At 47.1% G+C, this 283,511-nt stretch overlaps 7 protein-coding genes, 1 non-coding gene and 2 pseudogenes across 16 annotated transcripts; 3 read left to right on the forward strand and 7 right to left on the reverse strand.

The window, feature by feature from the left end:
- Positions 1–6,250: 6,250 nt before the first annotated feature.
- Positions 6,251–169,447, forward strand: ATRN (attractin). The gene is made up of 29 exons (XM_032420030.1): positions 6,251–6,645; positions 50,141–50,224; positions 54,828–54,941; positions 61,937–62,065; positions 66,656–66,861; positions 67,921–68,089; positions 78,731–78,821; positions 79,727–79,970; positions 80,920–81,103; positions 82,131–82,285; positions 85,353–85,437; positions 92,894–93,114; positions 95,094–95,215; positions 96,064–96,202; positions 97,810–98,000; positions 98,279–98,498; positions 99,724–99,909; positions 100,890–101,123; positions 106,934–107,071; positions 109,235–109,328; positions 111,206–111,258; positions 113,563–113,657; positions 116,397–116,475; positions 118,253–118,410; positions 137,151–137,212; positions 153,572–153,650; positions 157,792–157,899; positions 162,335–162,449; positions 164,946–169,447. The coding sequence occupies exons 1-29, from the start codon at positions 6,251–6,253 to the stop codon at positions 165,068–165,070; spliced, it is 4,275 nt and encodes a 1,424-aa protein (XP_032275921.1). The 3' UTR covers positions 165,071–169,447.
- Positions 15,445–15,527, reverse strand: LOC116642094 (annotated as a pseudogene).
- Positions 124,246–127,539, reverse strand: LOC116642007 (phosphatidylethanolamine-binding protein 1-like). The gene has a single exon (XM_032420031.1). The coding sequence runs from the start codon at positions 125,064–125,066 to the stop codon at positions 124,497–124,499; it is 570 nt and encodes a 189-aa protein (XP_032275922.1). The 5' UTR covers positions 125,067–127,539; the 3' UTR covers positions 124,246–124,496.
- A 5,284-nt stretch (positions 169,448–174,731) lies between the features above and the next one.
- TRNAK-CUU lies at positions 174,732–174,804 on the forward strand. Its single transcript has one exon. It is a non-coding gene; the product is annotated as a tRNA-Lys (tRNA).
- A 2,889-nt stretch (positions 174,805–177,693) lies between these two features.
- GFRA4 (GDNF family receptor alpha 4) lies at positions 177,694–181,473 on the reverse strand. The gene is made up of 6 exons (XM_032419335.1): positions 181,431–181,473; positions 179,244–179,589; positions 178,967–179,076; positions 178,738–178,872; positions 177,947–178,038; positions 177,694–177,774 (listed from the first exon to the last, which is right to left on the reverse strand). Exons 1-6 carry the CDS (start codon positions 181,471–181,473, stop codon positions 177,694–177,696), a joined length of 807 nt encoding a protein of 268 aa, XP_032275226.1.
- A 4,630-nt stretch (positions 181,474–186,103) lies between these two features.
- On the reverse strand, positions 186,104–199,264 carry ADAM33 (ADAM metallopeptidase domain 33). The gene is made up of 22 exons (XM_032419962.1): positions 199,165–199,264; positions 197,021–197,100; positions 194,665–194,741; positions 192,855–192,933; positions 192,577–192,653; positions 192,302–192,491; positions 191,555–191,620; positions 191,402–191,473; positions 191,071–191,237; positions 190,900–190,984; positions 190,652–190,794; positions 189,946–190,123; positions 189,727–189,816; positions 189,322–189,517; positions 189,097–189,205; positions 188,806–189,004; positions 188,634–188,711; positions 188,443–188,551; positions 188,217–188,364; positions 187,071–187,162; positions 186,813–186,887; positions 186,104–186,558 (listed from the first exon to the last, which is right to left on the reverse strand). The coding sequence occupies exons 1-21, from the start codon at positions 199,262–199,264 to the stop codon at positions 186,868–186,870; spliced, it is 2,355 nt and encodes a 784-aa protein (XP_032275853.1). The 3' UTR covers positions 186,104–186,558; positions 186,813–186,867.
- A 5,935-nt stretch (positions 199,265–205,199) lies between these two features.
- On the reverse strand, positions 205,200–228,596 carry SIGLEC1 (sialic acid binding Ig like lectin 1). Its single transcript, XM_032419996.1, has 22 exons — positions 228,427–228,596; positions 223,371–223,445; positions 222,727–223,086; positions 222,151–222,447; positions 220,512–220,778; positions 219,946–220,200; positions 217,590–217,889; positions 216,662–216,919; positions 215,596–215,916; positions 215,070–215,324; positions 214,548–214,850; positions 212,875–213,135; positions 212,410–212,721; positions 211,639–211,890; positions 211,058–211,327; positions 210,714–210,965; positions 210,098–210,400; positions 209,237–209,497; positions 208,184–208,486; positions 207,824–207,926; positions 207,372–207,441; positions 205,200–206,663 (listed from the first exon to the last, which is right to left on the reverse strand). Exons 2-22 carry the CDS (start codon positions 223,417–223,419, stop codon positions 206,556–206,558), a joined length of 5,160 nt encoding a protein of 1,719 aa, XP_032275887.1. The 5' UTR covers positions 223,420–223,445; positions 228,427–228,596; the 3' UTR covers positions 205,200–206,555.
- Positions 228,597–243,719: 15,123 nt separating this feature from the next.
- On the forward strand, positions 243,720–262,309 carry HSPA12B (heat shock protein family A (Hsp70) member 12B). 2 transcript variants are annotated; one of them, XM_032419678.1, is made up of 13 exons: positions 243,720–243,798; positions 249,283–249,342; positions 251,161–251,258; positions 252,260–252,384; positions 255,061–255,247; positions 255,556–255,660; positions 255,943–256,059; positions 257,991–258,165; positions 259,071–259,157; positions 259,600–259,704; positions 259,800–260,058; positions 260,520–260,623; positions 261,254–262,309. In XM_032419678.1, the coding sequence occupies exons 2-13, from the start codon at positions 249,300–249,302 to the stop codon at positions 261,889–261,891; spliced, it is 2,043 nt and encodes a 680-aa protein (XP_032275569.1). In that variant the 5' UTR covers positions 243,720–243,798; positions 249,283–249,299; the 3' UTR covers positions 261,892–262,309. The 2 variants fall into 2 exon arrangements, with proteins under 2 accessions (XP_032275569.1, XP_032275570.1); XM_032419679.1 differs by lacking the exon at positions 255,556–255,660 and having other exon boundaries at positions 261,254–261,891.
- On the reverse strand, positions 252,452–254,838 carry LOC116641899 (annotated as a pseudogene). Its single transcript, XR_004301271.1, has 3 exons — positions 254,788–254,838; positions 254,333–254,411; positions 252,452–254,165 (listed from the first exon to the last, which is right to left on the reverse strand). The product of XR_004301271.1 is annotated as an uncharacterized LOC116641899 (transcript).
- A 362-nt stretch (positions 262,310–262,671) lies between the features above and the next one.
- Positions 262,672–277,128, reverse strand: CUNH20orf27 (chromosome unknown C20orf27 homolog). 7 transcript variants are annotated; one of them, XM_032419680.1, is made up of 7 exons: positions 276,355–276,470; positions 269,560–269,649; positions 269,215–269,331; positions 267,640–267,782; positions 265,094–265,232; positions 264,108–264,230; positions 262,672–263,872 (listed from the first exon to the last, which is right to left on the reverse strand). In XM_032419680.1, the coding sequence occupies exons 3-7, from the start codon at positions 269,231–269,233 to the stop codon at positions 263,772–263,774; spliced, it is 525 nt and encodes a 174-aa protein (XP_032275571.1). In that variant the 5' UTR covers positions 269,234–269,331; positions 269,560–269,649; positions 276,355–276,470; the 3' UTR covers positions 262,672–263,771. The 7 variants fall into 7 exon arrangements, with proteins under 7 accessions (XP_032275571.1, XP_032275572.1, XP_032275573.1 ...); XM_032419681.1 differs by having other exon boundaries at positions 269,215–269,385; XM_032419682.1 differs by lacking the exon at positions 276,355–276,470 and adding an exon at positions 275,926–275,965.
- Between the last annotated feature and the right edge of the window lie 6,383 nt (positions 277,129–283,511).

The following is a 283,511-nucleotide window of genomic DNA, read 5'->3' on the forward strand; positions in this document are numbered from 1 at the left end:
TGAGCCCTGCATCAGGCTCCATGCTGGGTGTGGAGCCTGCTTAAGATTCTCTCTCCCCCTCTCCCCCTCCTACATCAATGTGGGGTTCGAATTTACAACCCCAAGATCAAGAGTTGCATGCTCTACTGACTGAGCTGGCCAGGTGACCCTGAGTAATATTTTAGTGTGTGTATATATATACATATATATATATGTATATATATATATCACCATGTTTTGTTTATCTGTTCATCTGTTGATGGACATTTAGGTTGCTTCCACCTCTTGGCTATTGTGAATAATGCTACAGTGACTATGAGTGTACAGATATCTCTTCAAGATCCTGCTTTCAATTATTTTGGATATATATCCACAAGTGATATTGTTGAATCATATGATAATTCTTTTTTTTTTTTAAGTGGGCTCCATGCCCAGCGTGGAGCTTGAACTCATGATCCTGAGATCAAGAGTTGCATGCTCTACTAACTGAGTCAGCCAGGCGTCCCATGATAATTCCGTTTTTAATGTTTGGAACTGCCAAACTGCTCTCCACAGTGCACTACCATTCCCACTAACACACAACAGTTCCAGTTCCTCCATATTCTTGCCATTTTCTGTTTTGTTTTGATAGTAGTCATCCTAATGAGTGTGAAGAAAGGCAGAGATTTTTATATGTTTTTTCGCTGCTGCCTCCACAGGGCCTAGATCAGTCTCTGGCATGTAGGAGCCACTCAATAAATATTAGTGGCAGAACTGAATGAATTGAATGAGTTGACATCCTGTATAGGGTTGTGTAGTGGGCTAAATAGTGGCTCTCCAAAAGATGTGTCCATATCCTAATCCCCAGAACCTGTGAATATTATCATATTTGGGAAAAGCGTCTTTGTAGATATAATTAAGGATCTTGAGATGAGAAGATCATCCTAACTTATCCAGATGGGCCCTAAATCCAATGACAGGTGTCCTAATAAGATACACACACAGGAGAAGACAATATATAGGAGAGGGTAATGTGATGACAAAGGCAGAGACTGGAGTGATGTGGCCACAAGCCAAGGAGGCCAAGGAATGCCAACTTCCATCAGAAGCTGGCACAGGCAAGGAAGGATTCTCCCCTAGAGTTTCCAGGGGGAATGCAGCCTTGCTGACACTCTGATTTTGGACTTCTTGTCTCCAGAAGTGTGAGAGAATAAATCTCTGTCTTTTGTTTTTTTTGTTTTTTTGTTTTGCCACTGAGCTTATGGTAATTTGTTACAGCAGTCACAGGAAACTTAGGAAGGCCAGTTGTCTTTTAACTCTATTACTGTTTTCATAGTATCTTATCTATGCATAGGAGAAAACTTTTGGTTCTCTACTGTAGAAATTTGAGGGAGAGGGCATGCATCCAACTCATCTAATAGAAATTTCAAGTTCTCTGCCTTTAAATTGGTGATCTCCTCCCAAGACTGGCGTCCTTCACGTTGATATCAAGGCCATTTCCTATATTTGTGGGGCTTGCCTATAGAGGCCACCAGGAGCTCTGCCAACAGCTAAGGGCGCTAACCCTGTGCTCCTAGATCAAGGATCCCTAAACATTTTCCTGTAGAGCCTGCCAAGGACTGTTGGGATTTTATATTTATAAGTTGACCTATCCCTCACAAGGAAGCTGCTACCCAATGGAGCTTCCTTCCTAAAGGAACTATAACCCTAAAACCTAAAACCCTCCTAGTTGTGTTTGTTCCAAACCCTCAGGATCAACCTTTTTCACAGGCCATATAGTACCTTATATGTTAGGTAAGATCCTGACATCTATAATCAGAGAATTGCTTTGTTCCATGCAGACTAAAAGTATAAGAAGATCTTTGACATACAAAAAAATGTTGATATTTCAAATAGCACAGAGTGAGGTCCCGTGATACTCAGGGAAGGTCAGACAGATGATTAGATAGCTTACCAGGGCAGCATTCATCCTTGCTATTGAGTGCTCAATAAATATCCGTTGTATATAGTAGACTGATGCCTCTCCCAAATTTCCTTTATTGGATCCTTTTTACAGCTGTGCATGCTGGCTGGCTGCTAAATGAGATATGTATACAAAACACTGCTCTCTTGCCTCAAGGTGGAATCAACTCCATGACATAATCCATGTCCAAAGGCTCTCCATAGGATCAGCCTGAAGCTTGATTCCAGATAAGACCACCTCCCGGCTTAGCTCCCTTCCCTGTTCTGTCCTGCTTCCTTCATTGCCTTTTTCCAGAAAGCACTCTCATAAAAAATTATGTACTCAAATCCTGTTTCAGTCTCTGCTTCTAAGGAAACTGACTTAAGACAATGCATGAGTAAAAGCCAAAAAATTGTAAAACCATTCATGTCCTTGACCTGGAGACAAGGCAAAGATATAGAAAACGATGACATGAAATCAGAGAGAGCAAAGGGCCACATGAACAGAGACAATGCCTTTGTTGAGTAAAAAAAAAAAAAAGAGCAGAGGTAACTTCAAACCATCCTAGTGGATACAAACCTCCTTGGCCATGCAGTTGGAGCAGTTCTAGGAATTTTTGCCATTGACATTAAAATTTCCAGGTGGTAGTGGCCACTTTAAAGGACAAGTGGAGAAAAAGATGGTGTGGGATTTCAGGTAGAACAGTCACAGAGCGTTGGTGATAAGGTGTGAGGAGTCTAACAGACATGCTTCTGGAGCTGCAATGATGCTTTTCGTGAGGGACAACCGGATGATATCAGAACTCTCTGTGTGTTATATACAGATGACTCACTGTACATCATATATGTATATATAATTATACAGCTGTTCCTTTTTTTTAAAGATTTTATTTTATTTACTTATTTTTTTAAAGATTTAATTTATTTATTTGACAGAGAGAGACGAAGCAAGAGAGGGAACACAAGCATGGGGAGTGGGAGAGGGAGAAGCAGGCTCCCCACTGAGCAGGGAGCCCGATGCGGGGCTAGATCCCAGGACCCCGGGATCATGACCTGAGCCAAAGGCAGATGCCTAACAACTGAGCCACCCAGGAGCCCCAAGATTTTATTTTATTTTATTTTTTTAAAGATTTTATTTATTCATCAGAGACAGAGAGAGAGGCAGAGGGAGAAGCAGGCTCCCCACTGAGCAGGGAGCCCAATGTGGGACTTGATCCCAGGTCCCTGGGATCATGACCTGAGCCGAAGGCAGACGCTTAACCATCTGAACAACCCAGGCGCCCTCAAGATTTTATTTTTAAGTAACCTCTCCATCCAACATGGGGCTCCAACTTACAACCTCGAGATTAAGAGTTGCATATTCTACTGACTAAGCCAGCCAGGTGCCCCTATACGCCATTCTTAATTCTTAATCAAGTCTACCTCACAAGACTTATTCTTGTCTTTGGAGGAAGCAAGATACAGAGTATTTTGGTAATCTATTGTGGTCGCAAAACAAACCATCCCCAAACTTAGTGGTTTAAAGAAGCATACTTCTTTATGTTGTTCATATATCTGCAGTTTGGGGTGGGTTCAGCAGAGATGACGCCCCTCTGCTTCATCAGTGTCTGGGGCCTTAACCAGGAAGACCTGAGTGGCTGGGGTCTGGAACGGCTGGGGCTGGCTTCCTTGTCTCAGAGTGGCTGGGCATCCTTTATGGCAGCTGGATTTCCTTAGAGCAAGTTCCGAAGGCACTCAGAAAGAAGTGGCAAAACTTCTTGGATCTAGACTCAGAAGTTCCAGTGTATCACTTCCATCACAGTCTATTGGTTCAGCAAACACTAAGACCAGCCCAGATTCAAGGAGTGGGGGAAATTAGTCCCCATCTCTCCATGGAAGGAGTGCAAAACAATTTACAGACTTATATACATATTTTTTTCTTTAAGAGAGGGAGAGAGAGGGGGTGGGGAGGAGGAGAGGGAGGGAGAGAGAGAGAGAGAGAATCTCAAGCAGGCTCCATGCCCAGCACAGAGCCCGATGCAGGGTTCCATCTCACAACCCTGAGATCATGACCTGAGCAAAAATCAAGAGTCAGACACTTAACCAAATGAGCTACCCAGGTACCCCAAAAGGTGCATTTGGTACCTGAACAGGGACTCGAATCAGCCATCTTTAATCCACTATGCAGAAGTATAAAGTGCAGGGGACTCTTTGACAACAACATTAAAGGAGAAAGAAGATAGCAATATTTCCCTTCATAGGTCAAGGTAAGATTTTGTTTGTTTTTTAAGGCAAGATAATTTGAGCAAAACATGGCTAAGGAAAAAGAACCAGAGAAGGGAGTAGATTAAAGAAGAGAAAACATCTGCTGCAGCAAGGTTCTAAGGCAGCCATATTCTTGCTCTGTGGATGCAAACTGTTTTCTGTTATCCCTGAGTGTTGGTAAAATTATGTGAAACTTCACAGTCTGTGTTCAGTTTTGCTGTGGGGAATGAAGGAAAAGGTTGGTTCCACTTCTGGCCTAGAGGAGTAGGGGGAGCAATGCCTCCTGAAGCCAGGCCACAGCTTCATGTAAGCCACCTCCATCTGACAGGGTCCTTGCCAGACGGTAGGGCCATGTCTTCCATTTCCCTACCTCATCCTATACAGCCCTTGTAAAACACTGTAGCCAAAACCACCAGCAAACCAGAATGCCAGTGGTAGGGCCTAGGCCAAACAATACATTTCACAAAGGAATAGGAAGGATGTGTGGGTGGAGATCTGGGGGTGAGGCTGGGGTGCTGCTAAGCTTCACCAGTCTTGAAGTGACTGCACAGTAAGGTAGGTCAGGACCTGGGCATGAGTGTGGGGTATATCCTAGAATCAGAATTCTGTGTTCTAAGGTAAAGCTGAAAGTCTCCACAGGTATATGGAGGGGATTTCTTTGTTTCCCAGGGACTGCAGGGTGCTCAAACTCTGAGGTAACTGCCACAGGAATATTCCTCACCACACAAGGCTTGTGTCAGACAATGTTCTGGTTATCTATCGCTGAGTAACAAACCTCTTGAAAACTTAGAGGCTTAAACCAGCAGCCAATCATTTCTCAGGATTTTGGAAAAGGCACAGTAGGAAAGACTTACCTCTGTTTTAGGAAATGAGGAACAGCTCAGATAGCTGGGACAACCTAGATGGCTTCTCCCCTCAATGACTGGTCCCTCAGCTGGAATAGGTTCATCAGGTTCATGCGCCTGGGACCTCAGTTCTTGGTGATAACTGGGTCCTTACTTTTCCTCCAAGTAGTCTCAGGGCCTTTCCCTCTCCATGTGGTCTCTGTGTGCCATCCTTCTACAGCAAGGTGGAAGAAGGGGAGCAGCTCAGGATTATCAAGAGCTCGAAATCAAGGTTCCAGGTATTCTCAAAGCTCATCTCTGAAATTGGCAGTCACTTCTGCCACATTCTTCCATTGGTGAAATCGAGTCACAGGTCCAGTCCAGGTTCCAGGGTCGATGACCACATAAGGTTATACCGTGAGGAGGCAAGTTTCAGTGGGGCTACCAAAGTAACACTACCTAACAAGAACGGCTCTAGGAGCAGATGTGTGTGGGCTGAGGGTGCTCCAATTCCTAATTTTATGCTGGCTTCTCTTCAGAGATGTTTGAGGTCAAATAGTGGGGAGTAAAGTAACCCCAAACTTCCTCTACATTCTTAAAGGTGGGGGATCTGGTCGGCCACTGGATCAGCCTGAATCAAGAAAGGCCGGGCTGTGTGTGTCTTTCTATTAGGCATTTATTGCGCATAGCGTAGGCGCTGGGTTTTTAACACACGTGTTACTTCGTTATCCCTCCTTTACATAGGAGAAAGCGGAGGCTGGAACACAGCACTCTTTTCTACAGTTCCGCACACCACGGTACACACCACGACGAAGCCTCCTAGGCCCTTTCTGCCCCGCAGGTAGAGTCGGGGCACAGCGGTGACGCCGGGGTCTCCGGGAGGGCAGTGCTCAACACGGCCAGCTTGCCCAGCGGAGCGGACGGCTTCCAGGCAGCCAACGGGAAGAGGATGCTAACTTGTCACCGCCGGGCCGCGGGCCGCGCAAAAAACTGGAGCGCTAATGCGTCTTGTACCCGAGGCAGACGGGGTCCCATCAACCCGCAGACCCAGGGCCTGACACGCGCCTCCAGGGCCGCCAGTGCTGGTGGAAGGCCCGCGCGCGCCGCGCACCGCCCACGCACGCACGCGTCGCCCCGCCTGCCGCGCAGCTCTGGCCCCGCCCTCAGGATTGACCGCCCGAGCCACCGTCCGCACAGCCCCGCCCCGCACGGCCAGGCAAAGCGGAGCCGGCCGTGCGGTGTGTGTGTATGTGTTCGCGGGGCGCCGTCTCAGCCCCGGGAAGATGGTGGCGGCGGCGGCGGCGGCCACTCAGGCGAGGCTGAGGAGGAGGACGGCGGCGACGACAGCGCCTGCGGGCAGGAACGGCGGGCAGCGCCGGGACTGGGACGCGACCGGGGCTGGGAGGCCGGGGCTGGGGGCCGGGCTGCGCCTCCCCCGGCGGCGGCTGCTGCCGCTGCTGCTGCTGCTGCTGCTGCTGCTCGCGCCGCCGCTGCTGCTGCCCTGGGCGGCCGAGGCCGCGGCGGCGGCGGCGGCGGTGTCGGGCTCAGCCGCAGCCGAGGCCAAGGAATGTGACCGACCCTGTGTCAACGGCGGCCGCTGCAACCCTGGCACCGGCCAGTGCGTCTGCCCCGCTGGCTGGGTGGGCGAGCAATGCCAGCACTGCGGGGGCCGCTTCAGGTGAGTGGGGGGTGATGTTGGAGGGTCGGGCCCAGAGGGAGGCTGAGGCTATGGGCAGCACGAGATGGTTCCAGGCCGGAGGCAGATGCCGGACAGAAAGTGGGGAGGATAGGGCCGCCCCACGGTGTTTGAGGACCATTTGCTTCCGAGGAGATGATCGTCTCTGGCCTAGGGTCTTCTTGAACTGAAAGATGAAAAGATTCGAGGCAAGGGTGGAGGCACCCCAGAGAGGTTTGGGTGCGGCGGATACAGGAGAAGAAAGCTCGGGGTCCCAAAGAGTATCAAAGCCAGTCCCTGAAACTGGGCCTCTTTTGGATAAACGAGGTGTACAAGAAAAGACGAGCTAGTCTTACTTAAACACTTCCTTTTAACATCCCCTTGTTCCCTAGGGCCTGATGAGTTCCCGGACTCGTTGGAGATGTAGGGTACTCCGAAGAAACAGGGCCCTGGAAGTGATTTGTTGGCTGAAGATAGAAGGGAAAGGTTAGATTAGGATTGTGAGATATCAGAGAGAGAAGAATCAGTGGTTGTTGGCTAGAGGAAAGTGAGGAAACTAGCCTTTTGAAGCTCACTAGAGGCGGCTGATTGGAACAGGGTGGAGAGGGCATAGAAGGAGGTTCCTGTTTGCCCTGATTTCTGGAGAATATGGAGTTCTGAGTTGGCCTGGTTTGGGACAGTACCTCCTGGAGAAATCATTAATTCATTAATTAATAGTCATCTATTATTTGCTTCAGTTGTGGAGGGATTTCCAGGTAATACACATGAACAAGTAGATTAGCCAGACTTTGGCCTAGTCCACGTGGAGTTTGGAATACAGCAAGAGAAAGATAGGTACACAAATGACCCTAGTCATAAGGACTACAGAGTCATTCATGCCTTTGGCAGATCTTACTGAACATTTTTGATGTTAGCTGTGGAGGAGTGGGCAAATACCGAGACCCAGACAGACTGGGCCCCTCCTCTCAGGGATCTTACATTCTAGCGGGGAGGGGGGTAGGCAGTTAATAAGTAAATAAGCAAATAAGTAAAGAAGTAAATGAACAAGATAATTTCAGATAACGGTGCTGTCAAGAAAGGAAAACAGGACGGCCTGATAGAGAATTATAACCAGTGAGTAACTTTAGGAGAAACCTCTCATTTGAAGTGACATTTGATCTGACCTGAATGGGGCACAATGGAGAACCTGTGGGAATTCAGGGAGGGAGGTTGTGACTAGCTGGGGGAATGCAAGGAAGACTTCAAGGAGAAAGTGACATTGGATTTGAGCATTTGAAGCAAGTAGGATTTGGAACTATGTAGCTGGGAAAAAAAATTCCAGATGGGAAGAAAATTGTAAACAAAATTGTGGAGACCAGAAAGTAAAGTATTGTTGGTACGAGGGTATATGGAAGAGAAGAGAGTTGTGAGAGGGAGGTTTGGAATGGTAGAATTTAGACTCAGTGTCAGTTTTTCAGGGGAACTCAGAGAACATTGAGGAGCTGAGCACTTACTTTATTGTTATGGAGAAACCAAGTGATTTCATGATCAGTGTGTAGTGCATCTTGGGTTGTAACTTACTTCGGGTGTTCTGGTTTATGAATTACATTAGTCTACACATATTTATTGAGGGCTGCCCTGGGGTAAATTTTAAGATACAAGTGGCAAACAAGACCAACACAGTCCTGCTCTTGTGGAGCTTACATTCTAGCTTGGGAATAAGAAATTTAATCATCAACTTATTAGTATTTTGCTTGAGGCTATGGAGGCAAAGGAGAGGGCAAGCAGAGGACTTGACTTAGTTTGGAATGTTAAGGCTAGTGGCTGAGTGACTTTTGAGTTGAGATCTGGGAAGTAGGATAGCACTACCTACATGAGGGGTGGGGTGCTAAGGGGCCAGCATGTACAGAGGCTTGGGGATAAGGGGGATCATGGCAAGCTGAAGAGAAGGCCAGATAGCTGAAGCAGAGAACAAATGGGAGCATGGCAAAACTGGAGAGATAGGCAGGGGCCAGGCCATGTGAAGCCCTGTAGGTTGGGTTGAGAATTTTGACCTTTAGCTCTTGAGCAGTGGAATGGCACAGTTAATTCACATTTTCATGACATTACAGGCTTTTAGATGGCAGCCAGAGCAGGAATGGCCTTGAAGGTAATAAGGCCAGAGTATTTTGAATTTGAGGTGCTTCTAAAAGCAAGTGAATGGACGGTTGTGTCAGATGAGAACCCTTTAAGTTCTGAGAATCTGGAATGCCATGGAAGGCAGTGGGGGCCCACAGGGTGTGGAGCGACATGCATAGCAAGATCAGTCTGTCTGTACTGGTCGGAGCAGGTGGACTCATTGTAAGCATGAGAGGTTGTGGGCAACTGGGTCAGGACGGCAGTAATGAGAACCTAGGATAGGCTGTGGGAATGGAGGCAGGGTGGGTGCTAGGTGGTATTGCAGAGGTAAAAGACAGGTCTTGCTTTGAAACTGGTTTGTTCTTGGGAAGGGAGGGGGATGGTGAGGGAAAGAAAACTAGATCCTATCTTGGGTGACTGAGAGGATATAATACTTTACCGGACACAGGAGGAGCAGTTTTCTACATGCTGAGATTAGGTGCTCTCAGGGTATCCACTTGGCAGGACAGGTATAAGTGTTGGAGTTGTCCGGGTATAGAGGGACATAGCCAGGGAGAAAGAGCAGGTCTCTCTCTTATCCAGAGGATCGGAGAAGAGCCACTTGTTATGGGGAATAAGCAGTCCTGACACTGGTTGTCTCAGATGGTGTCACGCATGAGTGAAGGGGCTCCCCTGGTTGTCGTGGATGCTCCATTGGAGCAGGTTCAAGCTGGTGGCAGTGCTCTTTCCTGGGCAAAAAGTTAAGACTTTGGTCCTGATAATTCCAATATATTTTGTGGGCTTCTGGAATTTGTATTTTTAAAAATGAAAGTAAGAGGAACTTAATGTCTCTTGTCTTTAAAAAAAACTTTCATTAAATTGTTAGTGGAAGGATTATTTTAGAGGAAGACTGAAATGTTGGTTTTGATTATAGTGGTACGTATCTTGATTTAACTCACAGACCTCTTTGTTATTAAACGAAGAGACATTCAAATGAATACCTTTCTGGTATGGAATGGCATCAAGGCAGTGTGTTTTTAAATCTTTTTAGTTCCATAAATCCTGTCTTATAATTGTTGTTAGAAGGTCTTTTCTAGTAATTGAAAGGAGTGTAGGATAATAAAAGGATTAGATCTCCCCAAAGTTACCACCGAATGCATGCCAGGGATCTGGTCAAACATTTTCATATACATCATGTCATTTAATTTTCTGGAGAACTCTGAGGGTGTTCTATAAAATTTTTATTAGTGTATGGTTGCAGTTAGAAAATCACTTAATTTTTTTCCAAATGAAAGATACTACAGAAATGATTATTACAGAGGAGTAAATTATTGATGTCAGTTTAGTAAAAATAACTATGGAATCTTTGGTGGACAATTTATTTTCTTTTTTCTTTTTTTTTTTTTAATTCCATTTATTTATTAGAGAGAGGGAGAGGGAGAAGCGGACTCCGGCTGAGCAGAGAGCCCGATGTGGGACTTGATCCTGGGACCCCGGGATTATGACCTGAGCCGAAGGCAGATGCTTAACCGACTGAGCCACCCAGGCACCGTGGTGGACAATTTCTAAAGCAGTGCCAGTTTCATTCATTTTTATGTTACTGTTCATAATTCAGTGATCATTCTTTTCTCCTTGTGACACCACCATGGAGGTTTTTCTTCAGATGATAAATACATCCCATCAAGTTAGAAATAAAGATATTAAGTCCATTTATGAAATTAATCTGCATTTAATTCTTCTACATTCCTGCTATCATCAGAAGTTTGGGGAGGATAGACTAGAGTAGCCTAGTGAATGGGAGCCTTATAAGTATGCAGGATGTTAAGAACTTACCTTCTCTAGAATAAGGAAAGAAGTAGGCATTCATTAAGCATCTGTTTTGTTCCTGGCATATGGAATAATGGTGGTAGTAGTAGTCCCAACACTAGCTGCCACCAGCATTTCTCCGTTTTTTCCTAGGTGTTGTGTCAAGTGCCTTTTAGAAGTTACTCCTTTTAATCCTTAAAGTGAAGTTATTCCCATTTCACAGGTGGGTGAATTGAAGCTTGGAGATACTGAGTAACTTGCACCATCTCATACAACCTGTGGAAAACTGGACTGGGATTTGAATTCAGGCCTTGTTAATTCCCACTCTCTTGCTTTCCACTCTCTTGCTTTCCAGTGTACCATTTGGCCTCTCGTTTTCTCTGAGTCCAGTCACCGTTTATGAACATTCTTTGGAAGGGCTGCCTAGTGCCAATGAGAAACAGATTAAGAAACAAAGGAGGAAAAATAGATTTGTTACAACACTAAAGCCAGCATTAAAAAAAAAAGAAAAACAAAACAAAACCTTAACTCACTCAAACCTGTTTGGCTACTGGTCAAGGACATAAATACCTATAACTAGTGAAATGAAAATTCTGGAAAATAAAATTTGAAAAAATAAAAAGGTAAAAAAAAATTTTGGAGAGGTTTTATAGTAGTATTAACCTAAAGCCCTAAATTTATGTTCATGAATCAAATTGTCTGTTTTCCCCAGTAGAATATAAGCTCCACGAGGGCAGGGATTTCTATCAGTTTTGCTTGTTCTATTCCCAGAGCCTAGAACAGTGCCTAGGGCATGGTGTGCAATAAATATTTGTTGGATGAAAGAATGAAAAAAGTCATCTTTACCCATATAACTGCCATATCTGTCTTTTGTCCTCATAAATCTCATGAACTTCATCGTCTGCTGTTTGCTGGACATCATTTTGGGGATTTTTTACTGTCACCGCATAGTAAGCCATCTGAGACAAACTTTTATCCTCCTCGAAAAGAACAGTCTTTCCCTTTATCCTCCCTTATTTCAGTAGTAAATCCTATGTGGATAACCAAAGGTCAAAACAGGGGTAATCCTTTGCTCTTTCTGTTTATTCTTTCTTCTCTGAAGTCTTAAAATTGTGTTCCTTTCCACTCTTGCTGCTGCCATCCTAGAGCATCTGGCCCTTCACCTCCTTGCTGAGCTGCCTCTCTTGTGCCCTGACTGGTCTCTTGCACCTCCAGAGTCCATTCTACACTTAGTCATAGAAATCCCCTGAAAACACATGCCGCTGTCTTGCTGAGAAACCTTTTTATTCCCCTACTCCTCTTATTACCTGTAAAATGACCCTCAACAGAAGATTCCCACTGCCCCATACACATTCCTTTCTCCCTACCCAAATTTTTCTACTTTGTAGTTTTTCTCCATATTTGCTAAATTTAACACCTTTCCTCCTCCCTGCCCCCATATTCTTTCTTTTCTGCTTATCTAGATTCTACCTCAAGGCCCATCTTCAGTTCTCTATAATCTGTAATAGCCAATCCTCTGAAATCATACCCATTATCTTTTTTTTTGAGATGAGTCATCAGCCTGTTCAATTCATAGATAGCTTTTGGGTGATTATTATGTGTTAGGTACCATGGACTGCCTTGAGGATATGATGGTGGGTAAGAATCAGGCCTTGCTTTCCCATTGGAGAGCTCATAATTCCGAAGGGAAGACAGCTATGTGCACAGACAATTAGAATTTAATAATAAAAATGCAAGCAATATGTGGTGCTGGACTAAGATGTGGTGGAGAGACTAACTCTTTTGAGGGCTGTGGTAGAAGGCATCACAAAGAAGAGACCATTTGGGCAGATTTGAGGTTTAGTGTGAATAGACCATCTGGGAGAGATGGGCATTCCAGAAGGAGAAAAGAGAGTGTCCAAAGGCAAAGAATCACGGGCTATCATGCTTACTTAAGTGTATTAGTTTCCTAGGTTTGTTGTAACAAAGTACCACAAACTGTAGTCTAAACCAACAGAAATTTAATCTCTTACAGTTCTGGAGGTCACAAGCCTGAAATAAAGTGTCAGCAGGGCCACGTTCTCTCTGAAAGCTCTAAGGGAGAATCTGTTCCGTGTCTTTCTCTCAGCTGCTGGAATTGCCAGCAACCCTTAGCATTCCTTGGCTTGTACATGCATGACTTTCATCTCTGCCTCCATCACTTCAAACTCACGCGGTACTCTCCCCGTGTGTCTCTTCTGTTGTGAGGACGCCAGTCATGTTGGACGTATGAGTATGACTTCTTAGTTTGATCATCTGCAAAGACTGTTTCCAAATAAGGTCACATTTCCAGGTACTCAGGGCTAGGACTTCAACATAGCTTTTTGTGGGACACAGTTCAACCCGCAGCACTTAGAGAACTGAATATAGATGGATGTTGTTGGAGCATAACTTGTGAGGGATGCGTTGGAAAGGTGTGAGACTGGGAGGTGATAAGGGTCTTCCCTCTTCCTTTCCCATCACCCTCCAACCTCAGGATGCATCCTTGACCTGGGCTAAGCCATCAGGGCATTCCAGCCTCTGGTTATAATGATTGTTTTGAGGTAGGCATGTGATCTAAGCTGACTCAGTCAAAGTGAATCTCGGGACTTGCTGGATGCCTCTCTCCTCTGGATGTTTATGAAGGAGATGCTTTGTCGTCTTCTGCTTTGTGTGCTAAGGATATAAAACCAAGAATTGTTATAGGTAGCATTGTTGTTGTGATAGGAGCCCACCTGTGGTCAGAATAACTTCTAGAAGTGGGAGGATGTCAGATAAATGGAACTGGAGACCTGATGACTTTTCTGGATCTCTGGATCAAACATTACCTGAAGCTGTACCTTTCAGTTTTGTGAGATGCTGCAGTCCATGTTTCTCTTAAGCCAGTTACGGTTGGATTTCCTGTTCCTTACAATGTAGAACAATTCCTAACATGCAGAGGAACATAGGCCTGAATCATGAAAAGTCTTCATAATCTGTACTGGGGAGTTTGAGCCGTATTCTCTTAGAATTGATAACATGGTCTAAATTCCTGACATTTTTCTGCCAAGTCTCTTAGTTTTCCAATGTTGATGGACACATCTGAACCCTGAGTTACCACAGGCAATAGTTTTAGCTTGTTTCTTTGATACTGCATAACTCAGATGACCAGCTTCCCCCTGAGAATGAGGCTCTTCTCACTACCCTGTACCTCAGCTCTATTTAGCCAGTTTCCCATTTGAGGGCTCATTAATTTGTATTTGTAAATTGTATTGGATACAGTTTCTGTCGAGGTTCTTTTAGTGACAGACACCCAACTCAGACAAGCTTAAGAGAAAAAAGACAGGAGAGATTTATTGGTTCATGTGACAGAAAAGTCTGGGGGATATTGTTGGCTCTGTCTGTGGCTGGATCCAGGGGACCACTTGGTCTCTCTCCCTTCATCTCTTAGCTTTGATCTGTACTCTGCTGGCCTCATTCTCAGGCAGGCTGTCTTCAGATGGTGTCTCCAGAAGTTAAATCAAACCGGCTTAGCATCCTCCACTGGAAAAGAATGACCCTTTCTTAGAAGCTTGTTGCAAGTAAGGAATGCTGAGAATCTAACTGGTCCCTTGTCCTTTACTGAAGCAATCTCTGTGTTTGGGTCCTGGGAATGTCCTGATTCATCAGACCTGACCTGAGTACCTGCTGTGGAGCTGGAATGTGAGGTCCAGTTCCATTAGATGGAATAAGTGGCATGGACTGAGAAAGGGGGAGTAGGAAAAGAGAAAGGAACACACACATACTGTTCCAGAAAAGTGGGGCCCATGCTGGGCAGGTAAAAACAGTGACACCCCTGCATAGTCCTAGAACCTGCCATTTGGTGAATACTCAGTAAGTGTTAGTGATAAAAATTGGGACTGCTCTGGAAAATACTGTATCAAGTAATGAAATGCCAGTCCCCTGGTTTACCAGGAATTCACTCAGTCATTACTGGGGGTTGTGAGGGTCCCACTATGTGGAATGCATTATGCTGGCTCTTTGAGATTACTGCGGTGAGGACTGTGTGATACTGAGTTTCAGTCTAGCACTAGGATCAAGTCACTGAATGGCAGTAATTTGTCCCCTGATTTTTCAATGAGGGGAATAGAATTATGGGAGGAATCAACAAAACACATGCGTATATGGTATGAAATTATGTTATATTGGATAAAAACTTAACTATGTAAAATGTTACACAATAAACTTTTTTGTTGATTCCTAGAAGATAGAGTTTACTTATTTGAAAAGGTAAAAATATCTTTACTATAGTAAAAAGAAAAATTGAGCCTGATGTCTTAATATAATTGCACAAGGTATATGTTTGAAAGCAGATATCTGACATTTAAGCTTTACCTCTGTGAAAGTTTCCCAAGGTAGGCTTTTTATTTACTACAGTGTAGAGGATGGTTAAATATATAGGAGAAAAACAGAGTACGTATGATCAAAACAGTTTTTTCTAAATATGATGAACTGACTTAATAAATTTATAGGTTATGTTTATCTTGAGTATTAAATACAGAAGTAGATATCTGGTACTGTGGTTGAACAGAAATCATACTGGTTTTTCTCTTCAACACAATCTGGTTTTTAAAACTGAAATGAAACTACTGTTGTACTTTTCAGAGTATTTATGTTGGGAAATTTATCAGCTGCTGGTCTGTGTTTCTCACTTATACTTTTTATCACTTTGTGATTTCTCCAGTGCATTGTGGCAAAAGTGAGCCCCATCCATATACCGTATACTGATCTCATTCTTCAGTTCGTGACTCTTTCTTCCTTTTCCCTTCTCTCCCTGTACTTTCAGACTAACCCTTTATAATTAGCCAGATGTTGTCTCATTTTCCCTTTTGAGGGTGGCTTTCTCCTATTTGTTTTGCATTTTTCTTTTTTACCATTTTATGGATGTCCTCTTCCTTTGAATGCTTTTCTTGGGAAAAGTTTTCAATTAGCAATAATCGCGCCTTGGATAAACCTCATTGGCTATGATACTGCCACTGCACAAAGCTTGAATGCTTTTCTTTTAGCACTTGAGACCCTGGTTCGATTTTATTCTCTCAATTTTTTTAAAGATTTGTTTATTTATTAGAGAGAGAGAGTAAGCACACACATGTGAGCAGCGGGGAGGGGCAGAGAGAGAGAGGGAGAGAACCTCCAGCGGACTCCCAGCTGAGCATGGAGCCCAAATTGGGGCTCCATCTCACGACCCTGAGATCATGACCTGAGCTGAAACCAAGAGTCCAGTGCTCAACCAACTGAGCCACCCAGGTGCCCCTTAGTCTCTCAATTTTTAATTCTCTTAAGTTTTCTGTTTTTTCAAGTTAACATTGTGAGCGAACTTTAGTTCTAGCTATTTATTTACATGTTTACTCATCTAGAATTCTCTTGCACTTACAGAAGTTAATTTTAGTCATGGCTGACTTGCCTGTTTATCTTTTTAGAATTTGACATTAATAGTATACAGTTATAAGTTGAATGGATTTTCCAGTTAATTCCTCATGGTCCTTTTTGCATTCTAATTAAGAATTTTCTAATTTGTTTACTCATAAGCCTATAAGCATTAGGGGCTGGGACTGTATCAGGTGCTGTTAAGAGACATGTAAGTCACCTTTCTTGACCAGTGTTTCCTATATTTTTTGATTCACACATCCCTTCACAAAAATGTATAATCTTGTGGACTCTTTTAGGAATTAAAAAATAATCTTTTTCAAAAAGTATCCTGTTTTTGATAAGATGATTTTAAATAGATTAAAAAGTAATTTTTAATAAAAACTATAATGCACATTTTAAATATAATTTGTAATGGTATTCACAATATTAAAAGAAAAATTTAATCTTTTTCCTGCTTAATATGTGGTACATGTTGTTTAATGTATTTTAAATTAATTTTGTAAGGAAAAGCATGATTTATAGACAAAGAAATGACAATTTTGGATTGAATTTATATTACAATAGAGATTGAATCAGACTCTGTGCTATAGAAATAGACTTTTGTGTCCTCATGTTTGGTATTTATGCATTTGTGCTTTAAAAATTATGTCTTAGAAATTTTTTTTGGTGTTTTGTTTCTAAATCATAAAATGATAGTGGTTTCCAGCTATTTGTAAGCATTTCTCTGTAGATAGCGTATTTCCTGTGTGGATGGTTTTTTCAAAATTGAGCAGAAAGGCCAGATTGACTATAATTGTCACTTAATTTTCCCCTTTTAACATTGTTTTTTGAAGTCCTAGAGACATCTTGCAAAGCTATACAAGGATTTTGATCAGAAGGTTTGGCAAGATGATCTTGAGGCAAATTTACAGAATTAGATTTCTTTTATGCCCTTCTGTAATGTGTATTTAAGTATCGTGTCCTATGCTTCTCTTTTAGTAGATGCTAGTACTGTCTTTTAATCAGAACATCTTTTGGACCACTGGTTGAGAAATACTGACCAACCATGATGGTTGCTTTATTTTTATTATTATTATTAATATTATTTTTAAAAGATTTTATTTATTTATTTGTCAGGGAGAGAGAGAGAGCACAAGCAGGGGGAGTGGCAGGCAGAGGCAGAGGGAGAAGCAGGCTTCTCTCTGAGCAGGGAGCCCGATGCAGGTCTCGACTAGGACCCTGGGATCATGACCTGAGCTGAAGGAAGACATTTAAACAACTGAGCCACCCAGCATCCCTAAATGGTTGCTTTAAAACAATTATGTTTGATGCTGGCTCAGTTTCTGGGCTAACTTTAACTTCCTTTTAATATGAAACATTTCAAGCTTATGGAAGAGATACAAAGAGTAATAAAATGAACATCTGTGTCCCTACAACCTACCTTTGCTGAATTTCCTTCATATTAATATTATTTTTATGATATAATGAAATTAAGTTATATAATATAAAATGTTGCGGATAACAACCAAAGTCCCTGTGTTATGCCTCCCTGATCCTGTTCCCCTTACCCTCTTGCCCCAGAGGTAATTAGTATAGTGAAGTTGATGTTTGTTATTTCCCTTGCACGTTTCTACTTTTATTACAGATACACAGTCTTATTTCTAAAAACAAGATCATGTTTTCAGACTTCATAAAAAGTAACTATTCTATACATGCTTTTTTTTTTCACTCAAAGCCCCATTTTTAAATGCTTTTGAGATTTGTTTGTATTGATAAATATAGCTCCAGTTGATTCATAGCTGTATTCAATATAGAACTCCAGTTTATTTACCTATTCTCTGGCTGGCATTTAGATTTTTCCAACTTGTCCTGTTACAAAAACTGCTACAATTAACATTCTTTACATATTTCTTTGTGCACCTGTGTATGATTTTTATCTAGGGTACTTCAAACTTTTGAAGCACCTCCAAAATAATTTTAAGGTTCTTTTTACTTCCTTGTATACTTTTAGGTTGACAGGCAGTTGACATATATCATTTTTTAAAACAGGATTTATATAGTTGCAAAGAATAGTTACTAAAAAAAAATTATATTATTTTTTAAAATTTATCAGGTAGAATCCAAAGTCCATAGCAATTTGATAACCATTCCCCTTCATTTAAAAAAATACATGTGGGGGCGCTCGGGTAGCTCAGTCGTTAAGCGTCTGCCTTCGGCTCAGGTCATGATCCTGGGGTCCTGGGATCGAGCCCCACATCGGGCTTTCTGCTCCGCGGGAAGCCTGCTTCTCCCTCTCACACTTGCTCTGCTTGTGTTCCCTCTCTCGCTCTGTCTCTCTCTGTCAAATAAATAAATAAAATCTTAAAAAAAAAAAATACATGTGTAGGGGCACCTGGGTGGCTCAGTCAGTTAAGCTTCTGCCTTCGGCTCGGGTCATGATCTGAGTGTCCTGGGATCGGGTCGCGTCGGGCTCCCTGCTCAGTGGGGAGCCTGCTTCTCCCTCTGCCCTCTGCCTCCTCCCCCCTGCTCATGCTCTGTCTGTCTCTCCTTCTCCATCAAATAAATAGATAAAATCTTAAAAAAAAAATAGTAGTCTTCTTTAAATCAATTTTTACACTGTTCCTTTTTTTTGCTTAAATTCTTATTTTCATTCTAATAACCCCATATAATTTTATAATTTTTTTCTGGGTTATGAATTCTGCTCACTGATTTAGATGTCACGTGTCATAAAGCTCACCACTTTAAAGGGCACAATTCAGTGACTTTTAGTATGTTCATAAAGTTGTGCAACCATCATCATGATCTAATTCCAGAATATTTTCATTATGCCTGGGGGAAACTCTGTACCTATTAGCAGTCACTTCCCATTCCTCCTTCCTCCCAACCCATGACAGCCAGGCAGCTTTCTGTCTATGGATTTGTCTATTCTAGACATCACATGGGGTAAATGTTATCGTACAATATGTGATTGTTTTGACTGACTTTTACTTAGCATGTTTGAAAGATTCATCTTTGCATCGTGGATCAGTACGTCATTCATTTTTGTGGCTGAATAATATTCCACTGTATGCATAAACCACATCTTACTTATCCATTCATCAGTTGATGGACATTTAGGTAGTTTTCATCTTTTAGCTATTGTGAATAATGCTGCTATGAATGTTCATGTACAAGTTTTTGTGTGGACATCTGGGTATGTCTCTTGGGTGTATACCTAGGAGTGGAATTGCTGGGTCATGTGGTAACTCAGTGTTTTACTTTTTTTTTTTTTTTTTTTTGAGAGAGGGAGGGGCGGGAAGGGGCAGAGAGAGAATCCCAAACAGACTCCAGGCCCAGCACAGGACCCATGTGGGGCTTTTTTTTTTTAATAACCTGAGCCGAAATTAAGAGTCTGACGCTTAGCTGACTGAGCCACCCAGGTGCCCTTCAGTGTTTTACTTTTTGAAGAAATGCCAAACTTTTTTCACACAGACCACACCAGTTACATTCTTACCAGCAGTTTATGAGGATTCCATTTTCTCTACATTCTCACCAGTACTTATTTTCTGTGGTTTGATGCCATCCTAGTAAGTGTAGCTGGTATCCATTATGGCTTTCATTTGCATTTCCTTAATGTCTATTGATTTTGAGTATATTTTCATGTGTTTATTGGCCATTTATACATCTTTGGAGAAATGTCTACTCAGATCCTTTGCCCATTTTTAAATTAGGTTATATTGGGTTTTTATATAGGTTTTTATTGTTGAGCTGCAAGTGTTCTTTATACATTCTGGATATTATCAGACATGTGATTTGCAAATAATGTCTTCTAATTTTTTGGTTGTTTTTCACAAAAGAAGACAACCTTGATAGTGTCTTTTAATACAGCAAAAGTTTTTAATTTTGGTGAAGTCTAACTTAACTGTTTTTTCTTTGGTTGCTTGTGCTTTAAGTGTCTTATCTGAGAAACCATTTACTAATCCAAGATCTTGAAGATTTACGTCTGTGTTTTATTTTTAAGAGTTTTATGGGTTTAGGGGCGCCTGGATGGCTCAGTCATTAGGCGTCTGCCTTTGGCTCAGGTCATGATCCCAGGGTCCTGGGATCGAGCCCCACATTGGGCTCCCTGTTCGGCAGGAAGCCTGCTTCTCCCTCTCCCACTGCCCCTGCTTGTGTTCCCTCTCTTGCTGTCTCTCTGTCACAAAATAAATAAAATCTTAAGAAAAAAAGTTTTATGGGTTTAGCTCTTACATTTTGGTCTTTGATACATTTTGAATTAATTTTTGTACATGCTGTGAGGTAGGTACTTTATATTCTTTTGCATGTGGATATCCAGTTGTTCCAGTGACATTTATTGAAGAGACTATTTTTTCTCTGTTGACTGGTCCTGGTACCCTTGTCAATTGACCCTAGATGTGTGGGTTTATTTCTAGACTCTCAATTATATTCCATTGACCTGTTTGTCTATTCTTTTGTCAGTACCAGCCTGTTTTGATTACTTTGTAATATATTTCAAAATCCTCCTATATAATTTTTTAAATGTTTTATTTTGAGATAATGCAGATTCACATAAGGTTATAAGAAATAGTACAGAGATATCCTATCCTTTCACCTGTTTCTCTTAATGATAGCAACTTGCATAACAGTAGTATAAGAGCACAACCAGAAAATTGGCATTGATACAATTTTATCAGCCTTATTCAGATTTTACCAGTTTTCACGCACTAATTTGTGTATGTGTATTTCGGCCTTAGGATTTTATTCTAATATATTTCTGTATTGAAGATAGTTGAGTATGTTATATCTCTTCAAAATGAGGATTAGTATGTAAATGAAATTTTTTTCAGTTTCATGTTACCATGAGGCCTTATGTGAAGAGTTTTTTCTGAATTAACTCATCATTATGATTATTTTTAGTGCACCATTGAACAAACCATATAAATGTAATGGACATTTTAGAAATAGCATTTGAACATAATAGGTAGATTTTTATTGGAAAAGCATGTCTTATTGAGATGGATAGTACTTTAAAAAAAATCTATGGATGATATAACTTACTGCTGGAGTGAGACAAAATTCGGTATAAATCTTATTCTTTTTTTCCCCCTTTGGTAAATGTAAACCTGAGAAACCTTGTCTGTGCAGGGTAGTAACATGGTGACATCGGTGCTCTAGGAATGTTGTTCTGGCTGTGGGGTGCTTAGTAGACTTTGTGGTCAGGTCTCTGAAGCTGTGAAGATAGCCGGAGTAGAGCATAGCAGTGGGAATGGAGATGAAGGGATGAATCTAAGGAAGCCTTTGATGGCAATTGTACCATGAATTGGTCATACATTTGATGAAGGGGATAAAATAGAGGAAGAAGCTAACAGATGTCACACCAACATTTTGAGCCTAGGAGAATGGGGCTGTTTTATCATTTCAGGTGGACTATAGTTGAATGGGAAGAGATATTCCTCCCACAAGATTAACTTAATATTTCAAATTATTAGCTAAGAATGTATCTAGAAACCTGTAAGAAACAAGGGGCCACACAAAGCAGAGCCAAATATAACTTGTGTCAGAGCCATATTTTTTGGCTCCTGGTTTCTTTGCAGGGTTGAGTTTTGTTGATTCTGGAACTCTCAGTTTTTGCTATTGCACTACTCTGTTATGCTCTGGGTTTTTATTTCTGTTTTTTAAAGATTTATTTACTTATTTGAAAGAGAGTGAGGGAGCATGGGGGCGGGGAGGGGCAGATAGAGAGGGAGAGAGAGTCTTAAGCAGATTCTGCACTGAGTGCAGAGCCCAACGCGGGGCTCGATCTCATGACCCTGAGACCAAGACCTGGGCTGAAACCAAGAGTCGGACGCTTAACCAACTGTGCCAGCCAGGCACCCCTTCATTTCTATTTGTATTCAAAACATAATACAAATAATCTTCATATGGATGTTTAAGGAAATGCTTTACATAAACTATTGGACTTTCCTCGTTCTTGAGCCAAACTAGGCATCCACAAGGCACCTCCTTATCTGAGGGAATCGAGCCAAGTCAGTGTTTAGATGTCTTTGAACAAAGGTTCTGCCTCTAGTCTTTTAGCTTCTGAAATGCTCTTTTCTCTAGAATGTCATGGATATATATAAGAGTTTATCCTGGACTTTCTTTGTAGCAAGCTGCTGGTAGTAAGAGCTTGAGAATTTTTGTTGTTATGAACTTTGCTGGAATTGATATTGTTACCCATTAGGCAGCAAATGTTACATGAACATCTGTGATATTTTAGGCACTGGAGAAAAAGAAGTGAATGAGATATGTCCTTGAGAAAATCATGGTTGCCTAGTGGGCAGAGATGTTTCTCTGTGTCAGTTACAGACCACATGATAAGTCTGAAGACAGAGAAGGCATCACTCAGCATCAAAAACATTGGGCACAGTTTCCAGAGTTCCAAGGGACATTTGAACTGAGATCTGAAAGGGTGATTAGGAGTTTACTAGGTGGGGAAGCAAGAGGGAGGGAAGATACAGAGATAGGATGTGCTAAGGCATGGGGACTTAAGGACAGGTGAGTTAAGGGAGGAGCGTGACAATTAGTATTATGGCAGTTTGGGCTGCTCAGTCGGGGGAGCAGTGGCTAGAGATGGAGCAGGAGAGGTAAGGTGGGGTTGGATTGTCATGGACCTTGTATATAGTGCTAAGGTGGGCAGAGGTTTCCATACAGGTTTGACATGATCACATTGGCCTTTGAGGAAGATGACAGATTGTTCTGTAGAGAACTGATCAGATCAGGGAGCTAGGCTGGGCTGTTGCAGGAGACCAAGCTTGGATGAGGAGAATTTGGACAAGGGCATTGGCAGTGGCAGTGGGAATGGACAAAATGGCAGTTGTTTTGTAGGCTGAATGAATGGGGTGAGGTAAAGGAACAGTTGATAAGTTTTGAAAGATAGGGTGCATGATGACAAAATGTTGGGGAAAAAGAAAGAAGTTTCTTTTACTTTAATTTGATTTAATTTTTTGACAGGAAATATTTGTCTGAAACATGGGTCTAGCTTTGTGTTGGAAATGTAGCTTGAGTAGTTACCAGCATATAGATGGTAGGCAAAGCCATGAATGCAGATGTGATTACTAGTAAGGGGGATCATGGAGAACTGGATCCAGGACAACTCCTAGGACAGAGCCCAGGATTTGAGCGAAGGAATTGTCCCTTGATTTTATTGAGTCTTTCTTTTTTTTTTTAAGTAACTTACTTACTTAATTTTTTATTTAAATTCAGTTAGCCAACATATGGTACATCATTAGCTTCAGATATAGCGTTCAGTAATTCATCAGTTGCGTATAACACCAGATGTGCTCATCACATCACATGCCCTCCTTAATGCCCATCACCCAATTACCCCATCTCCCCGCCCACCTCCCCTCCAGCAACCCTCAGTTTGTTTCCCATAGTTAAGAGTCTCTCATGGTTTTTCTTCCTCTCTAATGACTTCCCATTCAGTTTTCCCTCCCTTCCTCGATGATCCTCTGCGCTGTTCATTATAGTCCACAAATGAGTGAAACCATATGATAAATCTCTGATTGACTTATTTCGCTCAGCGTAATACTCTCCAGTTCTATCCACGTCGATGTAAATGGTAAGTTTTCATCCTTTCTGATGGCTGAGTAATATTCCATTGTGTGTGTGTATGTATATATATATACCACGTCTTCTTTATCCATTCATCTGTTGATAGCCATCTCGGCTCTTTCCACAATTTGGCTGTTGTGAACATTGCTGCTATGAACATTGGGGTGCAGGTGCCCCTTCGGATCACTACATTTGTATCTTTGGGGTAAATACCTAGTAGTACAATTGCTGGGTTGTAGGGTAGCTCTATTTTTAACTTCTTGAGGAACCTCCATACTGTTTTTCCAGAGTGGCTGTAGCAGCTTGCATTCCCACCAACAGTGTAAGAGGGTTCCCCTTTCTCTGCATCCTCGCCAATGTTAGTTGTTTCCTGTTTTGTTAATTTTAGCCATTCTGACTGGTATGCGATGGTATTTCATTGTGGTTTTGATTTGTATTTCCCTGATGCCAGGTGATGTGGAGCATTTTTTCATGTGTCTGTTGGCCATTTGTATGTCTTCTTTGGAGAACTGTCTGTTCATTGAGTCTTTCAAGGTAGATGATTTATTATTTTTTTAAAATATAAGGGAGCCATATTATTTTGTGGTAGTTTTAATTATCATAATGGATGAGTATGGCAAGATATCCTAAACATTTAAGCATATAGCACTCATTTGTAGTGTTATATGATTTATTATAGTCATAGATTTATTGTTTTTAATTAGGGCAGATGCTTAATTCATTACATGTTAGGGTCATTAGTATGAATAAATTTTCAATGATGAACTTTTTTCATTTTTTTTTTTTTAAGATTTTATTTATTTATTTGACAGAGAGGGAGAGAGACAGCGAGAGAGGGAACACAAGCAGAGGGAGTGGGAGAGGGAGAAGCAGGCTTCCTGCCGAGCAGGGAGCCGGATGTGGGGCTCTATCCCAGGACCCTGAGATCATGACCTGAGCTGAAGGCAGTCGCTTAACCAACTGAGCCACCCAGGCGCCCCTTTTCATTGTATTTTTAAAAAATATTTATTTAAGTAATCTCTACACCCAGTGTGGGGCTCAAACTCATGACCCCAAGATCAAGAGTCACATGCTCCACCGACTGAGCCGGCCAGGTGCCCCTCATTGTATTTTGATTTTAAGGAATTAGATAAAATATTTTTGACTAAAGATAAAACTTTGGAATGTGGAAATATTTTCAGTATTTCAGTACTAAAAATTCAGCTACTTTAACATCTAGAAATTCCAAGATCATATATGGAAGGTTTGTTCTTAATTTGTCATATGTATTAGAATTGTTGGGGTGCCTGGGTGTCTCAGTCGGCTAAGTGTCTGCCTTCGGCTCAGGTTGTGATCCTGGGATCTAGCCCCATATCTGGCTCCCTGCTCAGCAGAGAGTCTGCTTCTCCCTCTCTCTCTGCCCCTCCCCCCCGACTTGTGCACGTGCATGCTCTCTCTCACTCTCTTTCTCTCAAATAAATAAATAAAATTTTAAAAATCATTTGTGGAGCTTTTAAAGACACTAGTGCAATGCTAGATCCCAGCTGACAGGAGTTTGTGTTGGGGCCCCATCATTTGTGTTTTTTAAAGCTCTGTGGGTTATTTTGATGTATATTCTAGTTCAGAACTCTGTATCAGGGTTTTTGTTTTTGTTTTTGTTTTTTTAAAGATTTTATTTATTTATTTGACAGAGAGAGACAGCGAGAGAGGGAACACAAGCAGGGGGAGTGGGAGAGGGAGAAACAGGCCTCCCCCATGGGGCGCCTGGGTGGCTCAGTCGTTAAGCGTCTGCCTTCGGCTCAGGTCATGATCCCAGCGTCCTGGGATCGAGCCCCGCATCGGGCTCCCTGCTCAGCGGGAAGCCTGCTTCTCCTTCTCCCACTCCCCCCGCTTGTGTTCCCTCTCTCACTGTGTCTCTCTCTGTCAAATAAATAAATAAATAAAATCTTAAAAAAAAAAAAAAAAAAAAAGAAGCAGGCCTCCCGCCGAGCAGGGAGCCCGATGCGGGGCTCAATCCCAGGACCCCGGGATCACGACCCGAGCCGAAGGCAGACGCTTAACAACTGAGCCACCCAGGCGCCCCTGTATCAGGGGTTTGAGTAGGGGCTTTGTTAATGTGTTTTCCTTCTTTCTTGTGTAGTTAGCTTCTTTGCTTAAAGCTGTGACAGCAAGGGCTAGAATAGCAGCAAATTAGTTGATCTGGTCATCGCAGTAAGACCATTTGAATTTTTATGTGAATTTAAATTATGAAGCAAAATTGAATAGCAGTTTAGTCAAGGCTCAGATCATTTGAGGACTGTTTAGGTAAAATACAGCATATCCACACAATGGAGTACTATAAAGGGAGTAGCTATAAAAAGGAACAAGGAGTGTCTCTATATATGCTATGTGGTCATCTTGAGAATATATTGTTTAATGAAAAAAGCAAAGAGCAGAACAGTGGTATTGTATGCTACCAGTTTTCAAAGAAAGGGGCCTATAAATATGTAAATATATATTGTTGTGTATATACACATAGATCCACCAAAGGAATGGTAAACCAGAAACTAATAAAAATGGTTACTCTAAGGAGAGGGAGGGAATTGGGTAGAAGAAATAGGTATGGAATCTAGACTTAGAATATACTTCATTTTGTGGATTAGGCTTTAGAATCATGTAAATCCCTTACCATATTATAAAACAAGAATAAATTAAAATGAGAGGAAAAAAGCAATTCAAAAAAAATCAAATGCAAAATGAAATAAGTGAACCTAAATATATATATATTTTTTGACTTTTTTATTGTTATGTTAATCACCATACATTACATCATCAGTTTTTGATGTAGTGTTCCATGATTCATTGTTTGTGCATAACACCCAGTGCTCCATGCAGAACGTGCCCTCTTTAATACCCATAACCAGGCTAACCCATCCTCCCACCCCCCTCCCCTCTAGAACCCTCAGTTTTTCAGAGTCCATCGTCTCTCATGGTTCGTCTCCCCCTCCGATTTCCCGCCCTTCATTCTTCCCCTCCTGCTATCTTCTTCCTTTTTTGTTTTAACATATAATGTATTATTTGTTTCAGAGGTACAGATCTGTGATTCAACAGTCTTACACAATTCACAGCGCTCATACCCTCCCCAATGTCTATCACCCAGCCACCCCATCCATCCCACCCCCCTCCCATCCAGCAACCCTCAGTTTGTTTCCTGAGATTAAGAATTCCTCATATCAGTGAGGTCATATGATACATGTCTTTTTCTGATTGACTTATTTCGCTCAGCATAACACCCTCCAGTTCCATCCACGTCGTTGCAAATGGCAAGATCTCATTCCCTTTGATGGCTACATAATATTCCATTGTATATATATACCACATCTTCTTTATCCATTCATCTGTCGATGGACATCTTGGCTCTTTCCACAGTTTGGCTGTTGTGGACATTGCTATAAACACCGGGGTGCACGTACCCCTTCGGATCCCTACATTTGTATCTTTGGGGCAAATACCCAGTAGTGCAATTGCTGGATCGTAGGGTAGCTCTATTTTCAACTTTTTGAGGAACCTCCATGCTGTTTTCCAGAGTGGTTGCACCAGCTTGCATTCCCACCAACAGTGTAGGAGGGTTCCCGTTTCTCCGCATCCTCGCCAACATCTGTCGTTTCCTGACTTGTTAATTTTAGCCATTCTGACTGGTGTGAGGTGGTATCTCATTGAGGTTTTGATTTGGATTTCCCTGATGCCGAGCGATGTTGAGCACTTTCTCATGTGTCTGTTGGCCATTTGGATGTCTTCTTTGGAAAAATGTCTGTTCATGTCTTCTGCCCATTTCTTGATTGGATTCTTTGTTCTTTGGGTGTTGAGTTTGATAAGTTCTTTATAGATTTTGGATACTAGCCCTTTATCTGATATGTCATTTGCAAATATCTTCTCCCATTCTGTCGGTTGTCTTTTGGATTTGTTGACTGTTTCCTTTGCTGTGCAAAAGGTTTTTATCTTGATGAAGTCCCAGTAGTTCATTTTTGCCCTTGCTTCCCTTGCCTTTGGCGATGTTTCTAGGAAGAAGTTGCTGTGGCTGAGGTTGAAGAGGTTGCTACCTGTGTTCTCCTTTAGGATTTTGATGGACTCCTGTCTCACATTTAGGTCTTTCAACCATTTGGAGTCTATTTTTGTGTGTGGTGTGAAGGAAATGGTCCAGTTTCATTCTTCTTCATGTGGCTGTCCAATTTTCCCAACACCATTTGTTGAGAGACTTTTTTCCATTGGACATTCTTTCCTGCTTTGTCAAAGATTAGTTGACCATAGAGTTGAGGGTCCATTTCTGGGCTCTCTATTCTGTTCCATTGATCTATGTGTCTGTTTTTGGGCCAGTGCCATACTGTCTTGATGATGACAGCTTTGTAATAGAACTGGAAGTCCGGAATTGTGATGCAGCCAGTTTTGCTTTTCTTTTTCAACATTCCTCTGGGTATTCGGGGTCTTTTCTGGTTCCATACAAATTTTAGGATTATTTGTTCCATTTCTTTGAAAAAAGTGGATGGTATTTTGATGGGGATTGCATTGAATGTGTAGATTGCTCTAGGTAGAATTGACATCTTCACAATATTTGTTCTTCCATTCCATGAGCATGGAACGTTTTTCCATTTCTTTGTGTCTTCCTCATTTTTTTTCATGAGTATTTTATAGTTTTCTGAGTACAGATCCTTTGCCTCTTTGGTTAGATTTATTCCTAGGTATCTTATGGTTTTGGGTGCAATTGTAAATGGGGTCAACTCCTTAATTTCTCTTTCTTCTGTCTTGTTGGTGTATAGGAATGCCACTGATTTCTGTGCATTGATTTTATATCCTGCCACTTTACTGAATTCCTGTATGAGTTCTAGCAGTTTTGGGGTGGAGTCTTTTGGGTTTTCCACATAAAGTATCATATCATCTGCAAAGAGTGAGAGTTTGACTTCTTCTTTGCCGATTTGGATGCCTTTGATTTCTTTTTGTTGTCTGATTGCTGTGGCTAGGACTTCTAATACTATGTTGAGTAGCAGTGGTGATAGTGGACATCCCTGCCGCGTTCCTGACCTTAGGGGGAAAGCTCTCAGTTTTTCCCCATTGAGAATGATATTCGCTGTAGGTTTTTCATAGATGGCTTTTATGATATTGAGGTATGTACCCTCTATCCCTATACTCTGAAGAGTTTTGATCAAGAAAGGATGCTGTACTTTGTCAAATGCTTTTTCTGTACCTATTGAGAGGATCATATGATTCTTGTTCTTTCTTTTGTTAATGTATTGTATCACGTTGATTGATTTGCGGATGTTGAACCAACTTTGCAGCCCAGGGATAAATCCCACTTGGTCGTGGTGAATAATCCTTTTAATGTACTGTTGGATCCTATTGGCTAGTATTTTGGTGAGAATTTTTGCATCCATGTTCATCAAGGATATTGGTCTGTAATTCTCCTTTTTGATGGGGTCTTTGTCTGGTTTGGGGATCAAGGTAATGGTGGCCTCATAAAACGAGTTTGGAAGTTTTCCTTCCATTTCTATGTTTTGGAACAGTTTCAGAAGAATAGGTATTAATTCTTCTTGAAATGTTTGGTAGAATTCCCCTGGGAAGCCATCTGGCCCTGGGCTTTTGTGTTTTGGGAGATTTTTGATGACTGCTTCAATTTCCTTAGTGGTTATGGGTCTGTTCAGGTTTTCTATTTCTTTCTGGTTCAGTTTTGGTAGTTGATACATCCATTTCTTCCAGGTTATCTAATTTGCTGGCATAGAGTTGCTCATAATATGTTCTTATAATTGTTTGTATTTCTTTGGTGTTGGTTGTGATCGCTCCTCTTTCATTCATGATTTTGTTGATTTGGGTCCTTTCTCTTTTCTTTTTGATAAGTCTGGTCAGGGGTTTATCAGTCTTGTTAATTCTTTCAAAGAACCAGCTCCTAGTTTCGTTGATCTGTTCTACTGTTCTTTTGGTTTCTATTTCATTGATTTCTGCTCTGATCTTTATTATTTCTCTTCTCCTGCTGGGTTTAGGCTTTATTTGCTGTTCTTTCTCCAGCTCCTTTAGGTGTAGGGTTAGGTTGTGTACTTGAGACCTTTCTTGTTTCTTGAGAAAGGCTTGTATTGCTATATACTTTCCTCTTAGGACTGCCTTTGCTGGATTCCAAAGATTTTGAACAGTTGTGTTTTCATTTTCATTGGTTTCCATGAATTTTTTTAATTCTTCTTTAATTTCCTGGTTGACCCATTCATTCTTTAGTAGGATGCTCTTTAGCCTCCATGTATTTGAGTTCTTTCCGACTTTCCTCTTGTGATTGAGTTCTAGTTTCAAAGCATTGTGGTCTGAAAATAGGCGGGGAATGATCTCAATCTTTTGGTACCGGTTGAGACCTGATTTGTGACCTAGGATGTGATCTATTCTGGAGAATGTTCCATGGGCACTAGAGAAGAATATGTATTCTGTTGCTTTGGGGTGGAATGTTCTGAATATGTCTGTGAAGTCCATTTGGTCCAGTGAGTCATTTAAAGTCTTTATTTCCTTGTTGATCTTTTGCTTAGATGATCTGTCCATTTCAGTGAGGGGGGTATTAAAGTCCCCCACTATTATTGTATTGTTGTCGATGTGTTTCTTTGCTTTTGTTATTAATTCCTTATATAATTGGCTGCTTCCATGTTAGGGGCATAGATATTTACAATTGTTAGATCTTCTTGTTGGATAGACCCTTTAAGTAGGATATAGTGTCCTTCCTCATGTCTTATTACAGTCTTTGGTTTAAAATCTAATTTGTCTGATATAAGGATTGCCACCCCAGCTTTCTTTTGGTGTCCATTAGCATGGTAAATGGTTTTCCACCCCCTCACTTTCAATCTGGGGGTGTCTTTGGGTCTAAAATGAGTCTCTTGCAGACAGCCTATCGATGGATCTTGTTTTTTAATCCAATCTGATAGCCTGTGTCTTTTGATTGGGGCATTTATCCCATTTACATTCAGGGTAACTATTGAAAGATAGGAATTTAGTGCCATTGTATTGCCTGTAAGGTGAGTGTTACTGTATATTGTCTGTGTTCCTTTCTGGTCTATGTTGCTTTTAGGCTCTCTCTTTGCTTAGAGGACCCCTTTCAATATTTCTTGTAGGGCTGGTTTCGTGTTTGCAAATTCCTTTAGTTTTTGTTTGTCCTGGACGCTTTTTATCTCTCCTTCTATTTTCAATGACAGCCTAGCTGGATATAGTATTCTTGGCTGCATATTTTTCTCATTTAGTGCTCTGAGTATATCATGCCAGTCCTTTCTGGCCTGCCAGGTCTCTGTGGATAGGTCTGTTGCCGTTCTAATGTTTCTACCATTGTAGGTTACATATCTCTTCTCCCGAGCTGCTTTCAGGATTTTCTCTTTGTCTCTGAGACTTGTAAGTTTTACTATTAGATGTTGGGGTGTTGACCTATTTTTATTGATTTTGAGAGGGGTTCTCTGTGCCTCCTGGATTTTGATGTCTGTTTCCCTCCCCAAATTAGGGAAGTTCTCTGCTATAATTTGCTCCAATATACCTGTTGCCCCTCTCTCTCTTTCTTCTTCTGGGATCCCAATTATTCTAATGTTTCCTCTTATGGTATTGCTTATCTCTCGAATTCTGCCCTCGTGATCCAGTAGTTGTTTATCTCTCTTTTTCTCAGCTTCTTTATTTTCCATCATTTGGTCTTCTATATCACTGATTCTCTCTTCTGCCTCATTTATCCTAGCAGTTAGTGCCCCCATTTTTGATTGCACCTCATTAATAGCCTTTTTGATTTCAACTTGGTTAGATTTTAGTTCTTTTATTTCTCCAGAAAGGGTTTCTCTAATAACTTCCATGCTTTTTTCAAGCCCAGCTAGTATCTTTAAAGTCATGATTCTGAACTCTAGATCCGACATCGTACTAATGTCCGTATTGAGTAGGTCCCTGGCAGTCGGTACTACCTCTTGTTCTTTCTTTTGAGGTGATTTTTTCCATCTTGTCATTTTGTCCAGAGGAGAATAGGTGAATGAGAGAACAAAATGCTAACAGGGTAACAATGTCCCCAGAAAATATACTCTAAACAAATCAGAAAAGACCTGAAGCCGGGGGAAAAGAAAGGGAAAGAAAGAAAAAAGAAAAAGATAAAGATAAAAACAAACAAAAACAGAGCAAAACAAAAAAAAACAGAATATGATCAAATGTGATCAGGCTGGTGCATAGATCAGTGCCACACACTAGATTTTGGGTGTATTTTGGTCTGTTAGAAGAAAGTGCCTCCCAAAATTTTAAAGAAAGAAAAACTTATATATGTACAAAAATTAAGGGTTGATATGATGAAGGGATGGAATATGACTGTAAAGATGAAAATTATAAAAAATTTTATAAAAGGAATTGATAAGAAGTTGTTTGAAAAAAGAAGAGGATTTAAAAAAAAATGGAGAGAATGTGATCAGGCAGGAGAGTAGAGCAAAGCCATGCACTAGAGATTTAGGGTATATTTTGATCTGTTAGAAGAAACTGTATCTCAAAATTTTAAAGAGAGAACAACTTACATATATATGCCAAAAATAAGGGTAACTACTATGAAGGGATAAAATATGACTCTAAAAATGGAAAATAAAAATGTTTTTTAAAAAAGGGATTGATAAGATGTTGGTTGAAAAAGGGAAAAAGAAAATTTCAAAAAAAAAATTAACTTTGAAAGACTAAAGAATCATGGTAAAAAAGCCATGGATTCTATGTGCAGTATTCCCCTAGCGCTGGAGTTCTGTTGTTCTCATTGATTGGTAAACTTGGTCTTGGCTGGCTGTTCTCGCTGATCTTCTGGGGGAGGGGCCTGTTGCCAGGGTTCCCAAATGTCTTTGCCGGAGGCGGAATTGCCCCGCCCTTGCCTGGTCCAGGTAAGTAATCTGCTCGAGTTTGCTCTTAGAAGCTTTTGTTCCCTGCAAGCTTTCCGTTAGGCTTTGATGGACGAGAGTGAAAATGGCGGCCTCCCAGTCTCCGCCCCGGAGGAGCCAAGAAGTCGGGGCCCCGCTCCTAAGTGCGCCCCCAGAGAAAAGCAATGAGTCACTCCCGTCTCCATGGTCTCCGGCCGCACTCCATGCTCACCCGGCCTGTGACCGAGCATTTCTATCTCTGGCACCCGACCCCGTGTGGAGTCTCCAAACCCAGCAGATCCCTGTGGTGCGCTCCCGCGCCGCTCCTCCCGGGGGAGGAAGGGGAGTCTCCCCGGATCTGCCGCTTGTTGGGTCCCTGCTGGAGGGGCAGTGGCCCGACTGTGCCGCGGATCACAGTTTATGGCCACCCCGAGCTGAGAGCCCGCGCCTGGGCTCCGTCTCTGCAGCCGGCTTCCCCGCTCCAATACCTGGGAGCTCTGCCGCACTCAGGCACCCCCAGTCTTTCTGTGACCCCGAGGGTCCTGAGACTACACTGTCCCAGTGGGGGTTCCACCCCCTGCTTAGCTACTGGAGCAACGTCCCTCAGCGGAGCAGACTTCTAAAAGTTCCGATTTTGTGCTCCGGGGCTCTATCACTTGCCAGAAGCGGCCCACAGAGGCCCCCTCCCCCGCCGTGTATCCTCCCGAATATCGCCTCAGATTCACTTCTCCGCACGTCCTACCTTCCAGAAAGTGGTTACTTTTCTGTTCAGAGTTGCTGCTATTCTTTTCTTCGATTTCCTGTTGAGTTTGTAGGTGTTCAGAATGGTTTGATCCCTATCCAGCTGAATTCCTGAGACCAGATGAAATCCAGGTCTCCTACTCCTCCGCCATCTTGCTCCGCCCCCCAACCTAAATATATATTAGTTTGAGGCTGAAGCATACAGAGAATTTCAAGAGACTTTGAAACATAGTAATTTGACTGTAAGTTTCTAGTAGTATATACCTCACTGCAAAGATATTATAAGCTGGATTTAGTAATCAGATAATTGTAGTAATTGGTAATAATATTGGTATTGTTATTCTGGAGGTATGTGTTGTAAGGTTGTAAGCAAGTAGATAGTTACATTGGATTGAGGCCATAGATTTCGGTGTGGAAAAGAGATACAATCAGAGAAATTGGGTAAGAATTCTGGGATCCTAAATTTGACTCAGAAGTATCAGGGGGCTCCTGGGTGGCTCAGTTGGTTAAGCGTCTGCCTTCGGCTCAGGTCATGATCCCAGGGTTCTGGGTCGGCTCCGTGCTCAGCAGGAAGCCTGCTTCTCCAACTCTCCCACTCCCCCTGCTGTGTTCCCTCTCTTGCTCTGTCTCTCTCTGTCAAATAAATAAATAAGATCTTTAAAAAAAAAAAAGAATTTTCAGTATGAACTCACGATGTATTTTCTTTTTTATTTATTTTTTTAAAGTAGCCTTTATGCCCAATGTGGGGCTTGAACTCACAACCCTGAGATCAAGAGTCATGTGCTCTACCAACTGCGCTAGTTGGGCACTATTTTCTTTTTTAAAAAATGTATTTCTTAATTCTCTCTACTAAAAAATCTCAGAAACTACCAGCATTAAACATTTCTAGTTCCAGACTCTGTTCTCTAAATAATAATTCCCACTAGAAGGAACCTAGGGTACCTTGGAAAAAGGGAGGAAAAGGGGAGCCAGGAAATCTATAAAATGAGCTTGGAACATCTTTTCCTATCACCAAAGTACTGGGGAGATTTCTGATATCAGTGGTAGAATACCTTTTTCTAAACCGACACTCCCAACTGAGAACAACTGGAAAAACTGGAGAATATTTTTTTAAAAACCTGTTTAAAGACTTTGGAAAGTGAGCAAAGCAGACAGCAAGGACTTGAGAGATCCATATTTTGGAGAAGGAAAGCTCAGAGGGGTGAGGCCAAATTTCAGTATAGCTTTTCCTTTGGAGTGATTGGCTGATTTAAAACGTGCATCTAAGAGGTTGAACAAAGTGGTGGCAGAGAGGCTGAGATTCTAAGTAGAGATTTTGGTAGTTATGCAGAGTTGGGGGATAAAATTGGGGTTCAGGGCCTGCAAAGAAGGAAGGGCACTGGAAACCACCCCAGGCTTTTAGTTGGGAATTCTGAAGGATAGGCTACACCTTAAGGATTAGCTCTCACAAAGGCTGAAGCCCGCTTTCAAATCACCTCAGTCCTTAATTGGATTAAGGAGACCTGCTCCTAGCTTTATTGCTTTCTAGAAGTAAATACAAGTTTTCTCTGGAGAAAGGCACTGTCAACCATTGATTCAAGTTATCTGTGTAGTTTTTATATATTTAGTGAGAATATGTAATATGTATTTACATATAACTAGATGTATATTTATAACATGGTATATTATAAATTAGTCTGGCATTAAATTAAAAAATAACCAGATATATAATAAAAACAAAAGAATTGACTAAAAATCAAGAGAGAAGACATGTTTGAAGCAGACTCATAGGGAGATTTCCAGTACAGGTGAGATAGTATAGACCTATTTTCTCTGCTAAGTCTACCTATAAATCCTGAAGTTGGTGCAGAAGACAACCAAAGGAGAACTCTGAAAGGTTGTAAGAAAAAGGTGAGCTGGTTTGGGACCACAGGACTAGAAGAACAGTATAGCCATAGCACATCTTGCATCCCCCCACCCAACAGAAGTAGGCCTCCCAGACCCAGTGCCTCCTGACCCTCTGACTTAGCAAAAGAATGCCGTCCAGGTAGGCTTACTTCTTCCACCAATCAAGTGGAACTCCTTCTGAAAACATCAGGCAAACTTAGTATCATTGGCAAAGAGGATCAGTTAGGAATCCCACTGAATATAAGTGTGGAGACAAAGCACTCTTTTTCCCACCTGTCTTGAGACTTCCCTTTTCCACTGAGAGATATCAAGGCAAGTGGGCAGAACTAGCGAGAGAGACTCAGCTCCAGCAAGCATTCTAGTCTGAGAAGCATCTTTGTCCTTGAAGACTTCAGGGTCTCCTCCCCCACCCAAAGATACCAGGGTGAACACTACTGGCAAGAAGGACACAGCTGCAAGTGGCCTAGTGCAAGGAAGTCTCTTTGGTTATGTGGGCCTGAGCTTTTTCTCCCCTAGCCAGAGATACAGGGGCAGGTGGGTGGAACTGCAAGAGGGACCCAGCTATGGGAAACAGCATGTTCTGGGAGGCCTCTTTTTTCTCTGTGGGCTCAAGAGTTGCCTTTCCTGCTCAGAGATGCTGGGAAGCAGGGGGTTGGTGGGGGGAACTTAGGGCCATCACACCCCTCCTCCACCAAGAAGCACCTGGCAGCCTGGCTTGAAGAAACTCCTTTCATCCCCTCAGGCAACACCAGCAGGGACCCATGGGAGCCCAGTAGTACCAGATAAACAGAGCAGGCCAAATAACACCACAGAGACTCTGAAAATTAATCTGCCATTGGAATAATAGCCCAGAAAACTGGGTCACGATCCATATGCTAAAACTAAACAGGGTGACTACCTGCTAAAATAAAATATTTTATAAGACTCTATGTTAGTGACTTCTAATATAATAGACAACATGTTCAAGATACAATAGAAAATGACTTGTCATGCCAATAAAGTAAATTGCAACTTGAATTAGAAAAGGCAACCAACAGATACCAACCCAAAATGAATCAGATATTGGAATTTTCTCACAGAAATCTTAAAGCAGCTGTCATAAAAATGCTTTAAAATCAATTAAAAATTGGGGGCACCTGGGTGGCTCAGTCATTAAGCGTCTGCCTTCGGCTCAGGTCATGATCCCAGGACCCTGGGATCGAGCCCCGCATCAGGCTCCCTGCTCGGTGGGAAGCCTGCTTCTCCCTCTCCCACTCCCCCTGCTGTGTTCCCTCTCTCGCTGTGTCTCTCTCTGTCAAATAAATAAATAAAATCTAAAAAAAAAAAAAATCAATTAAAAATTGTCTTGAAAGAAGTATAAGTACAAAATCTCAGCAAAGCCCTAAATAAAATCAATTAGAACCAAATTACAAATGAAATTAGAAAGAACCAAATGGAAATTTTAGAATTGGATAACACAATAACAACAAACCCCCCTCCCCAACTTGTTGCATGGGTTCAATTAGTAGAATGACAATAACAGGATAGAATTGGTAAACTTGAGAACTGAACAATAGAGATCCTCCAATTTAAACAACAGAGAGAAAATAGACTTGAAAAAATTATCTGTGGGACAAAAGATCTAACACTTGCATAATTGGAGTCCCAGAAGGAAATGAGAGTGGGGCTGAAAGAGTATTTGAAAGAAGTAATGGCTGAAAATGTACCAAATTTGGCAAAAGAAACAAACTTGCAAAGCCAAGAAGTTGTGAATCCCAAACAAGAAAAACTCAAATCCACACCAAGATGCATCATAATTGCATTCTTGAAATCTAAATGTGTGAGATAGATACAAGGTTAATACACAGAATTCAGTTGCTTTCCTATATACCAGCAATGAAGAAGTGGAATTTGAAATTAAAAACACAATACCATTTACGTTAGCACCACCAAAAGTAAAATACTTAGGCATAGGTCTAGCGAAATGTGTGTAAGATTTATATGAGGAAAACTATATACTCTGATGAACAAAATCAAAGAACTAAGTACATGGAGATAGATTCCCTTCTCATGGATGAGAGGGCTCAATATTGTCAAGATATCAGTTCTTCCCTTCTTCCCAACTTGATCTATATAATCAAAATCCCAGTAAATTATTTGGTCGATATTGACAAACTGATTCTAACGTTTATATGGAGACACAAAAAACCCAGAGTAGTCAGCACAATATTGAAGGAGAAGAACAAAGTTGGAGGACCAATACTACCTGACTTCAAGACTTACTATAAAAGTACAGTAATCAAGATAGTGTGGTATTGGTGAAAGAATAGACAAATACATCAAGTATATACTTACAAATAGATAAGTATATACTTACCTAAATATGTTCAGTATATATAATATGTATAAATATATACAGTATAAGTATATACTTATGTAAAGTATGTAAGTATATACTTACATAAATATATACAGTATAAAAGCCTAGAAACCTAAGGGCAAAGAGGAAGTCTTGAAAGCAGCCAGAGAGAAATGATGGGGAACACCCATGCAAATAACAGATTTCTCATCTGAAACATGGGGGCCGGTGGAAGCAGCACACTATTTCTCAAGTGTTGAAATAAAACAACTGTCATTTGTGAATTCTGTATTCGGCAAAACTGTCCCTCAGGAATTAAAGGGAAATAAAAACATTGTCAGATGTTGGAAAATGAAAAGAATTTGTTGCTAGCAGATCTATCATTAAAGATTGGCTAAAGGAAGTTCTTTAAATAGGAGAGAAATGATAAAAGAATGAATCTTGTAGCATTAAGAAAAAAGAAGGAACAATGGAGAGAGCAGAAATACAGGTACATATTATAATAATAGACTCTCCTTTTCCTCCTGAGGGTTAGCAATCATATTTGATGACTGAATAAAAAATACAAAACCAGGGATGCCTGGGTGGCTCAGTTGGCTAAGCATCCAACTCTTGATTTTGACTTAGGTCATGAGCTTGGGGTCATGTGATTGAGCCCTGTGTTGGTCTCCTCGCTCAGTGGGCTGTCTGCTTGAGATTCTCTCTCTCCCTCTCCCCCTGCTCTCTCTCTCTCTCAAATAAATAAAGTCTTTAAAAACCATCTGGTACTGAATATGATACTTTAAGTGGTGAAGATAGGGGCTCCTGGGTGGCTCAGTCAGTTGAGCATCCAACTCTTGGTTTTGGCTAGGTTCATGATCTTGGGGTTGTGGGATCAAGCCCCACATCTGGCTCTGGGCTGGGCAGGAAGTCTGCTTGAGATTCCCCCCATGCGCCGCCCCCCCCATGCATTCATGCATGTGCTCTCTCTCAAATAAATAAAATCTTTAAAAAAAATAAAATGATGAAGATAAAGGACCTAAATGGAAGTGAGGTTGCCACACTCCACTAAAAGTAGTAGAACATCATTACCAGTAGATTGTTCTAAGTCACATGTGTGTATTCTGGTGCCAAGAGTAACCGCTAAGAAAACATACAAAAATATAAAAACAATATAAATAAATCAAGATGGACTCTTAAAAAATGTTCAAATGACCCACAGGAAGACAAAAAGAGAGAAACAGAATGAGAACCAGAGAAAACAAATATAAGGCAAATAATAGAGTGGCTGACTTAAGGCTTAACATATCCATAATTACTATAAATGTAATAATTACCTAAAATGGAAATGCAAATTGGATGAAAAAATGTGATCCAAGTACATCCTGCTTGTAGGAAAGTCACTTCAAATTCAACAACGTATGTAGATAGAAAGTAAAAGAAGGGAAAAAATACACCATGCAAACATTAATTGAAAAAAAATAAAGGGTAGGAATGGCTATACTAATAATTGACAAATTATACTTTAGAGCAAAGAAAATTATCAGAGACAAAGAGGAACATCGCATAAAGATAAAATGACAGATTAAATGTTGCCAGGGGTTAAGAATGTGGAGGGTGTGAGTGGTTACAAAGGGGCAGTATGAGGATCCATTGTGCTGGATCCATTTAGTATCTTTTTTTTTTTTTTAAGATTTTTTTATCTTTTATTAGACAGAGAGTACAAGCAGGGGGAGCGGCAGGTAGAGGGAGAGGGAGAAGCAGGCTCCCCACTCAGCAGGGTGCCCGACGTGGGGCTCAGTCCCAGAATCCTGGAATCATGACCTGAGCCGAAGGCAGCCGCTTAACTGACTGAGCCACCCAGGCGCCCCTGGATCCGTTTAGTATCTTGACTGGTGGTGGATGCATGAACCTACACAGGTGACAAAATTGTGTAGAACTTAAAAACACACACACACATGAGTATAAAAGTAAAACTGTGGACAGCTGAATAAGATTGATTTATCAACGTCAGTATTCTAGTTGTGATATTTTACTGTAGTTTTAAAAAATGTTACCATTTAGGGAACTTGGTCAAAGTATATAAGGAATCACTCTGTATTATTTCTTATAACTGCATTATTATAATAGATGTGAATCTATTATATCAACTAAAATTTAAATTGTTGAAAAGAGGTTCAGGGAGGCAAGAAGACTTGACAACTAACTTTAGTGTTGGATTCTGGATTGGATCTTGGAATAGAAAAAGGACATTCGTGGAGACACAGAAGAGTCAGTCGTTAAGCGTCTGCCTTCGGCTCAGGTCGTGATCCCAGGGTCCTGGGATGGAGCCCCACATTGGGTTCCCTGCTCAGCGGGAAGCCTGCTTCTCCCTCTCCCACTCCCCCTGCTTGTGTTTCCTCTCTTGCTGTCTCTCTCCCTCTGTCAAATAGATAAAATCTTAAAAAAAAAAAAAAAATGATTAGAAACAGACTTTGAAATAAATGATCACTTTAAGAATTTAAATGACTAGACCTTTTTTTTTTTTAAGAGTTAGAAAATACAAAAAAGAATTAACAGAAACTGAAGATACAGTAACTGATTTTAGGAATCTTAGATGCAGATGAAGAGAGAATCAATGAACTGTAAGGTATGTTGGGAAAACATTCCTAGACAGAAGCACAGAGAGACAAGGGCTGAAAAATAGTCTGTCATTTGTGAACTTGCTTGTGTTCTCACACATAAACACAATGTTTTTCCTTGAAACCGTTTGATAATAAGATATATGTATCTCATGGCTCTTGACCCTTTAAATAAAATACTTTAGTGTGTATTTTCTAAGGGTAGTGATCATTTTAAGGGACTTAAGTCTTAAGGTACAGTTTTCACCTTCAGTATATTTAACATTGATACAATACCTTTATCTAATCTATTGTTTGTACTACATTTTTTCAGTTGACCTAATAATGTCCTTTATATTATTTGCTTACCCCCCTTCCAGTACCAGATCCAGTCTAGGGTTGGATACTGCATCTAATTGTTGTCTCTATAGCCTACTTTAATCTAGAACATGGGTCAGCAAATCTTTTCTGTAAAAACCAGATAGTGAATATTTCCTGCTTTGTCTCTGTACAGTTACTCACTTCTGCTCTTGTAACATGAAGTTACATTGACAATAAGTAAGCAAAAGGGCATGGCTGTATTCCAATAAAATTTATTTACATGAACAATCAGCAGGCAGGATTTAGCCTAAGGACTGTAGTTTGCTGACTCCTAATGTAGACCATTTCTACTGCCTTCTTTTTTAAAAAATGATATTGACACTCTTTCATGAATACATATCCCCCCCCCCCCATTTAAATCCAGTTCTTTATTTTGCTTTTGTTTCATATTTCCTCATGGTTAGATTCAAGTTATGCATCCTTGGTCAGAATACTGCATAGGTGAAGGGATGGCCCTTCTCAGGATCTCATACCTGGAGGTGTATGACACCTATATTTCCCTTATTTTTTATATTAATTTCGTTCTCCTGTTTGTTTTCTTTTTTTTTCAATATCTAATTATTATTTTATTCCCTCCTTGCTACCAATAAGCAATATGTGGGGAAACACTTTAAAACCATGCATATATCCTGCTCCTCATTAGGTTTTCCTCCTGCTTTTTAAACATCCATTGATGTTAGAAAATATTTTAACACCCCTCTCTGTAATTAATAGAACAAAGATTTTAAAAACACTTGTCCTAATTGGCACCATATAGTTACTGTGCTCTTCAAAATATTCATGAATCAAAAAGGAAATCACCCTGGGAATTTGGAAATTTTGAACTGAATGATAACGAAAGTATTATATGTCAGAACTGTGGGTACAACTAATGCAATGCTGAGAATGAAAGGGTTTTAAATGTATACGCTAAAAAAGAAGAAAGGTTGGAAGTCAGTGATCTGTTTTCAACTCAAGAAAATAGAAAAACTACAAAATATACTCAAAGTCATTAGAGTAGGAAAAATAAAATTGAGGGGAGCCTAGCTGGCTCAGTTGGTGGGGTGTGTGACTCTTGATCTCAGGGTTGTAAGTTCGAGCCACATGTTGGGTGCAGAGATTACTTAAATAAAAAATATATATATATAAAAGAAAAGACAAAATTGATAAGCTGCTGGAGAGATTGATAAAGAGAAAAAGAAAACAAATTACTGATCAATAATGATAAAGAGGACATCACTATAGATCCTACATGGATTGGAAAAATCATAGCATATTAGTAATAAGTTTATTCCAATAAATTTGAAAAATTTAGATGAAATGGCAAACCCTAGTAAAACCAAGTTGCTCAAAAGAAACCTCCAGACCAAGATGGCTTTACCAGTGAATTCTTCCAAACTTTTACAGGAAATATCATCAATCTTACACAGACTCTCCTACAGATAGGAAAATAGGTGAAATTCCTTTCCTGTTTTTATACAACGAGCATAATTTTGTTATCAAAACCTGACAAATGGGGCACCTGGGTGGCTCAGTCAGTTGGGCGTCTGCCTTCCACTCGGGTCATGATCCCGGGGTCCTGGGATTGAGCCCTGAGTCGGGCTTTCTGCTCAGTGGGAGCCTGCTTCTCCCCCTCCCTGCCGCTCCCCCTGCTTGTACTCTCTCTCTCTGTCAAATAAATAAATAAAATCTTTAAAAAGAAAAAAACCTGACAAAAAGCAGGCCAGTCTAACTTACGAAGCTAAAAAAAATTTTAAATATTTGCAAACTGTATCCAGCAAAATATAAATGGAATCATGACCAACTTGGGTTTATTTGAGAAATTCAGTGTCAGTTTAATATTTGAAAATCAATATCATTCACAGCATTAATAGAATAAGGGAGAAAAGGCAAATGGTCATTAGATACACAGTTTTTTAAAAAAACTAGAATTCAGCACTCACTAATGTTAAAAATCTTTAGTAAACTAGGAATAGAAAGGTACTTCCTTAATCTGGTATTAAGTAAGGGTTTTGCAAAGAACTTAGGGTAAATACCACACCGTCCAGTGAAATACTGAAAGTTTTCCCCTGAGATTGAGAACAAGACATTACCAATTCTTACCAATCACCAATTCTTTTCCATATGATAACGGAGATCTTAACTAATTGTAATAAGGCCAGAAAAATAATAAAGTCATAAATATTGGAAAGGAAAAAAAAATGAAAGGTTTTTTTGTTTTTGTTTTTTTGACAGAGGATATGATTGTATTATTCAGTTTTTGCCTGGGATAACCAGGAGAATGGTGTTACCATCATAGAGATGAAAATTTCATTGTTAAAAATATATATAAGGTGGTATTTAAAGTTTTGCGACAGTATAAGATCAGTATGACTTCGTGCAGAGAAGCAGATTGAGGTGGAGCCTTGGGGCATTCCTACAACTAGAGACTGACTGGGACAAGCAGGTGGATTTACCATAGGGGACTGAGAAGAAGCTGTGAATTGAGAGTGGGGGATTTTGGAAACCAACTGAAGAAAGTGTTTTAAGAAAGAGGGAGGCATGTGACGCCTGGGTGGCTCAGTCAGTTAAGCGTCTGCCTTCGGCTCGGGTCATGGTTCCAGGGTCCTGGGATCGAGCCCCGCATCGGGCTCCCTGCTCAGCCTGGGAGCCACTTCTCCCTCTGCCTTCTGCTCCCCCTGCTTGTGCTTGTTCGCTCTCTGGCAAAAATAAATGAAATCTTAAAAAAAAAAAAAAAGAAAAAGGGAGGCATCAACTATTTCAAATGCTCATATACCTTAACTAAAGGATTTTGCGGGGCTGGGGAAGTTAGGGTTAGAGCCTAGCTGGAATGCGTTGAGAAATTAGTAGGTGAGAGAGTTGTCGGTGAGAGTAGATAATTCTCAAGACTTTTGCTGTAAAAGCACAGAAGTGGCAGTAGCGTGATAGGAATATAAGATGAAGAAAGTTTATTTTTAAAGAAGGGAATCTGATAGCTCATCTCATGCTGATCCAGTAGAGAGAAGTGTGGGGTTGGGGTTGGAATTAGGTTTGTTCTGCTGGTGCCCTTGATTGAGTAGAATTTGAGAATTCTGGGCCCAGGTAGAGGATTTAACCCTAGATGAATTTAGATAGTTTATCCATTGTAACTAGGGGAAAGTACATGCATTTAGTAATGGGAAGAGAAAATATAGTTCTTCTAATTTATTTCTTCCACTGCTATTCACTTAGTGTCATTAAGATGCCAGGCACGCTTCTAGGCACTGGAAATAGTGAACAGAAGAGACAAAAGTCTTTACTGTTATGAAGTTTATGTTCCACTGGGGGGAAATACACATGAAATGAGTAAAGCAATCCACTGATCATCAGTTGAAATTGAAAAGAGGGAAGAGGGTTAGGGAAGTTGAAAATAAGGTATAAAAGTGAACTGGCCAGGAAAATGGAAAGATTGTTGTCCTGCAGTACTGAGAACTTATTTGAGATGTGTGTTTATAAATGTGTAATGAGACCAGTCAGTACAATGTTGTGTCTCTAGTTTTATCCAGCTACTTGGTTGCACATGCAGAGTAAGCAGAGTTGGGTTCAACCAGGTTTAGAGTTTGCCATATGTGTAACTTCAGCTTGCTAAGATGCCATTGAATGTAAAATGCCTCCTTATCTGGTGTATGACTAAGAAAGAAAAAACACTTCCTTTAAACTGTGACATGCCGGGGTGCCTGGGTGGCTCAGTCGTTAAGCGTCTGCCTTCGGCTCAGGTCATGATCCCAGGGTCCTGGGATCGAGCCCCGCATCGGGCTCCCTGCTCAGCGGGAAGCCTGCTTCTCCCTCTCCCACTCCCCCTGCTTGTGTTCCCTCTCTAGCTGTGTCTCTCTCTGTCAAATAAAGAAATAAAATCTTTAAAAAAAAACAAAAAACTGTGACATGCCATTGAGTTTATAGTACATCCTGATTTCTGAGCTATTAGGGGAAAAGTGTTCATCGTAGAACTGGTAAAATTAGTAATTGGGATGGTTTTACTTGAAAGCAACAGAAAATCCAAACATAAATGGATTTTAGCCATGAAGAGGAACCAAGAGGGATATGAGGAACATGGCAGCCTGATAGGAACATGGCAGTCTAGGGGCACCTGGGTGGCTCAATCGTTAAGCATCTGCCTTCGGCTCAGGTCATGATCCCAGGGTCCTGGGATTGAGCCCCACATCAGGCTCCCTGCTCGGTGGGAAGCCTGCTTCTCCCTCTCCCACTCTCCCTGCTTGTGTTCCCTCTCTCACTGTGTCTCCTTCTGTCAAATAAATAAAATCTTAAAAAAAAAAAAAGGAACATGGCAGTCTAAATGAAGCTTGCTTCCCTGGCTCTCCAACTGCAAGCGCTCTGCTTTTCTTGAGCCAGCTTGCTGGGGGGACCTATAGGAAACTATAAGGTCTAGGATCTGTTGTGATCCTCCCAGACAGAGAACTGGTATATAGCCAGGCCAATGTAGCAAGGGACAAAGACCATGAAGCTTCAGATCCTGGATAGTGTGATGTATAGTAGATTTTCCTGACCTCCATAAGGTCAATATATTGCTAAATGGGTGGGCAGAATCTTACCTGTGCTTGAGGCAAAGGGTGTACTGGGAGACCTGGGAACAGTGAAGATTCCTTGATGATGGAAGTGTAAGATGGCATAACCACTTAGGAAACAATTATGGCAGTTTCTTTAAATTTGATATATATCTATAATTTTATCCAGTGATTTCACTTTTATGTATTTATCCAAGAGGAATGTCCACACATGTCCACACAAAGGCTTGTACACAAGTGTTCTTAGCAGCCTTATTCATAAGAGCCTATAACTACATAATCCAAGTGTCCATCAACAGGAGAATGAATAAACAAGTTGCGGTATATTCATGCATTAGAATGCTACTCAGCAATAGGAAGCGAACCAACTACTGATAGAATACTGAGAAACAGGCTGATCAAAAGAAGCAAGGCACAAGAGGGTCTCTGTATGGTTTTATTAAATCATGTTGTATAAAACTGGTCTATAGTGATAGAAATAGGATCAGTGTTGGGAGAGATTAACTGCAGGGTGGGGTGAAGGAACTTTTGGGGGTAACAAACCTGTTTTATGTGCTGTTTGGGAGGGTTCCACACGTATATACGTTTGTCACAACTTAAGAAATTGTACATTTAAGGTGCCATTTATTGTATATAAATTACTCCTCACTAAGATTGATTTAAAACTTTGGTTGGAAGGAATCAAATCAGTATAGCAGTCACAGTAAATGTGAAAAATTACATTGTGCCAGTAAAACTGTCAGACTAGGTTGAGAAACAAAACCTAACCATGTCCTGTTTGAAGAAAGAAACTTTTGAAAATTTGATAAGGAAATATGAAAAATGAAGAGTTGGATAAGGATCTATGGCCCAAGAAAACAACAAAATCAGTAATTATAATAATAGACAAGGTGAAACATGAACATCAAACTATATAAATGGTTATTATGATAAAAGGACAGTTTATGAAGATTTAATAGTTATAGGCTTATATGGCTAAATAAATACATAAAGCAAAAATAACATGGCAAATGTGTCATGGTATGGGATTTCAATACACCTTTCTCAGAAATAGATCTAGTAGGTAACAGGTGAGAATATAAAGGAGTTGACTAGTGCATTCAATAAACTGAATTACACATCAGTGGTAGTTTACATTCCTACGATAGATTTTTTTTTTCCCCAATGTCCAAGGAACTTTGGTCAAAGTTTATCGATGTCCAACACACTTGACCACAAAGAAAATCTATAAACAGGTGAGAAAAGTTGAGGTGTTTTTTTTTTTTTTATAGGCCACATTGCTTGGTAATAATACTAATAATTAGAAAGAAATAATTATAAGGTGACTCCTTTGAAACCCACCTCCTATGGAGGGTTCCCGTTTTCCCTGTATTTGTTTCTATTGCAGAATCACCCTAAGTGTATTCTTGAACTGGAAGCTTGGTAGAAGCAAGGAGTTATTAATTCTCAGTATTTCTGGTTTCGTATTGTTGAAGAGTCTTTCTGTTTCAATCAGATGCCTTTGCGTGACTGCTGGGGAAGTAAGCACAAGGCAGTACTGTTGTCCGTACCTGGATCATCAGTGATAATATAACGCTTGACCTGAAAATGTAGCTGATATTCCTGGCCTTCCCCTTTCAATAAACACATGTTGGCCACTCACGAGAACACAGAAAATTTCAAGTTAACAATTTAAAAGAAACAAGAATACCTAATACGGGGGGGGGGGGGACATGGAGAATAGCATGCTCTCATGTACTGCTGGTGCAAATGTGAATCGTTACAGCCGTTTTGGAAATAATTTGGCAGCTTGGTTAACAATTAAAATTCATCTTCCTTTGGCCCAGTAATCCTCCTCCTAAGATTCTATTCTTAGAAATTAAAGCACAAGTAAGGCCATATGTATAGGGATATTTATTGCAGCCATGTGCATAATGCCAGCTGACTGAAAACAAAATGAATGTTAGTAGGAGAAAGGCAGAAAAAAATGCTACCTCAATAGGTTAGAAGATTATGCTTCGTGGAAAAAGTGAATTAGACTAATACCTGTTTAGTTGAAGAGAGTCTCAAAAAGTTTTGTTGTAGGAGAAAAGGAAGATGCAGAAAAATTTGTATAATAATTTGTGTAGCCAAAAATTAATTGAAGAGAACTGTGCATATGTCATGGGCTCATGAGTATGAAGAAAAATAGTTAAGAATGCTTACTAGGTGGTTAAATGTTTATCTTAGTGTGGGGTGGGTGGGAGTACTTGGGGAGAGAAGTTACAAAAGGAGAATTGTCCTTTAGTTGACAAAAGGCTATCAGTGATCATAACTATTCATTATTTGTAAAATTATATCAATGCTAGATTTAAAGATACTAAGTGAATATTTAAAATTAAAACAACCTGTATCTTTTCTAAAAGTGATGCTGCTTTGCAAAGACCTGAGTATGTCTATGTATGTGAAATCAATAGAAACTCTTAGGAGCAAAACAAGCATAGTAGAAAGCCAGAAAACTTTCTGAGCTAGAAGGGCCTAAAGTGTGTCCACACACACATATACACAATGAACCAGTAACCAGTGGGAAATTTAGCCCATAAACCTGGAGTGGCCTCTGTGGTTGGTTGGTTGGTACTGCTCTTCATAGACCTTTGCATTCCTTTGGTTTGTCATTCTTGGTGTTGGCTTTGTGTTCAACCTCGTAGCGTGATGGCTGCATTGCTGAGATGGAGTTTGGGGCACAAATTGGTTATAACATCTGTGAGAGAAAATAGCAGGAAGCAGAATTGGGCAAACGAAGAAGTTGAGCTTCAGTGCAGGCCTGACAAAGGGGAGCTTAGAGCAAAGGATTGTCTGTCAGAATTGTTTCATGTTGGATTGAAATGTTCCAGCCTTTCTGCCCTCTGTGGTGTGAGCTGCCCTGAGCAGGGTGTGACCTGGGGCAGGGCAGCTCCTCAAGGAACTGACACTTGGAGGCTGCCTGTTGACGAGGCAGTAAGTCCTTCCTCAAAGGGGAGATTATGTGATACATCTCACTGTCTTTCTTAAGAATGAAAAAATAGTTCCTGGAAGCCCTCCATCAAGACTTGCCCTCACATCTAAGTATTAGATTACATGCCGTGACAGAGACTAGTAATGACCCTTCTTTGCCTTTCTCCCTTTTGCTAGTAAAGGGAATCCTGATTTTTCATTGAGTACATGGTCATCTGGAATAATGGCTATATTTCTCAGCCTCCCTTTACATTTAAATATGTCAGTAACTTTTGGCTGACGGGATAGAAGTTGAATTGTCCTGTTTGACTTAGAGGGAGGGGATGTGCACCTTGTTTTCTTTTCCTCCTTCCTGCTGGGTAGAATGTGGGAGTAAAAGTTGGAGTTTGAGCAGCCATCTTGGATTATGGGTGGAAGCCACATGTTGAGGATGACAGAGCAAGACAGAAGAGCATTAGGTCCCTAATGATTATAGAAATCCCTTATGTGCTCTGTATTTCTTTCCTTTGGACTTTATATCTTGTTTAAGCCATTACTATTTACATTTTTCTGTCAGTTGCATTAGGACCTAATCTTTTTATTTTTTTATTTTTTTAATTTAATTTTATTATGTTATGTTAGTCACCATACATTACATCATTAGCTTTTGATGTAGTGTTCCATGATTCATTGTTTGCGTATAACACCCAGTGCTCCATTCAGTACGTGCCCTCCTTAATACCCATCACCGGGCTAACCCATTCCCTCACCCCCCTCCCCTCTAAAACCCTCAGTTTGTTTCTCAGAGTCCATAGTCTCTCATGGTTCGTCTCCTCCTCCGATTCCCCCCCCCCCTTCATTTTTCCCTTCCTACTATCTTGTTTCAGAGGTACAGGGCATTAGGACCTAATCTTAACTGATACACGTTTCTAATCAGTTATTGGCAGGGGGCACAGAAAACCATGATTGGCTCAGACTAACATCTTGGGGGTAAAATGGATATTGGGAGTAAGGCATGGAGATATCAATCTCCAGGTAAGTACAGCAGAGGGAAAGAAGGGGAAAGAAGCCAAGGGATTTGCAGGTGATGATAATTGTGATGGACCGTGGAATCTTAACTAGGTAAGTGGGAAAGTCAAATGTGTGGGTGGTGGGTGATGAACGTGAAGAAGTGATCAGTGGATTGGAGGTCCCCTTAGGGCTGATGACTTCCTGGAAAAGGGGAGCTAGGCTAAATGAACTTGAGACAAAAGAGATAGTGGTCATAACGTAGGATGCCTAAAGTGAAGATTTTGGTGCTTTTGCTGTTCCAGATAATGGCAGGGCCCAGAGGAGTGGATGACTAATGTGGGGTGGAGGAAAAGACCGTTAATGGTGAAGTTAAGAAATGGAGAGCTTGGGTTCTGATTGGAACATCTTGGATGTTGATGTAGTTGAATGGAAGACAGTGAACTAGATGCTGGTATCAGTGGGTGAGGAGGAGTAACTGGGATGTCAGTAGTTAACTCAGAAAGTAGGGGAGGCAGATCCAGAGGAGAACATCTGTTTCAGAAAGGCTGACATTGGTGATGGAAGACAGAGGAAAAATGATCTGGAAACAGCAGTGAGGAAGGAAATAGCATCCTTTTTAAATATTAAAAAGTTATATATAGCAAAAGATAACAGACACAAAATATAAAGAAAAAAGTAAACTGAGAAAATATATTTATAGTGTATTTAACATGCAGATGGGAGCGCCTTAATATAAAAAGAGCTCCTAAACATTAATTTGGAAAAGATAACTTGGTGGTAAAGTGGGCACAGAATATGAAATTTTAATTCACAAAGGAGGAAATGCAAATGACCAAAACATACGAGAAGATATGCAAGCTTCAGGGTTAGTCCAGTCAAAACATTAATGAGATTTCAGGATATGCCTATCATATTGGCAAGACCTAAAAATATTGAAGAACTTCGTACTCAGCAGGTGTGTGGGAAGACAGATGCTGATGGACACTGCTCATGGGGTGTGGTAGATTGCCTTCAGAAGCAAGATGAGTGTGATGGGTCCATTTTGTGTTGTGGCTTGATGTGCTTGCCCATCTCAGTTATGTTCTCCACAGTATTATTGTATTAAATACGCTTTAATTTTACCTGTAACTGTGTGATCTTACTTTTTAAAAACTAACTCATATTTATAAGTAAGTTCTTACAGCCATTTTCATGGTACAAAGTATGGATTTCTTAGCTAGAAAGATTTAGATATGTTTTTGTTTACTCCTGGTGGTTTTAATGTATTTGTACCCCCTTTTCTTAAGTTTATGGCAAGTATTCTTTTCACCTAGATTTGTATAATCTGACCATTAACTATCCAGTGATTTTCTTCTGGTTATGCATTAATGTACCCACTATGCTTAACTTGTATTGAATTGAGAATTAAGAAAGATATTGATATGTGAAATTTTGATGGACTTAAGTTTTTTTTTTTAATTTGCATTACAGACTAACTGGATCTTCTGGGTTTGTAACAGATGGACCTGGAAATTATAAATATAAAACGAAGTGCACATGGCTCATTGAAGGACAGTAAGTAGTAATGGCTGGTTTAATTTTTTTTTTTTCCTGAGCTCAGTGTGGCATTACTTTTTTTTACAAGCACAGTTAACAATCTGTAACATAAAGTACTTAAAAATATTTTTCATTTGATAATTTTTCATCTGACAAGTGAATTTGGTTTCATTTTTCTTAATCTTCATTGTTAATCTGAAAAAAGTTTTGGGTTGGATTTAAAGCTGTGAATGAATTATATACACCAGAAATTTGTATATTGTCAATTATAATAGTTAAAACTCTTGAATATTTGAAATGGTTTGCTTAAAGCAGTAGAAAATTATAATATATCATTTTTTGTAAGTACCTATTTTTATTGTGGTCAGGAAAATAAAAATACCTGTTACTGTTCAGATGGCTTCTGCTCTGGGCCCCTGTACCCTTCAGCTCTTGCCTTTGCCTTCTTCTCTTCATGGCAATTTTTTTCTTTTTTAAAGTAGGCTCCACCCTGGACATGGAGCCCAGTGTGGGGCTTGAACTCATGACCGTGAGATCAGGACCTGAGCCAGAATCAAGAGTTGGTTGCTTATTTGACTGGGCCACCCAGGCAGGAGCCATTCTTTTTTTTTTTTTTTTTTTAAGATGTTTTATTTATTTGTCAGAGAGAGAGTGAGAGAGAGCAAGCACAAACAGCGGGGAGCAGCAGGCAGAGGGAAAAGCAGGCTCCCTGCTGAGCAAGGATTCCCGATGTGGGACTTGATCCCAGGACCCTGGGATCATGACCTGAGCCAAAGGCAGACGCTCAACCAACTGAGCCACCCAGGAGTCCCGACAGGCGCCATTCTTAATGGCAAATCTTTAAAGCAGTGTTTCTCAAACTCTGTGGTCTCAGGACCCCTTTACACTCTTAAATTTTGAGAATTCCAAGTAATTTTTGTTTCTGTGGGTTATCTCTGTGTTTATTATATAATAAATTAACACTAAGGAAACTCTTCATTAACTCATTTAAAGGCATGATAAACCTACTCTCTGTCAGCACATGTGACATATTTTTATGAAAAAGTAAACCCTGTATTTTTAAAAAAATCAGTGAAAAGAATGGTATTGTTTTACATTTTTGTACAATCTCTTGTGTCTGGCTCCATAGAAGATAGCTGGATTATTATATTTTCTTCTGCATTCACTTTGTTACAATATGTTATTGTGGTTGAAGTATGTGAAGAAAATTAGTGTTCACTTGAATATGTAGTAGGAAAAGGAAGGAGATTTTAATAACCCTTTTAAATAATTTTGGATGGTCTTCTTTGATACTACATCAAAGCTTGACAAGTGCTGATTTCTTAAAAGTAAATTGCAGTGTGGAATCTGAAACAATGTTCATGAACTTTTGGAACTTAAGTTAAAATCTGTTGGTTTTCTTGTACTTTGGAACGGCTCTTTAACCCTTGCATGGTTTTGTAACAGGATATATGGGTTATTTGGAAAATCATCGTTCACTGAATTATGCAGATCTTCCAAATTTTGATATATTTCATGATATAACGTGAAAAATCACTTGGTTAACATCACCATTAATCTCATCAGAAAGTTTGAAGCATTGGGAAGTTGCATCTGGGTGGCAGATGCAAATTTTCCATAGCTAATTATTGCTTGAAAGCTTACATTTTATCTTTGGCAACAAGTACTGTCAGTTTTCTTTGAAGTGATAGACTTGCTTTGTTCATTTTTTTTTTTTTTAAAGATTTTATTTATTTATTTGACAGAGAGACAGCGAGAGAGGGAACACAAGCAGGGGGAGTGGGAGAGGGAGAGGCAGGCCTCCTGCTGAGCAGGGAGCCTGATGTGGGGCTCGATCCCAGGAACCTGAGATCCTGACCTGAGCCGAAGGCAGACGCTTAACGACTGAGCCACCCAGGCACCCCCTTTGTTCATTTTTAAGAAAGTATCTACCAAATAGACAAGTCTGCATAACCATAGTTTGTTAGTTGTTCTTTTAAGTAAAAACGATAGATGGCATTCTGGGGAAAAAAGCAACTAGTTCAGCTCACCACCCAAATGATTGCAAGAGTGATTTTCCTTGAGACCACTGTCCTGTGTTAGGTAGCAGAAGTGCTTTGTCCGTACTTCCTGTCTTGTCAGGTGGGATATTCAAAAGATGTGTACTCGTGGGTCAAGATTTAATGAAATTAATAGTTTTTACCACTTAATAAAGATATCCCTACATGAAACCCATTTTTCCTTTCTCTGTGAGCGTGTAGTGGTGAAGAATAACAGTGATTACTGGTCCATTTTGGTGCTTCCGCCTCACTCTGTCCTAAAGTGCCGGCAGTTTGTTTCTCCCACCATCACTCCTGCACCGTTAGTAAATGCCAACGTGCTGATAAAGGCACGTGATATTTTAGGATTATTGTGAACATAGATTTGACCTCATAGACATTTTAGGATTATTGTGAACATAGATTTGACCTCGTAGACTGCCCTAAAAGAGTCCCAGGGCCCCTCCCGGCATTGTGAGGCCCATAGCTCGAGAACTGCTGCTTTAAGGAGTTGTTTGCCCCTATGCTTCCTATCAGTTCATTCCTATCTGACGTCCTTCTGCATCATTCCTCTGAAGGTGCTCTTGGTGGTTCCTCCTCAGCCTGAGCAAAACCTTTAACTCCTTCTGCCCCTTATCGCCATATTCAGCCTGTCCGTAAGTTCTGCCCGTTTTCCCTCTAGAATGTCTTCCCACTCCATCTCCCTTCTTTTCATCTTCATCTCTACAATTGTTGTGAGACACCAACCATCCTGTCTTTCCTGGACCACTGTGATAGCCTTGAAATTGGCCTCCCAGCTTTTGCTGTTGCCCCTTGCCCATCTCTCGCTTCTCATCTCATGTGGTGTCCTCTCTTTGCTGTGTTTCAGACACACTGGTTTTCTTTGTGTTGCTTGGACACATTAACCTCTTTCTCACTTGGACTTGAAGACTCTGCTGTTCCCTCTGTCTGAAACATGGTTCCCTATTCATTTCATACGGCTTATTTCTTGTCGTTCTCATCTCTTCCAAAGGTTTCTGGGGTAATTCCCTACCACCTGTTGTACACGTCACATTCCTTTCATATCTTCACGGTAGCCATCATCAGCTGAGTTAACTTGTTTATGAACTTACTTAGTTGTTTGCTTAGAGATGTTAGGTAGACGAGTGTGACGTAGAGGGAAGGCCTAGGCTGGAGACATATAATTAGGCATCACCAGGATATAAACGGTGCTGATATTACCAAGAGGTTTTTGAGTGGAGTGTTTGGGTGGAAGCCAGGTTTGAGAGCGAAGAGGGTGAGTGGGATGTGAGGAAACCGAGAAAGCAAAGTCTTGTGTGGAGGTTCACTCTCTTCAGCAGAGAGAGGTAATAGCTGGAAGGAGAGTTGAGATTTGACGTTTTTATGTTTTGTTGTTTTTTGTAAAATATGTGATACTTAAGGAAATTAAAATGAGGATGTGGAAAGTTCCAGATGGGAGGGAGATGTGAAGTGTTTGAGAGATGGACAGAGGAGTGGGTGGGTATATCTGTTTTGGAAAATGGGGAGTTGAGAGATTTTTGTCTGGGTGCTGAGCTGAAGCAGGGAGGTGGGAGCGAATGGTTTGAAACAGTAATTGGGAGTGAGCAGCAACTGTGCAGAAGGAGAGAGAGAATGAGTAGTAGCACTGCTGGCAGACTTGAAGTGCCAGGTGGAAGTTGGTGAGCTGTGACCGGTCCCGAAAGCAGCCTACCCGGTGGTCTCGAGGACCTCTGGAGGACCCAGTGGTAGGCTTCGTTTTCTTTGCATTTAATCTAAGTCAGAGCAGATAACTGGTGTCCTCTAGACCGGGCCTTTGCCAGGTAGTTCCATGCAAAGGCAGAAGGGTAGGCAAGTATAGAGAACTGGCACTTGTGTTTGTGAAATGACACTGGAATCTGAAGTTGAGTAAGGAAGGAAGTGCAGAAACGGAAGGGCTAATGGGTTGGTTCACAGGCTGTTAAAGAACAGCCACTGTGTGGACTGTAAGGCCCAGACAGGCGTAGACCGTGGCGATTTTGTTTACCACTGTGTGCTTAGTGGTCTCTTGCACATAGTAAGTATGAAATAAATCTTTGACAAATGAAGGAATGTCGTTTATGTACTATTCTTTATTTTTTATTTTTATTTATTTACTTATTTATTTATTTAGAAGATTATTTATTTATTAATTTGACAAAGAGACACAGCGAGAGAGGGAACACAAGCAGGGGGAGTGGGAGAGGGAGAAGGAGGCTTCCTGCTGAGCAGAGAGGCCGATGCGGGGCTCCATCCCAGGACCCTGGGATCATGACCTGAGCCGAAGGCAGACGCTCAACGACTGAGCCACCCAGGCGCCCCGTTCCCTGACTTTAAAAAGAAATCAATTCAACAAATATTTGTTTGTATTCCTCACATGGGGCTAGTGTAGTTGCTGTTTCATGTCAGTGAGGAGGTAACAGAGAATAAACAGTACACAAACAGCCCAAGGACACAGGAAATCAGGGGACTAATGTGCCCTTATTTCTCCTCTCCCTGTAAGTTCTTTAAAAATCGATCTCTATCTTCTTCTCAAATGTTTTATAGTTATGATGATTATTATAAACTGCTCTTTTTGTTCTTTTCAGGCCAAATAGAATAATGAGACTTCGTTTCACTCATTTTGCTACAGAGTGTAGTTGGGACCATTTATATGTTTATGATGGAGACTCAATTTATGCCCCACTAGTTGCTGCCTTTAGGTAAGTTTTATCACATAAGTACTGGTTAATCATTATTAGATTTTTGAATTCAGACTTATCTCCTAGATTGCAAACTTCTGTTGTCACTTACCACCTTTATTTCATGGAGAGGGTACTAGTTCTGGAGTCCTCTGTCACTTGTGCGCTAGGCCTGACTTGGTTTCCTGTAGCCACTGGGTAAGTTTCTGGGCCGAGTACTGGACCCCTCGTTTCAGTTTCCTGATCTATAAAATCGTGGTAGTAGTATCAAGTTTAAATTTAAAAGATGTTTTGTGAGTAGTATATTGGATATTATTTCTGTGAAAAATTTAAATCGTGAACCTTGATCCTTGTGTTCCTCATCGCATAGGCCTCCAGGAGTTATTTGTTGAATCCAGATCTAGTTTGTGTGTGTGTGTGTGTGCATTAATATGGGTGAGGGAAACTTTTTGGAAGAATACACAGAAAATGAAGAGTAGCCTGGGGAAAATGAGGAAAATACCAATTATGTATTTTTTCTTTAGCAAGTGTATTCTCTATTAGTAGTTAAACGAAACAGCTTAACACTAAATATATGGAGTGTTCTCTATTGTTTTGGCATTTTCGTTTTTATTAACAATAAGTAGCTGTGTTGCTTATTATGTTTTTGAGTACATGGGAATTCAAAACCATCCATTTTTCTTCCTTTTCCTTGATAGAGGATTTATAAAATACATTTTTCTAAAATGTACATCCCCTTAGAGAGCCATAGCTGTCAGTTTTTCATCTGCAGCTGACTTTCTGGATTTCTTTCTCTCAGACATTTTCTTTCCCTGACTTTATTTTTATTTATTTATTTATTTATTTAAAAGATTATTTATTTATTTATTTGACAGACACAGCGAGAGAGGGAACACAAGCAGGAGGAGTGGGAGAGGGAGAAGGAGGCTTCCTGCTGAGCAGGGAGGCCGATGCGGGGCTCGATCCCAGGACCCTGGGATCATGACCTGAGCTGCAGGGAGACGCTTAACAACTGAGCCACCCAGGCGCCCCGTTCCCTGACTTTAAAAAGAAATCAATTCAACAAATATTTGTTTGTATTCCTCACATGGGGCTAGTGTAGTTGCTGTTTCATGTCAGTGAGGAGGTAACAGAGAATAAACAGTACACAAACAGCCCAAGGACACAGGAAATCAGGGGACTAATGTGCCCTTTTATTTCTCCACTTCCTTTGGCTTAGAATTCTCTCCAGCATGTCTTTGAACTGAGAACCAAGGTCATTTTCTGGGTTTCAGAGGTTCACTAATGGAGCCAAAGAACAGGGTAGATAGGCCATGCTAAGCAGTAAAATGTCATTGTCCAAGTGTGGGGTGTACATATTTTTATGCCAGAATTTGAAGCATACCTTGGGTTATGGCAAGAGGCACCCCAGACTTCAACACAAGCATGAAAGCTGTCTATATTAAGATGTTATCATGGTAATACTTGCTGGGGGTTCACTTGACACTGAGTTCATGAACCGAGATTCAGGGAGTCCCTATTATGTGCCGGGCACAATGACTCAGCTTGCCAGTGGCCCTTGTGGGAACATCAGCCAAGCAGGTGCATCACCGTGTGGCTCCCCTGGACTGTGTATTTGATGAGCACACACGTGAAGCAACACCAACAACAAAGCAAGCAGGAGGCTATAATTTTTCTAGTCCGTGACTTCTGAGAGAAGCCAAAGTATATGTACAAATAACAGGAAGGTTTTTATGTCTCTCTAAAAAAACTGGCTAACTGATAATATAAATTAACACATTGATTATTTTAAAATTTAAACTTATATTTAGTGTGAAATTTCTAAAATGATAGAAAATCTGTGTCTAAAAATTGAAATTTGCCTGAAATACAAAACCCCTAAAAGCAGTGACGTGCAGAACAACTTGAAAACCACCGTTGAAGCCATAAGGGCGCCGTCACGAGATGGGGGCTGAGGAGTGCTGCTGGATCAGGAGAGCTTTAGAGGGAAGAATCAACCCAGTGGTGATGTGCGGGTTGAGGGGGAGGGAGGGCAGAGTGGTGAGAGCCTGCTAACACACAGCCCAGCTAATGAGAAAAGAACCCCGTGGGATTTAGAAGTTGGGGACTGTGTATGTCAGTTCTGTCCAAGTCCCCGTGTCAACTCGGACAGGTCATGTAAGTGCTCTAGTCCTCAGCTTCTGCTGCCTCAAGTCCCAGTGTTGTACCATGTTTCCTCTGAGTGTGTTGCAAACTGCGAAGTTCCATTTGATTCTGAACTGGTTGATCGCATTTACCTTTTACATATTGAAGTTCTGAATAAAATTTGTGTATCAGATCAAGTTCCATTAGCAGACAAATCTGAGAACCGCCAGAGCAGGATTCTTCCAGCTCTACCACATTTTGATCTTGTGGTGCATCCAGTTCAACAAATGTGTAAATGTAGCCCCTTTGTGGAGTAGCTCCTCTGCGAGGATCTGTTGGGGATGCAGAGATGGTAGTGGTGATGGAGTGGGGAGAATGGTTTTCCTTTCTGAGAACTTTCTTCATCAGAACATTATTCCTTTTAGAGTTGGTTGTTTTTTCTGGGGTGGGGGTGGGGAGTCATATATTGATAAGGCAATTGTTTAGACTGTGATGAAGAGCTGTTAGAAGAGCTTTGTGGAAGCAGGAGTCCGGCAGTTGTCCAGCACTCAGCTGACCCAGTTGACGCCATGGTCAGACCACGGCACACAGAGAAGCAGTCAAAGGCAGGCACCTCACAGGTTCGTGGACCTTCCTTCACCAGGCAGAAGTACAGACCCTGCCTAGCCCCGTCGCCAGCCTCTGACCCCTGACTTTAAGAACCTGGCTTCCCTTGCACATCTCCCTGCCCTTGAGGGGCATCTAGTCTTGCAGGGAGACAGGTGTGTCAAACCTAGGATCACTAGGAAACTCGGCTGGTGTAGTTGGTGAAGGCAGGGTGTGCCCCAGGTGTGTTCAGAGAGCCCATGTCTGCCTGGCACCGTTCTAATGAATTAAGAAAATATCTTTGAACAGCGATTTTCAAAAATGGTTCTTACCAATGGTTTAAAATAGAAGATTATACAGAACCCCAGGGCAGTTCTTGGTTTGCTCAGGTTGAACGAGTGGCTGCCACCTAAGCTGTGGCTGCCTGTATTTATCTACGTGGGGGCAGGGGATGGGGAGGGGGGTGGGAGGCGGCTCAGGGTGACAGTTGAATGGCACGCCTGCAGCATCGCTTTCTCACCCACGCACTTTCCATTGCCTTGCGTGCTGGGGTGAGGCTGTGTTTGTATTCATTTACTGTAGAAGTTTATTTTTGTCATAAACCGGTTGTTTTATTTTCACTGGGAGAAAGTGGCACATTCCAAAGCTGTCACAATGTCAAGTTTTCAAAGTGAAAAGAAGCCAATGCCCGAGTCTCTCTGACAGTGGGGAAGCTGACCCCCTTTCTCCAGCATCATGGTCATCTGGTGCAGACGGCTCTCCCACCCCTGCCGTGACTCTGTCCTTCCTCCCTCCGCCCGTTCTTGCACCCTTAAATGTCCCTACCATATAAATAATAAATATGAGCCATCGCTTACTGAGCACCTACTAGTGTGAGGCAGTGTTTCAGCACTTCATGTGCTGTAATAGTTTGCTTCTCATTATATTGCTACGGGGCAGGTAGGATTTCTGCCCGTGTGCATTGGAGGACACTGAGGTTCCCAGATGTCCATGACGTGCCCAGGCATGTGGAGTGATGATCAGCGTTCCCATCTCTGGTCCTGGAGGTCATGCTAGAAGAGTGCGGGTCTTCCACATGTGACTGAAGCCCCCAGTCATTCCTGGGCAGGTGTTTCTTATGAGAAGATTACTTGCAACGTGCCTGTTTTGAGGTGGCCCTCTTACAGGTACTTCCCTGTTCAGCATTTCAAGGGGTTCTGGCACATAAAATTGATGAAAGCATGATGATGATGGTTGAAAACTTCATATAGGTCTCTAATCAAAGGTCACCTTTCCCAAGAGGCCTTCCCTAGCTGTCCCTTTCTAAAGTAGTACCTTTTGTTCTTTTGCTCTTTTTTTCTTTCCATAGCACTTATCTCTGCCTGGTGCTACACATACACACCTGCGTGTCGGGGCAGGGGGTATATCTAGGTATATCTAGTCGTTTCTCTAACGTGAATTCCGTGGAGGCAGGGTGTTCTTCACTGCTGTGTTCCTGATACCTAGATCAGTGCCTCACCTGCAGCATTGGTAAATATTGGTTAGTTGACTACATGATGCAAAATGCTTCACTGTTTTGTAAATCCCGGAGCACCTTTGGAGTTCTCGAGTTCCTAGAATTCTGTCTTTATATTTAAAAGTCTTATTGAATGAAAATCCCAGCCCCTCCTTCTTATTTCTCACTTCTGTATTCTTCAATTTCATTATTTTTATATGCACTTACCTAAATATGTGTAAATGTACACATACACTAGGCCCATTGTTTTGCAGCTTGTTTTTTCCCCTACTTATCAGAATGCCTTGATGAGCTCCTTGTTGGGTTCTGCAGACTTACAGATATGGAATGATTCATTCATCTGACTCCCTGCAGATGAGCATTTAGGTGGTCGTCTTCTTCCCCTTCCTCCTCCTCCTCCTCTTTTTTTTTTTTAAAGATTTTATTTATTTATTTGACAGAGACACAGCGAGAGAGGGAACACAAGCAGGGGGGAGTGGGAGAGGGAGAAGTAGGCTTCCTATGTGGGGCTCGATCCCAGGACCCTGGGATCATGACCTGAGCTGAAGGCAGATGCTTTAACAACTGAGCCACCCAGGCACCCCTCCTCCTCCTTTTTTAATTAAGTAATCACTATGCTCAACGTGGGGCTTGAACTCATGACCCCTAGATCAAGAGTCACATGGCCTGCCAACTGAGCCTGCCCCTAGGTGGTTTTCAACCTGTGCCATTTTGAATAGTGCTGCAGTGAGGATTGTTGTATATTTGTCTTTTATACATGAGCAAGTGTTAGTTCTACAAAGAACTTAGAATTGCTAGGTCACAGTGAATGACCACTGAAGATTGTCATAGGCCCTGAGTGGGGAGCTTACGAGATGTGTGCTGTAGGAAAGCAAGGAGGCCAGTGTGGCTGGGGTTGAGTGAGTGAAGCGAAGAGAGTAATAGATGAGATGTTTGTTCATTGGGTGGGGTTGTGTGTGTGGAGCAGATTGCATAGGGCCTGGTAAATTCAGGTTTTCATTGAACATGGTGGTGGTGGTGATAGTGAATTGATAATTGGGCAAAAGATGTGCACATATGAAGAAATGCGGAAGGTAAGTAAACAGGAAAAATGATTAACCTCAGGAGTGTAAAAGAAACTCAAAACCACAATATAAAAGAATTACTTATTTATAGCAGCAATATCCACAATAGCCAAACTATGGAAAGAGCCAAGATGTCCATCAACAGATGAATGGATAAAGAAGATGTGGTGTAGATATATACAATGGAATATTATGCAGCCATCAAAAAAAACCCCGAAATCTTGCCATTTGCAATGACATGGATGGAACTAGAGGGTATTATACTAAGCGAAATAAGTCAATCAGAGAAAGACAAGTATCATATGATCTCACTGATATGAGGAATTCTTAATCTCAGGAAACAAACTTAGGGTTGCTGGAGTGGTGGGGGGTGGGAGGGATGGGGTGGCTGGGTGATAGACATTGGGGAGGGTATGTGCTATGGTGAGCACTGTGAATTGTGTAAGACTGATGAATCACAGACCTGTACCTCTGAAACAAGATAGTACGAAGGGAAAAATGAAGGGGGGGATATCGGAGGGGGAGACGAACCATGAGAGACTATGGAATCTGAGAAACAAACTGAGGGTTTTAGAGGGGAAGAGGGTGGGGGGATAGGTTAGCACGGTGATGGGTATTAAGGAGGGCATGTATTGCATGGAGCACTGGGTGTTATACACAAACAATGAATCATGGAACACAACATCAAAAACTAATGATGTATGGTGACTAATATAATAAAATTAAAATTAAAAAAAAAAGAATTACTTTTCATTTACTAAATTACCAAAGCTAAAATAGGACTGGTAGTCAATACTTCCTATTGTCAAGTGAGGTAGGTTGGACCTTTCCATTCTCATATTTTTTTTTTAAGGATTTTATTTATTTATTTGACAGAGCGAAAGAGCACAAGCAGGGGGAGCAGAGGGAGAGGAAGAAGCAGGCCCCCTTCCAAGCAGGGAGCCTGATGCAGGACTCGATCCCAGGACCCTGGGATCATGACCTGAGCCAAAGGCAGATGCTTAACCATCTAAGCCACCCAGGCGCTGTCCATTCTCATATTGATGAGATTTTAAGTTAGCATATATATTGCTTCTGGAAAGCAAGTTGGTTTTATGGATCAAGAGCCTTAAAGCCATCATTTAGACCCTTTGACTTGATAATTTTTAATGCTCTCTAGACACCTAGCAAATATATTGTGTGTTGGACTCTGAATGAGAGGGGAAATGCTTATGGTGTATTTCTTGTAAAATAGAATATAAGATGTTATATGGTATCAATTAGGCAAAGAAAGTACATCAGAATGATAAGTGTTAGGATTGTGGGTGTTTATCAAGTTTATTTATTTATATTTTTACTTTTCATGCTTTTCAGTAGTTTATATTTGGCATTCATCAACTCATAAGGTTTGTTACTTTCTGTGATTTTGAAGGTTTACTCAGTTTTTCGAAGAAGCAACATAAATAGTTTTATATACAAAAAAAAAAGAAGAAGAAGAAGAATAGGGCCTTTGAGTGCAAATCTCATTAGAAATATTACCCAGGATGAAGGAGAGCCTAGCGAAAGATTCAGATCTGTTCCTCAGAGGATTCAGAATTGGATCCAGAACTAATTGGGTGACGCGATGCATTTATCACAAGAATTTGCCCCTCTTCGTGAAAGTGTTTTTTCAAATTCTAAGGATGAACTCCAGTTTTGAATTTGTGTGCTGCCATGTGCCGTGCCTGGTGACCATGCTTCCCTTTGTAAGAAATGTGTTTTCGTTTCAGCGGTCTCATCGTTCCCGAGAGAGATGGCAACGAGACTGTCCCTGAGGTCGTTGCCACATCAGGTTATGCCCTGCTGCATTTTTTTAGTGATGCTGCTTATAATTTGACTGGATTTAATATCACTTACAAGTAAGATATTCAAGTCTAATCTTTGTGACTTTATTCCAAGACTGTATTTGTTTTAACAGTAAGAATGACTACCATATACTGACGGCTGCCCGTGTGCCAGGCATTGCAGTAAGCAGTATGCATGGGTTTTCTCATTTCAAGTTCTTTTAAAAACTCCGTGAGGTACGGGCACTGTGTTTTCACTTGTTCTATAATTGAGGAAACTGGTGGGAAGTGGTAAAATACATTGTCATAGGGCTGGGACCACAATTTCAACCCAGGTCTTAACTGCTTTTGAGCTTCTCCCGGAAAAGGGGCATTTTTCTGCTAATGGATGAAGACATTGGGGTTTCTTGCTAAGTGCAGTTTAACAGATCCTAGTAGTTTTCATGTACTCAGTGGTTGGCCCATTGATGAGGACTTAGTTGAGGTTACAACGGAAATGTAGACAAACAGACCCAGACAGCTTTGGGAATTTGTCGTGACAGGAGAGAGGCTAACTTTTGTCTTTGCTTTTTTTCCTCTTAAGAAATGTTTGTTTTCATAAGTAGTTAAATCCATAAAGCGCCCTAAGCAAGAGGTCTCTGATAAAGAGCTTCTGTGGCCCACAGAGCCTAAGATACTATTTGGTTTTTTTACAGAATAAGTTTGCCAACTCCTGGCAGAAGCAGTAAGCTCCCTCTATAACCTTTATGCTGGATTCCTTTTCTGCCAGTTTTCTCAGGGTCTCCGGATTCTTTCAGGCCTATCTAGAGCCATCTCTGTCTTGCTTGGTTTGCTGATTTAGCTTTTCAGGTGCCCTTGGTTTGTGACTTGGCAGCCTGGGCAGCGTATCACAGTACTAGCAAGGTGATTTTTAGTGAGCCAGGCAGGCATAAAGGCTGGTTGAGGGGAAAGACTGATGAGTCTGGTTGGGTACATGTGAGATGTCTAAGCAGGACATACTGGTATTCAGATCCAGGGCCCAGAAGAGCTGTCAGGGCTAGGGATATCCTCTGGGAATCATTGGTACATGGACAGTGACTAGCTTATGGGGCGTGTGCACAGTGAGGGCAGGGGCCATAGAGGCAGCTGAAGGGCAGAGGAATGCCAGGGGGCTGAGTTGTCATAGAAGCTTGGAAAAGAAAGTCTTAAGGAGGGAACTGACAGCTATGAGGTTGAGTAAGCAGAGCGTGCCCTAGGTGACCCTAGCTGGGGAGGGTGGAGGCAGGGGCCTACAAGGGGCATAGTTCAGAATGGAAGGTTAGAAAGTCACAGCATCGAGAGTGGGACACTCTGGGAAGAAGTTCAGCTCTGAAGGGGAAGGGAGAGGTTTAGGCCGGTACTTTTCAAACTTCACATGCACAGGGATCTCCTGGAGGGGCTTGTTAAGACACGGATCCCTGGCCCTTCTCCAGAGACCATAGTTTGACAGAGCTGGGGCCTGAGAATCCAAATTTCTGATAAGCTCCTAGATGATGCTGCTGCCGCCTGTCCATGATCCATACTCTGAGGAGCATTGCCCTAGCCATTCATCTAGGCCCCATTCTGGGCTCCCTACAGATTCTTTTTTTTTTTTTTTTTTTTAAGATTTTATTTATTCATTTGAGATGGAGACAGAGAGCACAAGCAGGGGGACAGGCAGAAGGAGAGGGAGAAGCAGGCTCCCCGCTGAGCTGAGAGCTGGACGCTCGATCCCAGCACCTGGAGATCATGACCTGAGCCGAAGGCAGACGCTCAACCATCTGAGCCACCCAGGCGCCCCTCCCTATAGGTTCTTAGGCACAGTTTTCCCTCTTGCAAGGCCCCTCATCGTAGCAGCCTTGGGGGAGAAGAGAAACTCCAGGAATGGAGCACCCCTAGAGAGAGGGCAATTCATGTACCCCTTGACACTGGAAGCCCTTTGCCCCATCCCTGGGAAGCTCTGCTAGCTCTATGGCCATTATCTTCCCAAGAAATGCATGTTATTCTTTTTTTTTTTTTTTTTTAATTTATTTTTAAAGATTTTATTTGTTTATTTGACAGAGAGAGACACAGCGAGAGAGGGAACACAAGCAGGGGGAGTGGGAGAAGCAGGCTTCCCGCAGAGCAGGGAGCCCGATGCGGGGCTCAATCCCAGGACCCTGGGATCATGACCTGAGCTGAAGGCAGACGCTTAACGACTGAGCCACCCAGGCACCCTGAAATTCATGTTATTCTTACCCTGATTGGTGTAGGGGAGGCCTTGATCTCTTCTGGAGACCAGAATTAGTATTTATTTGTTAAGTGGAGGAATATTGAGGTTATCCTAAATTTTACTAGCTTCTTGGTTACAAGATCTCTGTTCTTTAAAAAGGAGCCCTAAACCATTTTGGGGCTTTTAGACCCTTTGAAAAGCCAAATAAAACGATGTTCTTTATACCCAGAAGAATGTCCAGAAAGACGTACGTAAAACATTGTTATCATTTTCCAGGTGTCCTCAGGTTGCACTGAATCCTAGCTTTGGGCCGACCTCAGCTGGGGGACCCTTGAGAGTAGTACCCACAGCTACTTCAGTGTTGCGAAATTTTCTTTTCAAAGAAGAAAAAAATAGTTATATTTTATTTTCACACAAATTGGCTCTTCATCTTACTTCCCAGTCACATTTTAATATAAGACTAATTTTCTCATTACTCCAATTTAGACATACAAGCAGATGTTTTGATGTATTACCTGCCACTTTCATTTTTCAGAGATTCAAAAATGATTTTTGTGTTTTGAGATTTTATGTAACTTTAAAGAGTGCTCATAATTAATTTTTGGCACATGAAATAAACGTATGCCTGAGGGCACTGGAGTGGAGAAGTTGAGGGGCAGGGGAAGTTGCGATATTTGCCCTCCTTCAGCTTAGAAGGTGCTAAGGGTTACTGCCTCCTCTTCCTTTTTCAGTAACATTAAGTTTTGTTTGTTTGCCATTCTCTCGTATATGGTTAATAAGTGTGTCAGTAGGAAATTATAATTTGACATATTTTTGGTGTGAGGCATAAGGGTGAGCACATCATGGCAATGCTTTACTACAGTTTTATTCTAGGCCTTTTATAAAAACAAAGTGTGGTTATTGTAGCCATTTTACCGTAACAAGTCCAATCTGCGATTTAAACTTTAGTTTTTATAAACTGTTGTCTTGCAAAGGCCTTTTTCTTAATAAAGATGAAATTGAAGCCTCTCTTCTGTGTTTGTATTATTATAGAGACAGTAGACACCACTTTTTAGAGGCCTATAAGAATGTCATTCAGCTTTTTTAGCCAAATACTTTGTGTACTTATTCTGCTTACTGGGGCTTGAAAAGTAGGTATACACATTTCTTACATTCTAATTACATAGATTATAAAAATACTGTATATAAATATTTATAGTGTCATAAACTGATATTTGGGTGTAGGTGTGAACATTAATTAGCTTGTTTTTAATAACTGATTCCTGATTTTTTGACATGCTTTGCTACAAAATTTCTTTTTAGTTTTCTTCATAGGCCTTAGAAGAAACCATCTACACTCTTAAAAGTATCCTGATAGTTCAGTTATTGTTCCCCCCTTTAAAAATCTGAATTATGTCTTCTCAGAGTGCTGTCAGTATCTTAAGTCATGTTATAATGCGACACATTATAGTTAAACTGTTGAGTTAAACTGGTCCTCCCTTTTCTTCCATCTGACATGAGTAGATAAACTTACTGAGGAATTTTAAATACACCAATCTGGGCAATAATCTTTAATTCTCTGAACTTTCAGAGACTGTCCAGAGGTATACACACCATGAGGATGGGTAATATATATATTTTTTTTAAGTTTTTTTTTTTTTAATTCATTCAAGATACAGAGATACAGAGAGAGAGAGAGAATATGAGCAGGGGGAGAAGTAGAGGGAAGGGGAGAAGCAGGCCCCCCGCTGGGCAGGGAGCCCGATGCGGGGCTCGATCCCAGGACCCTGGGATCATGACCTGAGCCGAAGGCAGACGCTTAACCATCTGAGCCACCCAGGTGCCCCAGGATGGGTGATATATTGTTAGCACTTTGTATTATCCTCTTCCTCCAAACTTGCAAGCTTGCATTTGACAATTTTCTTTTTTTCTTTTTTCTTTTAATTTTTATTTATTTGAGAGAGAGAGAGAGAGAGCAAGTGAGCATGAGCAGGGGGAGGGGCAGAGGGAGAGGGAGAAGCAGACTCCCCACTGAACAGGGAGCCCGACATGGGGTGAAATCCCAGGACCCTGAGATCACAACCTGAGCCGAATGCAGATGCTTAACCGACTGAGCCACCCAGATGCTCCTCATCTGACAGTTTTCTAATGCTCATCACTGGTGGGGCCACCAAGAACAGCATAGTCATCCCACCCTTGAGAAGCTAAGCCTGGACATTTTGCAAGAATTTCTTCTCCCTTTAAGTTTTTTAACTTGTCTTCCCTTATGAGAATCCAGCAGGGTTGGATTTGATTTCATTACCTGCCTATGCAGTGTTGAGTGATCCCATTTAGGCCAACTGGTAAGTACTGCCATTATGCTTGTGAATGAACTGGAAAGCCAGTGAGAGTCTTAAACCTTGTGTAGGTGAAAGTTCTGCTAAATTAATTGAAGTGTTGCTTTGTGTTGATTTCATTCTCTGCCACTGTTTTTATAGTTTTGACATGTGTCCGAACAACTGCTCAGGCCGAGGAGAATGTAAGAGCAGTAATAGCAGCAACACTGTCCAGTGTGAGTGTTCGGAAAACTGGAAAGGGGAAGCATGCGACATTCCTCACTGTGTCCATTACTGTGGTTTTCCTGATCGAGGCGTTTGCAATTCGAGTGATGTCAGAGGATGCTCCTGCTTCCCCGAGTGGCAGGGTAGGAGCTTCTTTTATCTTTGTTTTTCTTCAATTTACAGCATCTTCCTAGTTGAGTAAATTGTACATTGACTTCATTCCTTGCATATGTACCACTTATGTTAATCAGATATCAGGTAGCATTGAAGTTTTTGCGTCTCCTTGTTCAGATTCTTAAAAATCTTTCCATTTCATAGATGTGTGGTTGTGGTCTCTTTAGAATTGTGGAGGGGTTTGATATTCTTTGCAATTCATTCATGAAAATTGGAGGACTTGGTCTCAGCCTCAACAAAACATAGCAGAGAACCAAGCCTAGGAGGTGGGACGAGAACTAACAATGATAGTATCTCTCAGAAACTTTCAATAAATTCGGAAAAAATTGGGGTCGATTATACAATAGAATCCTAAAACAGCGAGTGGAATTATCTGCAGATAGAGAGGTTATCAGAGAAACTTTAGCAAATTCTTTAAGGGTTGTGTGATAATACCTGTTACTGATTTAGTAATTTTCTTTATACATTTACCCTTTTCTTCAGAGTACTTTTATTTTGAAAGGAAATGTGCTTGTTTAAATGCTTTCATTTGTGTGCTTTGGCTGACGTCAACGAGTTAAGTAATTGAAGTGTTTGAGGACCTACCTCTGGGCACAGGTTGCAGTGGAGCCACACCCCCCAAGAATGGAGTTTCTTCATTTTCCAGGAATGGGATGGGTTGTATTATTACTCCTGGGGCTAGTCCTTACATTTTAACCCTAAAGTTTTTCATTTGAATTAATAATTTCTTTGTCTACTCTTTCCTCTGAGAGCTGCTTAAGCAAGTATTTCATTACTAAAAAATCCTAACCTGGATATGGTCACGTCATCATGAGAAAGTATGTGATTTTGAATTTTACTGGAGATGACTCTTGGTCACCAGCTTTGAGTGAATTGAAAGCATGAATTAAAGGGTTTTGTCTGATATTTAGATGCTAAAGGAAAGACTAAGTATTCTTTAGATATTTGTTATATTTATATGATTAAAACTTGAAATGCAGTAATTTTAAAGCTGCATTTTGTGAAGCTAATTTATTCTGTTTTATTAGGTCCTGGATGTTCAATTCCTGTACCAGCTAACCAGTCATTTTGGACTCGAGAGGAATATTCAAACCTAAAGCTCCCCAGAGCCTCTCACAAAGCTGTGGTCAATGGAAATATAATGTGGATTGTTGGAGGATATATGTTCAACCACTCAGATTACAACATGGTTCTAGCGTAAGTTGTTTTAAACGTTTTTGCAAGAAGCTTACTAGTTTTCCATTTTGAAAATTTATGAAGTAGAGATAAGTGAAAAGAAATCATCAGTAATTCTATTACCTGAGGAAGATCCCTGTTAATATTTTAGTAGTAGTGTTCCAGAATTTTTTGGACATATTCTTAGTTTTTGAAGTTGGGAGCCACAAAGAATGCATTGTTATAATAAGCAAGAATTCATCTTTTCTAGATACCATCTCTTATATTTTGCTTTAGACTGTATATAAATTGGGGGTTACTTTACCTATAAATTTGATTAGCATTTCTGTAGATCAGATGGTTTGAATTTATAGCTTGCTAGAGGAAATTATGCTATTGTCTAATACTTGACGCAGAGTTCAAGGTCTGTCTGCTGGTCCTATGTTGCTTATCTTAAAGGGAGACTATATGGTATCACAGTGGAGTCATGAATTTACTTACGAAGATTGATTTTAGGAGAAATTTATGAACACACACTCATGCTGATTTTGTGCCCTGGAAATTTTTTCTAGGCATTTTTTATTAATGAAGATTGTCAAAAACCAGCATCTGTTCTTTAAGGGATTCAGAAACTATGGCAGCAATGGCATAGTTTCTGAATCCCTGAAATAGTCATTAAAGCACATAGACAACTAGGATAGCAAAATGAAAAAGCACATGGGTAACGAAACAAAACTTGCTCGGAAGGTGTCTACACAGATGGGTGGTGCTAACAATTGACAGATGCAAAACCTGTGTGGTGTTGGCATCTGAGCAGGAGTAAGCAAAGTAGAGTAAGTGGTCAGCTGACAGGCTCCAGCATACCTAGAAGAAGCTACTTTGAGAACGGCAGCCAGAATTGGAAAGATTTGTGTATTCTGGTAGGGGGTAAGCACAAGGTATCTGTAGCAAGATCTGAAGGGGTTAGAGCAGTTTGTGCCTTTTTAGCTCTCAAAATGAACTAGCCAGTCTCTTCACAAGAGAAAGTTCCACACTAGGGAGAAACTGCTGGGAATAGAATTCAGATTGAAGAGGATAGGGACCTTAGAGGAGAAGTTAAAAGAGTGTCCAGATAACAGTCAGGGAGGGGAACAGAGCCAGATATCTCAACAAGTAAGCTGCTGTGTTTTGAACACTGCACTGTTGACAACAGAAGAGTGAGCTAGAGAGCTGAGAAATTAGGACGATGGTCCTAACCCAGGCCTCTCCTGTGCAAGTTCAGGAAAAAGTAGTTTTACGTAAAACTGAGCAACAGAAAAGCATCAAGTTTTAATAACATAGAAAATTAAAAGTTAAAGTAACATAGAAAGAAGAAAGAGAGCACCTGGTAGAATAACCCCCCTTTGTACGTGAAAGCATAATAGAAAAATATACTCACAAAACTGATGAAAGTGAGAACTTACTATTCCCAAACAAGCTAAAATACAGGAAGAAAATGATGCAAGACATGAAAGAACAATAGAATCAGAGGTAGAAAAATCCAGAAATGAGATGGTAGAAGTTAGGAAAGAATTTTAAAATAATTTCAGAATTGAAGACAAACCGAGGAACACAAAGTAAATAAGATACTCCTTTATTTTTTTTAAAGATTTATTTCTTTATTCTAGAGAGAGAGTGCGGGTGCACACAAACACAGGAGCAGGGGGGCAGGGGGAGAGGGAGAGAAGCAGACTCCTCACTGAGTGGGGAGCCTGATGTGGGGCTCAGTCTCACGACCGCAAGATCATGACCTGAGCTGAAACCAAGAGTCAGATACTTAACTGACTAAGCTACCCAGGTGCCCCAATTCTCCTTTAGTAATAGAATATGAAAAAGGAAATTATTAAAAATCACAAAGAAATGAAGGTCACTTTTCCCCTATTCTTTATGGTAAGTACAGTTAAAAATCCTGGACATTATATATAATGCAAACATGAGAAAACTCTTAAAAGGTAGAGAGAAGGCAGTCTGGCTAGGGACCTCGGGACTTAAGGAATGAGGTAATGGTAAATTCCAGGGGTCTTCTTTTTGTCTCATATATCTCAGATTTGTTGCTGGAAAAAGCAACAATCTGGAAATGCCAATAGGCACAAGCCGAAAAAGCCCCATGAATAAGCCCACCTATTCTCTCTAGCCTAAGGACTAGGAGAGGGGCAGCTTAGCAAGACAGAAAACTTTTAGACACAAATAACTGCTTTACTACAGCCAAACACTACAGAAAGAACTGGCCCCACCCTCACTCCTGTCAGCAAAGTCTGAGTGTAGAGGCTAGATTTTCACTCTTGCCAGGATCTAGTGAGGTGCTCCAACCATCCCCCAACTGCCAGTGTTAGAAAAGACCAATTAGGGAGCTGGGACTTTCTCAGCAGTCTGATTTTTGTGTAACCTAGTATAATATTTAGCCTTTTGGTTTTTGTTTTTGCATGTTACTTGCTTACAGTCTTAATCTCTGAAGGCCAGTTAGGGAACTGGGACTTTCTTCACCAGGCAGGAATGAGGTTTCCCCCACCCTTGTGATGTCAGTGGAGACCCCGTGGGGAGCCTGGATTCTACCCCACCTGGGAGTAACAGCAGTAATGAGTTGGCCTTCCCTCTTCCCTACTGGGGTGTCAGAGGAGGGCTGCTATAACAGTAGATTTAAATAAGATCCGGAGTCTCATGCCATGAAACCCAAAATGTTCAGATTTCAATTGAAAATCATTTCTCATGTGAAGAGCCAGGAAAATCTTAACTTGAATGAAAAAAGGCAGTTGAGATGCTAACAGCAGGATGACATAGATATTAGAATTATCTGACAAGATTTTAAAGCAGCCATTATAAAAATGCCTCAGTGTGCAATTATAGACACACTTGAAACAAATGAATAATGGAGCCTCATCAAAGAAATAGAAGATAGAAGGAAGAATCAAATGGAAATTTTAGAACTGAAAAATACAGTAACCAAAACAAAAATCTCAGTGGACAGGGTCAACAGCAGAATGGAGAGGACAGAGGAAAAAGTCAGTGAACTTGAAGATAGAACAATAGAAATCCCTCAATCTGAACCAGTGAGAAAATGGAATATTTTAAAAAATGAACAGGACCTAAGAGACCTGTGGACCATAACAAAAAAAATCTTAACATTTCTGTCACCGGAGGAGTCCTAGAAAGAGAGGAGCTGAGAGAGTGTCTGAAAAAGTATTTGAAGAAATAATGGCTGAGAATTGCCCAAATTTGGCAGAAGACATGCATGTACATGCAAGAAGTTGGGTGACCTCCAGCAATCCTTGGCTCCCACAGGGTTTCACAATCCATTGGTTTTGTCTCAGTCTTGCTCTCATTCTCCTGCTCAGCTGCCATATTTCTTTTCAGTTTTCAAATTTCCACCACATTTTCTCCTGTTTTCATTCTCAGCTATTGGCCTTGCTTCCTGTTTCTATTTTGAAAGGTAACGGTTATCCAAAGAGGATTTCCACAAGCTCCCACCACCATATTTAGCTATTACCTACATCTATGCTCATTTATCCCGTCTTCTGTTTCTGTACATCATCACTGTCCAGTGGGGTGCTGTCATGTCACTAGCCATGTATGGTCATTGAGCTTGAAATGTGGCTAACGTGACCAAGGAGCTGAACTTTAAATTTTCAATTCTTGGTCCTCATCTTACTTGATTTTTCACCAACATTTGATATAACTAGTCCCTCCTTCCTTTTTTTTTTTTTTAAAGATTTATTCATTCATTTGAGAGAGCGCGTGCATGCTTGAGTGCACACACAAGTTGAGGGGGAGGGAGAGGGAGAGGATCCCTAAGCAGACTTCTTGTCGAACACAGAGCTTCAGGCAGGGCTTGATCCCAGGAACCTGAGATCATGTCCTGAGCTGAAATCAAGAGTTGGAAGCTCAACAGACTGAGCCACCCAGGTGCCCCCCCACTCCACTTTTAAACACTTTCTTCAGTTGGCTCCCAGGATTCTATATTCTCTTGGTATTTGTTCCAACTGCTTATTCTTTCTCAGCCTCTTTGGCTGGTTCCTCTTCAGCTGACTGACTTCTGAATGATGATGTGCTCCAGGGCTCAGCTCTTGGTCCTCTTCTGTGAGAGTATATATTCACTCTCCTGGTGATCTCATGTAATATCTTGGTCTTTATGTTGATGACCCCCAGATTTATGTCTGCATCCTAGACTTTTCACCTGGACCCATATCGCCACCTCTTTATTTTACATCTCAATCTTTTGGCTGTCTAAGAGGTATCTTAAACTGTATGTGTCCAAAACTGATCTTTCCTCCAGGCCAGGTCTTGCCCCAGATGTCCCTATCTCAGTTAATGACTATTTCATACTTCTTTTTGCTTAATCCCAACATTTGGAGCCATCCTTGACTTCCTGTTTTTTCACTCCCCATTTCATTGTGTAAATTAGCTATCCCTTGCTGCATAACAAATGACCACAAACGTAGCAGCTTAAAACAGAACATATTTATTACCTCATAGTTTCTGCTGGTCAGGAGTCTGGGCATATCTTAACTGGGTGCTCTTCAGTCAGGGTGTCACCTGGCCTGTGTTCTCATCTAGAGGTTCAACTGGGAAAGAGTCCACTTCCAAGCTCACTAGAGTTGTTGACAGAATCCATTTCCTTGTGGTTTAGGACTGAGGGCCTCAGCTTCTTGCTGGCTGTCCAAGTGGAGGCTGCCCTCAACTTCTGGAGGCCGCCCACAGTTCCTTATCACTTTGACTTCCCTAGTGTGGCTGCTTGCTTCATTAGGTCACAAGGAGAGTCTCTCTTTAGATTGGGTCTCCTGGCAGGACAGATGTCGTGGAAATGACATCTCATCATCTTTGCCATGTTCTGTTGGTAAGTAGCAAGTCATAGATCCTGCTCACACTTGGGAGGGTATTCTACATGGGTATGAATACCCAGAAAGGGAGATCATGAAGACCACCACCCCAGTGGCTGTCTGCTACAGTATGTCAGCAGGTCTTGTTAGCTCTACCTTTAAAATCTACCCCCACTGTAACCACTTTTCGTGCCACCACCCTGAGAAGTAAGGTAAAATTAAAGGTGTGAAAGTGATTGTCCCTTCCACTATCATTTAGATATTATGAGAGTCAAGTATTCTACCATTTCTCTGATTTTTACGCTTGTATTTGGCATCATCCTCTCTCAAAGCAAAAAATTTGGGAGGTATTTTGATCCTCTCCTTCACCTCCTCATATGCTAATCTCATCAAGTCCACCAAATACATGTCATATTCATTCTTTTCTCTCTGACCAGCCTGCCATTATTGCTCACCTAGACTTCAGCAGTAGATTCCTAGCAATCTGTATGTTTCCATGCATTCCTCTTTTTTTTTTTTTTTTAAGATTTTATTTATTTATTAGAGAGAGAGAGAGGAGCACACTAGCAGGGGGAACAGGAGAGGGAGAAGCAGGCTCCCCACCGAGCAGGGATCCCGATGCGGGGCTCGATCCCAGGACCCTGGGATCATGAGCTGAGCGGAAGGCAGACGCTCAGCTGAGCCACCCAGGTGCCCCTCCATGCATTCCTCTTAATCCATTTTTTGAATATCAACTGGGATGATTTTTTTAAAGTGTAAGTCTATCATTTACTATCTTCTTAAAACTCATCATTGGCTTTTCCCGTTGGACCTAATGGGCCTACCTGATCTGACTCTGCTTACCTTCCCAGACTCAACTTGTTCCTTTCCTGCCTCCTCAGCCTTCTAGCTTTACCTAAAACTCTCTGGGTGCATCCTTACTCTAAAGGCCTTTGTGCTCACTCCTCCCTTTGGTCCAGACTCTTCCTGCTGTTGTACCCTGTTTTCTTCTCACCTGTTAGATCTCAGTTAACTGTACCACAAGAGATCTTCCCCGATCATCCAGTTCTGGCAGGTTCTCCCTGTTCTTTTTCATAGTTCTCATTTCCTTTAGAGCAGTGGACATCATTTTTAATGCTGTATGTGCCCCTTGTTGAATTTGCTTATTTTTTGCCTTTTCCACTATATGTTCTCTGAGGTTAGAGACCTTGTTTGCTCACTCAGCTCAGAGCTTAGCTCATTGAATGTGCTCAAATAAGTGTTTATCAGGTGAATAGGAGAGTAAATGAATTATTTACTTCCCTCACAAATATTTGTTCCTGGAAATATTAATGTCACCTCTTGCTTTTATGCAACTGGTATACCTCCTGAGCCATATGTGTTTGTAAAATTTTTTCTGCTTGTACTTGATCAAAACATGATTTTTACAGCTTTATGTGTTTCATGTAGAAAATTAATATAGTTTCAAATAAATTTTTACTAACTCATGGAAAGTAAAAATACAGTGACTCCTTTTAGAAGGATTTCTGAAACTTAGATTATAAGTTTTATCATCATTTATACTCTTACATAAGCGTATTTCAGCAGTTGAGCTTACTATTTTTTCCACAGCCCTGTTAATCCAAAACTTTTAAGTTACATTAAAAAGCAGTCCCCATTTTATGTCACCCAAGAGTCCTCTTAGACAAATGGTCTTGGTCTCCTAGGTTAAGATTTCTAGTTGAAACTTCATCACTGAATTTCCTTCCTTTAAGCAAAAAAAAAAAAAAAAAAAAAAAGTTTAAAAAGAAAAAGTAAAGGGGCACCTGGGTGGCTCAAGTCAGTTAAGCATCCAACTCTTGATTTCAGCTCAGGTCATGATCTCAGGGTTGTGGGATCGAACCTTACCTTGGGCTCTGCGCTGAGTGTGGAGCCTGCTTAAGATTCTCTCACTCCCTCTCCCTGCCCTCCCCAACCCACTCAGATTCTTTCTCTCTCTGTCTTAAAAAAAAATTAAAAGAGAAAAAAAAAGATTGAGCAGCAGGTAACCAAATGAGGAAAGGAGTATCACCTAATCCAGTAAACTTTAAAACAGACTCACAGAAACCATACAACTGACCCTTTTTTTTGCCTCACAGAAACCATATGAGTGAGATTCTGAGAGCTCTTACAGATAACCCCAAATCTGGAAAGATGCAAACTGAGTGGGGATTATTGTTATTTCACTCTCTTAATTGAAGAGTAGAAGAAATTATTGCTGTGGAGGGCTGGGTGGAAAGAGGGGAAATTGATTGGGTGGCTGACTGTCTCTGCCCAAAAGTCAGGGCTGCTTCTAATTTGGGCTATGCCTTGACCCAGGACACTTAAAATTTCCGAGGAGAGCAGAGTCTGGGTGGTTTATTCTAATAGACGCATACTCCCCTGTCTGAGCCCCAGCACGTCCTCAGACTTCAGAACAGTGGATAGAACATAAAATATCAGCTCTCACACTACAGCTAGGATGGAAGGGTAAAGTTGTCTTAGATACTGCGAAAAAGAATTAAGAAATCACCCACGCTTTGCAAATGTCTGGAGAGCAATATCTAACCACAAGCAAGATGAGAGAAATGACGTTGTAGCTAACGCAAATATCCTATGATGGGAAAATAAAGAGGAAGAAAACAGCACGTAAATGCTGACAACTGATCATAGAGGAAAAATAATAAGGAGATTTCTTCCAACTGCTTGATGCTGCACATCAACCTAATGAGAATTTGAATTAAAAAAAAAACAGACAAGAAAATGATAACAGTGAGATGAAATGGAAGATTACACATCTAAGGAAATGTAAATAAATTACATACAGAAAAAACTGGAATGAAAATTGAGTCACTGACAGCTTTATAGACATTCCAACGAATATAGGTTGAAATAATTAGAAAAGCAAAGACACATGGAAGACAGGAGATCCAATATAAAGATAGTTGCTGCCACTGAAGAAAGGAACCTAACAAATAGGACAAACAGATTGAAATTGCACAAGAAGTTCCAGGAAGATTATATAGCTGTTCAACAAGACCTAATTTGATCAAGTTATTGAACTTTTAGGATAAAGGACAAATTCTTGGGTGGGAAGCCTCAGGGAGTTCTGTGCCTCTTCTGGCTGGGGTCATGTTCAATCTGCACAGAGCCTTCGCCATGGTCTTTGGATGGTCAGACACTGTGATTGGAATACCAGGCCACTGTGCATGGTGGACCGTCTACCCTGTGCCATGATGGTCATCATGAGACCAGCCAGCAAGGAGGAGTTTGTGAGAGAGATGGCTGCAGAGCTGGAAGACACCTGTTTCTGAATTCCTGAAGTTTGTCTTTGCTTATCTGCTTGTCCAGGTCTTAGAACTAGTTGTTCAACATTCTATTATCTTGGACTGAGCTCCCGTAAGAATTTATTTAGTACTTGGAATTTCTTATGCTTTATTGCCTCAATATTTTTCTTAACTTGTATTTGCTTCTCTGGGTCGTAAAAAGAGTCACAACCTGTTATGTAAGATCTTTTGGCAGTTCATGTGCGCCAAGTTAATTGGGACCTGCCAGTGCCTTAGTGTCTCTGACAAGCTCTTGAGCTAGAGCTGACCTGTCATTGACTAGGAGGAGCAAAATGCATTAAGATACAGATTGAGCACCCTCCATGTCACTTGAAAGAGAAGGGGATTAAATCATCTAGAGATTTGGGCTCCCCCTTTCCTCTCTTTTGAGCTTAGAGAGACAGGCTTCTGGCTTGAACATTAGGCGTATTATGTGTTTTCAGAAGCCATGCTAGTCCTCAGGAAAGACCTTCTGCAGCCAGAGCTCCATAAAAGTATTGCAGTGGTACGTAGTCCATTTTGTAAAGACGTTACCCTGTTTGGATTTTAGTTATTTCTACCTAAGTAAAATATAATATTGTGACTTTAAAAATTAGTGAGAGAGAAAGAAGAAAGGAGGGAGAGAAAGGGAGGAGGAGAGAAAATGAGAGTGACTGAGAGTTCTTCAGGCTTCCAAACAGAAAAGCAAACCACATAAAAACAGGAAAAATCAGACTGGCTTTGGGCTTCTCCATCGTAGCATTCACTATCCGTATTATTCAGGGGAGCAGCATCTGCAAAGTTCTGAAGGCAAGAAAGGATGGCCCAAGATATTATACCCAGCCAAAATGTCATTCAGCTGTAAAGCTAGCAAGCAGATATTCTTAAACACCAGAGAATTTAGGGAAAGGAGCCATTTATGAGCTCCACAAGAAAATAACCACTCAGCAGCAAAATCCAGCCAATTAAGAAGTAAAGACTCAAGGAGAAGTTGTAGTAAGAGGATGGTGAGGAGATTGCTTCAGCTAAAAAAGAGGTCCCGTACTAAAGAATTATGGAATCACAGTTATAGAGTGGAATGTATTGCAGACCTGGACAGTGTAAAAATTACATAACAAAAATTGGGAGAAGAAATGGGAGGAAATGTGTGTGCTAAGGTTTTCAACTTTCAAGGCAGGAAGTTAGTGGATTCTGTCTAAAATTAATTTTGTATGTAACTTAAAAAACTAAAGTGAATCCAACTTCTAAATAATTTTTCATGTGTTTTTAAAAATGTGGAATATTCAAATAATACATAAAATAATAGCTGGTATTAATGTAGTATTCATATTCAGTAAATGTCACCATTTTGTTTTAGATCATGTGTAAAATATTTAAGACAAAAGGAAAGGTTTAGAGAAGAATAATGAATATTAATGCATACACCACCTAGGTTAGGAAATAAGACATTGCTAATATAATTAAAAACCCCTGCATGCCTCCTCCCCAGTCTCAAAGATAACCAATATCCTGATTTTGTGGTGTCGTTTGTTCACATACGTATCTTTACACTTTTAATATATATGAACATATATTAGAATTAATAAATTTTCTGTTTTCAGTCATTACAGAAACAGTATTCTGCAGTTTGATTTTTTAGCTTAACATTGTTTTGAGATTTATGTTGAGAATGTATTGAGTGTATTTTTCACTGTATAATTCTATTATACAGATATACTACAATTTATTAATCCATTTTCTATTGATGGACATTTATTTGTATCCTTTTTTGCTTTTTATGTCGATAAAACTTTCTTACATCTTCTTAAAACATTACATAATAATGTTTTTCATCATATAAAACTTGGATTATTCAGGAAAACTTATAGAAAATAACATTTATTTAAAGTAGAACAGTAGCATTGGTTTCCCTTTGATTTCTTTTTTCTATTAAATTATATACAAATTAACACTATTAAAAGTATCTATAGCATGATCCCCTTTGTATAAATATATATTGTCAGTGTATTCTTCTGTTTGTATATATGCATCGAAAAATGTCTGGAATGATGTTTACTAAATGTTCGTATTTTAAAAGTCTTTAAGTGAATTCATTGTATAATTGAAATGCCAAATGATATTCTAGCTTTCTTGAACATATGACTTTAAAAAAATCAATTAGGTAAAGAAAAGGAAAAGTTAGGAGTTTTCTTTTACTTAATCATCATTCCTTTTTCAGTACCTGTCTTCAATTTCAAATGACTAAATGAAGGAGAAGTTATGGCAGTAAATGTCCCTTCAGTATAACACAACTTGCAAGTGATTAAGACTGTATGTAGAAAAGGTTTTCAGGAAGCATAGAAACTTCCAGTAGATTTTTTTTTTCCTCGTCCCAGGGTTGTGCAGCCCAGCCCCCCTTCCCAAGTTCTGATATGCCCCATGGACCCAGCTGTTAAGTTTGTTTGTTTGCAGAGCTGCCTCATTGCATTGCTTGTTCAGTGAGCATCTCCAAACTGCATGATATCAAATAGAAGAATATAAGATACTCTGCTTTGTCATTTGGGTGAAAATATGATCTGTTCGTTTTGTAGGTATGACCTTGCTTCTAGGGAGTGGCTTACCCTGAACCGTTCCGTGAACAGTGTGGTTGTCAGATACGGCCATTCTTTAGCATTATACAAGGTAAAGTGTCTCCCTTCTGTACCAAGCTAGAAACTCCAGTCTTCCACACATGCCTTATTATATTATGTAGTTGAAAAGGTACGTAGTGTTGGGGTTTTGTCTCTAATCTTTTTTATTGTGGTAAAAAACACATAACGTAAAATTTACTATCTTAACCATTTTTAAGTGTACAGTTCAGTGGTATTAAATACATTCATAATGGGCAACTGTCATTACCATTCATCTCTGTAACTCTTTTCATTTTGTAAAAATATAACTCTATGCCTATGAAACAGTAACTCCCCATATCCTTCCTCCCCTCCAGCCCCTGACAACCACCATTCTACTCTCTGTCTCTCTAATTTTGACTTCAGTTTTGGGTTTTAGTTAGGGAGAAACTTTCTGTTTTTTTGGGGGGGGTGTATACAGTTGGCTAAGTTGTAAGTGGAAATTAAAGTTGAAACCAGTTTGACCTGCGAGATTTTAATGGATTCAGTTGTACTGGGATATTATGATTGTAGTACTAAATGGTTAAAAATTAATACTGTGTAAATCAGCTTTTATGTTAATTAGCAAGTTTAGCCAAGAATAGCCACATTGCAATATAACTGAATAATCACTTTCATTTCCTTGTTTTTGTGGTTTACGGGAGGATGAGGGAACTCTTCAACTTTATTTTTCCAAGCCATTTTATACCGTGAGACATCTCATATGAGGAAGTCCAAGAACAGTGGCAAAGTGTTGGAGATACAGAATATGATGTTTTATTTTATGTTGTTCCTTTCATTCTTTTCCTAATAATTCACTAAAAGGTGTATTTCACTAGCACTTCTTAAGCTAAGAATAACATCGAGGTTTTGAACTTCTCTTTCTCAAGTTTGATGCTTTTGATTTTTTTAGAATTTTGTTTGCATTTTTTTCCCTAGGATAAAATTTACATGTATGGAGGAAAAATTGATTCAACAGGGAATGTGACCAATGAATTGAGAGTGTTCCATATTCATAACGAGTCATGGGTATTGTTGACCCCTAAAGCCAAGGAGCAGTATGCAGTGGTCGGGCACTCGGCGCACATTGTCACATTGAAAACTGGCCGAGTGGTCATGCTGGTCATCTTTGGTCATTGCCCTCTCTATGGATATATAAGCAATGTACAGGAATATGACTTGGGTAGGTGTATTTTTTCTAGTGGATCCTTTTTGAATGTCAAATTTAAAACCTTTACCCTTATTATTATGGCTGTTTAACAAGATTCCACCTAACCTTGACCCCAGTACTTTATCTTGAAATGCGGTTAATGTTGATGTGTTACCAGTGAAATTCAGATGATTGCTGCTGCTATGTAGTATATATTTGTTACCATCAATTTGGTGAGGAGCTAAGGACGACACTAAATGCTTTTGGTGTTGAAAATAAATAAATAGGGGCACCTGGGTGGTTCAGTCGTTAAGCCTTCGGCTCAGGTCATGATCCCAGGGTCCTGGGATCGAGCCCCAACATCGGGCTCCCTGCTCCGAGGGAAGCCTGCTTCTCCCTCTCCCGCTTCCCGTGCTTGTGTTCCCTCTCTCGCTGTGTCTCTCTTGGTCAAATAAATAAATAAAATCTTTTAAAAAAAAATAAATAAATAAAAATGATTTGGAACAACAGATACTCTGAAGAAAAAAGTTTAGACGACCCTTTAGAGATTGGTTTAATGGACTGTGATTTCCCCTTAATGTGTGATATTTCCGTTGGTTAAATTTTATTATATCTGTTGTGGTGGTATGGGAGCACCACCTCTAATTGATAGTTTGAGAAAGTAGGTCCATAAAGTACATCTGTGTATTGGTCACTGAAGGTCTCGGGGTATTAAGTGTTCAATTGAGGGAAATCTGAGTCTTTTAAATTTAATGTAATTATTTTCCTACATGGTATAGTAGAACGTCAGAACGTTTTAACAGATTGATGTTTGGCCACCTGGCTTTGTTACAAGTTTTAGATGGCCTTCTTTTAAAAATAAAAAGATAAAAGAAATTTATACGTATCAAGCCTCCTGAAATCTCTTATTTTAAACCAATTGGTCATTTTAAGTATTAGGAGGAGCCTGCAATATTTGCTTTTAACTGTTTTCCTCTTCCAGCTAAGAACACATGGAGTATATTACAAACTAACGGTGCCCTTGTCCAAGGGGGCTATGGTCATAGCAGTGTCTATGACCACAGGACCAACGCCCTGTATGTTCATGGGGGCTACAAGGCTTTCAGCGCCAATAAATACCGGCTCGCAGATGATCTCTACAGATACGATGTGGACACCCAGATGTGGTGGGTGCTTTTTCTTGAGCTTTTACTCTAAGGTGTGAATTCTAGCAATTGTCAGGAAAATATTGGGCCATATTTTTGTTTTCAGGCCTAACAGGTAATTCTCTTCAGCATTGTTGGTAGAGAAATTGGGAAAGAAGCAGAAGGTAATAATGTAGCTAGTATTCATTTTGTAGCCTTATTCTGTAATTTTGTAGTAGATTGATTAGAAAATGCTTGATATTTTTTGACTATTTTTTCAATTTTCATAAACTCAGTACCTCTATAAAATTTTAGCTCTTCAAAACCCTGAGGAATAAATTGTTCTACAAAGCTGTAATGTATGCACATTGCTGTAATTAAGTAAAACATACCCATTTTTTAACCTTTTCTTGATGACTAAAGTGTCATCATTGGGGTTAGTTACTGGCATGAAATCCTCAAACAGAGGTGGTCTCAGGACCTGAATTAGAACTCTCCTCCCTCTGCTATAAACTGAACTATATATAAAGTGTGATAATTTTAATAAATGTAAAACAAATTTGAGTTATGAAATAATGTCATTATATAAAGCAATGATTTCTCTTCTTTCTTTTTGTATTTCCTTACATATTTGAGACCATGCTCTGGGATACCCTTTTACATTCTGTCTGTCATTTTTAGTGGCTGGGTAAATACTCTGTCATGTGGGCGTACTGAGCTGGGGCAGTTAGAAGTTCTGGTTTCTAGTTGTTGTCTTATTATTAAAGCATTGTATTATAAGCTTTTGTCTGTATTTGATGTGATTTCTACCCAGAAACGAAGTACAGGGTCATATGAGGTAGGAACAGTTTTAAGACTTTTAATATGTTTTGTCAAAATTCTCACAGGCCTTAAGATTTTACGTATTTATTTATTGTTGAGAAAGTTATTTATATATAGGGAAAAATCTAGAAGTATTTGCACATTTGGATCTGAAGTTAAGAAAATGGTTGTGTTTGCATTAGCAGATAGATGATAAATATTCTAAAAAACTAACCTTGTATTTATTATCTTTAAATAAACTCAAAAGGACCATTCTTAAGGACAGCCGATTTTTCCGTTACTTACACACAGCTGTGATAGTGAGTGGAACCATGCTGGTGTTTGGAGGAAACACGCACAATGACACATCCATGAGCCATGGTGCCAAATGCTTCTCTTCGGATTTTATGGCTTATGACATTGGTAAGTTTCCTAAAGCCATTTTAGTTTCAAGAATCTTTTTTGTCTATGAGCAACATTTTCTTCTTTTGAGAGAGAGCAGGAGCCGGGAATGGAGGGGCAGAGGGAGGGGAAAGAGAGAGTATCTTAAGGAGGCTCCACACCCAGCACAGAGCGCAGTGCAGGGCTCGATCTCATGACCCTGTGATCATGACCCTTGCCAAAATCAAGAGTCGGATGCTTAACCAACTGTGCCACCCAGGTGCCCCTGTAAGCAGCATTTTAAAAGAAACTGAAAATATCGCTAGTTGGAAGTGTCAGGCCATTTGAAAGAGGTCCAAATGGTATTTTTTATATTCATGTGACAAATACTATACATCTGTTTAAAAAAAAAAAGCATTCTATATTGAGTTCTTGTTTATATTTCTTATTTAAGTTTTTAATATATTTTTCTATATTAAGTTCTATTAAGTGAAATCACTCCCATTAATTGGTTGAATGTTAATTTTTGAGGGTGAGTTAGGGCGACCAACTGCTCTTCTGTGTTACAAACAAATGCCTTATGTAATAGTCTTATGTAGGGGGCGCCTGGGTGGCTCAGTTGGTTAAGCGTCTGCCTTCGGCTCAGGTCATGAACCGGGGGTCCTGGGATGGAGCCCCACGTCGGGCTCCCTGCTCAGCGGGGAGCCTGCTTCTCCCTGTCCCTCTGTCTGCCGCTCTGCCTGCTTGTGCGCTCTGTCAAATAAATAAATAAAATCTTTAAGAAAAATAGTCTTATGTAGTTGTGACCACCAGCATTGTGTTAAGTTGGTTTAACTAACAGCTTTATCGCATTCCCTAAAAAATTGGTTTTACACATTTTTGAAGTCTACTTTGATATGGAATTTAAACATTTTTTGGAGTGGTAATATACTTGACCAGAAGAGGGCAGTATTTGTTCATGCAAAACAAATCCTAGAAATTCTCTTGTGTTAAGTATCATCAGATGTTCTTTTTTAGCAAACATACGTGTGCCAGCCACTGACCTTGGGGATTGTAAGATGAGTAAATTACAGTGCCTGCCCTCACAGTGGGGGAGGGAGAAAGCTGAGCAGACAATATAATTGCAATTCAGGGTGTTACTTGCTCTGAGAGGAATATATGAGAGCATCTATGGGCATGCCTTAACTCAAGAGCAAAAGGGTTATGATCAGGGGAATCCTTCTTGAATAGGTCCTGGGTCCCGAGGAAGTCAGCGAGGTGAAGTTAGGCAGCACTTCCCACATGAAGGAAGCCCATGTACATGGAGACACAGAGGCAAAAAGAGACCCTGCCACGTGCTTGGGGCCTCTTGAGTAGTTTTGGCTGTTATCAGCTGCGCATCGGGGAGGAATGGCTTCTGGCAGAACTAGAGAAGCAAAGAGCTAGCAGACTAGTCAGATCTTGAGAGACCTGTTACATCATGCTAAGGAATTTGGGCTTTTTGAAGAATCTTACAGAAGAGCTGATGGAGTCGTATTTGTGTCTTAAGAAGATCTCTTTGTGGCATTGTGGTGAGTAGTTGGGAAGGGGCAAGATAGGAGTTTGGAGGCTGTTGCAAAATCCCGAGGAGGGTTGGAACCAAGGCTGTTGAAGTGGCAGTGAGGTTAAAGAGAGAGGTGGGTTTGAGAACTGCTGGGAACTTGGGGATTGTTGGGATGTGTTTTGAGAGAGGCGGACACATTCTTATTGCCAGGTACCTGGTGGTGTTTTGTCAAAACCGTGGTAGACGGTGCTTTTTACCAAGGCTGGAAGTAGAAGGAGAGGGACTAGGTTGGGAGGAAGGGAGTAAAATGGGTTTGGGGGCATGTTCAGCTGGAGATGACCATGGGACCGAGGCATACGGAAGTCAGTGGGAAGCCCAAAGCAGGGGTGAGCCTCTACGGAGCATGTATCATCAGGAATGAGCAGAGAGCCAGAGAACGGATGGGTAAAAAGTCTGCGGGAGAGTGGAGACTGTGCAAGCATGTTGGAGAAGCAGGAGGAACATGAGGCAAGATCGGTGACCTGTGAGAGAGCAGTTACCAGTGGCTGCAGGGGACTTAAGGAAAACAAGGCCTGGAGAGCCTTTTGGATTTAGCAACAGTGATGTCGTTTGTTAGCCTCTAGACAGGAAGGAGTAATCCAGATTGCAGTCATGTAAGGTGAGATGTACACCATGAAGGTTGACTGTTTTAGTAAAAAAAAAAAAAAAGAAAAGAAAAAAAAACCCTCTTCTCTGTGAAGGGAAGAGAAGGCATAGTTGAGTGCCTCCTTGAGCACATGTAAAAGCCAGGTGGGACAAGAGGAAGGAGCTCCTGCCACCTTGTGGTTTTAGGGAGAGAAGCAAGGTGGGTGGGCAGGAAGCTATGAGAGTTGATGGCCTCTTCTCCATGTGAAGACCAAGGAATCTAGGTTGGGGAGGAGGAAGTGAAAGCTGTTGTTGTTAAGGTTGAATAAAGGTCTGGATTGAATAGAAGAGTGTTTGCTTAGTGAGCGTGAATGTCTGAGTGTTTCAGAGAGCGAGTATGAGTGAGGTTGGCAGGGTTTTGGGGTGTCAATTAGATTAAGGTCCAGAAGAGAATTGCTAGCATGGGTCAGAACAAAGGAAAATCAGTAGATCCTAGGGGTTCTAGGAAAGGACTTGAAGTTTGAATTTTTTTTTTATTTTTATTTTTCATTTTTCACCTGTATTTTCCTGTTTTAGCTGCTGAGTTTGGGCAAATCAACATGGAGTGGAAAATAATTACAGAATGCACATATTTTACTTACATAAGTTTTGAAAAATATAAAATTTACCTGTTAAGAAGCGTGCTAGTGGGTAAAATTGATGGGCAACAGAATGAGTGATGTGAGTGTCATGGATGTTGGATGCATTCATGAATTAGAATTGCCGTATCGTCCTACCCTTCTTCCATGCCCTGCTGTTCTGCTCTTGCCGTATTTTACCTCAGAAATAATGGTGTGATTAAGAAAAACCAAGAGATACATTTTACGAGGTTGTGCTTGTCACAGTCTTCTCCCCAAAGAAGATGCCATTTCCCACTGATTAGGAAGAGCGGTTCCGTCTGAAATGTATTTTTCTTGCTCCTAGCTTGTGACCGCTGGTCAGTGCTTCCCAGACCTGATCTCCACCATGATGTCAACAGATTTGGCCATTCAGCAGTCTTACACAACAGGTACTTAACTGAAGAAGCGCTTGTCCCTTTTCTCTTGTGTTTAAAATGTAAGCAAAGTTGAACATGAAGAAGTGGAATTGGACTTAACGTATTATTGGCGGGATCCCTTCAGCCTATTAGTTTGTCACAGAATTATGTAGGTCTGAATTTCCTGATTTCTATTTAAAATGTCTGATGTGGGGCACCTGGGTGGCTCAGTCGTTAAGGGTCTGCTCTCGGCTCAGGTCATGATCCCAGGGTCCTGGGATCGAGTCCCATGTTGGGCTCCCTGCTTGGTGGGAAGCCTGCTTCTTCCTCTCCCACTCCCCCTGCTTGTGTTCCTGCTCTCACTATCTCTCTCTCTCTGTCAAATAAATAAAATCTTTTTTAAAAAAATTTTAAAAAAATGTCTGATGTGGATTTGAATTACTTCTGATGCCAAGTTTGTTAGCACGCGGGAGTATGCTATGTTTGGTGCTGTCTGAATGCATGGGACAACAGTTCTGTGCAGTTACTGTCTTATGTCCCCCGCTGGTCACTGTTGTTTGCAGTACTTGGGTTGTCAGGTTTCTTATCACTGCATCTGAGTGGTAAGGAGGGATTAAAAAAAAGGAGAGAGGACACTTCGGATGGGAGATAGGATAGAGGAACAGAGGTGGGGAGATTGTGAAGCTTCAAACAGATAAATCTGCAGTCTTTGGATATTCTGAAGTCTGTACTGCATTTCATTGCATCACTCAAAAATGCCTGGCCTGAGCTAAATAAATCTGCCCCTGGAGAAGGGGGATCCAGAATGGACACTCTGCCCATTCCTCACAGTGTGCTTTAAAGATTTGTGATTTGTTGGGGAACCTGGCTGCCTCAGTCGGTGGAGCATCCAGTTCTTGACCCCAGGGTTGTGATCTTGAGCCCCACATTGGGTGTAGAGGTTACTTAAAAATAAAATCTTAAGGGGCGCCTGGGTGGCTCAGTCGTTAAGCGTCTGCCTTCGGCTCAGGTCATGATCCCAGGGCCCTGGGATCGAGTCCCACATCAGGCTCCCTGCTCGGCAGGAAGCCTGCTTCTCCCTCTCCCACTCCCTCTGCTTGTGTTCCTGCTCTCGCTGTCTCTCTCTGTCAAATAAATAAATAAAATCTTTAAAAAAAAAAAAAATTTAAAAAAAATAAAATAAAATCTTAAAAAAAAAAAATAAAGATTGGTGATTTGTTAAACAGCCTAATCATGTTCTTAATTTTTCCCATTTTGTTTCAGCTGTTATGAGCATTGTCTGTTTCTCCTCCTAAAATTCTGAGCCTTATCGATCCGGAAACTACTTAAGTGCGACAACACCTACATTATGTTAGCATTCCTTGGCTTTCAAAATTTCTGTTGTTATGATGCAAGATGAGATGAAGACCTGGGATTAGAAAAGATGAGCCAGCAGCATGTCTTGCCGATGTCATGAAGGAAGAATTGACAAAATTCAGATAGTTAGATATTGGGAAAAGGTGACAACTTTTTAAAGTAATCACTCAGCTGCAATTTAGTGATGAACGTGGTTTTCCTGTGAGAACATGGGAGAGTACAGACTGACACCCTTACTTATTTGAAGTGTCGTTTTAATTGTAGGCTGATCCTTCCTCAGTGAGGAATACCCTGACGTTTTCTAGTGAGTCCCTCTTGATGCTTTCATCTGAAAAGCAGTGGGGCTGTTTTGTCATTACCTTGGGCGCCTGGCCTCTGCTTTATTCATCTTTGTGCCCATGGTTCTCCTAGCACAGTATTTAGCACATCATAGATATTCTCTAAATTGTAGCAGCTCTTAGCCTGACTTATAATAATGTTTTCATTTCTGTGTAATTCCAGTGGTGTATTTGGGCCTATCTGTGAATCATCCGTGTGTACGGGGCAGGGTTGGAGGGGGCAGCCGATGACAAGAGAGGCCATGGCTAGTTTCATTTTGTGAAAGAATTTACTGGGAGAGAAACTTTGGTATCATTTCTTCTTATTCCAAGTGGTGGTTTTCTTAGACCGTCAGCAGCTTTGGGTCGGCCATACCTCAATTTCGTTGCTCTCCTTGTGGTTTTTGTGAGGGAGGTGGGGTGAGGAGCTGGCCGTGAGGCACTGGGGCTGCGAAGAAGCAGCTATTCCTTTCACTTGCCTGCTCCAGGCCTTTTTGAAGGGTTCTTCGTACCTCACATAGCCCACGTGTGACCAGATGGATTCAGAATTGCTGAAAACACCAGCTGTCCTGGGGGGGTGGTGGTGGAGCTTATTTGGTTTAAGCAGCAGATTGACGAGTTGAATCCAGACTGCTAAAAAAATGTGATACTAAACCAATAGTGAGATTAGAAATTCAGTGACCATTTTTGGTCCCTGAAATGTGTCCATTTTTAGATATAGTATATAACACATACTTAGCCACAAAAGTCTTTATGCGTCTAGTAAGTTAGTCTTGTGTTAATTTGAAGGAAATTGAGGCAAGTGAGAGTGAATTTCTCGATGCCTCACTGTGGGTTAGTTCTAAACTTCCTGGCAGATCATAGGATCTCAGAGTTGGAAGAGATCTGAAGTCATCTGCTCAAAACTTCCACTTAACTGCAGTCACCCCCTTTAAACATGTCCAGGGTTGGAAAACCCACCTAAGAAGGAAGCTGCTTCCTTTTCTGTAGACACCTGTCATTAGCAGGTTCTCCTTTATATTATCTGGAATCCACTTCTCTGTCTCTTCTGCCAAATGATCTTGTTTCTGTTCTTCAGATTTTTGCCAGAGGTTATTATGTTTAAGGATAGCGTTGTGTCTCTGGTCTATGTAGCCTCCAGCCTAACTCTTTCTTCAGGTTCTAATCTGGCACGGTGGTTGGCAGGATTGAGGATGTCCCAGCAAATGTCACACGAGAGGCACAGACACACGCGTATGTGGTGGATATGGCCCAGTGTACCCTGTGAGACCAACTGCATCATTTGCTGGCATTGGCCTCCCACAGTAGCATTTTAAGAACTTTCCCTGGAGCTACTACGCAATTGCTTTTGTTTTGAATATGTGTGATTCTGCATATAGGGCCTGTTAACAGCTTTACTGAAGTAGAGTTGATACACACAACAGATTGAATATACTTACAGCGTATACTTTGATAACTTGACGTGAGTATACACTTGTGAAATGATCACCATGATTGAGATAACGTATCCATTACCCACAAAATGTCCTTGTTCAAAAATGTCCTGTCTATATTCATGAGGGATATTGCTCCGTAGTTTTGTGGGGTTTTTTTATGATATATTTGTCTGATTAATATTGGACAGAATAAATTAGGAAGTATTCTTTCCCCCTCTAGTTCCTGGAAAGACTTGTAAAGGATTGGTATTACACTTGACATGTTTGATGTTTGGTAGAATTCATCTGGGCCTAGACTTTTCTTTGTGGAAAGATTTTAAAATTGTGAATTCAGTCTTTACTTGTGATAGGTTTATCTGTTCAGATTTTCTATTTCTTGCCAAGCAGTTTTTTTAGATTTTTTTTTGATTGTGATAAAATTTTCATAATGTAAGGTTTACCATCTTAATCATTTTGACGTGTGGGTTTAATAGCACACATTGTGTGCAATCATCACTGCCATTCATCTCCTCAATTTTTTTCATCACACAAAACTGAAACTTTCTACCCATTAAACATTAACTTCCCATTCTGCCCTGCCCCCATCCTTCGGCAACCAGCACACTACTTCCTGTCTCTATGAGGTTGACTACTTCAGGTACCTTTAGCTGGAATCATACAGTATTTGTCCTCTTGTGGCTGGCTTATTTCACTTAGCATAATATCCTCAAGGTTCATTCATCCATGTTGTAGCAGGTGTCAGAATTTCTTTCCTTTAAGGCCGAATAATACTCTCATATACGTATACCACATTTTGTTTATCTATTCTTCTGTCAGTAGATACTTGGTTTGCTTCTACCTTTTGCCTATTGCAAATAATGCTGCTATAAACATGGATGTACAAATATCTATTTGAGTCCTAGCTTTTGGTTCTCTTGGTTATATACCCAGAAGTGGAATTTCTAGATCATACTGTAGTTCTGTTTTTAAATTTTTTGAGGAACTAGATAGTTCCGATAATCAGTCTTGCTAGGAATTTGTTTCATTTAAGTTGTCTAATTTGTTGGTATAAAAGTTCCTGTTTCTTCATATGCTTTTTAATTTCTGTAAGGTCAATAATGATGTCCCTTCTTCATGCCTCATTTTGTTAATTTATCTTCTGTCTTTGTTTTTGGTCAGTCTAGCTAAAGGGTTGTCAATTTTACTGATCTTGTCAAAGAACAAATTTCTGATTTCATTTTTCTCTATTATTTTTCTGTATATATTTTATTGTTTCTTCTTGATATTATTTTCTCCCTTCTGATTGCTTTGGGTTTAGTTTGCTTTTCCTTTCTAAAGGTGGAAGCATGGGCGCCAGGGTGGCTCAGTCGTTAAGCATCTGCCTTCGGCTCAGGTCATGATCCCAGGGTCCTGGGATGGAGCCCTGCATCGGGCTCCCTGCTCCGCGGGAAGCCTGCTTTTCCCTCTCCCACTCCCCCTGCTGTGTTCCCTCTCTCGCTGTGTCTCTCTCTGTCAAATAAATAAATAAATAAATAAATAAATAAATAAAAATCTTCAAAAAAAAATAAATAAAGGTGGAAGCTTAGGTTATTGATTTTAGATTCTTTTTTTTCTAATATATGTGTTTAAAGCTGTAAGTTTGTCTCTAAGTACTACTTTAATCCCAACCCATAAATTTTGAAATGGCATATTTTTGTTTTCATTTAGTTAAAAGTATTTTCTAATTTTCCTTGTGATTTCTTCTTTAACCCATAGGTTATTCAGAATATGTTGTTTATTTTTCAAGTATTTGTGGAGTTCACAGATTTGCTACCTGTTGATTTATGATTTAATTCCATTTTGGTGATCAGAGAACATACTTTGAATATTTCCTTTCCTAAAAAAACAAAAACAACACTTACTGAGTTGTTGTTTTTTTTTATGGCCTAGCATATATGGTCTCCCCGGGAGAATGTTCTATGTGCCCTTGAAAAGAATATGTGTGCTGCTCTGTTTAGGTGGAGTGTTCCACAGATGCCAGTAGGTCAAATTGGTTGATAATGTCGTTCAAGTTTTGTGTATCCTTGTTGATTTTATGCCTAGTTGTTCTCTTATTAGGAATGAGATATTAAAGTCTTCAACTATTATTGTTACTTTACTATTTTTCATAAGGCAGACCTGACAGCAAAGAATTTTCTTAGTCTTTGTTTATCTGGGGAGGTCTTTATTTCAGTTTCATTTTTGAAGGATAATTTTATTGGATAGAGAATTCTTATTTGACAAATTTTTTTTTCTTTCCATCACTTTCAGTATCTTATTCCTCTGCCTTCTGGCTTCCATTGTGTCTTAGCCATTAATATTAATGTGATTCTCTTGTATGTGAAGAGTTATCCTACTTTTGTTGCTTTTAAGAATTTCTCTTTGTTTTGGGCTTCAGCAGTTTTTGATTATAATGTGTGTGAACGTGGATCTTTTTGTGATTGTTCTACTTGGAGTTTGTTGAGCTCTGTGGATGGATGTATAGATTAATCCTTTTCATCAAATTTGGGGAGTTTTCAAATATTAATTCTTTAAGTATGTTTTCTGCTCTCTCTCACTTCTTTCCTCTGGGACTCCCATTATGCTTATGTTGGATACTTGACAGTGTCCTGCAAGTCTCTGAAGCTCTTTTCATTTTCTTTGATATTTTTTCATTTCTTTTCTTCAGATTATACAATCACTATTGATGTGTCTTTAAGTTCACTGTTTCTTTCCTCTGCCAGTTCAAGTCTCCTGAGTCCCTCTAGTGAATTTTTCATTTCACTTATTGTACTTTACAACTCCAGAATTTCCTTTTAATTATTCCTTATCATTTATGTTTCTTTATTGATAGTCTTTACTTATTGAGTCATTGATATCCTATTTTGACTTAATTCTTCAGACATAGTTTTCTTGGAATATATTTGTAATAGCTGATTTGAAGCCTTTGTCTTTTGAGTCCAACATGTGGGTCCCCTCAAAGACTGTTCTGCTTCCTCTGTTTGGTTCACACTTTTTTGGTTTTTTGGTTTTGTTTTTGTTTTTTTAAGATTTATTTATTTATTTATTTATTTATTTATTTGAGAGAGAGAGCACGAGCAAGGGGGTGGTGTGGAGGGAGAAGCAGACTCCCCGCTGAGCAGGGAGCTCAATGCATGGCTCAATCCCAGGACCCTGGGATCATCACCTGAGCCGAAGGCAGATGCTTAACCGACTGAGCCACCCAGGCTCCCCTGTATTTCTTGTAACATTTTGTTGAAAACCAAGCTTTTTAGGTAATAATCAGATGTGGATTCTGATTCCCCCACCATCACCACTGGGGGTTGTTGTTACTGTTTGTTTAGTGTCTTGCCTAGACTAATTCTAGAGTCTGTCTCCCCAGTGTACCACTGCTGATTTTTTCTGCCTAGTTGTTTTTTTCTTGTTTTTATTTTTAAACCTGACTTCCTAGGGATTACCTCTAAAGAGTCCTAGTCTTTTTTTTGAGGGGTAAGGGAAAGAATGGTTTTTAGATATCACAGCCTAAGTACTAGTCATATCTATTGCTACTAGGTTGGTCAAAGTTTCTAGCCCTTTTAAGAAGATATGTTAAAGAGGGGTGCCTGGGTGGCTCAGTCGGTTAAGCATCTGCCTTCGGCTCAGGTCATGATCCCAGGGTCCCAGGATTGAGCCCCGCATCCGACTCCTTGCTCGGCGGGGAGCCTGCTTCTCCCTCTCCCTCTCCCTCTGCCCCTCTCCCCCACCCGTTCTCTCGCTCTCTCTCTCTCTCTCTCTGTCTTGCAAATAAATAAATAAAAATCTTTTTTTAAAAAGAAGGTAAGTTAAAGAGAAGCTTTGTTTTGTTTTCTTGTTTTTATTTAAATTTTTTTTTTAAGATTTATTTATTTGAGGGGGGAGGAGGGCCAGAGGGAGAGAGAGTCCCAAGCAGACTCCATGCTGAATGCAGAGCCCGACGCGGGGCTTGATTTCACAACCCGGAGATCATGACTTGGGCCAAAACCAAGAGTTGGACGCTTAACTGACTGCACCACCCAGGCGCCCCATTGTTCTTGTTTTTAAAATGAAAAAAGAGTGTGTGTGTGTGTGTGTGTGTGTGTTTTCCTTCTTCCTTCACTAGATAAATGGTTGCATACAATATATACTTTTCTCTGCATTTCCTTTTTTTTCACATAGCAGTATATCCTGAGGATCACCCCATAGCAGTATGTAGAAATCGTCCTCAATCCTTTTTACATCTACCGACTGCTAGTTCATTGTGTGGATGTACCATAGTTTACTCACATCACATCCTGAATTGATGGACATTTGGGGACATTTTGTCTGAAGATTGTAAAAAGCCTGTCATGCATCTGTATATAGAAACTTTCAGTAAACTACTCCTCTCCTTTTTTTTCCCCCTTTTAGCACCATGTATGTATTTGGTGGCTTCAACAGTCTCCTTCTCAGTGACATCCTCGTATTCACCTCAGAAAGGTGTGGAGCACACCGGAGCGAAGCTGCTTGCCTGGCAGCAGGACCTGGCATCCGGTGTGTGTGGGATACAGGGTCATCTCAGTGTATCTCCTGGGAGTTGGCATCTGAAGCACAAGAAGAAAAGTTAAAATCAGAATGTTTTTCCAAAAGAAGTATGTTTTTTTCCTTTTCTTAAAATTTAATTAATTCGAAATCTCATTTTGTCTGAATTATGAAGGTATTTAGCATATGTGCATTTTTTATGTTCATTTTATTATCCCAAATTGTTTGGTAATAACTGGTGCAAAGGCCTTTTGGGTGTTTGAAGATAGTTTTGTAAACCTCTTTACAGTGGATGGGAATACCATGTGGCTCCTAGAAGCTGTCTGTGAGTGATGGAGACAAAACCCCCTTGGCATTGCACAGATTTTGTATACCAACTCCTGAGCCTGGCAGTTGGTCCCAGGCAATGCAATACAACAGGACCTTTTTGTGATGATGGAAATGTACTATTATGCGTTGTCCCAGTATGGGAGCTACCAGCCAGAGACACTTGAAATGAGACTGGTGTGACCGAAGAACTGAATTTTAAACTAAAATTAAGAACTACATGAGGCTAGTGGTGGCTACCTTATTGGATTATGCAGTTCTAATGTTAAGGATGAGATTAAGAGGGCCAGCCCAGAAAAACTATGTTGGAGTAGAGGATGGAGGTAGTGTTGCTCTCTTTGCAAAGCATTCCTTTCTAGCTTCTCTGGTTGGGCACAGCAGTGATAACAAGACAGAGAGTTGCTGAGGTTGACCAGTGGTCCTGGCTTCTAGAACCACCCCTTATGTTTTCTAAGCTTTCTTCATCTTGCCTACTTAGCTGCTTATGTTTTTGCTCTGAGATAGAGCACAGTGTAATACAGTGATGTAATAGCTGAGAAATCCTTCAAAAAAAAAAAAAAGTCTCTGCGAAATATTTGTTCACTTCAGTTATTTTAAAGAATGTTGACTGAATTTCTTAACTGTTGGAGTTGGTGTAGCAAGTTACCTTGAGGGTTATGGTGGATAGAGTCAACTTTCACTCTCCTGGAATGCTCCAAATTAAGGTGAGCATAAATCCCCAAAAGGACACCCAGACAACTTTCCAGTGAGTGCTGGAAAACTGAGAGGACCAGAACCTGGTAGGGTTAGACAGTGTCTACACTGTCTCTTCAAAGGAATAAAATCTGTGAAATTGGTTTTTTTTAACCAAATTTTAAAAGTTCAAATTAAATGTGCAAGAGTATAGGAAGTAATATTTAATTACTATAGGTGGTTCAATATAAACCTCTTTGCTGTGAACTCATCTCAAATGTCGCATCCCTGGTCACTCTGCTTTCTGTGTGGACCCAGTCCTGGGGTTGATGACCAGGGCAGGTAGAGTAGCCTAAGGAGCATGCTTTGCGGGGGGAGGGGGGGCTACCTTATCTTGTCCATGGGTTCCCCCATGTGCCATGTCCATAAGTGGATCGGTAGATCAAGCAACATGGTTGTGCAGCCTCTTTTTTGTTGCTGACCTTGACCTGTCTAGGGTCAGTAGGAGATGCAGCAGGTCTGTAGTAGCCCAGAATTCTGAAACTTGCACTCTTAGACTTACATACATGTGTAGATTGTAGCTCAGCCTAGTGTCTCCTTTGGGGTTCTGTGGTGCTGCCCGCTTCCTGTGCCCAGGTTAGCCTTGCATTTGTAGCTGGGGGGGGACGGCTTGGTCTTCTACATTACTTTGGCTCTTGGGCAGCTCTTGGTGTTGATTCTGTTGCTGGTTGCTTTTTTTCTTGGGAAGAAAAGTATTCAAAGAACCAGACCTACTTCCATTATATCTCATTGTCCTTGAGTTAAAGTAACCTATCTTTGTTTTTCCCTCTCTCTGTACTTTTGTTGGGGGCAGGGAGCTTTACAGAATAGTGTTTCCTCATATTGTTTACTTATTTCTAAGTACTCTTTTAACCTGAACACACTGATATATCTTCCTGCCAGTTTTTCTTCCTATTTTACTTGCCAACCCTTGTTACTTTTTTTAAAAAAAACCTTTGTCTCAGATTGTGCTCAACAGCAGCTGTAAATGGCCTGTGACTTATTCTAAGGAGAAGCTGTCACAGTTGATGAGTTTTTCTTCTTTTCATAGCTCTTGACCACGACAGATGTGACCAGCACACGGATTGTTACAGCTGCACAGCCAACACCAATGACTGTCACTGGTGTAGTGACCATTGTGTCCCCGTGAACCACAGCTGCACGGAAGGCCAGGTCAGGGGCCGCTTCTCAAGGGTTTCAGAGGATGAAAAAACCCCAGGGGGGGGTTAGGTGTGAGATTATGGTGTGTATGATACAAATACTGGCCCAGAGGGATTTTTAAAACCTCCGGTATAGCTTTAGAGTTTATTATTGCTCAGGCTTTCTTTTAGGAAGGGATGCTATATACATCCTAATTTCGAAGGTCCTGCTAGCCACAAGGATTGGTGTGTAGTATTTTAGAAGAAGGTAGGACTGTTACTCTGTGTACTCCCCATCCTTAGGCATGGCTGTTGCTAGGTCCTAGATGCTTGGTGTGAGCCTTGTCACGGTGAGCTCACTCTACCTGTGCAAGCTCTTGGGAGCAAGTTAGGACTTGAGACTGAAGGTGAGTCAGGCGACTTTGCAAAATCTCCTTGTCTTATGTTATATTGTGGCTCAGTATAATTTATGCTCATCATTTATGATTTTTTTATTTAGGATATAGGGCAAAAAAAGATACAATGACTCAGCCTCTGTAGTTTTTGACAGCTTATTCTGTAAAGCAGTTCATAAAATATGAAAGTTTTAGACTGGGAGGCATTTGAAAAGCAGCAGGTTGAACACCCCCATTTCACAGACGAGCAGGTTAAAGCATGGTGTTTAAAAGAGCGCATTGCCTCCTTGCCATGTCAGGGCATGCCCTGTGCAGAAGATTTCAGCACACTGTTTCCCCTGCAGGGCTGCTTTATCTGCATCTTACTTATTTCTTTATTTGCAGTTTGCTTCCTCAATTAGATTTTGTTGATTTTAGTATCCTGTTTGTCCTCCCCGTGAGTTCTGTCCGTGGATTAAGAGAAAAGCTTTTGTCCACTGTGTTCTAGATCTCCATTTCCAGATACGAGAATTGTCCCAAGGATAACCCCATGTACTACTGTAACAAGAAGACCAGCTGCAGGAGCTGTGCCCTGGACCAGAACTGCCAGTGGGAGCCCCGCAATCAGGAGTGCATCGCCCTGCCCGGTAGGCCTTGTAGGGGCATCTGGATATGTGTGGGTCCAGAGACTTCACACACACCCCCACCCCAATACTGTGCAGCCTAGATTGAACCCAGCAGAGGGAACAAACTCATTTTATCCATTCATTCCCCCATACCACTATTGTGGTTATTTTTTAAAATGAAAATACAGTTCTTAAGCATTTGCTCCTTCTGTCCTTTGAAATAAAGTGAAGCATCATCTGCTGCTCTGGAGAATAGAATGACAGCTTGGCTCCATATCATCGAGCCTGCTGCCCTGTCCCCGCTCGCCTCTGCTATGGTCACCTGGCTATAGAAAGCAGCAGTCTTGGCAGCCAGTCTGCAGGGCACTTTGTGAAGAATACTGACCACTGGGATTAGGCTGTCAACACCTTCTGACAAGAAGGAGGAGAGATGCTTTTATCAGCAGCACCCTCCTGAGGTGATCTCCAGTCCTGAATACCTCAATTTATGGCATCTGAGGTTCAGGATGAAGAGTTGAGGGCCTCAGGCTAGCCAGCCACAACAGAAGTTCTGTGATATATTTGCTCAACTGGGATTTCCGAGAAGGGGGACATCGATGGTTCTGTGCAGCACCTGAAGCATGCACAGGGCAGCAGGGTCTGCCAGGCCCCTTTTCAGTGCCCTTTGGGAGTACTTGATTCAGCTTGCATGAGTATGAGCTGCTTTTCTTTACCTCATTGCAACAGACTTCAATGTACTGCGGAGTACCTGAGGGTCTTGTCAGAAGTCAGATTCTGGTACACATCGGGGGAGTGGGGCTAGAATCTACATTTTAATGAGGAGGGACACTGATGCCACACTTGGAAGAGCAGATGCTTTATTTGCTCTTACATGATCCCTTTCCTGTGGCACCTTCCACTTGCCTCACTGACTGGTCCCGGGCTTCGCTGGTGGTATCTCCAGGGTACTTGGTTCTGGCAAAGTTGCCTTGCTTGTTCCCTGTCTCCCAGGAAGCGCACAGAGCTTCTGTGCAGTTTGGGGCATGGAGCTGAACTGGGTGGGTTCAGGGCGATCTCAGGAGCAGATTCCAGTCTTACCTTGTGTGCTGCACCTGTATCACTTAGGGTTGTTTGTTTTTTTCTGAGAGGGATATTTCCACCTCACTTTCAGGATGTTTTGTACCCTTGATTTTACCTTCCACTTGATGTGAAACAATGAAGCTTTTGAAGACCATCGTCTTGTTCACTCAACGACTCATTTCCATCCTCCAGTTTTCTTCCCCACCCTTCCAATCCGCATACTCATTTTTCTGTTCTTTACTTAGGATTTTAGTCTTGTTTCTAATTGTTCTTCAAAAGGGGGTTTAGAAATCTAGCACTGGCACCTAAGATTTTTTTCTTCTAAGACATAGAGAGTTGACTGTAGAATATGCCTCTTGAGATCCAGGAAGTAGGACTGGTGAAGTCTAACATTCTTGTATTCTGCATCGGTCCTTAGTAATGTGTCGGATGCCCTCACCACATCCTAGTAAAGTACCGCGGAATTCAAATCGCAGAAACCTTTTAGGTTTCCGATCATTCGAACTGGTAGTGTAGTAGTTTTGTGTGATTTCTAAAACTTTTTTTTTTCCCTCTCCACTTTACAAAAGAAAATATCTGTGGCATTGGCTGGCATTTGGTCGGAAACTCCTGTTTGAAAATTACTACTGCCAAGGAGAATTATGACAATGCTAAATTGTCCTGTAGGAACCACAATGCCTTTTTGGCTTCTCTTACAACCCAGAAGAAGGTAGAATTTGTCCTTAAGCAGCTGCGAATAATGCAGTCATCACAGAGCATGGTGAGTTCACGTCCTCAGAACTTCAGCTTCTAGTACCCACCCTTGTCCTGGGCGCACCCATACAGCTTCCCCGTGGTGTGCCCGGCAGGCAGAGTTCTAGTGCATGAGTGTAGTAGAGGGGGGTGACATGATGGTCTGTCCCAATCTGCTGTGGCTCGATTGGGATGGGGAGGTTTTCCTTCATCTGCGGGGCATATGTAACTTAGTGGTTTTTATCTAGAAGGCTCTTTTGCTCAAGACATGTCTTATATTCAAAGCTGTATCTCTTTTGCCTATAGTCCAAGCTCACCTTAACCCCATGGGTTGGCCTTCGGAAGATCAATGTGTCCTACTGGTGCTGGGAAGATATGTCCCCATTCACAAATACTTTGCTCCAGTGGATGCCGTCTGAGCCCAGTGATGCTGGATTCTGTGGAATCTTGTCAGAACCCAGTACTCGGGGCTTGAAGGCTGCAACCTGCATCAGCCCACTCAATGGCAGCGTCTGTGAAAGGCCTGGTAGGTATCTGGGTGAATGATGTATCCTTGGAAGTTCACTGAAAGAGAGACGTCTGTAGGAGGCGTAGTGAAATACTGGAAGGTGTGAGATGATCAGGAAAAACAGATGGGGAGTATTGATTTCAAGCATATGAAGCGGAGTATAACCCAGCACTTAAAAGTGGAAGGAAATAATCTCCGGCTCTGAATAGTATGAGCCGGAAGCATAAACAAAAATAACTAACACTACTCAAAGAACCTAACATTGTAATTAGCAATGAGATTGATTGGTGTGCTGACCGTAAAAAGTACTGAGAATTGCTCTGAAAGGCAAATGTCTTAAGGTTGGCAGAGAAACGCTGTGGACGAAAAGGACAAAAAATGCAAAGAAAATATCAGAAAAGCAAGCAGGTCACTGCAGGGACAGTAGACAGAAAGCATCAGTGGGGAGAAAAATGGGGAGAGCAGTTACACAACAGAAAGCAGAAGCTGACCGGAACTGTGTTAGCGCTGTGGGAGAGTACTGAGGAGCACACACTGGGGAGCTTCTCGGGTTCACAGCTCCCCCGTGGGCTGCATTCAGGCCTCCCGTGGGCAGGCTCAGGGGCAGCATCTGCAGCGCGCAGACGAGCCGAGACGAGCATCTTACCCTGCAGAGGGACTCACGTGCAGTAGGTGGAATTTTGTGCGCACTTTTTGGGACGCCATTGACATCGTGTCTCATTTTAGGAAGGTACTCTAAGTCATCTGAGGAGTACAGAGGTGTAGAGAAGAATTCATAGCCCTGTAAGAGTCCTCTTAAAATATGGTTTCTGAGCTTCCTGTAGGGGAAACCCTTTTGGGTCCTGAATGCTTTGGTGCATGTAATGAATTCTGTGGTCCCTCTTCCTGCAAATATACAGATACAAGTTTTCATGTTCGGGTGGGTCGTAAAACCTCTGAAGGTCATCCTGAGTCCCATATACTGCAAGGAGCTTTAGAACTGCCACGCTTATGGAAAGATTCCCTTGTTCCCTCATGTCTGTCCTTAACGCTCTTCGAAAAGAAGGAGTTTTTTCCCCTCAGCGTGTGAATATACCTGACTAGCCCAGTACAGGGCGACTCTGTGTTTTCGGTTTTCTCCTACATTTAATGTAGCCCACTGGTGTGATTTCATGACATGCTAGTGGGTCACAAGCCATCCCGAAAAGCCTTTGATGTTGGCCAATGTGGCGGGAGCTCTAAGTGTCCTGGGTTTGCTTCCCAGCGAACCACAGCGCGAAGCAGTGCCGGACGCCGTGTGCCCTGCGGACGGCGTGTGGAGAGTGTACCAGCGGCAGCTCTGAGTGCATGTGGTGCAGCAACATGAAGCAGTGCGTGGACTCCAATGCCTACGTGGCCTCCTTCCCTTTTGGCCAGTGTATGGAGTGGTACACCATGAGCAGCTGCCCCCGTAAGTGAAAGGGAGCGGCAAGACCGGACTGCCTGAGGGGAGGGGAACCTTCATGCAGAATCAAGCGCTGCAGGGGCGCCTGGGTGGCTCCGTCACTTAAGCATCCGACTCTTGATTTTGGCTCAGGGCATGATCTCAGGGTGGTGGGACTGAGCCCTGCGTCGGGGCTCCCTGCTCAGTTGGGGCATCTGCTTGAGATTCTCTCTCTCCCTCTGCCCCTCTCCCTACTCGTTCTCTCTCGCTCTCTCTCAAATAAATGTTTTTTTTAAAAAAAGAATCAAGCCCTGTAGGACGGAGCACAGAGTACAGAAACGTATTGCTCAATCCATGTAATGTCTCCACATCTTCCTCTCCTGATGCATGAAATAAGTGCTTTCTGGTAGATGACCGCTAAGGTCCCTTCTGCCTCCACATCCTGGGATTGATAGAGGAGGGGAGGAACCCCTGTTCTATGTTGGGCAAGATATTGGGCTCTTTAAATTTATTGTGTCATTTAAGAAATCGCGTTAGAGGGGCGCCTGGGTGGCTCAACCAGTTGGGTGTCTGCCTTCAGCTCAGGTCATGGTCCCAGGGTCCTGGGATCGAGCCCCACATCAGGCTCCCTGCTCAGCGGGGAGCCTGCTTCTCCCTCTCCCTCTGCTGCGCCCCCTGCTTGTGCGCGCGTGCTCTCTCTCTCTCTCTCTCTCTGTCAAATAAATAAATAAAAATCTTTAAAAAAAAAAATCACCTTAGAATAGGAATTTTGACTGACAGAATAGCCTGTTTAAATAAAAGGTAATTTAGGGGCACCTAGCTGGCCCAGTAGGAAGAACACGCATCGCTTGATCTCCAGGTTGTGAATTCAAGCCCTATGTTGGGTGTAGAGATTACTTAAATGAACAAATAAATCTAAAAAAAAAAAACTTTTAAAAAAGGTAATTTAAATACAGTGAATTCAAAGCTACGTGCGGTAGTGAGTTGTAACTTGTGTTCTTTTACAGCTGAAAATTGTTCAGGCTATTGTACCTGCAGCCATTGCTTGGAGCAGCCAGGCTGTGGCTGGTGCACTGATCCCAGCAACACGGGCAAAGGCAAATGCATAGAGGGCTCCTATAAAGGACCAGTGAAGATGCCTTCCCAGGCCCCTGCGGGGAATTCCTACCCACAGCCCCTTCTCAATGCCAGCATGTGCCTGGAGGACAGCAGATACAACTGGTCTTTCATTCATTGTCCAGGTAAGATGTCTCGTGTATCCAAAATCAAGTGTTTTGCTACCTATCTACAAAGAATAAAACTTTGAAAGCTACACTATTTATATGAATTTTCTTTAGGAAAAAAAATAGATCATCTTAGGAAAAATGGTTTTGCACGGAAAAATATATACATACTTTTTTTTTTTTTTTATGAACAGTATTTTTAATGTCAATTCATGAAAACACAGAAGTTCCAGTGAGGTGTTTTGCTTTCACTGTGGAAGTATTGAAGTACGTTCATTATGAACAAATCCTGCAGCTGTAGATAAAATAAAAACCGGAATTCTTCTTCTCCAGTTCTTCACAGAAGTAAAAACTTTTAATGGTTTAATACAAATACCGTCTATTTTAAAAATACGAAATACTATGCTATACAGGATTAATATGATATATATTGTTCTGTAGTTTGCTTTTTACTGAAAAATACACTGTGGCAATTGCTAGGGGAAGAATGAAAAAACTACTACCAACCCAGAAATTCCTCTCCACAAATGTAGAAAAAAAGGAAAATGGATTTATTTTGAGTAAGCATCAAACCAGACTGTGGTGCACCCTACAGGCAGTCCACTAATGAGATTGCAAAAACAGAGAAATCTCACCCTTTTAAATAGCCAGGCATATACAATCCAGTACATAAATGTTTTGAAGATGAATGATAACTTGTCCTCATCTGAGAGGGTTTGACAGCACTGTTTGTTGTACCTTCTTTTTTTTAAAGATTTTATTTATTTATTTGAGAGAGAGAGAATGAGAGAGAGCGAGTACATGAGAGGGGGGAGGGTCAGAGGGAGAAGCAGACTCCCTGCCGAGCAGGGAGCCCCATGCGGGACTCGATCCAGGGACTCCAGGATCATGACCTGAGCCGAAGGCAGTCGCTTAACCAACTGAGCCACCCAGACGCCCTGTTGTACCTTCTTTCATAGCTTATCCTGAATTTACTTGGGAATTGGGGTGGCCACCTGTGTTAGTTAATTGCCTTTATAAAAAAAAAAAAATTCCTTTATCTTTATGGCAAGCAGATGGTTACACTTGCACAAATGCACCCAGACTGAATTCCCAAAGTGATAGGGATATAGAGTGCTGCCTTCCTTGATGTTTACATTTCAAAGTGATGGCTCCCAGGCCCTTAAGAAAAACATTCCTGGATTGTTGTGCTGACAAGAGGTTTTTTTTAAAGGTATTTAGGGGTTTTTTTGAAAAAAAGATTTACATACATATACATATCAAAGGAACAGAGAAAGGATTTGTAAATACAGGTTTTCTTGAAAAGCTCTAAGAAAAGGGAGAGGGAAAAGGTCCCTATCCCTTCTGGCAAGAGGAAAAATTAAGCCTATCTGCCTCCTCTCGCTCCTTACCTCCCTCCTACTCTCCCTCTGCTCCCTTCCCCTCCTTCGTTCCAGTGGTTGGTGCCAGAAGGAATAGATCATGAGTTGGCGTAAAGCCTGAGTCTACACCTGCTGGGGATGCTGTCCTGAGAAACTGGCCTTTGATTCAGACTTTCAGTAAATACTCAGGAATATGCTGATGGGCCTCCAGAACAGCTGGGGGAGGTTAGGCAGGTGCAAAGACCCCCAGGAGGTTGGTGGGTAGGAACATCTCCAAGAGTGGGACGGTGCCACTGACAACAAGGCTCTTTGTGAGGACTTCTGTAACGGAAAGACCACTGTGAGCAACGGTAAAAGGCAAGAGACAGGCGGGGGAACATACCTGCAGTGCACGTAATAAGTGATTATCATCCTGAGTATGCAAACCTCTGCCCTCCAGAAGAAAGCGCTGTCAGCTCAACAGAAAAAGCGGGCAATGGATGTAAAGAAGTCTTTCTCAGAAAAGGAAACAGAGTAGGGAAATGCAAAATAAGAAACCAGTCTTTTCCTTTCAAATTGAATTAAATTTTCTGTGTTCCCTTTTTTCCTCTCTAAGATGTCAAAGGATCTATCATTTTGTTTCTAATCTACTAGTTTAACTCATGAAGTATTTAAGTCTGTGCATTTTTATTAATACCAAGAGTATATGAGGTGAAATGGCAACCCACGGAATGGGAGAAAATATTTGCAAATCATATACAGTGTCTGGTAAGAATCTAACGTCCAGAATATGTAAAGAACTCTTAAAACTCAGCAGTAAAAAGACAACCCAATTAAGAAATGGGTAAAAGATTGAAATAGACATTTCTCCAAAGAAGAGACACAAATGGCCAATAAGCACAGGAAAAGATGCTCAACAACATTTGAGAAATTGGAACCCTCACACATTGCTGGAAGGAATGTAAAATGGTGTGGCCACTTTGGAAAACAGTTTGGCAGTTTCTCAAAATGTTAAACATAAAGTTATCATATGGCCCAGTATATACCCAAGAGAATTGAAAACATATGTCCACACAGAAACTTGCAGTGAATGCTTATAGCAGCATTATTCATAATAGACAAAAGTGGAAACAACCCAGTGTCTGTCAGCTGGTGAATAGATAAACAAAATGTGATACGTTTGTATGATGGATACTGCTAAACGATAAAAGGGGTGAATGAAGTACTGTAGTCTGTGACACGGATGAGTCTCAAAAGCATGCTATGTAAAGGCAGTCAGATGCAAAGACTGCATATTATATGATACCATTTATGTGAGATGTCCAAAAAAGAGCAAACAGAGAGAGACAGATAAGAGCTTAGCAATCACCTGGGGCTGGGGGTATGAATGAGGAATAAAGGGCATGGGGTTTTCCAAAGTAGCGGTACCATTTTTCACCCTCACTGGCCAGCCTGAAAAGGTTAAGACTTCTCCACGTGCTCATCAGTGCTTGTGTCTGTTTTTTGGGGGGGTTTTTTTGTTTGTTTGTTTTTTAATTGCAGATGTTGTAGTGTGTGAGAAATGGTATCTCTGGTTTTGATTTGCATTTCTCTAATGACTAAAGTTGAGCATCTTACAGGCCATCTGTGTCTTCTTTGGAGAAATGTGTATTTGAATTCTTTGCCCATTCTTTAAAAAGTTCTCTCTCCTTTTTTTTAGATTTTATTTATTTGAGAGAGAGGGCATGAGCAGGGGGGAGGGGTAGAGGGAGAAGGACAAGCAGACTCCCCGTGGAGCAGGGAGCCCAATGCGGGGCTCGATCCCAGCACCCCAGGATCATGACCTGAGCCAAAGGCAGATGCTTAACCAACTGAGCCACCCAGGCACCCCTCTTTGCCCATTTTTAAATTGTTCATTTAATGAGTCTGTTTATTATTGACCCATAGAATTCTTTATGAAGTCTAGATACAAGTTCTTATTGACTAAATGATGTGCAAATACCTTCTCCCATTCTGAGGGTTTCTTCTTACTTTTTTGGTGGTATCTTTTGAAACATAAAAGTTCTAAATTTTATCCCCTGTGCTTTTGGTATTATATCTAAGAAATCAGTGCCTAGCTAACCCAAGATCACAAAGATTTACTCTTATCTTTTCTTTTTAAAGTTTCATAGATTTTCTCTTTTCTTTAGGTTCATAAGCCATTTTGGGTTTATTTTTGTATGTGGTGGGAGGTTGAACAGACATGGAACTGGTCGGGAGGCACGTCCTGGGCCTGTTCTGTCTCCCAGCCCCAGATGGATTTTTCAGGTGTCAGTTGGTAAAGTGCATCTAGTCACTTTAATTGTCCCCTCCTTCTACATTAGGAGACAGATGTCTCAACTCCCTTTTTCTGTCAGATTGACACCATCTGTTTTATAATTTCTAGAAATTGCTCAGTAATTCAGAAGTACCTCTCAATACATCTGATACACCTTTTTCTCTTACCCCATATTCCTATGGATTTATCCTTGTTTTTACATTTTTTCCGTAATTTCAGTGGGATTTTGAAGGGGAAGAGAGAGAGAAGCATGTTTCTAGTCTTTTTATCTAGAATACAGATTTTATTGGTAAATGATTTTAGGTATTGCATTTGTGTGTGTGTGTTGTGCTTTTCCCTTTTGGTATCTGTACAGTTGTTCATCTTTACAGGAACGACATGCATATCCCACACCTCTGAAGTATTTTTGGTGCAATAATAACTGCTATAGTCATAGTTAAGTCTTTCAGTTACAGCCTATATAGAACAAGTCAAATACATCAGCGATGGGATAGGAAACAGGTGCGTGAACTACAGGTGCAAGGCTATGAAAAGTTGCCACAGTGGTGGAAAGCTATATCACATTGATCAACCAAGAGAGATCTGCAAAAGTTGCTAAAAAAGTAAACCTGACATGTCACCACAAGAAAGAAATAGTAGTTATGTGACAAGATGTTAGCTAACGCCATGGGTAGAAATCATTTTGCGATGTATGAATGTATCAAATCAGTGCATTCTACTCCTTACACAATATTGCATGTCAGTAGTGTCTCAGTAAAGCTGGGGGAAAAAGACAGATTTGCAGAGTCAGGTCTTCTGCCTGCAATGGTGTAGATTGTGCACTCTGTGGATGGCCCCACTGGAGTCTGCAGTGCACAGCCTCAACAGCTGTCCTGAGCAGTCCCGAGAGGTCCAGGTTTCATATGCCTTTCTAGTTGTAAGGTCCTCTGTGCATCAAGAATCTTATTAATTACACTTGTGGGAATATTTTTATATGTAAAGATGGTTATTCTTCTAAAAAAGAAAAATTGAAAGCAAACTAAATATCAGAATGTAAGGGAATGGTTAAATAGCTGTTATGATTCATAGAAATCATTCTGCCATTTAAGGTTTTGTTTATGATGGATGAAATAACGTGGTAAAGTAATTGTGCTGTAAGTAAAAAAAAAAATCAAAGTTGTGTATTAATATGAGCACAACTGTGTAAAACTATATAGAAAAAATAAATTCCTGGGACTAAAATCCCAAATGTGCACAGTGATCTGTGCGTGGTGCAGTTGAATATGATTTTCCCCTCTTCCATATATTTTTTCAAATTTACTATGATGAACATACATTATTTTTATGAACAACCACAAATTATTTTTTTAATGGCTGTAAACTTTCATCCTGCTGTGGTATATTTCTGATTTTCCTGGACTAACCCTGGATGGATTTTTTTTTTCCTTTTTCTTTTCTTTTATTATGTTAATCACCATACATTACATCCTTAGTTTTTGATGTAGTGTTCCATGATTCATTGTTTGCGTATAACACCCAGTGCTCCATTCAGTATGTGCCCTCCTTAATACCCATCACCAGGCTAACCCATCCTCTCACCCCCCTCCCCTCTAGAACTCTCAGTTTGTTTCTCAGAGTCCATAGTCTCTCATGGTTCATCTCCCCCTCTGATTTCTCCCCCTTCATTTTTCCCTTCCTGCTATCTTCTTCTTCTTCTTTTTTTTTTTTTTAACATATAATGTATTATTTGTTTCAGAGGTACAGGTCTGTGATTCAACAGTTTTACACAATTCACAGTGCTCACCATAGCACATACCCTCCCCAATGTCCATAACCCAGCCACCCCATCCCTCCCACCCCCCACCACTCCAGCAACCCTCAGTTTGTTTCCTGAGATTAAGAATTCCTCATATCAGTGAGATCATATGATACATATCTTTCTCTGATTGACTTATTTCGCTCAGCATAATACCCTCTAGTTCCATCCACGTCGTTGCAAATTGGATGGATGTTTTGATCTTATTTCTCAAACTCGTTTTTAGTGTGCCAGTTTTAATAGTTTTGTATTTAGAGGTAATAAGGAATTAAATAGATAGTTGCAAATAAATCTTGTGGAATTTACTCCACCCTGTTCTACCACGGGGCAGGCCCCCTAAAACGCTTTCTTTCTTTCCTTTTTTTTTTTTTTTTTTTTTTAATGTTTTTTCTTTCAGCATGCCAGTGCAATGGCCACAGCAAGTGCATTAATCAGAGTATCTGTGAGAAGTGTGAGAACCTGACCACAGGCAAGCACTGCGAGACTTGCATATCTGGCTTCTATGGTGATCCCACCAACGGGGGGAAATGTCAGCGTAAGTCAAATCCCTCAGGGTTTGATTGCAAACCAGCTAGAACACTGTGCCTTGATTTGACTTGAGTATCTAGGAGGACAGAAGCCACTTGGTTTTGGATACTGCCTTTCTTGTCATACTTTTCAGGAGCTCAGCTAAGCCTGGGAGAGAGTGAGCAGAGCTGCCAAGTATCAGAGTAGCCAGTTAACGCCAACAAGCCGAAAATGGAAGAGTTAAGCCTTTAATCAGTTACTGTGGTGGTAAAGCAAGAGCCTTAAACCTTAACGCAAGAAAGCTCTGAGTCCCCATGTTCCTTTCCCTCCTGGACTGGATACTGGTTGAGGGTCAGGTGGATCAGCACAGAGGTGGGGAGAGCCCTGAACAGAAGGCTCCAGCAAAAGCCTATCACGGACCCTGGAGAGGGGAGGGAAGGGGGGGTAAGTGCTGGGGACTGAGAGTGGGGACCGCATCCTCAGAGCTTCCCCCGCTTTCCCCTGAGGAGGCTCAGCAAGGCTCCTGAAGAAGGTCTGCCCAAGGCCCAGATAAAGAGACTCAGGAACGAAGGTGCCTGCGCTAGGAATACAAGCGTGTGACCGAACATGGCTGACTTGGGGGGTGCGGGTGCCTGAGACCCTGACTACAGCTCCCCTCGAGATGGCCCCCGGGCACAGGAGACCTGCTGGCTAAGCCTGGGATTTGGCTTGTGGTCAAGTCCAAAAAATTACACATGGGGTTTTAACCAGGAACTGGATTCCTCAGTACTTCTAGTATATTTTATTTTATTTTTTTATTTATTATTTTTTAAAAATTTATTAGAGAGAGCACACAAACAAGGGGGAGAGGCAGAGGGAGAGGGAGAAGCAGGCTCTCCAGTGAGCAAGGAGCCTGATGCAGGACTGGATCTCAGGACCCTGGGATCATGACCTGAGCCGAAGGCAGACGCTTAACCGACTGAGCCATCCAGGCGCCCCACTTCTAGTATATTTTAAAGATTTAAATAGTCTTCTGTTTTCCCATGCATGTCAAATAGATTCCTGTAAGCAAGGACTTTTTAGTGTTAGAACATAAATTAATACATTTTTAAAATGTATTGCCAGTGAGGCTGGCAAACTGCTTTTTGGCTTGTTATTATTTCCAATGGGAAGACCCTTCGGTTTCTGAGCAGGAAAATAAATAAGAAAGGAAAATCTCTATACCTCCTCCCGAAATCCCACCTCCAAATTCCTTAGCCTGGCCCTTGAGAATCTGATTCCAGAGCAACCAGGGGAGAGCTGGCATTTTATCAGTATGTCCCTTAACCTCTCTGGGGTTCAATTTCCTCATCCATAAAATGGGAATAAAAAGGTGGTGGTTGAGACGGAAGCGGTCAGAGCAGTGCGTGACACATAGTGAGCACTCAGGAAATGTGGGCAGTTATTAGTAATCTACGGCCATTGCCTGCCACTCTTAAAGAACGTTTCCTGCTCAGATTAAAAGGTCTTTAGTAAAAATATTTTTCCCACTCCTTGTGACTGGACTTCATCCGTTTGACAGTAATCACAGTGCCTGGCATTACTGGGTGGGGACTATGCACAAGACCCCATGCCCGAGGCCCCTGAGACATGGGTGCCCATTTCTGCGAGTCCTGCGGGGCCTCTGAAACACTGACCAGCTACTGTGATTTCACCTCACTTCTGAGCCCTGCTAGGATTTGAGACGTGGCCTTTGTGGGGCAGGCCCCTCATCTGAGGCTGAGTGCAGCCAGACCAAGCCTCGCCCTCAGGAGTGGTTATTGCTCAGAGCATCTCCTTGGGGGCGGGGACTGTGTCTCTGCCCCCATGCCCAGCGCCTGGCACACTAGAGATGCTTCATAAATATTTACTGAATGAATGAAAGAGTCATAATAGTGAAAAACAGCCTATTGAGAAGATCGAAATAGATCAAAATGGTTGCTTCAGGTGGCAGTAGAAGCCAGCCTTCTCTTTCCTCCTGTCCTTGGACTTTGGTTCTTTTAATGTTGCCTTTACAGTATTTGAGATAAATCATTAGCTGGAAAACTTGAATCTTACCCATTAAATGCTTTCATTCTAATCTGTCTTTCCTATTGAATCCGATTCAGATAAAATTATGTGTTTTAGGAAGAGTCTATGATAGTGGTAATCTTTCAAGCCGGTCGTGACTTCCATTCCTTTTTCTTCTCCCCAGCATGCAAGTGCAATGGGCACGCATCGCTCTGTAACACCAACACGGGCAAGTGCTTCTGCACCACCAAGGGCGTCAAGGGGGACGAGTGCCAGCTGTGAGTACCACACTCCTGGGAGCCCTGCCACAGGCCACACCTGGATTTAGTGACTGGCAGCCAGGCCAGCTGGGTCTGTACCACCCGGGAGGCCAAGGGACTATGAAGCTGCTGGACCACAAGAGCCACCCCTTCCCTGTGCCCTTTTGTCGTGGGCTCTGGGTGGATCCCCGGGTTGATGAATTTGAAATTCTGCCTTTTCTATTTCAGACGGGTCTAATTCGGTCAGCCTCCACACTGAGGAGGTTCAGCAGCAATTACTTGATGGCTCTTTAGGTCACATTTTTATGTTTGAATGACACTGACATTTCCTGCATTGCTGACTTGATCAGTCTTTTAACTTCAACCACTGTTCAGTTTTTGTCACATCAGGAGATTGTACTCTTTCCTGAGAAAGAGCTGGAAGAGTTGGTATTCCAGGACAGCGTTTTCTTTAGCATTTTCGCTCTCTGATAGTGGAAATGATCCCCTGGACTTTAACACTTCCCTCCTGCTCTGGCATTTTCCTTGGTGAAGTGTGTTAGACATCTTCCAGGAAGGAGTCTGAGGTTCCCATCCATGAGGATGCCAACAGCGTCAGACAGACACGGAGTCTTAGCCCTGGCTTTGCCCCCACGAAGCAGGGCACTCTTGAGACAAATCGCTTTACTGAGCTGAGCCTCCATTTCCCTATCCATCAATAGCAGGACTAGCAATAATTGTTTTTAGTAACCTGGTGAGTTGAAATGAGATTGTGCCCTGACAAACATATACTTGTCTGCCTCACTAGAAAACCTCATAAAACACATGCTCCGGGTTTACTCATTCTCTCAAGAAGAGACTTAAGAGAGAGAGTTTAGTGGCATCACAACATTGAGCTGAGACAAGCAGATACATCATTGGTAAACTTCGTTGTTCTCAACACTGGTAGTAAAGTGATGTTCAAGGAAGGAATTGCTCTGTCTATATTTTACAGTTTACACCACTGGGCATGTTTACTGGTTTCATGATGCCTTGAAGAAATGTCTAATCAAAAATTAAGTTTAGCTTTTGGGCCTAGGTTCCTTTCAACAGAACAATATAATAGAGCAAAATTAATCACTCCTGCCCTCAGTTAGGCATGCGATAACGAAACGAGGTGTAGGTCCAGTGAAAGACTTTTTCTTCAAGAGATTTAGATACAAGCAAGCACTAAGAATCACCCTGGATCCAAGGACACAATATCGTGTATTATTTATCTGGGAATAGTGCTTGACCCAGGCTTTCCCCACTTTCTTAATAGCTCTTCGCTGCTGGCCCTGCCAGTATAAATGGCCTTGTGAAGTGGGAGACTGGGTTTTGCTGATGTTCACAGATGATATTTGTACGGGAAAGTAATGATTCTTTTTTACTAGAACTTATTTTTTTCTCCAGACTGGTGAACCATGTTCAAGGACTTAAAAAAAAAAAAAAAAAGTGATTCTTGGTGTTTAGCCTTTTCTTATTTTTAAAGAGCGGGATCAGTTTTATCCAGGGAGAATAGGAAGGAAGTGAGAAATGAATATTTGAAAAATGTTTTAACTTCACTTTTAGAGGAATATTTAGTCCACACAAAAGTGGAAATGTGTTTTTCATGAAAATAAGTAGGATCTAGATTTATTACATTTGGATTTGTCTCCTGCGCTTTGGCAAATGTTTATCAGTTGGCGGGTGGTGTGAACTGCTGGGTGGGCAGTACTCAACGTGAACGCAGACTCTCCTCAGCCTACCTGATCTGAGTGACAGTGAAGAATGTGATTACGCTGACTCACACTTGTTTGTGGTGTAGTTTTATATAAAAGGATCTGCTTGGTTTTAAGATGAATGTAGATTTTGTTTTAACTAGCAATAGAAAATAATCTTCAATTTTATCCCCCTAGATGCGAGGTAGAAAATCGATACCAGGGAAACCCTCTCAAAGGAACATGTTATTGTAAGTGTTTTTGCAATTCATATTTGTCTAGAAGCAAAGTAGTTCAGTAAAACTTTGTTATTTGCTTTAATATGGTTTGAGAACGGTAAGTGCTGTTAAGAATATAGCAACCATTCATGGAAGTGTTTCCATTCTATTACACTTACTACATATAGGAACACCATTTTAAGCTGTGTTAATTATGGTTGTGGTTTATGTTACTATATCCATAGCAGATATCAGGGGAGAGTACAGAGATATACACCTCTGGCTTTCCTCATTTATGTTCTCTTGAAACTTAGTTTCATTTGCCATTGGGGTCAACATATTGGTGGCGGTTGGGGTCAACATATTTCACATTTAGGATATAGGTCAGAAACAATTTTTTTTTAAAGATTTTATTTATTTAGAGAGAGCACGAGCAGGGGGAGGGGCAGAGGGAGAGAAAGAATCTCCTGCAGACTCCATGCTGAGTGTACAGCCAGATGTGGGACTCAGTCCCACCACCCTGAGATTACAACCTGAGCTGAAATCAAGAGTTGGTCGCTCAACCGACTGAGCCACCAGGTGCCCCCAGAAACAATTCTTTTTTTTTTTTTTTAAGATTTATTTATTTATTTTAGAGAGAGAAAGAGAGATAGCCAGGGGGAGCAGAAGGAGAAGGAAAGAATCTCAAGCAGACTCCCCACTGACTGCTGAGCCCAAGGGAGGGTTCAGTCTCATGACGCTGAGATCATGAGTCAAAACCAAGAGTTGGACTCAGGTTTTGAGTCTGACTTAACCAACTGAGCCACCCAGGCACCAGGGGCCCCACCATATCAGTGAACTTTTTGTAATCTGGTACATTGTAACCTATCTATCTTGAAAAAATAAAGCCAATATCAAATACCAGGTTTTAGCAATGATATGGGAAACTAGAACCTTTATGCACAACCTTCATCCATCTTTGTGGGAATATAAAATGGTGTAGGCATTTTGGCAAACCATTTGGCAGTTTCTTAAACAGTTAAAAATAAACTTATCAACAACTCTCCATTTCCCTCTTCCCCTAGCCCCTGGCAGTCACCATTCTGTTTTTTTGTTTCTATAATGTTGACTACTCTAGGCACCGTATATAAGTACAATCATATAGTACTGGTCTTTTGTGACTGGCTTATTTCATTTGGCATAGTGTCTTCAAGGTTGTTCCAGGTTGTAGTGTATGTCAGAATTTCCTTCTTTTTTAATATTCCACTTTATGTATACTGTTGATGGACCTTTGGGTTGCTTCCATCTTTTGGCTATTGTGAATAATCACTATGATGTTTAGCTGCTATGAACATGGTGAACAAATATCTCTTCAAGATCCTGCTTTCAGTTCTTTGGGTATGTACTCCAAAGTAGAATTGCTGGATCATTTGGTAATTCTATTTTTAATTTTTTGAGAAACTACCATACTGTTTTCCACATTAGCTGCACCATTTCACATTCCTACTAGCAGTGCACAAGGTTTCTAGTTTCTCCACATCGCCACCAACACTTACCTTCTGTTTTTTTGATAGTAGCCATCCTACTGTGCATGAGATGGTATCTCATTGTGGTTTAACTGATTTGTATTTTCCTAATGATTAATGATGTTGAGCATCTTTTTGTGTGCTTACTGGCCATTTGTATATCTTCTTGGGGGAAATATCTATTCAATTCCTCTGTCCCATTTTTAAATCAGGTTGTTGAGTTGTACAATAGACTTTTTAGAATTAAATTACACCATCTTTGGGCAGGTCTTTCTGCCCACAGGTCCTGTCCCTGTTCTTGAATAAAATCACCTTTTTTGTACAAAAAAAAGAAAAAAAAAAAAAACTATACCATCTTTGTCCAGTAGGCTCTCTTTAAAGCTATTTTCTTTTGCTACATCACCTTAGTCTTTGAATGCTTTCTTGCTTTCGTGAATAAGATAAGGCACATATTCCTTGCTCCAGACCTGGAATCAACCATTTTTCCATAGAGTCTTAGTTCCTTTTATATCCTTAATTTATAGCTTTGTATCCTTAAGCAAAACCTAGCATGTAATAGAGGTACAATTAATATTTGTAGGTGATTTAGGTTGGAGCCTAAAATCTCAACCAGGGTCATGATATAAGGAGAGTTTGATAGGTTATTCCAAGTAAAATGATACTGTCCACAGACTTGACTTCCTTTGAAAAGCCTCCCAGTCCCCAGGTATAAGTGAGCTAAAAGTGTTTCCTGGCTATTGAATATTTATAAGAAGATCAATCTGTATCTTTCGAGATCTATTCTGTTTTGTTTTGTTTTAATTTTTAAATACACATTTCTTTCTTTCCATAGATACTCTTCTCATTGATTATCAGTTCACCTTCAGCCTATCCCAGGAAGATGACCGCTATTACACAGCCATCAATTTTGTGGCTACGCCTGACGAAGTAAGATTTTAAAAGTTTTCTTGCTTTGTTTTGAATTCATGTGGATCTTTTTCTTGATCTTTGTGGGTAGAAGCATTAGCAGTGGTCTCCAAAGTGGAGTACACAGGACTGTGTTTAGAGGTGCAGGAAAGAAATGTTAGAAGCTACACTTTATCTCCTCTCCATGTCAAAGGCAAGAATGGTGTTCAGATTTACCAGGATCTGACACCCAGACTGACACTGACTCCACACATACTTGGTTTGCCCATCAGCCCATCACAGCCCCTGCAGAAAAGGAGAGGGGACTACAAGGGGACCTCCCCAGTCAGAGGGGCATATGACAGGGCCCAGATTTACTCTCTCAAAACAGACCAGAGGCTTAACAAGTACCTGCAAAGAAACTGCGGTTTGAAATTAATGCCACCGATACAAGGAAGGCTGCAGAGGTGATACTTCTGTGCCTACAGGAAGTTGTTAGCCTTGTTAGGAGGTAAAAACTGCGAAGGTGTAGTCAGGTCCAACAAGAAGTTAACCAGAAATAATTGGAATTATTAGGATGACTATTTGAAATGTGGATTTATATCTACTTTCATTAATGATGAATCCCAGCCTGACATAAGGTACTACCTGGTGGTAGAAGGGAGCCAACATAGCATGACATTTAAAAGTGAAGCGTCTAGAACATGAAGACACACCTAGACAGTTTCTTCAATGAAATATAAAGTCATTCAATGGCCACTCCAGTACATAATGAAATTTTACTACACTTGATGATACATTATTTAGGAACCTCCTTGAAGGTTTCTTATTTCTCATCAACATACACAAAACCACTTAACATTACAAAATTCCTGTCACCATAAACATGACAAATAATACATGGAAAATAATATGACAGTGAGCCAGGTTGTGTTCCTTTGTTAACAAATGTTATTGTTAACAAGCTTTGCTAAATCTAAAATATAAATAAAGTAGTAGTAGAACAAAATCCAGAGTGTGGGATGTTTACAATTAAATGAAAGTAAGATTTGTTTTTTATATTCCATTTTAATGATAAAATTAAGAAGAAATGTACTAGAGAGTGAATTTAAGTAAAAATAATAGATGAACTTAAATGAAAATATTATGTGGACAGACTATATCATATCATTTGAATGGCTGTGTTGACTGGAATTAAAAAAAAAAAATTAGGATAAGATTATAGCAAAAGTACCACACATGAAATTTATTTAATATCTTATTCATAAGCATTGGTTGAAGTACTCAGTCTTTCAGGATGTAATTGATGTTGTTAACTTTATTTTAAATAAACATAATAGACTCTTGGTAGTACTTCTTAATGTGGTGAGTGACCATGAAAATCTTTTGACTTCTCTGGAGTTCCCTGTTTATCTTACAACAGAGTATTTAATAGAGTTATCCAAGATGTATGTTCTGTCTCTTATAAAAGCACCAGGATATCAAGTTTATTGATCCTTTCTATGGAGAGAAATAATTGTCAGTAGTGTTCTTCCACTAAATATTAAAAAAAAATAAACACTTGAGCTGTCCCTGCAAGAGGAGGGTGAGGTTATATCAATAAACAAGAAGGTAACTGACTGCTTTGGGAGAGAAACTCCTGGTTTGGAGATCACATTTTGAAAATGGCTATTTAGAAATGTTTCCACTGTTAAGATTTTGTGCTGTAAATACCATCAAAACAACCCCCTTAAAAATCTTACTGTTCTGACTTGTTTTCTGGCCTTTCAAGATAAAGAATTTCAGCAGGATTGGATCCATTTGTAAAATATAAAAATACAACATCTGATTCATTTGCAAAAATAATTCTTTGACCACAAGAAAGAGATTTATTAGTCAAGTTTCAGTGAAAACTAAAAATCCGTATTATAGTTTCCCTAGTGTCACCAGCAGTGCTACGCTTCTACCTGTTGGCTCAACACATTTCCTGGAGAGGTCTTTCTCAGTCATTAAAACCAAGAATCAAAATAAACTAAACTAGCTCTTTGAATTGTTGTATCTCCAAGTGGTAAATAAGATTTTCAAAGCTGGTAAAGAATATTCAATCATATTTCTCTTGAAATAAAATTTTTAGTGAGAGAAAAATGTTTTTTAAGTCCTGAATGAATACAGTCAAATTATTTTTTAAGTTAGTTCATTTCAGCTTTTTATGCTTTTTTAAAAAAATGTATTTTATTTATTTATTTGACAGAGAGAGAATGAGCATGAGATGGGGGAGGGTCAGAGGGAGAAGCAGACTCCCTGCTGAGCAGGGAGCCCAGTTCCACTTTGGAGAACTTTATAGGATATGTAATCTATCAGCTCAGAAGTACATAGCTTTCATTTATAAATACACATAAATTGAGGTCTTGGTTCAGTGTTTACTTATCAGCATGGGCTCTCCAGACATTTGGAAACAGCTGCCCAGAGGATCCTTAGGAGGCTGACTCCCCTAACATGGGTCATAGGATTAAAGTTGTTGTGCTCTGGTCAGGGGCTTTTTAAAACATACTTTCTCATGGAGTTAGGCATTTGATAAAGCATTAAATTACATACACATTTATGAGAGAGAAATGAAATTTACTTGGGTTATATTGCTTATATTGGTTAGAAATGTTACTAAGTGTGAGTTTCTTTTAAGACATTGTAAAATATCTGTTTTGTAGTTAAGAAAATTGAGAGTAGTAAAATTTAATTGCTACTTTATTTTAAAATCTGGAAACTGTTGTAATTAATTTTCTAATTATTTGCACCACTCTTCAGCAAAACAGGGATTTGGACATGTTCATCAATGCCTCCAAAAACTTCAACCTCAACATCACCTGGGCCGCCAGCTTCTCAGGTAAAGACATACCTAGAAGAAGACCTTCCAAGTGGAGTAGATTGGTAGTAGATTGAGAAATACGTGTAGTTGTTGAGAGAGGGGGCTCTGGAGACAGACAGATGGGTTTGAAACCCACTTTTGCCACTTACGACCTGGGAGACCTTGAACAAGTGTCAAAACCCATCTCTAGACCTTAGCGTTATTTGTCACAAAGAGAAGACAGCAATACTTACCTCCTAGAATTGTTGTGTCGATTGAATCAGGTCATACAGGCATGCGCCTCCGGTCGTGTCAGGCTCAGTGCACGCTCACCCCCCCCCACCCGCTGCCCATGACACTAGCTGCAGCCCTGCTCTGGCGCTCCCACCGTCGGCCCCGTCCAGGCCTCAGAAGTGAGAAATGGAAATATTTAGAATGAGATCTTGGTAGGTACAGGGAGGTGTAATTTGGGAATTGAATCGAGCTCTAAGAGCATAGTGTTTGCTCTCTTGTCTATCTTGCTACGATTCACTAAAGACCATCTGGGCAGAAGATGTACTGAGGAAGTGACAGGCAGGCCTGATGTAGCACTTACGAACATAGCTCGACAGACCCGACAGACGTGGGTCTGAACTCTGCCCGTTACCAACCGTGCTGAGCCGGGCGGTTGGGCAGATTAAGCTTTCTGAGCCGGTTTGCTCGTGGATACAAGGGATGGTAGAAACACCTAGCTGTGCACAGCATAGTGAGACTGAAATGAGACAATAAAAAAGTAGTCCGTGTAGTGCTTGAAACCCAGCAGTTTCTCACTGGATGGTAACCGTGCTTCCTTATCGATTCTCTTCCAGTATTGATTTTTGGTCAAAACACAACCAGTTAAACTGAAACAAAATTAAGCATTACCTTTGCACATCTTATGTTTATCATCTTTTAAGATTGTATGGAATTCAGAAAAGGTTCAGAAACTTGCAGTGAGGAGACACTTTTAAGAAAAAAGTCTGAATTGTCAGAACATTGGGAGAAGGGCAACATCTCTGAGCATGTGAATGCTTTTCAATGATTGTCTCAATGAGGACCCAGCAGTCTGGGCTCCAGTCACAGTATTTAATGCAGACATGCTAAAAATCTATTTTACAAATCTTTGTAGACACCAGAATTCCAGGCTGAGGGAGAAAATGGAATGTTGAAGGACTGTTTGGGATAAGCATGAATTTATACCAGATCAGGGGGATTTAAATACAGTTGTAGCTGATAGCGGAAGGGACTGGGTGACTCCTTCCCTGCTGCTGTTGAGACATGAGGTCACTGCTAATTAGGAAGTGAGAGGTCGATCAGTGTCCCTGGTATGGGGATCAGGAGCACTGACAAACAGGTCTAAAAGGGATATGCAAAGCAGTTGGAAGTGCTACGTGCAGAATGAAAGTCATTGCTTGTTAGTAGGATTCTACTGGTATCTGTATTTTCACGGCTAGGTGTCAGCTGTTTAAGTGGAGAGGAGTCGCAGAGACTCCTGGCAGAACTATTCTGGTTAAGGGCACAGCCTTGTGTATCAGCCTTCCCACTGCAAATCTCAGCTCTGCTTCTTGCTGGCTGTGTGACCTGAACCAAGTTACTTAATTTCTCCAAACCTCAGTTTCCTGATCTGTAAATGAGAATAGTAAGAATTGTTGTTAGAATTAAATGAGCTTTTGCTCTTACAGGCTATTCCTGGAACGTAGTAAGTGTTCAGTAAATGCTAACTGTTGTCATTATTAATGAAGGCAGATTCTGTCCCCCAAAAAAAGACCCTTGTATTTCATTCTTTTCTTCCTGACAGCTGGAACCCAGGCTGGAGAAGAGATGCCTGTTGTTTCAAAAACCAACATTAAGGAGTACAAAGATAGCTTCTCTAATGAGAAGTTTGATTTTCGCAACCACCCAAATATCACTTTCTTCGTTTATGTCAGTAATTTTACCTGGCCCATCAAAATTCAGGTAAGAAGTACTTTTTGGTCTCAACCTGCAGACATAGCGAAATCTTTTCAGTGGAGACTAACTCCACTAATTTGGACCTTGAGGTAAATGAGGTGTACGATACTGCTCATGGCAAAGGAGTGCTGAGCACATGACCACCATAAAGAAGGCTGTGGTAGGGGTGGCTTAAATCACTTAAAGAGAATTATAAGCCCTTTTGAAAGCAAGTTGGCGTGTAACAAGTTTGGCAGTTGCAGCTGGATTCATTTCTTCACTGAGCACTTCCCATGTAAAAGCCTGTAGAGCTTCAGTTCTGGAATGAGTCAGGTGGGTATACATGAACCACACTGATGAGAGCCCGAGTGTGGAAAGTGTCATATGGCAAGATGCCGCAGCTGCTGTCAGAGTGTAAAGATAGGATGGAGTGGAGTGAGCGGCCGTGTAAGGTTGTATGTACGAGCACGGGCCCTGTGTGAGTCCTGGCCTCTCCTACACAGATCACGTAGCCTCTCCACAGAGTTTTGTGTATGTGACCTGAAGGCAGGTCACCTGCTGCTGCCACCGATGTTATCAACTTCCACTCTTTTCTCAGTTCACAGGGGATCCATGGACTCCCTCTTATCTAAGACCCATGGCCTCATTTCTGCTCTTTGTCATCTGCCACTTTGTCCTCCAGGCCTTGCCTCAGTACTTTTCGATTTTACCCCCTCTGTTTTGGGTGAATGTGGAATCCAGGGCAGGGTGGACCTTCAGGGACTGGTGCAGCGTTAGCCATAGAAACATTGTCACCGGCCTGGTCTGAGGCCGTTTGCTGACTCTCAGAAGCAAGTCGTCACTGATCAGTTAGGAGGGGCTTGAGACCGAGTCCTGGTGATTGTGTGTTCATGTCTTGGGACTGTGACTAAAGAAGAATCTTTCCAGAAGAATGTTTTCATTCCTGGAATGTGGGGATAGGCTCTGTGTTGTTTTTTTCTCACCAACTGCTTCCCTTTCTCTGTCTAGCTGGTCCACCCATGTGTTCATCCTCTAGTCTGCTCTTCCCTTTGATCTTACACACACTCTGCTTCCCTCCTCAGCCAGCCTTCTCTAGTGTTGGCTCCCTGTTTGTGCTTCCTCTTATCCACTCATCCAACAGCCTTCCGCGGTGCCTCCTTCCCTCACCACGTCCTGAAACTGTTGTGTCTTAGCGGACGCCAGTCACCAAATTCTCCAGTCTCCTCTCCTTCTCGGAGTGATTGGAGTCGCTGTCTTTCTTGCTTTCCTGGTCCTTTCTTTCCCTGATTCTCTGGCCAGGCTCTTTAGGGAATCTCCTTCCTTAAACCTTGAGGTTGTCTGGGAATCAGGCATTGGTTCTCTTTTGTCTTCATCCCACACGGTTTCCCTGGGTAATTCCATCCCGCTTAAAGGACTTACGGTGCTCTTTCTGTACGGGTGGTTCTCAGTTCTGTCTCCAGCCCAGCTTCTCCTTGCACTCCAGACTAGTATTCTCGGTCGCTGCTTAGACATCTCTAACTGGACAATCACAAGCTCCTGCTGTCGGCACGTAGTCGTTCTTGTGACCTTAGCCCCAAACCCCATGCTTCCTTTCTCTGAATGACACCACCATTCATCTAGTTTTCTTTTGCTGTCCTTGTTGCATTTTCGTATCAAGGTTAAACTAATCTTTAATAATTATAAATTGAGGAGATTTCTTCTCATTTCTGGAAGAGATTATATGAGATTAGAATTATGTGAACCTTGAATACTTACTTAATAGATCTCCCTTGTAAAATCATTAGTATTTTTTATTTGTGGAAATTTTTTTTAACTGTTGATTCAACTTCTTTAAAAGTTGTAGGATATTTTGGGTTTTCTCTTTCTGTTTCAGTCATTTAAGATAATTTTTTCTAGGCAATAATTTATTTCATTTTTTCAAATGTATTGACACAAAGGTATTCACACTATTCTTTAATCTTTGCAGCATCTGTGCTTAAGTACTGAATCATACCCTTAAAAATGCTTAAAACAGTAAATTTTATCTTAAATATTTTTGACCCGATTATAAAAATCTTTATTTTTTTTTAAGATTTTATTTATTTATTTGTCAGAGAGAGAGCACAAGCAGGGGGAGAGGCAGAGGCAGAGGGAGAAGCAGGCTCCCTTGAGCAAGGAGCCTGATGCGGGACTCGATCCCAGGACCCCGGGATCATGACCTGAGCCGAAGGCAGACGCTTAACTGACTGAGCCACCCAGGCATCCCCAATTATAAAAAATTTTAAATATCACAGCAAGATTTTTTTTTGAAGATATAAACAAGCTTATTCTAAAATTTATACAAAAAAGCAGAGCTTCTAAAATAGCTGTAACAGGTGTGAAAAAGAGGAATAATGTGGGAGGAATCACTGTACACAATGTTAAGGCTTACTGTTTAGCTACAGTAATCAAGACTTTGTGGTTATTGGTGGAGGGATAGACACAGATCAAGGAATAGAATAAAGAACCCTGAAACAGAACCACATAAATGTGTCCAACTGATTTTTGACAAAGGAACAAAGACAATTCAGTGGAAGAAGGATAGCCTTTCAAATAAGTGGTGCTGGAACAATTGGACAACCATCGACAAATAAATGAACTTTGACCTAATCATCACATCTTACACAAAATCAACTTATTAGGTATCACAACCTTTTCCTTTTAAAGTGAAATAGCTATTTATTCAGCCTCTTGTCATGCCAAAATGTTTTGTGTATATACCACTATAATGCACACCCTCTGTAACAGGCAAAATTGTACATCAAATTATATTTCATGTTACCTGATTATATAAAAATATAAAGTAAAAATGATTTATCAGTTCTATTTAACATTACTAGTAATCAATTCAGCAGGAGCTACGAGATAGAAATTTTTAGTAAAATATGACACGGGAGAGCATAATGTAATTCTCACTTGTCATACTTTGTTATGAATATACAAAGACAACTTTTTAAAATATTGTGTTTACTAAGATTCTGGCAGTAGCTTTTTGTAACAAGACATAGCATACCAGACCTGCCACTCAACTTGTTTATGGTAAGTCTCAGCTTCAGTATGAAGCTGTTTAAAAAAAAAAAATCAAAAGCCTGTTTTTTTAAATGATTTTATTTATTTATTTGAGAGAGAGAGCGAGAGAGAGTGCAAGTGCACAAGCAGGGAGGAGGGGTAGAGGGAGAAGCAGGCTCCCTGCTGAGCGGGGAGCCTCATGCGGGACTCAATCCCAGGACCCTGGGATCATGACCTGAGCTGAAGGCAGACGCTTAACGACTGAGCCACCCAGGCACCCCAAAAGCCTTGTGGGGTTTTTTGTTTGTTTGTTTGTTTTACATGCTAGGTATCTTGGCAAGTATGCCATTAAATACAGCAAGGAATAAGGAGTTAATAAAAGCTAAACATTACAACCTAAACCAAATTCCAAACAAAAATAACTATCACTGGTTACATAAAATATTCCTGACTAGTTAAAACCTAACACTATAAAACATGCATTTTAGAATTTTTGGCAATCAATTTCAAAAAGTACCAGTATCTATTTGAAATGATTCCCTTCCAAAGTCAAAGTGTAGTCAAAATTAATTCAAACGTTATAACACTTTCTAATGCTAAAAAACATTCAGCATTACTGAAGTGGAGGTAAATTCCAGAGCCTTTGGGGCTCTGTCATGCTGCAAAGGCCTATTTCTCTGGTTCACTTAAAGTAGCAAACGACAGAGTCCAAGGATGTCTGATAGCAAGAGTGCTGTACCCAGCTCTGCCCTCCCCATGAAGCATGGCTACTGTGTTTGCAGAAATAGGATGTGTGAGGATAAAAAGCATGCTCTTCTGCTAGCTGAAGAGTTAGCAGCCCCCCCGCAAAAGCTCCTTCCCCAGGTAAAAGTATAGAAGGGGAAAAATTAAAATACATTTATCTATAGAGTAAGGATTTTGAAATATCAATGTGATCCCTATTTCAAAAATGTTATCTAACTAAGACTCTACTTTCAGGGATCATTTCTATAGTTTGTTACAAAAATATTCTCTAGAGTCACCTGATCATTTCTGATTATACCTTAATGATGTATCCAGATTCAACTTCTGTTAATTTATCATGAGATACTTCTAGTCAGCAATGTTAACTTTATCCCCAAATATCTTTTTTTTTTTTTTTAAGATTTTATTTATTCATTTGAGACACAGAGATACAGAGAGAAAGAGAGAGCATGAGCAGGGGAAGAGGCAGACAAAGAGGGAGAAGCAGGCTCCCCGCTGAGCCAGGAGCCCAATGTGGGGCTCGATCCCAGGACCCTGGAATCATGACCTGAGCTGAAGGCAGACACTTAACCATCTGAGCCACCCAGGCGCCCCTATCCCCAAATATCTTAACCACTAGCACAACTGCAGTGTAATTATCTCCCGGAGTTGTTAAGCACTGGAAGAGAAAAAAATAGATGTTCAAGCAGCAGGCAACAATTATGGCCCTTTCACACAGTGGCATCCACGTGGCTACTGAATAGTCCAGGACTAATTCTAAAAACAGGAACATTCATGCATTTTAGTAATTATGTCCTAATTCTTACAGTTGAAATTTCCTTAGACATTGCACTTTCTTTATAAAGGAATCCTGATTTTTCTTGTTATGACCAGTCAGGACTTGAACTTGCAGCCATCTTTTTCTCCTTATCCTGTTTTTTATGCTGCTTTTTCTTTTTTGCTTTTTCTTACTGTTACTTTTTCTTTTTTTTTCTTTTTTTTAAGATTTTATTTATTTGCAAGAGAGAGAATGAGAGACAAGAGAGCATGAGAGGGAGGAGGGTCAGAGGGAGAAGCAGACTCCCTGCTGAGCAGGGAGCCCGATGTGGGACTCGATCCCGGGACTCCAGGATCATGACCTGAGCCGAAGGCAGTCACTTAACCAACTGAGCCACCCAGGCGCCCTTACTGTTACTTTTTCTCATTCTTCACTGCTTTTCTTTATTGCCCATACTGCCTCAATATAATCTGATTCTGATAAGGACTCCGGTGATAAAGGTTTATCTTCAGGATACATCTTTTTTTTTTTTTTTAACTGAGTCCTTTCATGTCCTTTTCTTTCTCAGTTGCATCCTTTGACTTTTTTTTTTTTTAACACTTTTTAAGATTTTTTTTCATCCACACAATGTTTTTCTTTTTATTCAACTATAAGCAAACAGCAGAATTAACACAATAATCCGCAACTCCAGATCGGCTTTTCTATAGACAAGACTTCCACAGACACAGACTTAGGGATTTCTGACAATGGCCTCACGCAGCCCTGCAGCTCATCTAGATGGCTGTGTCTTAATTACAAAGCCACTTTCCCTGTTGCTTTTCCCAGTACTGCTCTTCAGAGGAGCTAGAACAAGACACTGATCCCTAGTAAATAGTCTGAGATGTACCATGTTGGGGGTTAGTGCACACGCCAGCCTCTGGCTGTCTTGGTGAGAGACACAGCCGTGAAAACACGACCCAGAAGTGCCCTCATGCACAATTCCAGACTCAGGCTCACAAAGCAGAGGCAATGAATCTTTTTTTTTTTTTTTTTAAACCTCCCTTAAAGATTCTTTGACGCTCTGCTCTATTACTATAGACCTGGTCTTTTTACCTGAATTTTTATTTCTTTAAATTCTGGTTTGCTATTCTTATATTAAGAATTGATGACCCCAGGCGCCTGAGTGGCTCAGTTGGTTAAGCGACTGCCTTCGGCTCAGGTCATGATCCTGGAGTCCTGGGATCGAGTCCCACATCAGGCTCCCTGCTCGGCGGGGAGTCTGCTTCTCCCTCTGACCCTCCCTCTCCATGCTCTCTCTCTCTCATTCTCTCTCTCTCTCAAATAAATAAATAAAATCTTAAAAAAAAAAAAAAAAGAATTGATGACCCCAACACAGTACCAAAATATCCCCCAAAATAGCGTCCAAATGTGATCAAAACATAAACGGGGGCGTGACCCTCTAGAATTATAAAGGACAGGCAGAAGGAAAAGTCACTCTAAACCATTATCTGATTGCTCAGGCCTCACCTGAGAAATCTACAGGCATCACTGAACTGGAGAACACTGGTTGAGACTTCCAGGACGGTTTCTGTCTCCTAGCATTCCCCTACTTCCCAGACAGCTGCTCATAGAGTTTGGGCACATAGTCATCCCATTCCACCTGGTAACACGTACCAGCCACCGGCGGCCCAAGCTCGTACTTCTTGTGGAAAGATGCCACTTGGCATTTGCCCCGGGGGTCTCCAGATCGGTTGCTGAAGATGGGCTCGTCACACTTCAGTGGCCCATTCTGTTCATAAACCAGCCAGACATAGCGGTGAAGGCCTGTGCCAGATCTATCTGGAGGCCCAGAGCTGACATAATTGGAGAGGACTCTGCCACTGCTGATGTCGTTGCCCTTCATGTTGACCACCAGAAAATGGTGCCATTCCCTGTATTTGGGGTCCTTCCTGCTGGGAGCATCCAGATCTGTCAGGACCAAGGTGTAGAGTTTACCTGGAACAAGGCCATCCCACACAATACTGGCAGGCCGGTTCTTAATTTGGGTGGGTGTCAGCACTTTAACCAGCTTGTCGACCTCTGTCCTGATGTATTTGACCTGCAGCGCATGCTGCAGCCGCTCGTCCACTTCCTGCAGGCTCAAAGGCCCGGACCACTTGCTGAGATCCACCGGCATTGTGGAGCCGAGCTGGGCGACAACGGGGAAGAGTCTCTGCAGCCTGGGAACAGTCCTGCAGCACCGACCCCCAGCAGTCTGCAAACTGGCCACAGTTTTGAAGATTTTATTTATTTATTTTATATCATGGAGTAACACTCAGCAATAAGAAGAAACAGACTATTGATACAACAATTTGGATGAATCCCAAGAAAATTTTGCTGAGTTGGGGGCAGGGATCTTAGAAATTTACATACTGTATGATTCCATTTCTATAACATTTAGAAGTTAAAATTTTTGACCAAAAATATAGATATACCTACTGAAGTTTCAACTTTTTCTGATTTTTCCTGATTGACCTCAAGAACCTCTTTTAAAAGCAGTCATCTGGGGGCGCCTCGGTGGCTAAGTCGGTTAAGTGTCTCTTAATCTCGGTTCAGGTATTGATGTCAGGGTGATGAGTTCAGGCCCTGTGTTTAAAAATAAACAAATAAATAAATAAATACATTCACCTGATTGGGTCAGGCCCACCCACACTCAAGGGGAGGGATTATAGAGTGTACACAACACCAAGGTAAAGGGAGTATTAGGTGCCAACCAGGGATTTAGGTTGTTTGACCCCATAAAGGTTGAACTCTAGGCTCCAGTCAGACAGTTTCAATTTGGTAACATCTAACACTATCCAATTTTATAAAATACTTGATTTGAGGTCTAGTAAATATTATTTCTTGGCTTGTTTTAAGTTGAGATTATTTTCATACTGACATACCTTATTATTTCTGAATCTGATTGAACTTCAGACTTTGTTGTGTATAGCTGAAAAATGATTAACATTTTTAAGATTCTTAGTGAAAATCTTAACTTATACTGCTGACATTTTTCCCATTTGAAAAGAGGGCTCTGTGCATATAAACGGGCTCTTATGCTGGAGATAGTCGTGCTGTTGCCAATGCTGAGTTCTAGTTTTTTTCCTCCCAATACTCTGTTGCTCCACCCTCTGAAAGCCACTGAAATGGTTTTAGAGCATTTCCTTCTAGAGGGATCTCTTCCCCACACTTACTTTTTTAAAGTACTAATTTTAAGTTTAAGAGTCAAAGAGATGTTGATTTGCTGCTTGATTTTCGGGGGCTCTTTACCTGGGCTAGATCACTTACTTGAATAAGATCCACTTAAGAAAGCTGTATTCAGGAGCACTTTCGAAAATAAACTATGGCATGCTCACCACTTAGCTTGCCAAGCTCTCCTTGAACAAGCAGGTAAGTTCTGTTGGAACTGCGTCTTTTTGCTCTTTGGTACAACTAACTGTAGTATTTGCAGGCATCGTGACTAGATCTGTGACATTGTGTGTTCTCGGTGTCTTCACACGACACCGGATCTCTGTACTTGGGACCGTATGTGGGGGTGTGCGTGTGGAGGGCTGAGCTTGCGTCTTCCTGGGCACATGAAGTGGTGTGCTCAACAGAGGGGGCTTTGCCTTTCTGTACTGCTCTTAATCTCAGAGCCTGAGCTTTCCTAGATGTAGTTCGCTCTTAAACACACCCATGCACACTTAGAGACTATCCAGATTCAGTATAAACGTAGAGACTCATTGAAGGAAGAGAATAGAGTGCAGCGTAGGCCATTCGGTTAAATTTTAGTATGGCTTTCAGTGCAGGCAAAAGCCTTTTTGTGTCTGACTCTCATTTTTTAAAGCAAAATAACTGAGGAAATCTAGTTCTCTACTCAGAATTCATGTAAACCTTGGTGCTTTAAAAATGGTAATGTTAAACTCAAGTTCCTTCACTCTGAACCAATCCCAGGATTCTTTTCCATAATTAGGAACAGATCAAAACCTATAACTGCTAACTGAGGGAATTTGAAACCAACTATAAAAATCTTTGTAGATGCAGTTTAAAATTAAAAAAAACCCACCCAGATTGAGAAGGCCTTGTGTGCAGGAGGGTGATGGGTGTGTTGGGGCTGGTTGTGTCTGTTTTCTGGGGAGTTGCTCCTGTGGGTGAGTGCCCCTCCCTCAGCCTTTGCTTTCTGAAAGCGATCCTGGGTGTCCTTGCCAGTAAGCAAGGACTCAGCTGGCATAGCCATGCCCATGGTTTGGAAGGGTAGGTATTCAAGATAGAGAATGGACAGGCAGACGTTTTGTGTGAGGTGGGGAGGTGGGTGGTGAAGCTGGGGTTCTGGCTTGTTACTGGCTCTGCAACAGAGGTTGTTATTGTAATGTGGAACTAATATTAAAGCCCTCTCCACGCTGGGTGTTTCATCTGCTGGTTTATGTAAGAGGCTAGTGTTCACAAGCGAAGGCAACACAGAATTTGTATTGAGAACTGAGCATTCATTTAGACTTTAGAGTTATGTTTATGGGTGCTAACAGGATTGCTGTCCTAAGCAAAGGATGTATGAAACTTTTATTGACTCATATACTTCTTTTGGTAGCCGTGTTATTGAGATATAATTCACATACCATACAATTCACCCATTTAAAGCACACAATTTAGTAGTTTTTAGTGTATTCACAGAGTCGTATAGCCGTGACCACAATCAATTTTAGAGTATTTTCATCACCCCAAAAAGAAATCCTGTACTCATTAGCAGTCACTGCCCGTTCCTTCTTCTCCCTAGACCCTGGCAACCACCAGTTTACTTTCTATCGCTATAGATTTGCTTATTTTGGCATTTCATATTAATTGTATTACATAACATATGGTCCTTTGTGACTGGCTTCTTTCACTTAGCGTAATGTTTTCAAGATTCATCCATATTTAGTATGTTTGAGTTCTTAACTCCTCTTAAGGATCGAATGATATTTTATTGTCTGGATATGCCACATTTTGTTTATCCATTCATCTGTTGATGGATACTTGGGTTGTTTTCACTTTTTGGCTATTACGAATAATGTCAGGTACACTTTTAATGTTTATATTTCTTGTATAAAAATGGTGATGATGTATGTACATACCTCCTGGTGTTAGGTATCTGTGCCGTAAGAATTTTAAAGAATTATAAAGCTATGAAATACATTTAGAACTGAACTACTCAAAGTATAAATCTTTCTTTCTTTATTTCAAAGTGGCATTTAGGGTTCTTGTACTATCTTGTGGTTTTCATTAGGATCATTATTTATTACTCCTTCTTCTTGAAAGCCTCTTCTCTTCCCCTTTTCACCCATGGCTTTGGCTGTTTCTTCTTAGTTCTTCAGTATCATTGCTCCCTTGAATTTTCTCTGGACCCTTTCTCCCTGGACAGTCTCATCCACACCATCGGTGAATACCACCTATGGCTGGGAAGTAAATCTCCATCTCTAGCAGATCTCTCTCCCAGGAGGCTTCCTTGAACATCTTCCTTTAACATCTGCTCACTCAGCCGACTTTGTGGCCCAAAGCAGCAGCCTTGAATGGACAGGAGGAGCTGTGCAATGCTGCGTGGCAGGCTGTGCCCCCGTGCTCCTGGGAGCCGTGGGAGGAGAGGGGAGTGTCCCGTGCCGCCTGAGTCTGAGGATGGGCAGTACCAGAGCTGAGTCTCAGGAGTGTGAGGTGGGGGAGTAGGGGTATTTGGGGTGGGGAAAGGGCATACCCAATCACCTTCAAGAACTACCGGGAGTTTCACAGACGTGAAGTGGCAGCACTATGAGCAAGGTGCTGGAGAACTAAGCGAAAGCTGTCGGGAAGAGACTGGAGGTTTCGGCTGAGGGCTTAGAACTATAGCCTGAAAACCACTGGGAGTCGTTGAAATGTTGTAAGCCAAGAAGCGACCGAAGATCGGTGTTTTCACAAAAGACCCCTCTGGCAGCAGTTGGGAGGATGGATTGGAAGGAGCTGGACCTGAGCTGGGGAGTCCAGGTAAAATTCTTGTTTAGAAACCCAGGGGAGGGGTCCATCAGGTGACCCTCAGGCATATCCCATAGCAACTTTCTTTCCTCATCTGTGCCTCCACAGCTCTAGGCTCATCTGGCTTTTCACTCTACAGAGATTTTCCTTAAGGGCAAGGACAGTGTCTTACATTTCTGTGTCCTCAGTGTCACAGCATAGTGTTGATCAGTGGTAGACATGTCACAGATGTGTACTAGACGGATGTATAGTTGTAGGTACGGGAGCTTTTGGGTTGGTATCAGAACTTTGTTCTTTTTTTGTTGCAACTTTTGCACCTTTTCTAAAAGGTACTGACAGCTTTTTCTGATATTATCAGAATGATTGCCGACCAGGCCTAAGGTGCCGGCTGGGGTTGGAGACCAAGAATTTGTCATCCCAGTCTGCACAGTCTGGTGTTAGGGGATTGAATTGTTCTAGCATGTTGTCAGAAGAGTTGAGAGGTAGAAGAAAAGAAAGGGATGAGGACACAAACATCCTAATTTTACAAAGAGGGTAGTTAAGAGGTACTATATATATTGAAATATTTAAGAATGAAATGATAGGAGACCTGGGATTTGCTTCAAAATAATACGATTTTGGGGAAAGTGGGTAGCGTATGCATGAAACAAGACTGGCCTTGAGCTGGTAATTACTACACGTGGGTGATGAGCACATTGGGTTCATAATATTCTCTCTACTTTTTAAGAAGTTTTAAATTCTGTAATAAAAAATTGGAAAAAAAGATAATACAGGTGATAGAAAAAAGATAATAAAGGTCCACCTTATTATTTAACCTCCTGAAGGTAGCCTCAGCTGGGCCTGCAGCCTAAGCTAGCTGAGACCTTAGCACATCTAGGCCAGCTGGGATGTATCTTGGAACTGACCTTCTCTTTTTACTTTGCAGGAAGTGCACAGCATTTTACTAAGGTTTTACCAGTTATTGACTGCTGTTGGGCAGTCTCTAGAACAGTCAGGAGTCAGGGACAAAACCCTGTCTAACACGCCTCACCCTGGTGAAATGGCGAAGGGAGCTTCCCTGGGAGCCACTGACTTCACCTCCAAGCAGGGGTGCATTAGAGGCCTGAGGGCTCCTCCCCGTGGGCTGTGAGGCCCGGGCCGCTGCCTTGCAGCGGGCCACACTGCATTATCTCCTGCGCCTGCAGCTGCCTGTGGGTAACAGGCACATCCTTTCCCTGTGTCCAAGGGTGTTCTGTCCATTCCCGTCTCTGTTAGCATCCTTCCAGCACCATCACCCTCAGAATAATGACACCAAAACCGACAGAGGCACTAAAAACAATGATGTAACTAGACTGGAAAGGGCAAGTGGGGATGGTGGCCTCAGTCACCTTCCATTATAGTAGGAAGTCAGTAAGTGATGCCTAAAATGGTTAAGTCAAGAAATAGCAAATTTTTTTAAAAACTTATTAGTGATTAAAAGGTAATCCCCGAAGAACTGAAAAGAAACCTAAATAAAGGTGGGGGCCAAAGAGAGAAACCTTAAGGAGAGGACGTAGGGAGCAGGAACCATTGCTTTGCATGATTAGCTATTTGGCCCTTGTAGGTATTTCAACCAAGTATATGTAGTTCTTAATGATTTTTAAATTATTAATGATCATGATAAGGTGGAATAGGAGTTCTAGAGAGTGGTGGAAGCAATGGCTGGAAGGATACGTAGGGAAGTGAGTACCGAGCAGTATTGAGCTGGGAGGTTAGGTGTGCACAGATGGTGAGTGTTAGCTTGCACGTCAGGAATGAGTGGCTCAGTGGAATTAACTCTGACCAGAGCCTGGGTATACAGTTTCTGTGCCAGCACCAACCAGCATTAGGTGGGTAGTGTGTGAGGCCAGTTGATGGGCACCGGGATCAAGTCCAGGGCCCGTGGTCTCAGCAGAGTTCCATATAGAACTTTGGTTTGTTTTTGTTTTGTTTTAAAGAAAATTATTTTGGTTTGTTTTTTGTTTGTTTGTTTTAGTGTTCCTTTATTCTTTATTCTTTTTTGAAAAATTCCAATATAGTTAACATACAGCATTAATATTAGTTTCAGGTGTACAATATTGTGATTCAGCAATTCCATACATCACCCTGTGCTCATCACAACAGGTACACTCCCTAATCCCCGTCACCTCTTTCCTCCATCCCCCCGCCCCCCTCCCCTCTGGTAACCATCAGTTCTCTATGTTAAGAATCTGTTTTTGGTTTGTCTCTTTTTTTTCTTTGTTTTGTTTTTTAAATTCCACAATAAGTGAAATCATATGGTATTTGTCTTTCTCTGACTGACTTATTTCACTTGGCATCATACCTTCTAGATCCATCCGTGTGGTTGCAAATGGCAAAATTTCCTACAAGAAAGGTTTTTTGTGTCACAGCAAAACTCCAGGAGGCAGTGGCAGTAGGCCCAGGTTAGGATGGTCATAGAGTCTTCTGTCTTTGACACAGCTGAGGCCGAGTGGGAAGCTGTCAGTACACAGGCCTGAGTTCTTATGGGAGGATCCGCTCCTTCCGGCTTCCAGCCTTGCAGTTCCAGAACTATGCGGCAAGGTTGGCATGGTGAAGCCAGGAGCCCAGATGGCAGCCAAGGCCACTTTGGCCCTCTCAGGTCCTGAAGTGAGATCTTCAGCGTCTGCAGAGCCTCTTCTCTTGGGGAGAGTCGAAGAGCAGAGGGGCCCTGGTCTTGACCGGCTCCCAGACCGGGCAGAGCTGAGCCCTGGTGAAGCTGTTGGCCTCAGGAGCCATGGGAGCCCCCGACAAGGACTCTGCCAGGTACACACAGACCTTGGGTTTTCTCAGAGCCTGACAGGTGCTGCCACGAGCTGGCCATCTCTACTTCTCAGGGGGGCCGGCTGTCCTTTCCCACCCTCTGCCTGTCTTGTGTGTTCATAACAGTGAAGATCGTTCTGGGTGGAGAAGCTAAATGCAAACTAGAGATCCCTCTCTCTCTTTTCAAACCTTCTGTATTAAACAGTGGTCGTTCCCTATCAGTTCAGTATCATTTATCCATTTGTTCACTTGTTTCCGAATACCTATTTTGTGGATTACACGAATGTTAGAAATGTTAGAAATGCAGTGTTAGAAATACAGATGTTAGAAAAAGAATTTGTTCTGTGGTAGTTGAATATAAGAAATGTGTCACTTTTTTTGTTTGTTTTAGAGCACCCTCCCTACCATAGATGATAAGAAATTCATTCCCAGAGAGCCCCATCCCCTTCTCTCAGGAAGTATAGAAACCTCAGGGCTTACTGGAGCCCAGAGATCTAGGGAGGGCCTCTGATTTTCATTCACTAGTCAGTGCTGCTCCAGGTACCCTGACTTACAGCCATCAGGTTTGTTTGAAGGCAGCTGTCCTCATTCCCATGTGTGACAAGCTTGGCCATTTGGGCACAGAATAATCAGTGAGGCCGGAGAGCCTCCCCAGGCCTACCATGCAGTCCTCCCATATTCCTCGGCACTTTCAAAACTCTAGAACATCTTCTCCATTCTCTCCATTTCCTGGTCTCAAGGTTTGGGCCACGCCTCTCTGTTTTTCAAAGCACTACCCTCTCTTTCTCTACCCTCATCCTTCCTGTACACCATCCCCATGACACTCCTACCCCTGGAGAAGATCCAGTTTAATTTCTTTCGGAGCCAAACCTTCCAAGTAAAAATGACAACTTTTTTTCAGTGCAGTGCCTGAAACACTAAAGGAATTGTTCTGGGGAAGGAGCAGGGTAGATTTTGTCCTTAATTCCTTGTTTCACAGTTTCCTAAAGTACAGTCTTTAGACACTGGCTTCAGAATCACCTGGGGAGTTTAAAGTTTGAGGAGTAGGAATAGAACCCAGGATTTGCACTTTGTTGCAAGCTCTCTAGAGCTTGAGAACCATGGCCTAGTTCTTGGAATAAGATGGTGTTATTTGCTCTCTGGAGGTAGGTGTATCTGCCTCGGATGGACGGCGGGGGGAGGGGTAGGGAATCGCCTTTCCATTCTTTTTCTGCAACAATTAGAAAGTCAGAAATTGATACCTTTGTAGACAGAAGAGTACAGAAATCTTTTTTTTCTAGGACATCACTGCATAGACAGCCACAGAATAAAGTGGAATATGATTGTCCCATGCCCTGAGAGGGAAGTGGGTCAGGCACTGAGAGTGTAGAGGAGAGAGAGCCAATTCCCAATGACTGAATGAGGAAGGGAGTGTTTGGGCTGGGCAGCGAGGGGCAGGGGGGCTCCACTGCAGATGGGTGGGCAGGGCGCTCTGGTGATGGAAGGACCAAATGCAGTTAGAGCAACCTGAAAACACGTGTTTGGCTGAAGCACAGAATTAGTGCTTGGGAAATGCAGGTCCACCATATCCTACCCTAAGTCCTGGGGCTGGCTGGGCTTCTGAGTTTAGTTTGTCAGATTTATTTAACACACCCAGAGGGTCTCTGGGCAAGCACACTTTATTTATTTATTTATTTATTTATTTATTTATTTATTTATTTATTTAATTTATTTATCTATGGCTCAAGGTATGTTTAATGCAACAATGATTATAATAGAAGAAAAAAAATCCCAGAGTAAGTTAAATATTCAAAGTTAGATTGAGTTATTTGTGACATAGGTATGTCTTGATATAAAATTATATTCATGATTTTTTTCTGAATAAAAAAATAAAAGAAGATGCAAATCTATGTGATTACATTTTTGAAAAAATCTGAAAAGGATTTCAATGAAATATTAAAATATTAATAAGTTTCTCAGAAGCTTCCTAAGGTTCATTTTTATTTTCCTTCCTCTTTTTCATCCCTGCTTTTAGATTATTCTGTAATGCTATGTGCATTGTACTCTTTTGTAATAGAAGTATTAGTAATTTTTTTCATTTTTTAGAAGTAGTTTTTATTTATTTATTTTTAAGTAAACTCTACACCCAATGTGGGGCTAAAACTCAAGACCTCAGAGCCAAGAGTCCCATGCTCTTCCGGCTGCGCCAGCCAGGTGCCCCACACCTTAAGTAGTTTTAGAATTGCTAACCCATAATCTTCTGAGGAACAAATTGACTAACTAAAATGTGGGTGCATATTCATTTCTTATCTTCATTCTTACCATGTATCATCAAAATCATGCTTTCCAAAGTTAGACCAGCTTTTTTCTTCCCCACTCCTCTGGTGTGGCTGGCTTTGTTGTTTATTACTAAAAGAGTTAAATTCATTTCTTGTTATTTTTATTCCATTTTGGGCTCCCCCACATCCTGGTTGATTTGAATTATTATTACTGTTATTTTTTGGTATGTGAAGTATTAGCATTGGGTTTTTTTCTTTTTTTTTTTCGCCATTTTATTGATGTATAGTGAATATACAAAGACTTCACATATTTTCTTTATTATGTTCAGTTAGCCAGCATATAGTGCATCATTAGTTTTTAATGTAGTGTAAAAATAAAAATAAAATATAATGGACCTGGTGGGCTTAATACTGTAAATGAGGCATGGATCATGGCCACTTGTGTTCTACAGGATCTGTTTTTCAGTGCAGTGAAATTTTGCACATACTTTGTAGGAGTAAGTATAGGACACTGTAAAAAAAAAAAAAAAACGGGGAATAGTAAGTTAAATACAAGATCAACTCAATGCAACCCATATCTTTTTAAATTTATCTTTTTTAAAATCGAAATTATTCAATGGCATAAAGTCAAGTAGCCTGTCAAAGCCTTGCTAAAAAAAAATATATCGTGCCCCACCCTTTCCCTATTTCTGGGCAAGCACACTTTAATCAAACTTATTACTGAAAGTAAGGCAGAAGCAGGTTATGTAAGGGGACATAAATTCTAGGTTTGCTGGAGTGTGGGGAGTGATACCTACTGTCTGTAATGACATTTTCTTCTTTGCAATAAGTATATCTTACTATAGGAAGTCCCCATTATCTTCAGTGTCAGAAAAGCCATAAACACTTCAATGTCTGTTTCAATGTTTATTTTATAATAAATCATGAAAGAAAGGGCTGATCAAAATATTGTCTTGAAAAATGAAATTCAGGGGCGCCTGGGTGGCTCAGTCAGTTAAGCGTCTGCCTTCGGCTCAGGTCATGATCTCAGGGTCCTGGGATCGAGTCCCGCATCTCACAGCGGGCTCCCTGCTGGGGAGGGGAGGGGGGGAGCCTGCTTCTCCCTCTCCCTCTGCCTGCCACTCCCCTTGCTTGTGCTCTCTTTGTCAAATGAATAAATAAAATCTTTAAAAAAAAAAAGAAAAAAGTTCACAGTTTGGACAATAAGCTCATCAGCCTGTCAATCAAAGATTAATCAACTGACATGGTGGGTGAGGTGTTGAACAAGACTAGATGTTTCTAAGTGGTCAGTCTATTCATAAACATTTTTCTGTTAGGACTTTTGCTTCCCTACAAAACCTCGTAACCGTGGAGACTTGGATGAATAACATTTAACAAAAGAAATCCCCTTTTAGAGTAATGTGAGTCTTGGGTAGCAGCCACCCTGGCAGCCAGTTTCTACTGGTTCGTTGTGGTTTTGAATTAGACATGAACGTGGTGTGGCCCTGTGTCAGCAAGAAGTCAGGCTAATGGTTGTGATCCCAGCACTGCGGGAGTGTTACGTGGCACAGGGCACACAGACCCCTGGTAGTCTCAGAGGGTACAATTAACATCCATACTTTCTGGCACCTGACAGTGAGTAAAAGCATCTCAGGATCTGTTTAAGTCTAAACACTGAGGACATACTAATGCTTTAAAAGATTAAAATCTACAAACAGAATTGGATGGACTAGAATCTGTTTCCTTCTCATTCTTTATGTGTTGTAACCTGGAATCGTCATTCCTCAAGATCGAATAACCTTCTTTAAATAATCGTCCTTCTCCAGTCTTATTAAAAAGCTTTACGCAAGGATGGTAGCCGTAGTATTCTCAAGGAGTCTTCTTATTTGTGACTAGTTACTATAAAAAATTAAGGAAAAGCAAAGAATGTGGGTTTCTCCTTACCTATGACATAAAGTCTATGTATCTTTGTATTTCTGATTATAAATGGGCACTAGAGAGACACAAGAACGGCAAATTCTATGCCCCATAATGTCCTATGGCCTGAATAGGTAGTATTGGGACTTTATTTGTGGAACATCAGAAGGAAAATAAGACCATCAAAAAAGGCAAACACTGGAAACCTCTTCTGCCTCTTTGAGTCTGGCCATAAAAAGAACACAAAGCATTGAATTGTCCCAGTGCCGGGGCCTGGGTCTCGCACTTCTCTTGCATTACCATAGGATGGGAGCTGCTGCCTGACAAAGATAGGGAGTTGGGTGAGATTAGAAAAAGAAGTGGCTAATCATTTACTTCTCTGATTTTTGTCATAATTATTGTATGGAGCAACCATTGCCTTACTCAATAATTGTTTTACTTACGGTACCATTGTCTCCCCAAGGAGGGCTATGTTCCCTTTAAAAAAGCAGGGAATATGCCGTAACATCTGGCTAATACTATGAGTATTATAGATAATAATAACAACACAGTTATCACACTTAGTAATAAATCCTGACATGCTCATTTTTTTCGTGTTCTGATATCTCTGAAATCACGATGCATCTTACGGTCAATGATTTTTAACATATTTTGTCAGTATAATTGGCAGTGTTTTTTCTTGATAGTATACCAAATAATGCCTGTTTCAGTCAGTGGTGTCTTAGATGAACTACATAAGGGATTTTTTATATTCTTGGCATAAAAACTATTAATTGTTTGATAAAATTATTTAGGTTCCAACTGGTGTTATATTGACTATCAGATGATACTCAATGTAGTAAAATTTGAGATACAGTTTAAAAAAAAAAAAAGAGGATACTATCCTGAAGTGAGTATTCACTGAGCATGTAAGTATCAAAGGGATGAAGGGCACAGATGAGACTCCCTGCCTCAAGGCAGATCCAGGAACTCCAGCTTGAAGCAAACAGGGAGAGCATTTTGTCCAGAGGAAGGCCCAAGGACGTAGCGAGCGACCTGGCTTGCCTGGCATTGGGGTTTTCACATTGGGAATCTGGGAAGTCTTCAAGGTCACACTAAAAGAACTTAGATCTGATGTCAAGAGCAGAGAGGTGGGCGCTCTAGGAGTTCATGTTGAAGCCTCAGGATATTACTTTTGGGTTGGCGGTTAAGCCAGGAAAGAAACTAAAGGGATGAGCCACTTTCCCTCAAGAAAAACAATTTCATTAATCTCTCCTTGAACATTTCAAGTGTGTCTCTTGAACTGAGAAGGCCGAGTTTGCCGGTGCTCCTGTGTAGCCTCCCTCCTCACGCTCCCTGTTTCTCCCTCACAGATCGCCTTCTCCCAGCACAGCAATTTTATGGACCTGGTACAGTTCTTCGTGACTTTCTTCAGGTAATTTCACTTCTACAAACCATACCTTCCCTTTTGATTCGGGTACTTAATCCCATTAATTATCAACGCATAGAAGATAATTGAGTAATCCTGTGTTGGCACAAGAGATCAAACTAACTTCATAGACCTTTCTGAAAAGTTACACGTCAGTTGCAATAATGTAAATTCAGCCTAACCTGATAAATGAAAACATTTGCTTTGTACGCTCCAGCTTTTCATGTACTCTGTACTAAAATGTAGATAATTTGGCTCTTCATATGGGGGAGAATTCGGGGTTGAAACAGTACTTAATAATGATTACTAATCTGTGCTACAGATATGCTTCCTTTTGTTCAGGGATGATTCCGGTGATTATCCAGAGTTTTAAAGCTAAAAGTGACTTGGTAGGCTCTTGGGATTCTTTTCTTTTTATACCTTTTTTAAGTTTAATTTTATTTTTATGAAAATACTGTAGACACATCATTGAAAAAGACACGTGCTCCAGGGCTCATAAGAGAAAGTAGCAGCATCCTGCCCCACACCTTCCCATCCTTCACTTCCCCCGAGTTTAAATTGTTTTAGCTATTTTTCACTTCTCTGTGCTTACACTATTTCTTGATTTTTCAGTTCAGTTTCTCTTTGGATGTCCCACTGTAGATGAGGATTTATTATCTCATGTAACCTCATCCACAGCTCCCCACACACCAGAGTGCAGACAAAATCCCCTTCCTTCCCCCTCGTGTCATATAGAGTTACATCACAGTGCTTGCCTAAATCAGTGCTCCCTGTTTATGTTGTTCTAACTATAAAACCCCCATTCACAGCTGAGTTGAACAATGATTGTACTTCCCCATTTTTTGGATGGAGTAATCACTCCTTTCGTACCCTAATTTTGGTTTTCTAATTGTTTGGTTTTTCTAAGAGGCTACCCGATTTTCCCTGTACTCTGACAGAAGTGAAAAATCTGTCTGTGGTCAAATACAAGCAGGCGCTCTCCTGGTTTTAGTTTCCCTTGGATTTCTGCATCTAGAACCCTCCAGCCTGCTGCTCCCAGGTGCACTAATTTTGAGGCTGGCTGCATGACTGTCATCTTGGGAATTTCTCTTGCCTTCCTCTTATATTGAAATATAAGATATTAAATATAAGATCTTGTGTCTTCATCTCCCTGTTTATTTCCTCTTTTTAAGTGGGCACATTCTCCAGGAAGATTTTTGAGAAAACGGGCAGGGGAGGTAACTTTTCTGTAACCTTCTTTGTCTGAAAATGTTTTAATTTTTACCCTCCCATTTGATCAAAAGGTTGCATACAGAATTCTAGTTTGGAAATCATTTTCCATTAGAATTGAGAAGGCATTATGCTGTTTCTTCTAGCTTCTAGTATTAATATTGAGAAGGCTATTGCCGTTATAATTCCCACTCTGTGTATGAGATCTATTTCTCTCTTAAAAAATTATATTAAAGTTTACTATAAAATTACAGAAACACTTATAAAATAAGCTCAATGAGTTATCACAAATTGAACACGCACTTTAGAAGCTTCCATGTGTTTCATCAATCATAACCCTCTTCTTCCCCAAAGTAACTATTTACTTGACTTCTAAAACCATATATTGGATTAGCCCATTTAAAAAATTTACATACAATCACTGCAGAAATTTTATTTTTTTTTTTAAGATTTTATTTATTTATTTATTTGACAGAGACACAGCGAGAGAGGGAACACAAGCAGGGGGAGTGGGAGAGGGAGAAGCAGGCTTCCCGCGGAGCAGGGAGCCCGATGTGGGGCTCGATCCCAGGACCCTGGGATCATGACCTGAGCCGAAGGCAGACTCTTAACAACTGAGCCACCCAGGCGCCCCCACTGCAGAAATTTTAAAACAGTTTGAATGATCGAGAAAAATTAAAAACTTACAGGATACAGTTGAAGTTGTACTTCTACTATTTAAACTCGGGGGAAGTGAAGGATGGGAAGGTCTGGCTTTAAATCTGTGGTTCTCAACTGTAGCTGCGCAGTAGAATCACTTGGAAAGCTTTTGGTGCCCACGCCACATCCCAGACCAGTCACATCAGAATCTCTGGGGATGGGACTCAAGCATTTGAAAGCTCCCCAGGTGATTGTGACATGCAGCTAAGGTTGAGGATCACTGTTTTATAAAAGCAAAACTGGAAAAGGGAAAAAAAAAAAACAAAAGAACACCTTTCTCAGTAACTCAGAAAAAAGAACTACCAATTAAATCTAAAGAAAGTAGAAGGAAGCAATATAAATAGAGTAAAATTAATCATATAGGGGAGGTAGTACAGTAGAGAGGATTAAAAGAACCACAAAGTTGGATCTTTGAAAAGAATAAGAATAATATTGATAAACCCTGGCAAGATTGACCAAGGGAAAAAGAGAGAAGGTATAAATAATACCAGAAATGTAAAAGGAGGCATTACTCCAAATCCTGTAGACAATTTTTTCCTCCATAAGAATATTTATGAGCAACTTTCTGCAAATAAATTTGGAAGTGGAACAGATGGAATGGACAATTAGAAAAACAAAGAATATATACTACTTACGGAAACTGATACAGAATAGGAACGTGAATATTGAATAGCCCTATATCTGTTTAAAAACAATACGTAACTTAAAATTTTCCCACAAAGATGACTCTAGGCCCAGGCAGCTTATAATCTTTTAAGAAAGATAATATCAATAGTAACCAAATCTTCTAGAGAACAAAAAACAAAGAAATACATCCCAGTTCATTTTATGAACTTAGCACAACCTGACAAGAATATTATGAGAATGGAATTTACAAGCCAGTCTCACTTATGAATGGAGAAGCAAAAATCCACCAGTAATGTAAAAACGCAAATATATCATGACCCAGTTGGGTTCATTCCAGGAATTGCAAAATTGATTTAGCATCAGAAAATCAATCTGTGTAATTAACATTAATTGCATAATAAGAGAATAACGTGATCATCTTAATCAGTGAGGAAAAGCCTTTGATGAAGTTTGATATCATTCATTAAAAAATTCCTAGGAAACTCGGAATAGAAAGAAGCTTCTTTAAATCTGATAAAGGACCGGGGCGCCTGGGTGGCTCAGTCGTTAAGCGTCTGCCTTCAGCTCAGGTCATGATCCCAGGGTCCTGGGATCGAGCCCCGCATCGGGCTCCCTGCTCCGCGGGAAGCCTGCTTCTCCCTCTCCCACTCCCCCTGCTTGTGTTCCCTCTCTCGCTGTGTCTCTCTCTGTCAAATAAATAAAATCTTTAAAAAAAAAATAAATAAATAAATAAATCTGATAAAGGACCAATATATAAAGCCAACAGCAAACCACATTCTTAATGGTAAAATGTTACAAACTTTCCCTTTGAGTTTGGGAACAAGACAAAGATTCTGTCAGGGGCTCCTGGCTGGCTCAGTCAGTGGAGCATGCGACTCTTGATGTCAAGGTGGTGAGTTGAAGCCCCACATGGGACATGGAGCCTACTTAAAAAGAAAAAAAAAAAAAAAGATTCTGTCAGTCACTTCATTCAACATTGTGACAAAGGTTCTAGCCAATACAGTAAGACAAGAAAAATAAAATACATAGGAATTGGAAAAGAAGAAAATCATCACACTTACAATATGATTATATTGCTAGGAATTCAAAAGAATCTGCAGGAAAAATACTAGAATTGACAGGTGAATTCAGCAAAGTTGCTAGACACAAGGGCAATATTAAAAAGCTCTTTGTCGTTCGGAGGCATACATCTTTTGCAACTCTTATTGGTAAAGGCAGATAGTGGCATGAAAACCACATAATTAATTGTATTTCCCATAGTGAGCCATTAGGTGCCCTCCCCTTTCGACCATGAAAGAAATCCCTTCCTGAGTGATGCCGGGGAGCAGATGGCCTCGCGTCAAGGTTCAGCCACATCCTGATGGGCCCATTTCTGCCTGCTGTAAACTGTAGCCTTTAGTTTCTGGATAATGATGACATCTCCACCAAGAAGTAACTGTTGCATCCCTCCAGTCTTGAAGGGAGAGAAAATCTGATAAAAGCATTCAGTGTTTCTAGGGAAAAAAATCAATTACATTTCTAGATTTCACTAACAAAAATGAAATTTACATGTTTCTGTTACTTCAGTGATAAGATTGTTCGAAATTACAGGATAACAAGATCAAGAAAGAGTTACCAAGAAAAAATGGAGAGGGTGGGGAGACCGTCGGCTGGTCCTCCCAGATAGTAAACACTTCGTCAAGCTCCAGTGATCAGTGTGGCACTGGCACAAAATCAGATTAACCAGTGGAATATGTACATAACCAAGGAAACAGATAAAAGTTTAAAAGTCTCAGATTTGTTTGAAGTGATGAAAAACTAAATAGAAATAAAAAGTAGACCGTTATAAACAAGAAGCTAAAAGGTCAGTGTAGACTTAATAGCCACTAGTCACATGTAGCTCGTGAGCACTTAAAATGCGGCTAGTATGACCAAGAAACTGAATTTTTCACTTTGTCTAATTTAACTAATTTAAATATAATTTAAAACTAATTTAAATATAAATTTTGAAACTACTTGATTCAGTTACCAGAGAACTTGTGTGTTTAGAACAACCTGGATATGTGACTCTGCTTTTTCAAATGTGAATTTTATGAAATTTAAATACAGATCAAATAGTTTCTGATGAAAATTGTGTTCGCATTGAGATGTGCTTATTAGTATAAAATATACACTGGATTTTGCAGACTTAGTAGAATATTAGAACGTAAGATATCTCAATCTTTTTTATATTGGTCACATGTTCAAATGATGTTTTGGCAATCTTGGGTTAAATAAAACATTAAAATTAATTTCACCTGTTTCTTTTTTTTTAATGTGGCTACTAGAACTTTTAAAATTACATATATGGCTCACATTAAATTTCTGTTGAACAACAATGCTTAAAGTAAAGGGAAAATTTTGTAGGGACAACATAGAAAGATATGATAAAATAATGCCAAACTAATCCCGCGTATTTGAAAACAAAATAGTAAGTCCTCATTCAGACTTTTTAAAGTAGAAAATCAGCATAAAGATAATTCTCTTATTATAAAGTACCAGAAGTAGTTTATGTTCATAGTAAAACTTCAAACAATGTAAAAACTAAAACTCAAACTTCCCCTAATCCTACTATTTAGAAATTACCAGGGTTAATATTTTGATGTTTGTGTTTCCACAGTTTTTTCTCTGTGTATATACACTGCACGCAAGTTATGGTTTTTCTGATTCTTTGGTTTATAAAATGCATTCCCTCCTTACATGTTGTCCTAGAACTTGTTTTTTCACTTAGTGTTCTGTGGTTAACTTTTCCCATGTGGGGATTCACTTCATTTTTAAACAGCTTTTTTCATAGTATGAGTACCATATTTTATTTAACCATTCCTCTTTTGACTGACTCTTAGATTGTCCTCAATTTTTGTTATATATGCCTTTACATTTTTCTGTGATGATCTCTCTGGGATAGTTTTTTGTCCTGTAATTGCTATATCAAAATGCAAAAACACTGCCATGGCCTCTCAGAACAGTTGTGTGAATTTATACTCCTACAGCAGGAATAAATATAATTTCTCTTATTATTTCTGCCTGTTTCTCTTATTAGTTCTCAGCAACCTGAGAAATTGTCATTATTTTTAATTTCGTCAGTCTGGGAGGTATCACTGGTATCCTAAATTTGGATTTCTTTAATTATGATTACTGATCTCTTACAGTTCTTGTTTTGAATTACCGGTCCCTATCCTTTTGTTCATATTTCTTTTGGGATATTTGCCTTTTTCTTGCTGAAATTTAGGACTTTGTTTTGTTTTGCAACTATTAACAGGTGTGTGTGTTCACTTGTTTGTCTTCGACCCCCATTTATGGTATTTTCCATCAAGCAGGTCTCTCAGTCCCTCCCTGTTTTCTTCATGGGTATTTTCCCTGTTGTCTTTTCATGTTTAGGTGTTCGTGTGTCCATCTGGAATCTGTTTGGGTATAGCTTTACTATATCCTTCAGAAACTTGTCAGTGAATTAGGTCAAGATATTAATTACTTCAACTCCAAGGCCACACCATCCACTAGGGCAGGAACTCACTATGTCTTTCCCTTCTTCACAGAATGCTCAGCGTAGCTCATTGGAGCTGAGTGGGCATCACAGAACCTCTGTCCCAAATGAGGCAATATGGAGTGCTGGCACTTTCACGAAATGACTTCCCATTCACAAGAAAATCTCTTCATTCCACAGAAGTCTAGATTCCAAAAGGAAACTGCCCTCTCTGATGTTACCACAGAAAAAAATTAAAATCCCAAGATCTCTTCCCACCCCTCCAGCAGTTTTTTATTCTGCTTAGTGCCGGGCAGCCAGGAGTCACTGACATGAGCCACCTTCCATGGTTCTCCCAGAGTGGGGCCAAAGCATCATTCTGTATTCTTGCAGATTCGGTATTCAGTGAATCTTTGCCCTGTGACTCCCACCAGATTATCCCCCCCAAGATAGCCGTCATGTCCTTCCTTGTTGCCCATGTGAGCTGCAGGGCCTGGAGGGGTGGTGGACTAACCTGATTCTCCTCTGCATTTGCCCCAAAGATACTGACCCAATCCTACTGACCTGTCAGAGTCATACCCCTTCAGAACCCAACCCAATTGCCTACTCCATGAAGTCTTCTCCTGACACATTCACTCCAAAATCCATCCCTTTTGGAACTCTGCCCTACACATGTTCTTATTATAGCACTTAATCCCCCTTTAATACAATTATTCAGCAGTCTGCTCAGACATAGATGAACCTACAGTTTGACACGCGAAGATGAACAGGCCCCATTAGAAGCCTCTCCTACAAGTTTTAAATTGGGTTTGAGAGCCTGAAACAGTTACTTCATGTCTCACAGCCCCGGCTGTTCCGTGAAACTCCCTGGGAAGCTTAAAAAGAAGCAAGAGCAGCCTGGGCCCCAGGCCCCGGAGATGCCCATTTCATTGGTCTCCTAGGGGACCTGATTCTTGTGATATTTTAAAGGCTCTCTAATGATTTTTTTTTTTAAGATTTATTTATTTATTTGAGAGAGAGCACAGAGGCAGAAGGAGAGGGAGAAGCAGACTCCCCGCTGAGCAGAGAGCCTGACAAGGCGCTTGATCCCAGGACCCTGAGACCGTGATCTGAGCCAAAGGCAGATACTCAACTGACTAGCCACCCAGGCGCCCCCTCTAGTGATTCTTATGTTCATTTGGCATTGAGAAACCCAGCATTAGCCGAAAGTTGTGTGAATTCAGGGCCTGGGGCCGTATTACATCCATCCACATGCAAGCTAACGCATAGGAGGTCAGATGGGAAAGAAGATCATGTAACTGCCTAGGGGATGGGACCGTGGCCTCAGCTCCTGGCAGCTTCATGATTCCACTTCCTACAAGAGCTGGCTGCTTTAAGTTAGGCTCTAAGAGTCATTCCCCCACAGCCGTCCAGTGGCCTCCAACGTAGCGGTTATCTGGGATTTAAATTCTAGATTGTGATTCCTTTACATTATATAGGAACAATTTTTATAAGTTTTACCTTTTTTTTTTTTTTCTTGCACCATCTTATGTGTCCCACATCTTCCCCTTTGTTGGATGTCTTTGTTGTGCAGGACTGTAGGAGTAATTCAGAAAGGACCTGAGAAAGAAATTGATCCTGGGGGTTGAGGAGGGGGGTCAGTCTGAAGACTGGAGTCTTGAGCTTTGCAACATTGTCTTCTGTCTCTTTGCTTGTTTCCTCTCCTTCTATTCTTCTGCTTGAATTCTGGAATTCTCTGTTCGATTAGTGAAGGAGATTCTGGATCTGTCCTTTATATTTCTTAACTGAACCCACCTATTCTTTCATTTTCCTTTTGTTCTGTGTTCTAGATGAGCTCCGCAGCAGTATTTTCCAGCTCATTAATTTAATCCAAAATTGGGTCTGTTTCCTTTGTTGAGCCCATCTGATAAGATATTTTTTTAATTTTAATGTTTGCATTTTACTTCTAGTATGTTTTTCCTTATAACCTGTGTCCGTTTTATGAATGCAGTTTCCTTTCATATTCCTTTGTGAGATTAATTTTTTATTTTTATTTTATTTTATTTTATTTTATTTTATATTTTATATTTTATTTATGTCTTATTTTGTGCTGTTATTACTAACTCTCCTCGGATGTTTGGGTCTTGTTGTTTGATTCCAGTCTTTCACAGTGTTGGTTTGAAGGTTGCCGCTTGCCTGTGTGTGGATGCTGTTTCCGTGTGTCACAGCCTCCAGTGAGTGTGGGGTAGGGGCAGAATGTGCTGCTGGGGGGGTTGTACTGTTTGTCTTCTGAATGAGAGAGCCTCCATCCTGTCTGGCCTCCCTGGCCCCAGGCCCAGGGCTCACTGCCTTAGCTCCTGTCTGCCGTTGCTCAGCACGGACAGAGAAGGGGGACAAAGCCGTCCGGTGTGGCCACTCTGGCTCCCCTTGTTCACTCTGGCAGTTCCCTTCCCTCCTTGTGTCCATTGGCTGTGGGCTTGGAGCACATTTGGTTTTATTTTATTTTGTTTCGTTTTGTTTGTTTAAATTTTTAGATAGCTTTGTTCAAAGCAATTTTAGGTTTACAACAAAATTGAGAGGAAGGTACAGAGATTTCCCATTTCCCTGCCCTCACACATGCACAGCCTCCCGTTACCAACATCGCTCCCCAGAACTGTACGTTTTCTACAAAGGATGAGCCTACATTGAACATCATAATCATCCAAAGTCCAGAGTTGACCTTAGGGTTCACTCTTGGTGGTGTATATTCTGTGGGTTTGGACAAATATATAATGACATGAATCCAGCATCGTAATATCGTACCAAGTATTTTCACTACCCTAAAAATCCTTGTGTTGGAGACCTTTTTGCTTTTCAGCCCTCTCAAATCTGACTTCCATCCCCACACCCCACCTGAATTGTTTTGTGTGTGGCGGGCAGCAAGAACATCTCTATTGCCAAATCCAAAAGATACTTTTCAGTTCTCATTTTTTGGATTCTCAACAGTATCAAGCAACTGACCACCCATCACTGACCCTCTTCTGGCCTTCTCTGAGCCCAGACTGCCCTGAGGCCACTCTTCTGTTGAACTTTTCTGATCAGTCTCTCGCTGTTGATGTTCTTCCAGAGCTCGACCCTGGTCATCTTCTCATTCTGTATTGCCGGTTGAACTCTGCCATCCCATCTGCAGCCCAATACGCGCAGAAGCGGGTTTCCCCACATCACTGACTGCAGCGTCCCCCTGCCACCTCTCTCCCACACAGCAGGCACCCCCCCACCCCACCCCAGCAGTCAGAGCCCCTCTACAATTCACATCAAGTCCAGAAGAGACCTTGAAAATGAATTCATCTGCATCTGTTCCCTTATCTCATACTCAGTGGCTTTTCATTGTCTCCAAAATAAAAACCAAGGTGAACTGACCTTTGCTCACCCCTCCATATTCATCTTATGCTACTCCTCTGCATTCCCACCGCATGAGCTATCTTCTCAAAAGCGCCAGGCTCTTTCCCATTTACACACGCTTATCCTTTTTTCTGGAAAATGCTTTCCTTCTTTCTTCTCCTTACCCTTCATCTGTATACTTCTACTCATTGATTGTTTTTTCCAAACAACATCCAATTCTCTGACACCAACTGGTTGTCTTCCAGTTCAGTTTAGTTCTGACGCTACCTGGAGACCCCACAGGTTAAGGGCTCTGCCTGATGTGGCTGCCCCCACTTCAGATGTCAACCACCAGTGGGTCCCCAGGCTACACACACTTCTGCCTGGCCAGCTACAAATTTGAGGGTTCCCGTGACCCTTCTCAGCTTTGAGAGTTTGCCAGAATGACTCACAGAACTCAGAAAAGCACAGTACTTAAAATTACAGTTTTATTATAAAGAATATAACTCAGGAACAGCCAAATGGAACAGGTGCATAAGGCAGGGTGTGGGGTGGGTGGAGAGCACAGAGCTTCGACACTGTCCAGGTATGCCACCCTCCCAGCACATGGATGTGTTCAACCCAGATGCTCCCTCAAACCGCTAGGCTCCTTGTTTCTTTCAAGGTTTCATTACATAGGCGTGACTAACGAACTCAATCTCCAGCCCTTTCCCCTCCCCTCAGGTTGGGGGATGGGGCAGGGTTCTGAACATTCTAACTCTCTAATCATGTGGTTGGTTTTTCTGGTGACCAGCCTCCTTCCTGAAGCTATTTGGGTCCCTCCTTCCCATGAGTCATTCACTAGCCCACAAAGGACACTCCTGAATTGCATCTCAATAAATCTGTTATTTAAAAAAAAAAAAAAGAAGCTCATTCAGACCCAGAGGCCATGTCATTTTTTAAATTATACCTTTCTTTATATAAAATTACTTTGTACAAAAAACTATTAAAGATATAAATTTTTTAATCCAATTTCAAAATAGCTCATTCCTTTTTAATACTGAGTGATATTCTGTGTAAAGATCAACCACAATTTATTTCTTCACTTCTTGATGGAGATGGACATTTGGGCTGTTACCAGTTTTGGGCTATTATAAATAAAGCTGTTGTGAACATTTGTGTAAAAAAGTGGGGAGGGCGACACTCCTGTCACTCAGGAAATTTTAAGAATTTTAGGAGCTCTGTACCAGGAACTCAGGACAAACTTTTTATTTTTTAATTATACCACACTCATCCTTCATCCTTGGCCCAGTATCACTTCCTCCAAGATTTCATCCCAGAACCCCCAAACTAACTGGTCTTCCCTTGTTCTCTCCCAGAGAACCGTATTAGTTTTCATCATGGTGCTTCTCACAGTTTTTTCCTTGCTTCCTATCTGTGCCCACAGTTAGACTCTAAGCTTCAAGAGAGCAGGTGTACTGTCTCTTTGGGGCATCCCTATAGACACACAGACCTCCAGCACCTAGCACACAGTCATGTGCAAATATATGTGGAAAGTACACTAGACCTTCAGGAAAAGGGCTGAGTCTCGAGGAACAGGAGGCACCAGCCTCTGTGGGAAGAGTTAGTGGTGCTAGTCGATGGCACACTTTCACGGGGATGTAGAGGGTGCATGCTGATTTAGTAGCTCCAATTAGCAGGTGTTCTGTATGTTCTTGGAACATGCATACAGAATGGGATACCCCTGCTGCCAAGCACCAGCCCAGTGAGGAGTAGTCCTTTCTGCTGACTGGTGGAAGACTGAATGGCACCATCAGAATGGACTGGGAGCATGGAATCTTGTGTAGTAAACAAGGACAAATGGTGTTTTTGTCACTTCTTCCTTTTGAAGGTGGAACCTTTGGAAAAGGATCCAGAGCTTCCCCGCCACGCCGCCCCGGATTTTGTTTAAGAACTAAGAATGATGATGATCTTTTAACTGAGAAAAGAGTCCTTTTTATGAGCATGAGGAACAAAATATTTTCCCCAAGCAAGTTAACCAGGTCGCAAAGGATCTAAGTAAAAATAAGGGGAGAAGAAAGGTATCCAGACAATCCTAAGCAGCACTCTGAAGAATAGCTGAGATAACACAGAAAAGAGAATTAGAGTGGGGTGATAGGGGGCAGGGCACTCAGTGATTCAAGTGAGAAAATCAGTGTGAGGTGAGTTCGAGAACTTCCAGACTCAGGCATAGTGAAGTAAATTCTAGACTCTGACAAATCCATTAAGCCCTCTTTGTGTCTTAACGAGATGCTACTCTAGACTCCGGTAGGAGCCTTGCGAACGAAGAGGGAAGTAATAAGACCCACTTGCTTGCTTGCTCTGAGAATCAGGTGAGGTCATGTATGTGAAAGGGCTTTGTATCTGGGAGTGATGTGCTAGAGTGGTTAGGACAACTGGTAGTGGTAGTAAGAGGGACTAATACTCTGTGGACGTCTTTGTGGCTGAGGTCACAGATGCCTTAGAGGGCAATGTCTGAGTGAGAATAAAAAGGAGAAATAGGTGGCCAAAAGGAGGGCATGTAATGGGAATTTCTGTTATAGGCGAGATAGAATGTTCTTGTAAAAATTAATTACTTGAACTTCTGCTAGACCCTTGCCACACTGACAGCAGACATTTTGACAAGTCCATTTCATATTCCAGAAGATAGAAGTGATTATGGGTTCCTGCCACTCTGGATCTAATTCTGACCAGAATGGTGAAGTGCAAATCACAGCAACTTGGGAAGAGGCAGTGATATCTCTGTGTTCAAGGCCAGGCCAAGAAAATGCATAAACATAGTTTTAGAAAAGCCAGATTTGTGAGAGCAGGAAACGATAACCATTAATTAATAGTCTTGCCCCCTGGAGGGAAAGTTCAGGACACTCTCAAAAATGTCATTCTAACTGCACAATTACAGTTAAGCTGGTGAGAAACACATGTCCCAAACACTGAGCTCTCACACAAATTGGGAGTTTTCAAAAGACATAGACGAAAGGTAGAAAGAAAAACTTAGAATCAAGGCATGGATTTTTTTAGAGTAGTCTCGGGAAAGTACAAGCCTTTGAAAGGAGGAACAGGTTTAGAACAAAAATGTGAAAGGATTCTTGTTTTCTCTTCGGGTACAGAGCAGACAGGAAGTGAGAGACCCTTAGCCTGGAGCTAGGGGCCTAGTTTTGAAAGAGAGGAATACACTTCTTTGATGATCTTTGAATGACATTGGCAAGATGTTAATAATTGTCAAGGCTAAGTAATGGACATAGGAATTCACTAGATCATTCACTCTACTTTTGTGTATATTTGAAAATTTTCATGGTTTAATGTTTCTTTAAATTACATTTACATAGAAAAATCTAGAAAACTGTTGACAAGAGGGACTACAGTAGGGTGAACACTGAGTTCCAGCAGTACCTGTACCTAAATTAGTGGTAGGAAGAAAAGAAGGGAGGTAAATCAGTGAGTGCCACCTTTTTTGAAATAACTTGAATGTTTTTTGTTGTATTAGCCTAGGAAAAATCATACACATAATCAGCTTTGAGGGACAATCACTATGTGTTAGTATATGTTTATGTCACTTCTTAGAAAAGCTGGGACCCGTGGAAGGAACTGGGTTGTTGGTGTTTTTAAGAAGTCTGCATTGAAGATGGAAGCCCCACTTAGGCCAGGGGGGAGGGGACACAGACCTTCTGAGCTGCACTGTTCTATACCTCTGGATTGAGGGTAGTCCCAGGAGAGGCCTCTGAGTGGCACCAAGGTGCTCGCCTCTGAGGACAGCCGTGTAACTCAACTGCATCAGTAGCGTCTTGACCGACTTAGAAGCTATTCTCATTCCCTCCTTGCCCTTCCATGTGGATTTGCTGCCTCCTTGTGTTTCTATTAGAATAAAAATAACAAAAAGCAAGATTATGAGTGGAAACCAAGAAAGACAGATTACTCTTCTCAGACTCCTTTACTGCTTCTTCCTGTTCTCCCCAACTTCTCAATGGTGGGGTGTGCTCCCCAGGACATTCTTCTGTATTTGTATTCACTCCCTAGGTGACCTCACCCAGATTTATTACTTCAAATACAAGACACCATTGACCCTTAACAACACAGGTTTTTTCGGCAGGTCCACTTCTACGTGGATTTTTTTCAATAAATACAGTACAGTAAATGTAATTTCTTTTCCTTATGATTTTACCTTTTTTTTTTTTTTAAAGATTTATTTATTTATTTGAGAGAGAGCACAAGCAGGAGGGGCAGAGAGAGAATCTCAAGCAGACTTAGTGCTGAGCTCAGAGCCTGACCTGGGGCTCGATCTCACCACCCTGAGATCACGACCTGAGCTGAAACCAAGAGTCAGACACTTAACCAATTGTACCACCCAGGCACCACTTTCTAATTTTCTTAATAACATTTTCTTTTCTCTACCTTACTTTATTGTGAGAATATAGCATATAGTACATATAACATACAAAATATGAGTTAATCAACTTTATATTATCAGTAAGGCTTCCTGTCAACAGTAGACTATTAGTAGGTAAGTTTTGGGGGAGTCAAAAGTTATATGTGGATTTTCGACTGTGCGGAGGGTCAGCAGCCCTAACCCTCACATTGTTCAAGAGTTAACTGTGTATACGTATGACTCCCAAATGCCACCTCCAAGCCAGACCTGGCACCCAGCCTCCAGGCTCAGATATCTGCCTACGACATCTCCCTTTGGTGGTTAGGTAGATAGCTCAGAATTCAGCATGTCTTATATGGTCTGCTGTCTTGTACCCACTCCATCCAGAGCTTTCCCTGTCAAGGTTGATGGCAAGTTCCTCAGGCCAAAAATCCCTGACTTCTCTGTTCCATACCCTACCTCCAGCACATCAGGAAATTCTGTGGTCTCAACCTTCAAATTATGTCCAGATTCCAAAGTGCTTTTCACACCCCTGCTACCACCACCCTGACTTGAGCCACATCATCTCTCCTAGACTAGTGGTCTCCCTGTTCCTGCCTTTGCTACCCTAAAGGTCTCCTAAGCATAAGTGAAATCATGATACTTCTCTGCTCAAATACCTAAGTTAGCTCCTCATCTCATTCAGTAAAATCCAATACCCTTATAGTGCCTGCAGGCCTTCCATGGTCTGCTGCTTACCTCTCTGCCTTTACCTGTGACCCCATTCCCCCCACTCCAGCCATGCTGGCCTCCTGAGGTCCCTCCCTGCCTCTGGCTGTGCCCAGCTGAGCCCATTGCCCGGGCGTGTTTCTGTAGACGTCCCCTGAGCCACCTCCCACGCGTCCTCCAAGCCTTGCTCAGATGTCACCTTCTCCAGAAGTAAGGCGCACTTGCTCTGACCATTCTGCTTTAGAGTGCTAGTGGCACTCCTGAACCCCCTTTTCCTTACCATTTTTTATTTTTTTATTTTTATTTTTTTATTTATTTATTTATTATTTCTGTAGCATTTACTACCTTCTAGCTTGCTCTATAATTTGCTTGTTTATTTTGTTTACTTTTTATCTCCACCTGTTGGAATGTCAGCTCCATGAAAACAGTGGTCTTTTGTCCAGTTCCTCAGTGTATTTTATGGGCCTAGAACAGGACCTGTCTCTAAAGTAGTGATTAAAAGGAAAATGGAGGCCGTCAGGGAGGCAGAAGGAGCAGGAGAGTCAGGACAGCTGAGAGGCCCAACAAGACAGGAACGGAAGGCTCTCCCCTGAGTGATGACCCTGGCAAGCCCCTTCTCTTTAGTCAGGGAATTCAGTGGAGATAGATGTCTTTACCCCGTTCATGTTGGGGCAGCGGTGGGCTGTGGGAGCCTTGAGAAGGCGGAAGTTCAGTCATCCGCACACCTCAGAGTGCCCTCTCCAGCCAGCCTGAGGGCCTGCCTCCCACCAGCACTTGGGTGCACTTGGGCTGCCATTCTGGAAGCCGACTGGTGCTGCAAATGGCCTGTGTCTGCAATAACAGACGTCAGTCATGCTCTCTGCTGTCAGGGTAGCTTTCCAACCATTCACACCTGGTTTACAGATGAGAGAATGTTGAAAGCATTTGCAGTTACAAGACCAGTGGGAGTTATTCTCTGCTAATACTTTCAAGAAAGTTGTTTGGTTTGAGGTTGATCATTTGATTTTATAAAAATTATATGAATTTATTGGGGCGCCTGGGTGGCTCAGTCGTTAAGTGTCTGCCTTCGGCTCAGGTCATGATCCCAGGGTCCTGGGATCGAGCCCCGCATCGGGCTCCCTGCTCCGCGGGAAGCCTGCTTCTCCCTCTCCCACTCCCCCTGCTTGTGTTCCTGCTCTCGCTGTCTCTCTCTCTGTCAAATAAATAAATAAAATCTTTAAAAAAAAAAAAATTATATGAATTTATTTTATAAAAATGTAATTGAATATAGGGGTGCCTGGGTGGCTCAGTCGTTAAGTGTCTGCCTTCGGCTCAGGTCATGATCCCAGGGTCCTGGGATCAAGCCCCGCGTCGGGCTCCCTGCTCAGTGGGAAGCCTGCTTCTCCCTCTCCAACTCCCCTTGCTTGTGTTCCCTCTCTCACTGTGTCTGTCAAGTAAATAAATAAAATCTTTAATATATATATATATAATTGAATATATGTTATTATATATACGTTTATTTCCTCTTGGGTCTACCTCTTCCGTATGAAAAGCTGGTTGTTACTTTAATAACTAACTTTTCTCATTTTTTTTAGACTTTATCAGTAAAGATTTGCTAAGTCAATTAAATAGCATGCTTGTCATTCGTTATTATTGTCCTAGATTTATTTTTCTTTGGGATAAGCCACGAGGAGCCATTCTCATGAACGCCCGGTGGCAGGTCAGAGCTTTCTCCTAGTGCCTTTGGGGACAGTACAATCAGGAAGCTCAGCTTATCAGAGTCTTCTCACACTCACTTCCTGTGAACCGGGACATGGTTGCGATGAGTAATGAGAAAGGTGCTTGGAGTTGGGATTTGGGGACTCTCCCTGCCTGCCCTGAGGCATGGGTGACAGTGCTGATTCTGGGGGCTGGGATAATAACTCAGTACTTTCCTTTCTCACAGTTGTTTCCTCTCTTTGCTCCTGGTGGCTGCTGTGGTTTGGAAGATCAAACAAAGTTGTTGGGCCTCCAGGCGTAGAGAGGTAAGCCTCAGTGGATAAAGGTAAAGGTTCCTGAATGCCTCTAAGAGCTTCTTCCTTTTTATTTCTCAGAGCAGGTCGGTTTTAGCTACTTAGCGATCATTGATAGACATACCAAAGGGGGGACTAATGCTGCCCATTCTGCAGAATATGGTCAGTAGATTTTGATTAGTCTATATAAAGTATAATGAGTTCTGCACCACATGCTTGTAACTTTCTAAAAGGAATCTTTAGCATTGACCCATAGCTGCCCATTCTACTCATTCTACCAGCCCTCTGTCCTTAACTCAGGCAGGAGATCTGAGGGCTCAGTAGCAGAGCTTTTCATGAGAATGAGAGTAAAATCAACCAGCTAAGCATCTCAGAAATGTCTCATCACTCAAAGAAAGATAAATCAGTGTCTAGTTAAGTTTTTGCTTGAGTTTTACTTTTTAATGAGTCTTGACTTATTTCCAGAGCTCCATTCCAAAAGTCATATCAAAATGAAACAAGATGAAACCAGAGAGGGAGACAAAGCATAAGAGGCTCTTAATCTCAGGAAACAAACTGAGGGTTGTTGGAATGGAGGGGGTGGGAGGGATAGGGTGATGGGGTGGCTGGGTGATGGACATTGGGGAGGGTATGTGTTGTGGTGAGCGCTGTGTATTGTGTAAGACTGATGAATCACAGACCTGTACCCCTGAAACAATACATTATATGTTAATAAAAAAAAAAAGAGTAAGTCAAGCAAATATTTACGGTTGACAAGTCAAATAAATAAACTTGGTTAAAAGTGACAACATAAAATCTTTATCGCAACTTTCACCGATGTTATTACTCTGCCTTCTAGTAGTCCCATCTATTGTTGCATTGTTGATAATGGAAGGGCACTGAGATCTAGGCTGACGTTCGCTCCTCGGTCTTCTGTATCTACTCATGCCCTTTTCTATATAATAATTGATCTATAGGGGCCGCCTGAGTGGCTCAGTCGTTAAGCGTCTGCCTTTGGCTCAGGTCATGATCCCAGGGTCCTGGGATCGAGCCCCGCATCGGGCTCCCTGCTTGGCGGGGAGCCTGCTTCTCCCTCTCTCACTCCCCCTGCTTGTGTTCCCTCTCTGGCTGTCTCTCTCTCTCTCTGTCAAATAAATAAATAAAATCTTTTTAAAAAGATTGATCTGTAGACAAGATTTAGAAGAGAACGGAAATATCCCAAATCAAAACTCAGAAGCACGCAGCATTGTTCCCTGAACATTAATGTCTATAATGAGAGCCTCCTCCTGGGGGCCATGACCCCTTTTCTGACCCATGTAAAGGTGATATTAGCATAGAGGTAATGTTGCATCCTTTTTATTATCCTTCTGAAAATTCAGTGGGTAACATATTCAGAGGGATTTTTTAATAGCTCCATTACTAAGACATTTTAAAATCCCAATGAATTGTACAGTGTTGTAAAAAAAAAAAAAAAAATACAAGTTATCCAAATGGAGTAAGAAAGAAGTGGGAAGCCTCAATAAACCAGTAGCCAGGGAAGGAATTGAAAACTTGTCAAAATATTACTGTCTCCACGAAGGGCATTACCCCGGGGGGTTTCCATTTGAAATGAACTTATGGAAATAATAATAGTCTATTTCTCCTTGAGTGCTTAGGAGAATTAATTATTTCCAAAATATATAAACTGTTCCAGAGTAAGGGAAAAGATGGAAAGCTTAAGGAGTCCTAATTCATTATATGCACAAAAACTTTGAAACAAAATGTTTAACATAAGGCCAGTCACACAGTGAGTGTATGTGGAGCAGTCTAATTTACCAGTGTAATAACAGGATCATTTCCTACCAGAAAACCTATCAGAATAGATTATTTCAGTGGGTAAAAATAGAACCTAAATTTTTAGTAGTGGCCAAGTAATCACTTAGTCATTTATTGAAATTCAACGCTGGTTCCTGGTTTAAAAACAAAACTCTTAGTAAACTCAAAAATAATACCTCCTTTTAACACTATAAAGAATATCCAGATAACCAACATCACTCATGATATAAAAATACTAGAAGTTGTACCAACAAAATCTAGACAAGTTTGTCATAATGAGCTGACATTTGAGCATTTCTAAATTCCAGGCACTGTTCTAAGAGGTTTTATATAGATTAACTAATTTACCCTTCGTAACAAGCCCATGAAATAGTTACTGACCCTGTTTCACAGATGAGGAAACGAGGCTCAGGGAGGTGGAATAATTGACCATTGCACAGTTACTAAGAGGCCAAACTGGGCTTTCAACTTGGGACTTCGGTCTTCACAGGCCACGTGCCTAGTCCTGTAGTCCCCATCGTCACTTAATTCTGTTCTGGATGTTCTAGGCTGTGCACTCGGAGAAAGAGAAATAAGAAGTTTTATTACTATTGGAAAGGGGACAAAATTACGATTTTCAGATAAGATGATGGATGCACTGTATAGTAGTGATTTGCCTGCCTAAAAAGTAATAAGTATATCAAAAATAAATCAGTGAAGACAAACAGCCAACTAGAAAACATACTTGAAAGAAAATATGGAGAGGATGAACACCTTGTAGAAAAAAAGGTTTTTAAAAAGTATGCTTATGAATCTAAATAAAATTTTTAAAAGATATTTCTTCATTCTATAGGAATGGTGAATGTCTGGTGGAGGAAAGATTTTCTTTCTTTTGCCACACCGGAGAGCATGCTTTATCAAAGAGGAAGGAAGAATTAGAAGATTCCTACCTCACAGGGTTAGGATAGGCTTTATTTAGGTTCAGTAAGAGTAACAGTTTCTTCAGCATATTATTTTTTAAATCATTTAAACTTCTTCAAAAATCCCAGATTAAACTTCTTTAAGAGTTCCCCCACGCCTAAAAAAAGTATGCTTATGACACAGTTGTTATCAACAAATTAACTAAGCTTTTACCCTTGTGATTTAAAATTTCTCTGTAACTGTGAACCTGACTGTTCAAAATATATTTCAGCATTTCTACAATTTCAGTCATGTCTTAACCCTCTCAGAATTGTAGAAGAAATGACTTAATGGGATTTATAACAACAAAAACAATAGCAGCTGACACAGCTTAAGTGCTTGCTAGACGCCAGGCTCCGTTTTACTTGTTTTTACACACATTATCTTCTGCACCCTTCATAAAGGAACTTCTGAATTGGGGGAGCATAGGCACCCTGTCCTACTGTGACTCCAGCTCTGGAATAGCACAGAACCCAGAGTAGGGTTGCTGCATAGATTTGTTGAGTAAGTGGACCAACAGCTTGACAAGATGTAGAATGTTAGTATTTTAAGAAAATGTTTAACATAAAAATATCCTTCTAAAACTGAGCGCTGATCTATCCAGACTAAGATTCTGTCTCCTACCATAGTTCCAAGGGGGTGGTTTGAAGTCAGGCCTTGTTGTCTTCCTTGGCATGACCTCCAAACTTCAGTGACATGCCCAGATCTCCAATATCCTAAATGATATATGATTGATAGATATTGATCCACCATGTGCTAGGCGCTGAGCTGGTTTCAGTGTCTCCTTTGAACCTACTAACACTCTTAGGATTAAAAACCCATTTCAGAGAAGAGGGAACTGAAGCCCAGAGACTTTAAACACCTTTTTTAAGGTGATACAACTGGAAAGCATTGGATCAAAGGTTCACATCCAAGCCTCCCTAAATCCAGAGCCCCTGCATCTCCCTCTGACTGTACCACACTTCACATGTGTTTGTTTTTAGCTTATACCACCCCTGTGAGCAAAGAGCTCTTTCCATTCCTATCTGTGGTCTCAATACTTGGTTCAAGTTTCAGTAGGAAAGAAGAAAGGCTGGCTTTAGTAACAAAAATATGAGGAGACAGGGCTACATCATTTATCGTATGTACTTAACAAACAGGCAGCATGGCATTCTGTCCATCAGTACCTTAGCATGTATCTGTAACAGGCAAGGACTTTTTCTTTAATATGATGATAGTGCTGTTATCACATCCAACAAAATTTAGTAAGTCCTGATGGTACCTGGTCTGTGTCCAGTTTTCTCCAGCTGTCTCAAAAATGTCGTTTTGGACTTGATTTGTTTGAAGCGGGCAGGATGAGGTACTTTTAATATGTCGTGTTCCCTAATAAAATCCCCTCAGTACTCTGTGCGCTAACGCTTGCCACAATATGACTCCGTAGCAACTTCTTCGAGAGATGCAGCAGATGGCCAGTCGTCCCTTTGCCTCCGTAAATGTTGCCTTGGAAACAGATGAAGAGCCTCCTGATCTTATTGGGGGGAGTATAAAGGTGAGAATGTGGTTCAAAAGTCCTGAAAACTTGTCAGAACTCAGGCTTCTAAGTCTGGGGAGACCACAGAGAACAAGAGCCTTATTCTGTTGCCTCGTAATTATGTGTTTCTCTCTCTCTCTCTTTTTAACAATAAGGCAACACGCTGATGTTGTCAGATATTCTTTTGCTTTCATTCTTCAGTCTTTCATGTTGTTAAGCATTCTCATGTTCAAGGAATTTAAAAATATGAATGGTTTGTCTCAAATTCTTGTTAAGTATTCTGTGGCGTAATACTTTAAAAATTTATATTGGAAAAGAGCTAAATTGAAACACTGCTTTTTATAAGTAGTTTAGGGAATTTTCTCAAAGGGGCAAAAATTATAATTCACTATGCATTCCATGGAATGTAAATATTTCTGACTCCTCCCAAAAAAATGATGAAGAAAGAAAAGTTTCTCTTTTGGCAAAATGATGAACTATTTCAGATGCTCTGGGGAAACAGTTATAGAACCTGAATTTTAAAATACTTATTAAAGCATTACTGAGCTCATAGGAAGTAGGTGAAATTCCCAGGGAATATTCTCCTATCCCTCCCCCAAAAAAGGACAAATCGTGAACCAAAACCAGAACGATGTGTGGTCTGAAGTGGTTCCAGATTGGTAACACACCATGACTCCCAGCCGACATAGGTGCAGATCCTCTCTGTGGGAAAGCATCCCCATTTCAGCCATGTAGGATCCCCAGAGATCAAGATCAAGCAATCAGAGATCACCAAGGACAAGAGAGACAAGCCACTAGGAATAGGAGTTAGCAGATACCATGGACAGTGGTTTAGACAGGACTTCACACGTTAGAGCGGCATCTAAAGCATATAATATAGCTCTGTATGAAATGTTTAAAGACGTGAAAGATGGAATCATAAAGATGAGGACACCATGAATCAAGAATGACCAGATCTAAAAAAGAACCAAATGGAACTGTTAGAAATGGACAATACAGGGGCAGCTGGCTGGCTCAGTTAGTAGAGCACGCGACTCTTGATCTCGGGGTTGTGAGTTCCAGCCCCATGTGGAGTATAAAGATTACTTAAATAAATAAATAAACTTAAAAAAAAAATAAATGGAACATATAGGGGTTGAAATTTTTTAAATGACTCTATCTACATTTTAAACAGCACATCAGTACAAGTAAAGACAGAACTTTTGAACTGGAAGATGAATCTGAAGAAATTGCACAGAATGCAGAACAGAGAGACAAGAAGATGGAAACTATGACAAATGATAAGAATATGGAGGATAAAATGAGAAGACCTAACATGTATTTTATATCTATACTGTAGGATTGCCACAGTGTGAAGAAATTAGAACCCTTGAGCATTGTTAGTGGGAATGTGAAATGATGTAGCTGCTGTGGAAAACAGTATTGGTCTCCCTCAAAAAAATAAAAATAGAATTACCATATAATCTATCAGTTCCTCTTCTGGATATATACCTGCAAGAATGGAAGACAAGGTCTCAAAGATATATTTGTACACCCATGTTCATAGCAGCATTATTCACAGTAGCTAAAAGATGGGAGCACCCTAATGTCCATCAGTAGATGAATGGGTATGCAAAATGTGGTCTATACATACAAAGGAATATTATTCAGTCTTAAAAAGGAAGGAAATTCTGACACCTGCTACAACATGGGTGAACCTTGAGGACATTATGCTAAGTGAAATAAGCCAGTCACAGAAAAACAAATACTGTAAGATCCCACTTTTCTGAGTTATCTAGAATACTCAAGTCCATAGCGACAAAGTATAATTGTGGTTGTTAGGGGTTGAGAGAGAGGGGAATAGGGAGTCACTATGGGTGTAGGGTTTCAGTTCTGCAAGATGAAAAGAGTTCTGAAGATGGATGGTGATGATGGTTGCATAACAATATGAATCTACTTAATACCTCTGAAGTGTACACTGAAAAAGGGTTACTGAAGGGTCACTGAAAAGCCCTCCTGGGGGGGCTCAGTTGGTTAAGCATCTGCCTTTGGCTCAGGTCATGATCCCGGGGTCCTGGGATCGAGTCCCACATCAGGCTCCTTGCTCAGCGGAGAGCCTGCTTCTCCCTCTCCCACTCCCCACTTGTGCTCTCTCGCTATCTCTGTCTCTCCCTGTCTCAAATAAATGAAGTCTTAAAAAAAAAAAAGGGTTAGGATGGTAAATGTTATGTCTATTTACTACATTAATAAAATAACTGGGGGAAAAAAAGAAAAGATCACCTAAAGGAAATGACAGAGCAACAACTGACTTCTCATTAGTAACATCAAAAGCCAAAAGAGCGTGGAAGAATGTCTCTAAATGACATCAGGAGGAGAACTGCCAACCTAGAATAGCGTGCCCAGTAACTGCCTTCCGAGAACAAGGACAGAAGCACGATTTCTTCCGATGAGAAGGAAAGCTGAGTTGGCCACCACAGACCTGTATAAAAGAAATGTCTACAGGATGTGCTCAGAGAAAGGCAAACTACCCAGGACTGAGGAATGAGAAGGAATAGTGAGAAAGTGAAATGGTAAGCATGTACATAAATCTAAGTGAACGTGATAAAATAACAATTTGTGGGATTAATAAAACAGACAAATCTAAAGTACTAAGCAGCAGCACTATATGTCATATGTCAATGGCATATGACCCAGGTGGTTACTCTGTCGAACGCTTTATTGACGCTCTTTCCAGGACACACTCTCTCACCTTCTGGGGGCTCTTGCTCAGTGTTCTCTGTGTAGCCCTCTCCATGGCCCCACACCACTAATGGTGCAGGGCCACCTCAGTCTTTGGGCCTCCTCTCACGTCTTTTTGCACCCAGTCCTTTGGTGACTTAGTCTGTTCAAGCTGCTATAACAAAGCGCTGGAGACTGGGTGTCCTAGAAACAACAGAAATTTCTTACAAATTCTCGAGGCTAGGAAGTCCAAGATCGAGGTGCTGGCAGATTCAGTGTCTGGTAAAAGCACCCTTCCTGGTTCGTAGATGGTGCCTTCTCACTCTGACCTTACATGGTGGAAGGGGCTAGGGAGCTCTCGGGGGTCTCTTTTATGAGGGCACTAATCATCTCTCAAAGGCCCTACCTCCAAATATCGTATTAGGCATTAAGATTTAACATTACAGATTTTAGAAGGACACAAACATTCAGACCAAGAAGTGATCTTTTCCATCATGGGTTTATTTTAACACCATCTCTCTGTTCGGACCTCTCCTGTAAGCCTCCAACTCCTATATCCAATTGCTTGCTTACTCGGTATCCCCAGTTGGATGTCTTAGCAGCCATCTCAGAGTTAACATAGCCAAAGCTGAGCTCTGGATATTATCCCTCACACCTCTTCTTGGCATATCACCCCCAACTCAGTACCTCATCCTAGCCGCTCAGGCCAAAATCCTGGAACTGTGCTTGGTCCGTGCTTGCTCTCATTCTCATCGGACAGCCAGTCCATCAGCACACGTCTTTGGTCCTGTCTTCCACCAGCACACACACCTACACCCCTATCACTGCACTGTCCTCTCACCCACCCCGTCCTTCCCTGTGCTGCAGCCACAGTGGTTCCAGAAGTCATTTTCTTCAACCAAATTGAAGAAATGAATGACATATTTGGAGGTATGGCAGGCAGAATTCTAAAGATGGCCACCAAAATTCCCAGCTCATGGTTTTTCAGTCAAACACTACTCTAGGTGCTGCTCTGAAGGGATTGGGCAAAAGTCATACAAATCCCAAGGTAGCTGAGACCTTAAGACACTGAGGGACTTTCTCTGGCTGGTGGCAGAAGAGGAAACATGCAAAGGACTTGGCACACCACCACTGATTTGAAGCTGGAGGGTAGGGGACCTCAGACCTACAGTTGCAAGGAACTGGATTCTGCCGGCCATCTGAGGCCGCCTGAATGAGTTTTGAACAGATTCTTCCCTAGAGCCTGCAGGAAAGAGCCGGCCTAGATGCTAACTTGACTTCCACCTGTGAAGATAAAAGCTGAGATCATGGAGACCTTTGAGAGATAAGAGCTGGGAATTTTCCAGAACTGATGGAAGAGATGAACAGACCTGTATCTGTAAGCAAGAACCCTACAGAGCTCTCCTGGACTTCTGACCTGCCCAACTGAGATAGATAATAAATAGGTGCTGTTGTAGGCAACTAAGTTTACTCAGCAGTAGAAACTAATAGAGGGCATCTTTAAAAATTACGAGGGGGTGGGGTAACTGGGTGATGGACATTAAGGAGGGCACTTGATGTAATGAGCACTGGGTATTATATAAGACTGATATAAGACTGATGAATCACTGACCTCTACCTCAGAAACCAATAATACATTATATGTTAATTAATTGAATTTACATTTTAAAAAAATGAAAAAAAATCACGTGTGAAGGCTGCATCATTAACACTTGAGAAACACTGGTTTAGGTAATTCTTTGTTATCTCCCACCAGACTGTTCCCAAACCCATTGCCCTGGAGCCGTGTTTTGGCAACAAAGCTGCTGTCCTCTCTGTGTTTGTGAGGCTCCCTCGAGGGCTCGGTGGAATCCCTCCTCCTGGGCAGTCAGGTGAGTGGATGAGGGCCAGTGACAAACCAGACGTGAACTTGGGTAAAGAAGCGATAGTGAACAGGAGGCACGTGCCTACCTCGTGTCATTGTAAGGATTCGGGGAGATGATCCCATTGTCCCTGGTGTTCCCTAAACTGTCTGTCCAGAGGTTCCTTCCCAGGGACAAGCTGGGATTGCCCCTCTCCCTCGGCCTCCCGGAGGTATGGACGCTTCCGCCCACACCTTCCCTTCCCTTCCCTATGCTCTTCCGTGGTCATCTTACCTACTCTTCGTGGCTCCCAGCTAGCTCCTCCAAGCTGTCCACTCTCAAACTGGTATTTGTAGCACTACTGCCTGTCTTTTGCTTTTTCACTCTGTTAAATATAAGGCACAAACAGCAATTATCACAGCTTAAAGGAAGTCTTGGAAGGGTACTCACAATCCTGCCATCCAGCACCCACCAGTGTTCATTGTTCTCTTTCCTTTCCAGCCCTGGCAGCAGCTTTGTTGAAATGATTGTATAGATTTAATTTTTATTCTTCTTTTTTCATATAACTATCATAAACATTTTGACACTTTGCTATGTAACATTTTACCAGTTTCTTTTATGCAATTCCATCCAGTACACAAATCATAATTTCGATAAACATCCTCTTATTAAACACTAAGAAGATATGGAATACAGTTTCGGAAATATCCTGATTAATCATGGAGTACTTTGGAGGGATGCGTCAGACAAGATGCACAATATGGGGGGCTTTTTTTTTTTTTTTTTTTTTAAGATTTTGTTTATTTGACAGATAGCAAGAGCAGGAACACAAGCAAGGAGGGGAAGGGGGAGAGGGAGAAGCAGGCTTCCTGAGGAGCAGGGAGCCCGATGCAGGGCTCGATCCCAGGACCCTGGGATCACGACCTGAGCCGAGGGCAGACGCTTAACGACTGAGCCACCCAGGCGTCCTGCACAATATATTTTAGACAGCTTTCAGTTGAAGTGATTCTGGGGGTCAGGGTTGCCTTAGCCAAGGAAAGCCTTGTGTCTGTGAAAAGTATGTCTCAGAATCCTTGCCCAGCCCCGGAACTCCAAAGCCTCCTGAGTGCAGCCCTCAGATCCAGAGCTGCCTCCAGCTGAGCTCTCGAAATGGTTTCTGGATCCTCACGAGGGAGGCCTTTAGGCTTGGCCAGGCCTAAGGGGGGGCTTCATTTCATAGGGGAACAGCTTGATTTGCTCTGACCTAGGGATGTGAGTTCACCTCCTAACTCAGCCTTATCCATGTCAAGGACAGAATGACCCATTGACCTGAACTCTGGAGCGTTGTCTCCTGTTACTTCCCAGCTCAGCAAACTTGGCCTGTGCTCTCTGAGAGCAAGGCCCTGGCTAGAGTAGGGAAGTGACAGGCTTGCAGTACTGTGGCCTTTCCTGCCCTGTCCTTTCCCTGATAGGCCCCATCCCCTTCACTTCCTGATGAAGGCCAGCTCACTGCTTGAGACCCACCCCAAGTGAGACCATTCCCCCATTTTAGATGGTCTCTTCTCTACCCCCCATTTTAGTTGGTCCTTCCTCTGGACTCTGCCTTTGCTAAAAACAGTGTCACTGGTGTGGATTCCCCACTGCACGCCAGGCACATAAAACCTCCCCCCCACTCCCCCCATTCCTCCATTTTTATAGGCTCAGTGGAGTAACAGGTGGCACTAACATGGCTCATGAGGACCTCAGCTGGGTGCTGAGCCTCCACTGGCTCATTCACATGCGTTGAGAATCCAGCTCCCCCAGAACCGTGCCTTCCCCACTGAACATCAGGTTAATCAGTTCCTAGTACAAAAAGGAGAATGGAACCCACTAGACCCTAAAGCAAGGGTAGTGGGGGTGGTGGGGCGACGAGCCAGGTACCATTCTAAGATGTTCACATGGGTTCACTCAGTGACTCCTCACACATGCCGTGTCCTGTTATTGTCCCCATTTTACAAATGAAGAAACGGAGGCATGGGGCGGTTAAAGATCCTTATATATTCCAAAGCCTGGCCCCAGAGTCTGTCCTAACCTGTCTAGGATAGATACGAAAATAACTAGTGCTGGCTGAGTGATGTGGAATGAATCTGAATTTACTGATCAAGAGTGCTGCTTTTTCTTGGCACCCTTTTGGAGGCCCGCAGAAAAATGTAGCACTTAGAGCATGACTGCAATCTTTCTTAAATGCTCCAACTGCCAGGCAGAGCTCTTTGCTTCACTGATCTGCTGAACAGCAAGCTACATCTGTTGTGTAAAAAGTGGGGAGGGGAGAAGAATATGTGTGCATATTTGCATCAGTAAACCCTGAAAGGATATATACAGATTACTGAAAGCAGTGCTCGGGTGGAGGGAGGCACAACGCAGAAGGAAGGAAGGCTTTTCCCCTCTATACTTATTTATTTGCTCATTGCACCCCGGGAATGTTAAAAAAAAAATTTTTTTCTGAAATTATGTTTAAAGACAAAGCAAGCTGCTCCTCACCACATGTTCCCCGTGGGCTCTCCCCAGGTCTCGCGGTGGCCAGCGCCCTCGTGGACATTTCTCAGCAGATGCCAATAGTGTACAAAGAGAAGTCAGGAGCCGTGAGAAACCGGAAGCAGCAGCCCCCTGCGCAGCCCGGGACCTGCATCTGAGGCCGGGCCGGGGAGTCTCCGTGAGCGAGCTGGGGGGGGGGCCGGCGCGCCGGCGCCATCAGCAGGGAGGGGGCAGGCGGGGAGATGCTCCGTGGAGTGGGCCGAAGACTGGAAACCCTCGAAACATCCGACTCCTCTGCATGTTCACGAGCTTTCTTTGCCGGTTTCTCCCATCTGTGCTCCAGCACCTAACCTTTTACTTTTGCATAGGAAATCATTATTTAAGGGCAGGTCCAGGGGTGACCCAGCTGTTGCTGGAGGAGGCCGGGGCAGAGCCAGTGAGAGAGCTGGGAGCAACACTCAGGTTCACTTGTGGAAAACCGTGCTTGGGGCTGTCTCAACTTGCAAAAAACAGAAGATGTAGTGTTTACAAGTAGACATTCACCACCAGTCGTTCTTGAACATGGTCTTTTAAAAACTAGTCAGATGAATGAATTTGTTCTCATCTGAAGCCTGCTATCTTTTTTAAAAGATGTGCTACTTATTCTCGCATGATGTAGGCAAACCTCTCTCTTGCAGGGAGGAGCTTTTTTCTAGTTGAGAATAAACAAAGGTCCATCTCTTTTGAATCATATCAAACTAAGGTAGAAGGGGGCTATTTTAAATGTCAAGGTCAGCAGTGTTACTTAGAATGTAAACTGATGTAATAGGTAGTTTTCTATAGCAACTTGATTAATTTATTCTTAATCCATTTGAAATCCTCTCCCTCTCTCTGTCTCTCCCTCTCTCATGTCTCTCTCTCTGTCTCTCTCTCTCTCTCACACATACACACACACACATACACACACACTAAGTGCCTAGACTTGAAATAGATCTAGCAATTGGAAAGTTAGTAAGCCTAAGTTTTTCCATAATTGCATTCCTACATTCTTATAAAATTTAAATAGCTACCATTGGCAATCTGCTCTTTTTCTAAAATCTAATTTGCAGCCAGGAAAGAATTTTCTCACCCCAGGGAACGTTTAACCTAGCAGCAGGGACTGAGAGGAAAGCAGAAATGACCAAACTGTGAAAGCTCCTGTTTATGTTGTTGTCAAAAGACAGGAGCACTAAATAAGGTGTGGTCCTCATGTGCCCCCTGCCCCCCGCCCCCCACTCTAGGCCTGACGTTGGCTCCAGCCCTTCTGGCCACTCCTGCCAGGACACCACAGAGGCAGGGACTCGTCCATGTTACATGTCTCCCTTGGGCAGAAAGGAGCATGCCAGCCCTTAGGATCGCTGCATCAAAGAGCAGCAGTGTGCCCTAGAGCCTGCCTTGAGCTGCTGGGCCATCCTCAGGCTGCTGGTGGAATTGCACGCCCAAAGCCTGGAGAAGGACCTGGAACTGTTTGCCGGCTCTCCTCCAGGAGAGGCTCAGCGTCGGCCCTCCCATCCTCCTTCCCAGCCCTGGGTGGTGGCTGTGGGCAGGGCAGTGACCACTGAGAAGGATGAAAAGCACATAGAGAATATGGATAAGGAGGAATAACCATGCCAAGTGGAAAGTGACCAAGTTGAAGTGGGGTGGGGCAGTCCTGCTCTTCTCCGCAGGCCGCTGCCTGGGGGTCGTGGTGTCCCTGTGTATGGTGCTCTGTATTCTGGCATTACGCGGCAGCCTCCACAGGTCTTTCTTCCGCTTCAAAACTTGGGGTTCTCTAGCGTTACCCCACAGGGATGGCCCTCTAGACAACCACACTCGTTTGTGAATTTGGAGAAATTAATACTCGAAAGAGCAAAGACTGCAGCTTTTCACCTTGACATGCAGTGCCTAGAGTAGGAATGCTGTCTCTTTCCCAGCCCTCGCCCATGAAGAGTTGCCTGGAAAGATGTTTTCATGGAAGTTGAACCCTAAAACACTGTCTGATGCACAAAACACCTCTACTTTGAGACTCGCCTCTCAAAAAGCTGCTTTTTCACATCATTGGCAAAGAGCAGACAATTCTAGAAAAGACCCCCTTCTCTCTCAAGCTTCCCACATCCCTGCTCCACATCACGGCACCCACAGAGAGCCTGCCTCAGACTGGCGCTTTCCCCCTATAATTGCCATGAGGCCTCTTGGCAGAGAGAGGGAGGTCGCTGGAGAAGGACCCCCCACAAGGAAAATCCTTGTTTGTTCAAAGGACCAGTGTTTCTTTGGCCAAAGAAGTCTCTTCCCCATGGCTTCCCAGGCCTTGAAATAACATGCACCGTGTCCCATAGCACCTGGTTTGGTGTTTTGCTTTTCTAAAAGATAGTTTATTTTTAAAAAGGAAGGAAAAAGGAGCAAGTGATGTTTACTTCTGCTCCAACAGTGGAGAAACAGCTGAATCCACCTGCTTCTCCTTTGCAGCCAATAGCAAACAGCTTCCTCGGGGCTCAGGCCAGAGGAGGGGAGGGGCAGGAGAAAGAGGCGCTCAGCTTAGGAGCCAGTTACCAAGAGGGAATCATCTGGAACTTCAGAGAAATGCCTGCGTGTCACAGGAGAGCCTGTATATAAGTTAAAATAGTCACGAAAACATTGATGTTGCACTTGTACATAATTATACAGTAGTGTCCAGAATGTTCAGACATTCAGAGTGTACATAAAACAAAACTACGTCGATGTATTTTTATTAAATGTAACGGTGTCTGAGTTTTACCTAATATGTTTTTGTGCCACATACCGGATATCCAAGTCTAAAGAAGTCCTCTCATTGGGCCCTGATACATTGATAACAAAACCAAAAAAAGGGGGGGGCATCCCCATCATGCCAGTGTGTCCAGATGCATCTGGTTCGAATTGGTTGATTCTAGAACAGAAATCGTCTGCCGGTACACAGAGGAGAACTCAGGCGTCGAGTGCATTTAAACAGCATTGTGTGAGGAGCCTCGAAGGCAGCGGGCATGTCGCTGTCACCTGCAGGCTCTGCAGGGGGTCATGAATCTTTCTGTTAGCCTCTTGCTACTGTGCCTGGCCACGGATGACCAGTCTTGTCCTGAGAAGCGTTTCTCTTAGTCTCTCAGTTCAAAGACTCTATGAGATTTTCCAGAAAGGGGTTTTCCAGGCTGCCTTTTGTTCCGTTTGGTCTACAATTTGAATGACCATTTCCCGGGACTGTGGTTTCCTGTACTGAAAACCGGGGTGGGAGTAGGGTGGCCGGTTCACTGACAGATCGCTCCCGTTCCCTCCTGCGGATCCGCGCCCAGCCTGGCCTCCTGTCCGCGCCCCACTCCTCGTCTTACAGCGCTCCCTGTGAGATCAGCTCGAAGAGATGGAGGAGGTGTGGAGAGAAGGCAAGCCACACTTCCCCCCCCCCTCCAGCTGCCCTGGAGGAAAAGCACCCCTGGGCAGGAAAACAGCAGAACATCTGGGGGTGAGGCCTGAAGCCCCCGATGGGAGACGCACCGACCGGGAAGCCCAGGGCGGACGTGGACGCGCGAGAAGACCAGAGCCCTCTCGGTAGAAAGAAGACATGGGACCTTTTCAGTGCAACTCGCTCCGTCAGTTCAACGGAGTGTATCTGGGGGAGGGGGTGGGGGTTCACTTCCTCCGGTGCTGGTGTCATTTTTGAGAACACCTTTGATCCTTTAGTCTCTCTCATCCATCCACACCCTCAGTGAATACTCCCTGAGCACTTACTAACAACCTGAGCTATTGCTAGGGCAGTGACCGAGACGGAAAGAAGCTCTTTGGAATTACAGCAAAGCCCAGCTCGCGCCCCTCATCCCAGGAGACCTTTCCTCGTGGCGGTTTCTGTGAGAATTGGCCGCCCTGAGGACAGACCCAGGAAGGCAGAGGGTCTGTCCTGGGGCCGAGCACCAGCTCTCAGTCTGAAATGTGTGCCCAATTTACCAAGCTCGGCTCCAACCATAAAAATCACCGTGATGGCAGGCCCGCCAAGAGACGTTTGCCCGGAATCGTTCAAACTCCTGAACACCCTTACCTGCAGGGAGATGATCTGGAGTGGAGAGGAGAACTGGCGCCTTCTCTTTCAAAGGCAATAATGGAATTGACTTTCAGTAACTGAAATTTGTGCACAAAACATTCTAAACACTAGTGAAGCCTGTTTCGTTGAACTAATTCTGGCTCTGGAAATGTTTTTGTTTTATAGGTATTTACGGTTTTTGTTTTTGTTTTATTTTTGGTTTGGATTCAAGCTTAGTTTGTTAATATGTATAATTTAGCATCTCTTGCACTCATGTAAATATGGAGTAAGTATTGTAAACTATTTCATTGCTGGGGACTGTGGGTGTTATACATACATTTAGGACTGCAATTTTTTGGTATTTTTTGTATTGTAAAATAACAGCTAATTTAAGCAGGAACAAGAGAATTAAGGGAGGTCTGTGCATTTTAAACACAAATGTGAAGAACTTGTATATAAACAAAAGTAAATACTATAATACAGATTTTCTTCTGAAATAAAAGTAGATCTGGTAAAAATGCGGTTTTTGCTCCAAGTGTTGAATTTTGATTTTGTGTTGTTTTCCTTTATTTTTACAGTTTGGTCATTAGAACCTTACGAAAAGGGGGGAAAATGCTTAAAATGGTTACCAGTTTTCAGACTAAGAGGAAGCACTTGGCATTGAGTGAAGGTCAAGGTATAAAAGCAGCAGGGTGGGCACCTCGGCTACCTCTTGGGGTGACGGGGTACGGAGAGCCCTGTGCAGCTTGTGAGCAGACTCCCAGCGTCCCCACTGTAGCTGGCGTTGCCCTTGAAGCGACCGTGCTGGGGGTGGGGGGGCGGGGAGGAGATCGGTGTGCAGGGCAGCTCTGCCCTGGCATGGGAGGGTCCCCAGGGTAGGGGCCTGGCGGGGGCTGGGCGCAGCCCAGGCACCCCAGCTGCCCTTGGTCTTTCACCTTCTCGTTCTCTCATGGGTTCCTGAACGTTTAGGTTTTCCAGACTGCTCAGTCTCAGGTGTGCTGACAGGTTGAGTACTCCATGGCCACAGCGTTGTCCTTGGTTCGGAGGTTTTGATCTTCTTCTCACCCAGAAAGCTGTGTCTGTGGGTGCGGCACCTGTGCGTGGAGCAGGGTCAGAATGGTGCACTTCGGCGCCCTGGTGTGGAGTGCAGGAGCCCCAGCAGGAAGGTCGGCGTAAGGGGGGTGGAGAACCGAAGAGGAGACACAAGGAAATGCCGTGGTTGCTGGAGGGGAGGGAGGCCGGGGCACCAGGTCCTGCCAGCCCACCAGCGCTTGGGACTGGGCTGGGGAGGTAAATGGTTGGACTGGTGGCCACTGCCAGGGTGGAGAAGACCACGAAACTGTTCAGGGCGGGAGGGCTGTGGGAGCCACCAAGTGCTTAAGACAGGATGAAAACCTGGGAGTGTGTGGTTTGTGGCAGAAACAACACCGTGTGCTCACCAAGCCCGTTAGATTTTGCCATTGGACCCCCCCCCCCAGGGGGGGCATAAACTGAGCTGTGGCCAAAGAAGGGATGGACACCAGTTCCAAACTTGGCCCATACGGTGCTCCCGCATGGGACTCCCTGGAGGTCAGGTGCCAAGGAGGTTGGAAGGCACGTGGGTCACTGAGTCACCAGTTAGAGGCAAGTCACCTGCTCAGCAAGAGCTGTGTTCTGGTCTTTGCCTCACTAAAAGGAAACTTCCACTCTAACTGATCCACTGAGATTGGGGGTTTATTACCACGAGTGGCTTTTCTTACTCTCGCTGATAGATTGGTACCCTGAAGCTCAGGGCAACCGTCACCAAAACCTAAAATGCAGGGCTTTGGCTTAGGTCGTGGCCAGGTGGCAGGCAGGGAGCAAACATGGCGGCACCAGAACAGCTGGGGTCCCCGCCAGGCAGGCGCAAAACATCTGGTGAGGCTGTTCAAGTTCAGCCGTCTACGTGTCTGCTGAGTTTTTAGCTCAGAGGGAAGAAGGTCAAAAAAGAAACAAAGAAAGAAACCCAGAATGTGGCATGTGTTGTTATTGGCTGCTTCTGGCGAGGCACCACAAGGAGGACTTGACTTCCAGAAAGAATTAGCCAGTTTACAAGCCAAAGGGAAAGGGATGGAGGATCCTGAAATCCAGAGTCTTGCAGTGCTGGAAAAGCCAACTCCTCCTGCTTCTGGCCTCCAAACACTAAGAGGCGCTCACGATCCACAGAGACCCAGTAATTCTCGGCCTCCAGGGGTGAGAAGCAGGTGGAGGGTGTGGTCTTCCCGCCTGGGCCTCGGAACCTCAAGGCCAGCATCTTGAGGGAGAGGCAACAAGGAAGCAAAGATAGAAAGCCAACTTGAGAACTGCGTCCAGGAAAGAACCAGGAATGTCATCACTGACCCTGGATCTGCCTGGGAAATAAATAAAAAGTGTAGGTTTTGGGGGCTCCTGGGTGGCACAGTCGGTTAAGTGTCCGACTCTTGATTTCAGCTCAGGTCATGATCTCAGGGCGGTGAGATCGAGCCCCGAGTCAGGCTCCGTGCTCAGCCAGGAGTCTGTTTCTCTCTCTCTCTCCCGTCTGCCCTTCCCCCGCTCGCTCTCTCTAAAATAAATAAATCTTTAAAAAAAAAAGTGTAGGTTTTTGAGGGAATGACATTGCCAAAGAAACCATTAGTCTGACCTTTAAAAATGTAAACAGCCAACCAACGCTGTGATTCATTAGAACCACACGCAGGCAGGAGATGGTTGTGCAAGCTATATCTGAGGACACACGCCGCGGGGCCCCAGAGTATTTCAGAATTGCCGCATGTCTGCCATCCTCCTCCTCCCTGCGTGAGAGTGTCCTTCCCTGTCTGGCCACTATCTGCTGGCCAGACATTGCGTAGGGACCAGGGATTTCAGGGAACGAAACAGACAAAAATCCCTGTCCTCGTGGAGCGTGCAAGGCAGTTGGGGAGACAGGTAATGGATACAACGTCAGATGGTTAAGTTCTGTGAAAGAACAGAGGCAGTAGGGGGCAGAAAGTGCGGGGTGGGGGCAGGGGGGGAGGGATTGCTCTTTAGTGGGACAGGGGAGGCCATTCTGACAGGTGACAGCTGAGCAAAGAGCTGAATGAAGGTGTTCGGGACAAGAACAACCAGAAATGGAGGGAGCAGCAGGTGCGGAGGCCTAGAGGTAGGGCATGCCTGGTGGGTCTGAGCTAGTCCAAAGTGGCCAGAGTGGCTAAAACAAAGTGGGCTACCCTAGCAGTCCTGGGAGTTGGGCCTGGCCAGGGCCTGCGGGGCATAGTTCTCAACTGGCAGAGGACCACCCCGTGGGGGACATTTGGGGAAGAGGTAGGGGCCCTTTTGGTTATTGCATTGCCTGGGGAGGTGCTGCTAAGATTTAGTGGGTGAGCCTGAAGGTGGTCATCCTGTGACACATGGGACTGTCCCACCCAACCAAGAACTGACCCACCTCCCCCTCGATTTTGAAATGTCTTGTTGGGTATTTGTGTAGATGAGAAAACCTGTTCCTAATCATCTAAGTGTGGAACCCAACCCGGTTACAAACACAAGGACCTGAGAGCTGGTTTGATGTGGCCAGTTTCCCAGAAATGCAACTACGGTGTAAATCAAGGGAAGACCACATTTTGTTTCCTTCAAAACTTTACCCAGAGCCAGTCATTTTGGAAAATGCTGTCCCCAACGGCACTGTCCTTCCTGGTGTCTGAGCCCCCAGCCCCACCCACACACGCGTGCGGGGTGCAGACACACGCCGCAGCCCCATGTTGCTGGCTGGGTAACACACCTGACGAGAATTCCCTTCCGTCCTGTGTCGCCAACACAAGAAGGGGACAGACCGGAAGACCTGCTGACCATATGCAACATCCTGACGTCCTGCACGGGGAGCCGGGGACAACCTGGCTTGGGGCCCATTTACACACCCAGTAGGCCCTTCCTCATTTGCTTAATCCTGATCCCATGAGGGCTCAGCTTCTGAGGTTGTGTATTTTGTTCTGGTGTGTACTCATCTTAATTATTCTCTCTGTATCTTCTGCCTTGGACTGGAGGCTGCTTTGAGTGTGGGGTGACATGTTCTTGGCAAAACAGCTTCCCAAGACATCCTTCAACTCACGCCTTCCAGGGCCTGAAGGCCAGCAAGACAGGGCCACAGCTCTGTCTCCTGTCACACGCATGCCGAGCTCGCTGGCAAGTTGCTGTCCAGCTGGGGGATGTCTCCTGAAGCCCCACATGGCCCCTGTCCTCCTGCTACTCTGGAAATCTAACCGAACAGTGTCCACACTTCCTTGAAAAATGAGCTGCTGCTGGGAGTTTGGCCCTGCCTGACTCAGCTATGGGGCGGAAAGGGCAGGAGGGGGCAACAGGCAGATTCCATATCAACCCTGCACCTAGACAACAGGCCCCAAGCCAGAGTGGACATTCATGAGCCGTGAAGTTTCCACCCATAAATCCATGGATGCTTCTAGCACCTGCCTTTCTGCCTGACCCCCTCCCCCGCCCCCAGCCACCTGCCAGCTAGAGGCACAGTGCTGACAGCAGCTAGCAGAGGCCCAGTCACGGGGACGAGGCCAGGGCCAGGACTGCACACGAGAGAGTGACGGCAAGCAGGCTACCTGGAAGGACACGGAGGCCGACACGCAGATGTGGACGAACAGGGCAGGACCCGTTCCTGGTCATGGGGGCCGCGGCGGGACTCAGCCTTGAGGTGTCTGGCCAGACTTAACACCGTGTATGAGGCAGACCTTTTCAGGTAGAAGTGACAGAAACTGAACTCCGACAACTCTCGGCTTCCTGGGGCTGCTGTGACAAATTCCCCAACCTCGGTGGCTTAAAACAGAAATTCATTCTCACAGTTCTGGAGGCCAAAAGTCCGGAATCTCAGTGTTGACGGGCTTGCGCCCCTTCCAGAAGCTCTGGGGAGAACCCGTTCCCGGCCTCTTCTAGCTTCTGGTGGCCGCCGGCTCTCCTGTCTCTGCTCTGTCCTCACATCATCTCTCTGATCTCCCCCTGCCTCTTAAGGATGCACAGGACTGCATTTAGGGCCCCACTCGGATAATCCAAGATAAGCTCCTCCTGCCCAGATTCTTAATCACATCTTTTGCTACATTAGGTAACATTCACTCTTCTGCCAGCATCTAAGGTTACAATCACAGGTTCCAGGACTTAGGATGTGGACATAGCTTTGGGGCCGCCATTCAGCCCATTCCAACAACAAAACCCTCGGAAAGTCAGCGGGCCCAGGGGTGGCCAGAGGGTGGCCTCTGTAAGCCACGGTGCCCAGTCCCCTCCTCTTGGCTTCTGTCTTCAGAGCTGCCCAGGGCCACGCCCCAAATGGCCCCAAGCCTCCCGCATGGGACCGTTCCCTCGGGGGAAGAACAGAGAGCCAGAAAGCAGGAGCCCTGAGACCTTTCGTTTTCCCGCTGCTCCCAATAAGGGGCGCCTGAGTGGCTCAGTTGGTTAAGTGTCTGCCTTCGGCTCAGGTCATGATCCCAGGGTCCTGGGATTGAGCCCCACGTCGGGAAGCCTGCTTCTCCCTCTCCCAATCCCTCTGCTTGTGTTCCCTCTCTCGCTGTGTCTCTCTCTCTGTGTCAAATAAATAAATAAAATCTTAAAAAAAAAAAAAAAAAAGGAAGCCTCCTTTCCGCGGCACGCTGACGTTAAAGCGGCTCTATTCGGTTCAAGCCCGCGCCTGAGTTGGAGAGAAGTACAGAGGGGAGACAGCCACAGGGCTACTGTTTTCAACTAGGTGCTGCTCTTTTTTTCATCTTTGCAATCTTTTGAAAGGTATATGCCTATATTTTACTCTAATTATCGGAGTAAAAAAAAAAAGTGATGGGGGCGCCTGGCTGGCTCAGTCGGTAGAGCACACGACTCTTGATCTTGGGGTTGTGAGTTCGAGCCCCACGTGGGGCGTAGAGATTAAATAAACAAACAAACAAACAAACAAACTTTTAAAAAATGAAGTGCTAGAGTTTAACACACCGGCACCTGCGGCCCGTCATGCAGAAGACCCGTAATCCTTCATCTGGGCCACCGCGCCATCACGGTGAACAGCTTTCACCCCGCCACCGCAGCTCCCAGTCCACATAAACGGTCTCTCCCCAGCCCACACACAGGTGCCCGTTCCCATGCAGGTGAAGAGAGTCGAGAACATTCCTTCTTCGTGAAGTGAGAAGAGGCTGGACTCGGAGCTTCCCTCTGCCCAGCAACCCCCCGCTTCTCTTCCTCTGGAGAACTGTCCTTCCCATTCCATGTGGTCTTTTTGGGCCGACTGGAAGAGGCTTATGACGCTGGGCCTACTGGGGTCCTGCCTGACTCAGTCCATGGATGATGGGAGAGAGACGTGCCTTTCTCTGCTGAGGTTCCTAAAAGGAGAGACCGCAGCTGTGCAGCTGTGGACGGCTCTTGCCCACCCTGCGGTGAGAGAGCCTGCCTGGCCACGGAGGAAGCCATGCGCAGACCAACGGGGCCACCAGCACTCGAACCCCCGGACGCAGCCGTGCCGGAAGCCGGACTGCTCAGCTGCCCACCCCAGCACGTCTGGTTTGTGTTTGGTTCCGATAAGATTACTGGCTGGAGCGGCCAGGCTGGGTGGTAGTTGCTGCATGTGGCGTCTGTGGGTTTGTTCTGAGTGCTAAATACAGAGTCTCAGAGCCAGTGGCTCTTTTTCTGGTCAGGACAGCCCCAGGCCTGGGCTTTGGTGTGATCTGCACTGAACCCTTGTGTCTAAGGTCAGGTTCTCCAGAAACCGAGCCCAAGACAGGGATTCTCAGGATGCTTTAGGAGAGCGAGTGCCCTCCGGGGAACCTCTGAGTGAGGGAGGCAGGAGCCGGCAGGGGAAGGTGCTAGGCTGTGGTCTCAGCCGGGATCTAGCTTCAGCTCCATCCCACAGGGAGCTCTGGAGCATGCACGGCGCACAGAATCGCCGCTCGGCCGCATGGCTGCAGGCTACCTCAGGGAGCAGAGGGTAACTTTACAGGCATTTCTTCTAGAGAGGGGGAAGCTGGGAGCGGGGTTAGCACCCAACGTCCCCAGCAGCTTGGCCCAGAGAAGTCTCTGAGCAAGGCGCCAACGACGTGCCCTTCCATCGCTTTCGTGGCCCCTGACAAGCCTCAACCCGCTTTGAGAAGCAGCGGCCCGGAGACTCTGTAACCCTTCCCTCAGCAGGGTCTCCAAGCTCTTGAGAAAGAAGGAAGCGGGCAGAAGACTTCATACTCGGCCGCCACTGCTCTGCCTTCTCCTCCCGAACACCTTCGCAGACCTGCACGTGAACACAACGCCCCCGGCACGCGCGGGTCCACACCGGCCACACACAAGTGCTTGTGAAAACAGGACACATTTCCCTAGACTCCAGGAAAGAATTCAACTCTCCCCATGGACAGAAGCAGGCAGAATATGTGGAAATAAAACAACAACAACAACAACAAAATGACCATCACTCTAAAGTGTCTGTCAGGGCTGGGCTCTGTGCACACTGAGGAGGGGGTCTCCTAAGTGATCCCGGGGCTCCCTGGCCCCCCAGAAGTGGCAGTGAGACAATCAGAGACTATGTTTGGCTGCAAATGACAGATGTCTGTGAGAAACAGGCTTAAACAAACTAAAGGTATTATTTTTCTCATATAATGAAGAGTCTAGAGGGAGGCAGATGGAGGCTGGGACAGTGGCTCCACAATGTCACGTGGCTTCGTTTTCAAAATGGCACCCATGTCCCCAGACATGGCCACCAAGTTCTGGGCAAGAAGGGAGAGGAGGCTAAAGGCTGAAGGGTCCAGTCAACAAGTCTTCTCCTGTTTCAAGAACTCTCCTGGAAGCCTCATCTGTGACTTCCACTTATGACCAGGACTGTGTCCCATAACCACCTCCTGACTGCAAGGGAGGCTGGGAAGCATAGTTTTTGAATCTGAGTACTAGCAAAGAAGACAAAGCAACAGAAATCTCTGCCACCAGGATCTAACAGTTGATTCAGTTTGGCCTTGTAGGTGAGCAGAGGTAGCCCAGGTTGGTTCTGAGACCATCTGAGGTCACACAGGACAGCAGAAGCATACCCCCCTGTGGCTGACCTGGTCTCCAGGCTCCCAGGACAGATCACATGAAAGCAAGGCCAGTCTCAGTGCATGTGGGTTTATTGAGCTAGGAACGCCATTCGTAGTGCTAGGTTAACCCATAGGAAAGATGGTCATGTGACCAGTGCAACACAGGGGACTGGATCCTCACTCCAGGTGGTGCCCATCAAGCAGCGGATCATGGTTGGGAAGAACCTTATCAACATTAGTCAGTGGGGCCTAGGTGGCTATCATGACCGGCGGTACCTCCCTGGGAGCGTGCCATGAAAGCCTGCAGCATTCAAAACAGTTTTGCCTGAAGTCTATTCAGATGTACTCCTTAGGGCATGTTCTGTTTGGGGAAGCTGGTAAAAGCTCTTAAAATTCTGGGAATTCAGATGGTTTCTGACTTCTAGGTGATCTGGGGCCCCAGTGAGCCTCAGCTACACAGGTGACCCCCTCCCATCCCTACCCTGTGGGAGAACCCAACTGTTCGAAGGTCAGTGGAGAGAGGGACCTACAACCAAGAAACCCACTGAAAGGGAAACTATGGGCTTTGCATCAGGCCTCAACCCACATCCCTCACTCTAGGGGACAGGCACACAGGGTGTCCAGACCTAAAAAGGGCAGCAGGGCAAGAGCACTGGGACCAGCTTGGGAGGCAAGCCAGTCCATTTTCAGTGGGGCAGTAGGGTGCAGATGGGGCCCTGTACCCCAGGCAGGATGGGACAGTGATGTTGTCCAAGGTCAGCTGTCCTAGTCAGAGCAGGGGCTGCAGAGCCAGGAGAGGGAGCATGGAGAGCAGGGAGCTCCCAACCAGGAGCCCATCTGCGGAGGACACCTTGGGGGTGGGAGCAGAATGTGGACTTGAGGCAGAAGCTGGGTTCTGCTCTCTGCCTCCACCACCTCCATCCCAGGCCACTCCTGCCTTCATCGAGGCCCACCTGGAATGGAAGTGTGTGGAAGGAGCCGGTGCAGAGGCTGCCAGCTCACCATCCCCTCCTTACACCTACTTGCAGGAGGCTGTGCTCAGGGTCCTGGTGGACATCTGGCCGGTCCTGCAGGACTGGAGGCCACCCAGCATCAAAGGCCTGTATGGCACCATCTAAGGAGGAAGGGGTCCAGGGTGGGCTAGGCTGGGAAACCCCAGCACAAGGCCCAGCTCCTCGGGGACAAACAGAGACCTCTGGCATCCTGCGGTGGGGCAGGAGGATAGGACATCTGCAAGGACTGGCTTCTGGAATGGAAGGTGCATGACAAGGAATAACAAAATAGGGACACCTGTGCCACTAGTCCCTTACAAACTGTCACCCTCACAGGGAAGGGTGCCGATTAGCAGCCCCATACTACAGATGAGCACAAAAAAGCTTCGAGGAGTTGACTAACTCTGGGCTGCTAAGTGGCAGAATGGACTTCACAGGCCACCCAGTTTATTCAGACCCAAAAGGCAAGATCATCAATGGGGACGTTGGGAGTGCCCTGGGGGTGGGAGCGCCTCAGAAGTGGCGATCTAGAATTTCGCCTAGTTGCATTCCAGGAACTCGGAAACTTGTGTTGACTGCCCCCCACCCGCCCGCCCGCAGGGTCACCAGCCTAGACATCGCGAAGATCCTACTTTGATCTGTGACCTGGTCTCCGGAGAGAACTGGGCGCGGATGTCTCGAGCGAGGGGCAGATCGACAGCAGAGGGGGTGTGCACCCGCGTGGCTGCCGCAAACAACCTGTTTCCTCACCGCTAAAATAAGGTGCCGCCAGCCTGAACCTGGGAAGGGGCGGTCAGCGCCGCCCCGCCCGGGCCCCTCACCCAAGCAGCGGTTCCTGGTGAAGAGCCCCCGGAAGGCTTCGCACTCCTCACGCCGGTTTCCGCTGGCTCCGCAGTCGCACCAGGGCGCCACGCGCGCGCTCGCGTTGTCCACATAGTTGGGAGTGACCGCGGTGCCTGCGGGGACGCCGAGGGCTGGGTAATCGGCCCACCCAGGCGGAGGCAGCCCCGGGAGAGCCCCAGCCCGCGCCCGGATCCCGGCAGTGCGTACCCACGAGGCCCGCGTAGGCGCGCAGGCAGCGGGGGCCCTGATCCTGCAGGCAGCCGTCGGGGGCGCTGGGGGCGGGCGCGCAGGAGGCCTGGAAGGCCAGGAGGCGGGGCCTGCGCGGCGCGACCGGAGGGCGGTGAGCGGGAGGCCCCGCCCGGCCCCGCCCAGTCCCCGCCCGCCTGCTCCCACGGCGGGTGCGCACCTGCGACCCAGCCCCGCCCCGCTTCCGCCCCATCTCACGTAGCCCCCCCCCCCCCCCCCCCCCCCCCGCCCCCCGCACCGGCAGATCCGGCTGTGCTCGCAGGCGTCTAAGGGTGCGAGGCAGGAGGGCGGTGCCGGGCCGGGCCCCGCGAAGGCGCAGGCGGGCACGAAGGTCTGGCGCCGGCGCTCGGCGCACGCGGCGTTGACGCACGGGCAGAAGAGCAGCGCGTGGGTGAGCGCGGGCGGCCCGCGGGCGAAGAAGCGGCGCAGGGCGCGGCGGCAGCGGGCGCGGGGGCAGCCCCCGGACGCGGCCCGACCCAGGCACTGAGCCACGTATTCGGTGCGCAGCCGTTGGCACCGCGCGTCCGCCGTGCACGCCTCGGCCGCGTCCAAGCATCGGTTCCGTGCGGCCGAGCTGGGTGACCCTGGTGGAGGGGCGGGCAGCTGCAGTTCTCCGCGAGCCCCACCAGTGCGCTTCGCCCTCCGAAGATGCGGGGCGCGCGGAGCCCACGGAGCGCAGAGTGTGGCTCGAAGGCGTGACCGACTGGCGCTGACCGGCCCTCTGTCGCGCGGATGGGCGGCCGCCGGCTCTGGGGAGTCCTGCTACGCGTCACGGGTGGAAGGGGCGCACCAAGACTCGGCCCGGCCTCCCCCAGACGCTGAAGCCCATCCTCCCCAGGCACCACTCCTTCCGCAGAACGACCAGACCCATTCAAAGAGGGGGTCCGCGGGGCTCCTGCCACTCTCACAGGCCCCACCTGACGCGGGAAACAGAGCAAGGCTTCTGGGGACTTGGCTAATGGACATTTCTCAGAAACGGCGTTGAGGACACGCTGGGACACCTGAGCTTTCTTCCTTTCTTCTCCTCCCTTCCCCAAAGACACCCTTTGAGTGAATCTATTGGTTTCTGGGTCTCCCTCCTCCCAGACCTTCTCGTGCGCCTCCTTCTGCCCCTTACCGCGGGCGTCTTGCCCTTCCAGTCCCTTCTGATGCTCCGTTCTCGTGCATCTCCCGTGCTGCCCCATCTGGACTCTGGCTTCCCCTGGCCCCTCCACTCTCCTCCAGGCAGGCAAAAGAGGGATTCCCCGAAGGAGCTCTGGGCACTGGAGGGCCCATTTAGACCTGGCTGCCAGGGTGTGGACTCCAGAGAAGTCCCTCTCGTCAGGCCACAGGGCTCTGTCCTGAGCCACAAGGCCCAAGAGTCCATGATAGGCAGCACTCTGCTGGGATCTGGCAGCCCCTTCCTAGGACCTGGGTCACCAAAACCAGGCTACCCCCGCCCCTCTCGGGGCTCTCAGCCCCTGGGAACACCACAGTCTTGGGGAAGTTTTCCAGCCTGGCCCCACATCCTTCTCACTGGGTGTGTGGAGGGAGGCGGCTCCTGCCTCAGGTCTGGGAGCAGGGTCCCCATCTGGCCCTGGCCCCCTCTTTCAGGATCCACGGATAGGATGGCGGGAGCCACGGTGATTCTCTCACTGTGGCTGCAGGCAGGATGAATAGATACCAAGGGCTTAGGATGAGTAAGTATGTGGGGAGGGTAGACAGGAGAGGGGGGAGCCCTCCCTTCCTGTGTCCTCCCCTCCCCTCCCCTTCCCTCCAGGAGCCCAGGAGCAGACAAACTCTGCCCTCTGTCGCAGCCAAGCCCCTCACGTGCCCGGGCTTCAACCACACAGCAGTAGCACGTAGCGTCACCTGAGGTCTTGGTCCCACCTCTGCTCCTTTGCTTACGGGTGTCCCTCTGGCAGGAGTACCCTTGCCTCATCTTTACCCTCCAAACAGCACGTCTCAGCTCCAGTATCTCGTCTGCCTTACACCTTTGTCAGATTCCATTCTCCCCACCCCGCTCCACCCGGTAAAGTGACACCCCCCCCCCATTCCACGATGCCCCAGCTGGGGAAGGGGAAGCCAAGCTGTTGGAACAGCAGATGCGTGGCACCAGGGAACGAGTGTGAAGCTCCAAGACCGAAGATGGAGAGGAGGGGCTGAGGGAAGGGTAGGAGAGGTGGGAGAGGGGACCCAATAGGAAAAAGAAAGTTTCTGGGACTGGGGTACAAAGACGGGACTTCGGGGTGGGGAGTGGCGGGCTGCACGGCACGCTTCAGGGCTGTCCCGGGTGCCGGCACACTCCGTATACAGGTCTCATGCCTGTGCCCCTTATTGTGGTTCTGGTTTTTTCCAGATCATCCTCTTGCCCCCTCTCTCTGTCCCTGAAGATCGGACAAAGAGGCCAGTGTTGAGGGGTCTCGGGGAGGAGGTGGCCACTCACCCAGCAACAGCAGCAGCATTGCAGGCGCCAAGCAGACGCCCATGCCGGGCAGCAAACGGGAGGATGACTGAAAGCAGAATCCCAGCGGGACAGGTGTCCCCTTCCCAGCAGCGCCTGAGCTGATGGCAGGGGGGACCCCGAGTGTCGGTGCCGACGCGAACACTCCCATGGGGAGGAGCCCTTGTAGCGGGAATGACGCCCCGCCCCACTGAGTCCCCACCCCAGGCTCTGCCTTCAGGTAGGTCCAGGAGCCACGGGAACCCAGCACCTGCATGTGCCTAGGTGGAAACACACACACACACACACACACACACACACACACACACACACACCCACACCCCACCCCCCAAGGAGACCTTGTCTCCCATGCCAGACTGTTAACTTTATGAAACATCATTGTTCTTTCCCTTCTTTTATAATTCTAACTTTTTATTATTAACTAACCTTAGACTTGAAGAAAAGTTGCTAACAAAAATGTTAGTGTTCCCCTTAAATATATCCTTCTCAGGATGGCTTTGGCTATTCGGGATCTTTTGTGGTTCCATACAAATTTTAGGATGATCTCTTCTATTTCTGTGAAAAATAACATTGGAATTTTGATACAGATTGCACTGAATCCATAAATGGCTTTGGGTAGGATGGACCCTTTAACAATGTTAATCCTTCCCGTTCATAAGCACGGAATATCTTGCCATTTATTTGTTTCTTCTTCAATTTCTGTCATCAGAGTCTTGTAGTTTTAAGTGCACAGGTCTCTCACCTCCTTGGTTAAATTTATTCCTTAGTATTTTTTATGCTATTGCAAATGGGATCGTTTTATTTCTCTTAAAGATAATTTGTCAGTGAATAGAAGCACACCTGATTTCTGTATGTTGATTTTGTATGCTGTAACTACCAAATTTGGGGATTAGTTCTCATCATTTTTGGTGGAGTTTTTCGGGTTTTCTATATATAAAATCATGTCATTTGAGCGCCTGGCTGGCTCATTTGGAGCATGTGACTCTTGATCTCGCAGTTGTAAGTTCAAGCCCCACATTGGGTGTAGAGATTGCTTAAAAATAAAATCTTTTAAAAAATAAAATGGGGCGCCTGGGTGGCTCAGTCGTTAAGCGTCTGCCTTCGGCTCAGGTCATGATCCCAGGGTCCTGGGATCGAGTCCCACATCGGGCTCCCTGCTCGGCGGGAGGCCTGCTTCTCCCTCTCCCACTCCCCCTGCTTGTGTTCCTGCTCTCGCTACCTCTCTCTCTGTCAAATAAATAAATAAAATCTTTAAAAAAAAAATAAAATAAAAAAAAATAAAAATAAAAATAAAAAATAAAATGAAATCATGTCATCTGCAAACAAAGATAAATTAACTTCCCCTGTCTGATTTGAAGGTCCTTTATTCCTTTTTTCCCTAAGTGCTCTGACTCACACTTGCAGCACTATGCTTCATGGGAGCGGTTGGAGTGGGCATCCTTACCTTGTTCCTGATCTTAGAGGGAAAGCTTTCAACTTTTCGCCAGTGGGTATGATGTCAGCTGTGGGTTTGTAATGATCTGGCCTTTGTTATGTTGAGGTTTATTCCTCCTATAGCCAGTTTTTTGGAGTTTTTAATCATGAAAGGATGTGGTATTTTGTCAAACGCTTGTCCTACATCTATTAAGATGATCATATGATTTTTATCTTTCTATTAATGTGGTGTATCACATTTGCTGATTTGCATATGTCAAACCACCCTCGTATCTCAGGAGTAAATCCCGCTTGATCATGGTGTATGATCCTTTTATTTTATTTTTTTTTAAAGATTTTATTTATTTTTTTGAGAGAGAGAGAATGAGAGAGAGCACATGAGAGGGGGTAGGGTCAGAGGGAGAAGCAGACTCCCTGCCGAGCAGGGAGCCCGATGCGGGACTCGATCCCGGGACTCCAGGATCATGACCTGAGCCGAAGGCAGTCGCTTAACCAACTGAGCCACCCAGGCGCCCGGTGTATGATCCTTTTAATGTGCTATTGAATTCACTTTGCTAATATTTGGTTGAGAATTTTTGCATCTGTATTCATCAGGGATACTGGTTTGTAGTTTCCTTGTACTGTATTGTATTTCTTTTTATTTCCTTATCTGGCTTTGGTATCAGGGCAATGCTGGTTTCCTAAAGTGAGTTTGGGAGTGTTCCCTCCTCTTTGAATTTTTTGGAAGAGTTTGAAAAGGACTGGCATTAATTCTTCCTTAAATGTTTAGTAGAATTCATTAGTGAAATCATCTGGTCCTGGGCTTCTAACTTCTTAACGTGGACCTTTATCCCACTGACTTTCAGCTCTCTTTGAAAAAAAAAAAAATACTGTGGTCATAAATTTTCTTCAAAGTACTGCTTTCATGGCATACCCAATTTTTGATCATTCGATTTTTATCATGCAATGTTTTTCTCTTTATCATGCAATTTTAAGTATTAAAGACATGTAATATAAGCGGGAGTCCCATAGGATCCAGACACCCCCCCCCAAGGGTGAGAGTGTGGGGAGCTGTATTAATCACGTTCTTTATTTTCTGTATTTTATGATGGTTTGACATCTTGGTTTGGTGGGGGTGGGAGGGGAGGGAGCTTGCTGACTAGGGGAGAGACTGCCTCTAACCCTAATTCCTAGAGTTCATGAAAATTTGCCTATGAATATGTCTTTCACATGCAGACCAATCAATCCTGAGTCCATACCCCCAACCACCTCCTTTTTCCTAACCCTTACCAAGCCTGCATTTGCCCTGCCCTAAATCACCACAGGGCCAGTACCAGACCATTAGAGACCACCCCTATACCACACAGCTGGCCAGTCCTGAGGCGTTTATCTTGCCCTTCCTTGCCTTTTCTGCAGAAACCTTAGTATAGGCTCTCCCCTCACTCCTGCTTCTGCCTCCCCTCTGAACCTCATGCTTCCCCATGTGGCCCTGCATGGCCTGACATGACCCCTTCTCTTGGGAATTGTAAGTAATAATAACTCCTTTCAGTGGCATTAACCTCTCCATGTCAGTACTCAGGTCATCATTATAAATCAAAATCTCATGGGTACAATTAAGACAGAAGGCAGCTTGGGGTCCCAGGGTGGTGCAGTTGGTTGAATGTCCGGACTCTTGGTTTCAGCTCAGGTCATATTCTCAGGGTCCTGAGATAGAGCCCCGCATCTGGCTCTAAGCTCAGCGGGGAGTCTGCTTGAGAGTCTCTCTCCCTCTCCCGCTGCCCCTCCCCCTGCTCGCTTGCTCTCTCAAATAAATAAATCTTAAAAAAAAGACAAGGCAGCTTCAGAAAACTGTCTCATTCAACCTCTGGGGCTGATGGAATAGGAGCCAGCCCGAGCCCGGGGCTGCCTCTTCTCTGCTGCCCATGGCAGACATGCTTGTTTGTAAAAATTCCCCCAAGTCTTCATGCACTCTGAAACATGATTCTCCTGCTCTTCCCATCAAGAGGGAGAGTTTCTCTCCCAATCCCTGGAATTTGGGCTGGCCCTGTGACTTGCTTGTGCCAACAGAGCGTTATGGAAGTAAAATGTGCCAGGCGTAGAATCTTCTAGAGGCCTTGCAAGCTTCCACTTACTTTCTGGCAGGGTTGGGACTGGGGTGAGACAGGATCACTATTACAAATATTTCCTTCTGCCTCAGGTCCCAATGTGGCTTGGCATCACACTGTCACTGATCTGGTCTTCAGTTAAAATCCTGATATTTTGTTTGTAATTGATTTTTTTTGCACTGATTTTGATCTTTTAAAATATTGCATTAAAATATTACTTATCTTGATTGCCTTTCTTTTGTGCTCAAGGTAAGCGCATCACCTGCCTTACCCTAATCCTGCTCTGCTCTCTCGAGCCCTCCCCAGCTGTCATGTGAGCAAGCCTGAGCTAGTCTGTTGGAAAATGGGTGCATAGCCCATTTGTCCACATCACTCTAGCCAACAGCCAGCCAACCCCAGAAGCAGAACTGCCCAACTGACCAGCAGCTGATTGCAATCATAAGAGCCCAACTGAACCACCCGCTGAGTTAAACCTAATTTGCCAATTCACAGAATTAGTTGTTTTAAGCTACTATGTTTTGGGGGTAGTTTTGTTATACAGCAACAGCTGACTGATACAGAAGGTCACCCAACAATTCTTTCATGAAGCACAGGGAGAGAATAAGTGGCTTCTCAGAATCTCCAAGGGAGGCAAAAGAGGTGGGGCAAAGGGGTCATTCCAGCTAGGTAACACCATCCCAGATACATTTGGGGCCCTGGCTGCCATCTGAGGCTCCACCTACCAGCTACCACCCCTTGGGACCCTCAAGGAGCCCCATGGGGTTGGATCTATATACAGAAAAGACTCACAGAGGCTCAAAGGCAGCATGTCTTTCTTCTGACTTCGACTTTGGTGTCCTTTTTAAAACAGCTCCCACTGTCCCCTCCCAGGGAATGGAAGAGAGGCTGAGTAGTGTCCAAAGTCGGGGGGGGGGGCTACAGCAGTCCCCACACTCCTCCAAAACCTCAAGTGGAGGACCAAGAACCGGGGTGAGGCTGAGGAAGCGTCTGAGGGACAAGATAAGGCAGGAAAAGGGAGGGAGGAGGGTCCCGAGGATTTTGTTTGGGTGTTTCTGTTTGTTTGTTTGTTTGTTTTTGCTGGGGCCAGGCTCCAGGGAAGTGGACTCTGTCTGAAATGTAGAGCCCCCAGAGCTGGCTTCTGGCCCGGCAGCCACTGGCCTCTACGGAGCTGGGTCTGGGTAAAATACATGGAGCAGAGACACCCAGGCTCCCTGGACAGAGGCCTCTCCTGATGCCCATCATGACCCAGCCTCCCCTGGTGACAGGAGGTCAGTGACTACATGAACATTGCTCCTTGGACTGATAGATTCTTGGGCTGGAGTATGTACCTTACCAGGATTCCCTAGTCCTAAGGAATGGGGACAGTATTGGGCACCTTCTGATAAGGCTCTGGGGTCCTGGAGTCAGTGGGGCAAGCTCAACTCAGGGAAGAAACTTGCAGGCTGCCAAAGTGCGGGAGGTCTGACTCTCTGGCTCTGCCCTGGGAGACCAAGTCCCCGGAGGGGCTGTCAGAGGTCGACTGTCTGTAAGTATCCTCATCTCGGGAGCTCCCTCTCACCAGAGACAGGATCTTGGCTTCTGGGCTTGACCTACTGAAAATGAAGACGAGGGGTCACCCCTGAGGGTCAAGACCCCCTTTCCTCCCTCAGTGAGGACCAGTGACCCAGGAAGAGATACAACTTCTCTCTCTCCCACCCTGGGGGCTTCTAGCATCTGGTCTCCGTGACAACAGCTTTTCCACAAGATCAAATCTCATTTGCATAATAACCCAAGCTCAGAAACCTCAGAGGGGCCGGCAGATGAGGGGCAACAGAGGTGGGTGGATGAGGTGGGGGGCCCCACCTACCTTGGGGTTGCAGGCAGCACAACAGGGCAGAGGCTTCTCAAGGTGGTTCCTGGGCTCAGGCAGAGTTCTCAAGGTCTGCAGCAATGGGTGGAGGACATATATTGTGACCACAGGCAGGAGTCCCTGGGGCAAGGTGGGCTCAGGGGCCTCAAGGTGACTGGGTGTTACGTGGAAAGGAGGGGGGCCCATCTGGAAGGAGGTAGAAGGCAAGAGCCCATCCTTCACTCCCCTCCCCATCTCCTCCTGTGCCTCACTCACCCAGGGACCAGGGCTCTCCAATGGCTGCTGGGCCCAACTCCATGGGGTGAACATTGCTGGGGGGGCGGTCCCTGTTTGGGGCATCTTTGGGCCTGAGCAGTGCAATAAGATGGCAGGAGGTTGGCACAGTGGTCCTGAGCAGGCATGCCCGACCTGAGTTCTGCCTTGAATGAGTCTCTACCCTTCTGGTCCACATCCCTGCCTCCAGTTCCCTTCCTGCTCCCTCCTGGGAGAGGCCCCTGGGTTCCAGGCTCCAGGTCTGACTCCTGCCCTCCCGGGGCCATAGGCACTTCTCTCTAGCCCTGACATTTCTCTCAAGCTCTGCCATCACCCCAGCATCCTGGCATCCCTCCAGATATTGGCATCACTCAGGTTGCCCCCCACCCCGCCCGGCCTCCAGGACCCCTGATGCTGACACCCAAACTCTGAGCACCTTGCTCCTCCCCCATAGACCTGCAATCACTGCTCATTGTGTCGAAGCCCTCTCAGAACCTGGGACCTGGCTGGTGCCCTGCCCCGTCTGGGCTGCCCTCTGCCCCCATCTCTAGCCCAAGCCCTGCCCTTTCCCGCAGCTTGTCCGGAGTACTCCTAAGGCCAGGCTGTGTCAGATGTGCCATAGGGGGCCTCCCTTGACCAGCACCGGGTGATCAACCATGCTCAGGTACTATGTGACCTCCTCCCAGGTCACGGAGAACTGGGTGAAGGGCAGGCCCTTGGCACAAGGGCAGCCAGCCCCATAGCTAAGCAGCGGTATGGAGTGAAAGGATGTGCTGGGCCCAGCATCTGCGGACTTGAAAGGTGTACAGGAGACATTTAGGCAGAGGAAGTGGGAAAAGGCATGTGAGGCTAGAAAAGTCTTGAAGGGCACAGTGGAGCAAGAACCGAAGGATGAGTTGGTAGAACAAAGGCAGTCTAGGGTGAGGCAGCCCCCTGGTGGGAGAGACAGAAGAGGGGGTCAAGAGGGTCTGAACCTCAGTAACTGGGAGGGGTTGAGGGCCCCCAGGGATCCACACACACCCATTGTGGCCTCCTGCTCAGGGCTCCTTTCCACTGCCTCTGGGCACCTCTGTGCAGCCGGAGACAAGGTCTGAGGACCCCACCCCAGCTCCCCCAGGCAGGAACCACAGGAGTGGGCTCAGAGCCTACCCACGGCATGCGGCGTCCCTCCTCGAGCCCCGGAGGCATTGCTGGAGACGGGACCCCGGCTGCCGGCAGCAGCACCAGGCCAGGCCAGCCCCCGGGAGCAGAGGCAGCAGAAAGCTAAGGATCAGTGCCAGCAGGAAGGCCTTGTGGTCTGGGGACAACAGGGCAAGGCTGAGTCCTTAGCAGGTGCACCATCCCAGCCTTCCCCACTTGTCCCCCATGGACACACTTTCAGGCTGCATAGGGCCACTGTCCACACTGCCACCAAACCCTGGCTTGTCGCAGGAGGGCGGAGCCCAGCCCGGAGCGCAGTGGCAGTTTTGGTTACTGTTGCAAACCTACAGAGGAGAAGAGAGAAGGAGGATCCCATGGGATCAGGAACCCCAAGCCACCTGCCCCCATCAACTTTCTGACACTCACCCCATGGCCATGGCAGGCTGCCAGGCATTGCTCCAGCTCCCAGAAGGTAGTGTTTCGGCAACGCCTGTCCTGGCACACCTATGGGCAGGGTGTGCACCGGGCAGTTGGGGGGAGTGATGTTCCCCGCGCAGGACTCAAGCATTAGGGAGGGGCCGGGGGGTGCAGGGCTCACCATGCTAGGTCCACACTGGGTACCTGGCTCTACCAGGCCCAAGTCGAGAACGTCCAACTGGACACCGGGCAGCACGAAGACTCCCCTGCAGGTCACCTGATGGCTGCCTAGTCCAACGGTGGAGTCCACGGGCACCGTGTGCGCTGGGCGTGGGCGCTGCTCCCCGCCCAGGCACTGCAGCTTCCCGCACTGCGCATCCCTGGGGAGGAAAGTGCAGGGTGATCAAACAGCGAGATGTGTCCTTGCCCCAAGGCACTACCCAGCTTCCTCGCCCTCCCCTCCGCTCCTCACCTCTGCGCACAAGGCACGAAGCCACCCTTGTGGTCCTCGCCGCAGTTCCCGTGGGCGTCTCCCGCGGAGTTCACCGTCTGGAAACAGGCGTCCGGGGCTGGGCTGGAGCCTGAGGACGCATGGGCGAGACCGCGCTGGCTTCAGGGCCCCCGCCCCCTCCCGTCTTCCCTGGAGTAGAAAAGAGCGCAGGCCCGAGGATGGGCCGGGGTGCTCGGGTAGTCTCACCAGGCCCCCAGAGCTGTTGGCACTGCTGCTCGAGTGTAGGACACGCGCCATCCCAGCAGTAGCCCCGGCCGCTGGCGCAGGGCGAGCCGTCCAGTAGGTAAAGGTCCGGGGGGCAGTAAGGGGAGGCGCCCGTGCAGAACTCTGGGAGGTCACAGTCGCCCACAGCTCGGCGGCACGGCACGCCAGCCGGCTTCAGCTACGCAGGTGACCAGGTGGAGGGAGGGTGGCCGAGGCACAGAGGGACAATAGACAGGGAGAGATCCACGCCATAAGCGCGGCTCAGAGGCTGGAGGGCAGAGCAGAGCCCGCACCCGCAGGGGGACCCGAGCGTGCCAGTCAGCCAAGACCACCAGGCCGGCTCGCAAGCGCCCCCTAACCCTCACTCCGAGCCTCCCACGCCCTCACCAGGCAGCGCGCGCAGCAGTCGCCGTGGGTACACTGGGCCCCCGCGCGCAGCGAGCAGTTGTGGGCGAGGCAGCAGGCGTCCGGGCACTCCTGGAGCCGAAAAGGGGATGTGGGACCAGGTGAGGACGCCGCGCCCCAGACCTCGGGGGAGGGGGGCGGGCGGGGCGCCAGCCTCGGGCCCCCACCCGCACCCCGGGGGGCCGAGAGCGCGGACCTGACCTGGCTGGCGCCGCAGTCACACTCCTCGCCGTCCTCCACGAGGCCGTTCCCGCAGCGCGCGCGGAGCACCAGGAGCCTGGGGTCGGGCGCGTTGGAAAGGCACGCACCGCCCCCCTTGCGGAAGAAGGCGCGCAGCTGGCGCCGGCTGCAGGCGCTGAATACGCGCGGGAACGGGCGCCTACGGGCAGGGGAGGGCGTCGGGCGTGCGGGCACCGCCACTCTCAGCCCCCAGCTCGTCTCCGATCCCCTCCCACCACTACCCGCTGTACTTGGCCACACAGCCCCTGGCTGCGCGCACAGCGCCTAAGCGACCGGCGGCCCGGATCCTCCAGAGGCAGAGCCCGAAGAGGGCAAGTAACCTGCACAAAGTCACACTGCGAGCCTGAGGCGGGAGGGCGTCACGCCAGGACCAGGCAGCCCAGGACTCGAGGTCGAATCGCGACCTAGCGCTGTTCCTCCCGGGGTTAGAGAATCCTCGCTAGAATGTTCTGAAAATAACCTTCATACTTTTGAGAATCTGCTTTTTCTGCGTTTCCTCCTTTTAAGCGTCATAAAGAACTCTCGGGGCGGTGCTATGGTCATATCCCCATTTTATGGGAGAGGAAATCGAGGGATAACCATTTCTTCCCAAGAAAGGCAGCTGGGGAAGGCCCCCTGGTCCAGCGGAGCCTCCCCCCGCAGCCCCTACCGACCGCGGCGTCCGTACCCGGTGGCCGCGGCCATGACGCAGCCGCCTTGCTCGGCCGCCGCCTCCACGCAGCAGCCGTCGGGGTCGTGGCTGAGGCCAAGGCTGTGACCTATCTCGTGGGCCATAGTGGCTGCTGCGCCAATGGGGAGCTCTGAGTGGTCCTGAGAGGGAGCGGGGACGGTCAGGGCGGGCTGCGGGGCCGCCTCCTCCCCCCCCCCCCCCCCCTCCTCTGCTCCCCCCTTCCTATCCCCAGGGGTGGAGCTCACGGTGCTCACGCCTCCCGAGCTCTCGGCGCGACACATGCCCTCGATGGGCGCCAGGCCCACGGTGGCGCCCTGGAAGGCGCGACCCCTGAAGGCGGAACGCATGGTGACCCGGCCGGGCCAGGATTCTGGGCGGCCGGGCCGGGGCCCCGCGTGGGCATCAGAGGCACCCACGTGAGCAGCTGCGCGGAGTCGTGCGGCCGTCGTGCCCACAGCCCCCGGCGCCAGTGCAGGAAGGCCCAGAGCGTGGCATTCGCGTCCGGCGTGACGCGGCTCTGGTCCTGCTCTGTCCACACCTCCAGGCCGGTCAGTGCCACCTGAATGTCCAGAGTCCTGAGAATCTGCGGACGGGACGGGGGTGAGGACAGGACGTGCCACAGTGCCCGTGCTCCTCCGTGGGGGCGCCCTCTCTTCTCCGCTCGGGTCCCGGGCCTCATCTCCAAGCCTGCCACACCTCCCCTAGGACTTGCCAGCCCTTTAGGGGTGTCTTTCCACCAACCCCAACCTGGTTCACATAGTTGGCCACCTCCAGGAGACGCTGTTTGGTGTGGTTCAAGTTCCGGTGCTGGGTCAAGAACTGGAAAGGCAGACATAAGAGGGTGTGACAGGCTGAACTGGCCCCATCCCACCCCGGCAGCCCCCAGGGCCTCTGGCTCACCAGCGTGTGGTCAGCCACTATGTACAGCTCCAGGAACTTCGGGCTCCTGCGGACCTCCCTCCTCTCCTGGGGAGAGGCAACGGTGACCCTCAGCGGCAGGCTGCTGGGCTTGAGTCCTGACTACTAACCCCAATTCCCAGGAAGCAGAAAGTTAACTCTAAAAAATTGCTAGGGGGGGGCCTGGGTGGCTCAGTAGTTAAGCGTCTGCCTTCTGCTCAGGTCATGATCCCAGGGTCCTGGGATGGAGCCCCACATCGGGCTCCCTGCTCAGCGGGAAGCCTGCTTCTCCCTCTCCCACTCTCCCTGCTTGTGTTCCCTCTCTCGCTGTGTCTCTCTCTGTCAAATAAATAAAATCTGGGGGCGCCTGGGTGGCTCAGTCGTTAAGCGTCTGCCTTCGGCTCAGGTCATGATCCCGGGGTCCTGGGATCTAGCCCCACATCGGGCTCCCTCCTCGGCGGGAAGCCTGCTTCTCCCTCTCCCACTCCTCCTGCTTATTCCCTCTCTTGCTGTCTCTCTCTCTCTATTAAATAAATAAATAAAATCTTTAAAAAAAAATAAAATATTTTTAAAAAATAAAAAATAAAAAAAACAAAAATAAATAAAAATTGCTAGAACTTGTTTCTTCAGCCTTCAAATAAAAATATCAGGATCGGAGGCCCTGAACTGGGGCTGTGTATTCCTATGTCTTGTGATTTGGAGGGCTATGGATACTGCATTCCCATTCCCCCTCCTATCTGTGCCCCTGACCTTGATCTGAGTGGCGCGAGAAAGGTTGGCCATGTCCCCTTTGTTCCTGGCATCCCTGTGGCTGCAGGTCCCTTTCCAGCCGAGCAGCTGCCCAATTTGGAACATCTTGTGAGTGACGAAGTCCTCAGAGTCTCCAGCTTGTCGAGGATGCACATAATAACTGGCATTCCTGTCCAGTGTGATCAGGCCCCTAGGGCGCGGAGGAGTGCAGAGGAGGGTGTGAGGGGACTCTTGCCCCAGCCCCAGGCCCAGCTCCCTCCCACGGAACTGCTCACCTCATCCCAGAGCAGGTGCTGAAGACTACCCAGGAGTCAGGGAAGCCCCTCACACGCCCATGGTAGTGGCAGTGGTCCTGGAGAGCAAGAGACCCAGCCCCAAAGCTCAGCCAGGGCTGAACTGGGAGGGGCAAGAGAGAGAGGGCATGGTGGGGGGCTGGCTCCAGCCTCTCCTTAAGAACAGGAGGAGAATGGGGAAGGAATGGTGGAGAGGTCCTCAGGGAGTGCACCCCCCAGTACCCCTTACCCTGTCCTCAGAGCCCACGGGAGTATCTCACCGTGTGGTTGGGAACCAGCACCACTGGCTGCCCATCTGGGCTATAGTGGGTTTCTGTGTATCCTGGGGCCAGCAGCCTGCTGGGAGGGGGTGTTGTAAGAGTCACCTAATTCAGCCTGGCCTCTTCCAGGATGCCCTCCAGCCTTCCCCCCTGAATGCTAATTGAGCAGCTCCGTGAAGCGAGGCACAGGGCTAGCACTGAGGAAGCACCCACATGTGTCTTAGGGAATAGACAGGAGCCACCGTGTGTTGCTCGGGTCAGAAAACCCTGGGCTAGAGGCAGAAAGGTGGAGGGCAGGAAGGAGCCTTGGCGATGGCTGAGGTGTGGGAAGTAGGAGTGTAGGAAGCACCAGGGAGAAGCAGGAATGGGGAAAGAGTCTGTGGTTCCTGAGGGACCTGTGGCAGGCAGCTGGGTCCACAGGTCTGGGGAGGGGCAGGAGGGAGGATTCAAGAGACACTGATGAGGAGGTGGGACCTGGAGCCAAGGAAGTGCAGCGGCCTCCCTAGGTGGCCCTACCTGCTGCTCAGCCTTGTTGGGCATCTGGTCAACCTTCTCTCATCCTCTTTCCTGTCCCCAAGATCCTTCAGACCTTCTCTGGCCCCTAGACCCCACATATCTCCCCACCCGTCCTTCAGTGATGTTCACCCCATGCTTCCAGAGAAAAGAGAATCTCCACCTGCTCACAGCTGCTCCTGCCTGCCCACCTGAGCAGGAATCCCCATCCCCACCTTCTTCAGACCCCACTCCAGTAATGATTCTTTCTCCATCTCTCCAGGGCCCTTCCCACCAAGGTGAATCAATCATGAGTCCATTTCTCTTCTGTAAAGAAAATCCTCAACCCCCATCTCGCCTTGACCTCTTTACTGCCAGACCAACCCAAAGACCTGTGATGCCTGCTTCTCCACCTCCTAGTCTTTCCTCCACCTTCTCTAGCTTGGGTCCCCCAATACACACAACACACTCAACCCGAGGAGTAGGCGATGTGGTCACCCCCTTTCATGTGTGGGGACGTTGAGCCTCAGAGGAACTGTGGTTAAATGTGGTGGAACTAGAATGTGTTCCTGGTCCATCTGGCTCCATGGGGGAGAAGTCAACGTGTGTAGAGTGCTTGGAACAATGCCTCTGAGGAAGCAAGCACTCAATGAATGATAGCTATTGGTAATTCCATCTGGATGGTTTCCAGACCCCACACTCCATCTTGGACACCCACCCCACCCAGCCCATCTCTGCCTGCTCATTCACCAGCTCAGAATCTTTGGCTTTGCCCCATCCTGGACACTCAGACTTAAAATGGCCTCTGTGATCTGGTCCTACTGGGACTTCCCAATTTCATTTCACGCTGCTCCCCTCCCTGCCGATGGAGACCCTCTAGACAAGCCAGACAAATTGCCTCCCCCTGAACGTGTCTGGACTTGGTAGCCACAGCACCTTTTCCCCTGCTATCCCTCAGCCCAGAGCACCTACCCATCCTTGGAATCCATCTTGGATTCTCTTTTGACTAAGCACATCCTTTGAGCACCCACAGGGTGATGCTCACTCATTTCTGGCAGGAAGCTAACAAGGTGCTCCTGGGGCTGGAACGAGGAGTGAGCCCCACAGCAGGGCTCACCCAGCCTCAGCAGCCTACTTCAGCCTTGAGGGAGCCGGTCATGGGCTGGCATGACTCTTCTTGTCACCTGTACCTCTGCTTCTGGGGCCCTCGCCCCATCCAGCCTCTCTCATGTGTTCCCCTCAGTGCCCCCCACACCAACCCCCCCGGAGAGGGGGGGCTGTTCTTGGCTGCTAGCCTCCTCCCCAGCCTGGTACTCACTGGTTCTTCTCCAGCTCCAGCAGGAGCTCCTGCCCTTCAGCCTTCAAGGCCACCAATCCTGTGTCTAGCTTCGAGACCTGGGCAAGAAGGAGAGCAGGGCTGAGGGATGGGCTCAGGGCTGGGATGGGGAGCTGGCTGGTGAGGGAGAGCGCAGGAGGCAGGGGGCAGTAGCCTCCCCCACTTGCCACAGCAGGTGTGGGTGGGGGTGGGGGTGAGAACATGCAGGCATATATGTTCCCAAACTCGGGATGCTTTTGGCTCTAACAACAGGCATCTGACCCAGCCTGCTAGGTGAACACCACATCCTCCGGAGAGATGAGACAAGGGGTCCCAGAAAGGTATCCTGCCTTACACAAGGTGACTGGGCCCTTCCTCTGGCCCTCCCTCCTGTTTCACAGCCAGGAGCCAGAAGCCTTCCTCTAAGTGGGGAGGACAGTGGCGTCCTGAAGACATTGGGTGGAGGAGCGTCGGGTAGTCAGGCTCAGGCATCCTTACAGCCTCTTGTTTCTGTATCTTGCTGCTCCCCAGTCCCTGTAGAATTCAGACTTTACTCCCTCTTCCTCCAATTCCGACAGACCAAAAATTTCCCTGGCCTCCTGAAGGCCTGCCCCACACCTGCTTCACTGAGCCTGTGAAGTAAACATTAACCCCCCCCCCCATTCCAGGCCAAGAGGAAAACATCCTGGGCCAGCCTCTCCTTCCCCATAGGCTCTTTGCCTCTCCCACCCTGCGGGATTACCCCATCTGCCCCTCCTTGTCCACTCTGCCTGGCTGGGGGCCCAGAGTTGGAGCCCGCCCAGAGCCTCGTGGAGAGCTGCTGTGTCTTCGGAATGCTGGCCCCACCCTTGCTAGCCCTGCCCTTTTATCCCACCATGCACTGGGCTGGGCCCCAGGCCAAGGGGCTCAGATTCTTTTGGGGGCCTTTTCTCTGCAGGTGGGAGCAGACAACTCCCCCACCCCAGCCAAGAGACCTCCCCAAGGCCCCAGGCATGAGCTCACATGGCCGGAATGCCACTTACTTTATGGAGAAAGGTCTGCACCAAGCACAGACAGCGGCCCCAGATGGAAAGCCTCCTCCTACCTCAACCCCTGCCCGGCTCCCCTCTCTCTGTCCTTCTGCAGCCCCTCCTGTCCTTGCCCCTCCTGCCCTCTTGGTGACCCGGCTATTCACCTAGCACCCCATCCCTAACCTGAAATGTGGGTATTTCCTGCCACTTGGACAGGACTCCCTGCCTCAACTCTGTCTACTGTCCTCATCTTGGCAGGCTTCCTGGAGGCAGGGGAAAGCAATGCCCTCTAGGATGCCCTTCTTCATCACAGCCCAGGCTGGACCAGGAGGGAGGACCACAGTCAGTGTGACTCCAGCATGTCCCTAGCCTTCCCCTCTGCCAGTGATGTCTAGGACAACCAATTCAAAGCTTGGGCCTGCTTGAATGGGGGCCCCTGGGGGTCTGGGGGACCCAGTGAAGGTCCTAGGTTAAAGCCTGCTGGGCCTATGGGGCCCTCCTAGACTTCGTGACACTGTCGTCCTGCCTTCCTCTTTGCTGGCTTAGAGTAGGCTGTCCTCTCTTGCCTGAAAATTCAGGATGAAGAGGGCTCTCTAGACTTGGGGGGGGGGACGGACACTGGTCAATGGTTACAAGTCTTTCAGACCTTAGTGGGCCTCAGGCTTCTGGGCTTCTGGTCTCAGGCTGTGTGACCTTGGGCACTTTCTCCAACCTCTCTGGGCTTCAGTCTGCCCCTCTGTGAAATGGGGATACCAAGGGCACTGGCCTCCTGGTTTGTAGCACAGCTGTGTGACACATACAGATGGGGACACGGTTATTCTGGAAGTGTGTGATGGGTGGGTGTTGGCAGGAAGCTGGGGCAGAGCATCCTGGAGAAGCAAAATCAGGTGCATTTGGGGGGCACTCGGAGAGTGACCAGTGCCCCCTGGCCGGAAGTGGATTCTGCATGAGCCAGGGAGGCTGAAGTTTTCCTGGAGGGAACAGCAATGTGTCCACAGGGTAACACATTCTAGTAAACTGGGCAAAAGGAAGACATTTGGGGGTTTTCTTAAAGAGGTCCCTGAAAAGTTTCAGGCCCCACAGATTCTGGCCCCACCTCTGCCTGGTGGGGTGGGGGTGGCCTGAATAATTCTGGGAGGGAGGGAGCAGGGGGAGGTGGGGGAGGAAGCCTGAAAATGACTTCCATGTGTGAAGGCTCATGTGAGCCAGAGATCTCCCCACCCCCACCTGCCAACCCTCCTGGAAGGGGCCCGGAAGGCCCCCAGCCAAACTGCCACGCTGAATGAGGAGGGGCAAAGGGGCTGGGAGACCCTGGGCTCCTGCAGAGGGAAGGATGAGCTGGCACTGACCGGCTCCTCCAGGGTGACCGTGCGTCGGGCTCGTGCATCCGGGACCCAGTGCAGGGTGACTGGTTCTCCAGGGTTGTTTCCTGGGGGGAGGACAGAGTAAAAGATGAGGGGGAACATAGGGGGGTGGGGACGACCAAGGGATGAGGTTACAGGACATCAGCTGGGTGGAATAGGAGACTCTATCTTCAACATTCAAAGGTGTAGCCTGGAGAAGGGTGGCCGCCCCTGGAGCATCCTTGGAACCAGGGAGGTGGCAGAAGAGAGACAGAGGAGCTCAGCTGGGGAACTAGGAGCCCCACTGACCTGGGGGAGGCTTGGGGGTCAGAGGTCACAAGGAAGAGACCAAGGCCCCCAGTGCAGAAGGGAAAGGAAAGGGGACGCAGTCTTGGGTATTTTTAGACTGGGCAGCAGATGCCTTTGGGGTGAGAGATCTGTGAAGAGAGAATGCCTGTGTCTCCGCCATCTGAGAAAAACAACAGCCAGATATCTGGGGAGACCCACCTTGCCCAGAGCTCCCCTTGGGGGCTTCATGCTGGAAGCGGGACTTCTGGGGACTCTAGCTCAGAAGCCCCTTCCCTGGATCTTCAAGGTGGGGAGGCCTGGGGAACAGAGCCTGAGTGCTCCCAGGCCGGGCATGCTTAAGGGGGCTCTGGAGGAATACCAGAGCCAAGCATTACTCAGAAGGCTCTGGAATGCTCCCCTGGAATGCTCCCAGCCCCCCACCCCACACTGGGTCCCAGAGGCTCTTGCCACACCCGCCCTGCAGGAGCCAGGCCCCAGGCAGCCCAGAGCCTGCAGGCAGCCCTCCCTGTCCTCTGACACAATCCCTGGGGAAGTGAGCCCAGCTCCCAGAACCGACAGCCACCCAGCACCCAGCCAGCCCTGACCCCACGCTGAGATGGTTGACTGCGGAAGTGTTCCAGCTCTGGCCAGTCCACCCCAACTCCTTTCTCTTCCTCCATCCTCTCCCCCAGACCCGGTCATCAAAGACCCGGAATAGCAGCACCTCTAGGAGTCCCCTTCCCCCAGGAAGCCCTCCCTGCTTGGATGAGCCAGTTGCTACGGTGGGGGAGGGATCTGAGTGAATCTGGGAGGAGTCGGGGGCAACCAGCCCAGAGAGGACTTAACTGGGTGTGGAGAACTACCTCTTGCTGGCCCTAGGCTTCCCAGGTAGAGAGGGGAGGGTGGGCCTGTGCGCAGGTGTGCGTGCTGGTTGGGGGTTCTCTTCATGGCACCCCTGAGGAGGGAGGGGGGCGGAGATGGAGCCGTGATGATGAGGTTCAGGGAGCCAATGCGGTGTTGGGGAGCACAAAGGCCCTCTCCACTCCTCCCAGGGGTCATCTCACCCTCTCCTGACCCCAGGTTGAGGAGGAGGGAGCAGCCGTCCCCAAAGGCATGAGGGCTCTCATCCCACCCCCTCAGGGCCCCAGAACAGAACAGGACCCTATCCCTATTGGATACTCCCGGACAGTGCTCCTGAACCCAGTGCCCCCAGGCTGACCAGCCCAGCAGGGCCATTCCTGCCTCCTCCCCAGTGTCCGGTGTCCTCCCAGTCCCTCCACAGGCCACTTCCCATACAGGGTACAGGACTGGCCAGTCCTCCTATGCACTGGGCGTGTGGAGGTTAACTCCCAGGGCCCCTTCTGTCTGAAGCACCCTTCTCTATCTCACCAAACAAGGCAACAGGATCAACAAAACACACACACACACACACACACACACACACACACACACACACACAACCCCAGGGCCCTGCGCTACTGGGGATGAGCAGGGAGGCTGCAGGAGGGTGAGGGCACAGCAGGGACTCCTGGGACCCCGTGGGCTGCGCCTCAGGGATGGAGGTGCAGGGACGTGCACATCGGTGCATGGGGTCTAGGGCTGGTCAAGGCCGAGAGTCCTGGCAGAGGGTTTTGGGAACTCGGGCGGCTGCTCAGAGGGGATCGCCCCCCCCCCCCCCCCCGCCCCCCGCTTTGCCATTGCCACTGTGGCAGTTGCGCAGAGTGTGTCGGTCTGGGCCCCAAGGCCAGCCCCAGGACAGCTGAGAGTCCCTGCGCAGGTCCTGCGGAGACCCTCCCTGCCCTCCCAGCCACCGCGGTGGCGGACAGCGACCTCCCCTGCGCCGCGGGGCACGTCCCACTCACCTTGAAACGCCTCGGCCCCCCACACCGGCCAAGGCAGCCGCAGGAGCAGCAGCAGCAGGCACGCCCGCGACCCTCGAGCTCTCGGGGCCCCCCGGCCCATCGCTGGGAGCGCCCCGGCCGCCACACGGCGGCTGCGGGCGGCCGGGCCCCGGCTCCGCCCCGGCTGGATCCGCGCCGACGCACGCCCAGAGCAGCCGGCCCGCAGCCTCCCGACCCTCCCGCGCCACCCCGCACGGGGCCCCCACAAGCCCTGCCGCCCGACCCCGCGCGCCCTCGGGGAGGGGGAGCCGGAGCGGCCGTCTAAGCGCAGGAGCAGGGCCGGCGGAATCCGTGCGGCCCCTCGGGGCTCCGCCAGCGCCCAGCCGCCGGGTAGGTCCCCGCGCCCTCTCCCCGCGGGGGCGGAGCGGGGCTGGAGAGGGGATGGGGCGGGGCCCCTCGGAAGGGCCTGTGAGGGCCACTGGGGGTGCGTGGGGGAGAGGCCAGGGCTGGGGGCCGCCTGCTGCGCCTCGGGTCTGCGCAGGGAGCGCCCCCCGCCGCCGCCGCCGTCCCCTGGGCGGACCTCTGTCCCCGCCTGCTCCCCAAGCCTGCCCAGAGGGGGCCCTGGTCCGAACCCGGCGGAAGTGGGCCTAGGAGAAGGGGGGCGGGCGCCCGCGAGGAGCAGGTGCTGCCCGGAGCTCGCCGGGGCCGCCGCGCGGTGGCCGCCAGCCCCTGTGGCGGCCGCGCGGGCGCCCGGGTGGGGGCGGGGGCAGCCCTTGTCCCTGGTGGTGGCCAGAGGGAACAATTGCACAAAGCCACAGACTCCCAGACGTGGGGGATCCTTTCTGCTTTCTGCTTTCTGCTTTGGCAACATCTGTTTCTTTTTTAAAAGGTTTGTGTACTGAGTAAATTCGGAGAGCGAGTACACGGTATTCTGATAGTGAGAGATGTTAACTTTTTTTAAAGATTTTATTTGTTAGTTTGTTTGTTTGGGGGGGGGATTCAGAGGAGGAGGGAGAGGGAGAGGGAATCTCAAGCGGACTCCCGGCTGAGCGGGGAGCCTAGGCTCAATCTCACTAGCAGACATCATGACCTGACTTGAAACCAAGAGTCAGTCGCTCAACGGACTGAGCCACCCAGGTGCCCCACAAGGGATGTTAGCTTTTAAGCAAATCTATTTGTTTTTGAGAACAAATGCGGAGGTTCCCTTAGGAAGAGTTCCAGCAGCGAGGGAAACCTATGTTGTTCTGATTCAAACATCAAAAGTTTAAGATGTTAAGGGATCATCCCTCCCTTTTCTGTCCCTCCTCTCAACCCACATCCCCCAACCAACGCGAAACCACTATCCTTAGCTTCTTGTGTAGGTTTTCGATTATTTTATGCACACCCAAGACAATACAGACCTATTTTTTTCTCTGATTAACATTTCTCTGCACTTTTCTCCCCCACTTACGACACTTTGGAGATCCTTCATATCAGTGCATTTAGAGTGGTCTTACGGTTATTACTATTATCCTATTATTATTACTTCAGGTTTTTAAGTTAACTTTATTAAGATATAATTTACATACAATAAAGTGCACCTGGGGGTGCTTGGGTGGCTACTCGGGGGTCCTGGGATCCAGCCCTGGGTCGGGCTCCCTCCTCAGTGGAGAGCCTGCTTCTCCCTCTCCCTCTGCCCCTCCTCCCTGCTCGTACTATCTCAAATAAATAAATAAAATCTTTTAAAAAAATAAAGGGCACCTGTTCTAAGTATCCAGTTAGATGAATTTGATAAATTCATACACCTTTGTAATCACCACTATAATCCAGATACAAAGTTCTGTAACCAAATCAGGTAGGAGAGTTTGTCCACCCTATGGGCAGCAGGCCAATAAAACTGACACTGAGCTTTTGCAGTGAAGAAAGATAAGCTATTTACTGGTATGGCACCACCCAGGAAAATGGGAAACTAAAGCTCCAAAGTCCCAAACTCCCCAATGGCTTGCAAGTGAAGGTTTCTAAGGGCAAAATTTGGGGCAGGGCTGTCCTGAGAAGGTGGGTGTCATTGACTGGAGGCCCAGGAGGTCATGTTAGCAGGTGCCCTGGTGCCATTTCGTCCGGTCCCCTGGGAGGTCTTTTTCATCTCAAGAGACTTGGAATCTGAAAAGTATATTTGTTCTTTATGGTAGAGGTTTCATTAGGTACATCCGGTAATAATATCCTTAGGGTAGTGCTGATTAACTACTTGTAAGCTAGCGGGGTTGCATTCCTGGAGGTTCCTTGGCCGGTCCAGTCCAGCCATGCCTAGAGGCAATAAGACGTCTAGTGTTCACTCTTTCAACTGCACTGACAAGGTGGATGCTGGCTTCAATTTCCATCGCCCCCAAAAAGTTCCCCTGTGCCCCTCCCCAGTTACTCTCTCCCACTCCCAGCCCCCCAGGCAACCATTGATCTGCTTTGTGTCTATACGTTAAGTTTTGCCTATTCCAGAACTTCATATAAATGTTGTAAAGCATGTACTCTTTGTGTCTGGCTTTCTTCCCTCTATGTTTTTGAGATTCATTGACATTGTTTCCTCTTGTAGTGCTGAGTATGTTCCATGGGCTGAGGGAAGCATGCTTTCTCTATTCTCCAGTCAGGCATTTGGGGTCTTTTCCAGCGTGAGACTCTCCTACATGCAGCTGCTACACAATTTCTGCGAAGTTTTTGTATGAATCTATGTTTTCATTTCTCATTTCTCATCTGTGAAGACCCAGAAGTAGAAGGGCAGGGTCACATGGCAAGGGCATATTTAAGTTTGAAAGAAACTAGTTTCCAAAGCGAGTGTACCATTTTGCATTCCCACCAGCAGGGTAGGAGAGTTCCATTTCCTCCACATCCTCGCCAGCACTTAGTGTTGTCAATCTTTTTAATTTTAGTTATTCCAGTGGGTGCACGTCCCCACCATTTTTTATAGTTGAATGCTGCCACTCATTCGTATGGTCCCCTCTTGGGCATATAAATGGTTTCCAGCCCTTCTGCTATTGCAAACCATGCTGTGATGGATAATTTTCTTTTTTCTTTTTTTAAAGATTTTTTTATTTTTTATTTGACAGAGAGAGAGAGAGAGTACAAGCAGGGGGAGCGGCAGGCAGAGGGAGAGGGAGAAGCAGGCTCCCTGCTCAGCACGGAGCCCAATGCGGGGCTCAATCCCAGGACCCTGGGATCATGACCTGAGCTGAAGGCAGCCGCTTAACCGTCTGAGCCACCCAGGTGTCCCTGTGATGGATAATTTTATACATAAACTCATTTGTGAGATGATTTCCTACAAATGGGATTCCTGGGTCAAAAGATGTGTTTTTATGACTTGGGAGGATACACTTAAATTGCCCTTCAATTTGTGCCAATTTACAGTCGTGCCAGCAATATCTAGAGTGCCCCTTTGCCCACAACCTTACCAACACAGTTCTCAAACCATGACACGCATGTCTGAAGGTGAAAGTGCAGTCTTAATTTGCGTTCCTCCTAGCAGTGAGCTTGAATAACTGTTCAAACATTTAAGAGCCATTTGTATGTCTTGTTCCCTGAATCATGTTTCTACTGAGCTGTTGGTCTTTCTTGTAGCAACTTGAAGGAACTCTTTATGTATATAAGGGAGATTTGTCTGGAATGTGAGTTGCAAATATTTTTCACAGTTTGTGAAATGCATTCAGCTTTTGTGTGTGGCTTAGTTCAGTTATTTTCATTGCTAACTAGCATCTGATTGTGTGAATATAACATTTTTTTCATTGATTCTCTTGTTGCTGGACATTAGGGTGGTTCCTAGTTTTGAGATGTTACTGTGGACATTTGTGTGCGTGTGTCCCCAGCTTCCTGCCTTCGCCTGTCTTGCTCCTTTCATCCGTTTAATGATTTCCCCCTTGGAGCACAGCCTGACATCACTTGCACATGAAACCTCATCTTGGGGAACCAGACCTAATATAGACATGGACGGTCATGCTGGGGGCTCCAGTATGGGCAGGCTGGAGAGACATCAACCCCTCCCTCTGTGGATGAGTAAATGGGGTCACCACGGGTGCCACCAGCAGCAGAGGCCACCCTCGCAGCAAGAATTCCCTGATCCTCCTGCTACATGAGCAGAGGGGTGGAGGGCAGAAAGCAAAGCATCCTATCACACCCTGGGTGCATTTGGCTATCTCTTCTTTTAGGGAGGATTTGGAGAAGAATCAGGGTGGACAGGGAGATCTAGGCTTCCATCTTTAACCAGGAACACAACTAGAGATTCCAAAACAAAACGTGGATCTTGAGGAAGGGGAAATTATGGAGACACAGTCCTAACCATGGTAAAGGAGTCCTGAAGAGGAAGAAGAGAGAGGCAGCTAAGAAAGCCCCAGAAATCACAGAGATGGGACAACACCAAATGTGCAGCCTGACAAGTGAGGACATGGAGGTGGCTTGAGCCCTAACTGAGCTGGGGGCCGGGGAAGCAGAACAGACTCCCCGAGCAGCCAGGCTCTGAACACGGAGGGGAAGCTTCACTGTGGACATCAGGGTCCTCTCGGGCAAGAAAATAGCAAACTGGTGAGCCCCTATTCCCACTGCAGACATAGGCTTTGGTGCCTGTTTGTCAAGGGGTCCTTCCTGACCTAAAGCCTGGTTACTGTCCCCTGCATATACCTCTCCCTGCCCATTTCCTTGTCTCTCTCCCCCCAGATCCTGAGCTCCATGGGGTCTGGGGCTTTGTTTACTGCCTGGCACAGGGTCGGGCACACAGTCAGTGCTAATAAAACAAGGTGGGTGGGGGTTGGAGTCATCCTTGCAAAGTGGATGCCTTCCCAACCCGGATGAGCTATGTCCAAGTATATCCGAGGAATTTTCTGCAGAAATCTCAGAGCAGCTATTTATTTGGAGGTTACCAAGGAGGGTATGGGGCCACCGGACCAAAGTTGAGAAGATGGATCCCACAAGTAGCCGCTGTGGGAAAGATGATGTCTCAAGTGGCTTTGCTGGAGTCACTCTCCCGAGGGACACTGGGAAGTGTCCTGGGAAGAAGGCTAACCAGGGAGAGTTAAATCTTTGAAGTGCTCACGTAATTTGGGTGACATCCACCATCTGTAAACAAGACGCATTCTGAAGAATGACCCAGAACAGGGTGACTGTAAACATTCTCCTACAAGCCTCACAGTGGATAGAGCCCTTCATCCTTTGGCGTAGCTACCCAGGGGTGGAATTTCAGGGTTATAGGGCAGAAGTGCTTCAGCTTTAATAGATAATGTGAGACAGTTTTCCAAAGTCATCGGACATTCTATATGATTCCATTTATATAAAATTCAAAAACAAGCCAGTCAAATCCCTGGTGTTAGATAGCAAGATAGAAGTTAACTTCGGGGGGCTTGCAACTGGGAGGGAGCTCAAGGGAGACTCCGGGGTGCTGGTAATGGTCTGTTTCTTGATCTGGGTGCTGGTTACGTGGGCTTGATCACTTTTCGGAAAGTCACCGAGATGTATACTTACAGTGTGTGTGGTTTTCTGTATGTGTGTCACACTTGAATTAAAAGTTTATTTTAAAAGTCTTGAGGTGCCTCAGACCTCTGAGGGGGGACACAACTAGCCCCCCTGAGAACCTTCCAATCCCAGGTGGACCTATGTCCCCTCGGAGATGCACAGAAGCAATCCTCCCCACACCCTCTCTTCCCTGGACAGCTTAAGAACATCTGGCTGCATTTGGCTTGCTCTGTCTCTGTCCCATTTGGGGACACCCATTTGGGTGCACACTTTCCACCCCCGCCCCACCCCCCTGGACAACAATGTAGACAAACCAGTGCTTACTAAGTGCTCGCGTACTACGTGCCAAGCAAGGTGCTGGTGATGTGACCAGAGGAGGTGAGCAGCACCTAGAGCCTCAACGGAGCAGGAAGGAGCACACATCTCTTGAGCATAGGTAGTTTGTGGCAAATGTCATGTAATTTGCACTTGCTGACCACCTCCAGCAGGCAGTCTCCCAGAATGAGCTGCATTCACAGTTAGATCTTCTGTGTTCCAGTGCAGCCGTTTGGGTTGCAAGAAAGAGACTCACTCCAGTTACGTCATAGGATGGATGTTTATTGGGTGGACATGCCAGACAGGCTCCCAGGAAGAGTCTGGCAATCAGGAACTACAAGGAATGGGACCTGGGGCCAGGAAGCTCCCGGCCGTGTTACATGGAGCTTACTCAGCCTCCAATTTCTTCCCAACCTGTTAGCCCCTCTGACAACTCCCCACTACCCTCCAGGTTTCTCAACCCAAATTCCATGCGGGCTCTTTGCACCTCCTTCCATCTGCCACCAGGCTGTGAGGGGAGGCACTAGCCCGCCCAAGAGCTGCCTCCTCTCAGGCACTGACGTTGTGGGAGCAAGTCATTCCTTCTTTGTGAACCTCATTCCACTTAACAGCCCCTGGCACACAAGACCGAGTGAGCCCACTTGATCACGGAGAGGGCTGTACCTGGAGCAGAAATAAGGATGCTCTCCACGCTCCCTGGGGACAGGAATGGGGGCCCCTCTTCTTCCAGGGGCCTGATAAAATGCCTGTTCAGGCAACCCCATTGCCTGGCATACCCTCTCCCTAGGGAGCGCCAGAACATCTTGATTTCCTCGGTCTTAATGTGTGAGAGGGACTCCCTCCTCTGGGAAGCCCATGAACAGAATGACCAGGGACACGTCCTGGCCTTCAGGAGATGGGCACTAAAAATGTGGCTGGCTGGCAGCATTCCCACCAATGTCAGAAGTCTCAGGGATGAGTCCATGGTTGGGAATTCTTTGGAAATAGAATAAAAACTATATTTCTCAGAACCCCTTGCAGCTTGAGGTGGCCACGTGACTCAACTCTAGCCAATGGGGAGTGAGTGGAAATGACCCGCAACTTCTGGGTTGTGTCCACAATGGGAATGGGTGTGCCTTCAACTTCCTCTTCTTGCTGGAGGGAATGTGAACACAGTGGGGCCACCATGAACCTCACAATCAAAGGTAACATTTCAGGGTTGGAGAAAAATAAGATAGAAGGATCCAGTATTCTGATACCTTAAACTACCATAGCATACCCAGATTAGTATGGGAGAGAAAAATAAAATTCCCTCATGTTGAAGTTACTGTATTTGGTCTCTTGTTAGAGCAGCCTAACTTCTATTCCAGTTACTACAGAGTGCTCTTGCCAGCCTGTGAGGATATAGGAAGCTCCTCTTCTTTTCTAACCCATCCAAAAAGTCCAGGGTGGGCTTGGAGGAAAAAGATGTGAGGGGCAGTCCATTGGAAGATAAAGGGAGAGATCAGATCCAGAGAAAAGGAAAAGACAAGTAGACAACATGACCATGACTCGTTTCTCCTCAGAGTGCCCCAGGGTCATCACCCTCCTGGGTAAATTAGGGTTCACCTCCACTCTCAACGCCCATTTTTCTTGGCAAGAGGTTTGGAACCAGGTCATTGAAAATCAGATGTTGTAGAGTTGTTTCCACAGAGGCAGTCGGGATTCAACGCTGCCTTGTTCATGAGGCCCAAGTCATCACAGTTTCCGGTGACCTCCTCCTCCTGAGGGTAGACAGTGTGACAGGTCAGCCCAGGGGCAGAGCACGGGACGAGGTCCCACCTGTGGCTGCATCAGGATCAATGAGCTTCCCGCAGAGAAAATTCTGGTTACAAGGAGGACTCTGGGAGCTGTCATTCCCTGACCTCAAACTCTGAAGGGCATTCCCTAGACCCCAATCCTTGGGTGGGGGTCCCAAGGGGACTGGTGAGCCTGTGCCTGGATGGCAATGAGGCTGCGAGCCCTGGCCCACCCACTGGATGATCTGCAGAAGGGGACACATCACAGGGAAGGGAAAACAGACTTTCAACCCCGCCCAGATGATGGGCACACTCCGGAGTGGGGAAGAGAGAACCCAAAACACAGGTGGGGTTCTGTGTTCCAAGATGTGTCTTGGAAGTTAAAGTGAAACTGCTACGTTCAGAACGTCTGCCCCAGTCAGCCCACCAGCAGCTCCCACAGAGAAGCCAGCAGTCACACTGGCCTACTGTGTGCCCGAAGTCCCTGGCGAGCAAACACGTGGCTGTTGGGTGCTCCATTTAGAGTGTGGCTTCCCTGTCTTTCCAGGGGTCCCTGGTTCTCTGTATTCTCTCCCCAGTCTCCCCCTAGTCCCAGGGGCCATCCTATATATGAGAGCGGTCTCTAGGCGCCAGCCCCGCACGGTGGGTTAGCCGGGCATCGTGTCTGCCTGGGCCCGCATGGCAGATGGATACCTGCACGGTCTCCTTCTGGGAAGTCATCTCCACCAAATTCTCACCCATGCTCAGCTTATAAAAATGCCTCCTGCAACAACAAGATTGGACTCAGAGGGTCTCTCCCCTCCCCCTGCCGACCCCCATTCCCTCCCCCGACCCCAAGTCCTTAGCCCCAGACTGCTCGCTGAACAGAGCGGTGGGAGCCTTGTGGGGAGTGGGGGACCTTATCTTTCTTCCTTCCCTCCCAGCCCTTTCTTTACACAGATGGGGTCCAGATAAAGAAAGAAAACTACAGCAAGATGGATGTAAAGGTGATTCTAGAAGCAATTCCCAAATTTGGAGCAGTGGGAGGAAGAGGGTCAGGCTAGGAAGTATGGAGCCTGTGCATCTGGTAAGAGAGACATGAGGGAATGTTGAGGGGAAGGGGGGAGGGCAAGGTAACCCCATCCACCCCCCAGCTCTGAACCCACCTCCAGGCATACCAGGCCCCCAGGCCCAACAACAGGAAGAGGAGGCCCACCAGCAGCCCCAGGACCCAGAGTAGCTTCTGGAACAGACTCAGGCGGTGCAAGGCTGGAATACAAGGGTGAGGCTCAGGGGGCGGCTATGGATCCAGGCCTCCGATGCTCCCCCCTCCAAGATGAAAACTATTCTAGCCCTCACTTTATCTCAGAAGCTTTCCCACACAACGGCGCTTCAAGCAACCAGTCTAGACTAGTCAGATAAACTGACTACAGCAGAAAGGATTCAGGGAAGACCTCAGAAGGAAGCCTTTGGACGGGAGAGCTAGGCCTCTCTACAGAGGGGCCTGGGAGATGGACCCCCCCCACCTCTGGTTCCGAAGTAGGTAGAAGCAGACGCAGAGCCCAGGGCATTGGAGGCAAAGCACACGTATTCGCCCTGGTCACTGGTCCTCAGCTCCTCCATGTCCACCCTCAGGGCATTGGCGGTGGCCGTGACACGGATGTGTGGTTCTGCAGGAGCCCCGTGGGGCTGGCTAGAGGCCACCAGCCTACTGCCGAGGTGGAGGCTCAGACTGGCTAGGGGCTCGCTGTCCACTCGGCAGTCCAGGATGCCCTGGATGCCACCCTCAGGCTCCACGAAGACCGTCATGGTGGGCATCTTGGGAGGGTCTGTGGGAACACAGAGGGGCATGATGATTGCAGAAAACCAGCGCCAATTCCTCCCCTCCCAGGCCCCACGCAGGATGACCCTGCAGCTCGCTGCACTAACAGATAAGAGCCTATTCCTCCACTCCTTGATCTGTGACTTGCTCTGACCACTGGAAAGCAGAAGTGACATTATGTGACTTCAGGGCTAGGCCTCAAGGGGGCCTCACTGCTTCTGCCCTCGTACAAACACAACCATGTGGGAAGCCCAGGCCAGCCCCAGCTGCCAGCCACGAGGATGCAGCCATCCTCCACCGTCTCGCTTCAGCTCAGCAACTGGACGACAGCAGCCACACGCGGTGAGACCACCGAAGACCTGCCCAGCTCCGCCCGGCCCGAGTTGCTGACCCCCAGAATTGTGAGCAAACACGACGGCTGTTGTTTGAAGCTCCATATTTTGGAGTAGCTTGTTACTGCAGCCACAGCTGGCTGATGCTGCGAGGGGCCTGGATGAGGGATGGAGCAGGGACCCAGCACTCCGGGTGCACTTGCTCTCCATACTCCTCACGGGGCAAGGGGGCTGATATTTTACACGTGAGGAAAGCCAGGCAGGGGTGTGCAAGGTCCCACAAGCAGTCAGCGGGAGTTCTCCAACCCAGGTCTCCACCCCTGTGAAGTCTTTGCTCTTTGCAGACAGAAGAGGAGGACCTGAGGTGGGCAGGGGAGATTCGGGCAGACTGAGGCCGGGGGGGCGGGGGGGGGTGTCCTACTCACACAGCACACGGAGCATGACTGGAGCAGAAGTTGTGGCCCCACTGGGGAGCTCAGCCTGGCAGTGGTACGCCCCGGCTTGGGCGCGGGCCACGTGGGCAAAGACAAGGGTGGGCCCAGGCTCCACGGGTAGTCGCTGGCCATTCCAGAACCAAGCGAAGGTGGAGTTGCCCATGGGCCCGGGACCACCAGCGAGGCGACAGCTCAGGTTCAGCGGTGCACCCTCAGCCACGTCCAGCCCCGGCTCGGCCACCACACGCACGCCTGCAGGCCGAGGACCAGGAGGCGGTCAGGGAGCCTCTGGGTGGCATCTGGGCATCTGAGAGGCCTCGGTGCATTATGGGAAGGTCTGTTCTGATTTGGGCCCCCCAAAGGTGAGATTGTGTCTCTCCCGTAAGACTGAGATCTCTTGCACTGGGGACCTCCGGGACAGGGTTGTGTGTCTCTCTTAACAAACCGGGCTTTCTGATGGATGGGGCTGTATCTTGCTCTCAGATGGGACTCCCCAAAGGTGGGGCTCCACCTCATCCCTCACACTGAGCCCCCTAAAGGTAGGGTTGTGTCTCTCTTCCCACCCCAGGCTTCCCCAGGGCAGGTCTGTGCCTCCTCTCCAGCCTGGGTTCTGTGAGGACGGGGTACCGTCTCCCCTGCACCCAAGGCGCCCTGCTACAGCTCCACGCCTGCAGGGACCGCTCCAAGGGTGAGGCCGTTTCTTCCCCTCAGACTGGGCACCTGCCTCCAGGGAGAGCTGTGCCGCTGCCGTCAGATGGGGCAGGGCTCTAGCTACCCATTCCGGTCAGCCAGGCCCTGTTGGGGGAGCGCCGCCGTGCCCGAGCCCCCTCTCCGCCCCCTTCGCCCACTCACCTTCTCCCTGCAGCTGCCCTGTGGTGCTGACTGAGCCCAGGAAGTTGTGGGCCGTGCACACGTAGGTGTCCTTGTCACCTGAGGGTACGTCTTGCACCTGCAGCCGCAGGGCATTGCGGGCCACCTGGACGTGGCCTGTCCCGGATGCCAAGCCGTGGACCCCAGGGCTGGTGGCCAGCACCTTGCCATCGCGGGACAGGGCCAGCTCAGCGGGTGGCTCGCTGTCCACAGTACACTGCACCACGGCCGTGGAGCTGACTCTGGAGTCCCGAAAGGATGACAGGACAACATCCCGAGGGGCATCTGGGGGCATGACAGCACATAGTTGGAGGCCTTGTTGGGAACCCCTGGACCATCCACGGCCTACCTGCCTGGCATTGGGGAGGCTGAAGCCTCTGGACAAAAGGTCACTTCCTCGAAGTGACACCTCGTGGGCAGCTTCCCCCAGGCAGGGTTCACAGGACTCTAGGGTCTCTTTTCTCATCACCTGTGTCCTTCTTTTCCCAACTGCCCATTCTGAGGTCCGCTACAGTCCTGCGTCCACCCCCACGAAGGCCCAGAAGTGCCCTCCGCCCGCTCTCAGCCTCGGCACCCCCAGCCAAGGACCCCGGCTCACAGTGGACTTGCAGGGCGGTGGGCCGGGAGCTGCGGGTGCCCTGGGTGTCCTGGACCTGGCAGGAGTAGGCACCCGCGTGAGCCCGTGTGGCCGCCGGGAACGAGAGGGCGGCGGCTGGCCCCTCCTGCAGCCAATGGGCATTGTGGTACCAGGCATAGAGCGCGGGTGGGCGGGCAGCAGGGTCTTCACAGGTCACTGTGACGGGGGTCCCCTCGGCCACAGCGGCGGATGGAGCCAGGGTCACCTGCACACCTGTCCCAGGGAGACCAGGGTCAGCGAGGCCCAGCCAGATACCACAGCCGCTCCCTCCTCCCCTGCTGGGCTTGGCCCGGGCCCGGCCTCACCCTCTAGCCGCAGCTCCACGGAGGCATTGGCCTGGCCCAGAGGACTGTGGGCGGAGCAGCTGTAGAGACCCTCGTCGCTGGGCCCGGGCTCCCACAACTCCAGGCGCAGGGCGTTGGGGACAGAGGCTGTGGTCGAGGAGGCCAGGAGGCGGCCAGCGCGGCTGAGGGCCAGCTGGGCGGGCGGGCGGCTGTCCACGGTGCACAATACCTGGGCCAGCCGTCCGCCGCGGCTCTCTAGGAGGTAGGTCAGGCGCAGGCTGCGGGGTGCGTCTACAGGGACACCAAAGGAAACGGTTCAGAGGCCGCAACAAGGAGGCCAGTTGGCAGGTGGCCTTCAAACCAGGAGGGCCCTGGCTCTCCATCCCACGGGCCCCCCATTGCCCAATCTGGGGCCATGCTCCTCTGCCCAGGAAGAACCTATCCCCTCTGACCCCTGACTCAGCCCTCCTTGTCCCGGGCTTCATCGAATGGATGGGGACTGAGTTCCTGGGTTGGACATCTCTGGGGCTCTGGCCATGCCCTTGATCCCTGTGGGCTGCCGTCATTCCTTTTTGCCCCACCCTGCATCCAACCAAACTCACAGAGGACATCCAGAGTGACAGGTCTGGAGAGGTGGGGTGCCTGGCCCGGAGTCAGCACCCCACAGCGGTAGGAGGCAGCATCTGTGACTGTGACGTTGGGCAGAAGGATGGAGTGGGCACCTGGGCGTTGCTGCCCATCCCGGTACCACGTGTAGGTGAGCTGGGTCAGGTTGGCGGTCCACACGAGGCAGGTCAAGTTCACCAACTGCCCCTCCCGCACGACGGCCCTGGGCCACACCTGCACGCTCACAGCTGGGGAGGGAGGAGGGCACGGGGACACCAGTGAGACTGTGAAGCTGTGTAAAGCAAGCCACTTGTCTCCATGAGGGAGGGAAGCCCCTCAGCCTCTGGGAGGCACAGGTGGCCCACCCTTACTGGGGGCTCGAGGTCAAGCTTGGGAAACAGCTCACCATCTCTTAGGTGGTCCCAAGCAGGGTTCTGCAGGGCCCCCGGGTGCCCTGAGCCCTCCCTGACCCTAGTGGGCACATGGGAGAACGCAAGCCTCCCTGACCTGTGGTGTTTTCTCCTTGAACACCCCCCTCTATTTCTGATTAGCTTTATCCACTGGACGTCCAGGCAAACATCTGTTTCTAAAAAAGGCTCTTCCATAAGAGCCAAGTCTGGAGTCGATTGCCCTAAAGGAGGCTGGGAACGGAGACTGTCCTTATGTTCAGCCCGCCTTCCTGTGCCTCAGGCTTCCAGAACCCTCTCCAGTCTCCTCTCTTCTCTTAAAGGAGCCACCCATGCACACACTCACACCCTCACACTGACCCTGGGCATCGAAGGTGGCAGAGGCTGAGGCCTGGCCCAAGGTGTTGTTGGCCTGGCAGGTGTAGACGCCCTCATCCTCCAGCACTGCACCGTGGATCTCCAGGCGTAGCCTGCTGGGGGCCACAGCCACCTGCAGCCGGGGAGAGCTGCTTGCCAGCTCCCCTGCACCTTGTAGGGTGGAGGCCACGAGGTGGTCCCCGTGGAGCAGTCGTAGGTGGGCTGGAGGGTCACTGTTCACACGGCACAGGAGGAGGCCCAGTCGCCCAGGGCCTGTGTCCATCAGGGTGGTGAGCGTGGCCTGGCGAGGGGCATCTACAGGAGCGGGGAGTGGTCAGGGCCCCTGGTCCCTCATCTAGTGCTCTCTCATGGAGGCGGTGCCCAGGGCCTGGGCTCCCCCAGCCCCTCCTCCCGCTGTGCCCTTGTTTCCTTCACCCCCCAAGAAACATGGACAGGATGAAAACTTACAGGACACGTGGAGGCTGACAGGGGCGGCCAGGCTCATGGTGGCTGAGCCTGGAGCCTGGGCCTGGCAATGGTAGGCCCCAGCTTGGCTCAGAGTAATGGCTGCGAAGCGGAGCGTGGCCGAGTTCGACTCCGGGAGGGGCTGGCCATCCTGATACCAGAGGTATGAGGTCCCCTCCAGGACCCCTGTGGGCACCTGGCAGCTCAAGACCACGGTCTGGCCCTCCTGGAGCTCGGGTGATGGTGACACCTGGACCCAGGCTCCTGCAGGGAGAAACCGAGAGCAGGTGAGGGCCCTCCCCCACACCCTCCCCCCCAGCCTGGGGCTGTGTGTGTGTCCACACCAGGGCCCCAGTCCTATGTCCTGGAGCCACAGCCCCCCTACCAGACCACCACCAAGGGCCCCGCTTCAGCTCCACGCCTCCTCCTGTCCTGCTCCCAACTCCCCTGCACTGGGTCTGTCCTGGCCTTTACCACCCACCAACTCGAGCTACAGTTTCGCTCTGTCAGTCATATCTCACCTACCAGAAGGCCCAGCTTATGTGACCTCTAACCCCGTGTCAGGGACAGCGCCTGCACAAGCTAGCTCCTGACAGATGCTGGTTTGACCCCATAAAGCACTGAAATGGGAAGGGTTTAGGTCATGCTAAGGGCCATTGTCCTGATAGTGAGCTGGACCCAGCGTGGATGACCCAAGGCTTGGAGGGGAAGCTAGTCACCGTGTGGTCTTGAGTCCTCCCCAGCTCAGCTCCGCACCCAGGCTCCGAGTCATGAGAGCCCAAGAACTGGGGCTGTGTGTGCCTGGGTGGCTCAGTCATTGAGCGTCTGCCTTCGGCTCAGGTCAGGATCCCAGGGTCCTGGGATCGAGCCCCGCATCATCGGGCTCCCTGCTCAGCGGGGAGCCTGCTTCTCCCTCTCCCTCTGCCTGCTGCTCTGCCTACTTGTGCTCTCTCTCTATCTCTCTGTCCAGTAAATAAAAAAATCTTTTGGGCGCCTGGGTGGCTCAGATGGTTAAACGTCTGCCTTCGGCTCAGGTCATGATCCCAGGGTCCTGGGATCGAGTCCCGCATCGGGCTCCCTGCTCAGCGGGGAGCCTGCTTCTCCCTCTGCCTCTCTCTCTCTCTCTGTCTCTCATGAATAAATAAATAAAATAAAATCTTAAAAAAAAAAAATCTTTTAAAAAAGTGGGGGGGCGCCTGGGTGGCTCAGTTCTTAAGCATCTGCCTTCAGCTCGGTCATGATCCCAAGGTCCTGGGATCGAGCCCCGCATCGGGCTCCCTGCTCAGGAGGGAGCCTGCTTCTCCCTCTCCCACTCCCCCTGCTCGTATTCCCTCTCTCGCTGTGTCTCTCTCTGTCAAATAAATCAATAAAATCTTTTAAAAAAATTCTTGTTGTATAACAAAATTGTATTACTATAAAAGAAGTTTCTGCAAGTGCTCCAAGCAAGCCAGCCACGCCGGGCGATAGCCACGGCCTTCTAGTGGTTGCCACAGCGATTACAGGGGAAAATATCTAGCTGGAGGCCAAGGGAGGCTTGCTGGCTGGCTAGAAACTCCCCTAACCACGGCTGAAAAAGACTCACATCTCTACCCAAAATCCACATGACCCAGCCCAAAGCCTGGCTAGAGCAGCCCCCAGGGCATGTGGGCCTACCCACATAGAGAACTGACACTCACCTCGGACCTGAAAGAAGAGGGAGGTATTGGTGGATCCGAGGTCGTTGGTGGCCTCACAGCGGTAGCTTCCAGAGTCCCCAAGGCTCAAGTCTCGGACCTCTAGCTGCAGGGAGTTGGCTGTGGCTTTGACCTGGAGGCGGCCATGGAATGGGAGCAGGGGCCCCAGGCTGGTGGCCAGGAGGCGCTCCCCGTGGAACAGGGCCAGCCGGGCCACGGGCCGACTGTCCACAGTGCAGATGAACACAGCCACGTGGCCCTGGCCCACGTCCAGGAGGGCTGACAGCTTTGGAGGGTCTGGGGGATCTGCAGACAGGACGGAGCTCAGGCCACCGCCCCCTGCCCCCAGTCCAGCTCACCCCAGTGCTACAGCCGCACTCTACGCCCCTCCCCCTCCACACACACAGTCCAGGCCTGCCCTTGCCCATGCCCAAGCCATGCTCTGCGCCCCCCACGGCCTTCCCCCCCTCACTGAGCACCCCCTCACCCTCCCAGTACCCAACCCTGCCCTGGCCCATCACCCACAGAGCACACTCAGGACCACCGGGGCGGAGAGCTGGGCCCCGGCCTCGGCGAGGATGCGGCAGGCATAGAGGGCAGCATCCGATCTGGCCACGGGCAGCAGCGTCACGGTCTCCAGGGGGCCCTGGGCCCACAGCGCCCCATTCCGGAACCAGGAGAAGTTGGCAGGGCCGCAGGCTCCCCGGCTCACACTGCAAGTCAGGTTGGCCCCGTTGCCTTCCTGCAGCGTGTGCGACGGGGTGATGACCAGGACGGTGGCTGGCGAGCAGACAGCACAGGCCACCTGAGACAGGCCTCACCTTGACCGCCTCCCCCCTGGGGTGGGGGCCCAGCCTCCCAGCCTGGATGGAGCAGGCAGGAAGGCAATGCCCCGGGGTGCCCACGGGGCAGGGGAGAAAAGCGACTCCCACTGCCCAACGGAGGTGGTTTCGCCCGATAGACCCGCCTTGGAGCGGGGGTGTGGGGGGTGCTGCGGGGTCCCGCGTACCAGCCCCTGACCCTGAGCCGCCCGCTCCCCCCGCTGACTCACCCTGGGCATCGAAGGTTGCAGAGGCGGAGGCGTTGCCCAGGGCGTTGCTGGCCTCACACAGGTACACACCCTCATCCTCCAGCACCGGCTCACCAATCTCCACACGCAGCAGGTTGGTGGCTCTGGTGACCCTTAGGCGCCGGGAACAGCCCCCACAGCCCAGTGGCAGGGAAGAGGCCACAACATGGTCCCCGTGGAGCAGCCGCAGCTGGGCTGGGGGGTTGCTGTCCACACGGCACAAGAGGAGCCCTTGACGTCTAACCCCATCTCCGGCAGCATCGGGCTCCAGCTGGGCAGTGAACGTGGGCAGGCGTGGGGCATCTGTAGGGAGGGAGAGCATAGGCGTTCATCCCATGGCCTCCACCAGGTTTCTCCCGGTCCACTCAAAGCTGGCTAGGTTCCCACAACACACCAAACAAAGGCATGTGCCCAGGGTTGCCGTAAACAGCTGTGTAGGCTGTGCACTGCACAAGGACAACCAAACCAACGTAGGAGGAATTCAGCCCGTGCCCCTCGTGCTCAGCTGTGCTCTAGTGCTATACTGAGTCCTCCCCAAGGAAGGAATGCCATTTTCTAGCTTGGACAAGGGCATCGGATGGGCTAGTGTAACATCGCGTGCTTCGGGCACACTGAGGGTTAGCCCCTCAGGCTAATATGGAGCATCCACCCTTGACAGGACACAGTCCCTGTGCTGAGAGGTTCTGCCTTCGTGGCTATGGGAGCCTGCGAGGGCACAGCCAACGGGTGTGTACACATATACGGGAGTATGGTGTCCTAGGGCCCTGCTCAAGACAGAGCTTGGACATGGCGCCCATGGTGCATTTGAGGCTAGAAGCAGAGGGCCCTAAACGGGCTGGGGTTGGGGGTGGGATGTGGGGAGGCAGGGAAAGTCCCCGGCTTGTTCCCCACATTTCAGCCCTGGGCAGACTGCTCTCTGGTGCCTTCCTGACCTAGACCCCCGGGCAGGGCAGTGGCAGGAGGGCCCGAGGGAGGTGGAGGTGGCTGGTGGGCTCCAGTGGCCTGACCCTCCCCACGGCGGGCAGGGGCTGGTGGGACGACTACTCACAGAGCACAGTGAGGATGGCAGGTGAGGAGGGGCCACTGGCACTGTGGCCATCCTTGGCCTGACAGTAGTAAGAGCCAGCGTCGGTGCTGGAGGCCGCCGAGAGCTGAAGGCTGCTGCTGGAACCCTCGAGAAGCAGGGCTCCGTTCCGGTACCAGGAGAAGCGGATGTCAGGCGATGGGCTCAGACCGGTCTTGCAGCTCAGTGTTACCCCTTGCCCTTCTACCACCTCTGCTGCGGGGCTGATGAGGAGGTGGACCACTGGCAGAAGAGGGAGTAGGGGAGGCTCAGGTCCCCTGCACACCGGCAGCTCCATGCCACCGGCTGCAGGAAGACCTCCAGGGTTCTCCTCTCCCCACATGACTGTAGGTAGGTCTGGACTCCATGGCATCAGCTCCATGAACCCCTTGATAATCAGGAGGGTTTGTCCTTGAATGCCAGTTCTGATCTATTGGTAGTAGCTGGCTGCAGCATGGTCGAGAAGGATTGTGAGCCAGAGCTCAAGCTTCCATCGAAAACCCGGCTCGATTGATTAGCTCTGCAGGCCACGGCCTCAGAAGGAGGAAATGGCAGCACAGGCGCCGAGGTATGGATGACCGTGCTTTTCTATTCTTCCTCCTGCATCTGACTCCTAGCGCAGAGCCTGCCCCAAACGTTTGGTAAATAAAAAACAAATGGATATGAAGGACCCTTCAAGTTCAGAGTCCGAATGTGCATGAAACGAATAATGCAACCTGCCATGTTTCCCTTTTGCCTTGACTTCAGGAACCTCCCAGGTCGGGATGACTGTATAGTCCAGATCTTTGATGTGATGTTTTTTTACCAACCAGTTTGTTCATCCCCTCAGCCAAGTCCTCTGGACTCCTGGGAGGAAGGCCAGAGCAGGCGTCCTCCTCAGGGTCCCTTCACCAGCCCCTCGTGCCAGTCTTACCTTTGGCATGGAAGTCCAAGGTCGACGATGAATTCCCAAGGGTGTTGGTGGCTGAGCATGTGTATTCCCCACTGTCAGCTGGCCCCAGGTCTCGGATCTCCAGGTTCAGGGAGTTGGGGGTGGAGAAGACACTGAAGCGTGAGCTGTGGTCCCCCTCCCCGGGGGTGGAGGCCAGGATGAGGCCATTGTGTGACAGCACCAGGGTGGCCAGAGGCTCGCTGATCACCGAGCAGTGGAGGATGCCCACCAGCCCCTCCTGTGTCTCCAGGAAGGCAGTTAGCTCCGGGACAAGGGGCGGGTCTGTATGGAGATGAAGAGGTGCCAGTCACCCTCAGACCAGGGCAATCCCGGATCCCCCTTTATAGGCTATGATCCTGCACCTCCTTTGTTCCACAATGCCCCGCCCGTGAAGGGAGCAAGCCCAGAGCTCCCGAGGGCCGGTTGAATACCCTTATCCCTGAGTGGGGCAAATCACTTTGTCTTCTCAGTCAATAGCTGTGGCAACTCTGTGAGTGGGGGTCAGGGGCCCCACTTTGAAGATGGGAAAACTGGTGAGACACCTGGCAGTGGACAGCACCTCATCCAAGCGATCAGGGTGAAAAACTACCAGCAATGGGACAGACTGACATCATGTGCCTCCTGATGGGACGCAGCAAGACGGACACAGCATCACACCCGCGCTGTTGCTGTCCGGGGGCACAGGCTCAGTCTACGCAAATCAGACAAACGCAAACGGAGGGACACCCGCACAACAACTGGCCTGTACTCTTCACGTTTCAATGTCAAAAAAGACAAGGAAAGTGGTGCCTGGGTGGCTCAGTCCTTTAAGCATCTGCCTTTGGCTCAGGTCATGATCCCAGGGTCCTGGGATCGAGCCCCGTGTTGGGCTCCCTGCTCAGCGGGGAGCCTGCTTCTCCCTCTCCCTCTGCCACTTCCTCTGCTTGTGCTCTCTCTCCCTCTCAAATGAATAAATAAAATCTTAAAAAAAAACACACACACACACAAGGAAAGACGGAGGAACTGTCTCAGATTAAAGGAGAATAAAAAGACGTGACAAATGAATGCAATGCAGGATCGTGGCTTGGATCCTGGTTTTGGTTCAGGTCATGATCTCACTGTTGTGGGATTGAGCCCGGCGTCTGCTCCGTGCTCAGTGGGGAGTCTGCTTCAGATTCTCTCTCTCTCTCTCCCTCTGCCCCTCCCTGCTCTCTCTTTCACTCAAATGAATAAATAAAATCTTAAAAAAAAGAGAGAGAGAGAGAGAGACTAACTTCTATATGATTCCAACTATTTGACATTCTGGAAAAGGCAAAATTTTTTTGCCTGTGGTTGCCAGGCACTCAACAGATAACTAAGTGTAGGACAGGGGATTTTGGGGGCAGTGAAACTATTCTGTATGATACTGTAATGATGAATACATGATATTATGTAGTTTTCAAAACCTATACATACACAACACAAAGAGTGAACCTTAATGTAAACTAGAGACTTTAGTTAATAATGTATCAATGTTGGTTCAGTAATTGTAACAAACACACAACACTAATCCAAGATGTTAATATAGGGGAAACTGTGCAAGGAAAGCATACATGGGAACTCTGTACTATCTGCTCAATATTTTTGTAAATTTAAAACTATTCTTAAAAAATGAAATCTATTGGGTGGCTCAGTCGGTTAAGCATCCTACTCTTGATTTCAGCTCAAGTCATGATCTCAGGGTGGTGAGACCAAGCCCCTTGTCAGGTTCACACGCTGGGCGTACTTAACATTCTCTCTCTCCCTGTCTCCTTCTGCCCCCCCCCCCACGCACACATGCTCTCTCTTTCTCTCTCTAAAAAATAATAATAAATAAAGACAGAGAGCAAATGTACCAAACTGTTAACAAATGAGGAATCTAGGTTAAAGGTATATGGTAATTCTTTGTATTCTTCTTGCAACTTTTTATAAGCTTAACTTGTTCAAAATGAAAAGTAGTCTAAAATAGGAGGAAATTGAGGGGCGCCTGGGTGGCTCAGTCGGTTAAGTGGCTGCCTTTGGCTCAGGTCATGATCCCAGGGTCCTGGGATCGAGTCCCGCATCGGGCTCCCTGCTCGGCGGGGAGCCTGCTTCTCTCTCTCCCTCTGCCTGCCGCTCTGCCTACTTGTGCTCTCTATCTCTCTGTCAAATAAATAAATAAAATCTTAAAAAAAAAAAAAAAATCTTAAAATAGGCCCAGGGAGGTCAAAGCTTGCCCAGAGTTGCAGAGCTGGGATGTGAGCTCAGAGCCCATCAGGCCCAGGCCCCGAACCCTCCTGTGGGGCCCCACCTTCTGACCAGGCTCCGGCAGCATCCAGCGCCCCCTGCCCTGGCCACTTACGGCTGACCACCACGCTGACGGGGCCGGAGCGCTCGCTGCCGTAGGCATTCCGCAACTCGCAGACGTAGAAGCCGGTATCGGCCCTGGTGGCCGAGTGCAGCTGCAGGGTGCGGCTGTGGGCATCCTCCAGCAAGACGTGGTTCTTGTACCAATTGTAGGTCAGCTCACTGGGCGCTTCTTTGGGCGTGTTGCAGGTCAGTGTCACCGTCTGGTTCTCTACGATGGGACCTGTTGGGCTCACCTGGACCTCAGCCGCTGTGGGGGCAGCAGAGGGCCGCTGGGGGATAACCAGCCGACTTCCAGTGCACTGGGGTTATAGCCAATCAGCCTAAATCCCTCACGCTCTGTATCAGGCCCCTTCTGGACAGGCGCTGCATCTCTTTGTCCTGTTTACTGGGCTTCTTGTGACAGCCCACCCTGGCCAGGGAGGTTTGTCTTCTATTTGAGGCAGGGCTAGGACTCCACACCCACGTCCCAGAAGGTGCCTTGGTCTGGCTCCCTTCAGCAACAGTGGCCTGGACCCCTCCCCACCCTCCGGTCAAGACCCAGGCTCCCCGAGGACTCACTGAAGATGTGGAGGCTGATGGGGGGCGAGACCGAAGAGCCCACGCCATTCTCAGCTTGGCAGGTGTAGACACCAGCATCGCCCCAGGTTGCCTGGGACAACCTCAGCATACGACCCTGGACTTGGAGCTGTGTCCCGTCCTTGACCCAGTGCACAGAACTGACCTCGGGGTAGCTGCTGTTCACCTGGCAGGTGAGTACGACCAGATCACCTGGAAGGATGTTCCGCCCTGAGGGGCTAAAAAGGATCTCCACTCCCCGGGGGGCATCTGCAAGGCATGATGGGGGACATCAAGGGAGGGGCCCAGGGAGGGTAGTGGTGCACTTCTCTCCTCTTTCAACACTCTGCCTTAAGGAAGTCCACCCAGGGGGCAGCTGGGTGGCTCAGTCGGTTAAGCGTCTGCCTTCGGCTCAGGTCATGATCCCAGGGTCCTGGGATCGAGCCCCGCATCGGGCTCCCTGCTCAGCGGGAAGCCTGCTTCTCCCTCTCCCACTCCCCCTGCTTGTGTTCCCTCTCTCACTGTGTCTCTCTCTGTCAAATAAATAAATAAAATCTTTAAAAAAAAAAAAAAAGGAAGTCCACCCAGGTAATCATCAGGCCCGTCACTTCCCCGGTCAGGACAGGCACTGCCCCCCACCTCTCGAGGAGGTCCTGATGCCTTCCTTCTCCACTGAGGGCCTGATAATGCAGTGCTCGGCCTAGCGTCCAGCCTAATGCCGACTTCTATGGCTTTCTGCCTCGTGACACTGGCCATCGCCCTCTGCTCTATTTGGGAATCATGAGCACCATCCTGCCTGCTTAGGTGGCTTGTGGTAGCTGTTGGCAAGGAACCAAACACTTCATGGAGGGGACCAAAGGCAGAGTCAAATGAGCTCTGAGAATGGTTAGCCCATTTGTAAGGAAGGTGCATACAGAACACCTGCATTTCTAGAAATCTTGTTCCAAAGCCTCTGGCTATGTAAATAGGCTCATAAAAGCTAATATTTTCAAGTGCTTAATCTAGGTAAATATGAAAATAAGAGAAGCTAATATTTTAGAGTGCTCAGTATGTGCCAAGCACTCCTTCAATTTCCATAATAGTTCCTCGAGACCTACGAGTCTCCTTAGCAGAGGAAGACATGATGGGCAAGTAACTTGCCCAACAAGCGAGGGGTGGATCCAGGTGGCCTGATGCCTGTGAACAGCAGTTGCCCTAGAACAGGCTGCCATGTTTTACTGTGATGTGAAGTTGCATAATCAAGTAGAAACTCAGGCTTCCTTCCACCTCCTCTTTGTCATGATCACCATGAGCAGCCTTAGGCAGGAAAGGGGTGAACCCTCTTCCTCCCATACACGGCAGCCTCCAGAGCTGGGCTAAGTCCCAGGGGCCTCACTCCCTGGTCCCCAGTTCTCTGGCTCTTTGTGCCTCCCCTTCTCTGCCCAACCTGGCCTCAGGGACGAGAGGTAGAAGTGAGCCATTAAATGTGGCTTTTAGGGCTTTGCAGTGTCGCTCCCCCTGCCTGACCCTGGAGGTCCAAGTGCGCCTGGCTCTGCCTCAGGGGCGAGGGCTCTGTTTCTACGGGCTGCAGAAGAGATTGGCTTCCGTTGGGGAGCCACAGATGTGTGCTCAGTCCCAAGGGCGCGGCCCCCAGCACACTCACACTGCACTTGGAGGAGAATCTCGCTCCGAGTCTTTTGCTTGGCCACTGAGAGTTCGCAGTGCAGGGTCCGGCCGTGGTCCTGCCAGGACAGGGCCATATGGAGGGTCCCCAGGTGGCTGATGCCTGTGGGCCTGAGATTCTGGAAGCTGGAGGTGACCGAGCGCTTCGGGTCCTGGCCTTGCCACTGCAGGCTGATGTGCTCTTCTGGGCACGCGTAGGGAGTGGAGCAGTTGAAGGAGGCCTCCATGCCCTCGCGAAGGTCCGCCAGCGAGGCAATGGTGGGAGTCTTGGGCGTCTCTGAAGACAACGACCAGAGGCTCAGGACTCCCCTTCACCACACATGAGGCCTCCTGCCCTAGAAAGCCCAGCTGAGGGGTGAGACCTGGGCAGCGTCCTTCAAGAAGAAGGAGAGACTGCTTTCTACCCCCAGCCCCACTTAGGATGAATGCAAAGGAGATGCAGGGCTGAGGCTAGGCCGGGGCTGGGTTGGGCTGAGGACCGGGGCTGTGAGCCAATGGGGCCAGGAGCAGCTTGGGAAACCCTTCCAGGCAGTAGCCAGCTCACCCTGCCTCTCACCTGTCACTGTGACCAGAGTGCCTTTGACATCTGACCAGCGATTGCCTTCACTAATCTCAAAACGGAAGTTGTAGGAGCCCGAATCCTCAGGCTGCAGTTCCTTCAGCAGCAGGCTGCACATCTTGTGCTCTGTGTGCCCCAAGAACTGCGCACGGCCACGAAAGTGTGCGTCCACCAGCTCCGGGTTCTCCGTGTGGCTTACCACCAGCCGCTTGCCTGAGTAGTCGTAGTACCAGATGGCTGTGATGCCGTGAGTCACTTCCACGTCAGCTGGGAAGCTGAAGACACAGGGGATGATGAGGCAGGACCCCTTCACGCCCTTCACATCCTGGGGACTGGAGACGCTCCATGAGGACAGGCCTAAGGGTGAGGCGAGACAGAGAGGAGAGTGATGAAGACCTGGTATCATGGCAGAGCCCTCAGATCTGCCCCCAGATGAGCCCCCAAACCCTGCCCTGCCCCCAGCAAGGCACCCCTGGAGCAGCCCCTCGGGGGGCCCCTCCCAGCCACTGCCTCCCCGAGCCCTCCTTTGACCTCAGTGGACAAACCTGTGACCAGGCCCAGTCCAGTCTGCCCGGGGCCAATGGAGGGCTGGACTCCCCGAGGCCAGGCCCTGCGAGATGGGTGAGGCCGGTGTAGCTTACCTGTTGAGATGGCTGAGACCAGCTGGAGAAGCCAGAACAGGAAGTCCATAGCAGGCTTTATGTTGGTCCTGGTGCCTAAGAAGGTGATGTACGCCTTGTGCGCTGGTTGGGTACACAAGGGCCTCCCAGGGCACCTCAGGGTACCTCAGCCTCAGAGTCTGCTGAGAGTCCAGCCCTGGGTCCCCACATGCTCTGCTGGCCCACCCAGTGAGACGGCCGGGCTGCCAAGGACTCCTAGTGCAGCCTGCAGCAGGGAGCCGGGAGCCCACGTTCCCAGCGGGGACTGCACCCAGGAATACCTTCCCTTGGTGTCATGCCCCAGAAAGCCTTCTGTGTGTCTCTCAGCCTCACCCCAAGTTCTGCTTTCCCAGCCCCTCAATGACACTCCTCGACAGCAGATGAACATCTGTTTCTCCCTTTCCTCCCACTTCCCCACCCCTTCCCCACCACCCAACCCAACAAGAACTAGAGCCCAGAGAGGCCCAGTGACTCACTCCAAGACACCCAGCAAGGATGATGGCTTAAAACTTGTCTCCTTACCACCAGCCTTACCAGCTGTAGGCCATAGTGGGGCTTGACTGAACCCTGACCAAAGTGCTGCCTTTAAGAGCTACTTACATCCCTGAAAGGTCTTCATTCTTACTCCCAGTTCTGCCCCCATTCTCTGCTCCCACACATGCAGCCTGTGGCCAGTCCCATCTACCCATGGGCTCTCCAGCTGACCAGCTCTGCCCCCACCACAAATGATCTTTGCCTGCTGAAACCTTATTCAGTCTTCAAGGTGCAGCTTAAAGGTGGCTTCTAGCTGAAACTTCCCCTGTGGCGTCCCTGGAGCCACCCCACAGCCATCTCTGTGCTTGCCTTGTCCTTGGCAGCTTGTGACCCCTGTTTCCCAGGAGCTGGGACTGAAGACATGTGCCCTGAAGCAATACAGAGCCCCCCAGGCCTTGCAGTAGTGAGCAAGAGAGAGGTGCGGTCCTTGGGGGTCTGGAGTTGGTGGCAGGGCAAGTCTGGGCAGGGGACACAAGCCCCGCACAACACATATCCCACAAACATGAGTTAAATGCCTACTGTATACCATGTACAAGAAGGTGGACTCTCTGCCATCGAGGGGCCCTGCTGGAGATGAGGCTCTAAGGGGTGCCACAGATATGAATCTGAGGGGGAGAAATGCCAGAAACACATATAACTAAAATTATAAAACTGGTAGAAGAAAACATGGGTGAAAATCTCCACGACCCAGGATCAGGCAATGACTTCTCAAGTATGACCACCAAAAGCACAGCAACAAAAGAAAAAGAAATAGACAAATTGGACTTGATCAAAATTTTAAACTTTGGTACACACCGAAGGACACTATCAAGAGAGTGAAAAGACAACCCACAGACTGGGAGAAAATATTTGCAAATCATCTATCTGATAAGAGATTGATATCTAGAACACATAAAGAACTCCTACAACGCAACAAGAACATAAACAAAAAACCCCAAACAACCCAAATTCAAAAAGTGGGGTAAGGACTTCAATACACACTTCTCCGAAGATGATGTACAAGTGGCCAATAAGCCCATAAAAAGATGCTCAACATCATGAATCATTAGGGAAATGCAAATTAAAACCACAACCAGCTACCACTTCAAACCCATCAGAATGACTATTAACAAACAAAACCAGAAAATAATAAATGTTGATGAGGACGTGGAGAAATGGGAAGCCCTGTGCACCGCTACTGGGGATGTAAAATGGCACAGCCCCTGTGGAAAATAGCTTGGGGGTTCCTCAAAATTCAGACATAGGGACACCCGGGTGGCAGAGTCGGTGAAGCATCTGCCTTCGGCTCAGGTCATGATCCCGGGGTCCTGGGATCAAGTCCCATGTCAGGCTCCTTGCTCAGCGGGGAGCCTGCTTCTCCCTCTGCCTGCCGCTCCCCCTGCTTGTGCTCTCTCTCTCTCTCTCTCTGACAAATAAATAAATAAAATCTTTAAAAAAAAAAAAAAAGTCAGACATAGATTACCGTGGCATCCAGCAGTTCCACTTCCTAGGTATCGACCCAAAAGATTTTAAAACAGGGCCTCAAACAGATACTTGGACACTCGTGTTCATAGCAGCGTTATTCACAATAGCCAAAAAGTGGAAACAACCCAAGTGCCCATCAACAGATGAATGGATTAAAGAGAGGTGGTTTATCCATACAATAGAATATTATTCAGCCATAAGAAGGAACGAAATTCTGACACGTGTGACAAAATGGGCGAACTCTGAAAACATTATTCTAAGTGAAACCAGCCACATACAAAAGGGCAAATATTGAGTGATTGATTATATGAGGTACCTGGAGTATGCAAGTTCAAAGACACAGAAAGTAGAGTAGAGGTTACAGGGGCAAGGAGGAGGCATGGAGGAGCGAGTGGAGAGTTCATGTTTAATGAGTGCAGAGTCTCTTTTTTGGATGATGGAAAAATTCCTGGAAATCGACAGTGGTGATGGTTACACAATATTGTGAATGTATTTAATGCCGCTGAACTGAACACTTAAAAAATGGTTAAAACAGCAAGTTTTATGTTAAGTATATTTTACAACATGCATACAAAAATCCATGTTGCCGGGGTGCCTGGGTGGCTCAGTCGGTGAAGTGTCTGCCTTCGGCTCAGGTCATGATCCCAGGGTCCTGAGATCGAGCCCCTCCTTGGGCTCCCTGCTCAGCAGGGAGTCTGCTTCTCCCTCTCCCTCTGCCCCTCCCCACCACTCATGTGCGCTCTCTCCCTCTCTCTCTCAAAAAAAAAAAAAAAATACATATATTTGAAAAAACAACAAACAAACAAACACCCATGTTGCCAACTTTGCAATCCTCCCTTGTCCTAAACGCTGACTTGGCAGAGTGAGGGGGCGGGCACGAGGAGGCTGGGAGTGGGGACAGGAAACTCATGACATCTCCCAGCCCACAGCCCACCAGCCACGGGATGGGGCCCAACTGATTCTGGGGGCTACCAGGGGGCACACCTGGGGAGGGGCTGAGCAGGCACCCAGGACCTGCATGGGATCTGAATGGTCCGTCAGGATGACAGTACTTTGCCAAGTGTGAAGGGAGAAGGAACGTCCTTGCAGGGAACGGGGCAAAGGCAAAGGCGGGGGAAGGCCAGGAAGAGCACTGTTTCTCAGGGGACCCAGCAGACAGCTCTGGTCATTTGCTGAGGCCCAGTGGCTCATCCCCAGTTCTTTGGGCTGCTCTAGGCCTGCTCCTCTCCCAGGAGGATGGACCCACAGCCTCTACACCTGGTCCTTGGCCACAGGAGAGGCTCATGCTGGCCCAGGCTGGAGCTATGGCCCGGATGTTGGGCTGAAAGGCAGCCCTGGGCATGTTTGGGGCAGGTGGGCAACAAGGTCAGCTCTGCTATGGCAGGGACATCGGGAAGATAGTGGCAGGTTGGCCCCAGTGCCCCTGCTGTTCCCATTTGGGGCCATGAAAAGGACAATGCTGAAACTACAGAAGGAATGGTGGGATTTTAGACCTACTGACCCCAGAATGGAGCAAAGATTATTGAAACATGTGAGAGGACCCTTTCTAGAACCATCCCAAATCACGTCATGTAGATGTCACTTACACTTAACCCGAGAGGTCACTTACACTGACCCAAGAGGTCAGTCCCACCAGAGTCCAGCTCATTGACTCAACCTGCTCTACCCCAAAGACCACCCTCATCCTAGAGAACTTTCCTGGAAGAAAGAAGGGGCAAGACAGACCCCAGAAAGGAAGACACTTGTCCCTATTTAAAAACCTCCGGGCTACGGGGTAGGTGATCCTAGGACGTGGATTGAGCTTGGTGTACTGGTGTGCGCCCTGCGCCCCCTGGTGGTAAAGGGGTGATTTCCCAGTCCTGGGAAAGGGGGTGGGTGTCCTGGGGGACCAGAGCCCCGCAGCCTGGAAACAACCCCTTCCTTAGGCAATGACCTTCTGGGAGAGGATCGCTCCCCAGACCTCAGAAAGTTCCTGAGGCTCATCTTTGTATCTCCAAGTCTTGGGTGCCCTGAAGATAGGGTTTAAATCCCCCACTCCCAGAATTGGTATATGTTGCTTCAGGGTGGGGCCGGGGTGGCCTGGCACGCAGTGGGTGCCTGTTTCTGCTGCCTGTGGAGAACAAGTGGGCGGGTAAAGTCTCTGTGAGACCAAGTGTCCCATGATAACTGGGGAGGGCTGGCTGGACCCTGACCTCTGATCCCAGAGACCAGTCTGGCCTGAGGAAGGAAGGACAGAGGTAGTTTCACTATAGACAGCTATGCAGGGTTCAGTTTCTGTTTCCTAGCACCAGGGCTTCCCTCGCGACTTCCCTCGCGACTTCCCTACCCAGCTGCAGAAGGAGGGAAATGAGGGGACCCAGCCATCTGGAGTGCTCTGCCCCACAGATAAGAAAACAGGGTACAGGCGGACAAGTCCAGAGTATATTATCTTCCTAATAGTGGAAAGCCCCCAAAAGAAGCCAGACGTTTCACTTGAAAAGCCATACAGCCCATAAATGAAGTTGACTGGCTTTGAAATGGGCAGTAGAGATTTCACACCTCGTTTTTTCAATCTGGCTGTAAGTGGTTAGAGCCCAAGCGCCCCCCACTCCCCAGGCTATCCTAGGTGGTGCTGGGGGTCCTGCTGGCAGGAGGAAGTGATGATGAAGGGAGTGAGCGGGACTGGGCTCCTGTGAGGATGGGTTGAGGGGTGGGTGGCAGCTGGGTGAGCGTGAAGGTGAATCTCGGCCGCAATGTGGGATGGAATTGGGTGGATGCGGAGGGGAGAGTGATGGGTTGGGAGAGGATGAAGGTCGGGGTTGAGGCTGCATGAAGATGACGGAAATGTTTGGGGTGTCACTGAGGGTGAGGGAGGGCTGGAAGGTGTGAGGACTGGGATCGGGGTGTGGGTTGGGGAAGATTTGGGGGTGTGGAAGAGTTCCGGTAATGACTGCAGCTTTGATTAGTGTCTAGGGCTTGGGCACCTACCGCCAACGCCCCCCAGCAAATCTCAGCCAGCCCCTCTCCCAGCCCCCCTCTCACGCTCTGGAAATGGGAGTACCTGCTCCGCAAGGGGAAGGGGCTGCAGGGCTGGTGAACCGCAGGAAGAAAAACAGGAAGGAGGGCCAGGCGCTCGTGGTGCTTGTGGTGCCGGAGGCTTCCCAGGGTTCTGCCACCCCAACAGAGGAGATCCAGCCTCGGAGGCTGCTTCCTCTTTTCCCAAAGCCTCAGCCTGGAGGCTGGTCAGGGAGGCAGCTGCAGGCCTTGCATAATACCAAGACAGGAAAGGCCTCCTAGGCAGGGGAAGGGCCCCCAGGAAGGCCCTTCAGGACTCGAGCAAGCAGAAGTGGGATCTGGGGCCACACTGGAGTGTCCTCTCAGGCACAGTGAAATGGGGGGGTGGTCCTGCTTACCAGCCATGTCCATTCTCCTCTTCTTTGTGGCCACTGGCCTTTTTAGGGAGTCCGAGAGAGGAGGAAGGGAACTTTCTACCCATGGTCCTCCTGACAACAGGGAAGGAGACAAGCCCAGCCTGGGGTGAGGGAGCATTACAGGGCACCCAGATGCAAGTATTGATTCTCCAAGCCCTGTGGGAGCCTCTCAGTATCCCCCTGGTAGCAGGATTCTCTGAGAAGAACCCCCTAAGAAGCAGGCCCTAGTCATGGGGGACACAGGGCCCCCAACCTCCAGGATACTCCTCAGGCTGGAAGAGCATCCCTGGTTCCCTCTCCATTCCTCACTGTCTGTCCTACACCCCCACTACCCCCCCCATGTGATTTCAGCATCCCCCAACCCCCGCTGAGGCAGAAAAACAAAACCCCCACCACGGCTAGTTACTGTTTTTTTATTGGAGCCCATGTTATTGATGGCCTACTATGTGCCCGTCACACGCAGTATGGAGCGGAGTGTTAATTGTTCCGAGCGATGCTGGGTACAAGTGACAATACGTTTCTCATCTCACACCTCAAACTCGACTCCACTCAGCCCCTACCTATGTGTGGCAGCCCCCGTACAGTGTGGACAAACCCACATGTACAGATCAGCAAGGACATGAAACCCTGAATCAGGATGAACCCAGGACCCCAGGCCACAGTGGCCCAAAGCAACTGTCTCCGGGCATTTCGCCCTGAAATCCTCAAGCCCCAGAGAACTTAGGGCTCTGTCACTCACTCTGGTTTCTTTGCAGCCCCTGCATCTCTCCTAACCTTGGGTCATTTCCTCTTTTGACCAAAACACAATGGGTTCATCCATTGCTTCTTCCTCCAACCCCAACATGAGACTTGTTGGTTTAGCTCTAGGTCTATGCAGCTGATTCCAACTATATGACATTCTGGACAAGACCAAACTAGGAAGACAATAAAAAGGTCGTTGTTGCCAGAGGTTAGTGGGGAAGAAAGTATGAATAGGTGGAGCACAGAGGATTTTTTAGGGCAGTGAAACTGTTCTGTAGGGTACCATAAAGATGCATGCATGTTTTTATACAACTGCCCAAATCCACAGAATGTACAAAACTGAGTGAACCCTAACATCAACTGTGGACTTCAGGTGAGTATAATGTGTCAGTGTAGGTTCATCAGTTACAATAAATTGGCGGGGGATGTTGATGACCGGGGGAAGCTATGCATGTGGGGGGGGGGCATAGGGGGCATATGGGAAATCTGTGTATCTTCCCCTCATTGTGATGTGAACCGAAAACTGTTCTAAAAAAAAAGAAAAGAAAAAGAAAATCATAGAAAGGACAAAGCTCATTCCATTCGCTCCAGCCGCTGGAGTGAGAGAGAGCTCAGAAATTCTCTCAAGAATTTGGGCCATAACTGGTAGGCACGCAACTTCAGCATCCACCTTCCATCACCTGAAACCAGTGCCGGCTCACGCCCTTGACTCTGGGCAACTGATGTTTCAGCATCGAGGCAGGTGGCTGAAGGTGGTGTGCTTAACTACTTTCATATCCGTATTGTTTGTCAGTTGTAAAATAGAAGGAATAAAGGTCGGTGCAGAGAAATTCTTTTAGCAATTCTCAGGCTTTTGTATCCTGAAATTCCATCTCTTTGCAATTAAAAATATCAGATCAAAATCTGTCCTGAGAATAACAGATCCTAAAATAATAGAACCTTTCAGGATTAGGAAAGAGCATGAGCAGAGATGCCACACAATGTTTTTAGTGGCAATGCTTGAAATGGGAAATCTTGAATATGAAATTAAATCTGGCTAAAAAAATGAATTTATTTCATGACTTAATGGCGTTACTCTTAGTAAAAAGTGTTTTACTTTTGTTCTGGAATAAATAAGCATAATTTTAAAAAAGATTTTATTAATTAATTAATTAATTTGTCAGAGAGAGACAGCACAAGCAGGGGGAGGGAGAGGGAGAGGCAGATGGAGAGGGAGAAGCAGGCTCCCCGCCGCCCAGCAGGGAGCCCAATGTGGGACTCAATCCCAAGACCCTGGGATCATTACCTGAGCAGAAGGCAGATGCTTAACTGACTGAGCCACCCAGGTGCCCCAAGCATATTTTTTTTTTTAATGAAGAAAATGTTTGGCTAAAATGCAGAAAATTAGAATTAATAGGGATTTAAATAAAATAGAAGTGTATTTCCCTCTCCCTCAAGTAAGTGTTGGCATCCAAGGCTGATGTGGCAACTGCACAATCATCACGAAACTAGAACCCTTTTAATTTTTTGTGTTCTGCCATCTTCAATGCACTGCTTCCACTCATGGTCTAAGATGGCTGCTGGAATGCCAGCCATTATATCTGCGTTCCAGAAAGCAAGATGGAGGAAGGAACAAAGCAGGTCATGCCCCCATCTTTTAAGGATAATTCCTTAAATTGCATATTTCATTTCTGCTTATATCACTCTAGCCAGAAGTTAGTCACCTAGCTTTATGTCTTTATTCCAATAGATGATGTGGCCAGGTAAATCCTAGGGGTTCATTACTAAGGAGTTGGGGGAGATGAAGCCCTGCCTTTTTATAGAGCAACCAGGATCCTAATTAAATCACTCATTCCTTGGAACTGTTGGGATCCCAGCCCCAGGCCCATCCCCCCCCCCCCTCAACTCTGTGACAGCATCTCTGTAGAGCCTCCTATCTCCCATAGAAGGCGCCAGAGCCCTCTTCTTCCTCGCCTTTGTCCCTTCAGCTCCAATTGCAACATCTAAGGTATGGCCGGCTCAGCCCACAGTGGCCCGAAGATCTTCAGGGCTTGCTGTGGTCAGCTTGGGGACAGGTGCGAGTCACGTAGCTCAGTGGTTAAGAGCCTGGGCCTTGCATAGAGCTGAGTTCAAATCCAGACATATCATTCAGCAGCTGTGTGATCAGGGGGAAGTCACTCAACCACTCTGAACCTGGAGCCTTGGGGACAGCTTAGTGTGAAGAGCCTGCCCCACCGAAGGTGACCACTCCCATAGCCACACCCTGGATTGTCACTCATTCAGTCACCCCAGAGCCTGTGCTCTGGCTCTCCTCCTCTGCTCATGTACCCATTTCTGCTCCTGGAGAGTTTGAGGGCATATGGACTTCTCTACCCCTACCCCAACCCCCGCTAACGCTCCAGGGCAGAGAAAATCCCTTCCATCCATGCCAATACCAATCAGCCCTACCCTCCCTTCCTTTTTTTTTTTTTTTTTTTTTTAAGATTTTCTTTATTTATTTGACAGAGAGAGACACAGCGAGAGAGGAAACACAAGCAGGGGGAGTGGGAGAGGGAGAAGCAGGCTTCCCGAGGAGCAGGGAGCCCAATGCGGGGCTCGATCCCAGGACCCTGGGATCATGACCTGAGCCGAAGGCAGATGCTTAATGACTGAGCCACCCAGGCGCCCCTGCCCTCCCTTCCTAAAGACGAATTGGCCACCAGGTGTTACCAGCCAGTTGAGAAAACCCAACAAAAGCAGGATTAAGAAAACTATAGCAAACCACGATTCAGGGCTGACCGTGTGCCTAGGCATTGACATGCAGTGGCCTAAGCACTGACATTCAGTAACCATGCAATGACCCCCTCAGCCAGGTGCTCTTGTTACCTCCACTTTGCAGGAAACTGAGTCACAGAACAGTACATTGGCGTGGCTGAGATTTAAACAGCTCCTGAGGGGCAGAGACATGGAATCTGAACCCAGGCAGCCTGTTTCCTGCACTGCACTCTGAACTACTCAATTCTATGCCTCTTTCTTCTTATTATTAAGCTTTTTATTTTAATTCCAGTGTAGTGAAGTGTTATATTAGTTTCAGGTGTACAATATAGTGATTCAACAATTCTATACATTCTTCAGTGCTTATCATGATGTGTGCTCTTAATCCCCTTCACCTATTTCCCCCATTACCCCCTCCCACTCCCCACTGGTAACCATCAATTTTTTCTCTATATTTAGGAGTCTGATTCTTGGTTTGTCTCTCTCTCTCTCTCTCTCTCTTTTTTTTTTTGGTTTGCTTGTTTGTTTTGTTTCTTCAATTCCACATATGAGTGAAATCATATGGTATTTGTCTTTGGCTGACTCATTTCACTTAGCATTATACCCTCTGGCTCCATCCAAGTTGCTGCAAATGGCAAGATTTCATTCTTTTTTATGACTGAATAATATTCCATCATGTACATGTACTACATTTTCTTTATCCACTCATTTTTTGATGACACTTGGGCTGCTTCCAACCCTGCCTCTTTAATAAACTTAAAAAAAAAAAAAGTGAACTGATCCCAGAGGAAACAGGTAATTCAAAGAACAGAAGAGAACTTATAAAAAGAGTCTAATTCTATTATAGTCATAAAACAAATGGAGGAAGTTATGAAAAAAAGCAAAAAATAATTCTTGGAAATTTAAAACAGAATCACTGAGAAAAAACCAATTCAACAGAAAAAAGTGTGAACATCCGTGGTTTGGGTGTCCAAAATGAATTCTCCCTTCTTTTAGTAAAAAAAAAAAAAAAAAATGCTCTGATTTCCCTCCTGTATTCTGAAGCCTGTGGATTGGGTGGAATTGACCACCCCCCTCCCCATTTTATACACAAGAGGAACATGTTGCTGCTGACAGTCCACTCTGAGGAGCCAGGGGATGGAGACAACACTGAGGGCAGAGGAAAAATATATAGTGACCCTGGGTCCTTGATGACATTACAGTCCCTGGATCAAGCCTTACCTGAAGCTAAAAGAGTGAGTGCTTCTCTTTCCCGATATCCATTTATCAAATCCTATAGAAAGACTCCAATTATCCTTGCCTCAGTTGTGTTTCCAGCTCTCAGATGAGTCACCATCTAGGTAAACTACCAGGCCTTGTGTGCAAGCCCACCCGTGAAGGCATAGCAATTGGAAACAAAACCAAAAACAAACCAAATCACATAACTGGATTGGGGAAGCAGCAGTTCACCAAAAGAAAGGGGAGGGGAAAGGAGGGCTGGATAAACACAACAGCAGCTACCACATCTCACTACACACACAAAGGGCCAGGGCATGGGAAAGTATGCATGGCAAGTAGATTTTGTGGTAACATAATGGAAATGACATCTGTTTCTTCTCTCAGGAAGAAAAAAGAAAGGCAATTAGAAAACCAGAAACAACAAAATCTATTCCAGGGACTGAATATGAAGCAAACACATGTGAGGCATGATTTTGAACAATCAGTGGAGTATAAGAAAAGAGAATCTGCTTGACCTTGATGTTGGAGATGGCAAATATGCTTCAAGCAGCAGAAGGTGGAGGGAATGGCTTTATGTTTCCTTCTCAATGGAGCTAGCTCGTCACTTGGCTCTGTAGTAGATAATGTTTATATAATCATAAAATTGGTTGATTTTCAGTTTGCAGAATCAACCTGAAGATAAAGAATCGAAGATTTGGCTATAATTACAAAATAGAATGTAAATGTTATAAACTTTGACCATGGAAATGTGAAAGTAAAACCAACAGAAATTAGAAGGGGTATGGAAGGAAGAGGGCAGGTGGACTAGAGAGGTTAATTTATCTTTACATAGTGATGGGGCTCAAGAAGTTGTCTATGTTTTAAATACAGATTGTGCAGGGGCGCCTGGTGGTGTAGTCATGGGTTAAGCTGCCAACTCTTGATCTCGGCTCAGGTCACGATCTCAAGGTCCTGGGATCGAGCCCCACCGGCAAGCTCCCCACTCAGCAGGGAGTCTGCTTGAAGATTTCTCTCCCTCTCCCTCTGCCCCTCCCCCTGCTCATGTGTGCACACACTCTCTCTCTCTCAAATAAATAAATAAATCTTAAATATAGATTGATCAGAACTGTAAATAATAGCGACATGAGACTGTTATAATAATATAGCCAACAAAACTGAAAAAGTGGGAGCGGGGGGGTGGGGGAGATGGGAGATGGTGTGATTAAAATTCTTGCTTTACATCTGCCTTCGGCTCAGGTAATGATCCCAGGGTCCTGGGATCGAGCCCCGCATCGGGCTCCCTCCTCCGCGGGAAGCCTGCTTCTCCCTCTCCCACTCCCCCTGCTTGTGTTCCCTCTCTCGCTGTGTCTCTGTCAAATAAATAAAATCTTTAAAAAAAAAATTCTTGCTTTAACAATGAGGTATCATTAGATGCTCTCGAGTTACTAAATTGAGAAACAGAGGTAGTTTGTTTTTTTTCTGAGAGAGAGAGAGAGAGAGAAAGCAGATGTGTGCAGCGGGGGAGGGGCAGATGAAGAGAGAGAATCCCAAGCAGACTTCCCGCTGAGTGCGGAGCCTGACACGGGCCTCGAACCCAGGACCCTGAGAGCATGACCTGAGCTGAAATCAAGAGTCCTAGGCTTAACCAACTGAGCCACCCAGTTGCCCCGAGAAACAGAGGTAAAGCATATTCTTTAGAACTATAGTGTTAAAACTCTGAAATATCTAAAAATAGAAAAATTCTGAGGAGTGGATTGTGTGTAGGAAATTTTGCTTTCCATTTTGTCCCATCCTGTACTGGTTGAATTTCTTTACCTACACAGACTACACCATATCCGACCCCCACCACCCATCTCGCTCTACCTCCTATGTTTCTATGGAGGGTCGGCACTCGGCACCATTCCCACCTCCTCCTAACTTGTCTGCCTGTACTGAAGGGAGTGGAAAACCACATTTGCATTTCCCAGACTCCTTTCCAGCTGCCTTAATGCCACCACATGACCGTTCAGCCAAAATTAATTTCCCACTTCACCAGACTGTCAAATAATAATGTCTCTCAAAACCCTGGAACTGGGACTAAGCGACACCATTAGGCTTCTGCTTCTAGCTGAAATGAAGGGCAGATACATTTAGGAATGCTCACATGCATGGAGAAGAAAAATAACAGGCAATCTGTTAAGAGAATGAAAAGACAAGCCACAGACTGGGAGAAAATATTTGCAAAACACGTATCTGATAAAGGACTTGTATCCAAAATACACAAAGAAGTCTTACAACTCAACAAATAAGAAATCAAACAACCCCAGTAAAAAATGCACAAAGAGGGGTGTCTAGTTGGCTCAGTCAGTGGAGCATGCAACTCTTGATCTCGGGGTTGTGAGTTTGAGCCCCACGTTGGGTGCAGAGATTACTTAAAATTTAAAAAGTCTTTTAAAAATGCACAAAGGATCTGAACAGATATGTCACCAAAGATACATAGCCGGCAAGTAACCATGTGAAAAGATGCTCAACATCGTATGTCATGGGGAAATTGCGAATTAAAACAACAATGAGATATCACTACATACCTATCAGAATGGTCAAAATCCAGAACACTGACAACACCAAATGCTGGCAAGGATGTGGAGCAATAGGAACCTCCATTCTTTGCTGGTGGGAATGCAAAGTGGTACAGCTACTTTGGAAGACAGTTTGGTGGGTTTCTTACAAAGTTAAACATAGTCTTACCATATGATCCAGCAGCCACACTCCAAGATATTTACTCAGTTGAGTTGAAAACATGTCTACACAAAACTCTGTCTACAAATGTTTATAGCAGCTTAACTTATAATGACCAAAAACTGGAAGCAACCAAGATGTCCTTCAATGAGTAAATGGATAAATAAACTGTTACATGCATACAAGAGAATATCACTTAGTGACAAAAAGAAATGAGCTTTCAAACCATGAAAAGACACGGAGGAACCTTAAACGCATATGACCAAGTGAAAGAAGCCAGTCTGAAAAGACTACCTTCTGAGGGTGCCTGGGTGGCTCAGTCAGTTGAGTGTCTGACTCGCAGTTTGGGCTCAGGTCATGATCTCACAGTTGTGGGATCGAGCCCAGCTCCAGCTCCACACTCAGTGCGGAGTCTGCTTCAGATTCTTTCTACCTCTCCCCCTGCCCCTCCTCTCTCTCTCTTTCAAATGAATAAATAAAATCTTTGGGGGAAAAAAAAAGACTACCTTCTGTATGATTCCAACTATTTGACATTCTGGAAAAGGCAAATTTTTTTTGCCTGTGGTTGCCAGGCACTCAACAGATAAATAAGTGGAAAACAGGGGATTTTTGCTGCAGAGAGACTATTCTGTATGATACTGTAATGATGAATACATGATATTATGTATTTTTCAAAACCTATATATGTACAACACAAACAGTGAACCTTAATGTTAACTATGGACTTTATTTAATAATGTATCAATGTTGGTTCAGTAATTGTAACAAATACACAACACTAATCCAAGATGTTAATACAGGGAAAACTGTGCAAGGAAAGGATACATGGGAACTCTGTATTATCTGCTCAATATTTTTGTAGATTTAAAACTATTTTTTTAATATTTTATTTATTTATTTGACAGAGAGAGACATAGCGAGAGCAGGAACACAAGCAGGGGGAGTGGGAGAGGGAGAAGCAGGCTCCCCACTGAGCAGGGAGCCCGATGCAGGGCTCGATCCCAGGACCCTGGGATCATGACCTGAGCCAAAGGCAGACGCTTAATGACTGAGCCACCTAGGCGCCCCTAAGACTATTTTTAGAAACAGAATCTATTGGGGGGCACTTGAGTGGCTCAGTGGTTAAGCATTCAACTCTTGATTTTGGCTCAGGTTGTGACCTCGGGGTCGTGAGATCGAGCCCCGCATCAGGTTCTGGGCTGGGCATAGAGCCTACTTAAGGTTCTCTCTCAGTCTCCCTCTGCCCCTCCCCCCAAAAAATAAATAAATAAAATCTATTGGGTGGGGGATGGGCAAAAAGGAGTAAGGGGGAGTAGGAGGTCCAGGCTTCCAGTTCTGGAATGGATAAGTCACAGGGATGAAAGCTACGGCATAAGGAATATGGTCAGTGGTATGGTAATAGCCTTGTGTGGCAACCGGGGGCAGCCACACTTGTGACCATAGCATAATGTATAGACTGGTCAAATCACTATGCTGTATGCCTGAAACTCATGTAACACTGTGTGTCAACATACTTCAATGAAAACATAACTAAAATTGGGCGCCTGGGTGGTTCAGATAGTTAAGCGTCTGCCTCTTGCCCAGGTTATGATCTCCAGGTCCTGGGATCAAGCCCCACATTGGGCTCCCAGCTCAGTGGGGAGTCTGCTTCTCCCTCTCCCTCTGCCCCTCCTCCTGCTCATGCCTTCTCTCTCTCTCTCTCTCTCAAATGAATAAATAAAAATATTTTTTAAAAAACGTAACTAAAGGGGCGCCTGGATGGCTCAGTCGTTAAGTGTCTGCCTTCGGCTCAGGTCATGATCCCAGGGTCCTGGGATCGAGCCCTGCATTGGGCTCCCTGCTCTGCGGGAAGCCTGCTTCTCCCTCTCCCACTCCCCCTGCTTGTGTTCCCTCTTTTGCCGTGTCTCTATCAAATAAATAAATGAAATCTTTTTTAAAAAAGTAACTAAAATCTATTAATTATTTTTTAAAAGGCAATCTGCAACAAGAGAAGAATCTAGCAGATATGCAGAGAGCAGCAGAGAGGAGAGTCCTTGTAGCAACAGAGGGAGGAACGTGGCCAGGTGACAGCTCCCTGGCTACTGACATATTTCCAGTTCCTTGTTCCAGGCCCACATGAGGCCCAGATGCACCCTTCTCTGCTCCTGGATTCTATAACATACAAACCCTGTGTCCTTGGCACACGCTTCTCCTTTACCTACACTGCTCTAGTGGGTTTTGATACTCATGTAACCCTTCTAAAGGCATTATCCAAATGGGCCAGTCTCCGGGTGATGTTATGACAGAAGGGGTCCAGTTTCACAACCAAAAAGTCATTTCAACAAATTTCAAGCTCTGTGTGTTTTCTTGAATACCATGAAAGGGATACTTAGATGATAGCAACACATTATAAAACCCCTTCCTTTCTTCTTCCACGCACTTCCCTACACACTGGCAAAAACTTGAAAAACTCAAGACAATCACCCCCCCTCCCCATCCATACACTTCTTGTCTTGCCCCTAGCCTCCCTCCATCCTGATTCTGCATCATAAAAACCAAAAAGTGTTTCAGGGAGGCAGAACCTTCCTCATATGATGTTGGGAGCGGGGGTGGATGAACTGAGTGGCAAAGCCAGAATCGTCTTTTGTGGGCAAAAGGGTGGGGTGGGCCGCCTTCTGGGAAGCCCTCTACCCTTCTCTTTCACACTGCACACCCTGCCTGGGTGATCTCATCCACTATCGTGGCTTCAATTACCATCTCCATGAGGGTGACTGCCAAATTTCTACCCGCAACCCAGAACTCTGCTCTGAGCTCCAGCCATATACCAACTGCCTAGTCAACATTTCTCTTTGGGGGCGAATCAGATAGGATTACATCCTGCTATGAGTAACAGAGCCTGAAAATACAGTGTCCTCCACAAAAGGGTTTCTTTCTTCTGCATTAAACGTCTGGATGGACACAGCCTGAGGCTGGCATGGGAATACTGCTCAAGTGCCCATCTCTCTGAAGGTCACTATTCTGCTACCCCTGGGGCGTGTTCCCCAACCTTATGTTCCGAAATAGTGGTTTGCACTCCAGTCATCTCATCAACATTCCAGACAGTGGGATGGCGAAAAGCAGAATGAGGAACAAGGAAAAACAGGCACCCACCAGTGTTTAAAGCCTGGAAGACACCCTATAGCACTTCTGCTTCTGTCTCATGAGCCAGAACTTAGTCATGTGGCTACACCTAGCAGCAAGGAAGGCTGGGAAATCTCTTCTTTATGCTGGGTGGCCACGTGCATGGCTAAAAAGAGAAGATTGTATTGTTAAGAACAAGAAAATAGATATCAGGGGAGGGGGCAGCTCCAGTCTCCTCCACCTTAAGATGGCTGACATGGTATTATCTTCCCCCAACACGTCCTGTTCCCTTAGAGTCTTGGTCCTTTTGTGTACCCTCACAGAACCCTGCCCTCCTTGCCTTTATCTGCACTGTTTCCTCCTCCTGGAATGTCCTTCCCACTCCTCCACAAGGATAATTCTCTCAGCAGTCCTTCAGGGCTCAGATCAGGGGTGACCTCCTCCAAGAAGTCTTCCCGATGTTCCTGCTGGGAACCCCAATAACATCACACTGGAGAAGGGGATGCAAGTGGGACAGTGTTGGTGCAGAGTTCCGGGAAAGGGGCCGATTCTGATCCTTTGGGTGTCATTTGGGGGCAAGGTGCTGGAGAGGCTCGGCAAGAAGGTGTGATCCCGGGGCTTTCTTTTTATGAAAAAAGAGGCTCCAGCTGCCCATATGAGAGGGGAGGCAGGGCACTACCTAGGCTGGCCACAGGCCGGGCCTCCCACACTCCCATCTCTGATGAGGAAAATGATGTGGCTGTGGGCCACAGACAGGAAGTCCAGCTGGGTGGGAGCAGGCGGAGTAATTCCTGGAAGGAAGCTCGCACCTCAGGAATCTGGTAGAGGAACACTCTAGAGGCCTCTGTCCCAGGAGCCCTCCACCTCCTGTCCCCAGGAAGGGTCAGGCAGGGCTGGGGAGGTCCCCAACCATTGGGGAGCCTCCTCTGGGTGCCTAGGTACCGTTCTCCCCTGCCAGCCTCCTGCAACATAAGGTCAAGGACATAGGCCTGAGGCCACTGCTGGGTCCGAATGGGGCAGTGCCCAGTTCTCCTGAAATCTCAGCTTTCTCTTTTGTACAAATGAGGATGGAGGGCCCTTCCCCACAAGGGTTTGGTGGCAGGGTAAACTACCCAGCTAGGCACCAGCACACTGTGGGGCTCAGTCAACAAAGTCTACTGGTGAATAAGTCTACTGGCACCTGCCCTCCCTGTTCGTGTGTATTTGTGCGTGGGGGCAGGAGGGGGGGCAGATTGAGACGCCCTGTCCTAAAACTGCCTGCTGGTCTGCCGTGTCAGGCCAGGCGGTGGGCACTGGGAAAGGAGAGCCCTATTTCTGCCTTCCCAACCCTGCGTTTTCCTGAGAGACCCCTAGTGATCACCGGGGCCGGGCGCTCTCCAAACTGACACAGCACCCACAACAAGGTCCAAGGGGCCAGTTTTTTCCCCAAGGGCTCAAGGGAAAGAAGGATTTTGCTGAGCAGGTCAGGGCTGGGGGCCTGGCCCAGGGGGAACAAAGTTCTGGAGCTTGTGTTCAAAGGGCTAGAGATGAGGCTGGAGGTTAGGTCTGGGAAGGGGAGTTTGAGAGGTCAACCAAGGGCAGTCCACACCTTGGATCACTTGGATCTTCTCCTGCAGGTAGTGGGGAGCCACGGAGAATATAAGTCGGGAAGGGATGGGGCCAGACTTGCGCTTTGGAAAGTCACCTTCACTTGCACAATAGAAATGGGTTGGAAGGGCAGGGCGTCCTTGAGAGAATGGAGGAGCCGAGGCCAGGGTGGGGAAGCCTGGCCTGGAGAGAGGCTGCTCCTGGGAGGATACTCTCAGAGGCTGATCCTTCCTCCAGCTTCCCCACCCCGGGAGAAGCAGAAAGCCGATGAGGTCAGTGGGCGGGCCCACAATGGCACTGGGAGGGGAGAGGAGGGTGTCGCAAGGGCACAGAGAGAGAGGATGGTAAAGGTGGGGGCTCTGCAGGATCCTTGTGCATGACCTCCTGGGCCCCAACTTGCTGGCAACTGAATGGAACATTCTTGACTTTGAGGATTTACTGGGGTTATTTGCTGTCCTTCCCTTCTGTTAGACTGGAAGCTGCCCAAGGGTGGGGTCTGTAACTCCCAAGTCAGACTGAGAGGGCCCGAAATGGGGGGGCGGGGGGGGGGAAGCCTGCCAAGTGGGAGGATGCTGAGGCCTGGGGACCGCTTACCATGAGTCTTCTTCACTCCTGCTCAGAGCCTGCTGCCATGGCCCTCAGAGATGAGCCAATAGGTAGAGCTCGGGGTGGGGATGGAAGGAAGGGCAGAAGAAAACAAGAGGCAGACTGCGTTGGAGGGGCCAGACCCTTTGCCCGGTCTCCATACACTCCCCTGCGGCCACTTCCGCCCTCCCCGCCTTTGCTCAGCCTCTGGCATGACAGGAAGGGCTGACAGCCCCCATCACACACCTGTCACACACCCAGACACATGCAAACACACGCACGAAGACACACATATATAATGTACATAGACACAAAGACACAAACAGACGTCCCGGGGGACACACTAACTCATGAACACAGTCCCGGGAGACACACTAACCCGTGGACGCGGTCCCGGGGGACGCACTAACACACGAACGTGGTCCCGGGGGAAGCACTAACACACGAACGCGGTCCCGGGAGACGCACTAACCCGTGGACGCAGTCCCGGGAGACACACTAACACACGAACGCGGTCCCGGGGGACGCACTAACCCGTGGACGCGGTCCCGGGGGACACACTAACCCGTGGACGCGGTCCCGGGGGACACACTAACCCGTGGACGCGGTCCCGGGAGACACACTAACACACGAACGCGGTCCCGGGGGACGCACTAACCCGTGGACGCGGTCCCGGGGGACACACTAACCCGTGAACGCGGTCCCGGGAGACACACTAACCCGTGAACACAGTCCCGGGAGACACACTAACACACGAACACAGTCCCGGGAGACACACTAACCCGTGAACACAGTCCCGGGAGACGCACTAACCCATGGACACGGTCCCGGGAGACGCACCTGCAGGAGCAGCCGGTGGAGGCTGCCGACTGGATACCTTGCTGGCTTACTAGCCAGCCACTGACATCGCACACTGGTGCAGCACCCCCCACCCCCCCACCCTGCCTTGCTGCAGGGGCGCTCCAGGGCAGTGACCCGGATAACAAGGGCAACAAGCCTAGCAGAGGTGACACTTCAGCTGATGAGCTTTCAGATGGGCAGTGGGGAGGAGGTACAGTTTCTAGGGAGGGAAAAACGGCTCCGGCAAAGGTTTGGGGTAGCGGGACAATTGTGATGCCCAAAGAACTGTGGGGCCCTTGTCTGGGGGGGGGGGGTTGACAGACCAGACCGGAGGCCAGACCCCGTACTGCAGAGAGACGTGGCTGAAAAGCAGCCCTTGGCCCCCCTCCTACCTGTGCCCAGGCTGAGTACCCTCGGGGGCACACTGGGCAGAGGCAAAGGGGCCTGGCCCAGGCCCTCCAGAACCAGGTAGGTGGTGCAGGGCAAGGTAGGTTAGCTGCCTTAGAGGGGCCTAGCAGAAAGGGGTCTCCATCTGGCAAACCCCTGTTTGGAGCCATGTCCTAGCATCCCCCAGAGCACCTGGTTAGGATAGGAAGGCTGTGAACTCTCCAAGGAAAGGGGCTGGGTGCTCTTTGAGGAGGCTGGGTGAGTTCCCAGTGAGCCCCCTGCCAGGAATGGGGCCCCAGCCTGCGAGAACCCTTCCTCAACGCCCCAAGCTTCATCAAGGACAGAGCTAGGCCCCAGCCTGGGGCCCAAGGGGCTGACCTCACCTTCAATTAGGCCTTTTCTGTCTGACCCTTGGAGACCTGGCTAGGGCTGGATGGGGGGTGGAGAGTGGGACGGACTGGGGACCCTAAGGAGTCTGGGCCAGGGGACAGGAGGTGTCCGAGCCAGGGCCATCCCTCCGCAGCGGCTAGGCTCTGGAGTTGGGCTGACCTGAGCTGAGCCCCGAGGTGGGCCCTTTGGGGCGGGGAGGGAGAGCCCCTCGGCCGCTGGCCGCAGGAGGCCGACGAGGGGTCTGGAATTCCGCTTCCCTCCCTCCACCGCCCCTCCTCACCCTTCTCTCCCTCCACCTCTCCTCCTCACCCTTCTCTCCCTCCACCTCTCCTCCTCACCCTTCCCTCCCACCCCCGGGGCTGCGGGCGGGGCGGAGGGGTGGAGGCGCAGCGGCGGGGCACTGGAGGGGCGCTGGAGGGGCGCAGGGAAGGGCCGGGACGCGGGGCCGGGGTGGGCCCCTCGGAGAGGCCCGCGCAGGCAGGCCCCGCCCCGGCCTCGCACATCTGGGCCGGGAGCGCGCGGCCATCCGGCCTGGGGGAGGGGGAGGGGCAAGGGGCGGCGGGCGGGGTGGGCGGCGCGGGGCGAGCCGGAGGCGCGGGCTGGGCGCACGTCGAGGGCTGCGGCCGCCGCGGCGGGGCACGGCCACGAGCGGCGGGGCACGGCCACGGGCTGCGGGCCCGGCATCGAGGCGGGTGGACGGAGGTCGAGCTGTCGGGAGGGCGGAGGTGAGTTCTGGGTGCCAGGGGGGTCCCAAAGAAGAGAAAGGCGGGGAAGTGTGCCGTCCTGCCGGTCCCGAGCTGTCGGCCGACACCCCCCACCCCGCCGCCCGAAAGACTTCCTAACCCTGGGCGGCCGGGCTGGGGACCGATCCTGCAAGCTGTTCTCTCCAGTGGGGCTGCGGGTTCAGAAAAGCAGTTGGAGCGGCGACCGTGGGCTCCCCTCAGGGCTTCGGGACCCCACACCGGCTCTGCGGAGAGTGGGGGAGCTGAGGAGAGCCCTGTGCCGCGGTAGGGGTGGGGCTCGGGGGCTGGAGTGGGGCGGGGGTCTGCTCCAGTAAGCCAGTTTGTGGAGGACACAATGCCTACGCCAGACGTGGAGACCTGGAGGTTGAGTGTGTGTGGGGGGGGGGGGTCACCTGGTGGGGGGAGGGGGTTCCCAGGGCCTGTGGTTTGGGAAGCTCCAGAATGGCAGAGTGGCCAGGATGCTACAGTGTGTGAGTGTGGGCAGGCCTCCGGACAGGGACCTCTGGTTTCTTTCTTGAGGCCGGCTCAGGGGCCCAGGTGGTGTGGGGTCTGGGCTCCCTGCCGGGCCGTGGAGCCACCTCGTGTGGGGCAGAGAGACTGGGAGGGAGGGAGTTCTAAAATATGGCTTCCCCGTGAGAGCAAGCGCCCCAGAAGGTGAGGGAGGTGATGGGGGTCTGGTGGGCAGAGGATGGGAGGGGCCTCGGGCCCTGGGCTCAGTGGGACAGAGGTTGTTTGTGAACTGGCTTTGCTGCAATGATGAGGACCCAGCGGGGGTGGGGCAGGATGTATGGAAAGAAAAGTTGAGAACAGGGAAGGGCCATGGGAGGCCATTTATGCCTCCCCCTGCCCCAGCGCAGGAGAGGCCACCCCCCTACCCCACAGCCTCCTTCTGGTCCCTCTCCTTGAGGGTTCCTCTCCAGAGACAGACTGGGGCAGCCCTTCGGGTGCCATTTCTCATCTGTCCTTGGCCCTGGTTGGTCCAATCTGTGGCTTGGGAGAAATGCCTGTGGCCTCTCGGCCTGCTGACAGGTCCTATTCCGTTGACAAGCTGGCAGGATATTGAGCAGAGAACAGTGGATGGGAGAGGCAGGGTCCAGTGAGAGGAAGCGTGCAAGGGAGGGAGGGGTACTGTAAAGACCTGGGTGGGCTCTTTGTCCTCATGGGCAGAGGACAGGTATGTTTGGAGCCCTGAAATCCAGCAACACCACGTTACCTCGGTGCTCTTTGGGGGCATAAGTACCCAGCCTTCACTTCCCCTCCCCAGGAAGAGATTCTTGGAAAATGTTCTCCATCAGGCCAGAAGTCCTTGGCTTTTGTGAGTCTGGGAAGCACTCTGGAATGGGAGTCTCCGGTTTGGAGTCCTTGGACTCAGCCACACCCTGTCCTGGCCCCTGGTGACTGATAGGTCATACCTATTGGGTAGAAGTCGGGGCCAGGGGTCAATGTGAAGCTGAAGATGGGAGATCAATACGAAGCCAAGGGCTGGGAGTCAGTCCGTGGGAGGGTTAAGGGTCTGTCTGTGAGTAGGGTAGGGGTCAGGCTAGGGCCAGAGTTTAGCCTGTGCTTGTTGCCAGGAAATGAAGTTACTTTCTGTGTAAATCAAACTGCCCCACCCAGTTATGCTCAAACCCGTAAGCATCACCAGTCTGAAATCAGTGAGCCGCTGGGGTGGGGGTCTACTCTGCCCCATTTCCAGCTGTGGATACTGCCCAGTCATAGCTTTCGGGAACCAGTGTTGTCCTGAGCCTGATAATTAGCATTCTCCTTAAATGTTTCTGGGTGTGAATGCAGGGTGGGGGATGTCCCAAAGACTTATAAGGCTGCCACCCCCTTCTACCTCCACCTCTCAAGGAATCATCAGGATCCTCCTTCTTTAACACAGATTGATTCAAGTCCTCCCTCCCTTCCTCCCTAAAGAACTCAGAATGATTAGAATAAAAGTTTCAATAAGACCAAAAACTTCTGGGGCGCCTGGGTGGCTCAGTTGGTTAAGTGTCTGCCTTCGGCTCGAGTCATGATTCCCAGGGTCCTGGGATTGAGCCCTGTGTCAGGTTCCTGGCTTGGTGAGCTGGCTAATCCTGCTCCTCCTCCCCCCCCCCCCCCCAAGCCTGGCTCATGCTCTCTCTCAAATAAATAAATAATATCTTAAAAGAAAAAGACCAAAAACTTACAACAAGAGAAAATTCAGAATCCACACCATGAAGGAAAAGAACAACTGCTCACATCTGTCCAAGTCCTGCCTTTATCAACCACCTTCTTTACCTGCACTTGTCAGTTTTTTTTTTTTTTTAAGATTTTATTTATTTATTTGACAGAGAGAGAGAAAGAGAGTGCGTGCACACAAGCAGGGGGAGCAGCAAAGGGAGAGAGAGAAGCAGGCTCTTGCTGAGCAGGGAGCCCAATGCAGGGCTCGATCCCAGGACACTGGGATCATGACCTGTGCTGAAGGCAGACACTTAACCGACCCAGCCACCCAGGTGCCCCTGAACTTGTCAGTCTTAACAAGCCCCCTGTGTGACCCATTTTACAGGAGAGACACTGAAGCAGAGAAAGGTGACATGATGCACTCTGGCCAGATGCCATAATAGGCCCTTGCCCGCCCTGAGACCCCCGAGTAGGAGCACTCTGTGCCCACATACTCAGAGATGGGAGATAACTGGAGCAGCTCCAGATAGCTGGGAGGATTGTAGGCGCACAGTTTGGACATGGAATCCAGCTTAGAGTGATGACTCCGGAGTCTTTTTTTTCCTGGTGTTTCTAGATTGATTCTCCTCCAAATACAATAGCGTTGGTCCAGAAAATCCATTCATTCGTTCAACCACTTAGCACAGAGCCTGCCACGAAGAAATGCTCAGTGTTGGCTGAAGAATCGAAACAATGTACACACAGCGCTGTCAGCTTCTCCCTTGTGGACTTGATCCAGCTGTGTGCTGGTAAATGTTTTACCATCAACTCTGTCAGAGGGAGAAAAACCCAATTTATAGTGTTTGCCAATTTCTGTGGTGTAAATGCTTCCATTATGGCTGATTTCAAGTTGCCCATGTCCTGTCAATGAATGCAGAGTTGGGAAGAGATGCAGACTCAGCTCTTGGGGCTGGGGAGAACCACCTCCCGAACACCCGAGCTGAGCCCCTGTCCTGGCTCTCAAGGCTCATACCCACGCCCGATATTTGCTTTCCCTTTTCTTAGCACCACCCTGCTGCTCTGAGTGCCCACAAGCAGCCCCTAACTTTCCCGTGATTCTCATTCCTGGGCATCCAGCAGAGCGCCTCTGCTGATAGCAGGATTGCATGTGTCTGGAAATCTCTATGGTGCTGGCCATGGGGGAGTATTCTGGACATGTCTGAGTGTCCGTCTCCCTGGGCTGGGCTGTGTCAACTATGTGTGAGCAAGGGTGTGTGCATGCGTGTGATTGCATGTGACGGTGCCCAGACCTGTGTCTGCCTGTGTTCTGTTAGCAAAACCTCCTGTTCGGGCCACTGGCTACAGAGACGGAGTGGGCTCTGAGCAGCCTCACCTTTGTTTGGGGGGCGCTGCCAGGCCCGCAGCTGAGGCCAATAGCGTGGGTGATGACTGGCCCAGGGACACGTCGAGTGGCACCTCTCAAACTCGACTGTGCCCAGAACCACCTAGGATCTTGTTAACATGCAAGTTCTGACGCAGTGGTTCTTGGTCCGGGCCTGAGGTTCTGCATTTCTGACAGCTCTCGGGGGCTGCAGTGCTGCTGCCTCTAGCCTGGCCCCTAGAACTTCACAGACACAAACTCAGGTTCCTCCCATCGTAGAGAAGAAAATGCAAACCCATCCTCCCCTCCTCAGGCTTGCTGTTCCTCCAGCTACTACCTTCACACCAGCCCCTGAGGTCAGCCAAGCTTCTTGGAAGTGCCCACTGCGATCTCCTCCCCTGTGCTCCCTTCTCGCCTAGGCTCCCTTGACTTCTACCCCATCTCCATCAATCTGCCGAAATGCTGGCCCTGGGCCATTAAAACAGGTGTTTCGAGGCTCATCGAATAACCTCTAAAGGCATCTAGCTTCAGGGGCATCTCTTAGATCTGAGATCTTCCCGGAACCATAGCAGGCTTCCAGTCTCCTCGGGCAGCCCGCCTTCCTCCAGCCAGCTTTCTGTGCTGGTGCTCCCTTCTTTTCCCCCACGACTCCCCGCCAGGCCTCCCGTGACCGTGACTCCCAAATGCGCCTCTCCACCTCCGCTTTCTCTCTGACCTCTGCATCATACATCATCTGGCTCCTCGGTCTGTTCTCTTGGCAGTTGCAAAACTGCACCCAGAACTCTGCCCCTTGCCCCTGCCAGCCCCACCTTCGCCAGTGTCCACCTCACTGTCCACCTCATAGCTCAAATTGGACAATGTCACCCTTGACATCTTTTTCTTCCTAAGCCCCCATATCCAATCCGGCCATCTTCTGTCAGCCCGGTTGGTTTTAACCTCTAACTTCAGAACTCCACTTCTGTCTCAAGACACACAGCCACCACCATCCTCTGTCGCCTGGAGCCCTGGTAGGGCTTCTGCTTCCCTGCCGCCTGTTGTAATCTGCACCCTCCATACAGCCAGGGTTTTTTTTTAAAATGCAGGGTTAGTCATGCCCCCACCTCTGCTCTGGTACTTCAGACCTTTCCAGATCTGCTGTTGCCCTTCATATAAAACCGGATCTGAAATAGGGACCCCAAGGGGCTCCTGGATGGCTCAGTTGTCTGCCTTTGGCTCAGGTCATGATCTCAGGGTCCTGGGATCGAGCTCAGCAAATCGGGCTCCCTGCTCAGCGGGGGGAGTCTGCTTCTCCCTGCCCCCTGCCTCTCCCCTCTACTCGTGCTCTCACTCTCTCTCAAATAAGTAAAATCTTCAAAAATTAAATAAAATAAATAAATAAATAAATAAATAAATAAATAAAATAAGGTCCCCAGGGGCCTGCCTACAGGATCGGCCCAGCCTCTCTCTCCAGCCGTACCAAGCCTTTCTGCCTGGTTGGTATCCAGCTGTGACCTTGACAGCATCGTTTGTAATCTCAAATTCACTTGGGTGATTATCTGACTATGATCAGTTTTCCCACCAGGCTGTGGGCCTCCAGGGGCAGGAACAGTGTCTCTCTGGGTCGCTGATGTCCGCTAGCACCTGGCACGGACTGGGCGCTTGAAAACATTTAGGAGCATCCTGGTCGCAACAAAGCCTCTGTTAAGTTTTTGAGACAAGCGGGGACTGTGGGACTGAACGTTAGATGAGCCTGAGGAATTACTGTTAATATTGTTACACATCAGGTCGGTGTTGTGACGATGTTTTTAAAGTCTTTATCTGTTAGCGGAATGTACTGAAGAATTTATAGGTGAAACAACATGATGCCTGGATTCGCTTCAAAGGGCTCCAGCCAAAAGTAAACAAATAAAATAAATAAGCATTCAGAGAGGAAACAAAGGAACAAATAAATGCCGTTCTGTTTTGTCTGTTCCTGCTCACAGTCACAGGGCCTGCAAAGATGCTGGCTGTCCCGGACATGGGCCTGCAGGGGCTGTACCTCGGTAAGACTCTCCCCTGCCCGCCCCCCCACCCCCTACAGCCTTGGCCCTGACCCACCACCCCACTCGCCCTGGCACCGCGACCCACCCCCAGTCTGCACACGGGTGCGTCTCCCAGAAGAGGGTGCTGAGCGAGTGTGTCTGTGCATGGGGGTTGGTGCACACAGGACTGTGTCTGTGAGTGTGTGTCTGTGAGTGTGTGTGTGCCCAGTGGGTCTGTGTGCCCAGGACTGTGTGCGTGAGCATGTCTTGAGCAGGTCTGTGTACATGGGACCTGGTATGAGCGTGCGTGTGCGTGTGTGTGCGCGTGTGTGTCTGCCTGCCTGTGGGCAGGTCTGTGTGTGCAGGGCCTTGTGTGGGAGTGTGTATTGGCAGCTGGCTCTGCACGCACAGAACCCTGCATGTATACACCCGCATCTGCCTGTGGCCGGGTCTGGGAGCTGGCTCCGTGTTCTCTGCAGGGGTGGCAGGCCGGGAGGCAGGAGGGACACTCCTCAGGAAGTCCATTAACAAAGACCCGGTGGGCTGGGCCTTCCTTCCTGCCTCCCTTCCCAGGCTCCAGCCACAGCAACTCGGCCCCTCGGGCTGGAGCTGGTGGCAGGGCCCAAGCCCGTGCCGGCTGCCTAGAAAGAAGGAGCCCTGGGAGAGCCACCCCCCTACCCTGCCCCTCCAACACCTCCAGACAGACTCTGGCCTGGTCCAGGCACTTCCTTGAGTCCCCCTCATGCCTCACATATGTTCCCGCGTACTCCAAGGCCAGGGAAACTGGGACCTGTCAGGGCTCAGGGCAGGACAGCTGCTGAAGGAACACAGGCCCCGGGCCCTGGCTCAGCCTAAAGCCAGCCAGACCAGTTCGACGTGTCCGCAGGTCTTCACACCAGACCCCGTCAGCCTCCTGGGCCACCTCCCTGTCCCCACACCTGAATCTCAGGGCAGCCCCAGTACCCCCGGCAGGGGCCTTAGCAGAGCCCAGTGTGGTGGTGATGAGCCACCAGCCCACACCTAGGGATGACCAGCCAGGCAGGCCCTTAAGCTGCGTGATCCTCCAAGCCAGGCTTTGGGCTGCCTTCTGGAGCTGCTCTGCTTCCTCCCAGCAAAGGTCCAGCTCAGTCCTGGGCCTGTGAGAGGGTTTCAGTGGGGCCTCCTGCCCCCAAATGCTGGCTCCAGGCTTCTGTGTGTCATGGGGAAGGGCGGCTCAGAATCCAACTTCCTAGTGTTGTGGACACCCCCCAGCTGAGGGCTGGGCTGGGAGAAGTGCTATTCCCCTTCTCGATCCCCACCAGCTGGGCCTGTCCTTGGCCCTTAGCGGAGGGAGGGAGGAAGGGAGGGTGGCTCCTTTGGGTCCTGATTAGAACCATGTGGCCAAAGTCTACCAGGGAGGGGAGCAGCCCTACCTCCTGCTCAGTTCCGTCTGTAGTTCCCCACCTTTTCTGGTTTCTCTACCCTCCACCCTCACCTCCACCCCAGGAGCCCACCCACCCCATCTCTCCTGCCCTTCTCTCTCTGGACTCAGTCTCCCCCATCCCCCATAATGCTTCTCTGTCTCTCCCCTCCCCTGCTGCGTCTGAGGGATGCTGGGGAGACAAGGAGTCACCAGGTGAGGCATGGGCCACCCTTCAGGGGGAGGTCACCTCAAATTGATAACAGGCCCTCAGTCTGCCCCTGCCTCCGTCTTGTCCTTCCTCCCCTCCCCCACTAGTCCTCCTCCCCCAGCAGGGTGCCCCTTGCCTCAGTGCAGCAAGGACTGATGGAGAACCTCCCAGTGCCCAGCCACCAGCCCCTACCCTGATTGTGCCAGAGTGACTTGCCCTCTCTTTGCAGGCTCCAGCCCCGAGCGGTCCCCCGTGCCCAGCCCGCCTGGCTCCCCACGAACCCAGGAAAGCTGTGGCATCGCCCCACTCACACCCTCGCAGTCTCCAGTAAGCCTGGGAGCAGGGATCCTGGTGGTGGGTGGTGGGTGGCTGGGTGCTATGGAGAGGAGTCGTGCTCCAGAGAACTTGGCCTGGTGTCTGGCAGAGCCCTGGCAGGGCCTGGGCTGGCCTGGGGGTGGCGCCATGCCTCTTGCCCCTGCACATTCCAGTTAATGTCTCCCCCAGAAGACTTAGCCTCAGGTGACCTTGGACTGTAGGGGTAACAGTTCTACTCAGGTGACTAACGTAACTAACACCCGAACAGCCCCGCTCCAGGATGCCATCCATGGACCAGAGCCTGCCTAGGGCAGGGAGACTTCTGAGCATGTAGTTACTTCAGGTCCTCAGAGCAGTGGCCCTCCCAGAGTTGCTCCCCTTCCTGTGGACCACAGCCCTCCCTGAATACAAGTTATATCTGGGGAAGACAAGACACATTGCTAAAAATTAGTTTGGAAACTACTAGCTTGAAGTATCCAGGATATAAACCTCCCTCAAACTCCCTGGGTCACCCCACCCAGGATGGCCTCACCCTAGTGATCCAGCCTGGGGATCCCCTTGTTCTCAGGGAGCCCAGGCCTGGCCTGGGAGAAGGAAGGAACCACGGTGGGCCTGTGCACAGGCCTTTCTCCTCTGCCATAAAACCAACGGAGTCTGGTTGTCTCACTGTGGCCACAAAGATCTGGGGGGTCAAATATACACAGGTCCATGTGTTACCGAAGCTGCCCCGAGGAGCTGTGAGGGGGGTGGGGCTCAGGCTGGCCAGGCAGAAGGCAGGCAGAGAACCCAAAGAGGAAAGCAGGAGCTTAAGCCAAAAGCTGCAGAGGGTGACCTGAGAGGCCTTGGGATTCTGAGCAGTTGGTCGCTCTGGGGCTCAGCCTGGAGCCTGGGGAGGGGAGGGGAGCCCGGGCAGGTGACCGGGGCAGGGCCAGTCTGGACCACAGCCAGAGGAGAGGAGGGGCTCGGGCATGCAGCCCTTGGCTGCTGCCTAACTCTGGGTCTCGCCCTCACAGAAGCCCGAGGCCCGGGCCCCCCAGCGTGCTCCCTTCTCCGTGGTGGTGGCCATCGACTTTGGCACCACCTCCAGTGGCTACGCCTTCAGCTTTGCCAGTGATCCTGAAGCCATCCACGTGATGAGGTGAGGGGGGCTGGGCTGGGAGCTGGGGGCGGGGGTCCTCACTCCCTGGGATGGGCCTGGTCTCAGAAGGACTGTCACTGAGGACACATGGAGTCTGCCCCGAGCTCCCTCCATCCCCAACACACACGCATATATGTGTTTTTTAAATAAAAGTGGGATATCCTACAACTTGCCTTACTTTTAAACTTTCAACATTATTTTGTAGATGTTTCGCGTCAACACATAAAGCCACAATTTCTCTTAATAGTTGCATAGTGTCCTACGTACAGATGTGTCATGATTCGTCTATTTTTCTATTGATGGTTTTGGGAGGTTTCTTCCCCTCTAATTGTTCACTATTACAAAAAGTGCTGCAATGAATAGCCTTCCTTGAAAACCTGTGCTGGGATTTGTGTGCGGTAGACAGGCAGATTCCTAGGCTGAACACCTCAGTGAAGGACAAAGACGTGAAGGATCAGAGGGTTCGCTGAGTTAACAGGTCACACAGTTGTTAGGAAAGAGATGGGCAAAAAACCCATTCTGATTAGTCGAGCTTTATTTGAACAGTACATTTTTTGACACTCCCCTCCAGGTCTCAAGACCCTGATCCTTTGAAGGATCAGGATTCTTAGTGAAGCTGCAGCCAGTAGGTGGAAGACCCTTCTAGAAGACCCCAAAGCTCCAACCCCAACCGGGATCGGGGAGCCGAGGGGCTTCCCAAGGCCTGGGAGGGTAGATGGCAGGGTGGATGGAGAGACAAACATAAGGGTCACTTCCCCAAAGATACAAGGGACTTCAGCTGCATAAGCATGAACTGTCCTTCCCCCTTCCCTGCTCCGTCCACATCCACATAAGGCCACAAAGATCTGGGCACTTACAGCCCTCTAGGAGCTCCAGGGCATCCCAGCTGGCATGCTCGTCAGCACACATGACGGAAACCATGCTGGACTCCATGCTGGGGCTGAGGACCAAGAAAGGACGCTGTCCTGTGGAGGGGACAGTCACAGGAAGTAACTGGAGGGTATCTTGGCTTCCTCCCAAACCCTCCCCACCCCTACTAGCCACCAAGACCTGCCATTTCTATCTCCCTAATATCTCTGGAACACCCAGTCACTTCTCTCCATGGCCACCACCCCTAAGTTCAGCCCCACCCTCTCTCACGTGGATGGTAGCAATATCCTCCTCTCTGGTTTTCCTTCTCCATTTTTCCTCCCCTCCAGGCTGTTGCCACATGGGGACCAGTGAACTTTCTTTCTCTTTCTTCTTTCTTTTCTTTTCTTTCTCCTCCTTCTTCTTTTTTTTTTTTAACTGGGCTAAGTGGCTTTATTAGCAAAAGCCAGGATTACTAAAGACTTAAGAGTTGGCACTGGGGCCCTTCTTCTTGCCAAAGGCGGGCACAGCATTAACAAACACCAGTTCTGCATCCACTGCTTGGCCTGGCCTGTCTTCTTTTTCTCCTGTTTGGCCACTTTGGGTCTGCCCTCTTACTCTCCCAGCATGGCCCAGGGAACCATGGACTTTACCTCCAAGCATGTGGATGGTTACTTCCAGAGTGGTCGGAGCCTCCACCCCACACTGGCCCTGGTAGCTTCATCGTCTAGGGGTGTGCCTGCCAGGAGCAGGACTTGATCTCCTTGGAGTGATGCCCTCCAACAAGTCTGTGTGAGCCTTGATCTGGGCTATCGTGCCCTGGCCAGTCACCTCAAGGGTGTGTAGCTCCTGGGCGTGAACAGAAAGCTGCGTACCAGCAACTGAATGCCGGTAACCCCTGCTGCCACCACAAAGGTCAACCAGTGACCTTTCTAATGGCAGATGTGGTTATGATTCCTCATTCTCCTACTTAAAACCCATCAAGACAGAATTCAGATATGGCATTTGATGCTTTTCCTTAGCTGACTTTAACATTCCTGCATTTTTTCCAGCTGCACACTGAGCCAGCCTATAGCTCGTTCTCCTGGCTCTTCCACACCTCTAAACTTTTGCACATGCTGTTCCTTCTGCCTGGATTCCCAGTTCCTTCCCCTAAAGGCTGCAGGGATGAGCTTGGCCTAGAGGGGTCAGGGCATCAGAGAAGGCAGAGGAAGGGGAGAAAGAAGTTGCCAGGCCAATGAACTAGACAGGGAGTTCTGGGTGGAATTCCAGATGGCACCTGCAGATGGGGAGGTTTGGAATCTCGTTCAGGTTTTGGGGTCCTGCTGGAGGTGCAGTCAACTGGGTGTAGCTGCCAAGGTGGGTCAGATAGGAATGATCGATGCCTTGAAGGAGCTTGGCGGTGGAAGATAGCCGAGAGGAGGGCAAACCGTCTGGCTGGGAGAAAGCCTCTGTGAGGGTCCTCTAGGGATACATCAGGAGGCCAGACCCAGGCAGGTGGATGATGGCTTGCTGCTGCTTAAGAGTACAGGGAGGTGAAGTCCAATGGTGTACCTCATGGGAGGAAGCAGGAGCTGAGGATGTTGAGGGGTCCTGTGGCCCCATGGATAGGCAGGATCCCATGAGCAGCATTTATGGAGATTTAAGGGGATGCCAAGCACGATCTTCACAAGACCCCTAAGAGGTAGGTACTATTATTATTTCCATATTACATGTAGGAAAGCTAGGTGGCCTGCCCAAGATCACAGAGCTGATCCCAGAGCCCGGTACCCAACCCCACGAAGGGAGGGTTTCGCCGACCACACTGACAGCCCTGTGCTTCCACAGGAAATGGGAGGGCGGGGACCCAGGAGTGGCCCACCAGAAGACCCCCACCTGCCTGCTTTTGACCCCGGAGGGCGCCTTTCACAGTTTTGGCTACACCGCCCGCGATTACTACCACGATCTGGACCCTGAGGAGGCGCGGGACTGGCTCTACTTCGAGAAGTTCAAGATGAAGATCCACAGCACCACTGTAAGGCACATTCTGGCTCCGGGCCGCTCCAGCCAGGGGGGCGGGGCCAGGAGTGGAAAGGGAGGGGCTCACGGAGGGGGAGCAAAGGTAAAAGGTGAGGAGAGGCTGAGGGGGCGGGGCTAGGGGGTGAGGCCCCGATTAGTGGAGAGGCGGGGCTAACGAGAGGGGCTGGGGACAGAACTAATGTGGGATTAGCGAGGACACTCCAGAGGCGAAGCAGCACGAAATGGGGTGATTTTCAGAGAGGGGTCGTCAGGAAGTGGGGGCAGAGCTATGGCCTTCTGCAGAATTGCCTATGACCCTGCCAGGATCTCACCCTGAAGACCCAGCTAGAGGCTGTAAATGGAAAGAAAATGCCTGCCCTGGAGGTGTTCGCCCATGCCCTGCGCTTCTTCAAGGAGCATGCCCTTCAGGTGCGCTGCGGCCCGGGGCAGGGACCCCCAGGTCCATCGTCTCCTCTCAGCCTATCCAGCAGGGGTCAGAAATCATCTTCTCCAGCCCCTGCCTTCCCATTGGATGGAGCCTGCATGGGACATACAGGTGTTGGGGGTGGGGGGGCGTTAGGAATTCCTCCCACTCAGCTGGGAAGTCCTTCCTGAGGCTTGATTAGCAACTCCAGCTCCCATAAATAGAAGGCTGAAGATACCCCCCCCAACCCAAGCCAGCCTACCCCTCGCTACCCCCTCCTGCTGCAGGAGCTGAGGGAGCAGTGCCCATCGCTGCCAGAGAAGGACACTGTGCGCTGGGTGTTGACGGTGCCCGCCATCTGGAAACAACCTGCCAAGCAGTTCATGCGTGAGGCTGCCTACTTGGTGAGGACGGGCAGACAGAGCAGGGGGCGTCACTCAGGAGGGCTCCAGGGAGGCCCCCAAGACCCTCCTTTACCCACCACCCTTGGGACCAGTCATTGCGTAAAGACCTGCGGCCTTCCCCTGCTGGGCATTTTGGAGGGTTGTTGCCACCAGGAGAGGGTGCGAGCCTGCTGGAACAGAGAGCAGAGGGGATGAGAGGCACAGCCCAGGCCAGCCTAGCCGGTGTCTTAAGTCAGGTTTCCTAGAAGCAGAGCGCAAGATAGGGATTCTTGTGCATGCCGCGTATTGAAGAAGGGCTCTCAGGAGAAAGAGTGAGGGAAATGGGCAGGAGAAAGAGCTGAGCAGGAACGTGGTCTCAGCTGGAGTCTAGCCTCAGCCTGATCCCGTGGAGAGGACTGGAGGAAGAGCTGTACCCAGCAGTTGACCACAGTGAGGCAAGGCGTTTGGCTTTTTCTGGATCCATATCAGCCTGTCATTGGTTCCCGGGGGTGTGGGGGAAACTTCTCCAAGTGAGGTGGTTTCCATTCAGCTGAGGGCAGTTCTCCAGAGAAGGGGGCAGCTGGGAGCCAACACACAGTAGCTGGGCAGGGCACCAAGAACATCCGCTTCAGCCAGCACCAGTATTTTCCAGGGACTCCACCACCACCGAGCCCCAACCACTGTCAGTCTTTGAGCAGGAGAAACAGGGTGATGAAGTTATGAAGGGAGGTGATTTGGACCAATGCTTGCTGGGCTTCCTACTGTAAGAGATGCCTAAAGGTCTGGAGAAGGGGGGGGCGCACAACTCAAGTCCCCCCACCTCCAGTGAGATGGGGGGAAGGGGAAGCACAGCCTCCCAGAGAAGACTCATGGCTTGGTCCTCCCCCTGGGACCTTGGGGGACACCCAAGGACCTCCAAAAGGCCTGCCGGTGCACCCCCTGGAAGATACCAGAGCCCCCAACCCCCACACACCTGTGGGCCAGGCATGCCCCAGGTGCCAGGTCTGTGGGTGCCTACGCTTGTCACCGGAAGGAGCTAACCTTGAGGTAGTGGGCATCCCCCCTGCAGAGACCAGGATGAAAGCAAGGCTGTGCCCAGCCAGAATAAACACCCCCCCCAGTGCCCCCTGCCAGTTTATCTACCCTGCTTCCTCCCACACTGGTCCCAGGCTGCCAGTTCAGGAAGGGCTGGCCCTGGGCGGGAAGTCTCCATACCCACCCATCCCCAACCCCCACCTGCTCAGAATCCAGGGAATCCCACAAAACCATAAAGTACTTCCCACAGGGGGAGGGATCCCCTGTCCTGATACAGGAAGTAACAGATCCCAGGTGTTTTTCTCCCCACAACTGGCCTGGCCTGGTGTCTGCAATTTCACTGTTTGTCTCTTGGTGCCTATATCCGATTCTTGGGGAACAAAGTTCTCCTGGGAGTGGGGAGTGTGGCTATTGTCTGACACCAGCCTGGTGAAGGAAGAGGGTTCAGTGAGCCAAAGGGGACCTCCGCACGCACACACCATCTGCTCTAATTGGTGATCTGGCCATTACACCCCGTACACACTGTGCTAGAGTCTGGGCTAACACCCTCAGCCGGTGCGCAGCTGGCCAGTCCTGCACCTGTGAAGGGGACCTTGCCAGAGCCTGGGCCACCCTGGGCAGCTTGGAGGGGCAGATCCCAGGTGCTCTAGGTTTTCACTGTCTAGTCTCTTCCTGCTGGGCAACCCCATGGTATTCTTGGCTGTGGCCGTGCCCCTCCCCAGGCTGGTCACAGGCTAGCTCTGAGGGAGCTCCAAATTTGTGCAGCATGGAGGGGCCTGAGAGGCCTACCATGGTTGGGGTGTGATGGGGAGGAGGTGGGGAGCCCCCCAGGCCCTGGCTGCCTGCCCAGAGGTGCCATCTGAGGTGTGACACTTGGCCCATGGAGCTCCCTGGCCCTGCCCACCACCTATCCCCAGGCTGGCCTGGTGTCCAGGGAGGATGCAGAGCAACTCCTCATCGCCCTGGAGCCAGAGGCTGCCTCTGTCTACTGCCGCAAGCTGCGTCTACACCAGCTCTTGGACCTAAGCAGCCGCGCTCCAGGCAGTGGACGCCTGGGTGAGCGCCGCTCCATTGATTCCAGCTTCCGGCAGGGTGAGCTGCCCCCAGGGGCACTGCCCAGTGGTATGACATTTGCCCTGGGAGGGTCAGAGGGTCACTGAGGCCAGAGGCTCGGCCATGTCCGACATCAAGAGGAGACAACCCCCTGCTCCACTCCAGCCCAATCTGAGAGGGCAGAAACATCTCTGGTGGACTTCAGTCTGAGGGAGGAGGCACGGCCCTGAGCTGGGGGAGCCCAATCTGAGGACAGAGATCTCACCTTGCCCTAGGAGATCATTGTCTGAGGAGGGTAGGACTCAGCCCCAGTCCTCAATCTGAAGGTAGGGGAAACAACCTGTCCCGAGGGGAGGTGCTGACAAAGGAGGAAGTCAGCCCCCACTCTGAGCCAAGGTGGTCTTCAAGAGTTTTCTCTTCAGCAGCCCCTGAAGCAGCCACCTCTCCCACCCTGGTACATAGCTGTCATCCCTGTTCCCCCCACAATAGCCCCGAGTTCCCGCTACCAAGCTCAAGCCCCAGTACCAGGACTGGGCACTGAGACAGCTGTGGTCAGTCTTAGTCACTCTCCCAGATGCTGTCTCCCATGACTAGAAGAGGTCCCAAGTCCTGGGCTCCCCTGGATCCCCCAGGAACTCCTCCCCCGGCCAAACTGTCCTAACCCCAATTTTGCCCTGCCATGAGCCGGCCTGCATTAAGGGAATGTCCTGCAGCCAGAAATACTTCCCCTCAGCTGTTGGTCCCAACACCGGAGCGTACCCCATCGGGTTTTTCCAGACCCTTTGAGGTTCAGCACTGCCTTCTCCTAGTTAGCGTAGAGCAGGAGTTTCAGGAGAACTGGCTGGTCCAGATGCTCATGGAGGGTGCTGGTGAGGGAGGTGCCGAGCGTGCCAGCAGAGGCACCTCCTTCTAACCCCACTGTCCTGCTGTCCCTCGACCCCCAGCCCGCGAGCAGCTGCGCCGGTCCCGCCACAGCCGCACGTTCCTGGTGGAGTCTGGCGTCGGAGAGCTGTGGGCAGAGATGCAAGCAGGTGGGGAAGGAGGGACAGAGGGGCGTTTCTCGGGTCCTGCGGGGAACATACACTGATAGGGGGCAAGGGAACATTCGCGAAGTGGGCTCTAGCCCCTAGAAACCCCGCCCTTACTCCTCCATCAGCTGCACCTAACCTGGCAGTCACGGTCACCTGCACCCCCACACCACTCAGCCGCGCCCCTGACTCCCACTTCTCCTGGGGATTCTCCACGGATGAAGTTGCAGAGTCCTGGAAACACCTTCCCCCAAAACCTTGCGTCCCTACCCGGTAGCCTAAGGTTTAAGCACTTGGAAGCCCCTTACAGCTACTCCCACCCCCATCCTCCCCGCAGGCAAGGCTCGGGTCTGGGGCAGGGCTGGGGGCTGGGTGAATCTGGAAGGGAAGCAGAGCTGAGGGTGCAAAGCGGGCCAGGAGTGCGTGCTCACGCTCGCCGCCGCAGGAGACCGCTACGTGGTGGCAGACTGCGGAGGAGGCACTGTGGACCTGACCGTGCACCAGCTGGAGCAGCCGCATGGCACCCTCAAGGAACTGTACAAGGCATCTGGTGAGTAGCCCGCCAGGCAGCACCCTTGGTACCGCCAACGCCCCCTGGCGGCAGATTCTGCACTGACTCCCTCTCTATCCCCTGCCCGACCCCAGGCGGCCCCTACGGCGCGGTGGGCGTGGACCTGGCCTTTGAGCAGCTGCTGTGCCGCATCTTCGGCGAGGACTTCATCACCACCTTCAAAAGGCAACGGCCGGCAGCCTGGGTGGATCTGACCATCGCCTTCGAGGCCCGCAAACGCACGGCGGGCCCGCACCGCGCAGGGGCGCTCAACATCTCGCTGCCTTTCTCCTTCATCGACTTCTACCGCAAACAGCGAGGCCACAACGTGGAGACAGCCCTGCGCCGGAGCAGGTGGGTCCGGGGACCATGGGCTCAAGCAGGGTTTGCGGATGGGGAAAGCCCCTGCAAGGGAGCATGTGGGCCCCAGAGTCTGCCCCACCTGACCCGTGCACATTTCTTGCCAGCCAACAGCAGGAGAGGGGCATGAGCATCCCAGCTAGAATCCGCGGCAGGAACTGGGGGAAGGGCCGACATCTTTCTCCTCCCCGCACCGCGGCAGCCTCCCCCCCCCCCCCCGCCACACACACACACCCCGTGCCAGCCAGTGTGCCTTGGTTCTTCTGCCCAGAGACAAAGGGAGGCTCCTCTCCTGGGGCTTCATGCCTGGAACTTGAGCAGGCAGGCGCCTAAAGCCCCTGAGGGAGTGGGGCTGGGAGAACACACAATATGCAGTCAGTGCCCAGGCCCACTGGCCTGGAGCAGGGGTAGAACCCCAGACCCCACCGATAAGCCTGTGCCCCCTTCACCAACAGCGTGAACTTCGTGAAGTGGTCCTCGCAGGGGATGCTCAGGATGTCTTGCGAGGCCATGAACGAGCTCTTTCAGCCCACGGTCAGTGGGATCATCCAGCACATAGGTGAGTGCCTGAGCTTGAGTCCTCCACTGACCCCCACATTCACACTCAGATGCAGGAATGATTCCTCCCCATTAGTGCCTGGAAGCCTCCACCCATCCATACACTGGAATGAGACCCAGAATCACCTGAAACACCTGGAGGACACAGTGTCGTGGGTATTAAGAACTTGGAGGGATGATGTGTATAGTCTCTCTTCTGACTGTAAAAGAACCCCTGATGCCTCGGTTTGCTTATTTATAAAATGGGGTGATAGTATTGGGTCCCCAAAACTGTCATCCCAGGGAGCTGAAATACTAGAGATGTGCACACAGTCGGCAGGAGGCACTTAGTACATGAAAATGCATATCCTTATCTCGCCCTCCACGTCGTGGTGCGAGAGGAAAGGGGGTAGAGTGCAGGGGAAGCAGAGCCCGTGAAGACTGCCCGAAGCACTCACTGAAAACTCTCGGTGTTTTTCTTCCTCCGAACCCGGCTACCGTTTTAGGGTGACGGAACCAGTTTCTAGTTGCCAGCTGGGTACAGGATGGCGGAGGGGAGGTGCCTGTGGCCTCAGGGTGGCGGTCTCGGAGGCCGGTGCGCTCTCTCACCTCGCGTTCCCTTCTCCCCCCCCCCCCCCGCCCCTTCCCGCAGAGGCGGTGCTGGCGCGGCCCGAGGTGCAGGGCGTGAAGCTGCTCTTCCTGGTGGGCGGCTTTGCGGAGTCGGCCGTGCTGCAGCACGCGGTGCAGGCGGCGCTGGGCGCCCGCGGCCTGCGCGTGGTGGTCCCGCACGACGTGGGCCTCACCATCCTCAAGGGCGCGGTGCTGTTCGGGCAGGCGCCGGGCGTGGTGCGCGTGCGCCGCTCGCCGCTCACCTACGGCGTGGGCGTGCTCAACCGCTTCGTGGCCGGTCGCCACCCGCCCGAGAAACTGCTGGTCCGCGACGGCCGCCGCTGGTGCACCGACGTCTTCGAGCGCTTCGTGGCCGCCGAGCAGTCGGTGGCCCTGGGCGAGGAGGTGCGGCGCAGCTACTGCCCGGCGCGGCCGGGCCAGCGGCGCGTGCTCATCAACCTGTACTGCTGCGCCGCCGAGGACGCGCGCTTCATCACCGACCCGGGCGTGCGCAAGTGCGGCGCGCTCAGCCTCGAGCTGGAGCCCTCCGACGGCGCGTCCCCCGGCCGCCGCGAGATCCGCGCCGCCATGCAGTTTGGCGACACCGAGATCAAGGTCACCGCCGTCGACGTCAGCACCAATCGCTCCGTGCGCGCCGCCATAGACTTTCTTTCCAACTGAGGGCGCGGGCGCCGTGCCAGCCCCAAAACCGCCCCGTGCCAGGCCCCGCCCTGTTGCGGTCGGGGGGTTGGGGTGGGGGGGAGTCTGGGGCGCTGGCTCGTGTGGACAGAGCTGCTGGTTCTGAAGTCAGCGCCTCTTCCCCCGCCCTCCTGTCCGGGGAGATGAGGTCGCAGGATGGGTAGGGACAAACTCTCGCTTTGGAATTGGGCCCGGGTCGGCTGACTGGAAGGCCGAAGAGCCCTGCCAAGGGCTGAGATCAAAGAGAAGAGGTTTGTAAGACGGTGCGCCCACAGGGGGCACGTGACCCCGAAGGCAGAATGCAGCAGAAGACCAAGCCCTGGCCTGAACTGGGGGGTGGGGGGTGGGAAGTGGAGGCAGCTGGGAGAGGCGGAGCAGGGCCGCTGTAGGAGGGGCAGCAGGAGGACAGAGAATGTGCAGGGCTTGGGCCTGAAGGGCCCAGTACATGGATTGATAGGCTCAGCCAGCACAGGGCGCTGGGCAGAGAGGCCCTATGGCGCAGAAAAATGGCTGGAGGCTGGCACAAGCAGCACAGGGGTACAGGACCTTCCCGGGTGTGGTACTGACCATCCAAGTATGATTGTTAATTTTTAAACTTTCTCAATTAACAGGCTAAAAAGGAGGATGCAGAATGAAGGCACTTATGAGAGGATGTAGGGGGAGCTTACTGGGGGGGGCCTTCCTTCAGGACAGATAATTCATCTGAAGAAGCCCATGAATGACCCACGTGCACCCTATCCCAGCCACCGAAGGGCAGTGGGGGTTGGCGGGGGCTGTCGAGAGACAGAAGGAGAACTAAGGGCTGATCCTGGTTCTGCCATCAACTCACTATGCCATTGGGACATTCCCTGCCCACCCCTGACCTGCAACTGCCCCACCTGCCTGAGAACCCTAAGGTGACAATAAAGCATTTGTGCTTAAGGTGAAGGTATAGCCTGCTGGTACATCACAAAAGGGGACCCCAACAGAGTAGTGGAGGCGGGGCTGGGTTCAAAAAAGGGAGAGTGCTTTCAGCTCTGCGCAGAGCTGGGAACTGACCAGAAGGGGGTGCTGCTCTCTCTGTCAAACATCCCAAACACACCTCACTCCCTAAGACTTCCCATCTGGCCTAGGCAGAAGGCCCTCCCCATCCCAACTCGTCAACTATTCCCAGGCCTAAAATACCAAGCGTGCATACTTCTTTTGGGGCCAGGTGCTAGAATGCCATCGAGTGCCCCTTCCTCGTAAAAGAATGATACAGCCAAAATTGTTCCTTAGCCCCTCTGCGGAGGATTGGGTGTTCTCAGAGCCCTGGAGAACAAACACTGGCTGGCCTCTGGTATCCACTGAAAGTTTTATTTCTTTAGGGTTTTATCCCAATCAGTCCTTTAAAAACCAAGTAACACAGACCTGGGGGTTAGGGCTTGGGGCTGTGCCTTCCTCCTACTGAGCGCGGACAGCAGGAGGAAAGAGGGAGGGGGCAAGGCAAAAGCCAGAGAGCTGCAGCAGTAACGGGAGTGATGGCGACGTCACCTAGCCAGCTATCTCCTCTCCCAAGCCCTGGCTAGAGCCCCTATGGCTTGGGGTGGGGGGAGGGCAGAACTCACTCCAGGTGTCCCCCCCCCTCAGATAGCCTCCCTGGGGGCTCAACCCATTTCTTCCGGCAGGAGACTGAGGCTCATGGAGAGGAGGAAGTGGGACAGGAGGACACAGGAGAGGCAGGGAGGTGGCACAATGAAGGCAGAGGTGAGAAGCCCCTGGACACCCCACCCGCGCCCCCCCACCCCAGGGAGGGGCGAGGAAGCCACACCGTCACATAGCATTCGGGGAGATGAGGTGGGGTTTAAGGCTGTGGGGCCCCAAGGCGTGCAGGGCCGCAGGCCTCAGTCGAAGCCGTGCCAGTCGCTGTGCTCTGAGTCGTATTCTAGCTCAGCACCCACGCACTTGACCCCATCAAGCAGCATGGGTGTGCCGTGGTGTCGGTCTGCAAGGTAGGTGACAAATGAGGATGCCAGGCTGGCCCCTGGCCCCACCCACTCTTAGGAGACATCCCCCCCCCACACACCCACCTTCCCTCTGGGCCCTGCTAGGGGGGTGGGGAGAAGGCACCTGGGACCCCCGGGCCAGGGCAAGGACCCCTCTTCCAGACAGGGAGGGCAGAAACCCGGTGCGGCCAAGCGGGCGCCTCCCCCGTAACCAGACCCGGGCTCGCGGCTCACCCATGACGCGCGCTTGCACTGTCACTCGCACGCACGTGCCGGCGCCACCTTCACAGGCTAGCAGCATCTCCTCCTTGAGGACACCCTCCTTGTGCGCCGAGTACTCACACTTGATGCTATAACCTGCCCAGGTCATCAGCACTTCCTTGGTCTCCAACGCCCCCCCCCCTCCCCCCCACAGCACTCACTGGCCTCAACCTGCCACCAAGACTGGCCACCTCCTCCAAGGGACTAAGGATGGCCCAGGACCTATCCCCCCGGGGCTGGGCAAACAGGCCTTGGAAACTTCCCCCTCTTCACTTCCCCCTCTACCTGCCTCCAGACTGTGGACAACCCCTTTAGGGCTCCAAGGGTCAAACTCAGGTTCCCAGGAGGAGGGCCCATTGATTCCCCAAAAAGGCAGGCAGGGAAAGGGGGTGATGGGGAAAGAGGGACAGGGCAGGCCCTCAGCAGATCAGGTGGCAAGAGGTAAGGGCCTGAGGGAGCTTGCCCAATCCACTACGGGCAAGGTCATGAAGAGGAAGTAGGGGGACGTGAAACTGAAGCCGGGGTGTCAGCCTACTATGAAACTGACACCCTAGCCTCTGGGTGGGGGCAGGGGAGGGCCTAAAGCTGGCAGGGTAAGGAGAAGCAGCCCCAAGTCCAAAGCCTGTGACTGGCGGGTGCTAGGAGGTAGCTGCCCAGGATTCCTGGGGCTCTGGCAGATTTTTCTTAAGGGCAGGCAGGAGGGAGGGCTGGAGGCCCAGAGCCAGTTCCTCACAGGTGATGCACAGGCATGGGCCAAGAGTGTGAGCCCACGGACTTCTGTCCAGGAGCAAGGCCTGGGGTATGGGACCTGCCAAGATGCCACACTCAAAGCCCATAAAGAGGCCTCATGTCCCCCAATTGCTGAACCCCCCATCCACCCTGGAAGGGCGAGGGGAAGTGGCCCATGCTCTCACCCCCTCTCACATCCAGGCCCTGCTGGAGGAGGGCTGGGGACACACCTTCTGGGATGGGCATGACGCTGAGGAGCTTGAGGTGTAGGCTGGGGACTGGTGCTTCTCGGACGTCCTTGCTCAGCCTGAGCACTGGGGGCAGAGTGAAGGTAATCTCATACCTGTGCAGGATCTTCAGAAAGCCAACCTGTAGCGGGACGATGGGGGGAGAGAGGGAAGCACCTTCACTCTCAGCCTCCCCCGGGGCCAGCCCCCTCCCGCCACCTAGGGTCCTGTGGGCCCCTGCACCTGCTGCTGTAGGGATCCCAGAGGGGGTCTAACTCCCGCCAGCACTCCAGCTTGTCCACACCCCAAGCCTAGTGGCTCCAGGCCCTTTACCTGAGGACCTCATCCCCTCAGCTTGCGATTCAGCATCTGTTTCACGGGCCCCGCAGCAAACGGTGGCCTATTTTATAGATGAGGACATGGAAGCCAGACGATGACTGGCTGGAGACCACACAGTGTGGCCAGGGTAAAGCCCTCCTGAGGCCTCTTGGCCACTCCTGCCACATGCGGCACGGGGCCAGCACCTGCCATGGCCCACGGGACAGGCCACTCCCCTGCCCCCACCCCTACCAGCACCTGCCCAGAGCCAAGAGCCTGGGCTCAGGGACACTGGTCCTCTCGTCCCTCGTGTGGAGACAATGGGCAACACAGATTGCAGGGACGAAGGAGGAGACAGAATCAGAAAAACAGACACAGGACCAGCTGGGTCAGTCTCGAGCTGGCCCACCGGCACCACAGTGAACCCTGCTGCCACCCTGCTGGCGCCTGAACGTGGATGCCTGCCTGCCCACTCCAAGGCTCGCTGAGCCCAAAGCCCCAAGTCCTGGCCCAGGCCATTTCTGTTGTTCGTACACAGTGACTGGCAACCAGATGCCGACCTTCACAAGTCCAGCCGTGTGCAGGGCCATAAGCTGGGGTGGCTGCTGAACGGGCAGGCTAACCAGAGTGCAGTCCCGGAGGCGTGGAGGTGCACGCTGTACCCACTACCTCGTGTGCACACACACTGGTGTGCTCACAGCTGCGGGGCCGACAGTCCTGCCCCTGGGGCTTGTTAGGGCTGGCTACATGAGGCAGTTCGCTCAATGGGACAGACACACGTCACTGCATGATATAAAGGTCAGTCCACAGGGCTCCCACACTCTGCAGGTGGAGGACACACTTCTCAAGAGGGCTTTCTGGCTATCCTGCCAATGCTGATCCTGTGGCCCAGCTGCACCAACTGCAGAATTTTCCAGGGGAAATCTCAGAGATGTGCAAAAAACACTCATCGCTGCCCTATTTATAACAGTAAAAAATAGAAACATTCATAATACCAGGAGTAGGGAACCAGATGAATCAATGATGATACATTTAATGGAATATCAGGCAGTTGGAAAATCTCGTGGAAAATTATGACATAGACAGCAGACGGTTCACAAGCAAGCAAAAAACAGTGTGTCCGCTGTGATCCCAGTTTTTTGTTTTTGGGAAGTGAAGCAAAAAAAAAAAAAAAGCTGAAATGACACACATCAAAATATTAACTATGGTTGTGTCTGGATAGTATGATTGTGTGTGCTTTTAAATTTCTTTATAGTTTTCTCTAGCTTCCAAATTTTCCCTAGCGGACATCAATGGATTTTGCAATGGGGAGGTAGGGGGAGAGGGAGCTATTCTTTAAAGTTTTGGTTCAGTCTGTTAATTCCCTGGAGGAAGTTGTCAGGAAAAGAGCAAGGATTTTACGATTGAGCAGAAATGATGAATCTGGGCCCCTCCTCTCGGTGGTCTCGATGGACCAGATGCCCTCCCCTTGCTGGGGCATTCCTGCTCAACTCCGGAGCCCTGGCCTACTATTTAACCTGAGGGATTCATTCCCTGTTTCCCCACCAGTCTGTCCCCTCCAGACACTTCCTCCTGCCCCTCCCAAGTGCATGTGGGATCTGCCAGGGCCCCAGCACTTGGAGAAGCCGTGCTGGAGGGTGTGTGAGGCGGGACAACTGGCAGAGGTGGGTGCCCCGCCCAGCAGAAAACATGGGGGTGATAAAGTAAACACTAATACCGCAGAGAGCCTAAAGCAGCGAGAGGTTTGCAAAGAAGGGATGCAAGTCACACCTTGTTATCAGCAAAATTAGCCTCACACCTGCGTGACACACATACATTCTTTCATCTCATTCTTGCACCAACTCTATGGGGTGTGAGCTGTCTTCATTTCAGAGAAGGGGAAACTGAGGTAACCTGCCCAAGGTCACAGTGCCAGATTAGCAGGCCTGGACCTGAACCCAGGCCTATGGCACCTCAAGCCTTGACACCACCTTCCATTGCTGTTGTCGGGGTGACGCTGATGACAACAGCTCTGTTCCACCTGTTTGAGTAACATCCTAAAGGCACTCATTTCATTGCAGTCTCGCCACCTCCCACTTTACAGACAGGAAAACCAAGGCCCAGGGCGGGACAGAGATGTGCCTAGGAAGCAAGCTTCGAGGAAGTGGGACAGACAGGCCCAGGAAGCCAGGCAGGGCCAGGCAGGGGGCAGAGGGAGTAAAGGCGGATGACGGGGGGAGGGGTGCACGTACCTTGACCAGAAAGCTGCTGTCACTCTCCTGAGTGACCATGACCACAGAGTCATGCAGCTTCTCATCAAAGTGGACATGGCTCTGGGAGCCTTCTGCATCATGGCCGGCTGCAAAGCGGATACTCCGGACTCTGGGCTTGTTGCCTAGGAAGAGAGGAGGAGAGGGCTCCAGGGGCTGCTGGTTTCCTCTATCCCCAGGAAACGACTCCCCCCATGTCACCCCATGTCCCCCCCACCCCCTACCACTGCCCTTGCCATCACTCAACACCCACTGGATGGGCTCCTTTCAGGGCTAGGCCACATCCTAATGGATACTAGGGGTCATGAGGCTTAAGGCCCCCTACCTTCCCAGTCCTCCCACAAAATATAAGCACCCTGAGAACGGGTGTGTCAGGGATTAGCTAGTATGACCCCTTACTTAGAAGAGATGAGGCAGATGACAGAGATAAGAAGAAACAGTCTTCCAGACTCTCAGCAAGCCCCAGATAGTGCAGACCCAGCCCCAGGCCTTGGGTTCCAAGTCTATCAGTGCCAAGGCCCCTGCCTGCCCCTCCTGATGACCCCAACCTGAGAGAGGAGGGGGGCAGGGACTGGAGCAGGCTCTAAGGGACCTTTTTGGAGGTGGCAGAAACAAAGGGGGCCAAAAACCACACTGAGCCCACCTAGAAGAGGCTCTAAACCTCATCCCTGATCACCAGCAAGCAAGATGGAGGTACCCAGGGGAGCCTCTCAGACCCCTCCCAAAGACACCCTACCCTCCTCTACTTGACCACCCCCCACCACATGCACACACACACACACAAAGGCCCTCAGCTGTCCCTAGCTGGGTCTGGTTCTCCAAGGCCTGGAGGCAGGGAGTTGAGATAGGCAGAGCAATTGGAGCTGGGGTGAGGGCCTGGGCTGGGGGAGGCGCATGTTGCCATGAGCAGGCCCCCAATCCTCTCTGGCCCACAGCCACAGCCCTTAGGCATCCCAAGATCTCTGCCCAGAGTCCTTTTGGTGGGAGGAGCTGGGCCAGTCCTGGCCTGGCTGGGGGAGGAAGGAGGGGGTAGCCTGACAACTCCACATTCCTTGCTGAGCCCCCTAGAACTGACCCTCAAATTTTACCTGACCTCCCTTGCCTAAAACCCTCTATGAGCCTTTCTGAACCCTGAATGAAACCCAAATTCCCTTCTGTGGCCCTACCTACCTCGTCAGCCTCAGTGCTCACCCCAAGGCTCTAATGCACCCCCAGCCCCCACAGTGGAATAGGGAGGCTGGAACATGGGGACAAGAGGGCAGACACCTCCATAAAATAAACCAGCACACCAAGGAGCCAGCAGGAGTCCTCCGGTTCCCTGCTAGGGCTTGGGTGAGCGCCAGGACCCAGCACAAACACTGGTATAATTACACTGATGCAATGTAATTCTTTCTCTCTCTCTCTCTCTCTCTCTCTCTCACACACACACACACACACACACACACACACACACACACACACACACAGCCAATGCAGGCCCTGCATGCAACAACACCCCTCCCGCCAGGGCCCACTGGAAGACTCGTGCAAACCCTGCCCGGCCAGGAAGCCACTCACCCTTGTTGGCTGCAGCCATGGATGCCCTCCCTGCCGCGGGGTAAGACGCGCAGCTCCTGCCAGACAGCGCCGCTCAAACCCAGCAGCCTCCCATACTCCAGGGACACCAGCAGGAGCCTGAAGGGTGGGGAGTCAGGAGGGCAGGGGTCAGGGCCACCCAAGGGCCCGTGGCTAGGGGAAAGCAGAGATGTCCCTTTAGGGAAGACACTAAGACCCAACCCTCTGCTGCTCTCAACAGCCAAGGGATGCCTGTACCCTCTAGCATGGGGGGCTTCTGCCCCCCACTCCCCACACTCCCCAAGAGCCCTCACCCCTGCCTGATGCCCTGCTGACCCAGAGCCTCACCAGCATGTGCTGAGCTGCAGCTTCTGCGTGCCAAAGCATCGGTATGGGACTCTTGTACCCAACCCACCTGAGGCTGGCAGGAAGGACAGCCTGGAAAGGAAGGGGACATCACTGGCACTTTTCAGACGCCACTTCTCATGCTGGTAACCCCAAGGGCTCTACCCTCCTGCAGCCAGATGCCACATTGTCCAGGTTACACACCCAGTGCAGCTGGGACCAGGTCTGAGTCAAGAGTATGCTTGAGCAAGAGCGAGAATGGGGGCCCCCATAAGACGGGCCCTTGGAGCTTCCCTCCGGGTGATGGCTCAGGGCCATAGACAGAACAGATGCCAGGTGAAGGGGCTGCCCCGTGGCAACCCACCATTCGGCCTCTGGCCTGATTCTCTGGGCTGGCCTCCTGGCTCAGCTCCCCAAGGGCAGCCACAGGGCAGGGATAGCGGGAGGCACCCCTAGGAAGCCTGTGTGAGCAGCCTGGCCGTTGATGGGCCGAGCTGGGACCATCTAAGCATCAAGAAGAATAATGAGTGCAACTGATGGAAACAGATGGAACATAAAATTCAAGCATTCACAGAGATTACAAAAAAAGCAAAATAAACAAACCCGAACCCTCATTTGTCACCACTGACAGCAGCAATACCCTAACTCTTCACTCTGAAAATTGGCAATAAGGATGGGTGCCTGGGTGGCGCAGTCGGTTAAGCATCCAACTCTTGATTACTGCTCAGGTCGGCTCCCAGAGTCGTGAGAACAGAGTCCTGAGTCAGACTTCGCATTCAGAGCAGAGTCTGCTTGTCCCTCTCCCTTCCCCTCTGCCCTCCCCGCCCCCAACAAGCAGGAGCTCTCTCTCTCTCTCTCTAAAATAAATACATAAATAATGGGGCGCCTAGGTGGCTCAGTCGTTAAGCATCTGCCTTCTGCTCGGGTCATGATCCCGGGGTCCTGGGATCGAGCCCTGCATAGGGCTCCCTGCTTGGCGGGAAGCCTGGTTCTCCCTCTCCCACTCCCCCTGCTTGTGTTCCCTCTCTCGCTGTGTCTCTCGCTGTCAAATAAATAAAATTAAAAAAAATAAATAAATAAAAATAAATAGAAGAAGGCTTCCCGTGGAGCAGGGAGCCCGATGTGGGGCTCGATCCCAGAACCCCGGGATCATGACCCGAGCCGAAGGCAGACGCCTAACGACTGCGCCACCCAGGCGCCCCACATAAAATCTTTAAAAAAAAAAAGAAAGAAAGAAAATTGGCAATAAAGAGAAATAATGTGGCCTGCCCCTTAGCCTTTCCCATTACCAAGGCATCCTGGTGGTTAAAGGAAAACTCTTCTTTACAGAAGAATTCTCACTATTCAATAACAAAGGAATGACCAAATGCTAAGTAATTCTGCGATGGCCCAAGAAACCAAAGCTGGAGGCTGGGAGGCAGGGGATCATTGACCAGGGGGGCAAAGGTTGACAGAAGTAGGACACATGGCCTGGGGTTCTTCAGGGGACAGACACCAGTCTGCAACGGAGGGATGTGGTGTCAGCCACGTGTACCGGCAATCTCCTGTCCCTCACAGTGGGACAGCCTGAGCCACGGAGGCTTCCTGGGGGGAGGCAGCATGACGTCACAGACCACTGACGACGGGGTCCTACCTGAAATGTCTAACCGGGATCTAAAGAAGCCCCTAGCTCCAGCTTCCTGCTGATTGAAAACGCTGAGGTGAGTGGAACACAGGAAATGACTCCCTGGGGAAGCAACGAAACAAACCCAGAAGGCAGAATGTTCTACAGGACAACTGACCCATCATTTTAGTTTTTCCCCCAAACTGCAAGAAAAATAAAGGAGCGGCGGTCGGTCTAGATAGGGGCTGAGCGAGCTACAGCCTGAGGCGGCCGTCTGTTTTCTGTAAGGTTATTGGAACACAACTGCGCTCCTGTGTTTCCGTGGTGTCTAAAACTGCTTTTGCACTCAAGCAAAGCTACTTTGAGTAGTTGCAACAGAGACCACATGGCCTGCAAAATCTAAAATATTTACTGTCTGGCCCTTTACAGAAAAAGTTTGCCAACCACTGCTCTAAATTAACACACAAAGAGACCTAGAAGGCAGGGTACTCGACGGGACAACTGACCTGGTTTTTTCCACCACATCAGCTACAAGAAGAAAAATAAATGGGGTAGGGGGTTTCTAACTACCTATTTAAAAAAAGGATGTCTGGGGGATAATTGGGAAACGTGAATGGGACTGGATCTTAGGTGGCGACATTAAGAACCAAAAGCTAATCTTGTTAGGTGAGAAATGCAATTGTACTCTACAGAGACATATGTCCTTATTTTTCAGAGATACGCACTGAAGTATTTAGAGATGAGTCGCCCATGAATGACCTTGGCTAATCTAAGGAAAGAAGAGAAACCACAGCGTGGCCTCACAGTTGGGGGCTGGGCCTGCGAGGTCTTAGGTACCAAGCTGCCCTGGGAGCAGGCCTCAACTGAAGCCCACCCCGCCACAAGCACCTCATGGGCAGGGTAAACAGCTCAGGTACCAAGAGTCCAGGTAGGAGGCCTAGGGAGGTACAGAGAAAGGCAAGGCTTGGGTCTCAGGTCCCAGGCCAGCACCCACCCCCTCACCATTGGAAGCTAGCTCCCAGGCCCAGGGTACAGGGAAAGGAACTATGCCCTGACTTATCTCTGGTCAGGGCCAATTTGGAGTCAGTCCCAGAAAGGCAAGCCCCTTAGCCCTGGAATGCTCAGCCTGTCCCCAGAGAGCCTGGCCCTTGAAGAGAAGCCTCCCCCACCCCACCCACTCCAGCCATCCCTCGAAGCAGTGGATTCAGAACATGTGAAAAATGGCCAAACACAAGGGTACCAGGCCCTCTTCCTACCTCATACAGAGGCTGCTCCAGCCACACGAGAATGACAGCCCAATGTCCACAAAGCCCCCTGCCCCCCCAACTCCCAAGACACTTCCTGGATGCCCAGGTGAAACTCTTAACCAGCGGCTGGTGAGCAAAGGCTCCTGGGGTCTCCTTCCCCAAATATTCTGACCTAGGACATGCAGGGCCCCCTCCCTGTCTTCGCCACCAACCCACTGCCTATCGCCTGCCTGCCTCATCCAGGCCCTCCCTTTGACCAGGAACAATCCCGTCCCCCACCCCATAGCTTAGCCTCAGTCTCAGCCCCAGAGGACTTGTTTAGGGTAGCACAACCCTACCCCACCCCTTCTCATCCCAAGATAGGCCTGAAAATCTTTACAAGGATCCCCTTTGCCACCTCTGGGATCATTTTATGTTCCCCACCTTACCAGGGCAGTGACTTATGTTTTTGCCAAAGCCTGTGTCCCCAGTGCCCAGTCCAGCACCTGGCAGGGAACAGCTGTGTCCAGTTTATATTTGCTCAGTGAACGAATGACCAAACTAAGGGGAACCCAAGGATGGGCCTTGGCTGGGCCCTCGAGGTAGATGTGACATGTCAAGGCCAATGACTCTACACCGGAAGCTCTCAGAAAGAGGAACTCCCCACCCCACTCTCTTAGCCAACTCTTGCCCCAGAGGGTACTCCCCTCCCCCCATCTCTTAGAGCGTGGCCTCCCACTGGGCATTATTCTGGCCTTGCCACAATCAGTTACTCCCCTTGAGATGGAATGCCCACTTGAGGGCAAGACCAGCATCTCATGCACTGCCTAGAGCTCAGTACAGAGCAGGCATTCAGGCATGCCTGTGACCCTTGGGCAGTGAGAACACAGAGATGGAAGGCAAGTGACTTAAAGGGCCCAGAGGAGGCTGGAAAAAGCAAGCCTCCTTTCTCAGCAGAGAGCCCTGTCAGTCGCTATCCCCTGGGAGCCAGATTCTCATCCAAACACAATTCCTCATCAGAGGGGGGAGGGAGGGTATCCACTTCCCCCTGCTGCAGCTGTGTCCACAGGAACTGCTAGGTCCCCTTGCAACCCCAGGCCTCCTCCCCTGCCAGCAAAGTCCTGAATGTGGCCCAAGCTGCAGAGCCCCACAGACACAAGGAACATGGTCAGGAGCATGGGCTCCAGAGCCCAGCAGTCCTGGTTCATATTCAGGCAGCATGGGAAGTTACTTCGAGTCTGTGTGCCTCGGTTTCCTCATTTGTACCAAAGGAATAAGCAGTGACCTCTTCCTCTGAGGGTTTGGGGTAGCTGATACCTGAAGCTCTGATGCCGCTCCCCACTCCGCCCTCATCTTTGCAAAAGCAAACCCCAAAGGACTGGTTTCTGAGGCAACAGCAATTTCGGGGCAGCACCAGTAAAGAGGCTCTTCAGGCTAATCCTGGAACAGTCACAAATGGCCCTCAGGGCGGGGGCCCCAGGGACTTCAGGCTTCTCAGAAAACAGCTCAAGGGTTGAGGGGCTGCCCTCCCCCTTCCCTTCTCCTGCCTCCCTCCTCCCCCACTCCCAGGCCAGCCAGGTCCCCCAGGGATTGCCTGAGCGCAGACTGCTGAGAGTCTTCTGTCCCCTTCAACCAGAAGAAGATGTGAAGAGTGTATATTATGAGAAATGCCCCCACCCCAACAACAAAAACAAAAGGACGCCAGTCCCCAGCTTAGCTGGGCTGTCAACAGGTCACCCGTGGTACCAGGAACAGTCACAGGATGAGGAGAGCTGGAAAGCTGGAACAAGGGCCTTGGGGGGCTTCTCTGGCTCTCAGTTACTCTCAGGAAAATTGAAAGAACCTTCTCTCTCTGGGAGACAGAGAGCTGAGGTCCCTCTCAGCTTTAGAGAGAAAGGCTGTTTCAAGGTTACCCTATCCAGGGCAGGGCTCAGCCAGGTCCCATGGAACCTCTGGCATGAGAAGACCCAGGAATATGGCAAGTGAGCAAACAGATGGACAAATGGGAGTTACAGAGAAACCCAGAATTCTCAGCCCCCTAGACTCTGGCCCCACAGGGTCTAGCTGCTACTCCAGGCTGTCCCACACTGGGGCCCCAAGGCTCCAGACTGGAGGGAGGGCCGAGACAGTCTGTCCATGGCAAAGTGGAACTCCAGAACATGCCACCCTGGTCCTCCATCCCACAGCTGCACCCCTATACCACCTCCCTGCCCTGGAAGCAGCCCCCAGATCCCAGGCACCACAGGCCCAGCTCCAGCTTGTCCTCTGCCTTGTGGCTGGGGGCATGGCCCCAAACTCTTGGGGCCTCATTTATCATTCATTCCTCCAGCTTCATTCCTCCAGCTCCATTCCCAACCTGTTCAAGGACTTTCTGAGCCACAAAACTCCAACACCTTCCACCCTCCCGCCTCCACGGCCCCCACCCCACCCTAGCCCAGGGCTAAAACCTGGCTTAAGCACCCAGTCCAGCAGAAGCACTGTCCAGCCTCTCATTAAAGCTCAAGCTTGTAGGGGCGCGTGGGGGGCTCCGTCGGTTAAGCGTTCAGCTCTGGTCATGATCTCAGGGTCCTGGGATGGAGCCCCGTATCAGGCTCCCTGCTCAGCAGGGAGTCTGCTTCTCCCTCTCCCTCTGTCCCTCTCTCTTTGTCTCTCTCTCAAAATAAATAAATAAAATCTTTAAAAAAAAAAAAAAAAAAGCTCAAGCTTGTAAACAGAGTTCCCACTGAGACCACAATGACCTGCTGACTCCAGAACCTGACATAGGTCTGGGCACATAGTGAGGGGACTGCTTACCTAGAACAAGGCCTGAAAAGGCAAGACTGGATGTCAGGTGTGGTTGTGGCAGTTTTACATGAACTCTGTCTGAATGTGACTCCCATTTCCTCCTCCCTCCACCAGGCCAAAAGTGCAAGGATAAGTATGGTGTTCTCTTTCTCACTAGCAGGGGTGAATTGGGGAAGAGACTCCCACCATCCCACACCCTGGTGTCTCCCTAAAAAGTGCATCCCCTCCTCAAAACCTCCCATTCCCCGATGCCCCCAGCTTGAGGGTTCTTAGACCCCTCTAGCCTCCAGATTGCCTGTCCCACCCAGGTCTTGCCCTGAGCCTGTCACCTGAAGGCCCCAAGAAGTAGAGGCCAGGCCGGGTCCACAGGGTGGCACTTGCCCCTGACCTTCTTCAGCTCCCTGGGAAGAGAAATGCCCTACCCCCACTTGCCAATGCCAAGATTCAAGAGGAAAGGCAACCCAAGGATTCTCTTCTCAGTCAAGCAGGGCTCCTGGTCCAGAATCTAAATAAAACCCCTCCTTGCTGCGATGATGGGGAGGTGCTGGCCAAGTCCCCAAAGGCATCAGGGGCCCGGGTTTAGGACCCTGTCGTCTCCTGCCTCCATCCCCGTGGGTGTGGCGCCCCATCACCGCCCCTTTCTCATCTTCTAGGGGGAGAGATGCAGCTAGACGCTGCCCTCCATCACACACCTCCCGGGCTTCTAGGCAGCAGCTCCGTCCCTTAGAGATAATCCTGTGCACTCACCACCCTCACCTCTGCTGACGCAGGAGTCTCAGGAGCCCGCACTCCCCGACATCACCGCCCTCCTCCCTGAAGGTGTCCAGGCATGAGAGTCTCAGAAGCTACTTGTCCAAGGTCACACAGCGAGGCGGTGACAATAGCGGCGGGGGGGGGGAGAATGCTGACAGTGCTGACCCCATTACGCCCCCGCCCTCACTGTGTCACACGTGCCCCCGACAGCGCGCCGCGGAAAACATCCCCGCTCCACCACCTAATGGTCGCCCACGGCTTCCGGGCTGACATTTCCCCAGCTCAGATGCCAGGGAGCACTCCCGGGTGCGGCCCCACAGCGGAGCCGCCGCCCCAGCAAGGTGGGGTCCCAGTTACCGACTGCCTAGGACGGGAGGGGATCCCGGCGAGCGGAGAGAAACCGGGAGATGTCGGGAGGAGAAGCAGTCTCACCGTGCAGGGAGCACCCCGGGGCCGGTCGGGCAGGGTCCACCGCGGCGGCGGCCGTGGCGGTCGCGGCGGCAGCGGGGGCTCAACGCCGAGCACGAGGAGGGAGCCCGGCGCCGCCACCGCCGCCGCCCGCCTCACGGGCACGCCCCCCACCTCCGCCCATTGGTCGACTGAGGGGGTGGGGCGAGGACGCTTCCGACCAATAAGCGGGCGCTAGAGAACGGCCAACAGGCGTTGCGCCACTGTGTCACGTGCAAGGGGCCCGCGGCTGCGCCAGACTAGCCCACACCTACCCACGGCTCAGCGAGTTCTCGCGATGAAGGCAGCCGGGCCGCCCGGCGTGGCCCGGGGCTAGCGTGGGCCAGAAAGGGGAGAAGGAAGGAGGAGCGTCTCGAATAGTCTCCGCCCGCGTCTCAACTTCAACTGTGGAGTTTGCACCTCCCGCCTGGGCTCCAACTCGGAAGGGGGCTCTCCTGGCTTCTGTTTCCTCGAGCGGCCGTAAGGCGGGACTCAGAGATAGTGGGGCGGGCACCTGAAGGTCGCCTTTCTCCCTAGGCTTCCAGGCCCGCAACGACAATCGATATGGGCCTCGCTAGGTCCTGTTCCGGAGCTGAGGAACCCGCCATCCTTCCCACGCAGCAACCTCCGGGTTTCAGCCTCCTCCCCTTCCACTCATCCCCCTCCTCGGAGGAAGCGCTCTAGCGCTGACTCGAAACGCGTCCTGGGAGCCCGGCCGGCCCGAATAAGCATCAGAACAAAGAAGGCACGCGGGATGAGCCTCGGGGGACCGCAGCCTCTGCTCCTGGTCTCCATGGAGGCGGTCGCCATGGCAGCGGGAGGCGCCTAGCTCAGCGTCGCGGGGTGGGGTGTGGGCACCTGCGCAGAGCCCGGGAGCGAGAGGCGTGGCCCTAGGGTCTTTAGGAATTCTAGTCGCCGGCCGCCTGGCGGTCCTTGAACAACAGTCCCCCCTCCCCCGTTTCACAGGCCGTGACAGGGTCCCTAAACTGCCTGCGGGGAGCCATCCGTTGCACGAAGTTCCCTCCTTCCGATCAATGTAACTAGGGGAGAGATGGTATGGCGGGGCTGAGGGTCGGCTTCCTTTTAGAAGGACCTCGGTCCAAGGCTCCTATCCTCCGCTGGATCCCTGTGGTCCCTAACCTACGCCATGGTGTCTGGTCTCCTCACTGTTGGCAAATTAATCTTCCTAAGCTATTGTTTCCATCACACCTTCCCCTGCTCCAAAACCTCCGTGCGCTGGGACTGTCTCCAGCAGAGCTTCACAAACTTTTTAGAAGCATTTTGGGTGATTCGTGCGCACTCTGGCGTTTGAGATACTACCCTCCAGCGTGGGCATTGGGAGATTTCCACATTCTGATCCCAGCCCATCCACTTCTGCCAGATGCTTTCTAACTACCCAGCCCCACCATTCCATGTGCCCCACTATGCTCTCCCAACCAAAAAAAAATTGCATTCCCATGTCTATTCTATTCTTCAGCGTCGAAAGTTGGCAGACAGTGGGCCCAAAGCAGGCTACAAATATTTTGTTTAGCCCACACAGGACTTTTTAAAATTCTAATTCTTCTTCCTCTTCTCCTCTTTTTCTTCCTCCTCTCCCTTTTTCTTCTCTCCCTCTTCCTCTTTTTCCTCTTCCTCCTCTTTCTCTTCTTATTGCCCTTTTGAAATATCAGATCTAACTACATGGACTCACATTCTAACCTGGCACCAGAGGCTGGCAAATCAACTTGCTGATGTCCCCACCAATCCCTATTTTCTCACATTGATTTTACCTTCTGGGTCTGTGCAGACATTGATTTCCTGATACCCTCCTTATGCTACCTTTTTATGTAGAATGCCCTTCCCACTCTCCTCTCATAGGCAAAACTCACCCTCCCTTCAAGACCAAGTTTTAAGGTCTTTCTAGACAACTCTTCAAAACTCTCCCTGGTGTGGGCTCTTTCAAACACAGAGACTGGCTGCTAACTGGGCACTGCCTGGGGCCATTTCCTAACTGTCAACTCCTTTAAACAAATATTTACTGAGTGTATATGGTGAGCAAGTTACTGTGCTAGGCTCTGGAGTCACAGGTACTCGCAGTTCAGGATGGGAAGTACAGCACACAAAAAAAGCTGTGGTTTCTTGTCCCTGCCAAACACTCCTCACACTCCTAAGTGCTGGGCAGTCTCGCTGACTAGCCAATTGGAAGGACCTGCAATACAGAGCTGTCCATGCCTGGGGAGACTACAGGCTCCCAGGGAAGGCCCCAAGGCCACAGTAAGTGCAGATGGTTTTGAAAAGCTTCCAGGAGAAAATGTGATTCTTTGTGCCGGGAGGAAGCTAGATTAGATGGTACGTGGCTGCCCCATTGCAGTTCAATGGGTCTGTGTACCAAGAAGAGATGCTAAACATCAGAGTGGTGCCCAGGCCCTGGGACTTCCTGTGTAGAGGGCCTTAACAGAGCTTTGAGGGAAGCCACAGACTCCCTGGAGATTGGGGCTGTATGGGAAGGAATTAAGAACAACTCCAGTTTGGGAGAACAGATTGAACACCTGTAAAACATCCATTCCAGCTCCAAACACATGGTATTATGGACTCTATTCTTTTTAATAAAAATTAAACAACTGTAACCTTGTTGGAAAACTTCTGGGCAGTATCTAATAAAGCTGAAAATGCCAACACTTTGACCCAGCAATCCACTGGTTTGGTTACATACCAAAAGACGTGTATACAAATATTCATAGCAGCATCATTGGTAATAACCCCAAACTGAAGATGACCTAAGTGTCCATCAACAATAGAATGAATTTTAAAAACCCATACTGTATTCATACAATGGCCTATTATATAGCAATGATGACGAAGAACAACCTCTACTGAATACATGCAGCAACATGAATGATTCTCACAGACAATATTGAGCAAAAGAAGCCGTGCCCAAAAATAGTATAAACTGTATTGTATATTCTAGTACCTGTCTTCGTAAGCATACATATGTATTTCTCCTGGGGATATATTGAGGAATGAAATTGCTGGAACATAGCTGTTGGAGCTTTATAATGTATCAACTTAGCTATGGTGAACTACATTTCCCAGAATTCCCTTCCAATTAGGGTGGGCCACAACAGGCATTTTTGCATGAGATTTGGAGGGTGGAAGAAAAGCAGTGGATGTATTGGTACACTTGCAAAATCTAGGCAGGAGGTTTGTAGCCCATAAACTTTGTTACTGATCTGCTGGCTCATGTCATTGAACTGGGATAACAGTCAGGATTGCACCTACTCCCCTTTTCCCTGGATCCCCCTTCAGTTTCTTTGACTCTTGGGCCCGATAACAGAGGGCACCGGCCTCACCTGCAGGACACCCACATCATCAAGTTTGGAGGTAGTGAGAACCAACACGAGTTCCAGTTTGTCATCAAAGGTTCCATTTTATGCTCATGATTCCAGCTTGTCCTTTCTCTCCCCCACTTTATATCCATCTTTCCCTCCCAATGATCTGACCTGGGGACTTTAAGCTCCAGCATCAGACGTAAAACAACAGTTTTACAGAGACTGTTTGACAATTACCCAAAGTCAAATTCCTGTAACAAATCCTTTTCGCTTCTGCAATCAAACCCTAACTGATACAATAGCATAGGGGTATGTTTAATTTCATATGAAATTGCCAAACTGTTTTCTGAAATGGTTTTACTCATACTCCATCAGCGGAGTACAAGAATTCCAGTTGCCTCACATCCTCATCAATACAAAAATTAGCAGTTAGTTTAGTAAAAACATGACACTGTGCAAACCAAAGCAGGGCAATGGGCCACCAGTCTTCAGCCTCTGCTCTGAACCATGCCCTTGTGGAGGAAATTTCACAATATCAAGATCAGAAATGCACATATTCTTCGTCCTAACAAACCCACTTCTGGCATTGGTCATGCAGATATACTTGCAAAGAATACTTAACTATAAATGTATGAAGTTATTCATTGTTACCGTATTGTTATTAATAATAGAAAGTTAGAAACAACTTAAATGTCCAGATAGAGGACCGATTAATTACATTTTGTACAGACAATAGAATTTTATATGACTTTAAAAACAAGAAGTTTTCGGGGCGCCTGGGTGGCTCAGTCGTTAAGCGTCTGCCTTCGGCTCAGGTCATGATCCCAGAGTCCCAGGATCGAGCCCTGCATCAGGCTCCCTGCTCTGCGGGAAGCCTGCTTCTCCCTCTCCCACTCCCCCTGCTTGTGTTCCCTCTCTCGCTGTCTCTCTCTCTGTGTCAAATAAAATCTTAAAAAAAAAAAAAACAGGAAGTTTTCAATGTATTGATATGGAAAAATCTTGTATTAGTTGAGGTTCTCTGGAGAAAGTAAGAGGAGATGATAGAGAGCCAGATGATACAGGTGATACAGATAGAGATTTATAAGAAGTAATTAGCTCATGTGATGAGAGAGACTGCCAAGTTGCAAGATCTACAGAATGAGTCAGCAAGTTGGAACCTAGGAGAGGCACATCCAAAGGCTGGTAGGCTCAAGACACAGGAAGAATTGATATTTCAGCTAGAGTCTAAAGGCAGGGAAAAAAGCCAATGTCCCAGTTCAAAGGCCATCAAGAAGAAATTTTCTCTTACTCAGGGAAGAGACATCCTTTTTTTTTTTTTTTTTAAGATTTTTTATTTATTTATTTGGCAGAGAGAGACACAAGAGAGGGAACACAAGCAGGGGGAGTGGGAGAGGGAGAAGCAGGCTCCTGGTTGAGCAGGGAGGCCGATGCGGGGCTTCATCCCAGGACCCTGGGATCATGACCTGAGCCGAAGGCAGACGCTTAACAACTGAGCCACCCAGGCGCCCCCAAGAGACATCCTTTTTTATTCTATTCAGGCCTTCAACTTATTGAATGAGTCCCATGGATACTAGGAAGAGCAATCTGCTTTACTCAGTCTACCTTTAAATTTAAATGTTAATCTCATCTGAAAACACCCTCACAGAATGTTTGACTAAATATCTGGGCATCCTGTGGCCCAGTCAAGCTGGCATATAACATTGACCGTCACATATCTATAAGAGATCATATTGAGTGGAAATCAAGACACAGGACAGAGTGGGTAGTATGCTTCCCCTTTAGGGTAAAAAAAAAAGAGGGGGTGCAGAATAACAATAAAAGTGCATATTTGCTTGTATTCACAAAAAGACATTCTGGCAGAATGCACAAAAACTAAAGATAAAGGTTAACCCTCCTGGGGTTGTGTGGGCACCAAGGAGACATTTTACTTTTTATATGTGTTTTAATTATGTGTGTTTTATCTATTTAAAACATTGAGTAACAAAAAATTTTAAGTATCACTTTGCATGCCTTCTCCTAGGATTGTGAACACTTGGGGAGACAAATCATGTTTTATACTCATCTTTGTGTGGCATTTAGTACATAGTCGGCACTAAATAAACATTTGAGGAATGAATGAGTGAATGAATGAATAAACCAGAAGAAATCAGATTTAGTGTGGGTCAGAAAAGGGAGAGGAGTGTGAGGATCAGAGGGGGAGAAATATGGCAATGGCTGTCAGAGGGGAAGTTTGGGGAACAAGAGGGATGTTTCAAGAAGAGTTATAGGAGGGGCGCCTGGGTGGCTCAGTCGTTAAGTGTCTGCCTTCAGCTCAGGTCATGATGCCAGAGTCCTGGGATCGAGCCCCGCATGGGGCTCCCTGCTCAGCGGGAAGCCTGCTTCTCCCTCTCCCACTCCCCCTGCTTGTGTTCCCTCTCTTGCGGTCTCTCTCTCTGTCAAATAAATAAATAAAAATATTTAAAAAAATAAGAGTTATAGTATTATAATGTGTGATGTAATCCACTTTCATATTTATTCCCAAGAAACATTCAATAAAATCCTCCATTGTTTTGGGGATTTAATTTTAGGGTGTCAAATATGATTTTAGATTCAGGCATATCTGGATACTAGGAATAGCTGGGGTTGGGGGAGGAACTCAAGGAAGAGGAGTTCCTCTAGGACTTGGCCCAGCCTCTGCCATGGAGGGAGCCAGCAGACTCTTGAGGGGGTGACCCATGCCACCAAACCTGTACTCTGAGCCTACCGTGCTTCTGTCAGGTAGAACCATGCCCTACCCCACCTCCTTGACCCCAAGCCCCTCTACAAACCATTCCTACCAGCTGCACACACCGGAGTCTACAGGTGTGGTCCATGACGATAGATTCAGAGAACAGAACTCTGGAGACTCCATGCAGACAATAGCAAGAAAACAGTGCTAGAGCTGGGATCAATATGTGTGAGGGCTGGTGGTTAATTTGGGGAAGGGGGGCGCCTGGGTGGCTCAGTCATTTGGCGTCTGCCTTCGGCTCTGGTCGTGATCCCAGGGTCCTGGGATCGAGCCCCGCGTCGGGCTCCCTGCTTGGTGGGGGGCCTGCTTCTCCCTCTCCCACTCCCCCTGTTTGTGTTCCCTCTCTTGCTGTGTCTCTCTCTGTCAAATAAATAAATAAAATCTTTAAAAAAAAATTGGGGGAAGGTAGAAGATCAGGCTGACACCAGTGTTAACCTAAGACCAGGCTGAGTGCAGGGAAGAGGCTCAGACCAAGGTCAGGAGTAGTCATCAATTTTTATGTTTGTTTATTATTTGAGGAACTCAGGTGAACAGAATTGGACTGCACATACTCCTTAGTTCATGACACTCTCCTGCTTGTCCTTAAACAGCCCACTAGGAACACCTGTAAACCCACCACCTGCCCAAGGACAAACATTACAAATAACTCATGTGCTTCTTGCATCTCTGCCCTCCGCTTCCTCTCAGAGGTAACCACTATTCTAGCTTTTATCTTTTTATTGCTTTTTCCTCCCTGCGGTAGACAGCTTCCAAAATGGCCCCCAATGATCCCTGTCTCCTGGTATTCACACCCACATGTACCTCTCCGCTTGAATGTGGGCTGGACCTCATGACTTACTTCTTTTTTTTTATAAAGATTTTATTTATTTATTTGACAGATAGAGACACAGCGAGAGAGGGAACACAAGCAAGGGGAGTGGGAGAGGGAGAGGGAGAAGCAGGCCTCCCGCTGGGCAGGGAGCCTGATGCGGGGCTCGATCCCAGGACCCTAGGATCATGACCTGAGCTGAAGGCAGGCACTCAATGACTGAGCCACTCAGGCGCCCCCTCATGACTTCCTTCTAATA

The sequence above is a fragment of the Phoca vitulina genome, unplaced genomic scaffold, assembly GCF_004348235.1.
Source record: "Phoca vitulina isolate PV1807 unplaced genomic scaffold, GSC_HSeal_1.0 scaffold22, whole genome shotgun sequence".
In the NCBI taxonomy this organism is placed as follows: Eukaryota; Metazoa; Chordata; class Mammalia; order Carnivora; family Phocidae; genus Phoca; species Phoca vitulina.

Excerpts from the sequence above, each read along its gene's own strand:
- ATRN (XM_032420030.1), top strand. The coding sequence starts at position 6,251 with ATGGTGGCGGCGGCGGCGGCGGCCACTCAGGCGAGGCTGAGGAGGAGG. Across the intron at positions 79,971-80,919 it reads TGTACAGGAATATGACTTGG|CTAAGAACACATGGAGTATA; the intron begins GTAGGTGTATTT and ends TTCCTCTTCCAG. Across the intron at positions 93,115-95,093 it reads AGAATGTTTTTCCAAAAGAA|CTCTTGACCACGACAGATGT; the intron begins GTATGTTTTTTT and ends TTCTTTTCATAG.
- LOC116642007 (XM_032420031.1), bottom strand. The coding sequence starts at position 125,066 with ATGCCGGTGGATCTCAGCAAGTGGTCCGGGCCTTTGAGCCTGCAGGAA.
- GFRA4 (XM_032419335.1), bottom strand. The coding sequence starts at position 181,473 with ATGGGCGTCTGCTTGGCGCCTGCAATGCTGCTGCTGTTGCTGG. Across the intron at positions 179,077-179,243 it reads GAGCACAGCCGGATCTGCCG|GCCCCGCCTCCTGGCCTTCC; the intron begins GTGCGGGGGGCG and ends CGCGCCGCGCAG. Across the intron at positions 177,775-177,946 it reads CTGAGCACAGCCTCCTGCAA|GTGTCCTCCGCAGATGGGCT; the intron begins GTAGGTGTAAGG and ends CCCACCCCCAAG.
- ADAM33 (XM_032419962.1), bottom strand. The coding sequence starts at position 199,264 with ATGGGCCGGGGGGCCCCGAGAGCTCGAGGGTCGCGGGCGTGCCTGCTG. Across the intron at positions 191,238-191,401 it reads TGGCCAACTATGTGAACCAG|ATTCTCAGGACTCTGGACAT; the intron begins GTTGGGGTTGGT and ends TCCCGTCCGCAG. Across the intron at positions 189,206-189,321 it reads CCAACAGCTCTGGGGGCCTG|GCTCCAGCCCAGCCCCGGAC; the intron begins GTGAGACTACCC and ends ATGCGTCCTCAG.
- SIGLEC1 (XM_032419996.1), bottom strand. The coding sequence starts at position 223,419 with ATGGACTTCCTGTTCTGGCTTCTCCAGCTGGTCTCAGCCATCTCAACA. Across the intron at positions 215,325-215,595 it reads TGCAACCTTCGATGCCCAGG|CCACCGTCCTGGTCATCACC; the intron begins GTGAGTCAGCGG and ends TCTGCTCGCCAG. Across the intron at positions 213,136-214,547 it reads CCTCTTCTTTCAGGTCCGAG|GAGCCTGGGTCCAGGTGTCA; the intron begins GTGAGTGTCAGT and ends TTCTCCCTGCAG.
- HSPA12B (XM_032419678.1), top strand. The coding sequence starts at position 249,300 with ATGCTGGCTGTCCCGGACATGGGCCTGCAGGGGCTGTACCTCG. Across the intron at positions 251,259-252,259 it reads TCACACCCTCGCAGTCTCCA|AAGCCCGAGGCCCGGGCCCC; the intron begins GTAAGCCTGGGA and ends TCGCCCTCACAG. Across the intron at positions 260,059-260,519 it reads ACAGCCCTGCGCCGGAGCAG|CGTGAACTTCGTGAAGTGGT; the intron begins GTGGGTCCGGGG and ends CTTCACCAACAG.
- CUNH20orf27 (XM_032419685.1), bottom strand. Across the intron at positions 264,231-265,093 it reads CGTCATGCCCATCCCAGAAG|GTTATAGCATCAAGTGTGAG; the intron begins GTGTGTCCCCAG and ends TGACCTGGGCAG. Across the intron at positions 263,873-264,107 it reads AGTGCAAGCGCGCGTCATGG|ACCGACACCACGGCACACCC; the intron begins GTGAGCCGCGAG and ends CCTACCTTGCAG.